The 258,063-nt window shown below is 54.2% G+C and overlaps 13 protein-coding genes and 1 long non-coding RNA gene across 46 annotated transcripts in view; 6 read left to right on the forward strand and 8 right to left on the reverse strand.

Moving 5' to 3' along the window:
- Positions 1-5,317: 5,317 nt before the first annotated feature.
- On the reverse strand, positions 5,318-11,805 carry LOC121077140. The gene is made up of 4 exons (XR_005823918.1): positions 11,605-11,805; positions 8,095-8,167; positions 7,314-7,375; positions 5,318-7,123 (listed from the first exon to the last, which is right to left on the reverse strand). It is a non-coding gene; the product is annotated as an uncharacterized LOC121077140 (long non-coding RNA).
- GDPD2 (glycerophosphodiester phosphodiesterase domain containing 2) lies at positions 8,937-22,794 on the forward strand. 2 transcript variants are annotated; one of them, XM_040572042.1, is made up of 16 exons: positions 8,937-9,039; positions 15,046-15,194; positions 16,059-16,162; positions 16,235-16,328; positions 16,537-16,596; positions 16,736-16,834; positions 17,173-17,266; positions 17,705-17,850; positions 18,252-18,334; positions 18,603-18,753; positions 19,250-19,465; positions 20,341-20,492; positions 20,785-20,932; positions 21,129-21,211; positions 21,640-21,668; positions 21,951-22,794. In XM_040572042.1, the coding sequence occupies exons 2-16, from the start codon at positions 15,081-15,083 to the stop codon at positions 22,001-22,003; spliced, it is 1,626 nt and encodes a 541-aa protein (XP_040427976.1). In that variant the 5' UTR covers positions 8,937-9,039; positions 15,046-15,080; the 3' UTR covers positions 22,004-22,794. The 2 variants fall into 2 exon arrangements, with proteins under 2 accessions (XP_040427976.1, XP_040427975.1); XM_040572041.1 differs by lacking the exon at positions 8,937-9,039 and adding an exon at positions 13,275-13,575.
- A 200-nt stretch (positions 22,795-22,994) lies between these two features.
- On the forward strand, positions 22,995-99,060 carry DLG3 (discs large MAGUK scaffold protein 3). Of its 9 annotated transcripts, XM_040572023.1 has the most exons (26): positions 22,995-23,129; positions 25,069-25,200; positions 31,117-31,265; positions 32,644-32,796; positions 59,454-59,507; positions 65,097-65,147; positions 67,882-68,006; positions 68,459-68,628; positions 68,869-69,005; positions 69,148-69,292; positions 69,462-69,621; positions 73,520-73,676; positions 74,336-74,438; positions 81,045-81,159; positions 86,778-86,954; positions 87,567-87,642; positions 87,740-87,843; positions 88,284-88,383; positions 91,080-91,125; positions 92,153-92,194; positions 92,765-92,815; positions 93,964-94,065; positions 94,226-94,398; positions 94,973-95,082; positions 96,025-96,116; positions 97,988-99,060. In XM_040572023.1, the coding sequence occupies exons 1-26, from the start codon at positions 23,114-23,116 to the stop codon at positions 98,092-98,094; spliced, it is 2,847 nt and encodes a 948-aa protein (XP_040427957.1). In that variant the 5' UTR covers positions 22,995-23,113; the 3' UTR covers positions 98,095-99,060. The 9 variants fall into 9 exon arrangements, with proteins under 9 accessions (XP_040427957.1, XP_040427959.1, XP_040427960.1 ...); XM_040572025.1 differs by lacking the exon at positions 59,454-59,507; XM_040572026.1 differs by lacking the exons at positions 87,740-87,843; positions 91,080-91,125.
- A 2,111-nt stretch (positions 99,061-101,171) lies between these two features.
- TEX11 (testis expressed 11) lies at positions 101,172-136,421 on the reverse strand. 9 transcript variants are annotated; one of them, XM_040572033.1, is made up of 29 exons: positions 136,366-136,421; positions 136,159-136,271; positions 134,069-134,153; positions 132,793-132,872; positions 132,277-132,357; positions 132,076-132,195; positions 131,146-131,226; positions 128,742-128,827; positions 127,241-127,298; positions 126,349-126,444; positions 125,700-125,781; positions 123,826-123,904; positions 122,956-123,107; positions 122,181-122,266; positions 119,906-120,043; positions 119,080-119,182; positions 117,816-117,940; positions 117,413-117,498; positions 116,725-116,778; positions 116,056-116,096; positions 114,665-114,751; positions 113,479-113,549; positions 112,790-112,906; positions 111,906-111,978; positions 110,646-110,795; positions 110,011-110,119; positions 108,891-109,011; positions 106,994-107,158; positions 101,178-105,912 (listed from the first exon to the last, which is right to left on the reverse strand). In XM_040572033.1, the coding sequence occupies exons 1-29, from the start codon at positions 136,391-136,393 to the stop codon at positions 105,841-105,843; spliced, it is 2,739 nt and encodes a 912-aa protein (XP_040427967.1). In that variant the 5' UTR covers positions 136,394-136,421; the 3' UTR covers positions 101,178-105,840. The 9 variants fall into 9 exon arrangements, 7 of the variants coding, with proteins under 7 accessions (XP_040427974.1, XP_040427968.1, XP_040427972.1 ...); XM_040572037.1 differs by having other exon boundaries at positions 135,803-136,271; positions 136,366-136,384; XM_040572034.1 differs by lacking the exon at positions 132,076-132,195 and having other exon boundaries at positions 101,175-105,912.
- Positions 136,422-136,594: 173 nt separating this feature from the next.
- On the forward strand, positions 136,595-139,335 carry LOC121077144 (nuclear cap-binding protein subunit 2). The gene is made up of 4 exons (XM_040572050.1): positions 136,595-136,785; positions 136,887-137,068; positions 137,771-137,909; positions 138,575-139,335. The coding sequence occupies exons 1-4, from the start codon at positions 136,699-136,701 to the stop codon at positions 138,671-138,673; spliced, it is 507 nt and encodes a 168-aa protein (XP_040427984.1). The 5' UTR covers positions 136,595-136,698; the 3' UTR covers positions 138,674-139,335.
- Positions 139,336-140,754: 1,419 nt separating this feature from the next.
- Positions 140,755-144,689, reverse strand: LOC121077143 (serine protease 23-like). Of its 3 annotated transcripts, none has more exons than XM_040572049.1 (3): positions 144,554-144,689; positions 143,148-143,189; positions 140,755-142,692 (listed from the first exon to the last, which is right to left on the reverse strand). In XM_040572049.1, exon 3 carries the CDS (start codon positions 142,680-142,682, stop codon positions 141,609-141,611), a length of 1,074 nt encoding a protein of 357 aa, XP_040427983.1. In that variant the 5' UTR covers positions 142,683-142,692; positions 143,148-143,189; positions 144,554-144,689; the 3' UTR covers positions 140,755-141,608. The 3 variants fall into 3 exon arrangements, with proteins under 3 accessions (XP_040427983.1, XP_040427982.1, XP_040427981.1); XM_040572048.1 differs by lacking the exon at positions 144,554-144,689 and adding an exon at positions 143,442-143,771; XM_040572047.1 differs by lacking the exon at positions 144,554-144,689 and having other exon boundaries at positions 143,148-143,769.
- A 789-nt stretch (positions 144,690-145,478) lies between these two features.
- On the reverse strand, positions 145,479-152,553 carry SLC7A3 (solute carrier family 7 member 3). Of its 3 annotated transcripts, none has more exons than XM_040572044.1 (12): positions 152,393-152,553; positions 150,373-150,780; positions 150,021-150,179; positions 149,757-149,940; positions 149,497-149,609; positions 148,557-148,779; positions 148,212-148,351; positions 148,030-148,132; positions 147,537-147,748; positions 146,912-147,078; positions 146,573-146,681; positions 145,479-146,323 (listed from the first exon to the last, which is right to left on the reverse strand). In XM_040572044.1, exons 2-12 carry the CDS (start codon positions 150,740-150,742, stop codon positions 146,190-146,192), a joined length of 1,914 nt encoding a protein of 637 aa, XP_040427978.1. In that variant the 5' UTR covers positions 150,743-150,780; positions 152,393-152,553; the 3' UTR covers positions 145,479-146,189. The 3 variants fall into 3 exon arrangements, with proteins under 3 accessions (XP_040427978.1, XP_040427979.1, XP_040427980.1); XM_040572045.1 differs by lacking the exon at positions 152,393-152,553 and adding an exon at positions 151,719-151,902; XM_040572046.1 differs by lacking the exon at positions 152,393-152,553 and adding an exon at positions 150,902-151,408.
- Positions 152,554-160,150: 7,597 nt separating this feature from the next.
- Positions 160,151-162,972, reverse strand: SNX12 (sorting nexin 12). Its single transcript, XM_040572051.1, has 4 exons — positions 162,757-162,972; positions 161,166-161,261; positions 160,831-160,955; positions 160,151-160,334 (listed from the first exon to the last, which is right to left on the reverse strand). Exons 1-4 carry the CDS (start codon positions 162,919-162,921, stop codon positions 160,232-160,234), a joined length of 489 nt encoding a protein of 162 aa, XP_040427985.1. The 5' UTR covers positions 162,922-162,972; the 3' UTR covers positions 160,151-160,231.
- Positions 162,973-163,691: 719 nt separating this feature from the next.
- FOXO4 (forkhead box O4) lies at positions 163,692-185,276 on the forward strand. The gene is made up of 3 exons (XM_040572053.1): positions 163,692-164,161; positions 174,439-175,680; positions 180,212-185,276. Exons 1-2 carry the CDS (start codon positions 163,721-163,723, stop codon positions 175,660-175,662), a joined length of 1,665 nt encoding a protein of 554 aa, XP_040427987.1. The 5' UTR covers positions 163,692-163,720; the 3' UTR covers positions 175,663-175,680; positions 180,212-185,276.
- Positions 185,277-187,559: 2,283 nt separating this feature from the next.
- LOC121077147 (sestrin-3-like) lies at positions 187,560-193,549 on the reverse strand. Of its 3 annotated transcripts, none has more exons than XM_040572055.1 (9): positions 193,423-193,549; positions 191,503-191,706; positions 191,169-191,351; positions 190,798-191,034; positions 190,604-190,715; positions 190,360-190,463; positions 189,745-189,935; positions 189,260-189,404; positions 187,560-188,796 (listed from the first exon to the last, which is right to left on the reverse strand). In XM_040572055.1, exons 1-9 carry the CDS (start codon positions 193,486-193,488, stop codon positions 188,707-188,709), a joined length of 1,332 nt encoding a protein of 443 aa, XP_040427989.1. In that variant the 5' UTR covers positions 193,489-193,549; the 3' UTR covers positions 187,560-188,706. The 3 variants fall into 3 exon arrangements, with proteins under 3 accessions (XP_040427989.1, XP_040427988.1, XP_040427990.1); XM_040572054.1 differs by having other exon boundaries at positions 190,345-190,463; XM_040572056.1 differs by lacking the exon at positions 193,423-193,549 and adding an exon at positions 192,338-192,450 and having other exon boundaries at positions 190,345-190,463.
- A 338-nt stretch (positions 193,550-193,887) lies between these two features.
- C13HXorf65 (chromosome 13 CXorf65 homolog) lies at positions 193,888-195,325 on the reverse strand. 2 transcript variants are annotated; one of them, XM_040572062.1, is made up of 6 exons: positions 195,263-195,325; positions 195,088-195,174; positions 194,868-195,002; positions 194,728-194,796; positions 194,509-194,630; positions 193,888-194,054 (listed from the first exon to the last, which is right to left on the reverse strand). In XM_040572062.1, exons 1-6 carry the CDS (start codon positions 195,285-195,287, stop codon positions 193,941-193,943), a joined length of 552 nt encoding a protein of 183 aa, XP_040427996.1. In that variant the 5' UTR covers positions 195,288-195,325; the 3' UTR covers positions 193,888-193,940. The 2 variants fall into 2 exon arrangements, with proteins under 2 accessions (XP_040427996.1, XP_040427995.1); XM_040572061.1 differs by having other exon boundaries at positions 195,088-195,325.
- Positions 195,326-195,419: 94 nt separating this feature from the next.
- IL2RG (interleukin 2 receptor subunit gamma) lies at positions 195,420-198,935 on the reverse strand. 4 transcript variants are annotated; one of them, XM_040572059.1, is made up of 8 exons: positions 198,764-198,935; positions 197,541-197,631; positions 197,170-197,354; positions 196,907-197,049; positions 196,660-196,822; positions 196,463-196,571; positions 196,304-196,388; positions 195,420-196,220 (listed from the first exon to the last, which is right to left on the reverse strand). In XM_040572059.1, the coding sequence occupies exons 1-8, from the start codon at positions 198,846-198,848 to the stop codon at positions 196,020-196,022; spliced, it is 1,062 nt and encodes a 353-aa protein (XP_040427993.1). In that variant the 5' UTR covers positions 198,849-198,935; the 3' UTR covers positions 195,420-196,019. The 4 variants fall into 4 exon arrangements, with proteins under 4 accessions (XP_040427993.1, XP_040427994.1, XP_040427992.1 ...); XM_040572060.1 differs by having other exon boundaries at positions 196,666-196,822; positions 198,764-198,924; XM_040572058.1 differs by having other exon boundaries at positions 196,660-197,049; positions 198,764-198,926.
- An 861-nt stretch (positions 198,936-199,796) lies between these two features.
- Positions 199,797-237,075, forward strand: MED12 (mediator complex subunit 12). The gene is given in 45 exon segments (XM_040572063.1): positions 199,797-199,996; positions 200,312-200,416; positions 201,196-201,387; positions 203,142-203,301; positions 204,480-204,655; positions 204,957-205,067; positions 205,647-205,901; positions 208,074-208,220; positions 208,512-208,611; positions 209,048-209,184; positions 209,863-209,994; positions 210,386-210,512; positions 211,170-211,399; positions 211,850-211,930; positions 212,833-213,006; positions 213,328-213,472; positions 214,395-214,513; positions 214,664-214,807; positions 215,562-215,725; positions 215,954-216,085; positions 218,390-218,617; positions 218,821-218,965; positions 219,254-219,374; positions 220,062-220,163; positions 220,881-220,994; positions 221,305-221,468; positions 224,412-224,591; positions 224,787-224,858; positions 225,169-225,329; positions 225,420-225,581; positions 225,667-225,778; positions 226,019-226,108; positions 226,562-226,671; positions 227,180-227,315; positions 227,602-227,763; positions 228,324-228,701; positions 229,040-229,190; positions 229,386-229,591; positions 230,066-230,146; positions 230,363-230,580; positions 231,192-231,354; positions 233,991-234,141; positions 234,144-234,178; positions 234,354-234,435; positions 236,738-237,075. Coding segments are annotated over 45 exon segments (6,498 nt in total). The 5' UTR covers positions 199,797-199,897; the 3' UTR covers positions 236,782-237,075.
- A 4,565-nt stretch (positions 237,076-241,640) lies between these two features.
- NLGN3 (neuroligin 3) overlaps positions 241,641-258,063 on the forward strand; it is a 35,206-nt gene continuing 18,783 nt past the window's right edge. Inside the window, exon 1 of one of the 6 annotated variants that reach the window (XM_040572480.1) lies at positions 241,641-241,768. Coding sequence is in view for 3 of the 6 variants with exons in the window: in XM_040572475.1 (XP_040428409.1) it covers positions 255,990-255,995 (6 nt within the window). In the remaining 3 variants the exon portion in view is untranslated. Of the gene's footprint in view, positions 241,769-255,666; positions 255,996-257,854; positions 257,995-258,063 lie in introns of those variants that run through there. The other 5 variants (XM_040572478.1, XM_040572475.1, XM_040572476.1 and 2 more) reach the window with 5 other exon arrangements.

Below are 258,063 nucleotides of genomic sequence, written 5' to 3' on the forward strand. Positions count from 1 at the left end.
CAGGACCTTCTAGATTGCCTGCACGCCTGTTTAACTGCATGTTCCCATGTGCTTCTGAGGTTTATCTTACCTGAAGACTTTATGCATAGGCAATCTCATCACAGGAAAAAGGTAGCTGGCTATCTGCTTTCAGTAAAGACTTTAGACTGAATTGGTGGTAAGGCACCTGACTCAGGAACAGAAAAAAATGCCGAATCTGCTCTCCAACACAGTAGCTCCCTACCACAAAATCTATTCCCAGTTTTGGGGTTCTTCCATTAAAATTATTCACATTTAAGTGTCTTAAGGTGCAGTTATTGCCTTAAATATTTAGGAAAGATGTCAGAGTTAAGTTGACATTGGATTATTTTTTATGTAAAATAATCTGTTCCTCCACAGATTATTGTAACTGAGCTGTGCAAGTAACCTCCTTGGTATATATAATTTTATATGGTTTCATCTTGTTAATTTCCAGGCAAGTGCAATCAAGTGATAACGCAAGCAATAACACATGCTGCTACCTGAAGTACAGAACCTTTGAATAAAAAAAAAAAAAATTGTGTTTCATCATTAAGCATGAGTGTTTTCTCAAAGTCAGATGAATCAATATAATCTGTCTTTTGATGCTGTACTGATGCCTAAGGAATAAGTATCTCATCAGTCTCTTTTAGTTCTTTAATCTCTTTAATTTAAGACCTTGGCAGCTTTCCAAAATGACTTCTACTTCTTTCCAGTTTTGTATGGCTGAAATTTTCTACCCACGCCTGTTTAGAGGGCTTCTATTCAAGGAGCAGACAGGAGTTACAACTTCCTGCAAATGAGGGCTTGAGTTATTAATCTTATTGTTTAATGATGAACTGAAAAATTAAATACCCAAGGACAAAAGTTTTGTCAAGATTTCAAATGTTGGTACCTCCCTTTCTGGCAGTGATAGATTAGCCTGGAATCTATTATTTGTTTATGAATATTTTATTACTGTAAAAGAATACATAATAAGTATTTCTGCTTGTTGTTGACTTTCACTGCAAGAAGTGTCATTTATTTTGCTAGGATCTATGCAAGTTTGTCTTGTGCCATCTGGCAACCTCATTTGCACGTACCACATTGTATACGGAGGCATCACTGAGTATCTGTTTAAGTTTCCTCAACATGGTACTTTATTTTTATTATCAGAAACTGTTCTCTTTCTGATCACCAGCAGTAAATCCACACATTTCCCAGCTAGACATTATTTTGCATTCCATTTAATCTCAGGTGAGTTTCTTCCAATGCGCTCAAGCAGATGGAAATTTAATACATGGCTTTCATTAATTTTAGGGCCTTTGCCTTCAAACACACAATTTTATAGACACAGAGGTGAAAACCAACTGCCTAATGGATTTGAGGTGCCTGGTGCACAAGTGGATCCATATCAAACACTTCAAGAGGTAGCAAGGAAAAATTAATACATTCTCTGCCAACACAGGTTGGCAAAAACATCCCCTTGGCTTGGAACTGCACCAGGAATGGCCTAAGCTCTTTTACAAAAAAGCACCTCTGTTCTCAGTGATCCCATCTGCACTCCTTATAGAATTCCCTTCGATGTCTATAAAATGGGTAGCTGGGCCCTTCTCCAAAGGCAACAGGAAAGGGCAACTCTCTGTTATTTCATTAACACAAGACACGGGTGGAAAATTAACAAAGAGCCAGAACGAACCATCTGGGTTACCAGTCCCCTGCCATTTAGGAAGCTGTTCCAAATGTTCCATCCCTCTGTTACTGAATGCAACTATGCTTTTCCTGAAACAGAAAATCACCTGGTATAGCATTCACAATCAGTCTGTTATGTGCCACCTCTGCTTAAGTTACACTAGATTTAGAGCAAAACCTTATTATAGGAACATCCAAAGTTTTTGCCATTTTCTCTTTTCCTTCCCAGAGACATACAGTCACAAAATGTGACTATAGTCACATATACTCACAGGATCCTTGCTCCTCCTGCATTAAAAATGGATTGTTGATTATAAATGGTTTAATGTCAACAAAAGACTATAATGACCTCAGTTTATTGATTACATGTATTAAGATTACAGCCAATCAGCAATATAAATCAATATTCCCAATCTTTCTTTGGCAGCAGGATTATAATGGATTAAACAAAAGCTCAGCATGTACTTTAAAATACCCCTGATCATCCCCTATTTCTTCACAATATACACGAGTATAGGATTAACTACACAACTCCCATCTGCTTATCTCAAAACACAGGTATAACAACTCTGCTTTGTAGGATATGCCCATTCCTATTAACATCATCCATCTGGAGCTTTTTGTTTCTTAAAGAAATAAAGTGCAACACTATTACCTAAGCCTCACACACAGGGAAAAAAAAATAAATAAAATAAAATAAAATAAAAACACCTTTGTAAGCAAGTTGTTAAAACACTCCACAGAATTAATAGTGATATTAAGTTTAATTAGTTCTGTTATCTAAGTGACCGACAGCCTGGAAGGTTGGTTCCAAATTTAACATAATGCACACAAAGTAGTTAAACATACATTATTACTTAAGTAAATCCCCCTAAATAGCTAAAAAGTTGTGCATTAGCCAACAGCCTTGATCTGAGAAGTTAAAGGATTCCTTTGCAAATACCCCCAAACTTCAAACACAACTTTTTGCTGGATTCAGCAGACTCCTTTATATTTGCAATTTGCTCTTCCATTTCAGAAACATGGAAGGAAGGGACACCGAAAAGCACAATTGGTGGGGGAGGAGTGATTTAAAAAAAGAATACTTTAAGTCCTTTCATTCTCAGAGGTATTCTAGAGTAAGCAAAGAGACCAGCACAGATTTATTCCTTCATGTACTCAAATGTACTCAAGACTGTCCCAGAATATCTTCTCTAAGCATAGACAGAGATACTTGGCTGAGTACAAACAATACGGACAAATTTTCAGCCCTATCAATTTGCCTCATTTGGAATTCTAATTATTTATTTCAAGTTTGGATAAATAAAGTGATCTTACAAAATACATTATGTAAGGCACGTCATAGAGTGTATATTCAGAATAAAGAGCATTGCCTATAATTCACAGTGTCTAAATAACTATGATCTTTAACTCCTTGAGTTAAAGCTTATTGAGTTAAATTGTGCTTAACTACAGCACTATTATAGATAAGGGAATGCTCTACAGCCTGGAGCAAAGACCGAGCATGACCTGTAATCCATGGTCTCAGGAATTAGGAGGGCCGCAGCTAGATTCCATACCTTCACCTCTTAAACAGTGTCTCCCACCTTTAAAGAAGGGCAGAAATAGACTGTTTTATACACTCTCAAATAATAAATTATCAATTAACATAATTTATTAACTACAGTAACTGCTAAATAAAGAAATTTGCATGTACTTGAAATCCTGTATCTGATCTGCTGAGTAGATTCATGTTGTATATTACTTTTATTTCTGGGACATTGGAATGCAAAGTAACTCCACAGCATCCCAGAACCATCGTACTTGTTCTAGCCACATCAAGAACTGCTTTTCCTATGAGATACAGCCATGCATCCTAACTCATGTGCAGCACTAACACTCAGGCTCTGGGATAGTTATTTCAATAGAAGGCTTACCAAATTGCCTCATGACAAAACTAATAGACCGAAGATCTTTTCTCTTGCATATTTACATTTGTAAGAGACTAACCACCACACAAATGTTTTTACAAGAATTTCTGAAAATTTTCAGTCCTTTTTCTTCAATCAACTATCTGAACCATTTGAATTAATCCACAAAACTGCAGCTGACATACAGGTCTTAATTTCATTTTTTTTTTTCTAAAAAATGATTTCATAAGTAAAGGCACAAGATATTTTTTTGATTGCCAGTATTCCAATGTTACCCTTAACACTGATGTTCTAGTTCCACGTTAATCATTTCTTTATCAGTTTTACCAACTTCAGAGAATTTGATCTTCAGATCAGGGGTTAGAACAAAGGAAGAGAAGAATAAATCAAATCAGCATGCAGAACCTGAGTTCTCAAATTGACTACAGCTGCAGCTGAGTTAGTAGGTGACTTCATTGCTCAGCCATGAGACAAAAATTTAACTCTATATTAATTTGGCTGCACTTATCAGTGCCAGATGTGTCTCTACCACCAGATTTGGACTGCTCAGAAGTCTTTAGAACAGGCTAATCTGTTATTGCTACACTGAAAGTCAGTAAATTCTACTAAAGGTAAGGTTAACGTAAAAAACTTGCTGTCTCTGCTTGTCTAAATGGCCACCTCATGTAGTTGTTCTCACAACCTTCACCATCAGGAAAGAGGAGACAAAGAGGGGTCAAACATTTTACTTGTGTAAAAAACATGTTTAGAGTAACAAGCACTGCATTTTATTTAGATTTAAAGCAAAACAATTTATCCCACTGCACACCCATCCATCATTTCTAGCCACAAAGTTTTCACACTATAGTGTCCCCTGAGTACAAGCCAACTGGCAACACTAAAACAAGTGGGATTTCACCTTGTTGATATTAGGTTCTGGGAGAATTTGAATATTGGACTCTTTCCTGCTCTAGATATAGAAACTTCCATACCAAAGTAGTGAGTAAATTGCACTCAAGAGGAAACAATCTAGCATTAAAAAGACTGACATTTTTCTACACAGTTTGGACAAAGTTGGAACTTGCTGCTGTATAAAATTGTTTTTATTATTAGGTCATATGAGAATATTCTTTACTGAGAAGTCCTTCAGGCCCCCATTATGATGTGATCAGGTAAACAATACATTAACAAGACATACAGTATTCATTAACATAGTAGATCAAACTGTTCAGTGAGTTCTGGCTCATTTTTTGCTTCTTTGGCATAAAAGACTACATGAATAAATATTTTAGGCAGCATTATAAACTACTTCATGGGTATAGAAAATCTCAAATACAGTAAGAAAAACACTGAAAGAAGCCTGCTGAGACTCCTCCCCCAATGCAAAGATGCACAGAAGTTTTCAGATGCAGCAAAACACTATCTTAGTATAATATTTTAATGCAAAACATCTTGCAGCTTGGATTTCCAAAGTATAGGGCTCGATGCACACACTGCAAGAAGTTACAGACTATATGCAATGGGACTACTAAAGCTACACGAAAACACCAGTCTTTCTGGAACTCTGCCAAAAAAAAAAAAAAAAAAGCTCAAGTCCACCTACATTCATTTTCAAAATTGTGTCCGCAGAGGACAAACCAGCTTTCCTTGGACCCTTTAGTTCTCAGGCAGATCCTTTTTTTGTTGCTGTTTTGATTAAAAAAAAAAAAAAAAAAAAATCAATCTTGACACAATAAAAAGAAGGATGCATCTGGGACAGTTATTTTGGAGCACTAAATCTTAGTATAGCCTAGTAGTTTTTGGAGGATTTACAATTATTTCTATTAGCAATAGAGCTTGTCTGCTCAAAGACTCTCTTTTGGCAATTTCAGTGACAGCAATGTTAGGGGAGGTGAGTTGCACAAATGGACATGAAACAATTTTGTTTTAATTGGTCTAGAGCATATGAAATGCTTCACTTTGAAACACTACAAACCTGAAAAGATGATTTACATAAAACCTTTATGTAGTTTTCCAAGCATACAGTAGTCTTGCTACACCCCACTGGGAGTCTAAGTGCAACGCTTTCAGCTAGAATGGACACCTATCTTCTATCTGCCAGAGACAAGAACCAAGTAAAATAAGTATGGAATTACAATAACTAAGATCAGTTCCTGAAATCAGCCTATTGACAAGCTGTTGCAGTCACTCAAGAGTGGATTACCCACTGGATTATGAACACCGAGGTTCCCTTCTTACAGCACCTTAGACAAGGCCAGTGCTCCATCTCTGCAAGTATAGCCTTTATTTGTTAACTTGTAAGTAGAAAAGCAGTAACACTGTAAATTGTGTTGCTCTAAGGTTACTTATATCCTCACTGCTTGCAGGGATTATTAGGCAGGCCTCTAGCCACCTTCTGATCTGCTGACCTTGCCTGCTTAATCCGCTGCTGCGTATGGCTAGCCAAAGACCCCCAACGCTCTCCTCCAAGAATCCTGTAGCTCTTATTTCACAGTCATGTACAGCTAATATCTACATCATTTGTCCCTTCTAAACATACTTTTCCCTTCAGACAGCATAGCCATTTACACCACCTAAATCAAGGTTCAGGCTTACATCCTCCATAATGCTACTCGGAGGCTCTGTAATCAGCATAGCTTTCCTCAGCACCAGCCAAGACATGACAGTACTGCTTCCTAAAGGGACAACTCTTGCAGCCTGTGTAATGAGATGCTGATCATTTCCACTAACTCCTCTGACCTTTTAGTTCCAGCAAATTGTTCCAGCACTGTTCCTGTGCCAGGTAGTGCTCTCTTGGAAAGCCTGCTCCATCTCATTCTTTACCATCCCATGCTTTGACTTACATTTTACAGCCAAAAAAATCCTCTCAGATAATGCTGCTGAGTTTCTTTTCAATGCCTATTGAAAGTCGCATGGGTTTGTCTCCCTTTGTCACCTGCTATCATTTCTGAAATGTAGTATTTCTCAATGATTCCAATAAAACTGATATAATAACATGCTTGCAAGTTAGAAAAAAGATTTTAGAAAAAATAATTTAACAGTATTTAGCAGTCTAGCTATTCCTCACCACTTTTGTTTCTCAAACAATCATGTTTTGTTTTCTCCCATGCTAGCCTGCATATGTGGGGACTGTCTGAAATCCATGCAGCACTCACTAGGCTTCAGTATAGTTCTGAAAAATCCAGAAACAAAGCTTGACAGTGAGTAAACTACTAGAGTGCCAAGACAAATGCTCTTCATGCTGAGCTATGCATATTCTCAGGTCCTCATAACCATCTGTCTGTAACCATATCTGACAAGACAAGGAAGCGTGAGTACCTGAGCCACGGATCACTATCCTGTAAGTGCATAGTGTCTAATGCAATGAGGTATGATCTGTGATGATAGCTTCAAGTATAATGGCATCTGTGAAATTAGAAGGTGATATTTTAAATTGCAACATTCATTTCAACCACTGAAGTTCCTCTCAAGACTTGCTTCTATGACCTTTTCCAGGCATGCTCCCCTTCTTCCTGGTGCTGGAGAAAAGGACTATAGGCAACAAATCTTCACACATCAGCATCACCCTGTAGTGACCAGGAAAGCAGAGAACCCGCTTCACGACCTGCTCAAACTCTAAGCCCACTGTGCACTTCTAGTAAGTCATGGACCAGCTCAGTTCTGCCAAACAAGAACAGAATCTCTCCTGAGCGCTCAGGCACCTTCTTAGCATAAAGGTAAGCTCTGTGAATGGATGTTAGATTTCTGTATAAGTACCTTATCTAGTGAGCACTTTGCAGGGATGCTTACAAGTTTTTCGTGAGTACAGTACATATGTGCTGCAACACAGGAGACAGAAGTTACTAGTCTATTTTTATTTCTGTAGTCTTCTATTTTTATTTTCTAATGCAAGTTAGATTCTATGCTTGACACAGATCAGATACTTTGCTTTACAGTAATTATAACTTAATAAAAGTGAGATAAGATTTATGATAGCCTACATTGTAAGGGAAAGCAATCGGTATGTCTTATCTGCACAAGCTAGTTAACTTGCATAAGCTTTGCATTTGACCACAATAAGGAAGCCAGCAAAAGAGGACTAAAGTGACAGCCATCATTACTGAAACAAGAGCAGAATGATGACTCTAGATGCTTGGAAATTACAGAAGAGTTCTGCAGACACACACCTGGATACAAGCTGATCCATGGTAAGCCATTAATTAATACTAACAAAAGAAAGTAAAGCTAGTTAGACAGATGACCACCTAATATACAGCTAGCCAATGCACATCTAAAAGCTTGTGATACTTCAGAAAGCTGAAGGAACACCTTGGAGGGATACATGGATAGTAAGTTAATTGCTTATAATCTTCAAGTATTTTGGAGCAGTTAAACAGAAGTAAAATCCACAGATAATGAAGTTCATTACAGGTAGGCATTTAAGTCATATGTCTGCCTATGCAGCAATGGTTAGAAGGTAAAATGTTAACTTTCATTATCTGAAAATAAACAACACCAAAAAAAAAAAAGTATTTTTCTGCTGTAGTTTCTTCCACACTTTCCAGCAGCAATTCTTCACCAGAACTGTTCAGCCATGATGTCAGGCCTCTCCATGTTGTCAGTCACTCCATCTGAAAAATCAGTCTCTTGCTGAGAAGTTATTTACATTTTCCTGCTTTCAATGGGAAAAAAAAACACACCTTTCCCCCCCAACATGTAAATTTAAGAAAGTTTTCCTTACCACTGCATAGATGCTTTCTACAGTCTAAAGTAGATGCTTTTTCCCATAAAACATAAGCACTTTGGCCATAAACACAAAACACAAGAATCCACATATACTAACCCCCAGAGATATTGATTGCACAGCAGCTTTAAGAAAACAGAAGAAAAAAACATTAAGTACAGGCTACTAGCTAGAAGTCCCCCACAACCTTTTACGCTAGTTAAAGGCTCAGAGGAAAATTCACATAGAAGTTACTGAAATAGAGCAATTATGGATATTTAAAGTACGCATCTTTAACAGCCAAGTAAGAAAACAGAAGGCAGACAGGATTAGTTTTTTTTCAGTTCTAGCATTTTAGATACATTAAGTAATTCAGAAGAATCTTTATTTAAACAAAGTTATTTATTACTGAATAAAGGCCTTAAATATGCATAATAAAACAGATCATAAATGAATAAAATCATGAAATTATACTTAAAGTGAACTAAGAAAGTTAAGGCAACCATTCTAGACCCCACTTTAAAATAATTAAAAAAGAAAAAAAAAACTTAAACCTACATATCAGTTTTTCCATAATACAACAACATCCCATCCCTACTACCCAAGCAAACACAAACACCACCTCCCTACCAGATTACTCACCACTCCCTAACAAGGGCCTTTTATATAAACCTACCCTTAGCACAGTGCTCTGGAGGCTGGTCCTATAAATTTGGCAATGGCAAACGGCTGCTGCTTATATACACCAGAGAGTTTGAGACAAGAAGCTGCTTCTGTCTGGTAAGTATGCCAGTTTTAGGGTTCTTCTTTCTTTTTAATAATTAAGCTGATAGCTTGTGCTACTTACAAAGTATAGGATACAGCTACACTCTATATGTGGTGAAAGCTGCTTTTAAAGAAGTATTTGTTATAAGTGAGTTATCTCTCCTAAGATAACAGGAAATGTCCTAATTGCTCTGTGAAGCACTTTCTCTCTAATAATGAAAACTTGTAGGTACTGTAAGGAAAAATGCTGTAGCCTTGCAAGTATGATGGGACTATTACTGGCTGTAGCACATCATGACTCTCAAAAGTATCATCTGTCCTTAAATAACCTATCTGAGAATAAGGAAGTAACAGTCAATTAGGCAACTTTGCTCCCTTTGTCTGGATTTACAGCAAGAGGATAGTATCCCACAAGTGATGAGGCTAACAGGGTATTGGAAGCATTATTCTTAGAATAACGACTGATTTCAGCTGTTATCTGTGTTGATGCTTAAATACAAAGTAAGGACTTAAGTGCTTGGGAGCTGGACCTATAACCTATTAGGTATTTGTTATAGTTTAAAAAATGAGTTTTTCTTTGTGAACTGCTTCTTAAATTAGCTTTTGACACAAAAACTGATTTAGAGTCTTATCCTATATAGACTACTGTTATATCCTCAGTGATGCTATAAGAAAGTATGTGGCTTAACTGTAAAATTAGCCAGCTGTAATGTCTTTATTAAAAGCTCCTGAAACAATGGGGAAATAAGCTTAGTTTAAGTAACAAATAGATTGTGGTCTATAGCATGCCTTACTATTATGATCTTGCATTGAATTTTATATCCTGAAAGAGAAAAAACGTAGTTCTACAGTAATCATAATTCTGAATAGAAGTTAGAGATGTGTCAGGAGCAAACGCTCTATTTTAAAGACTTACCTCCAATGCAATAATAATGGTATGTTTTAAGTTAGTAAATAATGTAGGGGGTGGAGGGGAGAAGAGAGAGGAAGAAGCTAAATACGCATGATAATGTACTAGAGCAATTGAAGTAAGCAGTAGACGCAAGGTGTTTGTTTATTGGCAAGGGAAATACAATATATTTCTGGAAAAACATAAGTACTGGCCATGGAACAGCACGACCCACTGACTCTGCTCTAGAGTCATCATATATTTCAATGCAGGGCAAGTGGGGCTGGATCCGTGGGGTATGTGTCTGTATTGCTTCATTCAGTAAGTTGTGTCTACAGTGTAATTTCCAGTAAAGCTCTCTATCTATACAAAGGCAAGTGACTAACTAGAAACACAATTGTGTTATAATTAAATCAATCAGTTCCTTTGTAGACAATACAAAAAACTAAGAATAGTTTCAAATTATGTGCAAGTATACCCTGGGACTACCTCCTATCATGTCTTAAATGTAATACTTAAGATTTGCTTTGTTTGTTATTGTGTGGCTTCAGTTAAATATGCAATGATAAGGCAATTAGGAAATGACAAATGATAAACATCTTCAAAGTCTAAACTAGTTTACGTTCCAAAAAGAGAATTCTACATCTAAACAAAACCAATTATTTCAGTCTTAGAAACCATCAACAAAGTATAACATGTAAATCTTACAGGGCAGATCTCTAATAGAGATAACAGAATCTGGTAACTAAACTTTTTTAATGAAAGCAAAACTTCCTTGTTGAACTCTTTTCCTTCTTTCCCCTCCTCCAGGGACTCCAAGAAAAACCTCGTTTGCATTGCTATAGCTTTAGATATGCCATGTTACTCTTCCCTAAAGTTAATTTCCTGTTTATCAGCGCCCAATCTGAGATCTGCTGTGGTGTGCATCATGAACTCTTAACGCTCTCTAGCATTTGATCCTCAGAGCTCCTGCCATTAATCTCAATTACAACAACGAATGATTAGCACTTACAAAAATCAGTCCATGCTGTTTTCATGTACTTTGAAAACGAAAACTGTAAGGACCACCCATGAAAAGTTTCAGTCAAGTGATTTGCCTCGTATCATACAAACTCAGTGATGGGAGATGAAATAAAATCAATTCTCCAGAGAGGATTTTCCCTATCCTTAACAATACTCACAATCTATACTCTAGATCTGCTTAACTACCAGACTCCTGGCGTGGAGGGAAAGCTATCTGATAAGCTTGTTCACCACAGACTTTAATTCCTTGAAGGGTTCTGGCCTTCACGAAAAAGCAATCCCAACCATTGAACTTAGGGCTGTGATCCACACCCCCTTAGGTTGGCAGTTTACTTCTGGGTAATTATTTCTGGCAACTCAATGTCTCAATGTGCCTATGCAAGGTAGTTTCTAATGTAACCACGTCTATGTTACTGCTGTTTATCAACAAGTAGGGATCTGTAGATTCATAATGGAGATATCTTTGCCTTCTCCTATTAGCTTATGTGGGTCAGTTGCCAGCTGGGGTGGAAGTCTGTGCCGCTGGCTCTGGTGGTGCACTTTTTCATTGTTTGTTACATGCTGAGCGAGTATGGAATAATGATTATAGAAACGTGTTTTCTTCACGGGTCTTGACTCCTTTAGGAGATTAAATAAAAGCACAGAATTCCCTAAAACGGTCAAATTACCTGTTTCTTGTAGGATAGAAGCGGTACAGTGAAAGACGCATCCCAAGGGTGACTTGCAGCAGCGCTCGGCTCAGCACGCTGCTGGTCGCCATTGCCCGCGCGAGGGCCCGAAATGTGCATAAGAGCAAACTAGGTGTAACCGCACGTCGCTTCCAGGGGCCTTTGGCAGCACCGAAGCGCCCCGAGCCCGGTCTCCCCGCGTCAGGGACACAGTTTGGGAGCCCCCGGGCGAGGCGGCGGCAGCGCGGGCCGAGGCCGCCCCCTGGCGGCGCTGAGCGGCGTGCCGCCTGCCCGCACCCAACATGGCGCCCGCCCCGTACGGTCCCTTAAGCGACGCCACTGCCCGCACTCAACATGGCCGCATCCTGCCGCCCAGCGGCGGGGGAAAAATGGCCGCTGGTTGACAGGGAGCTGAAAGGCCTCGCAGCAGAGGGCCTGCCGCCGCTCCCGTCCGAGGTCGGGGCAGCCCGGGGCCGGGCGGTGGCTGCAGGACCACAGTGCGGGGCGGCCGAGCCGCGGACCGGCGGTGGCGGCTGTGCGGCAGTGCCCTCTGCGGGGCGGAGACGGCCCCTGCACGCCTGGTCTAGCCCTGGGTGTCCCGCGGGGTCTGCCCCGGGCTCCCCCTCTTCCCGTGTAACCTCAGCCTCTCTGCTCGTGCTCGGGTTTTCCCGCTGCCTAAGCTGTTTCTTGGCTGAAGTGGTCCTTCATCCTTCCCTGGTGCACGTCTTCACCGATTTATAACCTGCAGTCCAACATAAAATATCTTTACTGGTGACACAGGCTCTTTCTCCATTCCTTTGCACACCGGGGGCTCTGGCCCAGCCAGCAGAGCTGTGTAACAGCACCTGGCAAGCTTTGCTTCCTGCTCCGTGGCACCAGTGTTGGTCTGTGCCATGGACAAATCTTGCTGACAGCTGCTCACAGCTGACTGTTTCGGTGGCCTCTGCTCCCTGCCAGCTGGGTTCAGTGACATTCTTGGTCATCGCAGTGGCATTCTTCCTTTCTGCTTACTCCTTTGGGAGTGGGGCAATTAAGGTTATTACGCCACTATCCCTGCAGTGCTCCAATCCATATGCTGATAAGGCCTTGCAGATGTACTTAATCAGCACATTCTGCAGAGCTATTTGCTGGTTTGTGCCAAAGACGTAAACAGTGGCATAGAATAAGAACAGCTGTAAGGGTGAGTAGTGAAACATCTGTCCAGCCTGGCAGTTGCCGTGTCCCTGCAAGAAGCTGTCATTTCCCTGTCAATCGATGCTCTCAGCTCCATTGCAGGTTGTGGAAGATCATGGGGAAGGGTCCGACTCTCTGTTGGCACCATGGACTACAGCTGTGCTGACACCTGGAGCAGAGGACACAGCTGTGCCAGGGGGATGGAGGGAATTGCCCTGTCCATCTGTTGTCTTGGAGCCTCCTTTATCTGTTGCTTTGGCAAAGTTTGGGTGCATTACCTCTGAAGCATTTCCCATGGTTAAAGACAAGAAACTGCTTCTACCTCTGCCTCAGGACGCTTCTGTCCTGGGCTTCCTCTGCAAGGAAGGGAAAAGCCTCCCTCGCATGAGGGGCTCTGAGCAGCTTCTCGCTGAAAGGCCCAGCAGTGCCAGCAGCTGCCTCCATCCTCCCTCCCTGCTCCCACAGCCTTAATCCTCCCTGTGCGTGGGCTGCCTGCAAACTCCCCTGCGCCGAGCCGTGCCGCCCCGCGGGGCCCCTTCCCCGCTTCCTGAGCGGCCACAAAGACCCAGGCACAAAAGGCTCTCCCGGCACCCTCCCTGACCCCCCGGCAGCAGTCCGCCCTCGTCGGCCTGTGCAGGCCTGCAGGCGGCACCGGCAGCCCCGCCAGGCCACGAACACACCCAGCAGGGTGTGAGCGGGCGGCACGGAGCCGAGTTGCGCACCAGCACCCGCCTGGGAGCTCAGCCCCGCGCTCACCTGGCCACCCAGTGCCCGCTGTGGGAGCCCGACAGGGAGCAGGTATTTCCCTGGGGGAAGCACCGAGGGGGTGGCAGTGACGCTGGTGGGGCAGCAAAAGGGGAAGGGTTGTGTGGGGGTATTGCCCTGCTGGGGGGTTGGGGGGAAAGGAGCTGTCTGTGCTGCTCCCACAGGCTCTGGAGAGTGGGGATGGTGAGCACAGGGGGATGTGGGGTGGGAGGCTGGGAGTGGGGTCTTGTGCTGCTTTTGCTGCTTTGGGATCCCCCCCCCCCCACTGGGCTCTGCTTGCCCTCTGATGGGGACAGCAGGGCTGGGGACACTGGCCAGGTTCTGCGTGACGTGTGGCACAGTGGGTGAGCAGGTGGCACCCAGCCCTGCTTCTGGCCACCTGATTGTCCTGCGCCAGCACCCGGGTGGTGTGGGGGCTCCCCACGGGGCTGTGAGCATGTACGCTGCTGTGTCAGCGGCTTTAGCAACGTTATCTCATCCCAGCAAGCCCTCTGTGCTCGGGCTGGCTGCGTGCCTTGAAGCTGTCTGCTGGGAGCTGAAGGAGGGCTGCTTACACCCCCAATGGTCCCCAGCTCCCCCCATGGAGCTGTAGTTGAAGCTGTGCAGCATCTGCTGCCTGTCCAGCCCACCTGTTTGGGACCTGTGCCCTGTGCAATGGTGATGCTTGGTGACGTTTGGCACTGCCGCTGCAGTCCAGCCCTGGGATAGGGGAACGGGAGGGGCAGTTTCCCTCCGATCCCCCTGCAGTACTTTCAGTACCCTCCCGATCGCTCTGGTGGGGTAAGATGTGTGGCCAGTCCCGCGCTGCTGCTGCCAGGCTCCGGTCCTTGGTCCCCTGCCAGGCTCAGCTGTGAGGTAGACAGCACAGGGCTGAAGTTCAGCTGGTGACCACAACCACTCCCGCTGTACTTTGTACCCTGTGTGAGAGCCAGCTGGTGTCATGACTGCGTTCCTCTGGTGCCAGCAGCTGCCTAGTGCCCAGCTGGTTTGAGCAGTGAGAAGGGGTCAGGATCAAGTGCCAGGGGATGCTGGCTGAGCCCACTGCTCCCTGGTGAAGTGGTACAGCAGGACAAGCAGTAACGGAGATGGGGTTTTCGGGCATGAATAAAGGCAAGCCCCTTATTTTTTTGCCTGCTTCCTGCAGCTGAGCACTAGGAGTGCGGGGATCACGGCAAAGCTTCCCAGCCCTCCTCCCCTTGCCGGTGTGTGAGGAGCCTTGCACGCAGCCTGGGCTCTTGCAGTGCCTGCGGTCCTTGCAGCTGGGGGTGCTGAGGCCGCCGGAGCCTGGAGCCTGCTGAACTGGTTGTGCTGCATTGCCCTCCCTGGGCACCGCCGCTTGTCCTGGCACCGCACCTCGCCTGGGGCCATGGCCAGCAGCTCCGCTAAGTCCCGGGGCTCTGGGGCAGCTGCCGTTAGCTGGAGCCGGGCTGTTGTAGTGCCCCATCCCCATGGGGGCCGGGTGGCAGGAGGTGTGTGCCGACACGCTGTGTGCATCCCTTGCAGGATTGTGACCCATTGGCCTGCGACTGCCCTGCGCTATGGCTGATCCCCCCGGCTGCTGCCGCCCCTGTGCCACCTGCCTGCTCTGCCTCTACAGCTGCCAGTGGATCACTGCCAAGAAGGAGAAGAGGAGGGGCCTGAGAACCACCAAGGTGATGCCATGGGAGATGCTGAGCTGGGGCTGGCCAACCTCTGTGTGGGGAGCTTCAGAGTGGTGGGGAAGGGCTGAGCCCCCCAGCCCAGATGTTGGGCTGCCGGCCCCATACCACTGGTCCTGAGCCCCAGGAGAGCCTGGGGTGCTCTGGGACCCTCTCTGCCCAGGGGCTAACAGTGGGAGAGAGATGCGAGGGTGTCAGGGAGAGCATGAGCTGTTTTCCTACTAGGTGACGAGAAAGGCAGCGCAGCAGTGTGAGTCTGAGCCCCAGCCATCCCCTGCCCAGCTGGGCGCACGTCTGCGGCGAAGCTCGCACGTGCCTGGGCGGGCAGGTCCTTGGGCACAGGGTGCCTCTCGAGGCACGTGGAAGGCACGGTTCCCGGGCAGGGTGCATCCCCATGGGGGTGCTGGCAGGGGGTGTCCCCAGTGATTTATAACCCGGGAGGGGTGAGGCCCTGGGATTTTCTGAGGTCTCCAACTCCCATGGGAGCGGCTGCGCTGCTGCTTGCCCCGTCTTGTCTGGAATGCGAGAGCTGGTCCAGGCTGCCAGGTGTCCCGCTCAGCACCTGGCACCTCTGTGCACATGCAGGGCTAGGGGTGGAGACCTTGAAGCTGGACCTGCCTTTAGCTGGGTGGGCAGGAGCTGTCTGGGAGCTCAGAGCTGCCACTGCAGTTCTGGGCCACAGCACCCTTCTCTGCCCAGCCCTTCCAGTTAGACCAGCCCATGCTCAGCCCAGCTAACAGGACAGCACCTGGTCCCTGCCCCTGCTGCAGGCTGGATGCTCCCTGGGGTCTCAGCACTAGCCGTGCGCTGGGTGCCCTGCAGATGAGTGCATGGTTGTCCTCTCTCTCTGGCTTTCAGTGTGACTGCAGCTGGTTCCTCTTCCTCTTCTGCGTCTTTCTCTTCACACTGGTGTGGCTCTACTTTGCCATCATCATCCTCAATGATTTCCACAACTTCAACGAGTGAGTAGGATCCCCCATCCAGCCTTGCTCCCCACACGCTCCCGTCCCTCTGACCATCCCCTTTGCTTTCAGGTTCATCTTCAAGCAGCAGAAGCTGTGGCTGGACTGGTCCCTGGTCCTGCTGATAGCAACGGCAGTGCTCATCACCTACTCAACTGTGCTGTTGGTGAGCCTCGCCGATCCCCCCTGGGCTGCCAGGGGATGGATCCGTGCTGGGCACGGGCCAAGTGGAGCCTGCAGCATCCAAGCCTGTGTGGCTGGAGACCCTGCATGTGTTCAAGGGCCTGGGTTCCTGTGGGAAGGCTGGGTCTTGTGCCCTTTTAGGGCTGAGGTATGGGATACAGCCCAGCTCTGATGTCTCCTTTTTCTTGCAGGTCCTTGCTTTGTGCTTGCAGCTCTGCGGCCAGCCCTTGAAGCTGCACTGGCTGCACAAGGTGAGAGGCTGGTGCAGAGAGATGCTGCCAGCCCCATGCCACGTGTGTTCTCTGCCCAGACCCTCTCCTGCAGCTTTCTGCTCCTGGGCAGCAGGATGTTATATGTGCACCCCTAACTGCCCTGTGCCCTGCCCCACAGACCCTGCTGATCATAACTGCCCTCGTGGTGGCCGCGGCCTTCACAGGGCTGGGAATAAAGTGGGCGGAGGAGTGGAAAAGCGCACGCATCTCCCTGCAGGTGAGTCAACTCGACGTCAGGGACACCCCCACTGTCCCATTATCTGACTCGAGGGGATGAGATGCAGGGTGGTGCCTGGACCCCTCAGCATGGTTGTGTGCTGTGGGGGCTAACCCCTGCTTCAGTCTGGACTGTGCAGCCCTGCCTGGAGCAGTTGCAGTCAGGTCATGGATGGTGGTGGGACTGGAGGGGCACCCTGTCCTTCCCTCTCTGGCACTCTGCCTCTTCCAGTGGCACTAGCTGCACAAGCAGCTAGTGATCCCTGCCATTGGACCATGTAGATTTTGGGGGCAAGGGCTGGGCTGGTGCTGGCTGACACCCTGCCTTTGCCTCCCCAGGAGACAGGTCCCTTCCTGCATATTGGAATCGTGGGGGGAATGACGCTCCTTGCCTGGCCACTGGCCAGCGTCATCTACCGCACCCGCAACACAGGTAACCCCCCCGAGCTCCCCACCTCTCCCTGTGGCTGGGTGCCCAGCCTCCTGCACCCCACTGAGCAGCACTGGCAGCAGAGCAGTGTACAGGGTGCAGTAGGAACAGGTCCTCAGGACTTAGTCTGGTAGTGATGCATCACCCCTGCTCATATTTGTTACTCATCATACCTGGCCCTTGGTGGAGCTTCAGCCCTGACTGCTTTGAAGCTGGAGGAGAGGTACAGATGGCACACTGGGTCCGGCAGAAGTCCTGGGTTAGGACGCAAGGGCATGTGGGGGGCTGAGAAAAAACCTGCAGTGTTCTTGAGGCTGGGGATGCAATATTTGACCTAGGGTAGCCATAAGTGAAAGCTAAGTGAGACAGCCTTGGCTTGTTCCTAGCAGCTCCCAGAATGCTTCCTGTGTACCTCACTCCACCTTCTGTCTGTGCCTGCAGGTCTCAAGGTGTTTCTGCTGCTTGCGTACTGTGCAGTGATGATCGCGCTGTACCTGGCTCCCCTGGGAATAACCTCCCCTTGCATCATGGAGGAGAACCAGCTGCCCCCCAAGCCAGCCCTGGTTGGCCACCGAGGAGCCCCCATGGTAAGCGACAGCGCCTGCAGCGTGCTGCCACGGGGCTCAGGGTGATGGGCAGGCTGTCCCTGGCTCTGAGGCACTGGCACTGGACCCTTGCTGCTGCACCCTGGCTGAAAGGGGTGCCTGGGCCAGCACAGGGCTGGAGGAGGTGGGTGAGGAGCGTGGGCGCTGCTTGCTGAGCTCTGCTGGACCAGGAGCAGGTAACTGCAGACAGCTGGACTGTGTAGCACGCTGGGAAATGGAGACCAGACATGCTTTGCACCCATCCCTCTTCAATTCCCCACCACACCAGGGTTACATAAGTCCTCTTGTGGGTGCCCTAATGCTCAGCTGAGCTGCTGTGTGCTGTCTGCAGCCAAGTGGGTGAGTGCCTGCCCCTTCCTGTGCTGACACCACTTCCTTGACAGCTGGCCCCCGAAAACACCCTCATGTCGCTGCAGAAGGCGGTGGACTGCAATGTGCAAGTCTTTGAGACGGACGTCATGGTGAGGTAAAGGGGCAGCAGGGGCTTGGAGGGTGGAAGGGGCCTGTGATCCCAGGACACTGCCTGCCATGTGGGTGCATTGGGAGCAAACCTGCAGGACTGATACAGCTTGCATTTAGCGTTAGACCTGTTAAAGGGCTCTGCCATTCCCACCTCCCCAGCATGGGGCTGGGTTGGGGGCTATGCTTAGAGTGGCTAGGAGGGGGTAGAAATGCTGAGGCAGGGTTAGGAGGCAAACAGCATGTGACAGCCTCCCTCTCTGCTCCTTTGACAGTGCTGATGGGGTCCCATTCCTCATGCACGATGAGAAGCTCACCAGGACCACTGATGTGCAGAAAGTGTTCCCTGAGAGAGCTGACGTGAACAGCACTGCCTTCAACTGGACAGACCTGCAGCAGCTCAACGCTGGCAGATGGTTCCTGGAGGTCAGGATGGGCGCACTGGGGGGCAAGCGAGAGCCCTGTCCTGGGGAGCACTCCCTTTGCAGATACCTGAGCAAGGTGCAGGAGCACTTCCATGCCTGCACAAATCCCTGGGGTGCAGTTACACCCTGTGCTGGCTGCTGCAGCTGGGGTTTGCTCTGACTCCGCAGCTGAGTCACGGGGAGGCTGGTTTGAGGGCAGATGTCTGATGTGCCCTGACAGTGCTTGTGCTGAGCTGTGCAGCCTGCCTGGGCTTGGAGGCAGCTGTGGCAATGCTCTCCAGGTGACTAACAACCTGCTGAATGCCCACAGGTGCTGGGGCTGCTGGAACAGGGCTGTTAGCAGGGAGAAGGGGAGAAATGCCCTGTGGATGTGCAGGCAAATGAGCCCTGTGCCCCTCCACAGAGAGGCCAGGATGGGAGGCTAGAGCCATTACAGGCATGAGTCTGGGAGATGGAGGCTTGCAGGCTCTGCATGGCTGACTCTCTCTCTGTTGCAGCGGAAACCATTTCCCACTGTGCAAAGCCTTTCGGGTGGCGATCGTGCCTTGGTGGATGAGCAGAGGATCCCGTCCCTGGAACAGGCACTAGAGGCAGCTAAGGAGAGCAATATCTCTATCATGTTTGACCTTCGGCCAGAGAACCACAGCGATTACTGGAGCTTTGTCAATGCCACCCTGGATGTCATCTTAAAGTCAGGCATCCCGCTGCAGCAGGTGAGCTGGCCTCCACCCCGCTGCTGCTGGGCCCTGCTGTCACCCTGCTGCTCTGCCACCCAAAGCACCCCCCACTGCCCCGCACACCCCATCGCCACATGTGCTTCTTGCTGGGCATCCTGTTGCACAACGGACCCTGGAGCAGCTGTTGGCTAGGTCCAGGCATAGCCCTGATAGAGATCCTGGGGATTTCCAGCTGTGAGATGTTGCCAATAATTAATAGAGGTTAATGCCCTAAGCTTCAGACCCCTGCAAATACTCTGATTCCCCACTACTGGCCACCCCGGTGTGTAAACAGTGACTCAGTCAAGGGAGGGGAGCACAAGAGCATGAAACAGGTGCTCGTATTTCCACCTCCCTACACTGCACCGCACCTCTCCCTGCAGCTCCTTGACTTGCTGCAATCTCCTCACTTTCCTTTGCACTTCACCCAGCCTCCGCAGCGCAAGACACATTCTGCCCTGCAGGGATGAATTAGCACCCAATTCGCTTTCACTCTTGGCTCTTTGGGAATTCAGGGCATAGCAAAAGCTTCCACTATAATGTTGGTCCAGGGTATATTCTTGCTGCAGAACTGGGGCCAAAAGGATGCCCTGCTTGATCTATTCAAGCACCCAGAATGACATAAATGTCTTGCTGCAGCTTTCTTAGGCTGGAGTTGCTTTCCCCTTGCAGTGGGGTTTGTTGTGCTTGCTTTTTGGCTGGGACAAACTCCTAGGAGTCTGCCCTGGCTGAGATCCTCCTGGGAGACCTGAGCATGGAGTTGGGCAGGAAGCAGCTGTCAGAGCAGGCAGCGTGTGCCTGGGTCTGCAGGGAGGTCTCTGGAGCGCTCAGGGGTGTCTCTTCCCTGAATGTGCTCCCTGGCTCTTGCCTAGGTCCTGTGGCTGCCGGATGGGTTCAGGGAGCAGGTCAAAGAGAGAGCTCCAGGCATCCAGCAAATTTATGGCCGGAAGAGGCTCCAGGATGAGAAGGAGCCACTGTGGCGTGTCAACCTGCCCTACCAAGACATGAGCTTTGAGGAAATCAGGTGAGAGCAGCAGGCTGCGATGCAAGGTCAGGGCACGGTCCCAGCTCTGTCCCAGGGTCTGGCAGAGGTGAGGTCCCACCAAGACCACGCGTGCCCCACCAGGCAGGGCTGGGGATGGAGCTGGCTGCCATCCTCTGCCTGGCCAGCAAATCTGCCCTGGGTCTGGCTCTCCAGGCAGTTCTCCCACGTGGCTGTAAGTGCTGGATAGCATCCCAGACATCCCTCTCCGGCTGTGAGCCCGGTGTGCTGGCACCCCGCTGTCTGCCGTGCTGACCTGGCTCTCCCTGTGCAGGCAGTACCGCCGGGACAATATCTCGGTCAACGTGTATGTGGTGAACCAGCCCTGGCTCTTCTCCGTGCTGTGGTGCTCAGGGGTGAGCTCTGTCACTACCAATGCCTGCCAGGTGCTGAAGGAGATGGAACGCCCCATCTGGCTGCTGGTAAGTGAAACCTCTGTTTTCAACAAGCCTTGTACAGCACAAAGATGTGGGTCCCATCCTGCAGCTGCCAGCAGGGTGGGCTTTGTCCCATGCTTTGCTGCTGTGGCAGCGTGACCCTGCAGAGGACTGCTGGCATGGTGGGCTGCGTGGTGCCACCAGCACGGTGCTTACGGCTTGGCTCATTGCCTCCTTGCAGCCCAGCAGCACATACCTCATGATTTGGATTGTCGTGGACTGTGTTTCCTTCCTGATGATTCTCTGGGCCTTCCTCTTGCTGAAGTAAGTTTGACCCCTGGGGCAGCCTCAGGGGAGGTTGGGGTGGGCCCTGGGTGGCTGGTGAGTCCCTAAATCTGTAGTATCTGCTGCCACCCACCCTGCACTCAGATCCTGAGGTCCTCTTCCATCTGGTTGGGTGAGACAAAAGTGCATGGAGGCAGCTTTTTTTTGTGCAGCCTGCTGCTAAAAATCTGACCTGACCCTCCCCTAAGCTGCTGGATGCCTTTGGCCTGCACTCACTACCTTGCTGTGCTCACAGGCCAGGGGCTGAGGGACCTTGGGCTTCCTCTTGTACCAGTGCCACATCTGCCAAGAGCAGATTCCTGTGGACTGGGTCCTGTGGGGCCCTAGAGTCTGCGGCTGGGAGCTTGGGGGAGGGATGGGAGGGGCACGGACTGAAGCACTAACATCGATCCCACTCCATCTCCTAGGAAATGCTCCCAGAGAAGGCAGCCAGTGGGTAAGTGCATGGATACCAGCTCCCCTCTTCCTGGGGGCTCCCCCCTGCCGGCTGGCAGCCCGCTCCAGCGGGGTGGGATGGAGCTGAACGGGTTGGTGGAGGGCAGGGAATCCCAGCACAGGGAGCTCTGGTCCTGCCCTTAGCAAACAGTCCTGTGGGGTGGTGCTGGGGAGTCCCACGCTCCCCAAGTCCCTTCAAACCGGCTTTTCAGGCAGCTCTGCCTGTCGCTGCGGGATGGTGGCTGCCCGCACTGACTGTGTTCTTTCTCTCTGGTCCCCGCAGAGTCTGAGACGGACGTGCTGCTCACGAAGATCAACAGCCTGATGCAAGATTGACCCCTCCAGCCTGCATCAGCCGTGGGGAGGGGCAGACAGACGTGCGCAGCTCAAGCAGGGAGTGTTCCTCTGGCCAGCTTCGAGGCTGCTTTTCTTTGTAGACTCCTTCCTGAGCTTGCAGTTCCTGGCTCCTCGCGTGGTGCAGAACTGCCCTCATCTGAAAAGACCTGGCACTGTGTCCCCTGCTCCTGCTGGCAGTGAGGGGACAGAGCCCGGGCGGGGGGGTTGCTGGTGCTGGCCTGTGCCCTAGGGGCTGAGCTTTCTTCCAGCCATGCTGGGGTCAAGACCTCAGCTTTGGGATGCCGGTTCAAAGGCTGGTGGGATTTCGAGGCACTGTTTGGTGCAGGTGTATGGCAGTCTCAGCCTGTCACCACTACCTCCGGTGACAGGGCCACCTTGTTTAAAGTGCTGCTGCCCACGGGGCATGAGGAATTAGGACTGGATGCAGTAGGGGAGTGGGATGCAGGAGCCCCGCTGCTGCTGCCTTCGTGCCTGGGGGCCAGGGTACCAGCTGCCCACACAGCCCCTGCCTGTGCTGCTGGTGCTGGGGTGGGGGGGAAAGGGGCTGGGGGTGGAGGGGGCTGGCTGGGCCACGGCCCCCCGGGGCCGGGAGCACTGTTACTCAGCATCGGGCACTTTGCGGCGGGGCCTCGACCTCCCTCGCTCCTCCTTATTTATGTCAATAAACGTGCTGAGAGGTAGCCGGGCCCGGCGGCGGCGAGGACCGCTTCCTCCTCCCCGTGCCTGCGGCGGCGCCAGCCGGGGCTGGGCTGCGCCGTGCCCGGCTCGGGGCAGGCGGCGATGCGCGGTGCGGCCGTGCCACCTAGTGCCGGCACCGGGGAGCGACACCGGGCCGGGGGGGTGGGGGGGGAGCGGCGGGGACACCGGACCGGGCGGGCCCGGGGGCTGCAGCTACCCGTGCGGAGGAGGCCGGCGGAGCCCCAGCCCGGTGCCGGGAGGGGGGCTGGCAGGGCGCTCCCGGAGGCGGTGCCGGCGGCGGGGGTGGGAAGGGGGTGGCGGGGGCGGCTCCGGTTCCCGCTGGGCGGGGCAGGCGGCGCGGCCGCTCCCGGGCTGGCACCGAGCGGAGCGGCCGCCGGTCGCGGCGGAGCGATGATCCGCAGGGAAGGTAAGGAGCGCCCTGCCCTGCCCTGCCCTGCCCGCCGCACCGGGCACCGCGGCTCAACAAGTGGCCGCCCCGCCGGTACCGGAGAGCTGCGCCCCCCGGGCTCCGTCGTGGCGCCGCCGCGGCTCGGGGAGCGTGGCCGCGGGGTGCTGCGGGAGGGGGCGTGGGGGGGGGGGACGAGGAGGAGGAGGAGGAGGAGGAGGGACGCTGCCGGTCGGCGCGGGGTGCGCCCCGAGGCAGGGCGAGGAGGGCCCCCGGCACCGGCCGCTCCTTCCTGGGGGTGCAGGAGGGGCCGGGGCTGCCCCCCCCCGGGTTTGGGGTGCGGGGTCACCCTGCTCCCGTCCCGCGTCTCCCGCTGCTGCTGCACGGCACGGGCTGGGGCGGGATGTTCGCGCCGGCTTCCCGGTCTGTGTCCTGACGGGGTGGCCCCAGTTCTCCTCCTGCCTCTTTAGCCTCTGCCGATAAGGTGAGGAATGACCAGGCGAAGATGACTCAACCCCGCTCGCAGGAGGCTGGGCAGTTCGTGAAGCTGCCGCCTGATCCTGCGGAGAAGGAAGCGCTTGGTGCTAGCACGGGGCTGGGACGCCCGTAAAGCCCGATGAATCCGGAGGGCTGGGAAGCGGGAAGTCCCTGCTTTTCCCAAAGCCGGCGTGGAGCCCAGCTCTGAGCAGGGGCGACTCACACTTCCCCAGACTCCTTTCTCTTCTCCTCCCACGTTGAGTCAGTGTGGGCTGGCGGCACAGGCGAGCCCCCTTTCCCTTTCAGGAGTGGGGAGGAGAGCCCGTCGGGGCGAGCTGGGACGGCAGGTGGCACGCGCCATGCCAGACACAGGCCCCCTTGTCTGGTGACCTGAATTCCCTGCCGAGAGCCCTGGGACAAGCAGGCCGTCCTTTCTGCATGAGTTCCTGGGTCAAGAGATGAGCCCCTGACAGTGGCGGGATGCCTCCCCCGCCTCCTCACACAGATGCCCTTTGTCTGCGGGCTGCCGGCGTGACAAAGGGAAATATTCAGTGGCAGGGCCGGGACGGGCTCAAGGTCCGTGGGAGCTCCCCACCCATCCGATATGGGTCGCATCTGGGGCTGGCGCTGGATTTTGCCCAGCTATGGAACTGAGCTTGGCAGCCCCGCACGTCTGCCCAGAGAAGCATGGGGCCACCCTGGCACAGGGAGATCGCAGCTCCGCTACTTCGGGTCCGAAATTGTCCCACGGCTATGATGAGCCCAGTTTTCACAGCAGCCTCCTGCTCCCCTCCCGGCCAGCATCCCTCCTTCCCTCTTCCTTCCCTGCTGTGTCTCCTGCTGACCCAAGGCTGCTCGCTGCCTGGAGCAATTCTCACACTTCACCATGTAAAGTTTTTCTGCTCGTGGAGCTGAGCTGTTTGCAACATCTTGTGAACGGGGCAGCTGCAGCTGCACTCATCTTTGCTATGGCCATCTAGCCCCTCGTGGGAGAGTGTGCAGCACCTCATGGTAATGCTAGCAGCCCTGTGCAACGGGGATGTGTCTGCCTCCTGAACAGCTTCTCTGCCTGGCTGGGAGGTAGCAGTGGTGCTCAGGCTGCCTGCAAGGACATCAGCACAGGTCTAGCTCTGATTTTCAGGGTCAAGGAAGGCCAGCATGCAAGATGAGCTCCCTTACAGTCCCTGTCTGCCCCTTCTCCGTGGCTGTTCTGCAGCTCATGACAGGGTTATCTGCACTCACACATTTAACTGGTGTGCCTGGGGTTTACCAGATATAAAAATGGTGACAGAACTCTTGCAGGTATGTGTAGAAGGCTGCTTTGGTGGCTCTCCAACTCTTTAAAATCCAGAGCTAAAAGACAATTGAGGTATTACCTAGATGAGCTCTTTGCACCACTCCAAGGGTGCACTCAAGCCTTCCTTGAGGATGTCTGTCCATCTTTCAGTATTAATGCCTTGTTACTCCTGTGTTGCCTCTACAGACACCGAAAAGGCAGTGGAAATCCTTACAAGATACCAAAGCACCCTGCTGTCCCCAGAGGAACAGGAGTTAAAAGCCTCCATCGGAAAGATCTCGCACATCTTCCAAAGTGAACTATTCCAGGCTCTGCTGGGTGAGCCCCTTTGTTTTGTTCTCTGGGGCTTTGTGGTCAGTGGGTGCTGCTGGTGGCCTGATCCTGCGTGGGTGCGTGGCATTGACCGGGCTGGGTGCGTCCTGCACAAGCACCTGGGTGCCTGTAATGCCAGGGGCCTGGACGGCGTCTCCTCCCCGGGGCTTGGGCAGGAGGTAGAGGGAACAGGGGCTGCAATCGCTGTCTGTTTGTAGTGTGAACAGGATTCCTCAGGCAGAAGACTGTGTCAAGGGGTAAAGCCTTCTCCATCCTATCCAGCACCTCTGATCTATCCAGCACCTGCTAAAGGATGCTGCGATGCCCTAAGCGTGCCCTGTGTGTGCAGACAGAACGTGTCTGCAGCTCCTACTGGGTTTGCAGCCCTGCTGCTGTCCAAGGACACCCTGGCGGCAGGCCCCCATTCCTTCCTGCACCCCTCAGCCTGATCTCAACCTGCCACTTCCCATTCTTGCTGCTGACCCGAAAGAAAACTGGATCTTCTTACCTCTGGGAGAGAATCCGTGCGTGCCCAGCTCCTTGCGGCATAGGATGGCCTGTCCGTGCTCAGCCCACGAATGCTGTTGAGCAACGTGCTGTGTGAGCACCTTCGTTTCATTCAAGACGTGGACGTGATGGTGAGGCTTGTCCTTTACCTGGGACCAAAAACACTGTTTGGAGTACGGTGTAGCTCTCTCCATGTGGATTTAGGCAAACACAGCTGGACTCTCATCAGGGAACACAGCTCCTCTGTGCAAAGCGCAGCTGTCTTTCTGAATGATGCCATTTGAAAACCCGCTTTCTTCATGAAGGTCTTTTTTTTTCTTAAAATGGAAGATCCAATGTGTTTGGGTTCAAAAGTCGCTTGAGTCCACTCTTTGCCAGAGCAGACCAATTCCTAGCTGGGTGGTATCAAACACAAACGTGTGGTGGGCACAGATTTTGGACATAATCCCATTTACAGAGGATCTGACATGCCGAGAGGTGCAGGAACTCCTGCTCAGCTCCTCTCCTCAGTCCTGCTTGCTGCAGGCTCAGGGGAAACACGTGCAGCCCTGGAGGTTTCCATCCCAGGCCTCCCGCAGAAAAGCCAGGATTGCCTTTCCTACCTTGCTCACACTGACAAACCCCAAACCAGCCCAACCCCTGTGTCTGCCTCGCGTGCTCCCCCAGCCCAGCTCCGGCTGATAGGAAGGCAGCAGTGCAGCTCTCACAAAGCGCAGGGCTGTTTATATTAGGACAAAAGTGGCACGGAAAGAACAGACCTGGAAGGAGCAGGTCCGTGCACATGGAGCCAGCTGCACGTTGCACGCTGGCGTGCAGGGAGGGAGGTGGCACGGGCTGCTCAGCAATGCTGTAAGCCGCTGTCCCAGTGTCCTGTCAACACTGGCACAAGGGAGTGTCACTTGATTGCTGGTGACCTTTTTAACTGGTTTAACAGGATATTAGTTCCTGTGCAAGAGCAAGCTTTCTCGACGTGTTTACCAAACTGGGAATTTGCATTAATTACTTCCGCCCCCTTCCCCAGAGTGTGTGTATGTGAATTCCTTGGCCCTGCACGGTGCCGTGTCCGGCTGCGTGGTGGCCGTGCCCGCACAGCTGGCGCATGCCAGGCTTCTTCGGTGTCCCTGCCGGGGCACGGTGACAGGTGGTGCTGGCTTGCTCCAGGAGGGTGGAGCGTTTCCATTTTATCTGCTTTTCACCCACCCTTTTCCCAGTGGGCTGCTGTGTCTCTGTCTGAAGTTTGCTCGGGGCCGGAGGGCTGGGTCGGGGTGTTTCCGAGGCAGGCTTGCAGGGTGCGCCCCGGCTCTGGCTTGTGCCCGTGCTCCCCTTCACATAGCAGCAGGTGCTGCTGGCTGCAGACTGCTCTCAGCTACACAGCTCCATCCACTTCCATGGTGTCAGCAGCACGTGCCGGCTTTTTTTTGACCCCTAGAGAAGGCAAATGCATGAGGCTGGTACATGCTTGTCCTCAGACATACACCAAGTTTGAGCACATGCATTAAGCAGTAGTAGAACTGCTGGAAGTGCTAAACGTCATGGAGCTTTACATGTTGTTCCACATGAAAAATGCAAGGGATGTGGCTTCTCATGCGGTTTTTTAGGAGTAAGCTGTTTTGTGGACTCCAGAAACCCCAACCTGCCCAGCTTCGGGAGCGGATCCACTGGGATGTTCAGGTGGAGCATGCCTCGTGCCAGGGCTGGATGTCCCGCTCGCTGCGAACATGCCAGTGTTGCTTTGCCCATACACCACTTTCTGCCAGACTCCTCAGAGTACACACAGCACAGCTCCTTACATCCCTGTGACCGCCGTGTAGGACCCGATCACCCTCCCTTGAGCTGCCAGGGCACTTGGGCGTGCTGACCCTGCCGGGACGGATCCTGCCCCAGCAGGGTCTCAACGCAGTGCAGGGCAAGCAATGCGGGAGCTGCTTTGTGCTGGAATGCACCAACCACAGCACAAAAGAAATTCCTTGGCTGCGCAAGCTTCACTGGTTCCCTCCTCCCGGCCTCTCTGAGCGCGTTCGAGGCCGCAGAGCCAAGCTCGTGACTCGCAGGGAAGCCTCCTGGCAAGAGGGTGCTGAGCCCGGGGTCAGGAGCAGCCGCAGCTGGGCTGAAAGGGGCCCTTGTGCCCTTTGCTGCTGGGGAAGCTGGGTGGACAGGCACAGCTTGTGCGTGTTTGGCCACCCCATCCACCAGCAGCCGAAAGGGCAGCTCCTCCCGAAATCCCTCCGGGGCTTGGTGCTGCTCCATGGCTGAGCAGTCGCTGGCACGGCTGCTGCTGGATGCTGTTCCCCTGCTGCGTGGGGCCCCAGCCCTCCCCCTGCATCCAGGAGAAGCCCACCGCTGGGGTTTCTCCTTGGGGGGAAGCTGACCTCTTCTGTGCCAGCAGCTGTATTGTCCCTCGGATGCAGGTGCTATGGAAATGTTTAATGACATTTATTTGATGCGTTAACCCCAGGAGGAAATTGTTAAAGTCTAATCTCTGTTCGTCTGCGTACGTCTTGAGTTACTCTTCCTTATTAGATCTAGAATGGATTTACACTTTCATCAAAGAGAAACCAGCCTGTAAGACAGAGCATGCAGCATGGCTTTTGCAGGCACGCCGTCTTCTTACCGAGCCTTTTCGGGTAGCACCACTCTTGGAGTGTGCAGGTGAAGCAAACTTGTGTGCAACTTGTGATGCACGAAGAAATGAAGGAAATGAGCATATATTTAAATAAGCATTAGTGACACAGGCACACACAACCTAAAACATCCTTCTGTGGCTGCTGTGCCCTTTGCTACCCGAACCTCAGCTGCTGATCCCAGTGGACTCCTCCGATGCCTGGTGCCAGCAGCAGTTCCCTCTCCTGGCAAATGCCTGCAGTGGGCTGGGGGCTCGGAGGTGGTGTGGCTGCTCCCCAGGACATCCTCCCTGCATCCCGGGCTCCTCAGCAGCCTGGCTGCCCGAGGCCACGTCCCTGCAGCAGGCGGGTGACGAAGGAGGCCGCCAGCAGCGGTGCACCCCTGCGACGGGGCCGTTCAAATCCTGTTTTCGTTTGTGTGAAGCTGTGTGCATTCCAAGGGTAATCCGCGCAGCGAGGAGCTCGTGGTATCCCGTTACGCAATGACTATTTTTATGAGCAGAGGGAGAGATGTTTGTGCACTAAAACAAAGTCCCGACTGTCTGGCTGCGCGATGAGTACTCGCTGTGACCTCGTGGCTGATTAATGATGGCTTTGGGGGCTGCCGGCGGTGTTTTCGGAACCAGTGGAGATGCACCTGATGCGTGGCGGGTGGCCCTGGGGACTCCAGCCCCTCCTGATGTTGCCAGCTGCCCAGTTTCTAACGGGGCACAGAACAGAGCCTGGTGACGATGCAGCCTGAAGCAGAAGCTCCAAAAGTATTACTGAGCCTGGGCAGTGAGACGGTGCTGCCTGGACGAGGGCTCCCAGCAGGCACAAAGCTGCGCAGCGGGTGGAGTGGATTTATAGCAGCTTTTTCCCCGCAGCCAGGAGGTAACCAGGAAGTGCCCAGGAGCAGGGCGATGGAGGATCGATGCTGTTCTTCTTCTCATCTGCAATGTGGACGCACTGCTGCAGCAAACGGGCACGTGGTGAAGCCAGGGAGAGGATGGGGACTTCCGTATGGGGTGTAATCCTGCCTTGTGAAACCCTCCTTGGCAAACAGCCTTGGATAGTGCTCAGCATGTCCCTGCCTACAGGCTGGTGCACCTGTTTTGTTGTTTTTTCTATTACTATTATTTATTTCCCTGGGGTCCTGCGCAGTTCTGGGCACTGGGATAGCTCTTCTGAGCACTCCCCAGCCCTGTGCTGAGCACTGGTGTGGGGCTTTGCCTGGGGTTTGCTCTCCCGGCGGGAGAGGCGTGCACAGAGCAGGGTTTGCTTTGGCTGAGGCAGATTTCTGCACTACACAAGCACATGCGCTGTTGCGCAAAGCCTGGGGACAGCAAGGCAAGAGGCTCTTAGCACTCTTGGTACTTTCTAAGCTCAAGGGAGTGAATTTAGGTTATTATTCTGCCCAGCCTTGCTCCCTGTACAACCCCCAGTGCAACTCTGCTCGCATTTTCTCCGCTGTGACAAACAGCCCTGTTTTCCTGCTCCTGTTTCCTGTCTTTTGACTTTTGTCCATCCACATCTCCCCTCTCTTCCCATGGCAGCGGGGTTTCTTGGAGGGAACCCTTGCCAAGCACCAGGTTTCCTTTGGAAATCTTATTAAATGTGCATTCAGAAAGTACGCCTTGAGCCGAGAGCTTTTGGCTGCCCTCAGGGCCGCCTGCAGAACTGGTGCTCTCCAGGCTCCTCTGCAGTGGACTCAGAAAATGAATTTGGTTTTCCTGCTGTGGCTTTTCCCCTTCCAAGTGCTTGTTTACACTGCAGTCACTTTTTGGCCCTGCAGCCTCCTACCGGCTTCCTGTCTCCCATGTGCCTGAAGGGATTTATTACTTTTTCATGCCTTGTACTAGGCATTTACCAAACTCTCTTGGCTGACCCCTTGGAGCTTTACATTTAACCTGGCAGCATTTACCATCCTTTCTGCTTTTCTCATTTGGACACAGCTTAAGCCGTTTAGGAAAATGTCTTCTCCCTTTTAATAGCCTCCCTCCCCTGCAGTCCAGCCGTGCTTTCCTCCGTTTTGCCTTTACAACATCCTCCGGGCTGGCGCTGCGCATTGGCTCTGATGTCTCGGTGTGGTGCCTCTAAATAGGCTCGCTGCTTCCCACCCTCTTTGTTACCCCTTTCGGTTTCTTTTTAAAGAGCTTCTCACTTTTTATGCAGTTCCCCTTCTGAAGTCAAACACTTCTGCCATAGTCATGTGAGCTTTTGCTCTTCCTACAGAGATTCTGAATCTTGTGGTCAGAGCCCAGCCGGACTCTGGAGCGGCCTGGGCAGGAGGAGCTGGGGCTGCTGAGCGCATCGGGGGCTTCAGTGGGAAGGAGCAAGGACCAGTGCAGCCCTGCTGCTTTCCTGCAGTCCCCTGTGAGTGACCAGGAGAGACTAAAGCACTCTTGGCAGGGGTAGGAGGGGGTCCAGGCACCCATGTCCTCTCTGGAGCCACCCCCGGGGCAGTGGCTGTCCCACTGCCACCCTATAACTGTCTCCGGAGCAGCGCGGCTGGGGCGTCCCGTTCTCACACCTCTCTCCAGAGCCCCTGTGTATAACAACAGGCCAGGGTGAGGATTTCTGCTTGTGGCACTCTGGTTGCATCGTGCCAGCTGGAAAGAGGGAATTTATCAGGGAATGAGCAGGAGGTAACACAGTGGCAGCTGTCAGCTTCAGAGCTTGTACGTCCTGAACCTGGTGTCTGGTGCCCTGTGACCGCACTCTGGGGGCAGAGCCGGTGGGCACAGACACGGCACCCCTTGCAGGATCAGGCCGCCTGCCCAGTCCTGTGAACATTTCTCACGCTGTTTTGCAGATATCCACGAATTCTACGACTTCACGCTGCGCTCTGCACCCCTGCAGCCTCCCGGCCCGGACGCACGTTGCAGCACAGCCCGGCAGCAGCATGGGGCCGGCAAGCCCGGCTCCTCAGACACCCCCAGGGAGCCCCAAAATCTCCCCGAGGTAAGAGTCCCTCAGGCACGATGCTGTGGGGCCGGACTCTGCACCCCTGCACCATGGGACAGGCTGGGCACCAGCTCCCATGCCCGCAGCATGCAGGCAGCCGATGCCTGCTGAGCACCACAGCCCAGCCAGCTCACGCCACAGAGTGATTCCACACCTCCTCTGTTGTAGCTTGTCTCAATAATTAGGCAACATCTCTGGTTCAGAAGTGTTAATTGAATTATTCCTAATGCAAGGGGCTTTAGCTCCAGCTCTGCTTCCTGTTCTGATGCGTTCACCCATGGACACGTTGGGACTGTCTGATCTAGCCGCCTCGCAGGCTGCTTTTGATGACTGAAGTAGGTTGGGCCTTTCAAGTTTCTTTTTTTTAGGATTTTTTCTAGCTCGCAGATAACTTCCATGTCTCTTGTTTGCGTTCTCTTTAATTTCCAACAGCCTTTAAAAAGATAATGGCACCAGGCAGGGAGGCAGCAGTTGAGCAGTAGGGTCTGAGTTACCTCAAAGGCATGAAGGCAAATCAGATTGCCTCGTGAGAGCAGGGGCAATTTTGCCTTTCCAGGCCCTGCTCCCCGCGCAGCTCTGCTCTGCTGATTGCTGCCTCGCACCTTGCTGAGGGATGCTCTGGGATGCCTCTGTGCTGGGGGTATGGGAACATTTGTGAGAGTCATCTGATGATCAACAGCAAGAATAGGGGAGGCAAAAATGCCAACAATCAGCGCAGGAGATATCTGTCCCTCTGACTCAGGAACCATTTTAGCCCCATTTTTTCTTGAGCCCTTCACATTGATGGTCTTCTCTTTAAAGGCAAAACTCCAGATGTAGTCTATTGTTAGGGATCAGTTTTCAGTGGAATTATACCTTATTTCTGGAGCAACAGGCAGTGAGATCCCATTTTGTTCTCATGGGTCTCTTGCAGCCCCAGTCTCTGCAGACAGGCCAGCCCGTCAGGCCCTGAGGGATGTGATGGTCAATAAGGGCATTTAAAAATCCATGTGGAAACAAGTGGGAATCCAGCAGCAGGCTGGAGGGATGCTGCAGTGCTGTGCCCTGCTCACAGGGGATGCCTCCTGCACTGAGCGAGCTGCAGAGCAAAGCAGCAAGGTTTTGCTTTGGCCGAACACAGCCCGAGCACATGGACACTATCAAGTCCCTTCTCCAAAAAATATGTATTGATGCATCCCGTGTTGGCGGAACATCTGTGCAGAAGAAAAGCAGCAGGGAGCTGCCCCTGCCCAGCTGCATGATGCAGCCCTGCCGTCCCCTGCCCGCAAGCTTCTGTTGCCCCCTGCAGTGACCCCGATGCCCATCCAGAAGCAGTGGGGGAGATGTGGGTGCATCCAGCCCGCCCTACCCACCTGTGTCCCGCACCTCGTTTCAGGAGCCGGCCGAGGACGGTGAGCGGAGGCTGCCCGTGGCCACCTGCAGGATGCCGGGGACCCCTCCACGGCTGGTGAGGGTGACGGCCCGCAGGACGGAGGCACCGACCAGCGTCTGCAGCCTGGTGCTGGGCTCCCGCAGCGCCCTGCCCCAGGTGAGCCCCCGCACCGCGTCCCACCCGGCCGGCGGCTGCCACCGCGGGGACAGCACCGGGGCCGCGTGCCCGTAGCACCGCGGGACGGTGCCGGGGAGGTGCTCCCCTCGCCGGGGCTGGCGGTGTTTCCTCGGGCAGTTCCCATCGTGCTGGTGGTGCTCAGGCTGGGAAATGTAGCTGCGACCTGCGCCTGGCCGCATGGCTCTGAAAACATCCCCTTGTGCTAGCGCTAGTGTGGTCCAGTGGCAGCCCCCCGTGTTCGGAGGGCAGATGGATATGGCACGGGGATAGAAGCTGCGTGGGATGGAAATCCACCCAGCCCTGTCTCTCTTGCCCTCCAGCTCTGGCACTCTCCCACCTCGCAGATTTCCAAATTTTTCTCCAAGATCTTAAATGGCAGGTCCATTCCTCAGCATACCAGGAGCTTTTCTCCGCTGTCTATTTACCTGCAAACGCCGTCTGTTTGGATGTGCATCGTAAATCTCAGCTTCCTCCTGGTGCGAGTACATCGTCTGGGCTACGCATCTGATGCTAGTTTTAGGGACGAGTGAAGGGCAAAATGCGCTCTGAGCCTTTTGGGAGGGATGAAGTGGCCGTGACGGATGGAGTTTACCGCAGATACAAAATAATATGAAAACGTTGTTTTCCTTGGCATGGTTTGAAACAATGCTTGTTTGCTAGGTCGGATTCTTCTTCCAAAATATTTTAAAGATGAAAATGACACTGCTTCTTTTCTCACCTTTTTAAATGTTTCCCTTCTTGTTCTAGACCACAATAAAATGGGTAATGCCCCATTTTTTCCTTACTGTTTAATTTCTCCTTTTCCTCTTGCTACTCTCTACATTTTCAAACATTCACCAAGTCTTTACCAGTGGTGGGAGGGTGGGACTGTGGTTGGATGAGGACGACAGGAGGACGGGAGCAGTTCGGATCCGCTCGGACGCCGGTCGGCAGTGGGAGGGAACAAAGGAGAGGTGCAGGGGCCAAAGCTAGGAGCCTCCCTCGCAGAGACGATGGGCTGCGAGAGAGAGAACGGGCCAAATGGTGGCTCTGAAAAGAAGTGTTTTTACAGATTTCAGGAAAAGGTTGCTTTGGAAAAGAGCACATTTTTAAAATTAAGCAATTGGAATAAATTCCTGGGCTGCACCTGCGGACATGGGGCAGGCCCGGGGCAAAAACCCACAAGGGGCAGGAGCCTGATCAGTCACCGGTCAGCCTGCGGATTTCAGGGGTTTTCTTCCTCAGTGCCCCAGGCTGTGGAGTTCGGGTCTCTTGCATCCAGCCCCACATCTGCCTGAGTTGCAGTGTTTCCTTCAGTAAACGACACCTAGCCTCAGCTTTGGGACTTCACACGATGGGGAATCTGCTGTGGGGAATCTATAGCCTGGTTGTCCTGGTGGTTATTTATCTTTTCCATTAAAAATCTGCACTTTGCTGCCAGCCTGGATTTCTCTTGGTTTAGCTCCCAGCCCCAGGAGATTTTGCTGCCTTTGTTTGCTAGGATAAAGGGCCGCTGCAATCAGAAACGTTCCCAACATGTAGGTATTTATAGATGTGTCTGAGTTCCCTCTTAACTTTCCCTTAGATAAACTAAACAGATTGGCTTCTTCACTCTCTCAGTGTGAGGCAGGTTGTTCCAGCCCTGAAATAATTCCTGTCATTCTTTTCTGAAGCTTTGTTATTTTCAGCCTCCTCCTTTCCTATCCTGTATCAGTACAGGTCAGGAGCAGGTGCTGCGTGCCTCCAGCCAAGGATCTCTCACCTGCAGCCTCTTCCATCCCAGAGGATTCCCATGTGCAGAGCAGGGACCTGGAGGGATAAACCTTTGGGATGGTAGCCGTCGGTGCTGGGCTTGGCCCTGCCTGTACTCAGCTTGTAGTCCTGCCTGAAACTCAGCTTTCTGTGCAGCGTGGGGCAGCTTTCCTGGAAACTGGGGCCAAGCTGTGCTGGAGAGCTGCGGGCTCAAGAGCTGCTCCTCTCTGGGCGCTGCTGAGCCAGGATGCGGGCGGTTTGACGTGGAGGTGAGCCCGTTCCCTCAGCTGTCATCGTCAGAACGAGCTCCTCACTGAAAGCACGCTTTGTCCTGGTGGAGCAGGACAGCGGCAGGCCCCGCGTGAGTGACCCAGACCACGAAGTGAGGGCAGCAGTGCCTGGGGGCAGGCTGGGCCACCGGACAGCAGCGCGGGCTCCTGCTTCGCATCCGCGCCTTCGTGCTGAGGATGTCTCAGCTCCTGCCCAGCACCGCCTTGGGTCTTGGCTCTCAACAGCCCCAGTGTGCAGGATGTCTCCGGGGCTGGTTAACCCTCCACACCGCACTCCTGCCCAGCTCCGTAGTGACTTCCCGTTCCCCAGCTTTTGGTGTGAGCTTTTTGCCACGGACATTTCCAAAGCGGGTTGCAGGAAAACACTTAAGTTGGCAAAGGGCATTCAGAAGAACCAGGGAAGCAGCTATAATAGGTGATGTTTGATGATAGGGCAGGTGGGCACCAGCTGCAGGGCAGAGCAGCTGCACCCCGGTGCTATCAGCCCAGGAACAAGAGCTGTAGCGGACACCCTGCCACTGATAAAAGATGGAGAGATTAACTGGCTTGTCCTGCCTGAAGTAAGTGCAATTCTCTTATCGCATCCATCAGTGTAAATAAGTTTTCTGTTGTCCTGGCTTTGTCCTCTCCCCTGCCAGCAGCTCTCCCCGGCGGTGATGGCAGAGCAAAAGCCACCATAACCTGCGTTAGCTGGGAAGACGCTCAAGAAACAAATTGCCTGTCTGCACAAATGCTTCCAGGAACAGGAAATTTTCTGTCTGCTGGCAAGGCTGCACGTGCACTCGGAGTAGCCCTGCAGCGTACAAATGGCTGCTGCTCAGGAAGCGGGACCAGCACATACAGCACCAACGTGGTTCCTGACGGTGAGGCTCAGGGCGCAGAAAGCATCCCTCAGTGGAAAAGTGGGTGTTCAGCCTGCTAAGGGACTCAGCCAGCTGAAATGCCCTGCTGAAGCCCTCAGAGGCACAGTCACGCATGAGCTGAGGGCTTCATGGGGTTTTATCAGCCAAATCCTCCATTTCAACCTTTCTCTGAGCCCCGTGGTTGCTTTAGCAGGGCTCCTCAGGGCTTGCAGGGGGAAGACCCGCGAAGCTGCTCCTGCGGTTGGTGCTGCTCGCCTGCGCCCGGAGGGTGGCAGGAAGGCTTCATCCCTCTGAAAACCCCGTCCTCATCCCCCCCCCTGCGGGGAGCAGAGAGCAGCCAGCTGGAGAGATGAATTCACGAGGAACAATACCGCTGATGAGCAGAAACTCTGCGCCTGCGAGGAAGCGCTGCTCTTCCCCTGCCATCCCCTCCTGCCTCCCGGCACAGCTCCGGAGCTGCTCTGACTTCATCTCTGTCATGGTGCCAGCGCTGTGCCGCCCCTCCTGCAGCCGCCTGCCCTGCATCCCTCCTTCCCCGCATCGCTGAGCGCCGCGGCTCTGTCCTTGCTCATCCCAACAGCCGCCGCTGAGCACCAGCAGATCTTAGCGTGACGGGGAGAGAGAGCACACGGGAGAGGCTGCTTCAGCAAACAGACGTGCCTTGTGTGCTTCTGCAGTGCCAGGGGACGGGGAAACTCACTGGTAGAGCGTGCTGCTGCTCCACCAGGCTGGGGGTGCAGGGGATGCTGCGGAGCCTGCCTGCAGTGTGCTGGGTGCGGGCTGCGCTTTACCACTGCTGGGCTGAGGCCAAAAACATCCCCTTCCCTCCTTACGTCCAGGGAGGACGTGGCCCAGCTCTGCAGAAATGCCCCTGCTGGCTGTTAGGAGCCCTCCCTGCTGCCCTTGCCACTGCAGAAGAGGCATCTGTCCGCTCTGACCTGCAGCTCGGGTGCCAGAAAGGTTCATGGAGCTCCCCAGGGGCTTTGGCAGAGAAAGGCAGGCTGTACCGCCAGCATGGCGACCGGCTGTCTGGTTCCCCTCTCCTTCTCTTGAGTGCTTTTTCCTGCCTCCCAATTTCCCGTTGGCCAAAGATAAGGATGTTCCCGTGCTCTGCGCCTTTGCTGGCAGGCGCAGCTGCTGCTGCAGTGGCTCAGGGCACCTGCAGGGCTGGGGTGAGACCAGCAGATGCTGTGGCTGCAGAAAAGCCCACTGCAAGCTCCCCGCTGCCATAGCTGTAGCCCCACAGCTCTTAATTTCCTCTGCAAGGTGTGCGGAGGGAAAGGGAGCCAGGCTGCCCGGCTCCGGCCAGGGCATGCCAGGTTGCTGGAGCATCAGGTCAGAGAAGCGGGTCCTGAACGCAGGTGGGTGTCTGACAATTAATGCATCCCCTCCCCGTTCTGAGAATACATTTAATTTTAGGAGAAGCAGAGAAGAAAAGCAGCAGCCCAGAGGCCGCGGAGGTGAGCTTTGGATTCTCAACTTAGTTGCTCTCCAACAGTTTTGTGGTTCAGCGTTGCAGACGCAGCCTCGAAAGCCAAAGCACTGAGGCCAAGAGGATGTCTGCCTGCTGTAACTCGCTCCGACTGAGCCGTACGTCAGCCTGTACAGCATGGACACCCAGCTGGGCATCTGGCTGCCTGTGTCGCGAGGATGCTGCTGTGCAAAGGGCATTTCAGCGAGCGCTGTGTCAGTGAGAGCTGTCACTTCGGTGGACGTTTTGGGGTTGAATGGCCTCAGCTTTACTAGAGGCTCTTGCTATTCCTGCTGCTGAGATGAACAAGGAGATGTGTAGGCCTCAGTTCTCCCAACTCAATATACAGCTCCAGTGAAGGAAGAAAAAGTTGGTGGAGCCACCAGCCTGTCAACCAAAGGGTCATGTGCAGCCACCTGTTCCTACTCTATTCAGGGACTTTCTGTCTAAAACTGGTAGCAAAAGGAAGATCCTCATCAGGCTCCGAGGCTTTTCTGGCTCCACAGCGTCGGAAAGCCCTGCTGGAGAAAGGGCTGTTGGTCTGTACGTTCGTTCAAGTCATTGTCACTGATTTGGAGTTACTTTGTTTGGTGATGGTGCAAGCATGTGCGGTGGTGGGGACTGTCCCACAGCTGGCCACCCAGACAAGCCTGGAGTCCTTCCTCCTTTCACATTCATGTTCCAGCTTCATTTACCCCCTTCTAGTGCACGTCTGCTGTCCCAGAAGAGCAGGGCTGCTGTGGTTATTTGTACACCGAGATTCACGCTTTTCCAGGGTTTAATGCAGAGCTCTGAAAGCAAGAACTGAGACCGTTCACCGGCATCTTTGTGGGATGGGGACTAAAGGGGCCAGCCCCCTCAGTGCCTTGGCCAGGACCTTCCTGACCACTGCGCTCTCCCTGTTGGTTTGCTCATCGAGTTTCCAAAACGAGCTGGTGCACCCCGCTGCGGGACCCACAGCGGCACCCAGGTCCCCACTGTGCAGGAGGTGATGCTGTGGGGTGAATTACTGTGTTACTGCTGGAGCCCACCTCCCGCAGCACAAAGCAGCCAGGAGCTTGGAAGGGATCCCGGTGGTGCTGCGCCGCCTCCTTGCCCCCACCCTGCTTTGCTCTGCCGCCCTCCTGCTCTCTTCTGCCTGCTCCCCCGCCAAGCCCCAGGTGCACGCACATCGTGCCTTGCAGCGGCGGCTTTTGTGCCAGAGTAATTTGGATTATAGGACAGGTGCTTGCACAATGGAGCAAAATCCTGCTCCGAGGCAAGCGCAGGGGGTCTGTGACCCACGGAGGAGCCTGCAGCGGGGGATATGCCACCCCAATCCCCGCCCGCCTGCACTCCGCTCCCCCTCGCAGCCTCCCCAGTCTCTCAGGAGGTTGATGACAAATCTCCTGGGCGCCTTTCTGCAAAACAAACGGGCTCTCCTCTCCATTTTTTTTAGAGGAACAAACCAAGCTTGAACGCGGAGCCTGGCAGGCCAGCTGCTTTCTATCTGGAACGCTGGAGCTGGGGGAACGTCGCTGCATCTTAATGGCGTCGGGCTGGACGGAAATCAGGATTCTGGTGGCAGAGGCAGCACCAGCGCTGTTATAAATAGAGCAGCCATGATAACTGCTCATGAGGGTTTTTAGTCTTTAGGATTTGGAGGATCAGCCCTGAGCTACGCTGAGAAATCCATTATCCTTGGCTTTTGTAGGAATTAGGGGAATCTGCAGGGGAACGAGGGCAGTGGATGAGCGCAGGTTTGGGAATTGTCCCTCGTGTGAGTCTGAGTGTGAACCTGTTTTAAAGGAGCTCTGCTACATGCTGCTGCCTCTGGCTTTGCCCTGCTTGCTCTGAGGCGGTTGGACCACGCGTGGCTGCGGTGACACGAGCATTTCAGTCAACCCGGTGCCCCGCTGGGGGAAAGCAAGGATTCGCTCCGGCGCCCATTGTAGCCATGCAGCCTGCACGCACACAGCACCGTGCGAGAACGTGGCTGGCGTCACGCCTAAGAAATGATTCCAAGCACTGGGATTCGGGCAAAGGACCTCTGCGCTCTGTGGCCTAGATAGCTGTTGGAGCTGGCACCGCCCCGGCGTGCCGGTGCCCAAAGCAGTGGCCTGCAGAGCACTGTGCCTGGCCGGCATTGCTTCCCCAGCCCCACAGCCAGGCGCTCACCTGCGCGTGTCCAGAGCAGGGCTCGGGGCTGCCAGGACCACGGCAGTGTCCTGCCAGACACCTCCCCGCTTTTCAAGGTAATTCTGCGAGCAGGTCATTTCGCAGCGGGGTTCCAGCAGGCTGCAGGAGGGTTTGCAGAGAGGCACGGAGGAGAGAACTGCACTGCGGTGCTGGGGGAGGCACAGGCTGGTGCTGGGTACGGTTTCGCTGCTGAAACCGGGGCGCGCTGTGCCCGCTGCACCATGGGCATGCTGCAGCCCCCTGTTGTGCTCCAGGTCCCTCTCCCTGGGCCAGTTGTGTCGCCGTGTCCCACCCCGCAGTGGCAGATTTTGCAAGCTGAAGCTCGCGTGGTGTTCTTGCAGGGAGAATTTTGTGCGCGTCGGTGTTGTGCTGCTGCAGGGGAGCACCCGCGGCACTGCCTTGGTGCACAACAGGAGTGCGGAAGGAGGAAACCGCTTTCCCCGTTGCCTGCCCTTGCCATGCCGTGGCCTGGTGGCAGAGCGCGTGGCTTGGCTTCCCTCCCGGTGAAACTGAGCCCGTCCGTGATGTCCCACTGATGGCCAGTCCCTGGGACCTGAGCAGCGCGTGTCCAAACCAAGCCTGAAGCCGTGGTGGGGGCAGCGGCACTGTCACCCCTCCAGGTCTCCTGTCACCCCGGCCTTGTGCCGCCGGTGTGTCAGCCCTGTAGGTGTGTCTGTGCCTCTGCCAGGCCGAGGTGAGCGTCCTGCGTGCCCCGCGGGTGGGCGCACAACTGAAGGTCACCTCAGGGCTTGGGAAACGCTGCTTTCTGCTCTCGCCGTGCGGGCGGCGGAGGGGAAGGGCTGGCGGTGGCACTGCGCCTTTAAGAGAGGGCCGGGAGTCGGCTGCGGCCCTGCGGCGCGCCCGCTGATTGGCCGAGCGGGGGGCAGGCGGGCGCGGGGCGGGGGCAGCCATTCAGAAATTCCGAGCGGCTCCTGCTCCCTTAAAGGGGACGCGGCAGTGTCCGGAGGGAAGGCCGGCGCCGAGGGGGCGGCCGCCGCGCGTCCAGGGCGGGTGGCTCCGGCGGCCGCCGGCTCCCCAGGGACATCAGCGGGCTGCTGCCCCGGGGCGGGGGTGGTCCTGCTTGGCGTGGTCACCGTGACCCCCCTGGTTGCAGGGATGCTGCGCCTGCTGCGGGGCTCCAGCCAGCTCAGTCCTTCTCTGAGGGTGCGTGTGTATGCCAAAAACCCCAAAAGCCGAAAAAAAAACCACAGTCCGACCCGCTAGCACCCTGTGTGTCCCGCCTGGCTGGGGCAGCACCGACCTGTGCAGGCGGGAGCTGCAGGAGGGGTGTTTTGTGGTCCGGGAGGGGCAGGTTGGAGCAGGGCTGCTGGTTCCAAAGAGAGAAGTGAGGACCCACTGAGCTCCCTTCTCGTCCTCCCGTGCAGGGTGGGAACAAACCTGGCTCCCTGCACCCTGGGTGGGTGGAAAAGACCCTTTGGGCACAACTGTGTTGTCCTGGCTCTGAGCAGAGCGGTGCCAAGCCCTTGCAGCAGTCTTGGGGCCTTATGCAAGGAGTCATAAGATTTCCCTCCTGCAAGGCGACAGAAGATTTCAAAGTACCTCTTTTCTCTGCCTCTGGCTCTGAGTTGTGAAGTTGTGCCCTTGCCACATTCTCCAACTTTCCCTCTGCTCCATCAGCCACAAGTGCGCTCTGTGTAAGAGGAAGCGAGGCGTGCACAAGGACTGGGCACCCACAGACCACAAAACGTGGCAGGGCTGTAATTGCCGTGCCAATGCAGCAACTGAGTCCTGTTAATGTTTAATCTGGGGTAAGGGCCTTTTCCCTGTATTTTATGGGCTTCCAGCTGTGCCTTTGGTGCTTAAAATCACAGCTTTGCTCTGACACGTCATTTCCCCAGTGGATGTGCGCTGCAGACCCCCCCATAAAACCCGTGTGCTAGGAGCAGGAGCGTGGGCTTCACCAAGCAGGCAGCTCTGTCCCAGGTAGCTGGGGAGAGTGACTGTGGGCACCGCGAGGCCGTCGGTAAATCCACAACGCCTGCTGCAACTCCTGCTATTAAACAGAGCCCCTTGCTCTCCTCCACGTGGAGAGAGCTTGGGCTGTGCTGTAGGGACCTGCCGCAGTTCTCCGTCAGGAAGCTGCGGTGCTCTGCTCCTCTGCCCCTTCCACACGCTGGGGAAGAGGTTTTGTTTGCTGTAATTGCAACTGCTGAGAGTAGGTCTTGGTGTTTACTGAAGAACCTTGTGCAGTTGCTGCCACGAGTGAGGATACGGGAACCATGGCACTGGGCAACGTATCAGGGATCATTAATAGAATGAAAGTGGTTTTGCCCTGGAGGAGAATAATTTGTTTGGCAACTGTGCTGAGAGCGCTGAGAGCGATTGGTCCCTTGGTATGCCCTGTTATTATTATCCTAACTGCGCTTTTCCCAGCGTGAATTGCTGCTGGTGGGGTGGGGAAGCAGTCTCAGCAGGAGGTATTTGCTCTCCTGCCCCATCCTCTCCCCCGTAGCAGTGCAAACCCTTAGTGGCTCACGGGACCCCACCGGCCCCATTGCTGCTCTCTGCGGCCCAGGCAGGGCGGTGCTGCAAAGTTTTCATATGACAATCCACAGACATCGCAAATCCCTGCTGGAACTGGGTCTGGAGCCAATTGGAAGGGCTGGACCAAGTTTGTTTGGTTCTTCCCTTTGCTTCTTGTCTCCCTGTGTCCTGCTCGCTCTGTGCCTTTACCTCCCATTGCTCCTTGTCCCCGCTGTCGGCTCTGGCTGCAGGCCCCGCTGTCGGCCCTGTGGTTTGGATGTTGGGCAGCTTTCTGCAGGTGCTTGCAGTCCAGAAAGGTACCTCTTATGCCAGACTGTTCCCAGCTTCCTCCTCATATATTAATTAGAAAAATGAGGCTTTCCCCACCTGCACCCAGGCCCCACACTAGCACGTGGCCTTGGGGCAGTGGCAGTGCAGCCCGCTCCCTGTCACGCAGGCACTGCTGGTGACCAAATTGCCCCTGCAAGAGCCAGCACAGCTTGGGCTAAAGGCATCTTCCATTCCTAGAAAGGCTACAAGTGCTACAAAACCCTCTGAAATGGCTCAAACCCCTTTCTTCAGACTGCCCTTGAAAGGCTGCTAAGGGAAGGATGCACCGTGCCTCACACTTGCCTTCCTCTTCCCGCAGGGCTTCATGTGAGAGGAAGGAAGCGCCAACAGGGGCTGAAATGCCGGCAACGCCAGATAAAACCTAGCTCCGTGCCGCCTTCGTGCCGTGTACATAGCACCATCTCCGGGGATTTCTTGATGCTTTGCAGAAATTAGCACCTGTAAAAAGAGCAGCTGCCAAAGCTGAATTTAAATAAGACGGGCAGGCTTCTGGTAGGAAGAGGCTAGAGGATCAGAGAGCACTTGGTTTCCTTGAAATGCTTCCGTCGGTGAAGGCACCTGTCTGGAAACCAGCTCCCGGCTCCTTTAGCAGTGCTCAGTGCCCAGGTGAACAGGGAAAGTTGCCCACAGCTGCCTGAAAGCGTGGGGCACAGCGCGTGCCCCATGAGACCCAGGTGTGGGCGCACTGGGGCAGGCGCTTGCACCCTGGGGGTACGGCAGTGCCGCCCCCAGCAGCTGAGATGCAGACATGCACTGAGGGTAGCTTGGGCAAGACACAGCTTGGATGCAGCTGGCACTGGCCTCCTTGTAAGCCTGAGAACGTGTCTCAAGCCCCACATGGTTTTAGGGAGTGCTGCAAGCAGGCAGCAACAACCAGGGAATTTTCTCCTTTTAATTGAGGCTAGCAGACAGCACGTGTGGCTCACTGTAAATGAGGAGGAATTAAACAGCTCTCCCGGCAGGGACAGTGCAGAGGAGATGAAATGGGATGGGAGGGCTTTCAGGCAGGGAACTGCAAGTGGTGGGAAGCTGGGAAGGACTTTGTGAGAGCAGCAGCGGGTGAGGCTCGAGGGCAGGAGGGAGCTCTCGGTTTGCAGGTGGTGATAGGGCACCCACAGACAAGTGAGTGGGGGGAAGAATGCCTGTTGCATGTACGGCTCTCCTGTCTGCAGGGGTGCCAGAGACTGACCAGGGAGAGCACCAGAGACCTTCCTTGTGAGGGGAACATTTCAGTCTGCCACGGGGGAAAAATCAAAAGCTTCTCTTGTTTATTCAGCTCCTTATTAAAGTGTTTTTCCCTAACAGGTCTTGTCCTTTGCTTTTGCACTTCTTCCTCTAAGTGAAAGCCCATATCCCGACCTGCCCTCGCTGCAGGGCTGAGTGAAGGGAGACGTGTCTGGAGCAGGGCAGCTGTGAGCAGTCAGGGCTGCAAACACAGCACGTGCCCTGCCCTAGTGCTCTCCTCCTGCCCAGGTCTGCCTCTTCCAGACCTGGGTGTCCCGCCTGGCCATGGTCCAGAGATGGCTTTGGCAGAGATTCACGGGGGCGGATGGGGCCCTGGATCCGTGGTGGCTGCTGAGGCTCTGTACACTGCAGCTGAACTGGGCCATCTCTAGGGTGGGAACTGCAGTCAGAGGGAGGTGTGCAGCCGGGTCAGAGCAGTAATTAGCTGTCGTTGTGTTACAGACTCTGGGCATGTCTCTTTGATGCCGATGTGACTCAGATCTCAGTGTTGCAGGGTGGGAGATGGCAGGAGGCCAAGATGGACTTCATGTCCATTGATGTTCACGGAGGAGATGCTGACTGCTTGTTTCTACAAGGCTTATTGCTCTGCTGTGGTGCATCACTCCCCTTCCTCAGCTAAATTCCTGCCCCGGTCCCTCTAATCCTTCCCACCTCTGCCCTCACTGCTGCCAGATGCCCTCTGTCTATCCTGGTCACCCCCAGCTGTCAAGGTGCAGCATCTCTGGAGCACAGGGACATCAGCCCAGCATCCTCCAGCACCACGTGCTCTGGGAGATGGCAAAAGGAGCAGCAGAAGATGTGTAGATTATCCTAATTGCTTAAATGCTGAAGTGTAAAGTTCTCTATCAATTCCAACACTGCATGCTTTCCTTCCACACAAAAACAGAAACAGTTTTTCATTGATGAAAATCACTCGGCACAGCCTCGCTTTGCATGCAGGCATCCAATCCTTCTTTGCCTTAGTGAGCTCCTGGTGGCTGCAATGTCCTGTGGCACTGAGCTCCACAGGTCCTTACGTGCAGCCGTTGGTTTCATCTTGCTGCATCTCCTGGTCACTGGGTCGGTGCCACAGTGTGCCCAGGTCCCATAACTGCCTGTATGTCAGCGAGAGCCCCTGGGAGCAGCAGGGTGAGCCTCACCCACAGACCTGCTTTCTGAGAGCTCAACAGACTTGCTTGTCTGGGGACGTGATGACCGTCCTAAACTTAGAGCCAGGGGAATTTCAGCGTGAGCCTGTTTGAGACACAGCACAGCTCCGTGTCATTAAGCACAGAGCAGCACGTGACTGTAGCGTCCGTCCTGTGACGGAGGTAACCTGAGCAGCCCAGAGGCAAGGAGGTGCAGCCGGTGCTGGAGAGGACGGGCTCTGCGCTGCGTGGTGCCTGGGGCTTCTGGGACAACGTGGATCTCACGGGGGGTGTCTTCTGCCCTCTTCCCTTCACCCAGAAGCAAGCGTTGCACTTGACTGCTTGGGAGCAAACACTGCAGGAGCTCTTCTGTCTGCCTTAGTAAAGTGCAGAAGGATTCCTGCACTGGGGCTTAAAGAACTAAAGAAACAAGGCGCAGGCAGGGGCATGTGTTTGACCCGCTTGTGCTTCCTCCACCCAAAAGCCTCACCTGTGAGCTGGGCCAGCCTCACGGAGGCCAGTAGGAGCCCATAGATCTTGCAGCCTGAATCGGGGTGTTGAACCACCACATCTTATGGACCAACTTGCGGACCCCTCCTGCTTGTCTTACTCCTTTACCTGTGTCCTGCATGAGCCCTGATACACTCCTTTCATCCCTCTGATCTTCCAGACGGTTTTGTACTATTTCTTCAAATAATTCTCCACCCACCCCAGTGTTTATTACAACTGTTAAGGAACAGAAGGCCAGGTTCAGGTTCTCCTAACTGGTCAGGTATGCTTTTTTTGCAGTGGTCTTTCTTTCTATCCTTCAGTTTGCCTCGGTGACTGTTCTGAACTTCTGTGCCAGAGGCGAGGGGCTGCTGAGCTGTGCTGGGAGTGGTGTCCTCGCCCTGCTGCACACACGAGGATTTCTGCAGCCCCAAACACTGCACTTTCATCATCCCTGATGGCGGTATTTGGACGGCCCAGCAAACGCCCTCGGAGTTTCTGCACCACAAGCATGCCTGTGGCAACGGTGGTGTCCCCAGGGCGTTGTGCTGGAGCATGCGGTAACAAAGCAGGGGGAGGAAGGAGCTGAGGTGGGGATGCAGCAGAGCTGCTGCCGGGCTGGTGACCGTCGCTCAGGTCTGGAAAAAGGATTTCGTCCTCCGGGACGGATCATGGCCGGTGTGAAAGTGAACCCCTCCGGGTGGGAACCACAGAGCCGGCAGGGCTGGTGTGCTGGCAGCACCCAAGTGTCCGGAGCTGGGGATGGGGTCGGGGTGAGGGCGGCCGCAGGCGATGCGTGACACTGTGGAGCGAAGGCTTTCCCTTCCTCCTGGATTCCCGCACGGCGCCCCGCGGCAGGACGTTTCCCGGCTTTGCCGGTCGCGGGCGGGTTTCGGCAGGGCCGCCCGAGGGGAAGAAGCAGCCCCGGTGGGTGCGGGCAGCCCGGCCGCGGCGCCCCCTCATCCCCCGCCTCATCCCCACCGGCGCTCCGGGGGCGGTGCGGGGCGGTGCGGGGCGGTGCGCGGAGGCTCCGCGGCGCAGATTGGCGGGGAGCGGGGCCGGGGCGGGGGGCGGGGGGGGGGAGGCAGAGGATGCTCGGCGCCGCCGCAGGTGCCGCGCTCCGCGCTCCCGAGCCGAAGCGTGCCGAGCCGAGCCGGGCCGGGCCGAGCCGAGCCGGGCCGAGCCTCCCCATGCAGCCGAGCGCCCCCGAGCCCGAGCGGAGCTGCGGGCGGCGCGGCCCCGCGGAGCTGCCCGCGCTGTAACCGCCCCCCGCTCGCCTCCCGCGGGGCCCGGGGGCGAGGAGGCGCCTGGAGCGGGGCGGGGGCCGCTGCCGCCCCCCGAGCATCCCTCCCCGCGCCCTCCCCGCTCCCTCCCTCCGTGCGCGCATCGCTCCGCGCCGCCCCCCGCTCCCTCCCTCCCTCCCTCCTCCCTCCCACCCTGCCGGCTCTATGGTGTAGGGCAGCGATGCACAAGCACCACCACTGCTGCAAGTGCCCCGAGTGCTACGAGGTGACGCGGATGGCGGCCCTGCGGCGCATGGAGCCCCCCTCCTACGGCGAGTGGCAGCACGAGCAGTACGGCTACGGCGGCTACGGCTCGCAGACCCTGCCGGCGCCCGGGGGGGCCGCGCCCGCCGCCCGCGGCAAGGCCAAGCTGGGGCCCCCCGCCCGCGACGCCGCCGCGCTCAAGCCGCCGCCGCCGCCGCCGGGGAAGAGCGCGCCCAAGGTGAACGGCAGCGGCCCGGGCTGGTGGCCCGAGTGCACGTGTTCGAGCCGCGACTGGTACGAGCAGGTACGGGCCAGCCCCGGGGCGACGCTCCCCGGCGGGGGTCGGAGGGGACGGGGCGGGCGGCTGCCGGGGGGCTCCCCGGGGAGGGCGGCGGGGCCGCGCTGGGGCGCGCCGGCACCCACGGGGCGGTCGCGGGTGGCCGCCGTGGCGGTGGCTCCGGTTGGCCGTCATCGTCGCTCGGGCCGGCCGCCGGTGTCGCTTGGCTTGGCCGCCACCATCGCTCGGGCCGGCCGCCGCGGTCCTGCCCAGCTCAGGGGTCGCGCACCTATGCGTCCTGCCAGGGGTCTCGCCACGCACAAGGCAGGTGTCGGGCGTGACGGTTTTCGGCGCCCACCCGACATCCTCGCCGCTTCCGATGCCGTTGCCTGAAGCCCCGGTGGCGTCGAGGGCGTCTCATCACGCTGTGCTTAGCAGGCGTGGGGCACGCTGCCCGCCGGGCAGCCTCGTGGGCTCTCGGTGCCGCTTGCCAGCGCTCCCAAACTGGCACCCGCTTTTTCCATTGAGTTGTGGATTCCTCGCTCTGCTGCTACGTCCCTGCTCCCATAGATTATTACGTAACCCTTCTCTGATCGCCGGCATGCTGTGTGCTTTCTGCCCCATTTCACTGCCTCCATTTCTTCCCACACACGTTCATTTTATTAGTGTTCTCCTCCAGGACCCATTCTCAGGCTGTCTCTCTCTTTCTCCTCTAAATGGAGAGACCAGTCTTGTTTTGAACCCACAAGCCAGCTCAGAAAATGGTTGGAGCTGTTTGCAAAGCATTAAAATGGAGGCTAGACCCTGCCTGAAAAACAGTTTACCCTGCTTTAAAGAAAGGCATTTCAGTTTGCTTCTTCTGCCTCTTTCATTCATTATCTTCAAACCTCACATGATTTCTTATTGATCCTTCTAATTATTATTTCAAGATGCAGTAGCAGGCAGACACAGGAATCAATGGGAATTCTCTCCTCCTTTCCCCTTGGAAAACACAACCCTCTTCCCTTTCTGTGTTTTTCTTCATTACTGTCTGTCTGTAGCTCTGGTCAAAATAATCTGATTCCAAGCTGATACGCTCAGAAGATGTTTACAGAAAGCACCCAAAACCCCAGCTACCTTGCTATAAACCTGCTTCTGGTTTCTCTCTGTTTCTCTGCCACTCTTTGCATCAAAATCAGTCTCATCTCTCTCTCGCCTGCTGGTTCTGGCAAGCAGTTTTCATCTTTCCTTTGCTATCTCTTTCCTTCGCTCCATCCAGTGCGGTGAGCTCTGGGAACTGGGTAGGAGCAGGGAATTGGAGCCGGTCTGCTCCCTCCTTTCCTTTCCTCTCCTGCTTGCAGGAAAGGTCTGGCCCAGAGCTGCTGGTGAGATGACTGCAAGCAGGCTGGGAGGGAAGCGATGCCAGCTGCAGCGCTGCCGTGGCCGGCTGGGCAGGGGAGCCCCTCGTGCATTGCAGTGGTGGGAGAGAAATCATTGTCTTTGTGGTGCTGCCACAGAGCCCCGGGGCTTGGGCTGGTCCCAAAGTCCACGTAGGGAATCTCTGCTCAGCCTTAGCCTTAAAAGATGAAAATCAAAACCTCCTCGCTGCATTGCAAGCGACAGAGGATGCCAGTGTGTGAGGCTACGTGAGCATAGCGGGGTCTGCATGTATAATATGACGTGTGTGGTATGTGCACTGCCTGTATCAGAGAAGGCAGGATTGCTCCCTGGTGTGTAGCAAATGTATGCAATGAGTAAAGCTTTGCAGCAAATACCTCGGCACTGTTCCCCTTCTGATCCAAGGGTGCAAAGTGTCTGAGCCATCAGGAATCCACGTTCTTCCCGGTCTGGCCGTGGGCAGAGGGACAAAAGGTGGTGAAATGGGAACAGCCGAGCCATGCTCGCACCTGGCCGAGGGTTTTGGCTCCAGGGGGCCAGGGGATGTCATGCTCGGGGGGGAAATTGGCCGAGTGCCGGGTGCGAAGCTGCTGTGCTTTGCTGGAGACGAGGAGGCAGCCCCTCAGACCTCGAGAGCACCGGGGAGAGGCAAGGCTGCCATTGTTCAGGGCTGCCCCTTTAAGCGGTGTCCCTGTCCCTGGAAGCACTTCCAGCAGCAGAGGTGGGAGCAGGCAGAGCGGGGAGGAGGCAGAGCAGGGCCAAGAGGCTTCCCCATCAAAGCGAGGACCTGCTCACCTCCCTGGGAGCTTCGCCACCCCCCCGTTCGTTCAAGCGTTTTTCTCCTCTCCCTTGCATGCAAGCAGAGGAGAGTGCACAGCCAGTGCGTGTGCTGGAGCGGCCGCGTGTGCAGATGCTCTGACACGGGGAACATGCTCACGGTTGCATGTGGCGGTGTGTGTTGCTGCCATCATGCGTACTCGCAGACCCTGTGCACAGCCCCACGGCGTGTGAGCTGTGCCCACACGTGCCCAGCACACAGCACAGTCCCGGCATCAACCCGCACCTCCTCCCACTGCCGGCAGCGCGTCGTTCCTCTCCTTCTGCCTCTCCCCTTCTCCAGGACACAAATTAGCTTGCTCAGGCAATGCCAGTAACTGAGAACCCCTAATCCTGACCACAGGGAGAGAGGAAATCTCTCCGCTCTGGGTTTCTCATTTCTTTTTGCTTCGCTTTTCTTCCCTCCTCCTTTTTCCCTTTGGAGATCTCTTCCATTTCTTCTCCCTTATCTCACTGTTTATTGCTTCACGTTCCCCGTGCTTGCTGCCATCGCTGCTCTCCATTGTTTCCTTCTCCATCCCTCCATCCGGCCCTGTGCCCTCCCCGTCCCCCCTCGCTCACTGGTGGGGGACACAACTCCCCCCCCCCCCCCCCCCCCCCGCCAGACTGGGGTGAGAGGAGGACTCCCCGCTTTGGGGGAGGCATGGCAGCGCGATCCAGGGAAGCATCGCTGATGCGCAGCGGCTGGAGGAGCCAAGTGCTCCAAACCCCTCCTCTCCCCGCACAGTGACACCCACGGCTGCTCAGGAGCGCAGCGCTGAGATGCTCGGCCGTGCTCGAGCCCCTTCTCCGGGGCTGCTCCCCGTGCCGGGGTGAGGCAGCCGGCACCTTGCCAGGGAAAGGTCCAGCCCCACGGCTTGTCTCACCCCGGGTCCCCAGTGCCAAGCTGGTGCCGGAACGGGATCCGCCGTGGGGCTCCAGAGGGGCTCACCAGCCTTTTTCTGCATATTTGGGGTGCCCTGGGCATGCGCACCTCCTCTCTGGGAAAGGCACGGCTGAAGGTTGCGTGGGGTGGGTGGCTGGGAAGTGCCCTCTGCCCCTGGAGGCTGCCCCGGCTCTCCTGGCCCTGCTCGGCCAGAGATGCCCTCCCTGCGGGCACACGGCAATGCCCTGCTGTCCCCCGTCCTCCCTCTCCTGGGGCCGGGGGGATGCGGGGTTGGTCAGAGCAGCACCGCAGGGAGTCCCTGACCAGCTCGGGGCCACACCAGGCTTTCGTGGGCCTCCTGGGTGGAGGCGTTTTGTGGCCAGGCAGGTGGAGGAGGGGGAAAGGACCTCGCTGCCTGTCTGGGGCTGCGAATGTGTCACCGAAGGCGGTATTTTTCCACGCACAAACATCGCTTGTTATAGTTCCTCCCGTGCGCTGGGGAATCACCTGGAGGAGGTGGGCACAGTCTTGGCGGAAGCAGCAGCCCTCGCACAGCCTCTGGCTGGGCGCAGCAAAGATTTGAGGCTCCTGGGGCGTAGGAAATGGAGGGGGGGAAGAGCCTTGGGAGGGAGCTGGCCTTCACCCGGCGAGGACGTGGTGGCCAGGCCAGGTTTCTGAGCGATGGGCAGGCAGGGCTGGAGGGAAAGAGGTGAGCGCTGAGGGGCAGGCGGGGAGCCAAGTGCGGGTGGCTTCGTGGGAAAGGGCTGGAGCCCCAGATGTTCCCTGGGGAGGTGCGAGGGAGGGTGAGAGGAACGGGGTGCCGGGGACACGGAGGCAGTGGAGGTGGTGAGGTTGGCAGGGTGATGTTGCTATGGCTACTCATGTGCTATTCATAGAAGAAATTAGCTAAATCTTTGCACTCGAAGGTGGAGGAGGAGAAAGGAGGAAGGCGTTCTCCGTGTTTGGAGGGGAGGAAGGAGGGAAGGAGAGAAGCCAAAACAGGAAGGGGGGGTCAATTTTCCTCCTGTGCTCTGTGCCCGTGCCATGAGGGAGCATTTGGGGAAAGTGCTGCCGCTGGCCTGCCCAGCACTGGCAGGGTGCGGGGGGACACGGCAGGGATGAGCAGCCCCACGGGACGGCCCCCACGGTGTCCGTGCAGAGCCCCGTGAGCAGGGCGAGCTCTGCGTCACGCCGGGAGACAGGAGACATCCTTTTAATTAAAGACATCCAATCTGCCGGAGGTATTTTTGGCAACCTAAATGTAGATACAACTGTAGTGAAACTTGCATTTCGTGCCTGGCTCCCTCACGCTCAGCGGGGCGTTTCGGTGCCTGACCCCGTCCGCCTGCTCGGCCCCGCGCTGCGGTCGCTAGCTGTCCCCCGGCCGCCCCGCCACCTCCGGCGTCTGTCCCCGCCTGTCCTCTTGGCAGCCGGAGTCCCGCAGGGTCTTCCCTCTCCACCGCTGCTCATCGCACCCCACTCCCTCGCGAGAGTTTCATTCCCTTCCCACGGACCCGCTTATCACCTCCTCACTCACGATGTGTAAATCTGCATGTCTGTTCCTAATATATCTCCTTCCATCTGATTTCACCTCTCAGCTTGTTTCTCGGGCATCTCCGTCTGGTGATCCTGCCGTCACCACCGACTCAGGTGGCTATAGCCAGGCACCGAGCTGCTCTCCTTCCCCCAAACCGTGCCCCACCACCAGCCCGGCCCCTTACCCCGCAGACCTTTGAGGCAGCCGCTATTTCTGATGATCTGGACCTTCTTTTCCTGCCACCCAGCCAGTAACATGGTCCAGCCGACACTTTCTCAGGTCATTCCCGGGGTCACCTCCCTCTCTCTGTGTCTCCTGGGAGTGGTATTCCTGAACACCTGCGTGCTGGCTCGGACTGATCCCCTCACCCACCCTGAGCATCCCATGTCCTGCTCTCACCCGAGAGCATCAGAGAAGCAGCAGAGCTTAGGCCCAAACTGGCTGTGGCAGAGATGTGGCTGCTGCTGTGAAGGCCGAGTCTGAAGCCACGCAGGTGGGAGAGATCCCATCAGCACAATGTGGAGGAAGAGGGAAGTACCCAGTGGAAATAGGAAGACGTGGCCCTGCTGTGTTGCTGGGGGAGGAGGAAGGGGAGAGCGCTGTGGTGAGGCAGCCAGGCCAAGAACAGGCAGCTTCCAGCAGGGACGTGGCCAGTGTGGAAGAAGTGGCTCCTCATGAGGAACGTGGTGGCGGTAGGAAGACGTCAGCCTCCCCTGCCGGAGGGTTCCCCCCTGTGCACTGTGCTTTCAGACGGTCTCTTCCCCCTTGGCTTTGATGTTACTGATGTGGTGGGACCTGCCCCGTCCATTCCTGGCCATCTCTGGGGTCGTGGTGGGGCTCTGCCAGCTGGTCTCAGGGCGTGCTTGAAGCAGGGAGCGGTCTGTGGGGGCTCTGCATGAGAGGCAAACTCTGGGTCATCCATCCATCCATCCATCCATCCATCCATCCATCCATCCATCCACCCGTCCACCCATCCATCCGTCTGTCCAGTCCACCCATCCATCCGTCTGTCCATCTGTCCATCCATCTTGGTACCCTGGGTGGGAAGGTGGGAGCGAAGCAGAAGCCGTGGCCATCCCCAGAGAGCCACCTCGCTCGGGTGAGGCCCTCTGCACACAATCTGCCATGATCGGAGGAGCTTCCGCTCCTTCCTTCGCTGCGGATGCTCATTTAGAGAGAGGAAGTGATTAAGACTAATCAGGCCGCAATCAGCCGTGGCTGCGTGCCGGGCGCTGCGGCGCTCAGCCCCATGCAGGATGCCCTCCCAAGGGGTCCTGGTCTCCAGTTCCCAGAGGAGAGCGGATCCGGCAAGGGTCTGCTCTGGGGTGGGGGAGCTGGGCGTGCTGGGGCAGCCCCGGAGGGACAGCGTGTCCCTGGCTCAGCATCCTGGCTGCAATTTGGGAATCAGCTTAACCCTCGCTCCGCCTGTAAGGCAGTGAGAGTGCTGTGAGTGGCACAGGGCGAGCAAGCGCTCGTGGCTGTTTGGAGCACATGCAAACATGGGACGATGTGGGGATCCCTCAAGGGCACTCGTAACTCCAGCAATATGCTCTGAACGTGTATCAGTAATGTGGAGAGAAAAGGCTTTAACAGAGCATTTAACAAGCTCAGAATACCTGAATTTGAAATGCCGTTCACAGTTTTGTCTGCAGAAGCTCATTTGAGCAGGGCTCGCTGAGGGACTGTTCAGGGGTTGTAATTATTTTTGGTGACATGTGGCACTTCAGAGCACCCTGGGACCTGAATACCCTCTTGTTGCCTTCATATTAACTGTAATTTAGTTTGAGGCTGTGTTGATGGATCTTGGTTTGCTTTTGCAGCACAGAAACAAGTTTATTGAAATTTTGTACCTAGGCGTGCATTGGAACTTAGAGAAAAAAGCAGGATATTTGGAACCCAAAGAAATCTTTAATACTGTCCTTTCTTCACTCTTTCTTCCCCTGTATATTTGCGTTTGTCGGGGGGGAGGCATGCAAGTTTTTCAGATGATAATAATTCTCCCTCTGCAAAAAGGAATAGAGTCATTTTTATTTGGCAACATCAGGTCAGAAGGAAGCAATTGGAGCCCAGCACCTCTGCAAATTGGGTCACTTATTTTAGCGGTCTGAGCCTGGAACAGGATGTCTAACTTTCAAGCATGAACACACTGGCCTTAATGGCTTCTAAATGGAAACTTAAACTCCACAGAGCTCCTGTCTGGGGAAGCTTTCTTCCTTTCCCACTGAGTGAAGGCTTTTTCCAGTCCCTATTTAAGTGTAGTCTTTAAAAAAAAATGGGGGAAAGAAAAGCACCAAAACAAAGATTAAACCCTCAGTAGCTGCTTGTGTTCGCATTAAACGCTGGGCGCTTCAGTGGCTTTGCCAACGATCCTTGTGACCACGGACCTTTCAAGTTCTGCCGGCGCTCCCCATCTCCAGGATGCCCGTGGTGCTTTGAGCCCGTGCCGAGGCGCAGCACGGGGCAGGGGCTGCTCACGCCACCGATGTGACCAAGCTGCAAAATGTCCCTGACGCAGCCTGGAGGGGACGTCTGGTGTCACCGCCTGCGCACGGCGCTGGCTGGGAGCCCAGCACGGGTGGGTGGGGAGCAGGCGGCCGGACGTGGCATGCTGCTGGGGTGTTATGGCAAAGGCTCAGGGGGAGCCAGCCCAAGGAGTGACAGCCAGTGGGCAAAACAAAGTGCAAAAAGAGTTATTTTGTCTAGTCTGGTCAAAAGGAAGGGAGATTCAACTCCGGCCATGAAATTCTTCAGCCTCCAGAAGGTTTCAGCCTGTTTTCTTTCCCTCATCCTACCCCTCGGCTCATCCGTCTTGCACTGGGGTGGTTGCAGCCCTCCGATGCTCCCAAGCAGAGCTCAGCTCCGGCCACAGTGTGGAGAGAAGGCAAAACCAGGTGGTCATAGAGAGCTGTGAGAAGGGGACCAGCCTCTGGCAGCAGTTTGTTACCTCTTCCATTAAGAAGTGGAGGAGTAGGAAGACCAAAGCGTGGATTTGGTATTGAGAGGTAGGAAGAACCCATGTGTTACCACGGAGCCAGCATTCATTCCAGGGAGTGACGTGCTGAGCATCATTTCTTGTTGGGAAGGCTGTGAGGTGGCTTTGGGGAGCCTCTTGCATCAGGTGTGTGTCTTGTACTGAGCTTGGAAGCGACACCTGGGTGTCTGTGGAACAACCGTGTCATCTCAGATGCTTTGGGAGACAATGTTTTTGGCAGCTACAGGTTTGGGCTCTCTGTTGGTGCTGGGAAAAGCAGTGTCTGCGTGGAGGGCAGGAATGCCTGGCGCAAAACAGATGAGCGTGTCAGCGCTTATCGGGTTGAGCCACGGCGAGCGCGGGCTCACCGGCTGTGCTGCGCCGCCGGGACCTGGGCTTGCTCCTGGGAAGTCCGTGGGTTTGCACGGCGTGACCCCGCTCCCTGTGCATCCCGTGCCGACACCGCTCCCCGGCATCCGTCAGTGCCAGGACCTGCGTGCTCACAGCAGGGCCCTGCCCTGCAGCAGCTGTTCTCCACGCTGCACATGCACAGCTTTCACCAAGATTTTACACCCTTAAAAAAAGAAAAAACAGCAACAAAAAAAACACAAAGCAGATGGAGCCTGGCCCCGCCTGTCCACCCAGTTCAGATGCTTCTGTTGGGCATCTCCCTACTTGGTCTCTGCCCCTGAGAGCTTTTAAAAGGATGTAAAGACTGAATTCCACTTATCTCCAGAGACATTTCCTTCTGAGTGTTGCTATTATACCTGAGATGATATAAAGGAAAGGATATTAAAAGGCAGATAGACTTTTCACTCTGATCCAATCTGGGAACGTTGCAAAAATCAAGCAGATAAGTTAGCGCTTGGCTACTTATGCACAAGCTGAGAGTAGCAAATAGTCGCTCTGTGTTGCGCATCCCTTTGTGCGTGACACCCAGGGCACGCGGGCCTCCTGCAGGGACCCAGCTCTGTGCATCCAGACATGAATTTGTCAGCTCTGGAGGCTCCTGCTTCAGCCCTGTTGCTGGTTGAGATGGAGATGGGTTTGTGTGTGGGCACAATCCAGTTGCAGCAGGTCTCAGCGGTCTGCAGCACATTTATTTTGTCTGGAGGAGGTACATAATTCCTGACCTCTGCAGGCCAGCCCCTGTGCCAGATCTGCGGAGGATGTGAACCTGATGCAAATCTTGGGGATATCAGCATGGAGAGAACAGCTTGGGCTTCCAGTTAAGAACCGACCCAGTCCTCGTGGGAATGCCGCAGGATGAGCCTTGCTCCCTCTGTAGCACGCTAACAATCCTCCTCCATTTGCATTTAATTGCAGCTTTTCTTTCAGTTGGAAGTTTTGGAAAATTGTCACGTTTTGCAAATCCTACCTTCGTCCCAGCAGATGATACCAATAGAAACGGAGGGAAAGGGGTGATGCACTAAAAATACTTGGAGCTTGACTGCCCACTGGTGACTGGCACTAGTGCCCCTGGGCTGACAAGCCTCTGCCTTCCTCCATCAGGCAGGCACATTTACCAAGCCCTCTGCTAGCCAGGGCAGGAGAGAGATCATCGTTATTTTTTGCTGGGCAGCAGGAACATGCTGGTGAATTAACCATGCCCTCAATTCTATAGGGAACGGTAAGTAATTTATGCCCTAAGGAGCAGGGGGTTGCTGCATGCAGGGAGGAGAGGGAACAGGGCTGTGCATTCAGGTCACATTCAATGGGGGCTGTCAGATCTCTTCCATCTAAAACGCTTCATCACACCATTATTATTTACCAAGCCCTGCTGGTGCTTGGCGCTTTACAAGTGAAAAGAGGTCCAAGCCCTGTGGCGTTCACCACACGGCAGCATGACCACCGAAGCCTAGTGGAGCTGGAGGTGCCCTGGCCTCCCTCCACCAGGCAGAAGCTGCACGGATCCTCCGGCTCAGTGTCTGAAGGCTGCAGGGAAGGTGGGACTCAAGGAGGACCTTGGGGAGTGAGGGGGGTCACCGCACATACGCAGAGATTGATCTAGGCACAAAGCCAGCGAGGCAGAGGACAGCTGTTGGGAAAATCTGGGCAGCAACAGGAGCTGAAGGGAATAGCGTTGAAGGGGGGTGAGGTTTGAAGGTCAGGATTCAAGATTTCCCTGGTCACTGGGGCCTAGAGAAGTGGAGCCTATGCTACCAGGCAAGGTGCAAATGTTGGGATATTTGGAAGTGGAAGTCAGAGCTAAAATCCAATCACCTTTCTTGTAGTAGCTGGAATAGCTGGCCACAGGAGGCAAATGGGGATTTCCTGGTCTGAATTCCTTCTGACCATGTGCGACTTCGTTTTAAGCAGCCACTCTCATTCAGCATCTCCTGGGTCCCATCTGGAGCCTGAGTGGGAAATTGTGCTCCTAGCAGTATTCTGAGATGTAAAAATCACTAGTGTGGAATGGCTGCAAAGGATGCTCAGTGCGCAGCGAGCAGGCTAGACAAAATATGTCCTTAGGGCTCACCGCTGTGTGAGTGAGGCAATGCGATGTGTGATTTGTGGGCTATTAGTAATTCAACAAAGAGACTGCAGTGGGGCTCACTGGAAGACTCAGGCTGGACCTGCAAACGCCTCTATAAAATTATCATACAGAGCACTTCTCCCTGGGAGGGATCCAAAGCATCATTTGTGGGGTTGAATTCATGTCATAAATCAGGGGGCACGTGATGGACTGCATTTACTTAGGCTGCCTCTTCTGCATCCTTCCTGGAAACTCATCTAATAAGAGCTGGCCTCTGGCACACCAAGGTTCAAACATCCACCGTTTGTTAATTGCTGGCAGTAGAAGTGCTGCTTTTTTGCCTTGAAATGTGGAATCCCTTCCTAGAATTGCACTGGGGACTAATAAAAGCCAGTGCCAGGTTTAATATATGCTATCTCACAAATTATCTGGATTAAATACAAGGACTGTGTACTGCCAGAGAGGGGATATTCCCAGCTTAACACTGCTTCTGGGCCATGGAGATCCCAAGACATTGGACCTGAAAATTGTGATTCTCTTACGTGTGTGGGAGGGGTTTGGCAGGAGAGCTTGGAAGTGGTCATATTTGCCTGAGCTAGAGAATTAATTGCCATAAAAACTATGGGTTTGTAACCAATAGTTACAGCTGCAGGAAAGATCAGAAAGCATCTGAATAAATCAAATTAACTACCTCCTGCTCCCATCCTTATGAGAGCAGAACCTTTCTGGGCAAGATCAAAACTACAGTCCAGCTGACCCTTAACTCTCCCACTTACAAAACCCCAAGCGAAAAGTCCAGAAATACCGTCAGCTAGAGCAGGATAAGGTGGGGAGTGCAGTGCTGGGTTATGGGATGAGGTGGGTCTTCATCAGGGAGATATATACCAGAGGAGGGCAGCGAGGCCGTAGTCTGCTCCTGAGAAAGTCTCATAGGTTTAGAGAGGCCACCGGGCCGTGCAACCCGCAGTATTGGACAGTCCGTGGTTCCAGTTAACTGCTACCCTAGCCTTCACGATGACTCAGTTGCTCCTTGCCCTGACTGATATTTGTGATGCCCCAAGGCAGAGGACTCACGTCCCCTTGTAGCTCATGTCTCTCAGCATTTCCCCATCCAGCTCTGGCTGTTGCTTTCCACACAAACCTTGGAATGATGCTGTGAATCCCAGCGCACCCCCGACCTTCCAGATTTTGCACCACTTGCTGGTGTATGCCGGTGAGGAATGTTGGCCTTGTATTAGGCTGAAATTCCTCCTCTTTAGCCGCTTCTCCCTCACGCTCTTGTTGAGAAGCCTCCCCAAGCTGGGGATGCTCCAGGGGGAAAGGGCAGCGCTGCAGGCATGGCACAGCACCTTCAGGAGGTTGTGGTGCTGGACAGCTCTCGGAATGGCTCAGCACGGTACGGAAAGGCATGGAACAGCCCGGCATGGCTTGGCATGGCACAGAACGGCACTGCACGGTTCAGCTCGGCACGGCACTGCTTGGCTTGACTGGGCACGGCTCGGCTCGGCTCGACTCGACTCGGCACAGCGGGACCCCCCCCCCCCCAGGGTAGCCTTCACCTCAGCTCCCGGTGCTGGAGCACTCCCCTGTCTGCCTCTCCTGAGGGAGCCTCCCTGCCTTAAGGGCCTCGGCCCTGCCTCCTGCCTTCTCCTGCCGCTGCATGCGTGTCCCTCCTGCGCCCACCCCTGCCTGTTGCCTCCTCACCGAGCCTGGTTTCTACCCAAATGTGAAAAGCCGCTCTGGAAGTCGTCTCCTCACCATCTTTTGGCCCCAGCAGCATCAGGGCTGGTGCTACTCCAGTCGTGGGGTGTTAATGCTGAGTGGGTCAAGCTGGGAGCAGCTCAGAGCCCTGGAGGAGCTGCAAGGAATCCAGGGAAGCCACCATGAGCTCCCAGAGGGGAGCTCCTGAACTATGAAATGAGCTAACGGGCAGAGCCAAGGTGGCAGAGGTGAAGAGGGGCCTGGAGACAGATTTGGGGGTGTCCTGCAAGAGAGGGGTGACATCTGCTCAGGAGGTGTGCGTGAGGAGATGCAGAGGAAGAACCAAGGGCACCGAGCAGAGGTTTTACCCAGGGGTAATGAACATGGGGGGTCCGAACACTGCCACCTCTGCAGGCCATGGTGGTCTCCCCATGCTTAGAGGGGCAGCAGCAGCTGCTGCAAGGTGCCTGAAGGTCTCAGGGCTCGTCTGCTGGCAATATATCCCCCCTGCAGAAGGACTTCCTTCCCTACCCCTCCTATTTCCTAATCCCTCAGCAACGTGGATTTCACATCAGTTTTGGTGCTGGTGTGATTCTGGCCGGAGGCTGGGAGAGTTTCTGGTGTTCACTGTCTCCCTCATTGCAGCCAATGTTTGGGAGGCCTGAGGAGGGGACCCATGCCCCGAGCCGTGCTGTGTCCCCATGTCCATCCCAGGGCTGCTGGGCACATGGAGGAGGGCCAAGAGCAGAGCCCTTCCTCAGCTGCCCTCTTCTGCCTGGCCTGGAGGGCCTGTGGTGGCATGGCCGGGTGAGGCTGTGCACCACGAAGGGCTGGGTTCGGCGCTCAGCTCAGTGACATGCCGCTTTTGTCTCCCCACAGGCCAACCCTGCTCCCATTATCGTGAACACAGACTCGCTGGAACAAGGACTCTCTGTAAGTCTCCTGGTTTTGTTTCACTTCTTTTCCACAAGCGGTGCTTGGCGGTGCAGCAAGGCTCCTCCACCCGGGGAGGCCCCAGCCAGGTGGCAGAGGAGCCTGGGGCCTGCGCCACGTCCCCACAGCACATCCCAGCCCCGAGCCCCGCTGGAGCTGGGCCACGCTGAGCAGAGCCACGGCTGCCAGCAGCTGAGCAGCGCTTGGTGACAGAGGGTGTTTGCAGCCATAGTGCGCTTGGCACTCTCGGCTTGCTATAGAGCTACTCCTCCTTGGCTCGTTGCAGAGAGGGTTTGTGACCTGCTGCATCCCACACCAGAGCGTCTGCAAATCGTTCCTGCAGGGGGGATGGAGGGAGCGGGGCGGTCGGCATGGATTTCTGCACTGCTGGCTCTGTGCTTCGGGGGTGCTCCCATTTTCTTCCCAAAAGGGAGCTCAGTTGACAGCTTGCCAGGGCTGCGTGCTTTGCACCTGTTTTTCTTATGATGCAGCAAGTTTCGGTTGCCTTCCATGTTAATGAAGCAGCACTGGGACTTGTATTAGACTTGGTTAGCCTTTGAACTCGAGGCGGAAGGCTGTGGGTTACTTCTGGTGGTCGAACCTTCCTCCTAACAAATTGCAGATGTCAGCCCACAGCCTCTCATAGGCTTGGTGCACATCAGAGCCGCGCTGGGCCAGTTGGGCTACCAAAAGGAAGGGAAGCCCAGACAGGCCCTCTGCAGCCCTGGACACGCTGTTTAATTGTGCCTCAGATGCTTAGCCAAAGCCTCCTGGCTTTTGGGAGGAAGGTGATGGTGGTCCTGGGCCCAGCAGCCTCGTACAGCTGTGGCAGAACCCAGTAGTTATTCCCAAAGGATGTTCTGCTTTGTGTGGTACCAGGCAGAAACCAGCCTTCCCCGCTGGAAACTCAGTGCCAAAAAATGGCTTGCAAAGAACACGTGTCCCACATGGCTGTGGCCCCACTTTGGAGCCCGGGCGAGCCCTGCTCCATCCTGTCACCCCCTTCCCGGGGAGCAGGGCTCCAGGGAAAACAAACCTCAGAGGCTCCCCTCAGCAGTTCCGCAGGTCGGCAAAGGAGCCACAACAGGGGATTTCTGCAGAAGAACACAGTGAAGTGGCAAGTCTGGCACAGAGTTCTTTTACAAAAACAAAAGCTGAAGCCTGTTGGTACAGTATGTATTTGGAAGGGTTAATGTCACATCTTCCAGTCTTTAATTACTTAACTATTCAATGCTTTCCTTAATGATAAACAGATGGATGTGGTCTAGTTCCTTCCTGTTCTAGCTCCATTGATTACATTGGACTAGCTGCTGGGCTGAATTTGGCCCCGGCTGTTTATCAAGAAGTCTGCTCCACATTTCAGTCCCTCTGTCCACCCACCTCCATCCCCAAGAGCATGTGGCACCAGCAGCACCACAAGGTATGAGCTGCGGCCCCGCATCCCGCTTGCTGCCGGGGCCAGTGCTCAGCTATGCTGCCTACGGCTACAAACCCAGCACTCCCAGGATGTAAAACCCCCAAAAAATCCTCATCAAATTCCTTCTGTATTAAAAGCAGCCCCTGAAGGATAGATAGTCTGCAGACTGTAGTCAGGCTGGGCTCACACAAGCACCCACCTACTGCTCCAGGTTGCCGCTCACCATTTCACCCGCTGGTGTGTTTTGCACACCCTGTCCCTAGAGGGTAGATGGAGCATCAGGAGCACAGCTCCCATGGCAGGCAGTGCTGTCTGTGTTTCCGAGCTGCCTTTCTGAAGCTGGAACAAGTTATTTCTGCCCAGGGTGTGCAAAGACTGCTGCCAGGGAGCAGGGAGGGTCACTTCAAAGCCCTGTCGTGTGGCTCGGCAAAGGCTCGGCTGTGTGCCCTGACCTGCAGCCTCAACCGAAGCGAGGTGCCGGTGCCTGGCCCCACCGCGTGCTAACAGCAAGGCATGGGCCACATCCTGCTCAGAAAGCAGGAGGATTACTCTTCCTGTGGGTTATTCTTCTTGCAGCCTGTTGGGCTATTTGGGTTAGTTTGAGGAACCCCATCTTATCCTTCTAAATTTGGCCTCCTTTATTATTTTTTTTTTTGAAAAAACCCTGACTCTCTAGCAAATTGCAAACTGCGTTCCACGTGCGACGGTGCGGTGTTGGCCGGCTGAGCCTGCAGACAGCTTGCAGTAGCTCTGGAAGGTGTGCGCTCTTCTGTTTATCAAATGAGTGTTAACTCTGCAGCCTTCTGTTGATGATTTAAATGTCATCATTGCTAACTATTTCCCTGCTGCTCGAAACACGAAAGAGAAGCGAAGGCCAGAGAGGGGGCCTCTTCCTGAGGCCTCAGGTGGGCTTGCTGCGTGGGATGGGCTTGGAAAAAATACCCTGACTCTTCTCCATTACAAACCAGCTGCTGCTCAGGATTGGGCTGTGCTGGGAACAGCTACTGAGCCACACACCCCCTTGAGCTTTGCAGGTGGTACCCAGGGAAATGAAAGCAGAGTGGGGTGGGCTCACCCTGCCCAGGAAGGGATGGCCCCGGGGCACATACCAGGACACCCCCATGAAAGCCTGAAGCCAGACATCTCCCAAACAAGCCCCAGATGGGAGCCAAAATGTGTCAGGTCTGCACCCCCCCCTTGACAGGAAGGCAGCACCTACATTGGGAGGGAGCTCAGCAGAGAGTTGGATGGGGAATCAGGGCATCCCTGGGAGTTTCTCATCATGTTGCATGGGACACGGTCCCAAAGCAATCTGGGGAGGAGCACAGGGTGCCCCCTGCGAGCACAGGGACAGCAGCCTGTGGCACAGTCAGGCCGTGGTGGCTCCGGTGGGTGCCACGGGCGGGTTTTGCCGTCAGTGAGTGACTGGTATTCAATTTTCCGATGCTGGAACGTTTGCTTTGTTGGCTTGTTCCCTTGGTTACGTGGTATATATTAAGGTCTCCATTTGGCTTCCTTATGCAATTAACTGGCGTTCTGTTGCACGGGTTTTGGAGACGTAATCAGAGCTAGAACTTCATGTCCAGGCTTGGCTCACCTGGCACACGCTGTGCTGGGCAGGTGCTGGCCCTGCTTATTTTCAGGGAACGGTGCAAAACGTGACACAAAATGCAATACGAAATGCCCCTCGGCATTGACAACCCCAAGGTTTTGAGGGGGAGCACCGTGGGGCCACGTCCCGGGTGTCCCCACACCCCGTGCCGCAGGTCCCTGCCCGGGTGCTTCCCGGCGCGGGCGCTGCTGGCTCTCCCTGCGGCTCACAGATTGTCAAAGTTTTCTGCACATCCCCATCCTGGAGGTATGTATGTGCTGTTCCTCTGCGGCCGTGGGTGTGCATATGGCTGTCTGTGTGGCAATAGCGTTTAATGCCAAAGCGGAGAGGACAACGTGTGTAGTAGCGGCGGGTGCCAGGAATCTGAGTTGCTGGAAAGCTGGGGGGAGGCAGAGCCACGCACCGCACGCCGGGCCACCAACTGCGGCGGCGAGAGGAGCCCGGGGGCTTGGGCGAGGGAGGCGGTGAGGGGGACTCAGGATTAGTCAGTGCGGTGGGACGGGGAGGAAAAGCGGTGGCGGGGGGTCCTGCAGCCAGGCAGCGATGTCCCTGCCCGTGGAGGGCTCGTCTTCGCCCTGCTCTGTACCGTGCCGGTGCTGGCCGAGGGGGTGCAGCGTGTGTGCCCCCAGGATTCATGGGCAGAGCAGCAGCTGGAGGGGAGAAGGTCTGCCAGCACACCTAGCGAGTGCCTCCCAACCCCTGAAGCCCTTCCGAGGGGTGGCCTTGCCTGACTCCAGCCCAACGATGTTTCCACAGCTGTCAAAACCCTAACAGCACATCCTGAAGCTTTCCTTTTTCCCAAAGCTTTCTTTATGTCCCACCTGAATCTCCCTTGTTTCAGGCCTCTGACTCCTTCTCGTGGTCTCAGTTGACACAAAGGTCCTGCAAGGCTCTGGAGCTGGCCTGGCCTGGAGGGGTGCTGAGGCTGAGCACCCGCCAGCCTGACCCATGCTGTGCATCCCCAGCAGGCTCCTGTCCTCCCTCTGCTGCCACCGTTTGCATTTGTGTCTTGGGTCTGTGTTTTCCTTCTGTCGCTCTGAGGGCAAACCCACCGCAATCCCTTCAGCCTCCTCTTCTGGCCCACGTTCCCCAAAGCCCCAGTCACATCCCGCTGCCCCGGGCTTTCTCCAGCCTCATTCTTCTGGAAGCACGGTACCCACAACGGGCTGGGGGACTTCCAGTCTGTGCCTCTGCAGCACTGAAGAGCACTTAGGTTGGGCAAAACCACTCTGTGGGGACATGGCTGTGCCATTCAGTGCCTGCCTCAGCCACGGTCGCCCTCCTTTCGTGCTCCCTTTCCATTAATGTCCCGCAGGGCACATTCAGGGACAGGAAGGCCGTGGAGCCGAGGGTCGGCTGCAGCTTTGGGAGCTGGCGCTGGACAAGGGCACCCATGAACAAGAGCACAGCAACACCAGTTTGGGAGCTCACAGAAAGCCACCCGCAAGCCATCCATTGATGACCAGATTAAAAGCTGCATTACGAACTCACAAACTGCTCAGGGGACTGAGCCCAGCTCCTCTGCCTTGCAGCCCTGTAGCCAGGTCCCCCATCTCCCAGAGGGACCTAAAGTGTGAGGTTTGAGCCAACCCCTCCCAAAGTCCTGTGGCCACGTAACAACCCCGGAGGTTTGAACATGCAGTCGTTTTTCAAATCTTCCTTATTCTGAGGCCTTCGCAGCTGCTTATGGCCTGACTAATGTTACCTGGAGCATGCAGGCGAAAAAGGTGTTTGAGTGCGTTTTGAAACTGCCACCTTATTTTTCTGTACATTTGTAGTGATGGGGAAGATGGAAGTTTTTGACCTGTGCATTTAGCGTTTGTTATTTCAGAGCCTACAACTGCACCCCTTTTGCTTTTGGTTTTCTTTCTGATAAGCAGTGCCCATTTCTCAGTCCCTTCGTGTGAGAGGTGATCAGGCCCCTCACCGTTACATTTCATCATCTTTGACGTGATGCCTGTGGGAGTTTCTTGAGTGCAGGGAGCAGTATGGCATGCAGCATCGAGGCTATACCATTCTGTTGTTTAAGGGGCACCTTATATGGAGGGTATATATACCACTTTGTTTCCTTTGTGACCAACTAATTCAACAGAATAGATTATTCCAAATTACTTGCTCTTCCATGTTAACAAAACCAGGCTGCAAAAACATTTAGAAGATATAAGCTACTGAAGATGTACATTGTGTTATTACAGACCTTTCTTTTTTTTTCCAGTCGACCAAGCCCCTTTCCTTGCTTCCTGCAGCAGTGAATTCCCGAGGTTAATTACATGCTGGGTAACAGAGGCGTCATTGCTTTGTGTGGATTTGGTTGAGCTCCTTTTCATTCCTCACAAAATGAGCTGCCAGAATAAAAGGTTTGAGCTAAAGTACATTAAAGTCAGTGGGCTTTGGATCATGCCCAGAAAGAAAAGCAGCGAGCAGTTTAATTCCAGGGCAGGCTTGCACAACTGCATTTGAGGTTTTCAGCTGTGACGGCACAGGTTTTGGGGTGGATTCTCCATATTCCAGTGCCCCGGGATGCATGCGGAGCCCTAACGTGCTCTTTCCCTCTCCCCAGGTGAACGGCAGCGATGGGATGTTTAAATACGAGGAGATCGTCTTGGAAAGGGTAAGTGCTGGCCGGGCGGCACGGTGCCGACCATGCGGGTGCCCTCCCCACGGCAGCCCCCACTCACCCCCCACACCCCCAACTGATGGGCACAGGGGGGGCTCCGCTCCCCTCCCTGGAGGGGTTTGGGGGTGTCTGGCTTTCCTTCCTCCGCGGCAGGGGGCTGGGCTCACCGCTCCCCCCCTGCACCCCTCCAGAAGGGAGGGAGGAGGGTTTCTCCCTCACCTCCCTCTTTCGCACCCTCGCCCCCGCACCCCCGCCAGCGCAGAGCTGGGGCTGGGGGGGGCTCTTTGTCACCGTCTTTGCCAGAAAATGGAGGCAGAAGGAGCTGCACTCGCGGGGGGGGGGGGGGGGGGGGGGGGTTTGTCTCTCGCCTCTCGTCCGTCTGCCGCCCCCCTGCCCCAGTGGCTGGCTCTGCCTCGCCGCGGGGCACCGAGCCTGGTGACGCTGAGCAGCGAGGACAGGTTTTCTTGTAGCCCGGTCTGCGGCGGGGGCAGCTCCTGCCTGCACCTTCCCCCGTCTCTTGGTGAGACCCTGGCCACGCAGAGCTGACGCTGGGTGCTGCGCCACAGCCGATAAAATCGGCTCCCACAGGGGACGGGGTCGGTCCTGGGAGCAGCGGGTGGCGCGCAGAGGCAGCATCTCTGTGTGCAGGAGGGATGGGGAGGGAGCAGGAAAAGCTGCCCCAAGCTTTGCTCCGAGGCGTGGGCACAGCAGGGCCAGGCAGCACCACGGGACGAGCGCAGGGCTCCGCAGCCGCAGCCCTCCGCCGCTGCGTGCCGGGGGGCAGCCCTGTCCCACCCCGTGCAGGGTCTCCATCGCCTGGCACAGCGGCACGAGCGAGGCGAGGGCCTCCTCCTCGCCGCTTGGCCAGCAGCGCAGGGGAAGACGCATCACTCGTTCTCCTGTTCCTTTAGTCATCCCCCTCCTCCCCCCGGCTCTGCATCACGGAGGTGGGTGGACGGAAGGTTATCTGGGGCTGCAGCCTCACCCACCGCTTCCCCAGCGTGCCTGACGAAACGAGCCCAGGGGATGCTTCCTTTTTGGGCTGAGTGCTGCCTGCTCCGGGCCCTATTTAGAGGCAAAAGCCTTGTTTTCGGGGATGCTGCAGAGCATCCTCAGCCCACAGCCGGGTGGGGCTGGCAGGGTCAGGCTGGTATGCAGCTCTCACTGCTCTGCTGCTGCGGGGATTTGCTGCCTGGCTCCAGGCAGCCAGAAACCACAAGGGAAATAGAGTGCCAGGACCAGCACAGACCTGACCCAGGTCTGTCCCCTTCCCCTGGCCCAGTGGGACCACTACGGCCCCATCTCCTTGCAGGAGGAGCTCCTTGCCACCTGCAGGTGAGAGACTGTCCCCTTGCTGTGATGTTCAGCTCCCAGAGACAACCCCAGCATATCCCAGCATCACTTCTCTGTGATTGATCCCTGTCTTTGTTGTAAAGGGCAAAGGCAGCAGCATTTTGGGGCAATAACCAAGGGAGCTCTGCCCGCAGAGGAGCATGGCGGTGGGTTGATGGACACTGCACGTGTCTGTAGCAGGTGCTGCCCCCCACGGCTCCAGCAGCCCCGATGCCAGCAAAGAAATCCCTTGAACTTGATTTCTTCTGGTTTATCGGAATAAAAAAAAAACAACTCCTGGATTGTTTCCAGATTTCTTAGCCAGCATCGCAGAGATGCTACCCTTCCAGAGCCGGACAGAATCAATGTCAGGAGTCCACTTTAGGCAGCCACACCTCCTAGTGTCCTAGGGTGGGTGCAGCCCTCCTGGCCACGGGTCCGTCAGGGGGCTCCCAGAGCTCCCCGTCACCATTGGGTGAGCAGCAGCACCCCAGGAGCCCTGGGCGGCTGGGACAGTGCTTGGCCTGAGCACAGTTGTGTGTGAGAGGCGGGCATGGTAGGATGTGACTAAGTGTCAGCTCTTCCGCATGAGAAAACAAGGCAGCAAGCCATCTGATTTTCAAGGCAGAGCAGGGAAAAAAAAAAATCAGTAATTGTCCACTTGCATCAAGCACGGCAGCGGAAGCAGCGCCCCTAAGTGTGTGACCGAGGGGGGTCCCGCGAGCGGGGCAGGCAGCGCGGGGCTGGGCAGCAGAAGCGCCTGCTCGCGGTGGGATGCTGCTGGGACACAGCGAGCGTGCCAGGACAGGGGCATGGCGTGGCTCCCTCCTTCCTCTTCAGGCTTCATCTCCATCCCTACAGCCCCCTCCACTGCCCTGGTGCAGTTTGGCACCGGCGCTGTGGGGCTGACGAGGGAGCCACTTGTTTCAGGGCGCCGAGACCCAACGCAGCGTTGCAGGAGCCGCCAGCCAGCCGGCACCCTGAGCCTCGGGGGGCGCAGGGGACAGATGCTGGTGGTCGGTCCAAGCCCCGCTTCTCCGCACGGGCTGTGCTGTCGGTGTCTCCTCCTGGGGAGCCGCCAGCGAGGGGAGGTTTTCTCCGCCAAGGACCACCCCCTCGTCCCCCCCGCTCGCTGCCTGCCTCAGTCTCTCGGCAGAGACGTGGCGGCGAGGGAGGTCCTGGCGGCTCCCACGCTCCCGCTCCATCTGTTGGGTGCTCCGCGCCGAGCGCCCGGGCTGACGAGCGCCGGCCTCCCCTCAGCCACGCACCCGCTGCCCTCCCGGACCACGGCGGATGCTGTAAGGGGGGTGCTGCCGGGGGGCTCGCTGCTCTCAGACCGGCGCTGCCAGCGAGCAAGTGGCCGCATGGGACAGGAGCCACGTGTGGTTTCCCACAGGGTAACTCCGGCCTCGGCTTCAGCATAGCAGGAGGGATCGACAACCCCCACATTCCAGATGACCCGGGCATCTTCATCACCAAAATCATCCCCGGGGGAGCGGCAGCCATGGACGGACGTTTGGGGTGAGTGTATGGGGCTGGGGGGGTCACCCCGGATCCTGACTCCGTCTGCCCCACTGGTCAGCCCCCACCCCTGCTCCCTCCCAGCCCCTCCAGCCCCTTACCCATGGCCAGGTCACCTCTGCAGGGATTCCCCCTGCCATCAGCATCCTGCCAGCCCTCCCCGCCTCTGGCTCCCCTCCTTCCCTGTGCGCCCTGGGGCAGGATCCATCCTTCCCCCGTCTCCCCTCTCCAGCAGGGTGACAGCACGGGGACTAGCCTCACTGCCTCCCCCCTTGCCTCCGCCCCCTGGGGAGGGACCCCGCTGTCACCCCACATTTTTCCTCCTGCAAACCTCCTCATCCCAAAGAGCAGGACCTGGCCAGCTCAAGCAGTTCCCCCTTGCACGAGGGTCTGCACAGCCGGAGGAGGGTGGCAGAGGTTCTTGGGAGCTCAGGGTCACGTTGTACCCGCAGGGTGAACGACTGCGTGCTGCGGGTCAACGACGTGGACGTCTCCGAGGTGGTGCACAGCAAAGCCGTGGAGGCTCTGAAGGAAGCGGGCCCCGTGGTGCGGCTCGTGGTGCGGCGCCGGCAGCCCCCGCCGGAGACCATCATGGAGGTCAACCTGATGAAGGGACCCAAAGGTGAGTCCCACGGGCTGGTGTGGGGTGTCCCCTGGGTGCCCACCCCAGCGTTGCAGGGTGGGATGCTACGTGGTGCAGGGTGTGGGGCAGCCCCACGGTGAGGCACATAGTGGCCGGGCAGCGAGAAGGTGGCCCATTGGGTTGGGAGCGGGATGGGAAAACCCAGTGAGCTGGCTGTGCCAGCCCCAGACCGCAGCCAGCCATCCCTCACCCCGCTCCTCCCCTCCCGCTCATCCCCAGGACTGGGCTTCAGCATCGCAGGGGGCATCGGGAACCAGCACATCCCCGGGGACAACAGCATCTACATCACCAAGATCATCGAGGGAGGCGCTGCCCAGAAGGACGGGCGTCTGCAGATCGGGGACCGGCTGCTGGCGGTAAGCCCCGCGCCTGCGGTGGGCAGCCGGGCACCCGCAGTGCCACGGTGCCCATCCCTCGCCCCCTTTCCTGGGGTCCCTGCTGGGACGGTGCTGCGGGAGGGGACAGCCACCATCTCACCGTCCCCCTTGCCCCCGGCAGGTGAATAACACGAACCTGCAGGACGTGCGGCACGAGGAGGCGGTGGCCGCCCTGAAGAACACCTCCGACATGGTGTACCTGAAAGTGGCCAAACCCGGCAGCCTGCACCTCAACGACATGTACGCGCCCCCCGACTACGCCAGCAGTACGTACGCTGCCGCTGCGGCAGCCCCGGGGCACTGCGGGGACGGGGGGGATGGCGCAGCGGGGATGGGGGACGGCACGTGCTGGAGCCGGCAGCAGATGCCGGGCTGGTCTCTGCCATCCACGTTGAAGCTGATTTCTGCTCCTGATGCCTGTCTCCTCTCCTGCAGCCTTCTCAGCCTTGGCTGACAACCACATAAGCCATAACTCCAGTCTGGGCTACCTGGGCAGCGTGGAGAACAAACCTGCCTACACCGTCCCCCCTCAAGTGACCCCCTCCAGGTACTCGCCCATCCCTCGGCACATGATTGGGGACGACGACTTCACCAGGTGAGAGCCAGGCACGGGCATCCCCAGAGCCTGCCCCTTCTCTTCCTTCCCTTTCTCTCCCTGACCTCATCCCCATACCCTGCTGTAGCGGGTGCAGAGCCTCAGCCGCGGCTGACAGCCTCTGTTTGTGGGTGCCATGCAGGGGGTGAGGGGGGCACAGCTCTCGGTCCCGGTACAGCTCCTCTCCCCGTGCTCCCCAAGCCTGGGACCCCAGTCCACCTGCGCCCAGGTGCTGCGAGCCCTGGGGTGAGTGCCGATCCAGGGCTGGATGCTGGGCTCCAGCTGCATGTTTAGGGCTGATGCTTGGGTCAGGACTAGGGTTGGCTCCGTGGTTATGAGCGAGGCTGCAGCCTCGTCCTGGCTGGGACGGTCCCATTCTGTGACGCTGATGGATCCCAGAGCGGAAGACCCTGGTGTGCCATCGGGCATCAGGCAGGTGGTCCCGGAGAGCCCGTGCCATCGCATCCACCCCATCCATTCCTCGCCTCTCAGTGGGCCCTGCTGTGCACCACGACCTCTGCAGCGCTCGCCTCATCCAGGCCCTTGTCTCCTGTGTGCTCTTGGCACCAATACCACCGGCCCCACAGCCTGTCCCCGCGCTGCTTCCTCTCCGGATGCAGCCATTCACGTGCTGCCCGGGCACTGGGGGAGGATGCTGTGCTGCAGGAGCTCCGCTTTCTCCGTTTGTATTGCACCACGGAAGGTGACTGATTCCCAGCGCCACCGCACCATCTGTCCCTCCTCCAAGGACCCCTGATCCCACCGGATCCCACACGCACTGATGCCCTTACTGGTGGGCCAGAGAGGGATGGGAGCATCCTGCGACCCAGGCACCACCCAGCAGCGGTGGCTGAGGTGCAGAAGGAGCCAGCGGCCGCTAGAGGATGGTGCTGCCTTGCGAGGGCCCCACCGCAGCAGGCTGAGCCCTGCGCCCCGGCTGCTGCCTCTTGCTCTCCTGCAGGCACGCGTGCTGCTGCAAGCACGGACCTAGAATCATAGAGTCATCGAATATCCCAAGTTGGAAGGGACCCACGAGGATCGTTGAGTCCAACTCCTGGCTCCACAGAGGACCATCCAAAAATCAGACTGTGTCTGAGAGCATTGTCCAAACGCTTCTTGTACTCCATGCTGTGACGACTGCCCTGGGGAGCCTGTCCCAGTGCCTGACCACCCTCTCCATGAAGAACCTTTCCCTAACACCCAGCCTGACCCTCCCCTGTCCCAGCTCCATGCCGTTCCCTCGGGTCCTGTCGCTGTCCCCAGAGAGCAGAGCTCAGCGCCTGCCCCTCCGCTCCCCTCGTGAGGGAGCTGCAGGCCGCCATGAGGCCTCCCCTCGGCCTGCTCTGCTCTGGGCTGAACAAACCAAGGGACCTCAGCTGCTCCTCCTCATACGTGTCCCCAGTGACCCTCGTGTCCTGCAGTGCCCGGGACCAGAGCAGCTGCTTTCCCCATGAGCTGCACCACAGACATGCAGAGCTGGCACAGCCCCGCTGTGTGCCCAGGTCAAGGTGTCAATGCCACAGTGTCCAGCGTGGGATCCATCTGCAGGAACATTGTCCCGCTCAGGATGCCTGGAGTGCGTACCGTGACTGAGACCTGGGATAAGCGACTTACCTGCCTGGGGCTTTATTTCCTCTCCTTGGTTCTTGTGGCGTCTCTCTACTTTCTGTCTTCATCCATGCTGGGGATGCTTCCTCCAGGGCAGCAGCAAAAAGCAAGGGGCAGAGCGAGTTCATCGGCTGGTTGGAGGCACGGTCTTGCAGACCCAGAAACCTGACCTATTTCTTCCTGAGGAAAATCTCCAGCTCCAGGCAAGGATTTGCTGCAGAGGGACAAACAGCTGCAGCCCTCCCTGCCCCTGGCAGCCCCCTGCACCTACCTGGCCCCACAGCCTCCCCACCTACGCTCCGGGAGCAGAGGAGCAGGCTCCAGGAACAAGGCGCTGCTCAGACCCAGAGGCTGGGCAGGCTCCCAGGCAAACACAAAAGCAGCAGTGGAGCGAGGACCTGGGAGCTCAGCAGCAGAGCCAAGTGCCGGTGGCAGCCCCAGGCCGTGGCACTGAGCCTCCATGGGACCCAGTGATCCCAGGGGGGCCAGCCCACTGGTGTCTGCGTGGAGTCTCGTGGGTCCCCCCAGCCCCAGCGTGTCCCAACCAACCCAAGCCCTGAGCTCTGCTGGGCTCAGAGCTCAAACATGTCCGGAGGCTGTAAGGATACAGGCGGTATTTTCTGGAGGACACAAGGTTCAGCCCCTGCTGCATCTGACGCGCAGAGCTGGCGTAGGCTGGGGTTACGATGCTGCTGTGCCTCCGCGTAGGAGGGAGAGGTGCCCCGGCGATGCGCAGCGGGGGGCAGGAAGGGGTTAAGCCCACTGGGTCTAGCAGGCGCCAAAGCCTGCGTCCTGTCGTGCTTCCATAAAAAACCCAGGGTGTGGGTATGGGACCGGGAAGCCGCGTGCCCCGCTGCCGCGCCAGGCGGGAGGCAGAGAGAAACAGCGCGGGGCGCAGAGCTCGGGGCGTTCCTGCCCCTCGCCCTCCCGGCCGGCCCCGCCACGCCGCGATGTTCACCGTCAACGTCTCCTCCTCCATGTCCTACCGGGGACAGCCGTCCCTGTCCCCTGCCAGGCAGCAGCGGGGCCACGGGAGCAAGTGCGAGCAGAGGTACGGGTGGGGACGCGGCACGGCACGGGGAGAGGAGCTGCTCACAGCCGGGAGGGTCGGGCAGGGCTGGGTGTCCTTCACGTCTGTCTGTCTGTCTGTCTGTCTCCTGCTGCCCTTGCTCCTTATAAGGTGACAGCCCGAGCTGTCTGAGTGACATTCAGCCCATCGGGACTCCCCCAAGGGGAGGGAAGGTGGGACGCTGTTCCTCGGGTGCTGGCTTGGGTCCCTGGAGGTAAATCCTGCCTCCTGCAGCGCTGAAAGCACCAAAACCTTCCCCCGTCAGCCCAGGTGACGGCACTGATGCTCCGGGCTGGCCGGGGGGGATGAAGAAGACATTTTCTTGCGAGAATCGCCTGGGAGAACGCTGCCGGGCTGCAGGCCTTCGTGCTGGCTGCTGAGCCGAGCATTATTCGCCTGGGTCTCCCCACCTTCCTGCCTGCCACAGCAGCTCGGGGAGCAGCCCCCTGCCCCAGCCTTCCCTCAGCACGGGGCTGCCAGCATTGTAGGATCCACCGCGAGTGCCGTGGTGGTGCCTGAGGCTGTGGCATCACTTCTGCCACATCCCAGAGGACGCGGGTGGGCAAGGATGCTGAGCCCCCTGGCGGGTCCTGTCCTTGCGGCACCCACCCCGCATCCAGCCCATCCATTTTGGTCACCGAGCCGACAGGTCGATGGTCCCCGACGTCGCGTCGGCTGGCAATTGCCGTCGGTCCGTGCATTTTTGCCAGGGTGCGCTCACTGGCGTCACTTGTTCCTTGTGCTTTTAACACAGCCCTTGAGCTGGGAGCTGCTGCCGTTCCTGTCGCGCTTATTTTGTCCTAGCTGAAAATCGGCGCTGGATTTTTGCGATGCCAGGCAGTCTTTCTGCCTGTGCCTGCCTATTGTTTGAACTGCAGAAGAATTAAGTCATCGTTGAAAAATTTAGGGCTGCTGGTGTGCCGCCGCTGAGCTGTGCGGGGCTGCGCCGTGTGTGTCTGTGCGGCTGCGGGCACGTGGGCCCTGCAGGGTGCGGAGGGCTGCGATTCCCCTGTGCTGGCACCCTCCCCAGTGCCTGGGCTCCCGGTGCCTCTGCACCATGCGTGACCCCCCCAGCTGATGCTCTGTCCCTGTGTGCATTCTGCTTTGTGTCACTGTGAGCCCCAGTTGTGCGGTGCACCTCCCCTGCCCCGGCCCCGGCCCCATCACCCGCGTTGCTTCTCGTCACCCTGACGTCCCCATGTCCCTTGTCTGTCCCTCCAGAGAGCCCCGGAAAATCATCCTGCACAAAGGCTCCACCGGCCTGGGCTTCAACATCGTCGGGGGGGAAGATGGAGAGGGCATCTTCGTGTCCTTCATCCTGGCCGGAGGCCCCGCCGACCTCAGCGGGGAGCTGCGGAGGGGCGACCGCATCCTCTCGGTGAGTTGGCCTGGCGGGGAGGGACGGGCACCGGGCACCCACGTGGGGGCAGACCCGTGTCCGGGGGTACCGGGGCTGCGGGGACGTGGTTCGGCAGCATCCATCCCTCAGTGCTGGTGTGGCCCTGGGCCCTGGGTGCGGGGCCCTGTGGTTCCCTGCCCGGCGTGGTCCTGGCATGGAGCAGGGGCTGGTGGGGTGGGCAGCCCCGGTTCTGTGCTGGCTGGGGTGTTGGTACCGGGGGTGCTGGTACAGGGGGTGTCAGTACCGGGGGTGTCGGTACTTGGGGTATGGGTACTGGGGGTGTCGGTGTGGGGGGTGTCGGTACCGGGGCTGTCGGTGTGGGGGGTGTTGGTGTGGGGGGTGTCGGTGTGGGGGGTGTTGGTATGGGGGGTGTCAGTACTGGGGGTATCGGTACCGGGGGTATTGGTACCGGGGGTGTCAGTGCTGGGGGTGTTAGTACCAGGCATATTGGTACTGGGGGTATCAGTGCCGGAGATGTCGGTACCGGGGGTATCAGTACTGGGGTGTCGGTACCGGGAGGGGGTGATGGTACCGCAGGCACACGGCGGAGCAGGGGCTGGGTGACGGGGACACCGAGAGCACCGGTACCGCGGATGCGACGGAGGTCCCGGTGCGACGGAGCCGCGGTGTCCCGGCAGGTGAACGGCGTGAACCTGCGCAACGCCACCCACGAGCAGGCGGCGGCGGCGCTGAAGCGGGCGGGGCAGACGGTGACCATCATCGCGCAGTACCGGCCCGAAGGTACCGGCACCGGCACCGGGAGGGGGCGGCGCGCCGCATGCAAACGACGGGGGGCGGGGCCTGCATGTAAATGAGGGGGGCGGGGCCTCGCTCGCGAGCAGGGGGCGGGGCTGTGTGTGGCGCGCCGAGCGGGCGGTGCCGGGGGGGGGGCGGGGGAGGGGGGGGGGAGAGCACCCCGGCGTGGCGTGGATTGGCGCGGAGCTGGTCCGGGGGGCGGGGCGAGGCGGGGAGCGCGGGCTCCGATTGGCCGGCGCGGCGGGGGGGGGGCGTGTCTCCGCCGTCCCGCCGGCGGTGCCTGCGCGGCTTTGTGTGCGGGCCGGGCGGCTCCGGGGCTGCTGCCGGGGCGCCGCCGCCGCCGCCGCCTCCCGCCCGCCCTCCGCGCCGGCTGCAGGTGAGCGCGGGGCCGCCCGCCGCCAGGCCCCGTCCCCCCCCCCCCCCCCCCCCCTCCTTCCCGGGCACGGCCGAGCCGAGGCCCCGCCGGGGGGGCTCCTGCCCGGGGCGGGGACCCCCTCGGGGCCGCCTCCCTCCGGCCCCGCCGCCCGCCGCAGACAAAGAGCGGCCCCGAGCGCTGCCCCCGCCGCCGGGCGAGGCGCCGGCCGCCCCCCGCTGCCCCCTCCCCTCCCCGGCCCAGCTTCCGCCTCCCCGCCGGTCCCGGGCCTGGGCGCCGGGCAGGAAGGGACCGGGGGCAGGCAGCGGAGCGGAGCCGTTAGCGCCGCCCGGGGCGCTGGGGGGAGCGGTGTGGGCTGCTCGCGGGGCTTTTTTCTTTTTTTTTTTTTTTTTTTTTCCCCCCCCTCCTTCTTTCCAGGAAGCGCTCCCTGCTCTCGCGTCCCTGGCTCCGCTTGCCACTTGAGCTCTGGCACGGGCGGGACGCGGGTGGTTTCTGAGTGTCCCAGGGCACAAGTCGCCGTGCCCCCCCCCCCCCCCAAGACGTTGGCTGAAACCTCAGCGGCTGGGAGCTGACGGCCCCCCGGGGCCGCGCGCGGTGCCCTCCTGCGAGGGCTCCTCCGTAGCGCATCTGTGCAGCACCGGCCGGCACGTGGGCTGCCGCCGTCCCGGGAGGCAGCCCTGCTGTTGGGAAACGAATACGGGCGGCAGGGAGCTGAGGGGACCTCGGAGCTCCAGGGGCTCGGATGCGACTGCTGAAGTGCTGGCCGGTCCTGGCACCGCGCAGCCGGGCACGGCGGGCGGTGTTGGGCACCCCGAACCCTGCGGGGAAGGGGTCAGTGGGGCTGGCTTCCCCTCGAGGAGGTGCGGGATGCGTGGTCCCGGGTGTTTGCCTTGTCTGTGCAGGTCACAGGTCTGCGCTGGTGGAAGAGCGAGAGCTGGGTTGTGGAGGCCCCAAGGAGAGCAGTGGCACCAGTGAGCGTGCTGCCTGCGCTGGCTTCCCAAAAGCACGACCTGCTTGTGCAGAAGGAAGTGGCAGACCTGTAGCAATGGCAAGTGAAGTGTGAGCCTGGTTGCAGCAAACCCGACCTGAAAACAGGGCGTGAATTGTTGCTAGCCAAAGGCAGGTGGTGAGGGCCCATCAGAAGGGGCTCTGAGGGGCGAATCCGTACTAGCAGGCGTGGAGGGCTGCCGTTCAGCTGTCTGCTGCGTGTGAGAAGGAGCAGGGCTTGCGCAGGGTGCCGGACAAACACGCACGTGCTCAAGGTGTGCTCTGCTTTAGTGTAACCTCCGAGGCTGCTTGCATAAGCCTCATGGATGAGGTGCCCTCCCAGCGGGGTCCTGTGAGCGGTTAGGAGTGGAGGAGAGCGGGGGAAGGACGGCAAGAGTCGCAGTCCTGCCTCTCTTCTGAGCACCCGTGCCTGGCGCAGCCCCAAGCTGTCTTGCAAGGAGGCCGCTCTGTGTGATGCTGCTGCCTCTGAGCTGCTTGTAAGATCTCTTTCCTCGGAGTGTTTCTCCGTGTGAACTTTGTCTGCTGTTATCACAAGTGCTCGGGTTTGGCAATTACACCTCCTGAAGCCCCGTGGAGCGCGGCTTTGATATCCTTCGCTTTCAAATACAAAAACTCGAGCGGTGGCGTTTCTCTGAGCTGGCTGCTAAAAGGAAACTGCCGAGACCTTGCAGCGGCTTCCAGAAGTTGCTGAGCTTTCAGCACCTCTGTGCTCACCGCCGCTCATCTGAGCGTGCAGCACGGCGTGCCCTGGGTCCGTGCTCGCCGTGCCTGGGCGGTGTTTGTACTTCGACCCCCCAGCTCAAAGGTGCGTGGACTCAGGGCAGTAAAATGCTTCGCTGAAGAGGAGCGATGGAGCTGATTGCAGATTTCACGTGTGACAGGCGCCGGGCTGGAGCCAGCGGCTGAAAGGTCCCCAGGATCTGCTGATGGCCGGATCCAGCCTGAGCCAGGCAGGCGTTTGTGTGCCTAAAGCAGTGCACGTGCTTTGTGCACAGGCTTTGTGCACGCTCAGGGATCGCTCTCTGATGCGGCTCCCCGTGCTCTAACTGCACTTTCTCCCTTTGTTTTCTGGACGCGAGGAAATAGCACAATTGCCGGGGCTGCAGCACAGAGAGCAGGTCGGGAGGGAGCGGCTCCATCGCGCTCTGGCTCCGCTGCTGTGTGCCAGCTCCATTTGCTGGGTTTGCTTGCCATAGAAACAGCAGCTCTGTAGGGAAATGAGCCTGGGGATCACAGTGAGCATTAGCCCGTGCGGAGCTGAAGCCAGCGCTATTGAAAACAGGATGTGTTTTCCACTGCGAGGGTGGAGAGGCAGAGAGAGCGGCAGACAATGGCGCTGTGGATGTCTAATCCCAACGCTTTGAAACCTGGGCAGCTGAAATCCCTTCGGGCTTTCTCGTGGAAGAATGCAGAGGCCAAAGGATCCTCCGGGATGGGACTGGGGCCACGGGGGGGCTGCTCTGTGCCCCGCAGGCTCAGCCCTGCTCCAGGAGCACCTGCATGGTGCTCAAGCTCTGGAGGAAGAGCCGCAAGAGCGCAGAGCGTTGCTTCATCGCCTTGCTAGGTGGAAATAACAAAGCGCTGCTCCTCCTGGCGTCAGGTTCCCACAGCGGGACCTCTTGCAGCAGCAGCAAGGCGGTGGCGCTTGAAACAAGAGGCGCGAGTTCACCTGTTGCATATTTTCTATCTTGATAAGTGTGTCCTGAACATGTCCAGCGCCTGGGTGCTGTGGGAGTGCCGGGGAGGTGGGGATTAGTAAGAGCTCCTGGCGCTCACCTCCCTGCTGTGCGGCGGGCAGGTTTCCCAGGCGAGTTTCTGCCGCGCGGCAGCTCTCCTTCCAGGATGCAGAGGCAAGGTGGATATGAGCCAGTGAACAGAGATAGAAGTGCTGCTTGCTGGAGGTTATCTGCCGATAATTGTCGAGGAGGCTGTTCCAGCACGCAGATAAGGGGGGCCCGGTTGCAGCCGAGCACATCCTATGCTCGCTCCTATGCTGCATCCTATGCCTCCCCTGTGCTCGCAGGGAGGCTCCGGGTTTGCTTTTGCAGCTGGCTGTTCCTCCTCCGCCCAGCGCGCTGCTGAGCTGCTGCTTGGCTGGCACCTCTCGCCTCGCCCTGCTTCCCTTCCGTCCCGCAGCGGTGGCACCCTGCCACCCCGCTCCCGCCTCGCTGCTGCTGCTTTCCCTGCCCTGCGCGGGTGCCGTGCGGGCTGGCGGCTCCATCAGGGAGAGCCACGGCTGCTGGAGGAGGGCCGTTGGCAGAGCCGAGCCCTGCAAGGAGACATCTGAGCTCGCCCCGTGCAGCGCTCGGTTTCCCGCACCGCCTGGGAGTGCCCATGCAGCAAGGTGAGGGTGCCCGGAGTGGCTCTGCCCCGGACACGGGGTGCCCAGAGCTGCTCCACTTCCCTCTGGCTCCGCTGTTGAGCGAGCAGCTGGGGGTGGCACTTAGGGAAAGATCGAGGTGGCCGGCACTGAGCACGGCAGCGTGGTGAGGAGGTGCTGGCTGATGGGGGGACGTGGCCGCAGTGCAGGCGGAGCGGTGCCTTGCCCGTGCTGGGAGCTGGCACGGAGCTCGAGCTCCTCTGGGGTTAAACCTGTGCAAAGCAGTCGCTGCCAAGCGCAGCACGCGCGGTAAGCAGCTCCGCGCTTGCTGTCGCGGTTTCCTCGCTGGTCTCGAGCCCCGTAACAAATGAGGCGTGGGGCTCGGCGGCGTGCCGGGAAGCCCAGCTCCGCTCCACGCTCCTGCGGAGCTCCAGGACGTCGGTTCCATGGCACGGGCCATGCCCCTGATCCGTACTGTGGGTGCTGCAGTCCTCCCTGGCGCAGGGTGAGAGGTTGCCAGCAGGGCTCAGCTCAGGCTTTAGCCCACTTCTGTCTGTTGGGTGCCGCATCAGTGAAACTCCGGTCTGGGCGCAGTTAGGGGCGTGTAGAAGTGCTGCTTTGGTGTGATAATTTTATTTTCTACTGGAATAAGCGTTGCCCTTGTGTGAGCAGTTGTGCGTTTGCCTGGGCGGGCAGTAAGGCTGCCCCTGCCTCTTGATGTCTGGGGGCAGCGCCTGCTGCCACGGGGGCTCCCTCTGTCCCGTTCATCTGCAGCCAGCCTGTGCTGGCTGGGGCCTTCAGCATCAACCCTTGCTTCTCAGAGGGCAGACCTTTGAGTAACACGCAGCTGGGGAGGTGGCAGCCCCGTCTCTAACATCACGTAGGACGCGTCCTAGCGGCTCAGGACCCAGGCGAGCCCCAGGAGCAGTCCCGCTCCCTCCACACTTACCCAGCCGCGGTAGCAGCGCTCAGCTGCACGCAGCCTGGCTTGCGGGCGAGCTCAGCAGCGCCCTGAGCACAGCCGTGGCCCTTACAGAGGGAGAAGCTGCTGGGCTAACGCACCCCGAGTGTGAACTTTCACGTCAGGGAGCGTTGCCCGTGAAATTTTAACATGCCTCCGAGCACATCTGCTGCCTTTCTGCCCCTGCCCTGGGCTCCCTGCCTCGTTCTCTGCGCAGTGCAGGTGTTACGGGGTGAAACAGTGGCACAGGTAGATGCAGCGCTTCCGAACTTCCCACGGGGCGCAGCAAATCCATCAGCCAGATGGGCCGGGAGAGGACGGGAGCCGCAGCCTTCGCGTAGCCCCCCCCCCGAGCCACGCAGAGGGGGCTGCGGGGAAGGTGAGCGCAAGGCAGGCTGCCGCTCGAGGCGCCGCAAGGAGGAGGAAACCCGGCTCGCTTTACCCTTCTCGTTGCACGCCCACCAAGGGTGATGCAGCGGCAGGCTGCCTGCAGATGGCTTGTCAAGCTGTCCCAAACGGCAGGTTCACATGTGCTGCATATGCTGGGGTTTGGGGTTTTAAGAAAACCAGCAGAGCAGGCTTCAGAGGCTGGGGCTGCAGCACGGCTCCTGTACGTGGCTGTGGAATTTTTATGTGCGGGTTGGGGTTTTCGGTGCGTAACTTTTTTTTTTTTTTTTTCCTGTAGTCTTTGAGTAGCATTCGACAATTCTGTGCAGAAGGAGGTCTGGCTGCACGGTTTAGGGCTAGATAGCCAGGAAATGCCAAGCCACAGTTGCATAACCCCGACCCCGCACGCATCTGCACCGACGGAGCAATCTCCCTCCGTGCACAGTGAGGGGCTGTCTTTCAAACAGCCTGCAGTGCATTTCTCAGTAGTGATCCCGCCGCACGTGCGGGATGCAGCTCTGCAGGCTGGGCAGCACCCTGCACGATCCTTCCGCGGAGGGAGCTCGGCGTTGGGGGCAGCACCCCCGGTGCCCACACGTGGCTTGTGCCACCGTGGGGACTTTTGTAACCCATGTGTCCGTGCCCGGTGCTCTCCGGAGGGTTGGCTGATCTGTCGCTGCAGCAGCAGCCACCCGGTCACGGCGCCAACAAGCACCCTTTGCTGGGTGCTATCAGGGGAAGGAGGGAGCGGGGCCACCTCTGTTGCTCTTCGGCCGCGTGGGAGCAAACCCTCCCTGCTCTGCCCTGGGTGCGCGGGGCTGGAGCCTCCGCCCTCTGCTTTGGGGCCGACCTTTACACCCAGCTGAAGGTCGCGCTGGCGTGGCCGCGGGGAGGGAGGGAGGAGCTGCAGGTGGTGGCAGCTCCCGTCCTGCCGCTGCCGGAGGTGCCGCTGGCTCCCGGAGGGTCTCCTGCTGCCTGGGATGTAGGTGACGACAGGTGAATCCCCCCTCTCTCTTCCCGAGGCTGCGGGGTGTGCTTTGTCCCCCACCCCGAGCCGGGGACGGGCTGGGGGCTGCCACCGAGTTGGGGGCCGCGCTGCAGCGGAGGTGGTGCCGCGTGCGGGGCGCTCGCCCCGTGCTGGCACCGGTGGCCGGGTGGCAGCCGTCCCCCTGTTCCTGGTGCGTGCCTGGGGCTCTGCTGCCAGGCACTGGTGGGCTGGGACCCGAGGCGTGGGGCAGCTGCCCTCCAGCCGTGCCACGTCGCGTTGGCCGGCAGGTGACAGTCCCCTGCGAGGTCTCGTTCTTTCGCTGTGCTTTGGCTCGCTCTGCAGGGCAGCAGCTCACGCAGGGAGGCGATCGCTGCCCTGGGACAGGAGCGTGCAGGGCAGCTGCCCCCAGCCACGCGCCCCATGGCCAGGCTGTAGTCGCCTCTCAGTGCTTACTGGGTTAATCTGGCGTGCTGGTTGCGCCCTGCTCGCTGGGGTGGTGGTGGTGGAGGCTTGGGGGCAGCCCCTGCCTGCGCTGACCCTCTGTCTCCCCGCAGAGTACAGCCGCTTCGAGTCCAAGATCCACGACTTGAGAGAGCAGATGATGAACAGCAGCATGAGCTCTGGCTCTGGCTCACTCCGGACAAGCGAGAAGAGATCCCTCTACGTCCGGTAAGGCTCTCCCCCGTCTCCGTGTCTGTCAGTGCTCCGGGCAGCCAGTGCTGGATGCACAGCACGTGGGGTGGCGCGTTGCCCCACCGTGTATGTGTGGGGTGGGACGGTTCAGTCTGAGCTGGCTTTGCACCCCTGTGCTGCGTTACAGGGGCCCTCGTCCCTGCACGCGTGTGAGATCTCACGCAGGGCAGAACGCCCGGTGCCACCTCCCAGATCTGTGGCTGCTTGCTGCTTCTGAGCTCGTGCCAAGCTTTGGGTCGAGGAGGTGGACCTTCCACCCGAGGGAGGAACTGCTCGGTGTGTCTCAGAGCGGGACCCGCTCTTGCTTTGCCGCAGCTCTGCTGGCAAGGAGGCCCGTTCCTGAGCGCACACGCGAGGGTTATGCTGTGCCTGCTGGGGGAAGTGCAGCAAACCCAGCGCTGCCGACACGAGTGCACCTTCCAGGAGGTGTCTGTGGTTCCCCTGGGTGTGCCTGGCAATTGGGAATGAGGAAGGAAAATGTCAGTGCGGCCTTACAGATGAGCAATTCATCCCTGGGCTGGTGCTGCCACGCCAGCTGGGATCACATCCTTACACCTGTGCAGCACCTCCGCGGATGGGTGCTTCGCCTCTTCGGAGGACACGCTCCCCTGCCACTGCGGGGCGAGGGAAGGGAGCGTTATAAACGAGGCACGAAGCCTGCAGGGTGGAGCAGGGGAGCAGTGGCTTTTGCGGGGGTTCTGCAGGGCCGAGTGCTCTGCGCTCGGATGCCTTTTGCACGGGCTGCTGTGCAGGGAGCTGGGCCGTGCTGCGGCCGGGCGGCTGCTTCCAGGGTGAGCCCTCAGGGGCTGGAGGAACGGAGCGGGTCCGAGGGAGGACGCAGGCAGTGGTGTGAGCAATTGGCTAAGGCCCTGATGGCAGCAGTGCCTGGCCCCTCCAGGTATTGCCATCCACCCACGAGCCGTGGGGCAGCCCAGCCTGGTGGGGGGGGTTCCCCCAGCTTGGCAGCAGCCCTGGGGTCTCCAGCAGCTGGAGCAGCCCCGCTTCCGCCCCAGTAGCGTGCAGGGCGCTCTCCTCTAACTGCTCCCCACTAACTGGCTTCTCTCTCTCCTCCCCTGCTGGTCCTGCGGCAGAATCTGGCTGGAGGGGAGCTGAGCTCTTAGGAGGATTATTGCTTTGATCCTGAGATGCGCTTTTGGGTTGGAGCCAGGTGCGGAGCAGGCAGGGGTTAAGCAGCCGTGCGGCGCTGGCTCTGTACCTGCTGCACGTCCTGGCCATCGCAGCCCCGTGCCCGTGCTCACTGCTGGCTCCTGCCTTCTGCCCCTGCCGCCTCCCGGCTTGCTGCAGCGCCTTCTCTCGCAACGAGAGTCAGCGTGGTGAGAGCTAACAAGTAATTTTAACTTGCTCATCAAAATAATCCCATAAATCCTCACCTTGCACGGCCTGTTGCGGATGGGGGTTGGCAATAGCAAGGGACGCTGCTTTTCCCTGCGGTGAGGATGATGAGAGCTGGGGCTGCTTCAGCCTCAGCCTACATCTCCTGTGGCATGGCTGCGCTGTGCAAAGGGGCTTTGGGTTGTAGGGGACCGCACAGCCAGCGCGAGCCCAGCCTGGCACAGGGGAGAACTGCAGCAGTAGGCTCCTGCAGCTCACAATTTCACGAGGCTCTGCAGAGTCTTGCTTGATTCAAGATCTGCTGTCGCAGTGACGTCCTCATAAATGTAGCAGGGGTTTAGGCTGGGTCCGGCGTGAAGTGAGCGTGCAAATCTCTTGTTCCCTGCCCAGATAGCTGCTGCATGTGCCAGGGCAGGCCTGCAGAAAAATGCTGCTCCACTGTCAGGCTCCCTTCACTCTGCTTTTTAGCATCCCACATCTTTTGAGAGCTGCCCGCTGCTTGCTGGGGCCCTTACGCAAGGACGGGGTATGGCTGCGTCCCTCTGCGTGGCTCTGGTGGCATCTACAGCACTGTGCCAGACAGGAGCTGGGCAGCACCTCGCTGGCTCCCCCAGCTCACCAGAGGCCAGCCCGGGGCTCTGCTTGGCTCCGGCGGCTGCCGCACGCTCCCCGTGAGCGTGTGAGAGCTGCCAGGGCTGCCCCAGCCCTTCTGGGCGGGGTGGTTTCGAGCGCAGGTTCCCTGAAACCGGCTGAGCTGCTGTGTTGTGGACAGGACATCAATTACGGGACCTGCTACCAAACTGCTTGAGTCAGCCCAGCGAGGCCGCGGTGCGCCCCGTCAGCGGGGCCCGGGGCCGGGCACGCCACCTCCCCGTGCAGCGCCTGCCTTCCTGCGGCTGCCGGGGCTGCTCCTCGCCCCGCGGTGCTCGGGTCGTGTTTTGGGGCCAGGACCGTGTTCCTGCGGGGCAAAGTCCTCGGAGCCTGGAGCCGTGCCCGGTGGGAAGGGGCTCGGGCCGGCTTTGTGCCCAGCATGGGGAGCGAGGCCCTGGCGGGCTGTGGCCCCACAGGTCCTCACGTGTGCGCTGCCGTGCACGCTGAGGATGGGCCCCATGGGAGCGGAGGCGCCTTGGGGAAACGCTCCTGGGGCCCTCTGGAAAAGGTGCCTCGTGCCTCCGCTGTGCCCATGCGTGGGCCTCGCACGAACCCTGCTGGGGCTGGCAGCGTGACCCGTTTCTGTGACCCGTCAGCTCAGGGGCCCTCCTGCTGCCAGCGACACCTGCGTGACCTCCGCTTCATACCAGCCCGGGGCTCTTCCTGCCTTCCTGCTGCGCTCGGCTGCAGCCTGCCGGCTTCTCTGCGCCTGACCTTGGCACAGGGGCTGCCGGTGCCGAATTCCCCGTGTGGGCGCTGGGAGGAGCGGGGCAGGGCTGCCCTGGGCACGGTGCGGGGCTGCAGCACAGCAGCTCGGCTCTCGAGCACCCCACCGGTGCCGTCTCCTCTTCCCCCAGCTCTGCTTGCCTGAACTCCCGTTTTCCCCCCTCCCCGGGCTGTGGCACAACGCTGTGTGTGAGCTCGGGGGCTTTGCCGGGAGCTGGTGGCAGCAGAGGTGCACGGGGCGTGCTGTCGGTGCCCCCGTGCAGCAAAGTGAGCACAGGGCTCGGGCTGAGCGCCCCGAAGCCTGCGCTGGCTCGGGAACCTGCCTGGCCAGTTCTCCGCGCTCCCTTTCCTCCTAATTGCGCTCTCTCCTTGCTCCTAATGGCGCTGGTCTGGCAGGGGCGTGCCAGGCACGCAGGCAGCCTTATCTCTTGGCAGGGAGCAGGTGCCTGTGAGGGCTGCTTGCCTCCAGCTGAAGGGCCCTGCAGTGTTTTTGCCGCCGGCTCCGGCGTGCCACGTGCTGTGCCTGGGGGCCACCCTCCGTTCCTGTTCTCCTGCGGGACCGAGCACGAGAGCCTCTCGGCTACGGCGGGTGAACCACGGCCCTGAGCAAGCTGGAAAAAGGAGGGTGGCCTGGTGGCCGAGCGAACTCGCACACGCGGGACTTCATCAAGCCTTCAGGTCGCTGCACAAGAGACCGCTGCGCAGTCCCTTGGTCGTTCCTGTCCTGGCTGGAGGCTGGGGCTATTGCTGGAGCTGCCTCTGGGGCTGATCCAGCCAAAATCCTTTTTTGCGGCCTTGCAAATGACATCTGGTATTTGAACTCACAGGCTCTCGTGCAGGCGGGTGCTATTGCCCACTTGTGCCTGGTGCTTGGGAGGTGGGAGGAACGTTAGGGACACCAAGTCCAGGCATGTTCAGAAGGGGCAGTTTCTTTGGTAAGGTTCCCTCTGGGCTGGAAGATGATCTGGCTCTTCCTAGCTTGCACATTGACACCGTCACCAAAAATAAGGTCCTGCAGGTCGATCTTGGCATCTTAGTGAAAGGCAAACCAGGCAGTAGCTGTCCCTGCAGCTGCAGCCACTCCGCACGGTGATTTAGCCAGTCAAGACAGGTGGGAGAAGCTGGGAGCAGGGGCAGCTTTCCTGATGGTGCAAGAATTGATGCTTCCGTCTGCTTCCCTGGTGAGAGGAGCCCCGGCTCATCCAGAGCTGCCAACCACCGCCGGGAGGGAGACCTGCCCTGACTCTTGTCAGCCGTGCTGGGCAAGGAGAGGTGTCTTGTTAAATGTAGCGGGGAAGCAATTTTTGAGAGCGTTATCTAGGCAGCTAACTCTGCAGGAGGCTGATGCACAGCATGCCTGTTGCTTTTAATATTTATGGAGCCACGGTTAAAAGGATTCAGCTCGAAGATCAATGTCACTTGTGCTGTGTCGCTTCAGACCCCCCCCCCCCCCTTAGGGTTCCTTGTAGTGGAAGGGGGTGATGAGCAGGGCAGAGGGGGTTTGTTCTTGTGGCTTTCCCCTTTCTTTTCTGCCTGGATGAGGCCGGCAGCTGGCTGAGCCAGGCTGCAGGTGCAGTAAGCACCCGTGCTAGCCGTGCCCCAGCCCCTGCCACGTGGAAAGAACGAGGGCAAAAACGGGGCTCCCAGCTGTGCTGCCAGCAGCAGGGCTCTGCGTGACCACTCGTGTGTTTCCATTTCTTGCAGGATGGACACGTCCGAGGAAAATAGATCTGGTTTGAGATCTGACATTAGTAGAAAGAGTTAGGAAGCCACTGAAAGCAGCTTGTGGCGAAGAGCTGCAGCACGGGTGTGTGATAACTTGCACAGGAAGAGCATTAGTGCTCCTCTTCCTTAGTATAAAAAAATAATCTTTTCTGTAGCTGGATAGTTGAAGAATATTGAAGATAAAGCTTCTCTGTCGTAAATTAAAAATTTGTCCGTAAAGGAAGTATTTAAAAGTCTGAAAAGGAACAGCTGTAGGAGTAGATAAACGTTGAGATGCATTCATAATTCTCAGCCTCTGGAATAAAGTGCCCGTGTACGTAAATAAAAGTGAATGCTCCGCACGCCCTGCAGTCGTCTTCTGTGTGACTGCTCACCAGCAGCAGGGCATGGTTATATCCTATCCGCCTCCCCAGCCTTCTTGGTCGTGGCAGAGGAACAGGGCAGACGCTCTGCTCCCCGCTGCATGGGCAGTCTGCCGGCCCGTGGCTTTGCTCCTGGGCAAGGGTGCTGGGGGGTGAGACCCAGCTCGCCCCCGGAGCCGAGCGGGCGGCTGGGGTTTTCCTCCTGTGCTGTCTTCCTGATGGGCAGCGGGGCGGGAGGTGCCTTCTCCGTGCCCAGCTGGGCTGGGAGGGTGTCATAAGGCAGAGCCCTGGGGACGGGTGGCTGGTGGGGGCACGGTAGGGTTATAGGATGCAGGGCAGCAGGCGAAGGGGAGCAGGGAGGGCTTTTTGAAAGTTCACCCTGGGGTACCACATATGTGCTGTCGTATTCTTGAGGCCGCTGAACTTTGAATGATTGTCTACCTGCTTTCTAACCACAGCCTTCTTCAACATTTCTGTGGTTTGTGTGCCTCTTGCAACTAAAGTCAAGAGCTAGTTTGTTGGTCCAGGACTGCTGTTTCTGTGTTGCACACTTCGGGGGTTTGTGTTGAGCACCTCACCCTGGGCTAGAAGGGTGTGCTGGTAGCTGCACAGCACAGTCAACTGCAGCAGAAGCTTTCCCAAAAGTTCGGTTTTAAATCCTCAAAGGTGTGAGGGTGGCAGTGCCCTTGGAGACCTGCAGTGCTGGTGCTTGTTTGTGGCCCTTGATGCTGCTAGGCTCGGTAGAGGAAGGTTTCACTCCTCTCTGTTCCTTTGCAGAGCTCTGTTTGACTATGACCGGACCCGGGACAGTTGCTTGCCCAGCCAGGGGCTCAGCTTCTCCTACGGGGACATCCTGCACGTCATCAATGCCTCTGATGATGAGTGGTGGCAAGCCAGGCTCGTGACACCCCATGGCGAGAGCGAGCAGATCGGGGTCATCCCCAGCAAGAAGAGGTGAGTGCCCATCAGCAGGAGCTGTCACACACGGGGCCGAGGCCCCCCAGGCCTCGGGGCCTGCTCCGTGAGCCTTGCAGCCCTTGGGGCCCCACTCCCGGCCCTGCTGGCGGCAGCGCCCTGTGGTGCACCTTGCGGTCTCAGCACCAGGAGCCCATCTGCCCCTCCGTGTCTGCGTGGCGTTAAGGGCGCTGTGGGATTTGAGCAGAGCCCGACCCTGCTGCCTCTGCAGTGCCTCTGGTAGCCAGATACACCCACCCTGGTGCTCGAGTGCCAAGCCAGCCTTTGGCCTCCCTGGGAGGCCTCCTGGAGTCAAGGGAGAGTTCTTCAATACACGTGCCCCGTCTTCTCTGTCCTCCATCCTCCTCGCAGGAAAGCTGGTTTGTTCCCTCTGTAGGCCTTGGGTGTGGTTTTCAGCCTGCCCTGGTCCTGATCAGAATCTGGGCAGAGTCCACCTCCATCCCTCCAAGGTGAGGATCTCCCCTTTGTGTGAGGGCCCACCACCCACAGGTGCTTAGGGCAGCCTGACAGCCAAGGGGAAGCCTGCTGGGCCTGGTGGGGACAGCCCATATGCAGGACCAGCAGCATCTCCCTCTTTTAACTTCCAATCAGGGTGGAGAAGAAGGAGAGAGCGCGGTTGAAAACGGTGAAGTTCCACGCCAGGACCGGCATGATAGAGTCCAACCGGGTAAGTGCTGGGGCTGGGGCTCAGGAGGGCGCGCTGAGCCGGTAGCTAGCGGGGGAAGGATGAGTGCGAGCAGCCAGTGCAGTGTTCCCACCGGCAGCAGCTGGAGCAACCCAATGGAAAGAGCAGCGCAATTGGACTCAAATTCCTCAGGCACGCGTCCACCTGGCTCGGCCCAGCACGGGTCCCCTTGACAGCAGGGGGGTGAGCGGAGGAGCCTGGGCAGATGTGACAGCGCTGGTGAAGGACACCCGTTGTGGTAGCAGTGGTGAGGGAGCAGAGCACATCCCACTGTGGCCTGGGCAGAGCACTGGTGGCTGGGAGCTGACTGCAGGTAGCTGGTGCAGGAGAACATAGCTTCCCTCACACGGAGCGCTTGAGCGATCGGACGAGGCAGGGAGAACGGCCTTGCTCCTCCTGCAAAACTGCTCGTTGGCTCATCAGCTTCCCAACATCCCTAAAACACATTTTTCTCTGCACTTAATTTTTTTCCTGCATTACAGTTTTCATGTAATCTCCATGATTTCATTTAAGGGTAACCGCCCTGACACAGCTCCTCATTGTCTCTTCATTTTAATTTTCCTTGCATGCATTAAACACCATTGTTTTTTCTGTCCTCCCTTCCATCTCCATGTTCTTCACAGTCGATCAAAACGAAACGTAAAAAGAGTTTCCGCCTCTCTCGAAAGTTTCCATTTTACAAGAGCAAAGAGAACCTGGCCCAGGAGAGCAGCGGACAGGAACGTAAGTAGCAGCTGGCCAGAGAGGGCAAGCGTGCAATCCCCCCCGGCCCCTCTCCTGCCTCGGGGAGGAGAGATTTGGCAATTTTCTGTAGCCACTGAGCCTGGCACCTGCCTGCGTTGGCCAAACAGTGCTGTTCCTGCGAGGCAGGCAGAGGCCAGGTACGTGTCCTGCAGTACTGGCAGGTTTCCTCCCAGCCACAGTCAGGCACAGATTTGACCCAAGGAGCAGCTTCCCTCCCTCAGGAGGCGTGGGGACGAGGCACCTTCCCCCCTTGCTGAATGCTGGTGGGAGAAGTGTTGACACCTTGTCCGGCCTTCCCCTCGGTGGCTGTGTGGGGCTTGGATCAGGTTCTGTGCCCTTCAGTCATGCCGTCAGCTAGGGAACAGTCCGAGTTGGAAATAAAAGCAGCGGCTTCTGTAGCGCTTGGGGCAAATGCCACCCGGATGAGGGACCTCACCGCTGAATTTCTCGTCCCTTTGCACCCACTGAAGTCCCGGCCACAAGACCTGTGCACAGGCAGGCTGTCCCAGCTGCTGCAAGTCTAGCTGCCCCTGGCCGTGTCTCTGTGCGCGGTCTGGGTCTCTCTTTCTCTCTCTCATATTTGATGTCTTCATCCTTTCACAACTTTACACTTGCCTCAATCTCCGCTCTGCCTCCTCCTGCTCTCTCCCATGTGCTGTGGGCTCTGCTCCCTCCCTCTGCCTGCCAAGGGCTGCTCCCCTCCCAGAGCAAGGGGCCGGCTGAGCTGTGCAGAAGCTTGTCTCCTGTCCTGTTAGGGGCTGAGGGGCTGGCGATGCCCTGCCTGTGCTTCCTGCCTCCTGTAGAAGTGACTGTGGGCTATGCATTCCTGACAGCCTCAAAGCCCTTCCAGGGGGTGAAACCCCGTGGGCGTGAGGGACGCATGCCCTCGCTGGCAGAGGCGCTGCCCACACGCAGCGGCTGAGGCACGTCTTCGGTAGCTGGCTCCAAATTTTGGGGAATACCCAGCTCTCACCTGGGCCCCGGGGCTCCCAGCGAGGGCAGGCCGTGCTGCGGCAGCTGCTGCTGCTGCTTGCTCCCTGCAGGCCGGGCTGTGCACAGACACATCCCGGGTGTTGAGGAGGGTGGGAGAAGGGGGGTGTAAGCTGGGGACACCTCCAGGCTTGAGAGCTGCTCTTTCCTTTGGCAGAGCGTTCAGCTTGTTGCCCCAAAATCCTGACATCAGGAACGCTGGGGCCTGGAGCACGGGGAGAGCTGGCTGGTGCAGAGCAGCTGAGAGGCAGCTGCCAAGCACAGAGCTCCTCCTGCACCGAGCACACATCTGGGAAGGGCTCGTTCCCCACTCTCCAGTGCAAGGACAGAACAGCCTGCCCTTGCCGGGCACAGCTGCTCACCGAACCCAGCTCCTCCTCTTTCCAGATGCTAAATTGCATCCGCTCCTTCAGCAAGTGTCCACGGAGAGAGCTGCGGTCCTTGCAGCTTTGAGCAGAGGAGGTGGGCAAGGCAGAGCAGTGCCCGTGCCCAGGTGCCAGCGCAGTGAGTGCATCCCCTCCGGCTGCTCTCCTGGGCTGGATGCAGAGGCGGGTGGCTGGAGCCAGGCTGTTCCAGGGCACTGCCCGTGTCCCTCAGCCAGGCTGCCAGCGGGCGTCAGTGCCCTCAGCACCCAGCCTGATGGCAGTGGTGGCCTAAGTCTGTGTGTCCAGGAACCAGCAGAGCATGCGGCTGGGCTCACAGCAGACCCCTGCCTGTAGCGTGCTGGAAAATCTCTGTGATCAAACAGACCTGTCTGCAGCGGGCAGGCTCAGCCGTAGGAAGCTCTTTCCCTCCCGGCTCCCCTTGCTTTGTGGCGGGGTGCAGGCACGGAGGTGGCTGAGCAGCAGGGCCTGGGAAGGTGTGGGGAGGAGGTGGTGGCGAGCAGAGGTGCTGACAGACCGTGGCTTCCATGTCGCAGCCCCTCCCGGCTCAGGTCAGCGCGGTGCCTGCAGCTGAAGGTTGTTGAGGTGCTGCTCTCAGCCAGCCCTGCGGCGCAGGGACATATGGCACGGGCACGGGGCAGGCTCTGCCCTTCGCTAGCCCACGTCAGAGAAGCCTGCAGCCAGCTCCCTTGCCATGCTCTGCTGCACTGCCTGTCCCGGTGCGCTGCTTGCAGCGGGGGGGTCCTTTCCCCCTGGTTTTCACAGCCCGTGCAAGTGCTGGGGTATGGGCAGCTAACGCACAGGTGGGAAAAAATCTGTCCCCCTGCCGTGCCACTAGAGGTACAGCAGTGTGCTTTTCCCCTCTAGAGAGGCTATGGGGAGACAGATCTTCTGTACCTCATGGGAAAAAAAACAAGCGGGGCATCAGATAAATGCCTCGGAGCTGCTTGCCAGCAGCTCTGCCCTGGCCACGCTTCCCTCCTGAGCCCCGGTGCAGCAGAGCAAGGGGCCCTCGGTGGCCTCTGGGGCTGTGGGGGCAGCGTGGGTGCACCCGGCTGGGTGCGAGGTGTGCTGGGGGGGGGGGGGGGGGGTCGGCAGCACGGGGTGAGATGTCGGCACTCGGCTGCCCGTGTCATCTCCGAGAAACGTTTCTTAACCTCACTTGCAGTTGCAGCTCTGGGCCGTTCTGCACTCCTGTCACTAATGCTCATCTGGCTCTGTCTTCTTCTCCCCTCTCTCTGACCGCCCCTCTCCCGCGCTCTCCTCTCCCCCTCTCCCACTTCTCGCTGTCTGTGAAATCAGGACTTCCCTGGGTTAAGTGACGATTATTATGGAGCAAAGAACCTGAGTAAGTCGAATTTCAATGCGCATCCTTCACTTTCCGTTGCTGGCATGCCTGGTGGTGCCTGGGGGAGGCCGGGCTGCGGCCGGGGCGTTCGTGCTTCTCTGGGCGCAGGGCACGAGGAACCCCGCGGGCTTGCTGCCTCTCCCAGCGGAGGGTCCTGGGCTTTTGGAGGTGCTGCCTGCTGCACGGGAGAGGGGACGGGGAGTTTGCTTGGGGATTTCTGCCATGCCCTAAGCACATGTGAGGGGACTGCCCGCGGCACCCAGGTGGAGCTGTGCCTCCTCCCCTGCACCCAGCCGGGCTGGTTGCTGGCTCTGCTCCATTCTTGGAGCCCTGGAGCCGCTGGCTGCCGGTGGGGAGGTGGCTGTCCCCAAGCCAGCTTCCCTCAGGGGCAGGCGAAAGCATCTTGCCGCCTTCCTCTGGAGGTATATGGTTGCCTGTGTACTCAGAGCTCCACAACAACAGCTCCTCGGCTCTCCCTGCTGTGCCGGAGCTCCCGCTCACTGCGTTCCCAAAGCCCCTGTGGGGCTGGGGACAGGCAGCAGCAGGGCAGCCGCCAGCCTCTGCGGGGAGGTCACAGCACTGGGATCAACCTACGCAAGCAAAGCCCCGAACTCTGTCCCATCCTGTCACTGTCTTGTCTCTGTGAGTCCCAGCCCTGTCCCCGCAGGCAGGCTCCCCTGTCCCCCGCCCTCCGTGTGCATGCTGCACCCGCTCCCTCCCGCGCCTGGGCCAGCCCTGCCCCTCAGCCCCGCTCCCAGCTCCTTCTCCCATCCCTCCAGAGTAGCCAAGCGAAAGAGGTTCCCCCTGCACGTCCCCCGTTTCCCCCTGAGAGCGACAAAGGGCGAGAGATGCCCTCCTGCCTTGGCACCCCGCTCCCAGCCCACCCGCCCGGCGGGTGCCAGGACCTGTATTCTCCATGATGCCGGTGCCGCCTGGCCCCCTGCCCTCCGTCACTAGTGCCGGGTGACAGCTCTCGCGCCCTTGGCGAGCACTCGGTCTCAAGGGGGTCTCTCTGGTTGCTTTGCAGAGGGCGTGACATCAAACACCAGTGACAGCGAGAGCAGTTCCAGTAAGTGTGCGTCTCTCCCGCTGTCTCACCTCCGTGTGTGTGTGCGCTCTCGTCTCGTCTCGTCCCGGTGGTGTTTCTGTTCGGAGGCTGGTCCTTCCTGCTGGTGACACCAAGATGCTGTGGCCAGCTCCCTTCCCAGGGGTCAGGAGCAAGCCTGGCTGGTTCCCTGGGCTCCCCTGGCCGTGCAGACTCAGTGGTGGATTTCCCAGCCCACAGAGGACCTGTCTTCAGGGCATGCTGTGGGAAGCAATGGCCAGGTGCTGGGTCTGAAGCACGAGTGGCTCCTAGAGCCCGAGCCTGTGCAAGAGCATTCGGGTCCAGCTGCAGCCAATGCTCCCGTTAGCCCTAGCAGGTCCTCTGAATACCTGCAGCACACCCACTGGCCGTGCCCACCCAAGTCCAAGCGTGCAGTGGAGGGGAGGGAAAGAGGAGGCCAACCCCAGAACTGATAAGTGAATAATTAACGTGAATAAAGGGCTGGATGGGCGTGAGAGCCTGTCCCCAGGGTCTGAGGTGGCTGGGGTTGGAAAGCTGCTGGTGCTCACGTGCCTCTCCTTGGCTCTGTTTCAGAAGGACAAGAGGACACTATCCTGTCATACGAACCGGTGACACGGCAAGAAAGTAAGTGCTGGTGCTGAGCTGTCCTGCTTGGGCACGGGCGTCAAAGCCTGTGGTCACAGCTGCGCTGTGTGTGGGTAGCCAGGGCGATCTCCTTGCCTGCCCCAGTGGCAAGATAGAGTGAAAATAAGTGGAGTTTCTTGGCTGTTTGCTTCAGTGTGGGGCATTTGCATGCAGCAGGGGACCTGTGTGCACGCTGCCTTTTGGGGGTTTCCCTGTCGTTGTTCACAAACCCTTTTTTAGTCAACAAATAAGAGTTGCAACCTGGTCTGTAAAACAACAGCCAGGGGAGATCCAGAGCTAAAACTGAGCTAGGTTTTGGTCCCCAGCTGAGGATGGGATCGTCTCTTCTGCTCCAGTCCCCTCCTTCTTTCACAGCCCCAGCTGGCCCCTGCTGCAGGGCAGCTCTCAGTGTTGAACCCTGTTAAATGCTCGATGCCCACAGGCTGAACAAGGGGAGCAGAGGGGCAGGCGCTGAGCTCTGCTCTCTGGGGACAGCGACAGGACCCGAGGGAATGGCATGGAGCTGGGACAGGGGAGGGTCAGGCTGGGTGTTAGGGAAAGGCTCTTCATGGAGAGGGTGGTCAGGCACTGGGACGGGCTCCCCAGAGCAGTGGTCGCAGCCTTGGGCCTGCTGGAGTTCAAGAAGCGTTTGGACAACGCTCTCAGATGTAGGGTTTGGTTTTTGGATGGTCCTTTGTGGAGCCAGGAGTTGGACTCGACGATCCTGTGGGTCCCTTCCAACGCAGGACATTGGATGATTCTGTTCTAGTCCCTGCCTCAGCAGTCTGTCCTTGCCAGGAGCGGGACCAGACTCTTACAGCCCTCTAGCTCACATCTCCAGATGTCCTGGTTGTCTGCTTCATGCCCCAGGCAGTGGAGCAGCTTTGCTGATCTGCGACCCGTGAGACCCTCAGCACCTTCCCCAGCGTGCGGGCGGGCGCCTGCTCCCCCGGGGCAGCTCCTTCCCCTGGGTCAGCCTCATGCTGGCAGGGGGGTGGAGATGCAGGCATTCACAGCAGCATTTTGTCTGCCCACACGGATCATCTGGGTCAGAAGAGAAAGATTTTGAACGCATCCAGGAGGAGATAAACTTGCACAGGGCTTCCTGGAGCGCAGACTTGGTCTCACAATGTGGCTTTTGTTCGCAGTTCACTATGCGAGGCCAGTGATCATCCTGGGGCCGACGAAGGACCGAGTTAACGATGACCTCATCTCTGAATTCCCACACAAGTTTGGTTCCTGTGTGCCACGTAAGTCCCAGCAGGTGCTTGGGCCTTGCTGCAGGGAGGGGAGGGTGGTGGCTCGGTGGCCCGCGCGTCCAGGCGTGAGGAGGAGGAGGGCTGTGGGGACGCGCAGGTTTGGTGTGGGTCTCTCTGGGGACGCTTCTGAGACGCTCCTGCTCTCCTCCAGACACCACCAGGCCTCGGCGCGAGAATGAGGTGGATGGACAAGACTACCATTTCGTCGTATCCCGAGAACAAATGGAGAAGGATATTCAGGACAATAAGTTCATAGAGGCTGGGCAGTTCAATGACAATCTCTACGGGACCAGCATTCAGTCGGTGCGGGCGGTCGCGGAGAGGGTGAGTGTGAAGGGGTGAGCGTTCCTGGGGCCGGGGCTGTCACTGCGCCAGGCGGGGTCTGGCCCAACCCCAGACACGGCCAGCAGTGCTCTTCCTCTCCCCATGGTCCTAAGGAAGGGCTGTAACCCATCAAGTAAGTGTTGAATGAGCTTCTGCTCCCTCTGCAGCCCTGCCAAACCACGTAGCTGCTTTTCTCAACCGTGTTACCCCACCTTGGTGTCTTGTCTCCTTCAGTCAAACTCCACCCAAAAGCCCAGTTCAGGAGTTCACAGGGCAAAGGTGCCCGGCTGCTCTCTGAGGAGCCGAAATGTTTCCTGTGCAGGACTGCTGGGGTGTATTGATGACTCGTGAACAGCTTTTCAAGCGTTCAGAGACAGAATCAGTCCCCTCGCATTGCTGCTGTCCTGCCCTAAGCAGATAGGAATGTAAGGGCATTGGGAGTTGGCCTGTGTCTCGGGACCAGTGTTTCATCTCTGTGGCTCCTCTCTTTTGTAAGCATGTCTGTATGAGCAAGCTGTTTTCTGCACAGAGCAGACTGTGTGGGTAGGTCTGATCCTGATCGTCTCCTTTCCAGGGGAAACACTGCATCCTGGATGTATCTGGCAATGCTATCAAGAGGTTGCAACAAGCACAACTTTATCCCATTGCCATTTTTATCAAACCAAAATCCATCGAAGCTCTCATGTAAGTGTAATGACACCTCCTATTACCTCTCTGGGGTGAGCAGCCCTGGCAAGTCAGGGGTTTGTATTTCTGCTGCCTCTACTTTTTGGAAAGCAGCAGAGGTGGTTGCTGGTGCTGAACTTTTCCTTAAGAGGAGCTGGGCCCATTACTGTCTCTGCGGTGTTCTTCCACATCCACAGTGGGTCTAACGCCATGGTGCATCCAGTCTCCATGTATTGCTGTGGCTTAAAGCCCTTTGTTTGCACCAGAGGATTTTCTGGGGGCAGTGTAAAAATGCTTGCAAATATGTCTGATGTAACCTGCTCACCTGGGCCCTGAGACCAGCCAGGAGAGCTGCTGGTAGCCCAGAGTGATGGATCACAGCTGGAGGAGACGTTTCCTGTGCCCCTCAGGGGAACCTTCTGCTGCTCCTGCTTCTCGTGGCCCTGGGAAGGGTGTGAAATCTGTGCTTGCAAATCTTCCAAGCATCAACAGAGAATGTTATCTGTGAGGAAATTCTGTAGCTAGAGATGGACTTTAAGGTCAGAAGAGACTCTGCTGGTACCAAGGGGACGGGGAAAACCCCTGCTCACCACCAGCAGTAGAATTGTTAATTCTAGTGTTATATGAACATGAGGGAACCTAGGCAAGGAGGGTAGTGATGGGCTTTGGAAAAGCAAGGAGATTTTTTGCAGTGGTCTTGCAAATTTAGAGGATTGCCTGGACTTCCATGCATTTCTGTGTTATGGTGCAGCGGGAAGAACTTCACTGTTGGAAGTTGGGGTGAACTGCCAAGGCAATAAAGAGCGTGTGGGGAAGGTTCTTGCCTTTGTGAACTGGGTCTCATGCAGCTTCCATTTCTGATGTGCGGAGGCTTCCCAGGCACCCTGGGTCTGTGGGATATTTTTGCTTTTGTTCGTTGCTAAGAAAGAGAGCTAAGTTTCTATTTTTTGTGCACGACAGGGAGATGAACCGGAGACAGACATACGAACAGGCCAACAAGGTCTTTGACAAAGCCATGAAACTCGAGCAAGAATTTGGAGAGTATTTTACAGGTGAGTGTCCCGAGTAGGTTTGTGTCTGATTTAATATTTTCTAGCTGGCAGCTGAGACCTCTGCCAGCACTGTCTTACTGCAGGGTCATGAGAAAATGTCCAGCTTCATCAAAGCAAAAAGAGATGGCGCTCTGCCAGCATGGCTGTGCAAAGGGACTGTTCAGAGATCAGCGGATAAGAGTAAACCAGCTCTAGAGGAGAGGAGTTGTCAGGCAAGATTTTCTGAGTTTGTGAAAGCCTATCACCAACTTTAGTAATAGTAATTAAAAAAAAACCCACACAGCTAGGGGAAGCACAACGTAGATTCAAGGTGCTATAAGGCTGCAGGAAATAAAACTCCTTACACTGGGGAGAGGGGAGCATTTTCAAAAAGAGAATAGAGTCCTTTTAAAGAGGAAATATAAGAATTAGTGACCTAAATGGTGGAGACTGTCCAGAGTTATTACAAAACATCTTCCAAAAAGGACTGGAAGTTTGGCTGACTTCCTAAGTAGTCTTTTTTGAAAGTCAGGGGCTGTCTGGTAGTTTGTGCTTGCACGGATGAGCTGCTCATGACAAAGGCATCCTAGTGCATTAAGGAACTAATGTTTGTAGCATGTGGTTAATTCTGGAAAATCATGGGCAGGCAAAGAGGCAGAGGAACTGGTCTTCCTTCTTTTCTCCATTGTGGTAACTGTTTCCTCTAAAGTTGAGGAATGATAATCCTGTCAAATACTGCGTTACCCACCTAACAGTTACCATGAAAAATCACAGGCAGAACGCTTTCCAAAAATGGATCTCTGCTGAGCAAATGTATCAGTACAAACAGCATAAAAGCCTTCCCCAGAACCCCTTTCTTGGGGAGCACTTCCAGAGCTGCAGGCTGCTCTTCCAGGAACAACACAAAGGAAACGCACACCGTAGTTTTGCCAAACCCTCAGCACGCCGTCGTGCAGCCTCACGTGGACAGTAAGCTTGCAGTTGACCTGAGGAAGGAATGCTCTTGGCTGAAAACCAGCCCAGTTGAAAGAAGTCAGTAATGGGCAGTAAGTTGGATGCAGTAGGAAATTCTGTGCCAGGAACTTATAATTAGGGAACAGAGACACTGGAGGACAGCCCTGGCTTGGCTGCAGAGGTAGGCAGAGTTACCAGAAAGCGCTGGCCCCCCGTGCACATCTTCCTCTCCTGATGTAGGGAACATGGTGAAGTTCTTAGCGTTGCATCCGTGCTAAGCAGCAAGACGGCAGCTGGTCTTTGGGAAAGCATTACTGCTGGGAGCAACACACGTAAGCTGGCCTTTTCCAGCACGACAGTGCTGCAGTTCCCATCCCGAAGTAGAGGAAGTAACAAACACGAGGAGTCCTCAGCAGGAGACCGGACTGGATGGACAAATCCAGCACCTCAGGGTATGCGCTTGGTGCGCGCCGGATAATCCGAGCGAGGCTCCTCCCGCGCATCGCAGCGGCGCAGCAGAGAAGGGGAGCGTGCGGAGGCAATTACCGCGGCCCAGCCGATGTGCTGCTGCAAGTTCACACCCTGCCCTGCGCCGCGGCGCCTCAGCCAGCTGCCCAGAGCCTCAGCACGGCTGTGTGACACGGTTCGCAAAGCTGATTAGCAGCCCTTGTGGAGAGCCTGGCTGGCGCTTCACACGCGCAAGTAGCTGTGCCAGCGTGGGATCAGCGCGATCTCTCGCTAATCCCCTTGGACACGCTGGTTTAACCCTCTGTGTCACCGCGTGCCTGTTACAGCTCCTTTGACGCAGGCTGTGCCGGTTGTTGGCTGCGCTGTCCCGGCCCCTTGGCTGCAGAGTGAAGGCCTTTCCCGTAGCTCACGGCCGGGAAGGCGCAGCGCTGCCCCACACTCAAGGTCTTCCTTGTTCTCTCCTCTTTCAGCCATCGTACAAGGAGACTCTCTTGAAGAGATTTACAGCAAAATCAAACAGATCATTGAGGACCAGTCCGGGCACTACATCTGGGTCCCGTCCCCAGAGAAACTCTGAAGATGACCCCCACCTGCTTCCCTGTGAGCAGAAGACCTCTGAAATCCCACCCCACCCAAGCCCTCTGCCCCGAGGGGGAGGATATGAAAACTATTCCTGCCCCCTTTTTTAGATCGTCGCAAAATTGAGTTTTCTAGTCCTGTTTCTTTTGTTGGGATGAACTGATCTCATTCATCACGTGACTGTTCCTACCATTCCTGCATGGACCTTCCCACTGCTCCATTAGAGACAGATGAGAACCCATTCAAGAGTTGTTTTTTATTATTATTATTATTATTATTATTATTATTAACTAAACCAAGAATCAAGATGGGAGGAGGCGGCTAAGGACTAATGTAAGAAACAAGTGAAACAACGGACTCTGAGAACATGAGCTGGTATCAGAGCTCCAGGGGCATTTTTCCAAGTGTGACTGTCTAGCAGCTCTGAACAGTGCGACAGAAAGGCAGCAGAAGGCATTTTATTTATCTGTATATGTAATTTATATATAATATAGAGAAAGATATTATATATATATTATATATATGTGTGTGTGTGTGGACTAGGAAACCTGAGGGACCTCTTAAAAGGTACTGTATTACTGCAAGGATCTTTCAGTTTCTTTGTCCCAGCCGCTGGGCGTAGGGAGTCCACTTGGGCAGGAAGAGATGAAGCCGGTACCACACGCTTTGGGAGCGTCTCCCGTCTGCGCCAGTCTCCTGCCAGCCACCCCAGGCCTGTGAGCAGAGCAGAGACTGGGACGCTGCGTCTGCAGAAGGGACCAGAGGTCCGGAGTGACCCAGCAAGGAGCAGCGGCCACTGAGCTGGGTGAGGCTGGGAGGCATTGACTGAGCAGGAGGCTGCAGAGCAAGAGAATGGATGATGCTACATATTAAATTGCACATTGTTTTACACACCACCGTACGTGTTTGCATGAGAGGTTTCCTTTTGGTTCTATTTTTTTAAGCTGATGTTAAACCAAAACCATATTGTGTTGCTGTGTTGGCTTTTTTTTTTCATTATTCCATTTTTTTCTCTTGTTAATAATGAACTGAACGGGTATAAAATCCAGTTTTTTAACTTATTTTTTAAGCTGGCTCTATTGTAAATAGAATCTAGACCTGCAGTGTTCCGTTAGGAAATACTCTACCAGCCACATGAAACAAATGTACTTGCTGTCCTGTGTTGCTGTGGAAAACCTGGGAGAGCGGGCTGGCGCTGTACCTGCGGTCACAGGTGCAGTGATCCCTTCTGGCTTGTGGCAGCACGCTGGCATTAGCCACTGACAGGAAAAGCCCCCGGCTGCGCCTTGGATGGACGCTCACACTTTGCCAGATCAGTAACAGCTGAGCAGCAACAGAAAACCAACCTCCCTCCCTCCCTCCCTGCGTGCCAAATTCACTGCTCTGCTTCCTGTGCGTGCGGCGGTGGCCTTGCCGGAGGAAGGGCCATGCTCCCTGCGCTGCGAGCTGGGAGAGGCAGGGAAGGGAGCGCTCACCTCGCCTGGTTCTGCCCCTGACATCTCTGCACGAATCCTCTAACTGAAATTGGGCTCTACTCCCTCTCTCAAGTTCACCTTGGGAAACTGTTCCGGGTGCCCTGTGCCCACAGTTCTGTGGGGACGGGGTGATGCAGCTCTGCGCTGGTCTCGGTGCGCTGCGAGTTTTCATATGAGGCAGCTGCAAGCGCTGAGACAGCTGGCCCAAAATGCAGAAGTGTCCAACCTGGAGGAAACTTTGGCCTTTGCACTGGGGTGGGGCTGCACTGTGGGAAGCGAGCCCTGTGTCAAGCTGTGGGGAAACCCACACAGCCTCTGAGCTTGAGCTGCTTTTTCAGGTACTCATAGTAAAGGTAGAAGAGCCCTCTGTCCGAACAAAGGCAGTCACCGCGAGCGTAAGCAGGTAAGTCTTGGCCCATTCTCCCTCGCCCTTTTGTACAGGGGTAAGTGAATGCACTGGGTGCCAGTCCCCTTCCCTGACGGTAACGGTTACCGGTGTGTCAGGCGGCGCACAGCACACGGTGTTCAGAACCGCTGTGAGATTGTACAGGTGCTCTGGTGAGAAGCTGTCCTTCCTCGCCCTGCCTCGAGGAGCCCTGCAGGGATTGAGCAGCCTCCTGGGACAGAAAGCAGTGCTGCAGGAGAGACGCTGCTGCTAGCACAGGGGAGTGGAGGAAGGATTCTGCTGCCAACGGGACCTGCCCTAAAGGAGCGAACTTTGGCCGTGGATCCCTGTGGTCCTGCTCGCGGGGCTGTAGACATCAGTCTCTGGAGAAGTGGAGTAAGTGAAACAAAAGTGCTTAAGATGCTAGACACACGGTCGGTTCCTGTCTCGTCTTTTTTTCTAATAGCCTGTCTCCCTCTCATCAAGTCACATGGAGAAAAAGCTGATGTACTCCATGGCATAGCTGACAGTATCGAATCGATCATGACAACACTAGTTGGTTACCAGTGTTTCTTCCAAGGAGACATATATTTTTAATAAACAGAGCGTTGCAAAGAACTCTGTCTTTGAGACCTTCTTGTGGAGTCTTTCATTGTGTGCCAGGTCTGTTTTCTGATGCTGATCTTAGCAATTATTGATAGGTTCCTCCACAGCAAATTTAAGTGTTGAAAGCATCATACTGATTTAAAACAAAAAAAAAAGCTTCATACTATGAGGTGGTCACTGAGCACTAGCCTAAAAGAGCAAAGGAAGTGGCCTTCTTTATTTCCAGCCATAACCAGGCCACCAAAAAGCTCTCTTGGGTTGTTGTCACACAGGTTGATTTCAGTTTGATGATTTGACACAGTAAATGTATTTTGGGTCGCAGCTTGAAGTGTATGGAGTTTGCTCTGTGAATGTGGGTCAAATAATAGGGTTTATATGCTGCTATGTAATTGTTTCTGTATTGGATGGAAAGGCAGCAAAGTGCGTGTGTATACATAGTCCAGCTAATAGAGAGCATCCTTTTATGGTTTAACGTTATTTATACAGCAGAAGAAGACAAGCTGTAAATACAACAATTATCTTTTTCTAGTATTTTAAAATACAGAGAACAGGAGTGTTCACCGGCAGACAAGTGTGCCTAATGGGGAATCATTATACATTCCTGGCTGAATCTGCTTCGTCATTTAGCTGAGCTAATTCAAAGGTGAGAGGGGTTTTGTTTCTTAAATCTTGAATTTTTTTCTTTTTTCTTTTCAAACTGCACATTTCTGCCTCTGTGGTTCTGGTTAATTAACCCTCTGGTCCTTACCAAGCATGGGAGTACAGTATCTGTGAGGCTACTGGGAGAGGGTTTTACAGGGAATTTAGTAACAGCTTTCTCTGAAAGTTTCTCCTCATCGGTGCCTGAGATGCAGGCACCTGGATAGCTGTCATATGTGGCTTGTCTTCCTACCGACGCTTGGCAGCATAAGCTGCAAGGATTACTCTTCTCTGCTTTCCTCAGCCCTCGACAGCAGGATTCATGGCGCTAAAGCATCTGCTGTGAAGACGGTAACGTCATTGTCATACTAAAGGAGTCTCTTTCCTTGAAGAATCCTTAAGCACTCCCTGTTCTCCAGTGTTTGTTTACATCCCTTGCCTCCAAAATGAGGGGCGTGTGGTTTGACTTGAGTTTTTTAACCCTAATTAAAAACGAGTTGTCTGGATCAGTCAGTGTAGCAACGGCTAATGGTACAAGCATGCAGAAGACGCTGACTGCGTGATTAGCAATATCTTGTTGGGACCACACTTGGCTCACCACAGGGCTGACAGTGGTATTTCCTCCCTATTCTTAGTTCCAGTGCACTACTTGACAAAAGCTTCTGCCCAATCCTCTAACGAGCTTCAGTCCTCTTCCAATTACCTTGATTTCTGATGACTGTGATCGCTTCAATTCTTCTGGGCTTGACCTAAGTGCTAGTGGCCAGGCCAGCCCCTCATCCTGCCTCTCCAAAACACTCAGTGCAAGCACTACATTAGCAGAGAAACGCTTCTTAAACTGTCCGGAGGAAGGTAGCCCTAGGTGCATCATAAGTGGAAGGTTTCAAGACACATTGCATTTTCCTTGCTCATCTAGACTGTTGCTGCTTCCCAGATAGTTAAGAAATTATCAGATTAGAAGAAAGGGCATAAAATACAGGCTTGAGGGGGAAGGATTTGTGACCTACTGCCCTGGAGGATGCATTTATGTTCTCAGAAGCAAGGAGAAACTGCAGTTGCAGAGCAAACACCCAGCACACCCTGTTGTTTCCACAGTGATGTGTAAATCAGAAACCGCTGCTGCGATGCCACCTTCTGGAGCAATCTGTCAGCATCTCAGGATAAGCACCCGAATTCTCCAAGGTGAAACCACACTGCACAAAACGGAGCGATATAAGGAGAAGACTTGTGAAGAGAACAGCACCAATTTTTTTTTTTTTTCAGGTCAGCTCTTGCTGACTTAAGAAGATTTATATCCCATAGTTATCCTAACTGGACTAACTGGGCTATAATGCAATGTTTAGCTTAGTAAAATAAAACTTGAGACCAACTTGCATGGACCAGCCTGCATCTATGCTAGCAAGCTCAGCCTGCAAAGCAGGGTGTTTGCACACAAACTACCTATTGGAAATGGTCATTGGAAATTGAGCTAATTAAGGTCTGATTCAACTAAAAGAGGAATCTTTGCGCTGCTTAAAACCTATGGAAAATCTTACGCCTGGAATAAAGCATACAATGTTAAAACGAGCAGCGATGAGGTAAGAAGTACCATCAGCAGTGTCTGTAGCTGATCTGATTTGGACTCATGAGTAAAGTCTGTAGTATAATAGAAATCAAACTGAGCATCTCCAAGGAAAAAATTTAAACAATTCTGCCTGTAGGCAAAAACACCTTTAATGCTTACTGCCCTTCTATGGCTGTATGTAATTACCTGCAATACTTCCTGGGCAAACATGACCTCCTCAGCTGGTACAGTCTGACACCTTTACCTGTCTATTTGTGCAAGCCAGAACTGAGAACCATAATTAAAGGTGGCCTGGCAGGCACCAAGGAGATGCACAAGCAGCAAGGAATACCTTTGACTCTATGGCATCCATTTACAGTGCCTACATTAGTGTGATGCAGCATGTGTCTCCAAAACTGTTACTCAAGAAGAATTTTGTGACAGTTGAGGCCTGGCTTTTTATGGGTTCAGAGGTGTTCCTTAGTTAAACAGCCAGCACGTAGTTCATCAAAGATCCGAAAGTAGCTGCCCTGAGAGGTCTAAATCAGACCCATTGGAGTGAGCTTTCAACAGATCCATCCTCCTACTTGTGTGTCACTGGAACTGTCTGCAGTCAGACAGCCCAGCTGATTTCTCTGCGTACCGTAGAGGGAATGCCACACAAGTGCAGTGGAAGTGGTTTCCACTGCTTATACCACCTCAGCTGGAGGAAGAAAGGCCCTGGGCACCCTCAGGAATAAAATCAAGTATATAATCTCCAGTTGAGGACAATTATTTTTTGCATTCTGCTAGACTATTGCCACAAATGTACCTTCCTAATCCTACCTACATAGTTCTATCAAGCTGAGCCTCAAGAGCAACGAAACTCTTCATAACAAACTCTGGCAGAGGCACAGCTCACACAGCACCAGTCTCAGCCACGGTATCCAGTATCTTGCTATCACTGGCACCAGATCCTATAAACTTCTCAATACTTCCCTGTTTGCCATCTTCAATGTAATGCACTCCTGGGGGAAGTCCCATTCTTGCACTGTTATCCAGAAGCTGATATTGACCCGTGCAGTACTGCAAAGTATCTGGTACAATATGTTCCAACTTACGGTTGCTGTAAATGCCACACACTGTCACACGTCTGCACGTAGCTGCCTTCAGGAAATGAGCCAGTATCCATCTGCGTAACAGGCAAGAGGATGTGGCAGTTTTGCTGAAGGCTGGTTTCCAGCTTCAGCAGTAGCATTCACCGTGACGCCTGATGCACATGAAAAGCAGAAATCACTCGTATTACTTGGTCTACTCAGACTGGGAAAAGAAGACGGCCATGGAACTTAGAGACTGCAGTGCAGCTAACTGTTCTAATTACCGCTTGCTTGCAAGGGCCCAGACCACTGCGCTAAGCACAGTAAGCTCTTCTTTCAGAGCATGTCAGTCCTTCAGAATGCAGTACAACTACTGCAATTTCTTCTGTTATATAGCCAGCATCCTGCTGTTAGCAGCCATCCTCTTTCTGAATAGGCTTTAATAATCTGATCGTAAGTAAAATATACTTCTAATTTTTTTTAAATGAAGTTAGATAAATAGTGATCACAAACCAGATCTTATAGCTGAAATATACTGTTCCATCAGTATATTGGTCCATCAGCCCTCCCTTCTGTGTAAAGCCTGTAAAGAATAATTACCAAAACACTCACAGCTCTCTAGTAAGCACTAGAGAGGGTCCCAGTAGGTACAATGTCCCTCAGGGAAGCTTGAATTTCCTCTTACAGAAAAAGCAGAAAAATCCATTTATAGGATGTATGCCCAGTTAAAAATCATACAAATTGTATACAATGTCTGTCACACAAAAGACAGAATACACTATATTAACTTCGTTGTGCCTTGTGCCTTTTTACTATAGTATGCATCCCTAACTGAAAAGCAGTCAGCACGTATCTACTAGCTATGATATCTCCTTACCTCATCTTCTAAACAATCAACTGAAACCATGAATTTGTTTTTTTTGGTTTGTTTTTTTATTTTTTTTGCTCAAGCACCCTATCAGCCTTTTTTTTTTTTTAAACTTCTATACTAAGTGCATTTATCCTCTGCTAGAACTCACAGTACTGGTCCCCTAGCACTCAAAGGCCTTCATGACAGTGCGCTGTTGCTTCCCTCGACTCAAGTCACCTCTATTTCCTTCCAGAGAAGGACCGGGCACATCGGAAGAGGTATGCACTTTGACTTTATGCTCATAAGCACGTAAAATGCAACCATGATTTGTCCCCTGGCGTTAGGACACCAAGGTGCATCACTAAGTGCACCTGTCCCACAGCACAGAAGACAACACTCGGGCCATGTATCTTCTGACTTCTGAAGCTGCTGGTAAACCAGCAATGGTTGCACAGAAGTAATTGTATTTCTTACCTCCACTCCACCGCACTGAATTTCAGATGGGACATACCTCCTTAGGCAATCCAGCTGTAGTTGAATCCATCCATATACCAGCCTGTGTTTTTATATGGATTTGGGGGGATTTTATGCCAAACTATGACTGGCATGTCACAGTCAGTAGTCTATAAAAAAGCAGTACCTAGTTAAAGCTTTAGCTTTTTTTTTTGTAGCACCTGCTCTTTTATATTCTAACTAAATTGTGATCCTGGCAAACAGCTCTGAATTCTTATCCATACCAAAATGGACTGAAAACTAAACAATCTGATAAATATTTATGTAGCAAGGCAGCTATGGCATCCAGAGGAGACGCCTGGCCTTGGAATACTTTTATTGTTCACAGTGCCACTTACTACTAAATTTAAATTTAAATTCTGATATTTAAATTAACCTGTTATGCAACTGCAGGCCCATCTCATGAGACAGCTATATATTTATTTCTGTTATATAGATCCACAGAACGAAAATTTTTCCCTAGAGAAAAACAATTACATTTATTCAAATAAATGCTTCCTAAAAAGTACGTAACTTAAACACCAACAAGAGGGAGATCCTGGTTTCTTTTCCACTGCTCCCGTGACCTCATGCCATTTTGCAGAGCTAACAGCCTCCTTCAGTCAGCAGGATGTTTCCAAGAGACTGCTGTCCTCCTTCTTCCAGTTGTGGCTATCATTATTCTTCATTTGGAATAAACCCTTTTGCTCTGTCCAATTTGTCCAGAACCTCACTATAAAGACCAACCATCTGGAGAATATAAGCACCATATTTGTCTGAGTCAGCAAGGATGGATAAAGTATCATACAACTAGGTAATTTAAAGAAATGGCAAGGAACAGGAGTAGGGGAATAGGTGGGAGACTACAACCAGCTTCTAAATTTAGAATTTTAGATTCATGTAAAAATTTAAACAATTTTAGATTCATGAAAAGATTTAAACATGCACAGATTTAAACATGGGGCTTTACTTTAAATCAGCTGCACCTCAAAAAGGTGGATTTATTTATACTGACATAAAGCATAGCCCATAGCCAAGTCTTCCATCAATTAACAAATCTATTCTTATTGTCTTAACTGATGTACTTAAAATAATGCAAAAGTTGCAACCAGCTCTTGATTGACTGGCTTGTGCATAAGAGACTGACTGATGATCACATAACACCAACCAGGCTGTGCCGTGTTGCAATCAAGAGGAGCACCAGCCAAAAACTATAGAGAGAAGCTTACTTGTGACAGAGTAAGAAAAAGTGTTGCTGCTTTCTGTAGGGGTACTAGCCCTGAAATTTCTCCCTCACAGAAGAATTTCTCCCACAGAATTTCTCCCTCAGCTACGCTACTCCTGAGAAGATGTGCTCTAATGATTTCATTCATGTCAGCTTAAACCCCAGTTATATTAGATCATACTGAAAACCAAGCTTTAAAGTACTTATGCAACAGATGATTTAAGTAAAATGGTACAGCATCATGCCTTTAGCAAAAGCAGGCAAGGTACAAGGAATTCCCCACAGCCACAAATAGTCTGAAGTTTATTTCCAGTAAGCCATTTGTGCAATCCTTCCAGTAAAAAGACATTACATGGCTCTTTCTACTGTGTATCAAATCTATTCTGGCCTCACTTTGAAAAAATTCTTTAAGCATCAAGCTCCCCGAAAATATTTAGGTACCATGCTGCTTCTGAAACCCTTTAAAGATCATAGGTAGTGATTTCTTCACCCAGATCCATTCCTTCAAAATGAAATTTCACTTCCTCCCATCCACTACTAACTATTCCTAACAAATTCAACCCAGACATTCACCCCCATTCCTCATAACCATCTGGTTACGCTTACATGGCCTTCGTAGGTTTTCTTCAGAGATCCTAGATGATTGAGGAAACGCATTCCTAATCCACACCATTGCTCTGCTTCCTTATATTTACCAATGGTATACTGAAATATTCCCGTGTTCCAGGCTCTTGTCATCAACCAAAGGGTCTCCATCTCTGGGTAACCATCCTGGAGTAGCAAACAACAAACAGCAGCTCATCAGAAAATGGACTTTTCTCTTGACTAGCCAAGAGTACATCAGAGCTTAGTTTTCAAGTGGGAAAACAGGGATGGTTTTTTTCTCCTAAGCAAAGGAGAATTCTTTCAGAGCTATTCTGTACTTCACAGTCCATCTGCACTATTGTCAAACAGCTTGTTTCCAACATGGATAAGTCACGTTGCAGTTACTTATTGGTAGGTCAGAAAATACAATTCTGTGGGACCGGGAAGATGCTAGAATGGAAGTTTGTTTTCCTACAGTCCATCTGCAGACAGGCTGGTCTTACTGCTGCAGTACTTAGCAGTTTATCCAAACAGTCCTGTATAGCAGGACCTAGCTGCTCACTGAAGATCAAAAGCAGTCCTTGAAGTGTTCAGAATTTCTTTACATGCTGTGGCAGTGCCTTACCAGCGTGAAAGCAGCCCTTAATAATAACTGCAGAACAGAAGCTGAAGTACCAAACAGGAGTTAAAACCTCATTCAGTTAAGGAAGGCAAGGACAAGCAGACAGATTGATAGATCCTTCTCATCGTAAGTATGAGGGCCCAGAGTGAATTTCTGAACTGTGGCATCCATTTCTGAATAGGAGGTATAAATCATGAGTGGTATCCCAGTTTTCTGACAATGTTCTGTTGTGCTGCTCCAGGCTCCTTCTCTTAGCATGGTACCAACTAATAGCCATAAGCAAGACTGCAAAAGAAGGCCTTCTAGTACAAATGAAATTACGCTGTTATGAGTATCAGTCCACATTAACATATCATTCACACCCCTCACGATATGAACATGAAGTTCTATACAACAAGAACATTACCAAATTTATAGACGAGAACTTTAATGAAAGGCAGGTATGAATGTGGGCATGTTCTTTTTTGGTAAGCAAGGAACAGCGTATCTTTATATTATTTTTATAAAAGAGACATTCAAACCTGACTAAAGAAACAGTCATGCACTGGAATGAAATTATGAAACAGTATTGGTTCCACTAGTCCTGCATAACAGGAATACTCCTTAACTGATTAACTCCTTAGCTATTGCTTGTAAGTAGAAATATCTGACTTCCTCATTACAACTGCCTTCGCTGTACAGCACATGCTTCAGACCTGAAAGGAATACCAGCAATGCTTACAGAAGAAAAGATTTTCTTCTCCATATACCTGTCGTCATAGAAACAAGGCACTCAAGAACAAATGTGGTTCAATAAGTACTGACAGCACAGGAATCTAGTTCTAGGTCATTTGGAAAAAAATAAAAATACAGTAATACATTAAGTCCCTAAATGCATCTACAAAACATTGAGAAAAAAAAAGCAGGACTGCTATCCAAATTTTACCTGGCTTTAAAACAATCCAGAAAAGCAATATGCATTTACAAAACCATATTCAGCAAAAGAATGTAGAAAGCAAGAGGAGGAAAGATAGATGTTCTAGCTCAGGATGTTTATAAAAGAGGCACTGAAAATTTGGCCTTAAGTATCTCTAAAAAGCCCTAAAAAAAATCTAGGAAAATTCATAATTCAGTTATAAATATCCAAAAGCCATTTCTTTTGAGGTAATTTCAGTGCATCTTTTACCGAAGAAGTCTTAGCTGCTTCATATATAACACTGTATAATGTTCAGTCTACTAAGTATTCTCAATCTGATGGGAAAGTTTTTTTAAACGTGTTCAGAATTTCCCCATCTTTTGTTTTCCTGTTCAACTTACTGTGCTGCTGATTACACTCAGAGCATCTTCAAAGTAGCCCCATACCTCTTGCAGCACATAAGCATCCAAGTCTGTTACTCCAGTTGGCAAAGAAAGATTAATCAAACTATGTAAGCATTTGCTGTTAATCAAAACAGAGTGAAAGAGGAAACGTTAAATACCATGTGCACAGAACACACAGCTACATTTTAGCACTAGCAGCACACTTATTTGTGCGTCTATGATTGCCATCCTGGCATGTCCACCCCGTGCTTATTACGTTAACAGTCTTACAGGAGAGATATACATTTTCCGAGCATCAGAACTCATTCATACAGACTGTGCAAAAAGGGAACCAAGAGCAGTAAATACTTCTTTATTTTCATATAAAGTATGAAAGTAGAAATTCATTTCTAAAGTAACACAGGCTTATAATGTTTTCATGGCTTGCTATACACGACAGCAAAGAAAAAGAGAAGACACCTTTTCTAATTTCACCAAGAGCTAAGTACTCAGTGTCCTCAGAAAATCAGTAACAAATACATAGGTTCTAAAAACAGGTCTTTCTTTCTCACTGTGAAGTAAGAAAGGTAGTATTAATGGTTGCTTTTGCCAAGTGGTTACTGCACAGAACTTGGTAAAATGGAAAAAAAAAAATCTATTATGAGATACAGCTGAGAGAGAAGGACACACCAGGTTGTTTTTCAGATTCCGCCAGCAACATCTGTTGCAGAGCTGGTTACCCAGCAGAGTAACTCGTGTATGTACTATGGCATCATGTCACTAACTTATAGCTCGTGGCTTTCTTCTTAGCCTTTGTCTTAATTTTCCAGTTCACTACTTCACTGCTGCAGAACAACGTTTGCAATGAACACCTTTATCACAGGAAACAGCCAGAGATCCTTTCTAGATCTGATTTTCATCCTCTATCCTCAATATATTCATTTATTGAAAATATGCCTAGCGAATAGGTTGCAGTTAACACACCTGTTGAACAGTCATACTTCAGTGGTATGTTGGTTGGCCAGCGATTAGTGAAACTTTGAAAATAAGCCAAAACCCACTTTTTCCAGTTGCAGGCTTTATTCCCTATCACATTTCCAATCAGAGACTCATGGCAAAGCTATGTGATAACACTAACCTAAATTTCACAGCATCAATGGCAGTCTGCTTTCTGTGAAGGTTTAATGCACCCTGCAGAGCTTGCTTACACAGTACAGGATACCGAGCTGGAGGTTCCATTGCTAATGCTTAAAAACAAAAGAAAATAGAGAACAAGAAAGAAGTGACTGGAGCCAGACTTTAATCTCATTGGTTACTAAAAAAAGCGTGGTATAATACAGAGAAGAGCTATTTACAAATTAACTACGCTAAGTTGAAACTCCAAATCTAGCCAAAGTACACATCCTAAAACTTCTGTGTTGGGGCACGAATCAACTAGGGCCATTCTCTTGCCTTTGCCAGTTTGGATGTTGTAAAAGTTTATCTGAACAATATTTTCCAGACTCACAGCCTACACAAATGTCTTAGGTTCTAGAAATGGAAGGACATCATTAATTACTGGTTCATCATCCATATAATACAATGACATTTCAAAATGCAGATCTCCTAATACTGCCGAGAACCAAAGAATATTTGCTTCAGGACAAAAGTGTATCATTTTTTGCATGCTGTGCAACACAGAATAATCCATGTCACCTCAAATGAACAGGAAAGAGTAGCATAAGCTGTTTTTCATGACTTGAAGAACTATGAAAGTACAAATGCAGTCCTTACATGCAATGATCTCTAGCGTCTTGACCTCTATTTGTGGCTGCTCCCACACTGACTCCATAAGGTTATTGAGTGTTGGATCATTAAGTTTGGATTTTGCTTCAAATTCATACAGCAGCAGCAAAGTATCTGTGGGATCTTTAGCAAAATCTCCTACAGGAAAGACAGAATTGCCTGTTTGTAATGGTTCATTCTCTAAAAACTATAGGGTGTACCACAAGGTACACATTTTGCTTCCAACAGGCAGGAAAACCCTCCTTTAACAGTAGAGCAAGTGGAACACAGCAGGAGTCTTGGAGAAAAGCCTCAGATGTCCAAAGCAGAACATTTTCAGCATTCTCCAGGGCAACAGACTTATTCACACACTGGCTAAGGTCCAGTGAAGAAGTGAAGGAAACACCAGGCTACCATCCCACAAACCTCTGCAATAAAAACTCCGATCTAGTGAAATGTCCCTGTACTGAGATCATCAAACCCACGGGTTTTAAGGATATGAATACACAGAATTCAAATGCAAGCTATGTAATGAAACTTTAGTTCAGAAACAAAAAGTTTATGCAAGTAACATTTTACAACAAGTAAATTTCTTGACAAAAGTTAACTATTAATGCATCTTACGATGGAAACTCCACAATGTCCAAAACCTAACACTGAAAAGAAACTGGACTGCAGGCCAGACAAGGACTGCATAAATTTGTCTACCAATTTATTACCAAAAAGGGGAAGCGTGCAGCCTCTAAGCTAACAGTCACACAGCATCTCAGCTGTCAGCTGAAACCACTCCAGACTCCTGTGATTAGTCTGATCTAAAAGGACACAGAATAGTCAAGGAACAGAGGATGGGTTTTGGCACTTCAAAGTACAGCAATAGGTCTTTCTGTAGTCTCTAACACCTTATATGGGAAGAGTCCAGTAAAACTATTGAAACCATATCTTACTCCAGCACAAGAGTAGAGTGAAAAAGAAAAAAAAAGCATGGTAATCTGGCACCAGTGTAGTCTAGAGCAAAAAGATGGAGTTTCTTAACAGTTAAGACAGAAAAGTCAACCAAATTCACCCTGAAAGATCATTCCCCACTTCACAGCACCTATATAATAAAAAGCTAGCAAAGACATACAAAAAAACGTCGTCAATTCTTATATCATATTGCCGTATATTTGCTTCAACACTCCTCAGCTAAAACAGTAATTCCAAATGTGCTGTATTTTCAGTGAATTCAGTGACTACACCATGTGTACTGAATAGACACACCTTGCAGCTTACCTGTTAATTTCAGAACTTTCCATATCTCCTTGCATGCCTGGAGATGTTGAAGGGCCTGAGTCAAAAACTCCATCTAATTCACAAATTTTAGAATAAATTTTTGTCATAATTTTACAAGCAAAAGGAATGTACAATTCACAACTAACAACAGAAGAGAGTTCTCCATATCTAATTATATAATAAATGCAGAACCAGCCTAATTAATACATCATCTACGTGAGTTATTGTTTTGTTTTTCTCTCTCTCTTTTGCAAAGACCTCCACATTTCAGGCAAAGACTCTTCATACTGAAAGTTCCATTAGTCCAGAAAGGGCCTTATGTGTCCCTGTGGGACATAATTTATTTTAGCTCTCAAACATAAAATAGTGTTATTGAGACTGAGAAACCACTGAATCTCACATAACAAATTCCTTCTTACCACAGTAAGTAACAAACCCTCAGAAAGGATGTATGAAAAAATAAAAAGGTGAGCTTTATCATAACCATATAACCACATTGGTAACTATTTTCAGTGATGGCATAATCCTAAAGACACAGTAATTATCTGCCTGACAAACCTACGTTTAGCAGCAGACTCCTTACATAATAAATGAAGTAGACTGAAATTCCTTTAAGAAAAGACACTGTCCTGACCCTCTGCTGATATAGATCTGCTCAGATCCACTGAAGTCAACAAAACTACTTTACAGACATCCAGCATTTTCAATTGCCTGAAAAGCATTAGGTGTATTGATTCAAATTAATTATGGAAGGTTCCCAGGCCTACATTTTAATATCCTGCTCTGAGTAAAACAATGAAGACTTCAAAATCAAAAGAAAAAAGCACTGCACTGAATGTTCACTTCATGAATACCTACCAAATCAGGTAACAACAATGCCCTACCTGTTCAAAAGATGTTACTTGTTGTCTCCCCAATTCCAGATCAATCGCAGCTGCCATTAACAGGCATGTCTTCTGAGCAATTAGAACAGCTTTGTCAGAAGGACAAAACTGGGACAACTGAAATCAAAAATAGGAAGAAGTAATGGGAATTCTGACTATATAAAGCAATTTGCTCTTGAACAGATGATTGCCAAGTGTCCTCTACGATTTGTCTAGTAATCAGGCATGAATAGCATATACTTATATTGCAATACTGTTTGTAAAATTACACAAGAAGATTATTTAAATATAAAGAATACATCAGTGTTGGAGCCCCTTCTCTACAAAGACATACAAAAAGTACATTGTTGGTAGAAGTTCTGAATGGAGATCAGGACTCAAGTATTTCTCTGTGTAACATATTCCTATTAATGATACAGTACCCAAACATCAGAACCTATTTGTTTTAGAAAGTTCTCACTGAAGTCTAAATTTCTTACAATATTTTTAAGCAACAGAATGCAAAGTATGAAAATAATGCTTAATATTTTTTTTATTACAAGCCAATTGCCTTCTGACGGAAGCACTCCATCTTTGGAGCGGACACGCATGTCTCCAACAAGATACTTGATACATGGATGTAATTTCTAACAGAACTAGACAGATGACAATATTCCTCTATCAGAGATATTACAAGCAAGAGTACATACCTTGAAAGACAGTACAAAAAAATCCCTCATCTTTTCAGGGCAGTCCTTGAACTGTACAGCTAAGTTCCAAGCTAACAAAGACATAAAATGGAAACTAGAATAAAAATCTTCAACATGTTATTGGTTATGCCCATCTAATCTCTAGTAATAAGCAGTACACATTGTGCAATTCAATTTCTTAATCAAAATATCAACACCTCATTTAATAGCAAGAGATATTAGTGATTTGTTAACGTAGTTTTTTCATGCTTTCAAATCTTGTTTTAATCATTTTATCACAATAAAGTATCTGTTCTAACATGTACCCTACCCACAAGAGTATGAATTGGAAGAAGCACTTTCTGGTTAGTAAACAAGAACAGAATCTGAATAAAAGTGTTGACTAATATTCCCAAGACAAGGAGAAAAAAATATAAACTTTTTTTTTTTGGAAACATTCTCCATTTTATCCCAGTAGGGTCAGTTAAACATACAATTAAACATACAGCTCTGATTAGTAAATGGTTGAGCAGTAGCCACCTAAAGACAACTGAAAATTATGTATGAGAATCCGACCCAATTACATGTTTAGATTCTACAGTGACTTTGCAGATTCTAACTTTCACATTAATTTATGGCCTAGGACATTTTTTTGCAGTGCGTGAATTGTTTCTTCAGTGCATGACAATGCTGCCTTGGAAAAAGCACAGCCACCACAGGTCAGTTCCATTCAACTCGTGTTACTGGATTTGACCTCTACAGTTTCTCTTCCTTCTTTGCTACCCTTTTAGAGCACTGCTACGTTACAGAGAATGTATGCAAAAGCTCGTCTTGACAGATGTCTTCTGCTATTGATTTCAACTATTTTCTTCCCTGTATACTCTGGCTGAAGCAAAAATCTAAAAAGTTTTTTTCAATTCTTTACCCTACCCTCATATTTTTATTTACAGACAACAAATACACTAACTTCCTCACCAAAACAGTTCAACAAAGACCGCTAAACAGGAGAGACATACCGTCTCTAATAGGAGACATACCAGATAGTTTCAGAAGATAGAAAAATGCATCAAAACTTAAACACTAAGGCAGATACTGCCAAAGGTGACCAGTTCTGTAATACTGCATCTTCAAACCCTTCTTTCTTCCTTAAGGTCTGGCTAAGTGAAGGTGGAGATGATTCAGTTTAGATCTTAAGAATGCAACCTACCAACTTTTCTAAACCAGTGGGCTTCAAAGGTCCTTATGTCCCTTGCCAAATTCTCTTCTGTGAAAGACTCAGCAAGTTTCCTGTGAGCTGCAGAAAATGTGTTGTTCAAAATATGTTACATTTTCTGAGCAGAATAAAAACATTTCCAAGTCTAATAACTACATTACAAATATCAGTTTCCAAAATTCCCTTGTAATTCCCAATGAAGAGTTATTTTCACAACTTAAATCTAATATGCTTGACCAGAAAAGCTTATAAAAAAGCATCAAAATGTGCCTTAAACAGCATTTAAGGTAAGATATATAAGGCTGCCAATAGGTATTGCCTCTTCACAGTTTATTGACACTGAAGCCTAATGCAGAGGAGTTTTACTTAATTTGTACAAAACGTTGGGTGGGGATTAAATTTAATAGCTGTTGTTTAAGGCCTTTCTTTAAGGAACCTTTTTTTTTTCTTCTGTTCTTCATTCTCTTCTCTGAGTTGCAGTTAAGAATGACTAGTATAGAAAAAGTTCTACAATTTCATTGATTTTCTTTTCCAAGATAGGAGGAAAGGGGTAAAAAAGATTTAGTGAAAAAAGTATTTATTTTGATGGAAAAAAAGAAGTACTCTGTAAAACCACTGTACCTCTTACAATGCAAATAAGACAATTCTACTTCAAAGGATGGCAAAACTTAAAAGTGGCAATCAATTTTGACAAGCATCTCCTGTCATTCAACAAATTGCTATTGGTCCTTGCAGTTTTCTTAACTGTCCAGGACAAAACAAACAAACAAACAAATAAATAAGAAATAAAAAAGCACTAACTTAGTTTTAAAAATCCTTCCTTTTAAACAGCTAGAACAGCAAAGACCATCATTGGCATTTAATTAATGCCAACAGAAAGTCATGCTGCTAATTCAGGGTACAAAACCAAACTTCTTCCTTTTGTGGTAGCTCTGCTACTAAAGATACTAACTTTGTCCCTGCCAATGCAGTCAGAGTATGAGACAGTCATCTGAGGCCACAGGGGCTGTGGCTTGTACCCAAATATCTGTTGCTTGCACGCGTGGCCTTACGAAGCACTAAATTCTCTTTCCTACAGCAAAACTGCCTAGAAGAAAGAGTCCTTTGTCTCAGAGAAGCTGCCAAGAAAAGGCTCTATTGGAAACAGTTCTTCCTGCACTACCCGACAAGCTCTCCATAGCAAAAACTTGTAGCTCTGAGATCCAACTTCACAGCACTGCTGAATCTCCAGTGTTAACGTGACCCCTAACTTTCAATGAATTGGTAAGTTGAGAACCTAGACTGAACTAAGAATTCTGAACATGTGGACAGTATGAACCTAATTATATCATTAAATGTTCAGAAATGGAAGAACTACAGAAAATGTAAACAAAACAGAAACATACCTAAGGTCAAATAAGTCAGCATTGACTTGATATCTTTATCTCTAGAATGGAGGAAAAAACAAGTTTTAGAAAAGGTTTCATTACTTTTGTTATAAAAGAACACATTATTGATGTTGGAATACAACAGCTTCATAAATATGGCTATAATCATTCTTCCTCTGACAAATGTCTCAGGCATTACAAACTTCTAGTATCTGAAGATGCAAAAGGAGTGCTGAAGGCCTGCAAAAAGTTTTATTGATCTACAGTAGTGAAGGTCACTGTGTGAGTGTAGCGGGAGGTTTTCTCAGCTATTAGGTTGCAGTTAGGAGCTGCAGGTTAGACTTCTAATCTCACTGACACTACGTTGTTTTCTTGAAGGTCTGAAAGATATCTTATCCCAGTGTCAAAGTCAAAGAGGCTGCTTAGCTCACATTCTCCATCAAACAATAACTGACTGTCTTAGGCATTAATAAAATTGGAACGCAAAAACAAAATATCTAAAGGAAAGGTTATACAAGTAGATGTTCTTATGTGACATCATTAGCTCGAGTTGGGAAGTCATCTGTGCGAACTTTTAACTAGCATAAAAACTAATCTCGATTACTCTGTAAGAAAATAAGCCCTGTATATGTTACACTAATTGTGTAAGATATCCACTGTGGAATACGGTTTTTCAAATGTACTCACCTTTTCTCTTCATTTTCTGCTACGACCTTTGACAACACGAGACGAACCAAGCATCTGAATATGAGAAAAAAAAACAAACAATGAAGAACAAGATAACTTTTTCCAACAGTGTACTTTGACCTCAGGTTTCAGAAAGGATCCCACTTTCTTCTTTACACCACCAGTCCATGTAACTCACAGAATTCAGTGTCAACCTGAGAATAAGATTGTAGTATTTCCCTTCCTAAAGCTTTATTTTGTATACTATGTTGTTAAATCAGGTAATAGTAAGTAAATAAACATACTTTCATAAAAGTTTTAAGCAAAAATTGGAAGGAATAGATCTTTCTCATAATATTTGTTTTTATAAAAGTGATAGAGTATTTCAACAAGAAGATACTACTTCATCAGAGGATACAAATGAACTTGTATTTTCACTGGACATATTGCTGCAATCTCATCAGAGTTGCTGTTGGTCATTTGTTCAAACACAATGTCATCATAAAATTCAGAGCTACTAATATCAGCTTGGAAAAGACTTGGAATATCTGCAGCTACTACGAGTTCAGGACTGAGGTACATATGCAGTACCAAAAAGACTGCTAACTAATCGTTCATCTACTCTATTTTCCACTTTCCTCAACAAAACAAATTACGTTTGAAAGAGAAATCAGAGTTCTCTATCCTTGTAAATAGCTTGAATCCTCACTTTAGAGCTGCAAATACTTGTCGGCAATCTCGTGAGTGTTCAGATAAATACTCCAAAGCTTTGATAGCCACAACTTGTTGTTCATTCTGAAAAGAAATTAAAACATGTTTTGTATAAACCGCACTAGCAATATGCAATGTCATTTCTAGTTATCAATATTTGTAATTCAGAATCACTAATTTTCCTGGAAAAAAAAAATAGTTTCTTCATATGTGAAACCAATTTTTACTTTGCTTTACGCAATGCATTTGAAAACATATAGTGAGACCTTGGTTACACAAGCAGGAAATACTCAGAAATTTATGAAATACATAGAAGTACTAAAAGTAGATAACGTTACAGAGTTTACAGCTGTTCTATTTATATCAATAAAGCAAAATAAAGACAATGCTATCTCTTCTACCTCTAAAGCAATTTGGGCAGCTAAACTCAGGAGGTTAGTGCCTGTATTTTCATCCACTGTCGGCTTGTCTTCACATTGAGATGACTTTTCTGCTAGCTTCCCCATTTCAATAACTGCCTCCACAGCTGAAATATGCATACAGAAAAATTAGTTGTTGGGGTTTTGTTTGTTTGTTTGATTTGTTTTTTAGTAGAAAAAAAAATGGAAGGTGGAAAGTTCTACTGTTTTAGTAAGGCTTTAGACACAACTTACTAAAGGCTATATTTTTATTTTTTTTAATATTAAAAAACAAGACAAGAAAACCTGACCATTCCACCACTTCTCCACAATTACACATTTCTTCCTAGAGAGGTGCCAAAAAAGCATTCCAAGCTACCAATCTAAGGAAACAAGGATGCCACACAAATGAAACTATCTCACATCCTTAATTTTGTTCTGCTAAATATCTGCTTGTCACGGAAGACTCTCTCTTAATATATTGTCTGGGCATGATTCCAAGCTCCCACATCTTGGCTTATGTTAAGGGTGCTGCTGCTTTTATGCTCCCACTGTGCTGTGGTTACCACTCTGTATTATGTGAACAAATCAGGCTGCCATTAAAAAGATGTATACAGAATAATTAATTGGTACAGGACTCATTGGAAAATAAGCTCTGCATGTTACTCTGTATTCTAATTAACTATAGACTATATTTCTCAATTTTCATTATTTGAGCCAGGATTCTCATTAAAACATGAAATGGCAGAACTCATTAGAAAGAATAAAAAGTCTATAGAGATATGTCATTCTGTAGGTCATCTCAGTAATTCATATATTTTCTCGTAACTTTAGGTTCTGCTTGACCAGAAAAATCAAGAGTGGTAATATTGGTTCAATTAAGGTTCATCTAGCTCAGTAGCATTTTTGCAACTGCATATGCTTTTAAAAGAATATTAGGAATAGTATAATACAGTGATTCTAATCTCAGGATGCTGCTCTAGCTTCTATCCACGAGAAGATTACAGAATTCCAAGCCAGAGGCTCCAGCCAAACAGTATCCAGATGTGGCAACGGACTCCACATATTACATGTCATGTGCTAAAGCATCCCCCTCTGACAGCTTTAGATCTGCAGCCTGACAGTTTTAATTATTTTATAGATCCTTCTCCTATCTTCCCTCTATTGTGCCTTTCCCAAAACAAACAGTCCAGGTCTGCTCAGTATTTTCTAAGACACTTGACACTCCTGATCTTTGTAGTTGACCCTTTTATCTTTCAAGTTCTACCTTTATCAGTATCATCTTCCATCACTGCAATCTTATAGACACTGAATTGGGTAAAGATGCTGTTTGGATCACACCTCTCTGCTTCTTTAACTGCTTCTTTAGCCTATACACAGAAAAGATTGTAGGAATTCAGTAATGACATCTTGTAATCAGTCATGTAGGTTGCAATAGGAGAGAGCTAAAAAGATACGCCAAATTTTAATGGCTACATTAGAGATACTTATACAATTACTGACCAAAATTGGTTTGGCAACAACTTCCCCTGAAAGAAAAATAAAGTGATCAGAGCATAAGATGGCACCATGAGCTGACAGTGACTAGAATTCCTGATTCCTCAGAACTAGAGCCACAGAATTAGAAAGCAAGACGCTGAAAAAATCAACTCCCTTCTGCCACTTTGAACTATGAAGTTTAACATCCCCAAAACAAAAGACCTAAACAGGTAAAGCAGGTGCAGTTCTCTGCAGAGGTGACGGCTAACACACTGTTGTCGAAAGTTCTAGGGTCACCTGTCAAACATTTTTCATGCTGAGGCTCATCTGTTTTGAAGAGAGAATGGCCCCTAATCTGAGAAGAAACCTGATATACTGAGGCATGGTTACACAACTTGTGGACTGTTTAGAATGACAGGTGATTAGAAGGGGCTCCCAAAGCAGCTAAGAAGATGAACAACGTATCTCTGCCAGATCATGAAAGACATGCAAAGACATTTCCCTCTCTCAAAGAGAAAGAGAGAAAGAGGTACAGTAACAAAATTGTTAATTAAGTCCAAATGATATAACTACACATATAAAAGCAATGCAAATAAATAAATACATAAACGTACCTTGTCAACTTCTTTCAGATGAAGATAGCAAGAAGCCATGTTCCTCTGCAACTTAGCCAAATTCTGATCTATTTGCCCAGGTGTGTAGAAGCTGACAGAATAGTTGTACCAGTGAAGAGCTTCAGAATAGCTTTTTGCCTAGGAAATTAAAAAAAAAAAAAAAAAAAAAAAAAAAAAAAGGTGATTAAGTGGCCTATGTTTTCCTAAAACAAATCATAGGAAATGAAAGATTTAGATAGTCAAGTATATTCTAGTGTAATCTTTCCCTCAGAAGAGCAATCACTGGTCCCACAATGCAGGCATATTCATTAGGAGACTAGATGGGTCATTGGTCTGATCCAGAAAGGACAATTATATGACTAAGTACAATATTATTTAAAAAAAAAACAAACTTTGTATCATGAAGAGAGAGGGAAAGAGAAAGTCAGAAAGTAAGAGAAAAAGACAAATGTTTTTATGTCATTTAGACACATGAACTTCTTGATACTAGGCTGAAGAGTGTACTCCCAACTACGGTTCCAATTTGGACAGGGTAGACTGTGAAAACTGTACTAGGGCCAACGAGCCCAACGCTGAGGTGCATTATTCTTTCTATAAGTGAGCCAGCCTATCCCCACTGGTGGAAGAAAAGCAGTAAACTAGGTAAGAGAAAACAAATTCTAGATTCTGGAAGAAAACAGACACATGAAATCAAGCTATTAAAGAGCTTATGTCCAGCAGACAAAGAGGCTTTCAAATACAACCTTTTTTCATAGCAAGCTTTTATGTATCTGTCACAAGTCCTGTCTTGTCACAACTTCACTGAATCTGCAGAGACCGCTAGTGAAGGATTATCTGGATAAAGAAGAATTCTGTGTCTACTGGGACCAAAATGTTGTTATGAGTGACAAACAGCTTTCGCAGGTTCCAGGGTGATGATATCAGTATGGACAATCAGTCTAACTGCCACCATCCAGCATTAGGTCTCTAGAACCATACAGGGAGGGAAAGACTGTTCCTCAGGAAGAATATACTTTGAGTCACGTGTACTTTTTTAAGTCCCTGCACTGGTGACTTGAACCAGAACATCCCTGTAAAATTGTCTTTCAAGACAAGAACAGCCTGTGCTATCAGAACTCCTAATCCAAGTAGGATCCAAAAAGGGTCATCAAGCAAACAATGGCATCATCTTACCTTGCACATACTCCCACCTTCCAAGCCTGACAAACTGAGGAATCTGTCACCAATGGAAAAAAACAGGACTTTGGTGCTAACAATAAGAACGGAGGCAGCAGCCCAGTGACACAAAATTTGGAAACAGTCAGTACAGCTGGTAATATGGTCATGACAAAACATTAATAAGTGAGAGGACTAATAAGTGACTTTGCACCTCAGAATCTGGTAATAAAGTGCAGTTTCCTCTTGCAGGATTCCTTGGGATGAAAAAGGGAGAGTAGTAGGAAAAGCCTCTTTGCACCGTAAAAATGGGTAGCAGAAAATGAAGCCAAACAAAGTCATGAAATCTGGCACCATTTGGTGCTCAGACCAGTGCCAAACATCACTGATATGACAGCCTGCAATGAAGACAGACAATGAGAAGGCAGCTGAAACAATATCCTCTGGTCCTTTGATGCCAGAAACGAAGACACTATCAGTTCTGTTGGCACAGGCAAAAAATTCACTGCCAGGACATTATTTGGCTGACAGAAGGGTATCATCACAGAGGAGCCCACAAGATTCAGTCATGGCAAGAAATAGAAAACATGAATCTTTATACACTTCTCTTCACTTGCTGCCTTGAAATTCCAGAGGGGAAAATGGTCATCCCAGGTATTACAAAGCAGAACATATTAGAAGAAGCCATAGATACAGGATTCTCATAAGAAAAGTGAATTCAGATTGGTAAGAAGTAAAGAATTCAGTAATAAAGGGGAGGAATTTATTTTAAAATGAGGAGGAAGCAAGCTGTGTCATTAGCACAGTTTTTGTTTTAGCAAAACAAAATGAACATCTCAATGTAAAGAATATTTTAAATTTTTTTGCACCCTTCCCAGGGCAAAACCAGAATGAAGGGCCCATGTTCCCATGTACAAACTTTGAGATGAGACTACCTGAAGTCTGATATTATAGCGGAAAAGAGCACCTATTGGGATGAAAGTAAAATTAGTTCCAACTGGAATAGGCATCTTACTAACAATTTATGCTCTAACCAAAAATAGACATACCAAAGAGGTCAGGAAAATCAGATCTTCATTTTCACTGACACAAATAACAACAACACTACTTGATCCCAAACCTCATAATGTTTGGCAGCTGTGTCCCACAAGATGATGTGCAGCCGGTTCAAGGTTTCAGACAACAGCTGTTTTCCAGTATAATGACCTGAAAAGATAATGCAAATCATCACTTTATAAGAACTTTAAGAACCACACTGAGAGAAGTACCTAAGAACTACCTAAGAAAGACTGTCCCACAGCCTACAACAAGAAACAGTAACATGGCAATAGCTTCGGCCAGGACCCAGTGTTCCATATACTGCTTCTGAAAAGAAAAAATGTAGTGAGCAAGGGAATAAATATCATCATGCTTTAATGATGACAGCATGGCTTTTGCACCTAGCTAGATGCTACATAAAACACAATCTGATTTCCAGCAGATCTGACAGTCAAAAAATGCTACAGGTGTAGAAGACCTGAAAAAGAACCTGTAAGTCAGCTGCTCAAACAAGGATGTGCAACCCGTTTTAATACTGACAAACAAAAACGCATTGGGCTGGATAGACCAAGTATTAACGTTACATAGAACTCCTAGTAAATATTTTATGATCCCACATACATCAATCATACAGACTAAACTGAAAAGTAGGAGCTGTTTTAGCATGTGAATTTAACCCTGAGCTCTATCACAACTGTCATTCATTATGGAAGCCAAGAGCTGCTGTGCAATAGAAACAGAAAACAGACATAAACAAAAAGAAAGATGAGAATATATTTTAAAAATGAAAATCAGAATTCAAGACTAGCCAGCTAAAACCAGCTTTCAGCAAATGACAGCAAAAGATGGATACAGACCTATAATAATTTCTTCAACCTTTTGCTTAGCAAGCAGCTCCCTCTTATTCTGCAACAGGAACTCAATGTAGAGCAGGGTTATTTTTCCAAGGTCAGGTGAAGATTCAAATCGTTCAGCAACAGAGTTCAGAAAATCAAACCCAACTGATTCCCTGTTCACACAGATGGAATTTTAAGAAGCTGCACAGAAGAGCTGTTAATTTTCCATTCTGAAGAGTAACATTCACACTATACAGCATGTTTCTCATTAATACTACTGGCACACAATCACATTTACAGAGTGAGTCAAGGTATGAATTTACTGCAGTTCATCTATTCTGTAGGTACTTCCTATTTGCACGCTTGTTACACAGTATTCACAAAACAGCTTACCCCTCACAATGAGAGCATGAAATTACTGCAAGACAGACGTGTAAATGGAGGTAATCATGATGGAGCATTCAACAGTGTTAAATTTCATGCCTCTATTTTGCAGTTCGTTCATCCTCATACTGATTTTCACAAGAATGATTCTGGGATCCAGAAGCTTTAATTCTGAGTATTTGTTAATATGGAAGCAAAATTTCAGTCAGATAATTCCAGACCCAGGATAAATATTAAAATTGCACAGGGACAATCTCAATCATTCTGAAGTATTTGCTTGGTATTGCAAATTGCCACTTGACATTATTTCACAGCCTGTTCTGCCACTGTAATAATCTGTATCACCTTGAGACAGCAAAGACAGGCTGCCTCTCAAAAATGTTTACCTACCTCTGTCAGTTTTTATTTAAAATAAAGTGTCACTGCATAATAGGTGTTCTTTGCTTACAGAAGAATAGCTACAAAGCCCAAATATTGTGTTCGCTCCACTTGATGATGATTTCATACCTTCCATTCTCCAGCAGCAGTTTAGCAGCATTCAAACAAAAGTCTAAAGACAACTCATGGTGCATGAATTCTGCAACAGCTAGACAGAACACAATGACATTGAGATTATCCAATCAACTTACATACTTAACTACTTATTATATGGTCTTACAGCTTCTTTGGAAAAAAAAAATATATATATAGTTCTAAAACCAAGGAAGAATAAGACATCTCCATTGTGCTTTGACTTTCCTTTCTCTGTCTCGTAGTTAATGTAATACTACAGAAATGCAACAGACTGACAGCCCTGGAATTCTAGCCTTCTGTCTCTCTAAACAGGAACAGAATAGGCGTTAGTAGCACAAATGTTTGCCTCAAGCTGTTTTCCATCAAAATGCTTCATCCTTATCTAGAAGGAACCACTTAAGATGAGGACAGAACTCAGGCTGTGTGGTGGCATGGCAGTGCAATGGAAACTACTTAAGCCTAATGGTTTTTAGCATCACCAGTCTTAGACAGACAGGAAAACATTGAATTTACTGGTGCTGATAAGTAGGTATCAGTTTTAGAACACTCAGATAAAGTTTAAAAATTGCCAAACTGTGCCGGATGGTTTAATAACAAGATTTATACATTCATAGCTTGTATGAGATAAGAGAATGAACACACTAGTAATGTAACGTGACTGTAACAGTTGTTAAAGAAAGCACTTCTACGGCAGCTGCGTACAAGAGCACAATACAAGATTTTAGTCAAATGCCTAAAACCTAGCAGGAACCTTCATTCAAAGGAAACGGGAGTTGCAGTACATAGACACAATACTCTTTGGCCAGCCATCCAACAGAAGACAGACAGCCACTTATTTATAAGTTGCTTGAAAAATTGACTGGAATCTTCATGCCATTGCTATAAGCAGTAACATGCTATAAGCAGTGTGTGTTTTGATAGGCAACGCTATGGCTTCACAATTCAGATTGTAGAACAGAAACCAGCTATTCCGATGGTAAGTTTTGAATAACTGTCTACTTGGAAGCTGGCTGAAATTCACCAGGAGCCATCTCAAGTGGAGTTTCCTTTCCTGTTAGTCTGGCAGCAGTCAAATCATCCAGCTTTCTGCAAGAAATTCCTTATTTCATTGTACATTTATTTCTCAGAGTATTTGTTATGTATCTGATACTTTCTAAGCATAAAGAGAACTAAGCCCCTCCTCGTTAAGATGCCGTTATTGATGTAAATAATATTTTCCTGATACATTAACCTTTTTATACTAAAATTTCCCCTGAAAACTTTCTCCTCTTCTAGTGCCAACAGAAAAATCAGTTCTATTCAAATTACAAATTTGATGAATAAGAAGAGTTAGTATGTCCTTTATAAACCAAGTAAACTCTGGTAAAACACACTTACACCAACGCATTGATCAGCACTCGATGTCTCTTGGCCAAAACGTGCAACATAACACACAGAACAGCAATGTTTCACAAGCCTTTCTTCTATGCTGAGTGCATGAGATACAACCCAACTTCATCCTTTCTAAATAACCTTAGGCATATGACTAAAATCAGCCATCCTCTTACATTGCTGTATTACTGCTGCCTTCATTCTAACAGGCTTCGGCCTTCCCCCTTCCCTATTTCCAGCAAGTATATTTAAGCTCTCAACAAAATAAAATCACGTTTAGTTATAATTTAATTATTATATTGTCCTCTAATGCTGACTTCTATGGCCCACACACCAAACCAGAATTGTTACATGTGGCTAATGAAGATTCCTCTAAAACACACAAGAAAGGTTTGGCTCTTTTCTCTTTTTTCCTCTCTCCAATGCGCTACTCAGGCTGTCTTCTTGGATATGGAGTAGTATGACCTTACCGTGAAACATAAACAGAACTGTAATACCTGAGTTGATCTCTTCATCTGATGCTCCACTTTTAAGAAGAATGTTAACTTTCAAAAAAAACCCTGCTGGATGCAAATTCTCCTGCACAATGAAAAACACTCCATTACTTGGACAACTGTTTGTAGAATACAGATTCTGTGAGAGTACAACACATTCATAACACAGAACCACATACACTCCACAGCATTCTTCCATTCCATTTTATTATCAAAATATAAACTATCAAACAATGATGACAAGAACACTCTTACACCTCAAAAAGTTTTGTGAAGGTAACTACAATAAAAACTGCAAAGGGCTTGGGTGCAATGGTTTATACCACCATTTACCCTGATCTCACCAGCACGTGCATTATCATCTGTCTGAAAGCCCTATCAGCATGTAAAAAAGTGACCTTGAACTTTCACTTAAAATAGGATTTTATATTTTGAATTTCTTTTGAATGAAACAAATAATGGAAATTTTAAAACAGTCAACCAAAGACAAACAATGTTTTTAAATTTAAGTTACTCTAAGTAACCCGAAGAGAGAGAAGCAAAAAATTAATTCAAGTCACTTTCACCAATGATTAACGTGGTCTACATTATTACATTAGTAAATGCTTGAGTCTCAGTTATTGCACACATAAATATAATTGCACATTACTACCTCATTTGCCAAGCTTATAGACTTCAATGCCTTGTCAAGATACTGCTTACAATCCCACTCAAAATAGGCTGTAGCTAACAATCGCAGCACCTTAGCCTGGAAAGAAAAATAAACTAGAAGTTTAAATCCTATCTGCATAGTGGGGGGGAAAAAAAGCACACATGACCACACGTATCAACACAAAAGACTTAAATTTTAAGGCCACAAAAGTAAAGCTCTCTGAGTGAAGAGAATGCCTGTCTGAGATCAGACATATGAAGTGACTGCTCAGCTCCAGAGCCTGAGTCGGAGTGCTGTGTCTGGTCTTCAGCACTGCAATCCGCACAGCACATGAATCAGCTCGAGCGTTCAGAGAACAGAACAGTAATAGGGAAATGCAGAGACCTGGAAAAACAGAAAGAAGTGAAGGAACAGGGGCTATCTACTTTACTGAGAGAAACACAAAGACATACGTGACCGCGGCCTGCAAATATGCAAATGATTTATATAAAGGGGAAGAGAATAAAATCTCTATATCCACTGTCGGTAGTATTAGGAGTAATAGGCCTACGAGACAGACAAACATCTCTCAGAAATGACACAGCTATACCTAACAATGCCTTGAAAGAAGAAGAAGGAGGGAAGAAGAGATAGCCTCTCAGTCTGAGTCTTATTTCCCAAAATCAAATTTCTGTGAAATAGTAGATTCAAATGTGATTAAGGGCATCAGTGACTCAACTCTTGCTATGATGCTCATAGAAAGTGGATTTGCAACTTTGCCAAACTTCATAGCAAACAGTACTAAAAAGGAGGCCAGAGAATCAATCACTGGTCAGTTTTGGCATAGCAGAAGCAGTGGAGTCAGGTTAACAAAATCCTCCTCTGTGTAAACAGCAATTTCTCTTTTTCTTACCCGCATTTCTTTGCCAACGGAATATTTCATGTCCATCTTCCCAATGTCATAACTCTGGCTACCAATGATAAGGAAAAGTTAAAATTACATGGGATGACAGAGATAAATTCAGCCAGGTTTCTGGTATGTGCCACATTCCTATCCTACCCCACTTCTTAACTAGAGAACAAAAGATTTTTTCTTCCTAAAGCCTCATATCAAAAATTGTACTCTCCCACTTCCATCAACCTAGCGCACCACATTCTGTAACATCTTCAATTCAAACATTTTAGTAGGCTTTATCAGTTTTAACTGAAGGCATTTTAACCAGTCACTGTTCTTATTCTCACCTGACATATAATACAGTCATACACAGAAGTTACAATTGACCCAGCCTCAAGATCACAGCACAAGAACAGACACCTGGGAGTCATGATTCATCATTCTTTTCCTGAAAGTTAAATGACAGCACAAAGGACCACCCAGAGAAAATGCACCGAGTCCACAAAACCAGATCTGATGGCAAACAGTGCAGAGGAATAACTTTTTAAAAGAAAAACAGAATAACCAGACATTTGTTTCCTAATATAATACACTCTCAGTACAGGGAAATCTTAACCCACTAGATGGAGCTAAATTGCTATATCCAGATAAGTATTTGCACTTGGCAAAGGTTTATCTCCTCCTCAAATTTTGCCATCAGGACTCAGTATTTAATTTTCCACAAGAACAAAATATAAAATAATCAACAAAGCACCAGCTTTAATTAATTCTAAGCGCTTCTAAAAATTCTTTGATAGCATGTGACCATAACTATTCTGAATTAGATGTGCTGTGATTTGTTTTCTTCAGAGAATTTAAAAAAAAAAGAACAAGAAATAAAAGCAAATTTTCTGAGCTCAGTCTGTGACCTTGGCATGAGGATACTCTTCCCAATAGCCTAAATATTTTCTTCCCTAGCAATAACACATTGCTTATTTGGATCCTACCTAAACCATCTCAAACTATTCGTTTTTCACCTTGGTGGTTGTGTCTTTCATCAGTCAAGGAACTGCTGTCAATGAAGCACCTCCTTTCTGAGAAATTCAAATACTGATTAAAACACATCCATTTAAAACTGGCCAGAAGAATTCCTCTACGCTTTTCTGAAGTTTTCAGATTTCTTCAATATTGTTTATAAATGGCACAGGAGCTGGGAACAGCCTCATCATTAAAGTAATCTCTTTGGAAGAAGAGTTAGGGAGAGAATGGATGAGAACCATGGATATGACTTCTACATGGAAAGGTTTTCATTTTAATGACATGAAAATCAGTGTGGAAAACAGACATAAATGCTAGGCAACAGCATTTGTAAGCAAGACAGTCACTAAGTCAGCATTTGCTCAGCCAGCATGGTTCAGTTAAAAACTTGAGTTCTCATTTTTTCAATTAAACATCTATTTTTCCTTGCTTCCCCCTCTCCTTCACACAGATTTTTCCATTTGAAAAGTAGGATATTATTTTGTCTCCCTTTGCACATTACCTGAGCCAAAAGGAGCTCTGTTCATACTTCTTCCGTTCATAGGTTTCCACCCCAAAGTTGTAACAGAGGATTGCCAGGTAACAGGTCTGTAATAAAAGACTCCTGCTTCTATAACGTTCTTGTAGAAACACCAATACATCTACGGCACCCAGTCTCTGGTTCTTTAAAATGCTTTTTACTTTAAAGACAGGTCTAGAATTATCACTTCTGACCGTATTTGAGGAGGTATTGAACATGAGTAGAATCAAATTGTATTGTTCCGTGGGAAAGTGCAGCAATATTAACCGGTCTGGGACATGCAAAACAGGGGAATTCTTCAAACACACAAAGTAGAATAGTTCCTCAAGAAACCAACCTGAAAGCACTAGAACTGTGCACAGTAAACAACAAAAAAAATAAAACCTAAGAAGAAAAAATGGCATATTACAAATTCATTTCTAAAGAGTTTTACATAGTTAAGTGAATAGGACTCCACCTCTTGCACGGTAGGCTTTTTCCCAGCACTTCTCCTTTGCATTATAAAAGGACGATCCACACTACCAATGTGAGGAGAAATATATTTTTGAATGTTTGATTATTCAGAATATTGTTGCTTTCTGCTTTATCAGTCAGCCCTGACAGTATCTCTTTGCAACTGTCTAATGCTGTCCAAAGGGAGACAAAAAGCTGTTTTAAATGCTAACAGACCACTAATATTTGCATTCATTTTGCCACTGGAGTAACTTTCTTCTCCAAGTACAAGAAGTGTCTCTTGCAAGGGACTTCAAGTCCTCAGGCAAGAACGAGAGACACAGAACATTTTGCTTTGAACATTTTTTTTTTTATCTCATTGCCATCCAGACACAAAAGTGCAAATTCAGTATGGATGAACAAAAAAAAAAATAAAAAATCACTCCCATATTTAAAATACTATTTCAATGAATGAATGTGTTCCAGGCATCAAGCATAATCCTAAATATTCCCATATGCCTAGCATCACTCTGAACACTAAGTGTTTGGAACAACTCTAGCACTTCACCCTTTAGGGCTACAGCTCCCCATTGTGGTTCATAAGACCACTGATGACCCACAAACTGCAAATCCTCTCCAGCTGATTTGTGGTATCATCCATTAAGATAATGCAACAACCTCCATGTGGTACTCCGCAAGTGCTCTCTGGTAGGATGCAATTCTGGAAGAGTTAAGGAGTGACAACTACCTAGTGGTCAAAAATTCCAAAGTCACTCAGAGCAATTGCTAGTGCTTTCTTTTTTTCTCGTTGTTTAAATACCCCTCTTTAAACCAGAGGTGAATTGTATCTCTCGTGATCAGAAACCTCTTCCTTGTCTGCATCAGTGCTCATGGTTTCTGAAGAGCCTTCACCGTGAGAAGTTTAATATTATTTAATAGAGGAGTTAAAATGGAAAGCATGAAATTCATTCAAAATGAAATGAGAATCAGAAACATAAAGATCTTAGTGAGCATCTTTAACAAATCAAACAGTGAGAAGCTGCTCTTATAATTGAAATGAAAGTTAGACCCCTACAGCTGACTTAGTCACTCAGATGCTCTGCACACAGATCACAAAAAAAAAAAAAAACCCTCTAACCAACTGCAACATAAACAGTGCCATATTTCTGTTTCAGAACTCACATCTATCCCTTTGGATTTTATTACCTGTACCACAGAGACAAGAACAAAATGTTTCCTCAATGTACAAAAAAAAATCCTAAAGGTTGGGAAAAAATTAAAATAAGCAAATGAAAATGAATGTGGGGAAGCTTATTCTGATACAAACATATTAGCCTTTTATCTTTGCAAACAAAGGACTACTCTGCATATGTCAAAGTTTGTTTTCTTTGGACATTGTTCTGTAAAATAAAAACTACAAAAAACAGTTTAGTACAATGGGAAACCGCCATTCATAGCTTTACAGCTTCATGAAGATGAAGATTTTAGTACTAACTTGCATATGAAAAGCCTAGAAGCTCAGCTCTTCTCTTGTCCCACCTGTCTCCAGACAAAAGTTCACACATAAAAGGGAAGAAGCAACAGAGAAGAACAAGATGTAAAGTGCAGCTGTTTCTGCAGAAGAGTAGGTGGCATATTCAATATAGAAATCTTTTTGCCTTTCTTGATGATTTGTTTTCACTCATTCTTTAGAAAGAGTTTATCATTCTATTTCAAATGATAAACTATGAGCAAAAAAAGAAAAAAATACTGAACTTTGAAGGAAAAAGCCTGCTGCTTTCATGCAAAATATGTAGCAAGAAAATCTCAGAGAAGCAGAAAAACACAGAACACATACAAAGAGTTCTCAAAGTATTTTTCAAAATTTTATATGGCATATGCCACTCGTTAACATATAGATAGGAAAGCAGATTTTCAAACTTTGGAATGATAAAGAAGGTATGATTTCACTAACCTCTTTTGGCAACTTCATCAACATATCTTTACAGCGCTGCACACACATCACTGCTTTCTGAAAATCCCCTTGAGCAACTGCCTAAGAAAGCAGTAGAACATGCCAACAGACTGTAAGTGCCTTGCTTGCCTCTAAAATTCATTAAAAGACCAATCTCTAAAAAAGACTTGGATTTGCATACATTTTTCACGTTCACTAAAGCTAAATTTGGGATTAGATATCTGTCCTTATAGTGCCACAATAATTCTGTTTATTTCTATATATTGCCAGATGACAAAGACATCCAGAAGTACCCTGCTGTCCAGCCGCAGTGTGAAAGGGACAGATAGATGGTACCAAATCATTCAGATGTTAGGTGATGTAACAAACTAGCAAATCTAAAAACACCTCTCCAGTAACGTGGGGTACTCTCTCTGTCTCCATTATCAACTAGAAGCTAAATGAAAAATTTTGGCCACTGTTTTGGTCTGCTTAGGGAAGCACTTTTCAATCAGCCCAGCTGCAAATTTGACGAGCATTCTGAAGTGACAAGTCTTGCTGTGTACATATGGCACAAACGCAGTTTTGGGGACCCAGGCTCCCCTTTGTTCAGGAAGCACAAGACACCCTTGGAACCGAAACATTTATGACTCAGAAGGGCCGCTGTTTGTTGTACAAACACTCATGCTAGCCAAATCACAGAGCAACAAATCTGAACTAGAAGATATAAACAACACGGCACAAATGACTGCGATAAACCAGGCAAATTAAAAATCATCAAATTATTGCAACACTGAATGCAAACATCACGTCTGATATCTTACATCTAAGCAAAGGAAATATATCCTTCAGCAAGTCCTCAGTGCCAAGCATTCATACATCTAATAAACGGGTCAGAGTTTCCTTTGTACCCCCTGGTGACTTATAAAGAAAGCTGGGAAGAACACATACTGATTCAGCCTGATAAGAGAGCACTTTGAAGAGGTCCTTCTCCACATCAGCTTTGTGCACATGAATATCTGCTTCACCATCGCTCCCCTTACGTAATTTTGTGTACAGTTTTTCTATGCTCTGGAAAACAAAGCTTAAGCATCACCCATGGAACTTACAAACAGGTGTGTTTATAAGAAACCAGAACAGAAAAGAACTTACGTTCAAGGCAATCCCTAGAAATTCATCAGCAAGATCAGCTTTTCCAATATCTATCCATCCTTTACCAGTTTTCATTGACATCTGAAAGAGAAAATGATGTGTGCTTTGTGACAATTTAGTCACTTCAAAGAAGCAGTGTTAAATTTCTTCTTGTTAATGCACATATCTTACGTAGGAGTGAGGTATTTCAGCTCTTTAATTTGTGACAAGTGCCTCTCACATCTGAGTTAACTCCATAGCACCTAGATGCAGCGTAAGACTTACAGTGCCCTACTACACAATACTGTAAGATATCAAAATAATGCTGCTCTCAGAACATCTTAACATATGACAAAGATGTGATGCTAACTGCGCTAACTCAGCAAGGTATGCCTGTGATACGGGCCCACCTTCAACATGCACACTCCCCAGAATTACAGGCTTATTTCACTCACTTTCCAAAGCAATTGTAATAAGTTTGTAAGGTTTTCGTTGGTGATCAACTGTATGTCATTGCTTAGCTGCCATCAGCCTTACCAAAATCTGTCTTCGAATAGTCCCCTCCGGAGGATCACTGCCTTCACAAAGGCACACCAGTCTACAAGCAACAAATCGCACTGCAAGAAAACAATGTATAATATATTCTTAAGTTTCCTTTTGTCTTTTTTCTTTCTTAAGAAAGTCAGGCCCTGCCATATCCAAAAGATGGTTTACCACTTAAAATTGCAGGAGAGAAAAATTTGAAAGCTTCAGTAGTCAAAGCAGTCTGAATTTTAGCCAAGCTCCTTACAACTGCCTTTTAGGCATCAAGGAAAAAAAATGATATTCTCCTCAAAATACCTATTAAACCTATTAAATACCTAAGTTAAAGACACAGCATTCAAAGACTTAATTACATTACAGGTGCTCACAGTAACATGTCTTGAGTGCCTCAGAATAGCCTTCAGCAAAATAGGGAAATCAAGTTTAATAATCTTTACATTTTCAAAGTAAAAAGCAAAAATATTTTCTGGCCTTTCTTAAACATCAGGGATAGAAAAGACACCACTTAATATATTTTAAATAGCCTCTCCCTGGCCCTTCAGCTGTGATATAAGATCTGAGAACATTACGCTACAATAATTATTACTTATTTTGTGTAAACTTACCCTTTTCCCTTCACCTGACATCACTTATATGATGCAAAGTGTACATAATTTTGACTATAATCCCTCAAGACAAAAATGTAGGCCAGATATTGCAATCCTGCAGAACCACATAAGGAACTGGATGACAGAGAAGACCAAAAACTCACTTCTGATTTCCCCCAGCCCTGCTTCTGGCTCTAAGCAAACCTACCAGCTGTATGCCTAGCTGAGGCAGGGGAGTCAAAAGAAGAATTTAGATTTTTTCTGTAAACATTAGTGAGATAGCTATGTTAAAAAACAGTCTCACTTTTTATAAATTAACTGACCAACAGTCTAAAATTTACATCAGTTTTATTTCCATACACTCTCAGATTAAAAACATAGCATTAGAAGGCGAACTACAGTTTCCTTTGGCTACACCACTGTTTTATTGATGCCCTGGCACAGAAGGGGGAGTGGTAAAAATGCCTATCCTGATTCTGTGTCGCTAGAAGATCACCATTACACCAGAGTGATCCTTCCTGAACTGTTTATGTAAGCCTAGCTGTAGTTTCCTCTGTCTGTATCCTATCTGCAAATACCCACACAAATCTACAGCACTGCACATATACCTGTCAGCAAAGAGCTTTTCCTTTTCATGCTGCAACACACAAACGCGCTTAGCAAGGAACGGAACCCATACGTACGTTTAGCTCTTTGCTCGTCATTGATGACAGAACCCATGTGTTTGGTCACAGCCCAGTTCCACAGGCTTACTGCACCTTCTTCAACCTGAGGAGGAAAATTCTATTAGATTTAATTTTGTCCTAGATTTGGATCGCTTTGAAATTTACTGCTGGAAAAGGAACCTCCTTTCATGCTCATCATGTTAATGATCTGTCCATGTTTGTGCAACCGCCTTTGACACCGGAGTCAAAGGCCTGAGTTTTCTGTGAAGCTGTTAACGTGAACTGACCATCTCCACAGGGAGAGCTGGGATAGCGACCCCAAAACAGGCACGCTGAGCGGACCACCCAGTCTTTCTTCAGCTAAAAGTTTGGATCATTCTTTTCTACAGAACACGTATTCCAGAAAACTGATAAGCAGTTGGCAGGAATCACATATCCTTGCCATTTCATAAGATATACTCAGTCTTCTAAAAGACTGTTTCACATCTAAAAATTTGAGAGCGTTTCTAAGATGAAGTTAAGAAAGAACATGGCTGCAAATCAAAGGCTGACATGACCTGAAACTAAAAAGAACTAAGGAATCATAAGACCCATAGCAGTACACGCGTATATGTCACGTCAGCCATCAGTGCCTTCAGCTCCAATTAGAAATTACACAAAACAGCAAATTCTGTGTGTGAAGTGGTGGACTTCAGAAACATTCAAGCATGTTCCTAAACAAATCCCATTAATCTGTCAAATTACTGAAATATCCTAACATATGTTTCTGTCAAGTCCTTTTCCAAACTTCGCAAAACATGACCTGACTTACCCTATCCATCTGGGATGAAGTTTTCTCAAAAACACTCGCACATAAAAAAATTTGTGCAACAGCACATCGTCACGTCCAACACAACTGATTCACTGGCAGCTTTCAGAATACATTATGTATGCTTTAAACAGATGTTGAAAAATTAGAAGGGACTGGAAAAGAGCTGTAAAATTGTATCAGGTTGGGAAGTGCATCTATAGTAAGACTTCACCTCTTTTGCCTATAGAATGTTACGTTTAATTACTTTAAGCACCTACGCTGGGAAATTTCTGATATCAGCAAACAAAAAGCAAAGGCTCCTGCCTAGATATTCTTGTTTAAAAGATGATGCAATCTTGCCTAAACGCAATAAGCTCTTTTAACAACCCATCTTGAAGGGTAGCGTATTTTCCATCACTCAAATCATAGTTTCCAGAAGAGATGTTGGCTACAAATATGCTCTTGCTTAACTGGGAAAAATGTTATGGACCCTTTCATTTAAGAGATCAGACTACAAATTAATTTCTCCTTTCTTTAAAACTCGTTTAGCCCAACAGGAAGAACCAAAGGATACCAGCTGTATGCTCCTGTACTTCTTTACAGACAGCACTAGAAATATTTCCTATTGTGACACACGCTAACCTATCCTGCCCTTTGTCACAAATTCAGGACTTTCAAAATCAGTCTTCCTTCAAGGATAACCACTGTGAACTAAATCTCACTTCGAAATATAATTTTGGAAGAAATGTTTGGGCAATACCTCAGCTGGCCTTGTCTTTATTCCAGATTAGCATGTTTCTCATTGATTTCTTTTAGCAAAAGACCTTTTAAAGTAGATGTTTACCACTCATAAAAGTCCTCTAGAAGGCCTACAAAGAAAAGCCCTAACATTATTATAAGCAACGACCTAATTCACTTGTGTAATGTATGAAGAAGAATGCCTCCCACTCTGCTTGGTTTACCAGGCAGGTAAAAACGCGTGTGCTCGTTTTTCTTCCTCCGGGACCTGCTGTTCCCCGTCAGGGTAAGGGACGGGAAGGACCTCTGCCGATCCCCCACCTAATTCACGTGCAGCAACGCTCTGCCACTCGCGTTTTCGTATGGCAATGTAGCGAGGCACGAGCGGAAAACTGAAGCGTTAGCACTGATACCCCGGTAACTTTTCACGTTAACGCTTTCTGCTTTATTTGGGACGTTCGCCCTGCCGGGTTACGGGACGGGAGGCCCGAACTGCTTCGCTCGCACGCCGACAGGCCCCAGTTTCGCCGCACTAAAACCCAACGCCGGGAAGCCGGAGGCTGCAGGGCCGGAGCCCTACCTCCGGCCCGGCCCCCGCCTCCCCGCCGAGGCTCCCCGCCGCCCGGAACAGCTCCTCGGTGAGCGCGGCGATGCGCCCCGGGGCCTCCTCCCGCAGCAGCTCCCGGAGCAGCCCTGCAAGACAGGCGGGGAGCGGGGCGTGAGGGCTGCCGCCGCCCGGGCACCGCCGGGAGGGCGGCGCCGACCCCCGGCCCCCGTCAGCCGCCACCTTCGGCCGCCGCCCGCCGCGCCGCCATGCCGGGGCCGCCCCTCAGCGCGCCGCGCATGCGCGCCGCCCCCTCCCGCCGCCCTCCGCCGCGCTGCACGCCGGGCCCGCCGCCACGGCCGCGGGGGAACGCGGCGCCGCCGGCGTCTCCGCGCGGCGATTGGCCGTCCGCCGCCTTCGCCCCGCCTTCCTCCCCCGATCGGCAGGTGCGGCAGCCAATAGGGAGGCGCGGCGGCCGGGCCGCCCCGCTGGCCGTGAGGCGGTGTCGGTGGGCGCCGCGGCGGTTCTGGAAGGATCCCGGCGGCCGGGGCGCGGGGGGGGGGGGGCGCGGGCGCCATGTCGGGGCTGCTTCACACCTCGCTCAGCGGCCTCAACAGCGACTCCTACTGCGAGATCAGCCGCTACCGCGACCAGCACTTCCGGGTGCGGCCGGGACCGGGGCCGGCGGGGGGACGGGGACGGGGTCGGGAGCGGGGTCGGGGTCGGGGTGCCCGGTGCCCGCTGACGGCCCGCTGTGCCCGCAGGGTAGCAAGAAGCTGCAGGAGAAGTTCCTGAAGATCTCCTCCACGCTGTACGTGGGCAACCTGTCCTTCTACACCACCGAGGAGCAGATCCAGGAGCTCTTCTCCAAGTGCGGCGACGTCAAGCGCATCGTCATGGGGCTGGACAAGATCAAGAAGACGCCCTGCGGCTTCTGCTTCGTCGAGTATCCTTTCGGGGCCCTCCTGCTCTCGGCCTGTCGCCGCCACAGCCAGCTTAGCTGCCCCACACCTGCGAAGGGGGGAAGCCAAGTGCCCGCTGCCAGGCGTTCACTTGTCTCCCTTCCCACCGCCTGCGTGCCCTAGGTGGGACCTGCATGGACTCCCGGCTAAACCTGCGTGGACTCCCAGCTCGTGCATGGCCAACGCTGAGAGCGCGTGTTCGCCTTCTCGCCTTAACTTCGCACCCGAAGGAGCTAGCAGAGCGGTCCGTGGCACTGCTCCCAAGCACGGGGTGCACGCTTGTACAAGTTGCCCCGTGAGCTGTCTCTGCAAAGCTCTCCTGTGAGGCCTGCGCCTCCTGCTCACATTTAATCAAGTTTCATATGGTATAAAAAGGCATAATACAGATTTCTTGCCCTTAGCAAGCCTTTAACCTGTTTGTTTTATCTACTTGTGAAATAAGTGATCCAAAACTATTTCTTGCCTGTACAGGTACTAACATTAAAGTTCAGAACCTTAGGAAGGAGTGGGAGCTGTTTTCAGCTTGGATTTACATGACTGCAGTTTTTTGATCCCAGGGAAAAGAACAGGCAAAGTAGGAAAATCTGGAAGGCAGGGCTCTTCTGCCTCTCAGATGCAGTAGTTCTCTTTCTTTTCCCTGCAGCCAACAAAATAGCACACGTAGTTTTCCTTAGAGTATGTTTCAGATACTACACGAGAGCAGACGCTGAACACGCAATGCGATTTATCAACGGCACACGACTAGACGACCGCATCGTTCGAACAGACTGGGATGCAGGGTTTAAGGAGGGCCGACAGTATGGAAGAGGAAAGACGGGAGGACAGGTAAAAGCAATACCAGTTCAGACCTTGAGTCAGATCCCCCTAAGACAGTGTAGAGCTTTTCTAGTTTTGTCTCCTGGAGAACGAAGTGTAGGCGATAAGGACCTGATAACGAAGTACAGCTACTTTGGGTGATTTTGGTAACTGATGCTTCCCTGCTGTTAAGAGCTAGAAGTAGAACTAAGGCCACTGCTGGCTAGGGCTCCAAACTTCCTGACAGTACAAGTAGAATTTTCCATATTCCAAGCTAGTACTCTTAAAATCGTATAGGATTTAAATGGAGAGGGACAGCACATCTGTTAGGCCAGTCTCAGAATCCAGCAGTTTGTCCTGTGAGAAGGTAAGTTTCCTTTGCAGACTTTTTTTTTTTTTTGCAGGGGGTGGGGAGGGGACGAGGGAAGTAAATGTTCTGGGGGCAAAGCCTGGCATTAAAATATTCTGGCGTTGTCTTTGCTTCGTATCTAAAAGGACCTCAGCCATCAGACATATTCTCATGTCATTTGCACCACCATCACCTTTTTGGTGAGTTATTTGAGGAGATTTGAAGTGGGTCACAGTGCTTCTAATCTGAACTTCAGTTCTCCACCAGCTGAGCAAGAAGAGGGTGATGATTCTGAAGGATACAAGCAGTGCAGGATGCTAATATTTGTGTCATTGCTGTGCCCCAGGTGCGAGATGAGTACCGGACAGACTACGATGTGGGAAGAGGTGGCTTTGGCAAGATTATTCAGATGCAGAAGGCAAATCATCAGCCTGCAGTCTATTAATTGCCTCATAGGTCCTAGCTCGTAGAGGGTTCTGTCCTTCCAGAGCTAGCCCTGTTCTCGCATTTTGGATTGGGGTAGGGAGTGAGATCCAAGTTCCAACAAAAGGTGACCCTCCTTAGACTGTGGATATACATGTGTTCATTCCCCCTTCCTTCTGGGCTAGAGAAGATGTTCTGTGCTGATACAGGGCAACGAGGGAAACAAATGGACAGCTCTGCAGGATCCTGGGTAAGAAGAAATGCAGCATGGCAACACCTCATGCTATGACGTACTCTTCACGTTGCAGCTAAGCAGGTGGCTTCCTCCAAGTCGGGACTGCAGCTGCGGTTGCTCTCAGATGGAACTTCTTAGGCATGTGCCACCACTGGAGCCCTCCAAGTGCCAGGGCACCTTGTGGGGTTGCACGAGAGTTGCAAATTTCTAATTTACAGCCTCATCTGCTTACAAAGCAGTATCACTGTTTGGATGAGAGAAGCGCAGCAAGGTCTTACTGTCCGCTTGGAGGTGCTTGCCTGCACATCTAGCCCTTGGGTTGGTCAGGGCCTGCAGAGCCTTTCTCTTTATGATGCCCCCAGTGCTGCCTGGCTTTTCAGATCCTCACTGTTCGGCGTGGTTTTGTTAAAAGTTTCTTTCAATTTTTTAAATAAACAGTGAGTCCTGTACCTGTTGCAGTTTGTGCATCAAAACTACTAGCTCTGTGACAAGAACTGGGGGGAACATCTGTTGGTATTTTAAAGTTGCTGTCACTTGAAAACACTAAGATGGACGCTAAAAGAGGGCGTGAGTCTCACTGTATTTCTCTCGGCTTCCCTCTTGCTACTGGCTTTTCCTCCTCTTCTGTTTTTGCAATAGCTGATGGCTGACACCAGAAGGAAGTTGCTTATAAAGTGTACAGCTGCTCTGAATAAGACAAATCTTTATGTTTCACACCAGCAGATTCCAGGCAAACTTCACTGTCCTGATACCTGTTCCACCACTTGAGGTGTGTAGAAAGCAATATAAAAGTCTAATGTGCACTTAAGAGTGGAAGGAACTAAGAACTCCCTTCCTTGTGTTTGTTATTAACCCCCCCGTGCTTTCTTTTCCATTTAAGAAGAGCATGGCTAACACTATTGAGCTGTTTGTAGGGTCCAGACAAGGGACCAGAAGAGTTTAGAACACCTACTGATCTGTCCCTAAGCACCTCCCAGCCAGGGTAGGCAATTCCACTGGACAAGTTAAATTGTGACTGTAAATTGGTTTAGTGTGATGAAAATAATAGCAGCTGCTCCCTCTCCAGTAATGTGTAATTGGGATTTTTCATGCACTGTCTCATCCAAGATAATGAATACTGTTCTGTTGAGCACATGTGCAGACCAGGCATACAATTTAAATTATTTTAACACTTATGTTAGAACTGAGTGGGAGCGGGTGTAGCATTTAATTTGTTGAAATGTCTCCTACCTGCTTGTTTTGCAAGTCAGGTTGCTGCATCAGTATAGCTGTCACGGATCTTGAAGGAACTGCACATTTAGACCTCAGCAGACCTAAGGAATGACAGAGTTGACAAGCCTGCGATGCAGGCTGCCCCTGACACGCAGCGAAAAGGAGGGGGACGTTGACATCAGAGCAAAAAACAAGCAGTCGTCTGTCCAGTCTGGCAAAGCAGCATCAGCACGAAGTCCCTTCTGGAGGTTATGGGTTACATAGAATAATTGCTTGGGCAAACACAGCAAGCAAAAGGGAATATGTGGGGAAGACAGGGAGGGAAATCTGCCATGAAACTCAGATCAGCAACAGAATCGTGTGTATATGAGGTAGGGAAACAAGATAAACTCTTGCTTTGCTCCTGGGAGAGCCTGGTAGGGCCTGTTGGACGTATCATTCGTATGGATCTGACAGAGCATGTGGGAAGCTGTTCGGTCAGGTGCCTGGGTTATGACTGTGGCGGCATTTCTGTCCCTATTTTTGCAAGATACTGCAATTTCAGCTCTACACAGCTCTGCCTGTCCTGCTTGCTTTGGTCTGAAGGGAGAGTATCTCCATCCTTTTACGAGTCCCAAAGCAGGGTCGGCAAGTTGTGCACCGTTCTCCTTTCAACATAACCTTTGCAAAGAGCTTTGTGCTGACTTTTATTCAAATACATGCATTTGCATAAAATAATCCATCTCAAATACTACAGCTGCAGTAAATGCCAGGGTCCCTTCCTCCTAAAGGCAGCCCAAAGAGAACCAAAGAGAGATGAGAAGGTTTACAAGTAAATAGGTGCTCCCAGATCTTAGCCTGTGCTGTGGTGCGGCGGCACCCACGTGGCACCACGCTGCACGGGTTGGAAGAGGTGTCCTCTCCAAGAGTGCCGTCACGTGCTGCTTCTGCCCGCACGCTGGAGCAGCCCCTCCTGTCCTGGCCGGGCTCCTTGCTGACACCGTGCCCAGAAGCCTCAGGCTCCAGGGTTCCCTTTCAGGCACCTTTCATCGGCACACAAAGACGCTGTTAGAAGGAAAAATCCTTTGTCCTCACAGAGCTGGGGCAGTGCCAAGCTGGGCAGTGCCAGCCCACAAACAGAGACCTGATGAGACCCAAGAGAAACTCGGTGCAGCTAAGCACAGGCCTGTGGCTGCCTCTCCAAGCGGTTAACAGTTAACGGCTCGAGGCAGAGGCCGCTGGTCCTGACTGACAGCCGAGCTCTTTGTGCAAAGAACCCGATGCCGAGTTCCCACCAGCACCAACCAAAGGAGCTGATGCACCCTTCAGGCTTAGTGAGTCTCTCCGCTGGATCCCTTGTGATCTGCAGGGACCTTGTTCCTTCAGGACAGAGAACAGAATGAAGTTTAGTGGTGGAGCAGTTTTGGCAGGAGATGCTGCTCCTCCTCGTGCTCCTCAGCCGTGCATCCACTCCGCAACACCACGCTCAAAGCCTTCTGCAATGGGGAGGGGAAAAGGAAGGCTCCAGTTCTCATTCGTTCCGGCAGCTTTTATAGTCCCCTTTGATCCAGTAACAAATCTGAGCAAACTTCGGAGCAGTCAGGCGAACGGCAACATTATAGTCATGCTGCTCCCCGGCCACCTCGAGCCACTGGTGCCCAGAGAAGACCCCAACCACCTTCCTCTCCCATTTGTGCTGGACGGGGTCCCACACCTTGCCATACACCCCAGAGCCGGACGCACCAGGCCTGGCATCGCAGTGCTGGTAGATGAGGTGGGCCGTCTCGTCCTCCACCCCACAGAAGCGGTAGACCAGCTCGCCCGGCCGGTCGCTGTCAAACCCCGAAAAATGAATCCTCTTCCCAGCCATCTCCTCCGCTGCTGGAGCCACCGTCAGCTTCATGTAGGGGCGCTGGTGTGGCCTGCGCAGCTCCAAAAGGGCGTAGTCGTAGTCCATGCTGACCGAGTCGGGGCTCCGAATCCAACCCTTGGGCACCTGCGTGCGCCGCACGCGAGCCCAGCGCATCGCCAGCCCCCCCGGCCCCGTCCTGTTGCCAGCGCTCTGCAGCGGCGTCAGGAAGCCCACCTTGATCTTCTTGGCCCCCTTCACGTAGTCTTTGCCGTCGTGGATGCAGTGGGCAGCTGTGAGGACGTGCCGCTCGGACACGAGCACCCCCGTGCACCCCGTGGAGATCTTGACGGTGGCGGAGAAGGGGTAGTCCAGCAAGAAGTGGTTCCCGCTGATGGAAAACCGCCCGTCTGTGCCGTAAATCTGCCGCTTGCGCCGCTTGCGCCACCTCTGCCGCCTCTTCTCCGTGCCGCCCCCCTGAGGGCTCAGCTCCACCGTGGTGAGGGTGCGGGTGCCGTTGGCGTACACTGTCTCGTAAGAAAGGTACTCCTGGAAATCCTGGGGGGCCAAGGCAGCCTCCCGCCGGGCGCAGGCGTCGTCGCAGCGTGTCGTCAGCTCCAGGACAGGCTGTGCCGAGAAGCGGGCTCTGCCTAGCTGCAGGGTGGACCGGGGAACGAGGGCAGGAAGCAGGCCGCCAGCTGCAGCGCTGGGAAGGAAGGAAAGCAGGAGAACGGCAACCACCTGGTAGCAAGTCATCCTGCCAGACCTGCAAAGGCAAAGCGAGGAGACCATTAAGCCTGCCCGATTAGAGAGCCGGCCGCCTGCCGCGGCTCGCGGCTGGGGGATTATCGGCCGCGCGTGGCCCTGTGCCAGCTACCGGGGAGTGCGTGCTTCAGCAGCTGCCACAGAAAGCAGAAGGGTCGGGACCTGCCTGGAGCTGAGTGACTAACCGGAGATAGAAATCTAACCCAACCTTTGATCTCCTGCAGCTCTTTTGGATGGTGAGGCCCAGCAGCGCAACCGAGCGCTGCTGCAGAAATATCACGAGCAGATGAGTTTCCTCCGTCACGCCAGAAATCCTGCTTGCCCCGGGGTGGATTCCCTGGATTCCAGGGCTCGAGCCCCACCGATGGGACGTGTCCCACCCACCCGGCAGCAGCAGCCCGGCTCCACCACCCATCACCCGCGGGGAGAAGGAGGAGGAGGAGGGTGTGACGGTACCTGCTGACTGCAGAGGGAGGCGACAGCTCTGTCCCGCTGCTCCTACGGGGAAGAGAAAGGTGCAGTAACTCCAGGGCTAGACCTGAGTTGAAGTATGTGGTGTCACAGAGCAGTGAGGACAAGACAGCCTGGTTTAACTCCAAAATGGATTACTGTTCCCAATCTGCCATTACTTCTCCGTGCACCAGGCCACCCCTTTTCTTGCAGGGGAGCGGTCTGAGGGGCAGGTTCTTCAACCCCAGCTCTGTGCAGCGGCTCAGCCCTCCACCTCCATCCTGCCCTCGGCGCGCGTACCGAGATGGGCTCCCCTTGGCTGACCGCAGAGGCTCTTCCTCGACAAGCAGCTGGAGCACAGGGAGAGCAGCTCCAACACCTCCTCCGGGCCAGCCCCGTGTCCCCCCAAGGCAGCCGGGGTCTGCGCTGGACACGTGGCAGCGCGCTGGGTTATGAAAGTCGCAGGGGAATGAGGGGTGGAGCCACGGAGGGAGGCTGAGAGCCACGAGCTCTCCGCACCCCGACCCCTCGGTGCTGCAGCCACGAGCACGTCACGCGAGCCGACGGCCGCAGCCGGGGCTTCGCCGGGACGCTGCCCCAGCCACCTGCCCCTCCGCGTGGCTTGGGCCAAAAGCAGCCAGGGCACAGCGACCCTCGGGCTGCCTCTGAAATCCAGGGGACGGCGATGGGGAGGTGGCGGGGTCCTGCCTGAGTGCCCCCGCTCGGCACAGCAGCTAGCGAGGGCTTTGCGGAGACGGCACCAAGGCACGAGCCAGCCCTGGCTCCCCTGCCCACGTGCGTGCCCGGCCTGCCTGGCACCCACACAGCAGCAGCAGAGCCGGAGGCACACGCAGGGGAGCAGCTCCAGCCTCGCTTGGTTCCCTCTGGTGCTCTCCCAGCTGGGCAGAGCCATCCCCCAGAGCAGAAAGGCCCCACACAATGGTACGAACATCCATGGGTGGCTGTGTGCAGGGCCCAGGCTCGTGGCAGCAGCGCCAGGCTCCAGGGTACTGCTTTTTGCTGCATTTTCTGAGCAGAGGACTGCCCTTTCAGGCTCGCAGGGAAGGGGGAAGCCCACCTTGGAGCCCCTAACACCTGGGAGCTGAGGTCTGTCACTTCACGAGCATCCTTCTGGCCCCAGAGCGCTGCATCCCTATCGCAGCACCTCGCCGGGCCACCCGCAGGCTGCCGAGGCCGCAGTTCAGGCGGTGGGAGCGGCGCAGACGTCTCCCTTGAGCCCACACCACGCTGGGGCTCCGGAGCCTCATTATCCTCCTCCCCAGCCGACATGTGGAGCCTGCGAGACTGATAATGGCGCCCGTGGAAGGCAGAGGCGCTGCCCGGGGCTGGCACAGGAGTCCTGGCTGCCACCCCCGGCCCTGCCCGGCCCCACGGGGACGGGAGGCACCTACCTGCACCCAGCCGGCACCGGCCCGGGGAGGATGGGGCTGGCACCTGCTCCTAGGGCAGCTCGGCTTGGCTCAGGCCACGGGCACTGCCCGGCACGCACGCAGCAACATAGGCACGGCCACACTCAGGGGCACGTGTGGGGACACAGGCACAGCACACAGCCCGGGGGGTGCCGTGGAGCCGGGCAGCCCCTTCTCCTCCCCGCCGAGCCCTGGGGCAGGGCTTGCAGCTGCAGCCCCGGGGCCAAGCAGAGCCGATGGTGTGGGGCTCTCGCTGCTGACCGTGCGGTGACCCTGCTCGGCTGCCAGTAAACAAGGAGAGATGCCAAATCCACGCAAGATCCATCTGCCCTAAATTAGTTTATTTCGCAAAATAGTCTGTCAGGGCTGATTTAGACCAGACCAGAATCTGGGAAATCATCTTCTCACATGGATGCAGCCCACCTCCTGGCCTCGCTTCCTCTGCAGGCCGGTGCTGGAGCCTCTGGGGGATATCTCCAAGGTCTTTACCGCAGCCTGTGCCCCGGGACCTGGTGGCACGCTCCCACGCCATGCAGGGCAAGGCCACGGCAGGCTGGTGTCCTGCACCCAGGCACCAGAGGCACGGGGCTGGGCTACCTTGGGGCACCGCTCCCTCTTTCCCAGCTAACGTGGGAGGCTTGGCCATGAGCGTGGGTCGAGGGGCTGCATGGGGCAGGGGGAAGGCTGGAGGGGCCTGTCCCCAGCCGGAGCAGAGGGCTGTGGCTCTGGTTGGCAGCTCTCCCACCGACCCGGCTGTGGCCAAGCCCTGCTCCACGCCGGCAGCGGCTGGCAGCCGGCCCAGCGGGGCACGCGGTCCTGCCCTGCTCTGCTCCCTCTCACGCCCCAGCTCAGGCAGCAGAGCACGGGCATTAAAGTAAGACGCAGCTGGGCCAACAGAGCAAAGCGGTTAAAAAACACTTAGAGTTTAATAGGTATAAAAATTGACATAAAAACACCAATCGTACAAAGGCAGACGAGTACGGACACTGACATGTCTATACTGCTGACATCTTCACAGGCGACTGAGCCAGATGCTCACACCTAGCGGCGTGGTTCCGGCAGCACAGGGCTCAGCGTGGGGCACGAAACTGGAGTGGGGCCTCAGGCGGCTGAGCCCTGTGCTGCTGGAGAGCCCCAGAGCGCTGGCAGTACCAGGACGAGCCGCGTCCAGCCTCACCGCGCGGCTCCGGGCACGGTCACAACTGCGCCTACACAGCCAACGCTTGGGAAGCACACAGAGGAGGTGACCACAGCCACACGGACAGACAGGACGAATGAAGCTGCACCATCACACGGGCCTCTCGTGGGAAGGAAAAGCAGCATTTCTGACAGCAGCTTCCACGGTGGGAGGGCCGTGCCGGTGTCACTGCCCCTCGGCGGGGGGGATTGCAGGGAGCAGCCCCGGGCCACCAGCTCGCCCACCCGGCCTGGGGCCTCGTCTCCGCAACCTCTGCTCCGCGAGGGGAAAGGGCAGCGCACGGCCCAGCTCCGCGGGACTCTGGGCTCGCTCTCCGTGGGCTGGGGGATGCCTGTGCCGTGCGGGTTGCAGCCCCATCCCAGCGCAGGAATACTGGCAGAGTCCTCCGAGTACCGGTGTCGATCGCGGCTGCCGCCTCCCTCAGACCGCGGTGGCCCCGGGGCTGAGGTCCAACTCGGGGTGTTGCAGAGGCTTCTCGGCCACGGCACGGGGCTCCTTCGCATTTTTCCCTTCCACGCTGTTCCGAATCCCGTAGCCAAAGTAAATCATAAAACCTGCAAGAGATCCTACAATGAGATGCACGGTAGCGGGCTGCCAGCGTAATGGCCTCTCCAGGGAGGCCCTGCTGATGGGCAGAAGCCAGAGAACCAAGATCACCCGCAGGGCCACCCTGCAGGCTGCCCAGCACAGATGCTTTCATGCACAGGCTCCTCTCCACATCCAGCAGACACAAGGCCACCATGCTGCAGCAGAGGGCAGACCCCACACCACGCGAGCACCACGCTCCCCTCCAGGCCACCTACCCACGGCCATCCAGATGGCAAATCGCGCCCAGGTGCCGGCACTCAGCTGCACCATCAGCAGGATGTTAACGAAGATGCTGATGAGCGGCAGGAGCGGGAGGAAAGGTACCTGCAAGGGACAAGAGGTGCCACATCAGCCGTGCCCGAGGGACCTGGCTGGGACTGAGGATGCCCTGCCACCTGGGCACTTCCACTCCAGGGACTGCGCGTCGGAGAGCTGTGCCTCCAGGCCCTGGACATTTCTGGATGGTAAAAGCCCAGCAGCAAGTCCTGGCAGATCCTGCACCAGCCTTGGGTCCAGAGGGATGTAGACAACAAGCTCCCAGAGGCTGCACTCACTTTGAAGTTCAACCTCGCGTTGCTCTGCGGCTGCCTCCAAATGATGATGGTGGGAATGAGCAGAGCCACCACGAGCAGCACCAGGGCCGAGATCCAGCCCGCATCGGCCTCCTTCAGCGCATTCACCTTGAGGGTCAGGACCACGCAGATGACTGTGATTAGGGTGGCTGCAAGAGAAGAGGCAGTCACTGTGCTGCACAGCGCGTGGCTCTACAGACCCGCGCCTCTGTGGCAACTCTCTGGGCTGTGGGGCTGAGCCACAACCTCCTCTTGGTCATGTACAGATCCTCCAACATCCACCCCAAAGCCTCAGCACTTTACCAGGAGGAACTCTCCAGCCTGGCAAGCCGAGAGAAGCCTGTGCTCAGCTGGGCTCAAACCCAGCTCCGACACCTACGCAGACCTTGCTAAGCTGCCCTGTTCTGCCTGCACAATGAAACCATTGATGCACGGATCACCGGCTGAGCCTGAGCACTCTCAGCTCCCTTCCCGGGTCTGCAGGGACACACTGACACACCAACACGCCCTGGGGCAGTGCTGCTCTCCAGCAAGGAGCCAGCAAGCCCGGCCGTGTGGCAGGACGGGGCAGGCCAGGAGCATCAGCCGCTGCCTCCCACTCACTCACCGATGACGGAGACGCAGGCGTAGACGATGCGCCCCGAGAGCGCTGTGGGGGTGTCTGAGGACGGGTTGAAGAGTGTCGTCAGGGACAGCTTCTCTTTTTCCTTGGCGCCCATGGCAGCGATGGTTGGGTTCATGACAACCCTCTCCTCCTCATTCCCGTTCAGCTCCAGCATCTCCACGGCCTTTGGGGAGTTCAGCTGCCCGGACTGGTACCTGTGCAGACGGGACCTGCTCAGTGCTGCGCAAGCTGGAGCAGAGCCTGAGGATATTCCCAGCCCGGGGACACAACAACACCCTCTGTACCCCTCCTGCGCTGCCAGCCCCATGCTGCTCCGCCAGCAGCCCCGTGGTGACCGCCCCACGGATGTGCCTGGAGGTACCACGCAGCCTCCATCTCACGGGCTTCAGCTGTGGCCACAAGCCCCGGGCTGGCTGCGAGGCCAGCGAGGAGCATCCACCCCAAGGCGAGACCCAGCACGAGAGGAGGCACCCACCGGAGGATGAGCACACACACGGCGACCAGGGAGTAGGCCAACAGCGTGCCGATCGACATGAGGTCCACCAGGTCTTTCAGTTCAAGCAGGAAGGCCATCACCGCTGCAACGAGGATGGGCAACGTGAGCACAGCCCTGGTCTGCTGGGGGACTGAGCACAAGGTGGCCACCAGAAGCCTTACCTGCAAGGAGCCCGGAGGTGATAGTGGCCGAAAGAGGAGTTTTGGTGCGGCTGTTGATGCTGGAGAGGAACTTGAAGAGCAGCCCGTCTTCTGCCATGGCGTAGATCACGCGGGGCATGGGAAACATGGAGCCCAGCAAGCTGCCGTGGGGAGAGACAGCTCAGGGCTTGCCGGATGGTGGCCAGACAAGCCGAGCCGTCTGCACCCACCATCCAGGGAAGGAAAGGACCGGCTTGTGCTGGGAGCAGGACAGGAGCTGCATAGGGCAGACGCCCTGCTCAGCTGGGACACGTGCCCCCAGCCCCGCAGTGGGACAGGCGGCACCACGGATGGGGCTGGTCCTACCTGGTGGAGAGCGCGCAGAGCGAGCCGACAGCAACGGCGTAGCGGGCGGGCTTCCAGCCCACTGCCTTGAAAGCCTCGGGCAGCGGGCTCCCCTTGTCCAGAAGGAAGTAGGGCACCATGAGGGTGAGTGCCGCAGAGACCCCGAAATAGGCCACGAAGCAGATGAGGAGGGACACGATGATGCCGATGGGGATGGAGCGCTGCGGGTTCCTGGCTTCCTCCCCTGCACAGAGGAAAGGCAGCGTCAGTCCCCATCCGTCCCCACTCTGCAACGCAGCCCCGCGGCCATGCCCAGCCCTCTGTCCCCGCCTGCAGCTCCAGCTCCCTGCTGTACCCAAATCCCCCGCATAAGCATGGGGGTAGCACCGCAGCCACGCTGCCCTCTGCCCTGAGCTTTGCACAGGTGTGCTCCTTGCGGCACCGCAGTCCCCGGCGAGGGGCTCCGCGGTCGGCACAGGAGGCGGCTGCTCCAGGCAGCCCCGTGGGCCAGGAGGCTGGGCAGAACAGTCTGTACCAGCAACCTGCTAAGTAGATTCCTGGAGGAATGAGGGGAAATTAAGAGGGCTCCCTGCACGCCACCGAGTCGATTCTACGTGAACTTAGTCATTTAAAAGAACATTGCTTGAGGCTGTGAAATAAGCACGAGCACCAGCAATTCCCAGCACGGCTGCAGCCTCGTCTCTGCAGCTGAAAGGCTCCCTGCAGCCCCGGAGCTGCCCAGGCAGGTGGGGAGCAGCCCTGCTCTCACCATGCCTCACAGGGAGCCCCGATTCCAGGCCTTTTGTGCTGGTGCAGCTGGTGATGGAGTTGCCACAGCAGCGGGACGAGCCATTTCCCATGGGCAGGAGCGAGCGCCGTGCTCCCTCCCCACAAGCTGCCAGCAGCCGCACTGGGAGCAGCTCACGGAGCCGTGCCCTGCTGCCCTCGCTCGAGGCACTACCTGTGGTGGCGATGCAGTCGAACCCCACAAAGGCATAGAAACACGTGGCGGCACCAGTCAGGATCCCTTCCAGCTTAAAGGGGACAAACCCTCCGGATCCGAAGTCTTTTATTCTGGAAGAAAGGAGCAGAGCGGGTGAGGCTGCGGCGGGGTGCACGGCACCCTCCTGCACGCGTGGTGCTTCAGGGGACAGTGCGGTGCCAGCCCCGCGCTGCGCACCAGCTGGCCGGACCCTCTGCTGGCACATCTGCTCTCCTCACCTGACCTCCTCATCCGGCACGTCTGGGAACACGAGATCGAGGTAGTCCTGCTCCGTGAGCTGCCAGTTCTTGATGTTTCCCTTGATGAAGCCGGCAATGATGACGAAGCCCAGCACCAAGAGGTTCACCGCCGTGAAGATTTTGTTCACCAGAGCGGACTCGCTGACGCCGAAGGCCAGCAGCGCTGTGGGACAGAGGGTGTGAGCGGGGTCACACCTGCACCGTGTCTCCCGCGGTGCCACGGAGCCGCTCCCGCACACTCACCAGTAAGCAGGGCGATCAGGATCAGTGCAAAGAAGTCCGGGCGCTCGGCCAGCACCCCTGGCACATGTACCGTGGTCTTATTCATGAAGAAGGTGGAGATGTGGTTGCCGATGATGTTGTCAAACGCTGCGCTCCAGGCTCGGGCCACGCTGGCTGTACCTGGCCAACGGCAAAGCTGCACGTTGGTCCTGGCATGTGGCAGCACCGGTCCCCCACCCCAACACCAGCTCCTGCTGAGCCCCAAAGCACCCATCCCGCACCCTGCTCCCGCGCTCCTCAAAGCACCGCTCGCTGGGGCTCCGTCGGCACAGTGCCGGCATGCTTCCCGTGCCCGTCCGGCAGAGCCACGTACCTATCACGTAGGACAGGATGAGGTTCCAGCCGGTCGTGAAAGCCCAGATCTCGCCGACTGTCACGTAGCTGTAGAGGTAGGCAGAGCCAGTCTTGGGGACGCGGGCCCCAAACTCTGCGTAGCAGAGCCCAGCCAGTACCGAAGAGAGTGCAGCCACCAGGAAGCAGAGGACGATGGAGGGACCAGCCCTATCCTTGGCCACTTCCCCGGCCAGCACGTACACACCAGCCCCCAGCGTGCTGCCCACCCCTAGGGCTATGAGGTCCAGCGTGGAGAGGCAGCGAGCGAAACGCGTCTCCTCGGAGCTCAGATCCACCATGCGCCGGCGGATCAGCTTCTTCCCAACGCTGCTCATTTTTCCCCCGAACATCTTGTCCTCCACAGGTGGTGCTCAGCTGCTCAAAAACCCTGCAAGAGAAGCCACCGTAGGAACGTGAAGCTCAGAGTCCTGCGTGGAGCCGAGGCCAGACGCAGCAGGAGCAGGGCAGGCGGCGGTGCCACTGCAGCCTGGAGGAGCTGTAGCTCTGACCTGTCAGCACCGAGCCCCAGCCACGCTGGCGAGGCAGAGGCTGTTTGGTTCCCCCCGTCGCGGTGTGGGGCTGCGCGCACCCCGCCTGCACAGCTCCCACGCCAGTCCCCAGGGGCAGGAGAGCGAGCCGGAGACAAACCCAGCGAGTCCGTGCTGGGAAATAGACTGCTTAGACAAACACTGTGTGGTCCATGCCCCGGGGCTCCGGGCACGTCCCAGAGCTTGCCCACTGTCTCTGAGCAACTCCCCACTGATTTGGCAGCCCAGAGATCCCTCAGCCCAAACTTGACTGCTGGCGCATCCTCCCGGCCTGGCGCGTGGGCGTGCGCAGAGGCGATGGCAGGGAGACAAAGCATTCCTCCAGCCGAGGATTCGGCGTGCTGGGCTGAGTCACTGGGACGCGGCGATTCCTCCCAGCATCTGCACTGCACCCTCGGCGGGGATGCACGGCCAGGCAGGCACAGGCACGGCTCGCAGTCCCCCTCGCACGACCCTCTTGTGCGGACGGCCCTTGCCGAGCACCCTGCACGCTCCCAGTGGGCTTTGACCCTAAACGTGCTGCTCCCCCAGCTCCCCACTCCCACCATCCCCAAACCCTCTGGCACACGGGCACCCCACAGGGTGGGCAACGGGCACAGAGCGAGAGAAGGCGCTAGGAAAGCGGCTCCCGATGCCCACCAACGCCTGCTCGGCGCCAGCTGTTCCCTTCTCCCGCCTGGGAAACGCACCGCGCCTTGGCAGGGACGTCCCACGGCAGGGATCAGCCTGGGCACACGCGAGCAGCACCCTGCGACCCGCTCCCAGCGCTGGGGATTACCGGCCTTGCGTTCGTCGCCACCGGCTCAGCCGCTTCCCCGCGAGCAGCCGGCCAGCCCGGGGCTGATGAAAGCTCCCCCGGAACCGCCGTGTGCCGCTCCCAGCCTTGCCCAACGAGGCAGCGCCGCTCGGGACCGGGCCAGCTCTGAAGGGACGAGTGCCCCACCGCTGGCACCCTCCCCGGGACCACGTCCAAGCCGCTGCCGGGACGGCCCCGGCCGCTCCCCCCGGCGCCGCCCGACTTCCCCGCGGGTTCCCCACGCCCGAGGCCGGCCCCGCAAGCCGCGGGCACGGCGGGAGCCCCGCTCCCCTCCGAGCAGCCGGGAGCCGGGGCTCGGGGCAGGACGGCTCGGGGCAGCCGCCGGCTCGGCGCTGAACGGGGCGAGCCCCGAGCCCCGAGCCCCGAGCCCGGGGGAGGCGGCCCGCGGCCAGCCCCGCCGCCAGGCTCCCGGCGGCGCGCACGGGGCCGAGGGCGGCCGGGGGAGAGCAGCTCCCGGCACCGGCACCGGGCGGCTCCCGGTGAGGCAGCCCCGTCCCGGAGCCGCCTCCCGCCCCGCTCCGTGCCCCCGGGCGGCCGCCGGTACCGGCCGCACGTGCCGCCGGCGGCTGATGCAAGCGCGGCACCGGTTGCGCCAGGCTCCGCCCGGCCCGGCGGCGGCGCCCGCTGCGACTCACCGGCGGCGCGGCTCGGCTCGGCTCGGCGCGGCGCGGCTCGGTCGGGCTCGGTCGGGCTCGGCGCGCTCCGCCTCGGTCCCGCTCCGCTCGGCTCGCCCCGGGACCGCCGCCGCCGAGGAGGGCTGGGGAGGCGGCCCGGCTCCGCCCGCCGGATGCCGGAGCGCACCGCCCCGAGCCGGGCCCAAGCCGCGTATTTAGAGGGAATTAAAAAAAAAAAAAGAAGTCCTAAGCGGCAGCCCCGCGACGGCCAGGTCCGGCTCGGCCCCCCCCCCCAGGAGCTCTCCAGCCTCGGCAGCCAAAGCCGAAGGGAGAGAAAACCGCCCAGAGCAGCGGGGGCCGTGCTTGCCTTGGGAAAGGCCGAGCGGCGAGAGGCCGAGGTCTCCCGGAGCCCGAACGTGGCAGCGGGGCAGAGCCGGGCACGGCCTGCCCGCCGCGGGGCTTGGCACGGGCACAGCGGGCAGGGGCGGCGCGGGGAGGCCAGCCCTGCCGTGGGGCACGGGGAGCACGGGCAGAGCTCGGCCGGGGGCACGTCGCGGGGAGCCGCCGCCACGTGCTGCGCAGGCGGCGTGTCCCGCTTGGCACCCACGCCGCTCCTCTCCCGTCTGATCGACGGAGAAACTCTGACAGCAACGGGCGGCTCTGCGCCACGGGGGACACCCTCTCGGAAGAACTGTTGGGCGCTGACGCGCTTTCCCCTCGCGGAAGGGCCTGGCGTCGGGAGCGAGGCACGCGCCAGCCTCCCAAAACCCGGCTCCCGATGCAATCCGGCGCTGCCGCCTCGCTCGGGAGCGGTGCTGGGATGCGAGCCAGCCTCTCCCTGCCCGGGCGCCGGCAGCGCAGGCGAGCCCGGCTCCAGCACAGGAGGCTCGCAGCCGGGAGCTGCTGGCAGCAGAGCGGGCAGGAGTGCCGGGCAGGGCCCCGCGGGGGTGCCTGCGCACCCGCCTCGCCCCGGCGCTCGCACGCACGAGGGCCGGAAGACAAAAAGGCCGCGCTCGGAAAAATGACGAGCTCAAGGCAATGGAAACGGCACGGCAGCATCCTGTGCGTGCGGCTGCCAGGCTGTGATGCAAACGCCGCTCTCCCTCCCTCGCGGATGAATGAACCGTGTCCCAGCAACGCCCCTTCCCGTCCCCTCCCCGCCGCAGCTCCCCGCCAGCAAGGAAGCGGGCTCAAGATCAAGATGCAGAAATCCCCCACGGCCTCGCTGTTAGCGCCCAGGCGCTTCCTGCTACTGCTTGCGTTGCCGGCAGGGACCCGGCTGGGCCAGGCCAAAGCCCCGCGGTGCGTGGGCAGTGGCGCCACTCTAGGGCAGGTCCGGGGCGCCCCGGGGTGCAGCAAGGCAGGGACGTGCTAGGGGAAATGCCCGGCCCCGCCGAGCAGAGGCTGAAGTGCCCGGAGCAGCGGCGTGGTGGGTGGTGACACCGGGACTCGCCTGTTCCCAGAAACCATCTTACAGCAGCAGCCATCCGGAGGAGGCTTTGGGGCAGGGAGCAGCACCGGGCACGGAGCAGGACAAACCCACTCCCAGCTCCCAGACCTCCCACGCAGCTCCACAGTCGTCTTCACGGCACCCCATCCTCACCTCCCCGTCTAACGCGGGGCCCTCATCCGGCAGCAGGGGCCAAGGGCTGGGGGCAGGCAGAGGCGCAGAGCAGCCAAGCACACGTCCCAACAGGAGCAGCAGGAAGGCAGGCAGCAGCAGGGTGCGCGTAGCCAGCGCTACACGGAAGCACAGGTAGGAGGTAGCTCCAGGCCAGAAAGGGGCCAAAAGCCCTGCAGAAGCAGAGCTGAACCAGCCCGTGGAGCCCCATCCCCTTCCATGAGCAGAGCTCCGTGATGGAGCGTCCCCAGGCAGCCACCCCAGAAACTCGCAGCCACCCCAGAAGGGGCACAGGCTGCCTGTGGCACTCAAAGGCAGCCAAAAAGGCCAACCTGAGATAAGAGGGGAGCAGGAGCACGCCAGCCTTCCTGGCCCAGCCCTGGGGCACTGCCAGCATAAAGCAGGACTCAACCAGGGCCTCACCCAGACGCGAGGCAGTTGGACGAGGCCCCCACATCAACCTACCACAGACAGAAAGCAGCGTGGCAGGGCTTGCAAGCAGTGCTTCCAGTGCTGGCAGGCAGGAACGAGGGAGAACGGAGCCCCACGTGTTGCTTCCATGCCCTGCAAGCAAGCCACCAGTTAAACTGGGAAGAGGCAGCGAAGAGCTGTAGGAGCCAAATGTGCCATCAGCAAGCGTTGGCTCTTCCCACTTCCAGCACGAAGGTTAAGGCAGAAACCTCCCCATGCAGCTACCTGCCCCTGCCACCACCACGGCTGTCACCAGCACGTGTCCAAACATCCTGCTTAGAAGCTTCAGGTTTCTCCAGAAAGGATTCCCCAGGGCCAGGCCGTGCCTGGGTCCAACAGCACCACCCACCCCCTCCCTGCGTGCGGCAGACCCACAGGCTGGTCTGGCAGAAGCAGCCGCAGCCTGGGACAGAGCTGCCCTTTCTGCCCGGCCCCTTGGGGAAGAACGGGCAGCACGGGGTGCTGACCCTCTGCCAGCAGACGGGAAGCAGCGCTGAGAAAAGAAAAAAAAGTTTATTTTAAATACAAGGAATTAAAATATCCGTTTGTTCAAGTGCTCCACAAGTATCACTGGCCCAGCAGCTCAGGTGCCTGGACAAGTCGCTGTTGTGTCTGCCCCGTGTGCCAGCTGTCAGTCTCTCCCCACGACACCGTTCTCGTCCACTGCTGCATCTTCTGGCCAGATTCCTGGGGAACAAGAGCAGCATCACAGCCCTGTTGCTCCCAGCACTCAGCACCTGCCCCACAGGGAAGGCCGCGAGCTTTGTCCCTTCCACCTGGCAGCCCTCACTGACACCGGCAAGGGATCACAGGAGCATCCCTGCAGCCTGCGCAGAACCAAGGGCTCACCCCGGCGAGGGGACATACCTGCTGCTCTGAGCTGAGCCTGCAAGGAGGAGATTGTCTGGCGATAGGCTTCACACTGGGCAGTCCTGTCAGCTGGGGGCAGGAGGCAAGTCAGCGGCTGGGGTCCGGCTCTACCCCCAGACAAGAAGCCAGCCCCCTCCCCACAGAGCTGCAGGCCCTGGGCTCCTGGCACAAGCACAGGAGGAGTCAGCTGTTCTGCAGCTCTCCAGCCCCAAGGCAGCCAGCCCCACGTACCGAGCTCGCCCTTCACTCGCTCCAGCTCGTCCTTTACACGCTTCAGCTCCTGGGACAGCTGATCACCTGCAGGCTGGCAAGGGCAGGGTGTCAGGGGGGTGCAGTGACCCACGGCCCGGCCCCAGCACAGGCTCTCCTGGCCCCACACTGGGATGCGTCCAAAATGTCAGGAGGTATAAAAGTGACAATGGCACAAGCCGTAAGGGCTGTAAATCTTTCAAAACTTCCTTAAAAAATTAACTGAACAGAAGCCTGTAGTGCCCTGAGCACTGGGGAGGATGCAAAGCCATGCAGCAAATGCACAAGGTCTTATGTAAACACCAGGGAAAGGTCAGGACAGCTCGGGTGCCAGCTCAGAAATTGGCAGCCCCAAGGCAAAGCACCTCCCACCTCCGGCACACCTGGCCCAAGCCGCAGGGTGCACCCAGGCCACCGCTGGCTCTTACCTGCTCAGCGGGGGCTGCCTCCCCACAGCCCGGAGCAGGGACGGGGGGCAACACGATGGGAGAAGGGGATCCCACACACACCCACGTCTGGTCAGCCTTGCCTGTAAAGAGAGTCGTGTTTTCACTAGAAACGTAACTGCCACAGCCACCAGCCCTCTTCAGCCAGGGCACAGCGCTGCCCCAGACACGGAGCAGCAGTCCGGCAGCAGCCGTGAGCTGCTGGAGGGGCTCCAAGGCCTCTCTCTGGCTCCCTTGAGCAGGTTCTGCCCTCTGCAGGGAGAATCGGCTCCCACATGGCTGCTTGGGGCCAGCCAGCACAGGGAGGCAGAGAGCTGCCCTGGGCAGGGCAGGGCTGTCCCAGCAGAGTGACCAGCTTGTCCCAGCTTCCCCTTCCTCTGCAGGGCCCAGGACAGCTCACTGCGGAGCCGCAGTCCCTGGGGAAGGCAGCACGCCCTGCCCACAAAGCAGGCCGGGACATCCCCGGGTGCTCACGGTCAGTTAGGGCCCTGCAGCAAGAGCGGCACTCCCCAGCAAGCAGCTGCCCAGGGTGGCTGCCCACATTTCCTAACACTCACCCCAAGCAAAACACAAAAACCTGACAGAACACAACGCAGAAACGCAGACTCCTCCCACTGGGGCATGCTCCAGGACACTTGGTTTTAAGGACACTTGGTTTTCAGCTGGCCTTGAGCACTTAGGAACCAGGAAAGGCTGAGCACAGGCTGCCTGCAGCAGGCCCTGTCCCGAAGGGCTGCACTCCTGCGTGGGACCAGGCCTCCATCCTGCCCGCCCACCCCACGCTGCAAACGGCCACGCTGTGCTCTCACCATTTTCCTTCAGCTCTCGGGTCCTGTTGCACAGCAGCTCCTGGGTAGTCGATCCTGAAGTAGGGTCCAGGAAACCAAAACGAAGAGCATCAGAGCCCTGCTCAGGGAGTGCCCCGACAGCAGCCAGGGCCGCTCGCTGTTCCACAGGTGAACCAGAGCACCAGGTTTGTTCAGGCTCTTTCTGGGTGCCTCTCCAGGGAAAGGGACCTCATGCAGCCTTGCTGCTCTGCGTTTCGCCGCCCTTCCTCTGAGCCTAAGCACACACTGCCCCCTCCTGTCCTTTCCTCAGGATCAGCCTTGGACTCTGCAGCTGGAAGCCGAGTGTCCTCCCCAGGCCTCCAGCTCTCCTCCTCCACGGTGCTGGAGCCCAAGGGGCTTCTGCCCAGACTCCCCCTTACCTCGGTAAGAGCGCTTGGGGGAAGCCCCTCTTCCTGGCGGCCGCAGTCGGGAGCGAGAAGCCACGGTGGGGATTGCTGTAGAAAGCCTCTTAGAGGGCTGTCTGTGACCCGCAGCCTTGACAGCAGCTGGAGGGGAAGAACATCAGGCACAGGAACTGCAGCTGCGAGGCAGCTACACCACGTCTCTCCTGGGGCAGCCCTGGGCTCGGCCAGGTGCCTGTCCCACGCCCAGGGGCACCAGCACCCCTGCCACCCCGCGAGACCACGGGGAGAGGCCGCAAGCCCCCAGGTCGCCAGTGCGCGTGGGTGGGAGGCCAGGCACCGCTCGCAGCACGAGCGCATCCCCTGGGACACTTCCAGGGACTCCCCACCCCCCGTCCCTTCCCCACGCTGCAGCCCAGGCCTTCCCCCTGCTCCCTTCTAGGTGCCCCCCGAGCTGCCCTGCCGAATTACTTTCCGTCTCCTTGTCCCGGGGGGTGGGTCCGGGGACGGCGGACGGCAGCGCCAGCTGCGGAGCCCCACCGGGGTGCTGCAGCCTGGGCTTGGCAGCCGGCTTCGGCTTCGTACCTGGGGGACGCAGGGGGCGTCGGGCACGGGGGTGACGAGACCACGGTGCCCGGAGCCGGGCTCCCTCCGGCTGGGCTCACCTGAGGGCAGGGGGAGCCTCGCTGCGGGGGCTCCCGGCCCCCGGCCTGCCCTGGGGGGCTCCCGCCCCAGCGACGCCCGCGGACGGCCCAGGGAAGGCCTCGCTGCTCCGCTCCCCGGGGACCGGCCCGGAGCGCCCTGCCCGGCCCCGCGGCGGGCGGCCCTGCGGGGCTGCGGCCGGGCGAGGCGGGAGCGGGGCCGCGGCTCCCCGGAGGCGGCGGGCGGCGGCGGCTCCCCGGGGGTAGCACCGGGGGCGTCCCCGGCGGGGGGCTGCGAGGGGCGCAGCGGCGCGGAGGCGACGGGCCCGGAGGCGACGGGCGTGGAGGTGACGGGCGTGGAGGTGACGGGTCCGGCGGCGGCGCCCCTCGGAGACGGCCCCGCGGCGGCGGCGGCGGCTCCCACGCGCAGGCGGGCGGCGATGGCGCTGCACTCCTCCTCGAAGAAGCTGAGGAAAAGCGGCGAGAGCGGCGAGCTCGGCCCGCCGACGTGCAGCAGCAGGTCGGGGCAGCCCGGAGAGCCGGGCCCCGCCGCCGGCCGCTCCGCCCGCCGCATCCCGGCCGGCCCGAGCCAAGGCCGCCCCCCGCCCGCCCGCCCCGCCGCGCCCTCTGCCGGGCGGAGGCCGGCCCCGGTCGCCCCCCCCCCGCCCTCCGCCCTCCCCCCCGAGCCCCCAGGACGAGGCAGAGACTTGGCTTCACAGTGGTTTAATGCGAACGGACCCGGAGGTTACACTGGACGGGGGGGGGGGGGGGGACAGCCGCGTGGAGGCAGCCCCGCAGCGGGACACGCGGGACGAGGGGAGCCCTCCCCAAGCGGGGGCTGGCGGGGACGAGGGACGGCGGGGGACCTCCGCCGGCCCTGCAGCCCCAGCCGGCCCCCGGAGCAGCTCCCTCCCGGTTTCAGCAACTCGTCCTCATCTCTCAGATCCAGCTCTCGCCCACGAGCATCGGGTCCTCACCAGAAAACCCAGGAGACACGACAGAGGCCTTGGGGGACGTGCTTGGCAGGAAGCCTGGCAGGGACGGGAGGTCGGCCACCGCAGGCCTGTGCCCCGAGAAAGGCTCAACCGCGCTGCCACAAAATGACCGAGTGGTGACCCCAGGAGCTCCCGAGCAGAGGCCGAGCCTTGCTCGATGCAGCTGTGAAAGCCAGAGAGGTCTCCAAAGAACGGCTCTGGTGCAGCAAGTCACAGCCTCGTGGTCTCTCCCAAGCTCTGGACGGTTCCCTGACCAGTCTTGTGCCTTCCCTTCCACATCAGTAACTGCCTAGCTCATTGGAGAGAAAAACAAAACACAAACAAAAACCTATCAGTCCTTACCCTGCTCCATACACAAGCGTCTAGCCCAGGACTGACCTAGCACTTTCTGCCGTCCCTTTCCGGAGAGGTGGTGCCACCCTCGCTCTGAGCACCGCGCCAGGCTCCTCCTGCAGCTGCCGCCACCACTGCGCTGCAACAGCCCCCGGCCTCCTCCTGCTCCTTCCTCGGCCAGACGGATCCCCTCCCTTCTGCAGCTGGGGCACAGGATAAGGTCACCGCAGCTCAGCTGAAGCGGGTGCTGCTGGCGACGCCACGGCACCAGCCCACGGCAGAGCTAGCTGTGGCATTTTTAAAGCCTGGGCCGAGGCCCCGCAGCACACGCCGCGACAGCCCAGGCTAGCCCAGCTTCCACGCACCAAACTGCTCTCACAGAGCATCAGGAGAGCGCACGGCGTGGAAACCCCCCGAGCTGCCAGCAGCACGCGAGAAAGGAGGGGGATTAACACTAACACACCAAACAGGTCTGTATGCAGGAGGCTGAGAGCAGGGTTAGAGTAAGTCTTGGGTCTCAGCGCTTCCAGACAGTGAGGAATGGGGATTTCATGCAGGGCGAAGGGGGTGGACGAGGGACCAACACACCCAGGCACCTATACTCACTGTTTTGGATAAGCCTTACTAAAACTCTAATACCTGATGCAATCACTGACCAACATGACAACTGCTATTCTTCAGAGTCTCCTGCAGAGATGCTTGGGGCTGCATGGACAGGGGAGTGAAGGTCATCTCATACCTTTCTGTACAGGGAGAGAGGCAGCTCCTACACCATAATGCCATAAGCAAGTTCCTGCTCCACACCTATTCACACCTGCCGCTAGGTGCGGGACAACACATTCACTTGCATAAATCTTCATACCTTTAGGCCAAGACCACAGCCCAGTAGAACAAGCTGCTGCCAGTTACAAAAGAGGAAAATACTGAACAAACTGGGAGGTTCAAGAGAGGGAAAGCTGGTTCAGAGAAGACAGATTTAGTGTAAAAATAAATGTCATTTTTGCAGGAGGGAGGGTGGAATGGAGGAAGACAGTGCCAGGTGCTCCTACTGGCGCACTTTCCCTGGGACGTAATTCCTATCAATAGTCTCCTCTTGCAGGAACATATGTAAGCAGCGCTCGTTCTGTGCCAGTGGGTGTCCAGCAATTCTGGAAGAAAATCAGATGTGGAGGTTAGCACAGGCACCGCCGAGATCCCCACACACCCACTTCTGTGGGGAGAGAGCAAGGCGGGCCTCATCCACAGGCAGCCAGCCCCAAGCACAGCCCTGCTGGGCTCAGGCCAAGGTCACCAGGTCAGTACGGCAGGGCCCGAAACAGATGCTTGAACAGAGCACACACCCCACAGCATGCACTGCAGCAGATCACAACCATCCTGAGCCAACGCTACCCAGGCAGCAGGTCTCTAACACAGCCATTTTGCTAATATTTGCTTCACTCTCAGAACAGAGCACTGAACACAACCTACACCGGAGGTAGGATTTACTTCGGAACTGTGGTTTCATCACCTGGCTGCAGGCACCATCCTTTAGCACAGCACTTGCACGCAGCAGATCAAGACTCCTTCCTGGTCAACCCACAACCCTCTTCTGCCAGCAGTAGCTGGGAGGGCAAGCACACGGCAAGCCCAGGACATCAAGCTTACTTGTTAATAAACTGTTCTAGGCCCTGTCTCCGCTCCTCAATGAAGGACTCCTCAAAGATGCCTTCGTCTCCTCGGAAGGGAAGCTGTCGTTTCAAAGCTTTTCCAGGCAGCGGTGGCACTACAATCTGAAAGCAAAGAACCACTCCTGTCAGCAGAAGTGCCACCCGCGAGAGGGCATCCTAAATCATTTGACGCTCATCTCCAGCACCACCACATGGCCAGAGATCAAGCCCAGCAGCTGCCCCACCACAGCCTCTCTTCTGGGCAAGACTGTCACTACAACTGCTCCTATAGGACCCACTCGCAGGAACAGGCAGGTCTGAGTTAGACCTCACCTTACTGTCTCGCTCCAGCTCATTCTTCAGCCATTCAAAGTCACTGTATCGTCTCCTCACACATGACTCCTTCAATTTGAAGATCGGGAGGTTTGTCTGTAACGAAGAGCAGCAGTTAATTTGCAGGTTTGCTTCGGAAGCCAGATAGCATTTCAACATGCAATTGAAACCTGAAGCTGCATTTAGAAAACCAAGCCCCCTGAGAAGAACGCATCACAACCCAGCTTCATTATTCAGGACAGAGCACAAGCACCGAAGCCCTTCAGAATCAAGCAAGCACTTGCCAGGCTACTTGGAGCCAGCCGTTCCCTCCCCCTCAAGTTACTATTTCAGGAACACGCACCCCACCCAGGGGCGCACACTGAAACCAGGGCTTACAAATGCAGACAAGGCTGATTTTTTTTTTCTCCCGAGTTCACTCCATTTTGAGGTGATCTACGAGACAGCTTCATGGCAGCCTGCAGAGCAGAAGAACCTCCTACCCGACAGTGGCGTTTCCATGGAAGAAAAAAGGGAGGAAATCTCGTCCCTGCGACTGCCCAAGGCCAGACCTTGCGCTACGATCTCCTCTCAAAACAGACTGCCACCCTAACGGACGAGCAGCTTTTTCTGGTGGGCCCTGCGCCACCAGAGCAACTTGCAGCAATTCCCCTTCCTCCTCCAAAAAAATCTAAAGACTGACATCTACAGGGACTTCATCTTTGCACTACCGAGATGCTCTGAAACATTAAGGGGACTAAGGCAGCACAACCTGACACACAGCACCCAGACGTATACAAGTCCCCCTGCAACACATTTAACTGTGTTCAGGGTCAGATCTGCAAAATGAAACCGTCTGCCTTCAAAGCCTCTCTGCGAGAGCTAGTTTCAGTGAGACTACGAGGCTCTCATCGCCGTCTGCCAGCAGGCTGACGGAAACCAAGAACCAGGACAGAAAAAAAAGTAAATATCCAATGCTTCTGAAAGGCAGCGGAGACTTAGCAGCTAAATCATGCTGTGAACGCAGGTCTGTGCCAGCACCGTAACAGGCACCGGAGGTAACTTTCTTTTCGGGGGAAGCTCAGTTTCACTTGCTTCAGCTGTCGTACGCGGAGCCTTAAAGGGGTCGCAGCTCAGCCTGGTTAGCTGCTCCGCCCGCCCCGCGCCCTCCCGAATTACAGAATTTTGGTCAAGTGACCAAGTTCTCGCCCAGGGGTAACCAGGCCCCCCCCGCACGCACCAGGCGGTGCCGCGGGCACGGCCCGGGACGCTGCCGCCCGCGGTCCCCCCGTGCGCAAGATAACCAGCCGCCCGCAGCCGCGGCCTGCTCGGCACCTCCCGGCGGTGCCCGAGCACCAGGCCCGGGGCCGTCTGAGGGAGGAGGCGCAGGAGCCGGGCCGGCACCTCCGTCCCCTCCCGCTCCCCGCGCCCCGCAGCGGGAGGCCCCCGCGGCCCCACCGGCTGCCGGCGCCCTGACCTTGAGGCCGGGCCCGCCGACGAGCCGCCGAGGAGCCGCCCGCCCCCGCCGGGGCTCGGCTCCCGGGGCCCCCCCCCGCGGCCCTCCCCCGGGCCTCGTCCCGCCGCCGTCCCCGGTCCCCGCCGGGGGCCGCACCCTCATGCGGAGCTCGTAGCTGGTGTATCTGGCGCGGCCCATGCCCACGGTCTGCGGGTTGAAGATGTCGATCTCGAGGAAGTTGCTGGGCGGCCCGTACGCGTCCGTCAGGTCCTGCGGCTTGGCGTTCAGGCGCCGGGTGTCGGCCACCGCCGCCTCCGACATGGTGCCGCCGCCGCCGCCCCGCCCGCCTCGGCCCCGGCCCGGCCGCTGCCGCAGCCCGCGCGGCCCCGCCCGCGCCCCGCGCCCCGCCGCCCGCCCGCCGCCTGCATAAACCCACACTTATGCAGGGTCCCGGGCCGCAGGCTCCGCCGCCCCGCCCGCGCATAGCGGCCTAACGCCCGTAGGCTGCCCGCATAACGCGGCGGATATCCATGGTCCGGGGCCGCCACCCACCGCCCGTCTATAGACATTCGTGGTGCGGGGCGCTCCCACCGCGGCCCCGGAACCTGCATAGCAATAACGCGCTCGCCGCCTCCCCCCGCGCACCGCCCGCACCGCAACGGCCGGGACCCGGTGGGGCCGCACGCGGTACAAGGCCGGGCCCGGCGAGCTGCGCGGGTGGGCCAGGAACCGGGGCACGGCCCCAAAAAAACACCGTGGGGCGGTGGTTATGTAAGCACGACCTGCCGCGGTGCCTGCCGGGAGTTGTAGTCGCGCCGCCGCACCGCCTGCCACGCTCGCCTTTCGGAGCCTCGCCCCGCTTCCCCCGCCCCTCCGCCGCGGGCGTCGCCGGGACTTGTAGTCCTCCCGCCGCTCCCGGCCGCACACCGCCGCCCTGCCGGAACTACCGCTCCCGGCGTGCCCCGCGCGCGCAGGCGCAGAGCGCGGCGCCGCCGCTTGGTAAACAGAGCGGCGCGGCGGCGGCGGCGGCGGCGGGGCCCGGGGCTCACAAAGGGGCCTGGGGCCGGGCCCATGCGCGGCCGGGGCGCGCCGCGGGGCGGGCGGCGCTGAGGGGGCGCCCATGGCGGAGCCGGGCGGGGGCGGCAGCGCCGCCGCCGCGGCCGCTCCCGGTGCCGCGGCTCCGGACATCGACCCCGACTTCGAGCCGCAGAGCCGGCCGCGCTCCTGCACCTGGCCGCTGCCCCGGCCCGAGCTGCCGGCCCCGGAGCCGGGCGGAGCGGCGGAGGAGGGCGCGGGCGGAGCGGCGGCGGCGGCGGCGGGGCCCGGGCGGGCCGAGGGGGCGCGGGGGGCAGGCGGGGCGGCGGCGGCGGCGGCGGCGGCGCGGAAGGGCGGCTCCCGGCGCAACGCCTGGGGCAACCAGTCGTACGCCGAGCTGATCAGCCAGGCCATCGAGAGCGCCCCCGAGAAGCGGCTGACGCTGGCGCAGATCTACGAGTGGATGGTGCGCTCCGTGCCCTACTTCAAGGACAAGGGCGACAGCAACAGCTCCGCCGGCTGGAAGGTGAGCGGGGGGCGCGGGCTGCCCGGGGCAGCGGGAGCCCCGCGCTCGGCCGGTGCCCGCCCGCACGGGGGTGTTCGGGGCTGCCCCGAGGTCCCGAGCGCGGAGGAGCGGGCCCCTGGCCGTGCCGGCTCGGGCCGTGGAAGGCTGCTCCTTGCGCCCTCCGTGTTCGGGAGGCTTTCCAGGGAAGGAGCGAGGGGCAGCTACGAGGCCGTCACCGAGTTTCTGCGCGAGACGAGGCGTCAGCCGAGGGATTTTTAAGTACAGGGCTCTGCGGTTCTTTGTCGCCCAACTGCGCTGAAGCTCGGTATAAATAACTGTTTCATAGCAGGCATTCTTGGCTTCCCAGAAGCTCCCTTTAAAAAGGGTGCTGTGTGCTAGAACAGTGCCGATGTTTCTTCTCGACAGTGACTGAGGACCTCTGCTGGAGTTCAGAAAAGGGAAAGTAGGTCTCAGAACGTACAGCTCCAAAGCCTTGATGTTGTTCTCTCCTGTTCTTCTGGAAAGGGCACGTGCTAAGTTCTATTAAAAGATCTCACTACCGTTTCCATCCTCTGCAGGTGGCAGCCTGGTGTCCCTGTTCTGTTTAGTCAAACAAGCTCCGGCAAAGAGAAAGGGAGATGTGAGAACTGGCTCGTGAAATAGTCCCTCGGGCTGTCCTCATAGACGTGCATATTCATATGTGTATGTGACTGGATGCCACCAGAGTGGGATCTGAAGAGCGTGATGTGTCGCTCCGGCAGCAGGCTGGAGTGACACGTGTGTCACGCTCCTGTCTGTTCACAGGGCCGGTCAGCGGCTCCTCTGTGCTGCAGCTCTGCGGCAGGTTGAGCCAGGGAGGTTTGGGACTTGCACGGCTCCAGCCACGCATTCCTCTGCCTGCGTAAGCAGTCACTAAGTCAGTGCAGAGAGGTAATTTTGGAAGAAAAAAAAGGTGGCTTTTTCTGTTAGGTTAGCTTTCGGCTGGCTCAGCTCTCTGAAGGGGCACACCGTGTGGCTGCGTGAGGAGCGCTGATGTTTGCTCGAGAGAGGGTAGGAACGTGGTGAGAGGGACGCAGCTGTCACAGCTGAGGTTGGCATGGGCTGATAGACAGCTTCTCACAATTGCCCTTCATCTGGCTTGCTGACGGCTCCCAGAGAGCGCGTGTCATTTGACTGAAATCCACCGGCCATCTTACTTTCTTTTCCTTTTCCTCTTTGTGCAGGTTGAATTCTCGTTGTTAAGTTTTGATCTGGGACAGTGCGGGGGGTGCGTTTGCTTTCTCTTCGGTAGATTTGTGGTCTCACTGCAAGATAGCTCTTGCTTCCTCTGTCTAGGCATGCTGTCCTGGTCCTGCTGCTGTATGGGATCGTGTTATTTTGGCAAACAGTTCATGGAACTGGTGTAGTTTCTCCTCAGCATTCCTGTCAGCATCTGTTTGGCAACGGTGCTTGAAACCAAAGGTGAATTTGTCTTCTTAAATGTGTCCCAAGATGTGGAGGGGAAGTTGGAACACTGTGAAGTACCCTGCCAGGCTGGACGCTGGAATAGGCGCACTTCGGGCTTGCTCCAGTGTGGAGGTATTTTTATGTTCGTTGCTGTGTAAAGGGACCTTCAGTCTTGGGTTTTAGTCTGCGTTTTCATCAGGTATCCCTTTTGGAAAACGTGCGGTTGGGTTTAACACGTGGAAGGGCAGAGATGACAATCTGCACGTGGGAGAGCTGCGGCCCTCGCTCAGATACCGCTGCCGTAGCCGTTCTGCGATGATGTTTTCAGTGGCGGAGTTTATTTGTAGTCTCGCAGGCTGGGAACAGAGGCCGCTTTAGCGAGGGAAGAGAACTGAAACTTCCTGCTGGGAGAGATGAGGGAGGGCAGAATGGCAGCAGCTGCGGTCGGAGGCAGCCCGCCGTGTCATTAGGGCAGTTCAGCGCTGTTGACTTTAACCAGCAAACAGAAAACCGTCGTGGAAACACAGCTGAAAGCTGTTTGGATGCCAGGGGAAATTCCCATTAGAAGCTTTTCGGTTTTAGGACATTGTCCGTTGGGGTTGGTACAGGGGTGGGACACGGCTCTCGTACACTGACCATCGAGCTCCGACTTCAGCCCTCTTCAGTGCTGACATGGGTACACGGGTTGGCGGGGAGTGCTGCTTTGTTCTGCTTACATGAAGAATTCTTCTGGTGAAGATTTTCCTAATCTGTTTGCATCAAGGTACGTTAGATGAAGGCGTGTTAGACGCTCACCGTTTAAATGATCAGCTCAATTTGTTTTTTTTTGTGGGTTGAGAGTAAATTTAATAGGTTCGTGTTTTGTATTTAGGACAAAGTGAATAAACAAAAGATGTATCTTCTGCTGAGGAATGCGCCTTGCCTATTTTTCTGTTTCCCCTGCTCTGTGGTATTTTCAGAACTATGAAACTCTGCGTATTTTTAATTTTGTAAAGTAAAAGATAAGCTTCTCTGGTTGTCTTAGCTTTATGGGTTTCTCAGTTTGGAACCGAATGAGTTTGGATGAAGGAAATGAATGCAGAGGTGCTGCTAAATGCTGATAGAACATTGTGGTGCCTTTTAAGATAGTACCGCAGCTCCTAGAGTTCTGGCGTTTCTGCCGTTTTGGCAAAAATATTCTGACATTGTATTATGTTCTGTTTGTGTGCAGTGCAGCTCAAATAGAGAATTTAAGAAGTGAATATCTCAGAACACTTTTATTTGTACCTGCTTCAGTTAATGTAAAACCCATAAACCTGTTATTAGTTCATGATTAGTTTCCAGCTGTCTTGCTCCGATATACAATAGAGGGAAATACAGCCGTTACAGACGGCCAGGGTGTAACCTCTGAATTCCGGAAAAATCTGTTTTCGAGGAAGGTGATGGTCGCTGGTCTTGAACTGCGTGAAGTACTTCGTTAAAGGGACGGGCTCGCAGGATGCGCAGTCTCCTTTCCCTGCAATAATTCAGCTGCAGTTAAGAGCTAACCGGGCTGAAAGGCAGAAGTGTCCCCGCAGGGGGGTGTCCCCAGACTCCTTTGTAATCCTCTCCTCGGTGCTCTGCAAGCTGCTCTCTGGATAAGAGGATAATTCCTTCCGGCTTTCAGACTTTGGGAGAGGAGGGCGGTGAGGGTTTTGAGTAAAGCTCTGCTCTGTTCAGCAGGGGCACATAAACCCCTCTGGAGCAGTTTGCGCGCGCTGCTTGTCACGTTTCGTGCATCCAGGAGTATGAGCAAGTTTGACGCAGTGATGAGCAATGTTGAGGACTGGGCTTTTCAGTGAAACGCTCTGTATATTCTCCCAAACCTGTTGTCTCCTCTTCTGTAGGAACAGAGTGAGCTTAAAACCACCCTTTGCTCCCTCCAAAGGCATTTTACTGTAGCAAACCCGAGATATTTCCTATTGGAAATTTCCCAGTTATGTTTCCCTGCTGCATTGCATTAGTTTATAGGAGGTTGAAGTCACATCTGTGTTCTGGTACTTCACGTTCGCTTTGATTCAAGTGTGTACGTGTACGTAATGCAACAATTTAAGGTAGCTGCAGTACTAATTAAAAATTTACTAGGCATTCTGCTTGAAACAGGTGTCATCTCTCTGGACAGCTCAGCTACCTCTTTTATAAAAACGGGCAGCATTTTGCTTAAAAATCTTCCACGCGGTCGTCTCTGCGTGCTCGTATGATGTGCACGTCGCGTGTGGTTTGCGCTAACTGTTGACCCGACGGATCAGATCCGCCTGATGGCTCTCAGGCGCTTCCTGGCGTCTCCCCTGCAGTTCTGCCCAGGATTACAGAGTGACGTCCCCGCTGCCACCGCCGCAGCCCTGGCTCTGAAGGTCTCCTAGGACCGAGGATGTCTGACCTGCGGGCAGAGCGCGCACAGAGCTTCCTCGCGTTGGAGCAGCTGCTCTTCCCGTGGCCCTCTGAGGTTCCTCGATGAAAGGCTAGCAGGCCAGAAGACAAAAGCAACCCTGTTCAATGTTCCGGGCTATTTTTATCGTGCCGCCCCGGTAGGTTCTGCCAGCTTGTCTTTACACCTTGCAGATAAGTTCCAGTTCAGTGGATACAACGCTAAGTGAAGGCTTCTTTTGGTAAAGATGAAAAGTTTGTCAGTCATTGGCTTGTTGACTTCTGTCCAGCCAATTTTTGCTTTTTCTGTATGCAGATCTAGAAAAAAGCAACAGACAGTTCCTTAAAATAGTCATGCTAGCTGTTTGCTTGTGTCCGTCTGGACTGTGCTGGAGTATTCTTGTGTCCTGGAAGCTTTTCTTGGCTTAGACTCGTCAGAATTGTGGCTTCTTAACATGGACAGGTGAGGGCCCAAGTCGGTAGCAGGAGATTTTTCTTTTGTTTCATGAGCCCAGTCTTTGTCTGGGAAGGAACGTGTCATGGTGGGAATATTTGCAGAGGTTTGCTTTTGACTTTTGGTGACGGTAATTTCGAGATGATGATTTGAGAAGACATTCAAAGTATTTCCCTGTTGTTGCTCACTGAGGCATAACTGACTTCATGCCAAAAAGCTGTAACACAAAAGGAAATACAAAACTTAAAACTCAGCATCGTAGCTCTGATCAAAGCATGAATCTGTCTGAATTTCAGTCCGGTGCGCGTTTGTTTGTAGGGGAGGCTCGGCCCAGGGTCTGATTCCCTCCTTTTTGTGAGGGAAAAACAGCTGCGTTGTGCCGGGTGTCCTGAGGAAGGCCGTGAGTTGGTGTGCCTGACGCGATGATACTCTCTGGTAACTATTCTGGCACTGAAAATGAAAAGGTGCACATCTTGAATTTGAACACCGGTGTCGTTGCTGCCGTCGTGGCACTGAACAAAACGCGAGTCCCCTTAATCTTCAGGAGTTGTGGCAGAACTGTGGGTACTGCTTTCTGGTGAGCGGGACTGGTGTGGTTTCTTTGAAGTCGCTGTACCGTGAGGGGAGGGAGAGAGGGTCTGTTTGTATCTGGAGTAGCGGTGGTTGGGTGGAAACGACTTGTTACTACTTGCTGTTACCTCTTACAACCCCAGTGCCTGTGTCTGGTGCTAGCAGCACAGGGAGATGTTCTTTGTCTCGGCGGCCAACAGCCTCGCTGGGTTTTCTTAAAGTGGGGGGGGGGAATAACAAACAGAAGCCAGAACAGAAATAATGCACAGGAGCGTGACAGAGCAACGGTGGGTTTTCTTGTTGTTTTTTTTTCTTTACTTGAAGCCTTGCAGAGCGTAGTCCTCCCCCTCAAGCAGGGGAGAGCTCTCCTTTTGGCAAAAGTCCGTCTGCCCCATGCAGCGTCAGGCAAATCACCCGGAGCTTTTGCTGCTGCTCTTTCCTGTTCCCTGTCAGTCTGTTTTGGAAAGCTGCTTTGCTGAAAGATTATTCTTTATGGCACAGCTTAATTTTCCAGTCAGCCCTCAAAGAAGGCTGCTCCCGGGATGCTTGCGCTACTTGTTCCAACAAGTTTCTTCTGCTCTATCTAATCCTGCGTGGCCTCTGCTGCCTGCCTGCCTGTCTCGGTAAACATGTAAATTGCCGCGGTGTTTGCTTTTCTGAGAGCTGGGATTTTCTTCTCCTGAACTCCGATTGAAAGATTACAGAAAGGAAAATGTTCTTCATAAGCTGTGGCTTTGTGTCTCCTGAGCTTGACGTCCGTGCTCACGTGTGCTTTCTGGAAGGAGGCTGCTGGAGAAATGTTCTAGCTCTGGCTGTGGAGCAGTTGTTTACTTGCTGGAGCGTAGCTTTGCAAAATCTCTGCAGCGAAGACTTTTCCTAAAGCCTCTGGAGCCAAGCGACCGGGTGAGTGCTGAGACAGGCACTGACAAATGTGGCAGGCGGGGCCTCCTCCCTCTGCAGCCTCTGAAGAATGTGGTGGCAAATTATAATACTGCACAATTACAGGCCTTGCTTTGGAACGTGGCCCTGCTCTGGGATGTGACCATGTTCTTTGTGTGCCTCCAAGGCAGTGAGAACACATCACAGGGAGCTGCAGTGATTGTACATCCAGCTTTTTCTGTCCCTGATTCTTCAGAGACTTTTTTTTTGCTAAGAATTCAGGTGCCTCCATGATTTGTATCAGGAACTTGAAATTTCCCAGGAGAATGGCACTCGTGCTCGGGAGTAGTCATGGCCAGACCTTGAAAATCCATGTGAACATGTGTAAGCTCAAAAATTTCAAGGACAGACGTTGTTTTGTGTTTTTCTTAACATATCTTGTGCTTGGCTTGGCCCCGAGCGCTTTGTTAGCACAGCTCTTGCACCACCGCTCCATGTGCCTCCTGATCCAGGCACGGCACAAAGGAGCCTCCTCTTCTGCCCTCTCCCAGCTATGGAAAAGCTGTGTCACAGGACGCTGCGTTTCAGCTTGTTTCTCTTCTGTTCTGTGAGGAACCTTTGTCTGAACACGCTGTCCTGAAGGCTCTGATTTGATGCGAGTAAAACTCGAAGTTTATGGTAGGCAACCTCAGTCTTACTGGGAAGCCCCGTAGTCCCTTGGAAAGGCTCTCACCGGCTTTCTGTCTTCGGTAAGAAGCACTCGTGCCCCTCAGACAGTATTTCCATATCCAGGCGGTTATCCGGACGGCTGACCGGGGAGGTGGTGGCTCCGTAGTGCCAGCTCGGGTGGCTCATGCCTCTCCCTCAGAGCGAAGCGCGCCCCGTGCCGCGCGGGGCCGGGCCTGGCCTGGCTGGTACGAGGGCAAGGAGGGTTGCTTGCCCTGAGGAGATGCTATCAAAGGGGAAGATTTAAAGTTTTGGTGACTCCTTGGGAATTAGGAAACGGTGTGGGGCTGCTGTTAGTCACGGTGCTGTGGCTGTTTTATGTATCCTGTCCCGTACGCGAAGCGGTTGGGCCTGCTGAAAGCTTCATTGTTCAGCGTACGGTAAGTGCTTCTAGCCGGGCCTTGACTTTGCATAATGTCTGCCATTAATTTCATAATGGTTTTGTCTGAATATGTGATTTACAGGAATCATCTTTGTTCTGTGATGGCTTAGAGACCCAGACCGTCTTTTTTTCACTTCAGTACTTAACGTGCAGCAGTGCTCTGTAGGAACCGCTGTAGGATGCAGTAACCTACCCCCCTCCCCTCCCAGCTAGTTGCTGAAGAGATTCCTAAGGATTTGGACCCAGGCTTTTCTGACTGCTTCTTCCTTCAGCTCAGGCTGCAGTCTGGTCAGAGGCGTCACGGAGGTAAAAGCCGGGGGTGTGGATTCCAGGCGCTCTGCGGCGCGGGAGGATCCAGGCTGCTCTGAAGCTGAGCATCTAAAAAGTTAACTTCATCTCTACGTTTTTGGTTTGAGTTGCTTAACATCGAAAAAGGAAACACGTCAGGGTTGCCTAGGTGACTGAATTCTGTCATTTCCCCTCCTGCAAGGTTTGACTTGGAGTTCTGTGATTATTTTAGCATCGTTAATTTTCCACTCACCTTCTCAATGAGATTTGAGGGTGCCCTCCACACGTTAGGCCCATTAAATCACGCTGGTAGCTGCATTCTTGTGCCGGAGAGCATAGAGTGTGCGAGCCTGACAAAGCTAACAGTAAAGGAGCTCCCCTCCTCGTGCCTTGGTAAGGTTTAGCACCTGCGTGACGTGAAGCAGCTCCTTGTGCTGGCCGGTCCTCGCTTCCCTGACACCCCTCTGTCTGAAAACACAGGGCCTGGTAGGGGAGACGGTTCAGATCTATTTTGGGACGCTCTGGACCGAGTATTTCAGCACACAGACAAGCCCGGTCATGCAGATATGTGATGACTCTGGGTGCTGTGGCGGTGAGCTGCCTCACAGAGGCTGCAGCAGAGGTGTGAAAGGCGTAATTTAGGTATTGCACTTCTGACAGCAGCTAACTGTAACATAAGAAGTGTGCTGGTTTTTTTCTTCCTCTTGCCTCCAACCACACATTCTGTGTTTCTGTTAGCACTGAGGTGCCCGACCCTCCCCACTGAGGTAGTTCAGAAAATAGGCAGTGCTCAAAGAGGCAGAAATCATTTTCAAGGAAGGATGGGGCTGCTTTTTGGTCAGATCAGCTCTCTGAAGCAGCTTAGAGTTGCAGATGCTTGTGTTATGGGAGGAGGAGAGTTGGAAGACAAGGAAGGAAGGAGCAGTACAGCAATTACCTCTGTCTCTAGCTATTAACCATCATATCAGTTGAGCAGGAGCATGTACAAGCACTTTGAGACTGTTGCATAAAAGGTACCGGGCTTCCCAAATCTTGATGTAATTCTTAGACTTGTTTCAAGATGTCTTGTTTCTGGCTTCTTTTTAGCCAGAAAATTAGGCACTAAGACTTTCACTTAGATACAAGAAGTGACGTTACTTTTCTTCAGGTTGCAGTGTTCCTGAAATGCTCGCACCAGTGCAGTGTGCTTTTGCCAACGAAGGACTCAAAACCCAGCTATAGCAGGAAATAGCTTGTAGTTACTTGTGAAATTTTCAAGTCTCAAACCCGTTGGTTTAAAGCTTCGTTTTGGTAAATGGCGCTAAAAGCAGTTCTGAAACTTTCGATGCATGCTCCATACAAGCTACCAGGTCGTGCCTGCGAGGACTGGGTGTCATCAGTAGCTCACGGATTGCTTTCAGGAGGATAAATGAAGGGTTTGTGACAGCTTGGTGTTCTTGCAGCCGCAGGCACGTTCACCTGGGAAATGGGGGTGATGCCTTGGAAATCAAAGCAGCAGCCTTCGAGGAGACAGGGTTCCAGTCTGGTTACTTCTTGGGAAACTGGAAGGAAAAGAGCTTTATTTAAAGAATATGCTAGACAGGAGCGTTGTTACAGCTATTAATGTGAATAACTCAAACCGTAGATTTCTCTCTGTAAGAGCGTTGGCTCGCACGTGTTCCTGCAGGCTCCGGCTCCGCAGTAACCCTTGGGGTGCTCTCCAAGTAGGAGCTTGTGTCTCCGTAGATAGTGATCACAAGCAGCCAGTCTTGTCCAAATCCTCAGCAGCCAAAGGTTAAAATGAGAGCTAATTCAGAACAATTCACACGTCTCCTTCCACCTCTGTGAAAACTTTCCACTGTGCTGTATTGTTTCTGCCTCACTGGAGGACGGTCCTTTTGGCAAGGTGGACAAAATTAGCATGGTAAGGGCTTGGCTGAGAGGAAAAGGGTGGGGAGAGGGAAGGCAGCGGGCAGGAAAGAACTGTGGGCAGAGGCAGTGGGAAAGGATGATAAAAGCACAGTTCACGTGGTTCAGAATTAGGACTATGCATGGAAGTTGAAGGCTGCTGTGAACCTTTCAGTTTATATGAAAAAGGTGTTGCTCTTGGACCGCCGTTGTGCTACCAGTGTAGCACCTTTTAATTATGTGTAATTTGACTATCTGAACAAATTAAATGCAAATATGAAACAAATGCACAACGCAGGCTTCAGAGGGATCTTCGGGGGGTTCTGCTCAAACAATGAGATTATTGCTCGCTGATTCTGAAGTGCTGGGGGTTATCAGCACGGTTGCAGGATTGAAATTCAGTTTGTTGGGGTACAGACACGTTAGCTTGCAGTTTCTAGCAAAGCTAAGCCAAGTGAAGGGTGTTAGGAGGGACAAGGGATGCGTGCCTTGCCAAAGGGAAAGATGGGAGAGGCTAAAACTGGCACGTACAGTGTGGGAGTGCATTATCAGTCTGAACATCTTACCCCATCAGAAATGCACACAAAGCGTGCTGCCTCCGTGTGGAGTGCAGCTGCCAGCCCCCAGACTTACCGGGACTCTTGCTCCACAGATTCTGTCTTGTTTTGGGGATGAAGATAGTGATAGGCATACTGAATTGGGTGGGTTTTGTCGTTTCTCTCCTTCCAGGCTGTTTAACCAATTCGCTTCCATGCCGTGCTCTGATCCTGCTGAAAGCTCACTGTGCAAAAAATAAAAACTCCAGCCACGTTTCTGCTCTGTGGCTAACGGGGTTAACGGAAGGGTGGGAGCAGGAGAGATGATGAAGGTGCCACACTCTAGCAGCAGCCTTGGCTCACATTCCATTCGGCTCGTGTTGAACTTGCAAGCTGTGTTTGGGAATTTGCTTGCTTGCTCCGTGGTATGTTCAGCTGCTGCAGCCTTTGTAGCAACGGCGTAGGGTCTTGAAAAGTTCTTTTTGTGTCAGCGTTGGCCATGCCAGCTGGAAGCTGCTAGTTGTCGTGGCAGCTTTACCCCTGGTGCATCAGGGAGACATTGCTCTGCCTGCTCGTGCTGTCAGGTGTGTTGGAGCTGCAATGGCAGGTTTGGTATGTGTAGGTCTTTGTTCTGCCTTTCTTCTCTGGATACTGTCTGAATGCGTTTGTGCTTGTGAGATTTCTAGGTGGAGACGTGGTATAAACTGTCAGCTCCTCACAGCTCCTATTTTTTTTTCTTTTCCAGAACTCTATTAGGCATAACCTGTCTCTGCACAGCAAGTTCATTAAAGTTCATAATGAAGCCACTGGGAAGAGTTCTTGGTGGATGCTCAATCCTGAAGGCGGTAAAAGTGGAAAAGCACCGAGAAGAAGAGCTGCCTCCATGGACAACAGCAGCAAGCTCGCAAAAGTCAGAGGTAAAGCATCCAAAAAGAAGCCCTCTCTCCAGTCTGCTCCTGAAGCCACTGCTGACAGTCCTGGCTCCCAGTTCCCAAAGTGGCCGGGGAGCCCGTCCTCAAGAAGCAACGAGGACTCTGATGTGTGGAACACCTTCCGGCCTCGAACCAGTTCCAATGCAAGCACCATTAGTGCCAGGCTTTCTCCGATCGTGACTGATCAGGATGACCTCCACGATGAAGAGCTGCTCCCGTCTATGGTGTACTCCAGTGCATCCAGCAACGTTCCACCAACCGTGACCGAGGAGCTCGAGCTCATTGACGGGTTAAATTTGATGTCTCCCAGCTCATCTGTGCTATCTACCCAGCAATCTGCCTCCGGTGGTCAGATCCAAAGAGATTCCAGCTTTTCCTTGCGGAGCCCAAACGCAGCTGGTCAGACCACCACTTTTGGCAATTCCCTCTTTAACCCTGTTGATATTTCACTGCAGAGTTCTGTCAGCCATTTCTCCGGCCCTCAGACCTTGGAAGCTCTTCTGACGCCCAGCTCTCCGCCTCCAAGGGATGTTATGATGACTCAGGTGGATCCAGTTCTCCCACAGACTGGTAGCAGGATGAGCGGCCGAACTCTTCTGCTCCTGGGTGGACAAGCCACCCAGAGTAAGATGAGCTCAGGCACTCCGCGAGGAAAGCCTGCAGAGCAGCAGGCAGAACCAGTTGGTGCCAGTGTTTTGCCATCAACGCTTCCCATAGTAGCATCTCCTCAAAACACTGGCAGCATCAACAGTTTGAAGGCTCCGGTTTCTGCAACGGCTGCCCAGTCCGTCCAGCTGGGCAGTCCACCACTGCTTTCTTCAGCTAGCCCTGCTCCTCTGGGGCTGAACCAGGACAGGCTGCCCATTGACCTGGACATTGACATGTACATGGAGAACCTTGAATGTGATATGGATTACATAATCAACAGCGAACTCATGGATGGAGAAGGACTGGACTTTAATTTTGAACCTGTTCTGTCTACTCCCAGCTATCCCAGCACCTCGCAGGCCTCCAACCATACCTGGGTACCGAGTTAACTTCAGGAGCACAAAAAGGTAGGTGTAGTTATGTAAAATGCTGTATCGGGATCGACTCTTGAGATTTTTCCTGTGCCCCACTCTGCAGTAGCTACAGACAGATAACTCTCTGGAAGAGCATGTGCTCTTTGAGTTAAGGGTTTCTGGGAGAACTGCATTCCCTTTTAGAAGGAGAAAAGGGCAGATAAAGGGAACTTACCGGGCAGTAAACTCCTTAATGGAGTAGAGCAGCAACCTGAAAGAAACTCCCGCTCTCTCTTGTCCCCAAAGATGACTGCTCTACAGGACATTGGTCTCTGCCACGTGATGTCTGTAGCTCTGAATCTGACGTGAGAGCATGTGCTGGTTCTCTAAAGACGTGATGCTGTGTATACAGAGCAGTTTAATTGAGCAGGCACACGCTGTTCTACCCAGGTTATGATTATGCTTGCAAAATTTTCTAGTATATGAGGTTGCAAAGTATGTCTGTTTCATGACTGCCTGCTTTGCCCTGCATGTAGCAGGACAATCTCTGTTATCAGACCTTCTGCCCTTCCCTTATCTGGGGAGAGTGTCTGTAAAGTCTGGTAAGCCTGTTTGTCAGCATCAACTGCTGAATTGCTTATGCAGCCATTAAAATGGGAAAGGAAGAGAAAATGGGAGTGTGGTGTGAATGGAGATGACGGAAGGAGGAAGGGTGTCACATGCTTATGCTTTCAGAAGCAGCACAGCTACCTTTCTGGGGATCTTTCGTGCTCACAAAGTCCTTGAATCACTTTGGCAAATAAAGTGTGTGAGAAACAGAGTTAAAAACATCGTATTCTCTATGTCATCCTGATTTGAAGCTCTTTAACCACTGATGCAGTCAAAGAAGTAGAGAACTGGAGCTGAAGGCGCGTTTCATGCTTGGAGCTCAGTTAGCTAACAGGACGGGCAGCTTCTTGTATGGACTGGAGCGCGGACTGGATATTGGTTGGAAAGTGGAAGCCTTGCCAAGATTATTTCCTGTGCAGGAGACAGATGTGGTATTTGTTAGTGTTGCAAGTTCGCTCCGTAATAGTGGCCAGCTGAGCAGGCGGAAGTCAGGGCAAACTGCAGATACTGCTTCACTTGCGGGAAGCCCTTGAGCCCCAAGGTGATGGAGAAGGAGTGAAATTATCGTGTGCTTGACCTTAATGCTACTTCCAAGGCACCTGAGTAACCTGAAGGTAGCCCTGCTTTCAGCGGGGGTTTGGGCCGAGTGACCTCTGGAGGTCCCTTTCAGCCTAAATTTCCTGGTGATTGCTGCTGCCGTACGTGCCGGAGACCCGGTTCTAGGGTAAATACTTTTCTGTGCAGCTGTTCCAGACAAGTGTTTGGGACTAGACAAGGTGAAACGCTGTTCTTTGGGTCTGTGGTACAAAAACCCGTGAGCACATTGATACGCTATTATATGTGGACTTTTTAAACACAATTTAATGCCCTGTTATTCCAAATCCCATCACACTGCTTAGGACTTCATTCGTTAGTAATGCTCTTCTGTCCTTACTTGGAAGATCTCTACTGTAGAGAGAAGGAGGATCCATCAGGCTTTCCCCCCTTTCCTTATGGCTTTTTATAGTCTTGTGCATTTAAGTGTTCTCGTGCCGAATTACAGAGTGTCTGTCTTAAATCGGATACCCACGCTTCAGGTGCAATAGGGAAACTCGGTTCGGATTTCAAAGACCAATTTAGTTGACAAAACATCCGTAGTGTTCATCTGCCCAAGGACTGTTTGCAAGGTAGTGACAGAGGCCCTAGCTGTTTCAGCCCTGGGTGTTGCTCTGAACTCCACTGGATATTGCTCTGAACTTTGGTGCTTTTTGTATGCCGCGCTATTGCGGGTCGTCATATTTGGGGAATACGTTGGCGTTGCGGGGGTGAAATGTTCTTCATAGTGTTTTCAGAACGTGGAAGATGGAAATATCCCGCAGTCCTGGGTGCATTAATCACCTGGCCTGGATAGTCAAGACCTCTGTCTACAGAATACCAGGCACAGATTTATTATTTTAAGGGTACGAAACAGGGAAGCTGATGAAATGTTCACCAAAAGGTGAAGGTGTGGCTTGTAATCACGTGCTGAAGAGGGAGAAGGGATGTTCTTAGCAGCTGTGCTCGTGGTCCGTGTCGATACTTGGTGTGTGCGTTGCTTATCGAGGCAGAGGAGTTGCTTGAGATTAAAAGCCCTGGATTTGCTTTCTTTATTGCGTGAGTTTGAAGGGTTACTCTCTGGGGAATGTGCTGGACACATCCTCACTCAGGAAAGAGCAAAATGTTGAGCGAGTTCTGAAATGTGATTGTGTATCAGCACAAAGGGTGGCTCCTCCGTGCTTCTGCGCGAGCAGTCCTGAGCTGCAGCATTGCTCTTGGAGGAGAAGCATGCCCTGGTCACTGTGCTTTTTTTTTTTTCTTCCAAGTCTTCTATTCTGCCCTTTGATTGTTTGCTTTTTTCTGAGCTTTACAAAGCTTTTAAGTTTTGCCTGTGTCTGTGGGGTGAGATGAAGGGGAGTTTTTTCCCCAAAGGAAGGCAGGCACGATGCAAAATGCTGCCGAGGCAGGGAGGTGGGTCAGGAGTGCATCAGGGTTGTAAGAAAAGGGGAACAGGATGTGCGTGGAGAGAAATAGGAGAGTTCCTGGAGACCATGAATAACCCTGGGAAAAGAAAGCAGAATGCTTTCTCAAATTTAGGAGTTTAAAAAAAAAAATGCTGCAGACATCAGCATCTGTGAAGAGGTCAAGATTTGTATCATCTGTCCTTTCTTCGGGTCTCTTACTGTGGAGAGTTGTGTCCCTGCTCGGAAACCCCTGCTCAGGGAAAGCCTGGCTGCCATTACATATTGTTCCGTGTGCCAGTCGTTCGTGTGCTTTCTATGAGTGGTTTTTCCCCACGTGAAGTTCACATTGGTGAAAACTGACAGAAACGACTGCTCACCTGCAGCCGTTCGGGGTAGTTTCTGTGGGCTTAGCCTCCGCCCTGCCGGGTCAGAGCCGGGTGTAACGCCGAGCGAAAGCTGACCGTCGGATCCCAGAGCGTGATCACCGGCGGCTAGCGAGCAGCCGGGATGAAATAGAAGCTGGATAAATACTTGGTCTGCCCACAGCACGTGGGAGGACAAATTCCTGCTGCCGGTGCTCGCGCGGCTGCAGCTCGCGTAGCTGTAGGTCCTCCGTTCCCTGGCTGAGGCGCTCGGTGCGTGAGCAGGACGGGGCCTGAGCGGAGCCTTCGTGAGCAAGGCCGTGAGCAAAGCGTGGCCGCAGCTGGAAGGAGCCTGTGGTCCGCGGGCGGCCAGCCCCGGGCAGCGCTCCTTCCTGCGGCACTCCCCGCACGTGTCCTCTGCGGGGCTGGGAGGCGCGGCTGGCTTTTCCTCAGCGGCTCAGGGCCCTGGTGCTTGCTCACCTCTGTACCTCAGGCGCTTCGCTGCGGGATACCCGGGGATACAACTGCCTCTTCTGCGCGCTGGTGTGCGGTTCGTCCCCCTTCGGGGTGGTCCGTCTGCTCCCCCGGTGGAGTTCAGTCAGCAGCCTGCGGTTCTTCAGCTGGGCTCCGCGCAGCTTCGTGGCCCCTTCGTCCCGTGCCCAGCTTGGCCTGGACCCGGCGTCTTCTTGCTGTGCTCTAGTCCCCTTTGGTCCCAACGCTGCATTTTCATCTACCAGAAAACTAATACGTAAATAACCCCTTCCCTCCGTCATCTTGCAGTTTCCCAAAGCCCGTTGCTCTGACTTTTCATTTACGCCAGTGTATTTTCTTGTTCAGGGCCCACTCCCCTTTGTAGTTTTCCTTTGCCACGAGTTTATTTCATACTCACCAGCGCTCCTGCTGAATGCCCTGACTTGATGCCCTGTATTTATCTTGCTATTCTGCCTTCCCAAACGAACCGTGGACCTGCAGTGGAGGTTTTATGTCAGTGTCTTAAACCAGCTCAGATGTCTTCCAGGGCTCGTTTGAAGGAGCTGCAGCTGCCGCTTTGCTGCTGCAAGCTGACTGACCAGAGTGAGGCAGAAGGCGTGAGAAGGGATGTCTTAGGGCTTTTCGGGTGATGAAATATCTAGAAATACTTACCTTTTTGTAGGTAGATACGGGATTTCTTTAAGTGGTTGAGTATAAGCAATTCTTGTGTGTGATCAAAAAAAAAAAAGAGCCTTCATCTCTTCCTTCCCAATTCACATTTGTGGCTGCTTAAGGTGAGGAGTAACTTGCCTCTTCCTCCTTGCTTTCCCACAACGCTTCTGGTGTTAGCAAAGTCCTTTAAACCTGCTTATCTCGCAGAGCTTTGATGGTGCCATCAGCTTGCCGGAGGAGAGCTTACTTCTGTCCTTTGTGTTTTTGTTTTGTCTCTGTCTCAATTGTATTCTGAAGCTTGGAGCTGAGCAGCCGCATCCTCCACTTGACTCTGTTGATCAAGGTCTCTTGTGCTCTGTGTTTGTTCCCTGGTGGAAGTGGGCATTCTTTGAGCAGCACAAGGCTGACTGATAGCAGTTAACTCCTTCTCTGTGCATCCAGGGTTCCCACTGAAGCTGAGATCTAACCATTCGCTCTTTTTCTTCTTCCTAGTGTCCTTCAGGTTTTGAACATCGGGTTCTGACTTCGCTTCCCACCCCTGGCAGAGAAAAGAATGGAGCATGTTGGATTCAGTTTCCCTGCGCACCACACCTTGGGCAGAAGGGGCTGCCCACCTGGGAAGAAAGGGCAACCTGCATCTGGCTGCAACAGGAAGAGTTCTAAAATAATCCTGTTACGTGCCACGTCTCTTCCTACAAACCTGACCCTGCCTTGGATCTTCTGGGGAAACCCTGGGCTGTGCAAGTCCAAAGAGGAGCCCTGGTAGAAGCCTTGGCCAGAAGCCTCTGTGCTGGGCAATGTTTTCCCATGTGAAGAGTTGGGTTTGCTGGAGGAGCATCCCAATGGCTACCCCCTCTCTCTGCTACGGCAGAAAGTCTCCCAGTGCCTCGGACTGGCGGAGGGCCGGCTCTGCTCGCGCTCGGCTTGCCCTCCGGGACGGAGTAGTTGGACGTTTCCATTAAGCCACCAGATGTGCACTTGGTATCCCGCAGACTCGCAGAGGAATTGGAAGAAGCGAACTGGCGGAAACCTTGTTGGGAGGAGGGCGTGCTGTTCCAGGGGTCGGTCTCGGTGTTTTCAGCGTGCCCCTCTCGCTGGAGCGCCCCTCGTTGTTCTGCGGGGAAGGGTGGTGGTCACGGTGCAGAAGGCTTCCTCTCGTTCATCCGAGTGGAACGGGGGGACGTTGAGTTTTTCCCTGTGCCAACTAAGCCCCGTTGAATGAGAAGCATGTTTAGAGAAGTCCCTATGCTGTGCTCAGCACATTCCCAATACACCAGGCTGCTGTACAGTAGGCACAGGTGCTAATAGCTGTTTCTGGGACACAAAACCATCGGTTGGGGTTTGTTTCTGATCCCTCTTGCTACAGCAGAGAAAAGGAAAGCCTGGGTGTGGCCTTAACAGAGCCCTGGTTGCTTTTCAGAAGGGCATTTTCTATAGATGAAATATTTTTTTACTAATCTGGGAACTTTCTACAGAGAACATGAAGCCAATGTTAAGTGTGTCCCCTTTAGGCGTATTGGGCATCTCTCCCTCCGAGGAGGTACCAGTGACAGACTTCTTTTTCAGAGCTGCGTTAGGAACAAACACATTTGCTGTTTGGTAATGTATATGATTGATTGGGGGAAAGAATTGGCAAATCCCCGCAGTTTCAACCACCTTGGGGAAGGGTTGTACATTATTGTAATCTATATGTAAAAGTAGCTGCAAATTACATAGAAGCTTTTCTAAACCTTTTTAAATATATATTATATATTTTAATTGAAAATGAGATTATTGGATAAAAACCACACTTGCTGCATCTGTCCCCTTGATACCAGATAACACTACAGCGTGGGAGGGACAAGGCCGAAGGCGTTTTGGGCCAAGAAGCTGAAAATGTCGTTAGAAAAAGTGGGAAGGGCACCGCGGTGTAACCGGGGAATGGCTGCCCCTCTGCAACGGGTGGAAAGTGCCCGCGTGGCCTCGCTGTCAGCCACAGCTCCTTGGGCCCTTTCCTTGGTCGGGCACTCCCACCAAGCCAAGAGCACGGCGTTAGGGAACGCTAACCATTAACAGCGCGCTTGTTCTCGGCTAATCCCTTAAGTGGCTGGGCTGTAGCTGATGCACCGAGAGATTCCCTACTCTGCTGAGGAGATGGTGTGGACTGGATCACGCTAGATCTGCTGACGCCCTGGGTAGCCCTTAGGGAGGGCGCTTTGTTGTATTTGGTAGCTGTCTTTTTGGTTTCCGTGGATTTTCGTTGCTGAAGTTGCTGCTGCTGGGGAACTTGGGGCCCGCAGGCATACCCGTGGGGATGTGTGTCACATTCTGCCCCGTCTTTGTTCTTGCGAGACAGAAGCTAGGAGTCAGGAGATTAGCTGAGAGCATTAGCTGGCGTGTTCCTGTCACCTTATTGGTGTTCGCCGTGGTAGGAGCTGTGGGAGATGCGATGCTTTTACCAGGTCCCAGTAATCTTGGTCTGGCAGAAAGCCTCTCAAATCCTTCCCGAAGGCGGTGGTGGCTTCTGCTGAGGCTTCTGTCATGCAGCGCAATTAGCCACGTTCTTCTACCACCTTGTCTGCTCTGTTCTCATGGGTTTCATTTCATTTTCATCTGAGTGGAGATTGGAACAGGAGCGGTTTGTCTGGCTACCTGCAACGAGGAGTCTTCAACAGCCTTATCGTTAGCGTGCTCTGCCATTAGAGCCCTTGAGTAATTTGATAACCTCGGCTTTGAAGGCGGCCTTGGTGGCAGACCTCGTGGTGATACGTTCAACACTTACCCACAGTCTGCACGTCTGGCCACACCTCACCGTAACAAAAACAAAACCAGAAAATTAGAAAGTGCAAGACCTGGCATCCCAGCCAAAGCTCTGCCGGCTTGAGCCGTGGATGTGTGTTCTCACTGCAATTAGTTCGTTGCACAAATTGACAGACGGCCCTTCCACAGACACCTCGTGCCGCACATGGCGCGCGTTGCACACGAGGATCAGCCGGTATGCTGATTCAGTTCAGAGATGTGGCGGGACTTGTGTTTTTTGGCACGTCTTGTGCCACTTTGTTCGCTTGGACCCTGAGGGGGGGGTGAATCCCAGGAGCTCCAGAGCAAGTCGAGAGGCTGCCCAGGCTTCGCAGGCACCGACGGTGCGGTGGATGGCAAGTGCAAGCAGGTTGGTCCCATCACTTCACAGCTCCGTACCAAAGGACAGGATCCCAGCGTGCGTGGCGCTGCTAAATGCGAACCTGATGCCTTCAGCGTGGAAACAGAGCCCGAAGTAACAGGAAGGGCAATATCATGTACCCGTGCTTCAGACCTGCGTGTCCTTGGAGCTGTTCCTGCCTGGGCTGGCCTGTGGGAAGAGGTGGTCAGAGCCCTACGATGGGGGCTGATGAGAAACACTGTGCTTTTAGTAGGAGTAGGAGCCTCGTGCGCGGGAGCCTCTGCCCCCTCAGCACAACGGGAGCTGGCAGTGGCTGAAGGTGCTGGAGAGCGCGCTCGTGTCGAGGGCGGTGCTGGGAAGACTACTGGTGCTCCGGGAGAGCTCAGCGAATGGGATGTTGTGGGACAACAAACGGGATGTTGTGGGCTCAGGCAGCCTCGCTCCTCGTTTGGGTGGGTGGCAGGAGGGTTTGGATCGCAGGCGCAGAGGGCAGGGATGCAGAGAATTTGGGAGTTCTCCAACCCCTTCTTGAGTAACTTCCTCTTTGTAGGCCTTGACCTTTTCTAGCCTGGGACGTTTCCTCAAGTGACACAAGAGACTTTGAAGTTCTCAAACTGCTGCTTGCTGAGAGGATGTACCTGGGAGGGGGCTTCCCCACTACTTGCCCTGGTTTTTCTGTTCTTTCCCGAAGTGTTTGCTACTGGGTTCAGCATAGTGTCTCGGTGGGTCTTTGTTCTGAGTCAGCAGCAGCAGGCCCTGTGCTTACGGGTACTTTTTTCTCTAATGAGGGGTTGGGCTGGGGTTTAGAGAGCAGCTCTGAGCTTGGTGGGGAGGGAAGGGGGCCGGCGACGGGGGGAGTGATGCTCCTGGACAAGTGCCTGAGAGGAGTGGGCAGGGGACTGTAGGCACGAGGCCTTGCGCTGCGCGCGTTTTCCTTGTCCTCGCTGAGCTTGGTAACAAGTTCCTTCACCTCCGGGGGATCAAACGTGGTCTTCCGCAGTGCGAAGCCACCGCGCAGCTCTGGGGCCTGAAGGATTCTGCTCACAGCTGCCCGTGGAGCCTGGTAGGAGGCAGGCTTGTTGCTTTTATTTACTCCTGGGTTTAGCTAATTGCTTGAGCCTTCTTTACAACTTGAGCGTATTTCACTGCTACCAGCTTCCTGTAAAAGCTTGGAATATTGGAAGTTTCTTGGAGCCCTTGATTTTCGTAGCTGGTGCGTCTGAAAACACGGCGTCCCCTACCCTGTGCTGCTTTAAAAACAGCAGCTGGATCGTTCTGGTGAGAGGAACAAAAGCAGTGGGAGCGTTCCAGAGCCTGTGTGTACTCATAAGCGAGGCTCACACTAGAAGCAAGTAGCACTAATCAAGTTTTCCAAAGGAAATGCCTAGAAAGCTTTTATATAGTTCATGATTTGTTCATTTTCTTACTTAGTTGCTTATTTATAGCCACACTCAAATGCTCCAGGGCTAGCCTTGCTCCAGGAATGAGAAACCTGTCTGGTGCCGCGGGTAGGAGTGCCTTGGGAGTGGTGTCCTGGGCTGTCACCAAGATAATGTGCAAGTACGGACCCATTATCAACAACAAAAAAGTCAGTTTGGGGATGTGAGCACGAACAGGGATGGCTTTGGCTTCGGGTTTGCCTCAGCTGCATGCCTAATGAGAAACTTGTTCTAATTAACGTGGGGAAAAGCAAATGAGGTGACTCCAGATGCCTGAAAGATCTGTCCGTGTGAAAGCTCGGGAGCGTGCGATAACACATCACTACAGTTTGTAACCCTTCAAGGAAGGGTTCCCCTCTTTTCATTAGCCTTTGCATCTCCCCCTGCGCCAGGATGTGTCTGTAGCTGATGAAAAACTCGCTGACGGAATCAAATCTCCATCTGGCGTCACGGTGTAGAGCAGGGAGGAGAGGCAGCAGCCGCTGACGGTGGAAGAGCCGATGGTTTGGGCGGGTGGTTCTCCGGGTGTGTGTCGGAGGGGATGGCTGCAGCTGGAGCCGCGCTGCCCGGCATGGCGCTACCCTTTGGCGCTCCGGTTCGGCTGCGTGGATGGCAGGTGACTTCTCCCAAAAGGAGCCCTCTCCGTCAGGCACCGGGGGGGCTCTGTGGAAGTGGTGCCAGCACCGTGGGGGCTTCGCCTGGTGAGACCGCAGGAGGGCTTTCTGCATCGCTAGCACAGCCGCCTGCTGCGTACGGGGCAGGCACCCCTGGCTGCCGTAACTTCCACCCCATCCCCTCTGCACTCTTTCACCCGTTTCTCACAAGAATTTTTTTTTACATAATCTCCGCTTTTGTTTGCTCTTTGTAGCAGTGTAACTTCTGAACCATTACAGGCTCTTTGTTACCATCTGTGCTAGCAAGACTGTAGAATGTGCTAGACTAGGGGGGAACGTTTGACAAATAAAAACCTGTAATCCTCTGCGCTGTGTCTCATGCAGTTTGTTCCGTTTCACTGGTGGGGGCCAGTTGGTTTCTGTTTTTTTTTTTTTCCTTACCTTCGGCTCCTTTCCTTTGTCTTCCTCTGCTGTTAGGCCAGAGGTGGGAGGGTTGATGTGTGAGAGCCTACAAAGGCTCCAGGGTGCTCTCAAGCGTGCAGAGCCCCTTGTCGCAGTGTGCAGGTGGTACGTGGGGGCCCATCCACAAGGTGACGCTGAATTAGGATAGCTGAGCACGTTAGTGACCTTTCATCTTCGCTTGCGTACCCCAGCTCAAGGAGATAAAGGAAAGCTACTGCAGCTCGGGAGCACTTTCTGCCAGCGGAGGATGCTGGCTTGCTGCCATCCCAGGGGCCATGGAGGTCCGAGGGGAAGCCAGCTGGTCGTCCCTGGGGCTGGCTGGCCTGCTCAGAGGTGTGCAAGCAGTAAGAGGCCTCTCCGGGAAGGAGAAGGCTTCGGGTCGGTGCCGTATGGGGTCCCTCCTTGCTACGAGGCACGTAGGAATGAAGATGCAGCCCGAGCCAGCGCAGCAGCTTGCGAGGAACGTGGCGGAGCCCTTGACTCCAACCAGGATGCCGTCCCGGCAGGTCTGCTGCGTGGCTGGAGCACTGTGCTGCGGGACGGGGATGGTTTTAAACTGGGGAGAAATTCTCGTTAATGAAATTGCGCAGTGCTGATGGCCAGAAACTTGTATTAAAAAGCTCGGGTACCCTGATATTCAGTAAGGGGTGAGAAAACGCCACTGAAAAAGTGTGAAGTCGGTTGATGCGGATAACTCTGGAAGGGGTCTTAAGCTTCCTGCTTCAAGGCTTAAGCTGATCCCCAAAAACGGGGTTTTAGGTGGACATCCTCCTGGGAACTGACTGTCCCTCATCTGCTCCTGTGCCGCTTCCTGGGGCTTCCCGCAAGCGTGCGGCGGTACTTGCTGGAAAAAGAAAATGCGCGGGGTGGGCTTTGCGGTTGTTGGTTGGCTTGGCGTGGATGCGTTCACCGTTTGACGTGCAACAGGGGAACGTTCACTCCTGCCCGGCAGCTGTTACCGTGCTGTACGCCGATCTGTGCCACGTGAGCAGTGCCGAGGAGAGCAACGCGCGGAGCAGATGCCGGCCGGGGACTCGGCCGCCTTGCCTGGGGCTTGCTTTTGGCTGGTGTGACGCCGTCTGCAGTAGTCACAGCCCTGCCCTGTTCTGTCCTAATGGCTGCTTGAGCCTGGTGCGCCTTTCTCGCAGCCGGTCGGCCTCTCCCGCGGGCTGGGAGACCTCGCAGCTCTCCTGGGTGCTCACCGCCACGCTTTGGCCCGTGGAGTAGCTGCCGGCAGAGCAGCACTGCCTGCAGCCGGGGCGACGAGTGCCTGCCAGCCTCTGCTCGGCTGAGCCTCTGGCCAGAGACCTGCTCGCTTTCCCCCACGTGCTTGCTTGCTGATCAACGTTTCCCCTGCGCCACTGGCGACGGGATGAGGTGTGGGATCGCGGAGGGGGAGCCCGCTGCCTGACTTGGGGTGGCTTTGGGGTGGAGCTGCGGGTGCGTGGGGACGACAGGCCTGGGAACGGGGGGATGGCAGGGTGCACGCTGCCTGCTGCAGGGGCTGCTCGAGGGGCGTCCTGGCAGGGCAGGCTGCCCCAGCTCCCGGGTGCTATTTTTCCTCTCCGCCGCTGCGGTAAGACCAAGAGCGGTGCGCCTGGCTTTGGGTGGGCGGGTTGCAGGCTGGGACCATTGCTCCGTGCTGGGACCGCGGCTCCGCTCCTTGCCTGGCTGCCGGCACAGCTCCCTGCTGCGGGAAACTCAGCGCTGGCCTTGGACGCAGCCCGTGGCCTCCCCTCAGCACGGCCCGGCAGTGGCACCGTGGCCCGGCTCCCAACAGAGCGTGCAGGGGGTCGGTAACGGGAACGACCAGCTCAGAGCTTTCAAAAGCTGCGGTCACCAAGCGTGCGCGGCGCTGCCCTGAGGTGTCTGGCAAGCACCATCACCAGATTTCTCCGGTGCTGCAGCCCCTGGTACTGGGGGTACCCGCTGCGAAGCCCGCTTGGGGTGTTAGAGCACCTGTGCTGGCTCTGCTCAGATGGGGAAAGCTGATTGCGGCTTTCAGCAGCGACGGGGCTGCTGTACCAGCACCGCCACTCCCACCCAGCACCAGATCCGGTGTTTTACTGCCCAGACCCAGCGCCAGCTCTCCAGGTACCAGCGCTGCCTGGGGCTGGCCTCGGTGCCAGCTCGTCCCGGTACAACCAGCCCAGCCTCTCCGGGCAGAAAGCAGGCACGCATCCATGTCAAACATAATATATTTATAGCAAAAATAGGCTTTTTCTGTAGCTTCCATACACAAGGTTTTTTCCCCGTACATTTACGCAGTAAACAGGTCGACCGAAGCAGCGTGCGCTGGGCTGGCGTTCGAGCTGCCCTCGCTTCAGACTCCCCCCGATGCTGGGTGGCCCCGTTCCCCTTCTGCGGGTGCTCTCCCGTGCCCGACGGAGCCAGGTACCCTCGTCCCCTGCCCCAGCTCGGGGCTGGCACACACGCACGGAGCAGCCCCGGGACGGGGGCGTGGGGTGGTTGGTGCCTGCTCCTGGCAGGGGCCAGGCTGCTGCACGGGCTGATGCTGTGGGGACAGCCCCAGGAGTCCCCCAGGCAGGGTGCAGGGGTTCCCTAAGCTCACCTGGGCTGTTAAAAGCAGCAAGTGGCTGGGCACACGACCCCAGCCCTCTCACTGGGGGAAGAAAATGCAAGCCCTGCACATTCGTGTGAATTCAGGAGGCCTCCCTCGTGTCTCCTGCCCACGCACCAACGGGAGACAGTGGGGCTAGCCAAAGGGACAGCCAGAAGTCCTCTGCACAAACCCCCGGAGCCTGAACGCTGTTAGAGGCCCTTCTCACCCTGCTGCCAAGGACGGCAGAGTGCTAAGGCACCCACCTGCAGGAGCTTCACAGTTCGGAGCTTGCACGGGTCATTGCTCGTCCGTCCCGCAGGGGTTTGGCACGTGGACACGAACGGCAGGACACGTACGCAGCGAGTGCGTCCCTTCCAGCCCCAGGCTGGGACCCAGCACACCTCCCCTCCTGAGCACGCAGCGCAGGGCATTGCAGAGCTTCCCTCCGACACGGCCCCGTCCCCTCCCGCCCCCCTCTTCCCCCCGCCTGTGTCTTTGGCAGTCCTCCTCGGCCGGGTTCAAGTCTTCGGCATCACACGGACATCTCAGCAGCACGGACTTGCCTCACAGTTTGGTAATTGCACGTAACAGGGCCCCTCGGCGTGCCCCACAAGGAGGAAAAAAAAAAAAAAAAAAAAAAAAACGGAACAAGACAGTCAAGTAAACTAAGTTGAGTAATCCCTCGCCGCCCGTCCCGGCACGGCGGGTCACACACGAGTCCAGGGAGAGGAGATGCTGGCCGGCCCTGCCGCAGCGCAGCTCCCCAGCGCCTACGAGACCATGTACTGGGTGATGGCCTGCAGCGCGTACAGCAGCTCCGCCTGCATGCGGGCTTCCAGGATGAGCAGGTTCACGTGGACCTGAGGGAGGCAAGAGGAGGTCAAGCGGCCGCATGTGCTGCGGGCAGCCGTGCATCAAGCGCCCACCCAGACGAGGGAGTCTTTTGGCACGGGACAAAACGGCAGCGATGTCTCCAGCACGGGCAATGCCCTTTCCTCCTCCGTCCCGCAGGCTGTGGCTGCCTCCCAGCACCAGCACGGTCCCTGCCCCCCGCAGCAGCCCCCGCTACGGCCTGCGGCTGGGCCAGGGGCTCACCCCGAGGCGCTCACGGATGGGGGCGACCACCTCGGAGCTCCCCGTGCTGCTGGTGGCCACGGTGCCCACACCCTGCTGCGTGCAACTGCGTATGGACAGCAGGTTTCCATTTTCCCCTCCCTTGGTGGGGTTTGGTTTCTCCTGTGCTCCCCCGAGCATCCCAGCCCTCGGCCCCTGCTCGCTCCCAGCCCAGCCACGGCTGGTCAGAGGCAGGGGCTGCTGCCCTACCTTTTCACTGTGCTTGAACTGCTTCCAGAACCTGTCGAACATTTCGGGGTTTGTCTTCTCTGGGTAGCAGGTTACAGTCTTAATGTAGACTTTGAGCATTCGCTCCAGGAGGTGATTCACCTCTGCGTAGTCGTAGTCATCGTACCTGCGGGGAGCACAGGGGCTGGGCACCGCCGGCACCCGGCCCCGACCAGGCACCTCTCCCCTGCTCCACCCCGGCCATGCCGCAGGCACGGGACAGGGACACGCCGGCGGCCACCGGGCACCGAAGCCCCAGCCCTGAAGCACCTTGCCCTAGCCAGAGAAGCCGAGCATCTCTCCCCTGCCTGGCTCAACATCCAGGCGGGTGATTCACCTCGCTCTCTTTTCCGAGCCCACGTGCAAGACATCCCCGAGCATCTGGGGACGCAGCAGAAGCAGCCTGCGCTCCTCCCGCCTGGGTCAGCTCGCCCTTCTCCCTCGGACCGCGAGGTCGGTTTCGTTACCTGATGCCAAACATGCAGTGGATGTAGTTCCAGATGCCCCGCTTGAAGACGGAGGGTTCGCAGCCCTGCCGCTTGGCCATGGCACTGCTCTGCAGGCCATCCACCATCCGGAACTTCTCATCCAGGAGATGCCCGATGTCAGAGTAGAGACGGTTCACCAGCGAAAAGCCGTGGTCTTCCCAGGAGTAATCCTGTTGAGCACAGCGAGAGGCTTTCGCCACTGCAGGAAAGAGCCTGGGGCATGTTCCCAGGGAGAAAGGCTGCTGAAGATCTCAGGATGCAGCAGGATTCAGTGGGTTTGCTCTGCCACAAGTCCCAGCATGCCTCACCGGGCAGCTTCGGAACAATTTTGGAACAAATTTTAACCCCCCACCTCCGTGCCGACCCACACCTGGCCCAGAGGGGACGTGCGGCGGTCCTTGAGGACAGAAGGTGGCCTCCCCCTCCCCAGCCCTTGTCGGACGGGTCCCCTTGCGGGGCAGAGCCCCCCAAGGGTGCAGCGAGGCTGGGGCAGCCCCTCTCGGGGCCGCACGGGCACCCCACGACCACCGCTCCCCGGCAGCACGGGCTGCCGCCCGCTGGGAGCGCAAGGAGCCTCACCTGGACTCTGAATACCTGCGTCTGATCCTCATCGCGCCGGGCGAAGTCCTGGTAGCCAAAGTCGGGGTCCTGCATGTAGCACGCGAGGTTGGCGGCGCCAGTGACTTCCCCGTCGGTATCTGGGAGAGGGGAGAGACCGCGGGCAGGTCAGGGTGGCTCGGCTGCCCCGTTCCCAGGCAGCCAGAGCTGGGTGCCCGCTGCCGGCGTCCCAGGAGCACCCCTCTGGCAGGGTGCTCCCATCCGGCACCCCCCCCCTCACCTTCCTCGCGGTCCGGCGGCAGCAGCCTCGTCTCCTCCCTGCCCTCCGTCTCTACGTGGATCCGCTGAATGCGCTCCCGGAGAGAGTCCAGCTCCATGCAGGAGTCCAGGGACTGCGCAGGAGCACAGCGTGCCGTGAGGGCAGGGCGCTGCCCGTCCCCGTCCCCGTCCCCGCGGTCCCACCCCGGGGCTCACCCTCTTGCGGTTGATGCGCAGCAGCTCCTGGCTGCAGCCGTTCCCGGTGGCGGCCTCGCAGAAGCACTGGTTCCCGGGCGGCGAGGGCTTCAGCGATCCCCGGCCCCCCGGCCCCTCTTCCTGCTCGCAGCCGCAGCCGAAGACAAAGCTGGCGAGCGCGTGGCAGTGCGCCAGCAGGACGACGGCGTGCACCAGCTCCGCCAGCGACCAGCTCCACTCGCTGATCTTCAGCAGCTTCTGCGGGACACGGGCAGGGCAGCGAGGCGTCAAGGGCAGGCAGGGGGCCAGCACCCACCCAGCCCCACGGGGACACCGCGGGGGCTGCCGTCCCCGGCACGTCCCCGATCCCCGGGCAGAGCGCCCCCCGCTACCTCGATGTGCTCCTTGGTGATGAGCCAGGGCCGGTGGGCCAGGATCTTGTTGATCTCGTTGAGGTTGCGGAGTTTGGGCGGGATGAAGTCGAGGCCGCGCAGCCACTGGGGATCGCCCCCCGCGCGCAGGAACTGCAGCACGTGCAGGTTCACCAGGTACCGGCAGCGGTGCCGGGCGGCCGCCTGCAAGAGCGCGGCGTCAGCCCCGTGCGGGCAACGACCAGCGGGGACCCCGCGCACCCGCCTCGCCTCCGGGACGGCCCGCTGCGGCTTCTGCAGGGAAACCCGCGGCACAGCACGGGGAGCCCCGGGCAGCTCCCGCGGGGGGGCTCACCATGATGGCGATGTAGTGGCGGCAGTCGAAGGGCAGCGGGCCGTCCATGTGCAGCAGGTAGTGCTGCGTCTTGAGGAAGCTGTCGAGGTAGCGCGGGTGGTAGCCCATCTGCTGGGTCACCGCCTCCGGCCGCCCCCGGCTCGCCAGCGCCTTCACGAAGAGGAACTGCGGGCGCTCGGGCTCGCTGCCGGACATCTTCACCACCTGCGGGGGAAGCGCACGGCTCTGCGCGGGGAGCCCGGCCGCCCCCCGGGGCTCCGCAGGGGGCTGGCGCCCCTTCTCCCGGCTCCCCCCTCCCAAAGTGACCCCGCCAGGCCAGAAGCCGCCGCGGCGGGCTCGGGGTGCCCCGGGGGAGGCAGCGCCCGAGCGCACCCACGCAGGATCGGGAGGAGCGAGGCGCCAATGGAGCTGCTGAGCTGCTCCGGGCTCGTGCCTGGGCGAGCGATGTCCTGGCACCCACAGCTCGGCCGCGAGCACGAGGAGGGGGGCTCAGAGGTCCCCCCGCGCCCTGCCCGAGCGGCCAGCACGCCGGCCCCGTTGGTTCGGCCGCGGAAGCCTCGCTGGGGGGGGAAGTCGCAGCTCCCTCCCCGGGCTGCCCCGGCGGCCAGGACGCTCGCAGCCCTCGGAGCCGGGCACCCCGCTGCCTCCTGCCCCTCACCCTGCGCACCGCCTTGCCCACGGGAGCTGCGGCGGGCCTGGTTTTCGGCGAGGCGACGCAAAAGCCGCGCTGCTCCGGGCGCCGAGCGCAGCGCCCCGGGGTGCCGGGAGGCTGAGCGAGGCCGAGCTGCCCGCAGCGCTCGCGGCCCCGGAGCGGCTCCGGCTGTTTTCTGCCAGCCTGCCTCCGGTGACGACCGCACGCTCCGCTCGCTCAGGTGTCAAGAGCTTTACTCAGCCGCCCTTCGGAGCTTCCGCTTCGGCCAAGAGGGGCGCGCGGAGCAGGCCGAGGGGCTCGCAGCGGGGGGGGACGAGCAGCGCCAGCCTCCCCTGGGAGCCCCCCCGGCGGCTCCCGCAGCGGCCCCGAGGAGCTGCCCCTGCTCCCGGGGGGGTCCCGCCGGGTCCGGGCGGCTTCTTCTCACCGGGTGCAGACGGACCCACGGACAGCCCCCGGGCCGGGGTGCAGGGGGACGCGGCTGACCCGGCCCGGGGCTCCCCCGCCCGCGCCCCCCGGGGCTGCCGCCGCCGCCGCCCGCGCGTCCCCCCCGGCCCCGTCTCTCCCGTGCCGGTCCCCGGGACCGCGGTCGTTGACCTCCACGGTCGCCCCCCCCCCGCCCCGGTTCCTCTCCCGGGACGCCCGCGCCCGCTGCCCCTCGACGGCAGCCGTCGGGGCCGGCGCCCGCCTCGGCCCCCCCCCGCTCCCGGTGCGCGGCCCCGCGGGGGGCTCCCCCCGTCCCTCCCCGGTGCCGGTGGCTCCGCCGGTGATGCTCCCGGGGCCGCGGGCAGCCCGGCCCCCGCCCGGTTGTCCCGAGGAACGAGGGAAGTGCCGGTGCCGGTGTCCGGGCGGGGGGGGTGGGGGGGCCCCACGGCGGTGCCGTGCCCGGTGCCTGCCGCCGGTAACCGGGGCCCCATTGTGCGGGCGGCGGCAGCGGCAGCGCCCCCGGTGCGCGGCGCGGGCAGTGCAGGCGGAGAGAGAAAAACAACTTTGATTGGCAGTGATGGAGGCACGGCGCCTCCCGCATCCCGCACAAAGGGGACGGCGCCGCCGCACCGGTACCGGCACCGGCACCGGGCCGCGGGACACCGGGCCCCGCGTTGGGACAGCGCCGCCCGGCCGCGGGCAGGGCAGGGCAGGGCAGGGCAGGGCAGGGCAGGGCAGGCCGCCAGCTGCCGGTGCGGCGGGCGGGTGCCGGCGGGGGCAGCGCCGGTGCGGAGCCGAGCCCGGGGCTCCGCTGGGGGCTCCGGTAGCGGCGGGGCGGGTCCTACCTGCCCCGGCAGCCGCTGGCACCGGCTTCCTCGGGGGTGCTCCATGCTCTGGGGACACACGATCATGGTGAGCCCGCGCCGTGCGCCGCCGCCCGCTGCCCGCTGCCCCCTGCCCGCTGCCGGCCCCGCCCCGTCCCGGCCGGTCCCGTCCAGGCCGCCGGCCCCGCCGAGCCGGGCACCGCGGCAGCCCGGTCCGGGGCGGGGGGCGTGGCCTCGGCGCCGCCTCCGCCAATCACCGCCGCGAAGGGGCGCGGCCACCGGCGCCCCGGCCGCCCCGGGGGAGGGGCCTCGAGGGGGGCGGCACCACGTGGCCAGGGGTGGAAAGTTACCGGGGGGGGGGGCCCGCGCCGCGCCCCGCCCACCTGGGGAAAGGGGGCGTGGCTTGGGGTGCCCCGCCCACTCCAGAAAGGGGGGGCGGGGCTTGTGCTGCCCCGCCGCCGGGGGGCGCCCGCGGGGCGTGGGGCGCGGACCCGGTCCCGGTGACCCCGTCCTCGGGCGGCGCCACGGCTTTATCGGGCTCAGCGCTGCCTCGGCCGCTGCTGCCGCCCCCCCGGGGGCCGCGGCGCCCTGCGGGGAGCCCCCTCCTGCTCCTCACCGGGTCGCGCCGCGCCTCGCGCCGCCGCCGCCTCGCCCTGCGTAGAGGGGCGGGGGTGAGACGGGGACGGGGGGGACACGGGGATGGGGGGACGGGATGGAGGGGCAGGGGTGACATGGGGACGGGGGGACCGGGACGGGGATGTGGCCATGGGGCGGCAGGGCTGCAGGATGCGGCCACGCGGTGGTGCTGGGGACGTGGGGATGGGGTGGGTGGGGGGCGGCACGGGGACACGCAGGGGGATGCCGGGGCACCGGGACGGGGACGAGGGGTGGCACGGCGTGGGGACAGCGGGCGTGGGGACAGCGGGTGTGGGGACAGCGGGCGTGGGCACCGGGCAGGTCCCACCGCCGGGCACCCCGGAGATGCTGGGGGCTGGAGAGGTGAGGAAGGGCCCCCGGACGTGGTGGCGGTGTCCCCGTCCCCGGTGGAGGTGGCCTTGTTGGAGGTGGCGGTCCCAGCGCCACCCGGTCCCACAGGCCACCCCTTACCGCTCCCTGGCCTTGGGTGCCAGCGGGCAGCGCCTCGGTGGTCGGCGTCCTCCTGCCCTCCGCAGCCTTCAGCGAGCGCTGGAGCCTCCTGTGCGGGTGCTGCCCGTGCTGCCGCAGCGCCTCTGCGCCGGGGACAGGGCTGGGGGCTCCGTGGTGGCCCCCGGGGGGGGGGGATATCCCCAAACTACACGCCCTGCGGGTCCCCATCCCCGCACCCACCGGTCAGCGCCACGCTGGGGTCCTTCAGCAGGGGCGTGAAGGTCCGCGACGCCTGCTCCTGCGCGGTGCCTGCGGGCACTGCTGTCACGCCTCCCGCAGCGCCCTGCGGGGACCGCGGGGACGGGGGGCTCTGCGCCTACCGGGGGTGCCCAGGTCCACCCTGCAGACGTAGTAGGTGCCGGGCGCCGGGAGGAACTCGCTGGCCCTCTCCCGTAGGGTCTTGACCTGGAAGAGCAGCTTGGGGGTGCCCAGCTTGTCGCACAGGTCGATGACGTCTGGAAAAGCCGGGGCGCGCGTCCCAGTGGTGCCAGCCCCATGGGGAGCCCCCGCGGGGTCCCGCCCGCTGCCCCCCGAGCTCACCGGTGACGGGGACCCCGACCTTGCTCCTCAGGTGGGAGAGCAGCAGCAGGACGGGGCAGTCGGTGTTGACCAGGAAGCTCTGGTTGTCTGCGGGGACAGTGGCGGTGGCCAAGGGGACGTCCTGGAGACCCGCAGCGTCCCCCCGCCACGTCCTCGTGGCCGGGAGGGGACTCACCACCATGGCTGATGCAGATGAACATGCTGCTGCGGGATGGAACCGCGGGGCTGCACCCTGCCCCGCGGCGTTTGTGAGGTCGGAGCGGGGGTGCCAGGGTGCTGGTGAACCCGAGTTCCCCCCCCGCCGAGACCCCCGGAATGAGACCGACCCAAACCAAAGCGCAGCAGAGCTTTATTGCAGCTGGAAACCCGCGGTGCAAGCAAGCAAGTGGCCAGGCTGTGCTCGCCCGGCGCCCGATGACAGCAGGGGTGGCCCGGTGGCTCGTCCCCTCGGGGGGCCCTCAGTGCAGCACCTGTCCCTCGGTGCTCCTTCGGCCGCACGTCCCCACCAGCCAGCCCTGCTGCACCGCCGCGGGGGGCCGGGAGTGCAGCCTGGCTGTCCCCACTGGGTGTCACCGGGGCTGCCCCGCACGGGGACACGTCCCCGGCGTGCTCACGGGCACCGCGGAGCAAGCGGGGGGCTCTGCGGCACCGGCACCACCAGCGCTGAGGGTCCACGCAGGCAGTGGGGGAGCCTCCCCCCGCCGTCCCACGGCTCTGCCCTCCCACGGCAGCCCCACGAGGGATCCCCCACGGGGCCGTGCCCGCAGCGGGACGTCGCCGTGCCCTGCTGGACACCCAGCGCTAAGGACGGGGAGGGTGCTGGCGCACCGTGGCCGCGGCAGGGAGCAGGGCTGGGGGCCTGAGGGCGTTCGGCAGGGGCAGGCCGGGAGCAGGGGGCAGGATGGATTTGGGCAGCGGCGCTGGCGCGGGTGTCACACTCCCACGTAGTTGTTCTGGTAGGGGCTATGCTCGCGGGGGCCAGCCGGGGCCCCAGGCCCCCCCGGCGGGCGGTTGCTGCCATCCCACTGGGGGTCGTGGCTCTCCCTGGAGGGCAGCTCGCTCACGTAGCAGATGCTCTCGCTGTAGTTGGGCTTGAAGCTCTCCAGCATGTCTTTGGGGACTCCAGCCCATTCCTCAGGGGACAGAGCAGGGTGAGAGGGGTCAGGAGGCGCCGCCACCACCCAGCCCGGCCCCGCGGCAGGACGGGGCGACTTACCTGGAAGTTGCCGTTGTGGGTGATGAAGAGCTCGTCGAAGTTCTTGCTGGGGTTGGGGATCCGGGGCATGAGGATGACCCAAACCCTGCGTGGGAGAGAAGTGTTGGAGGGGCAGGCGCTGCCCACGCCCGCCCCCGTGCCCCCGGGCCGGCCGCTCACCTTTCCATGCGCACCAGCAGGACGACGAGGACCAGCAGGAGCAGGCAGGAGGCGATGGGGACGAGAACCGTATGGATCCAGAACCACTGCAGCTGCTCCTCCGCGAGATCTGCAAGGAGCCCTGGTGGTGGGGAACCAGCCGGCACACGGCCACCGTGGGGCAGAGGAAGGAGCCAGCGCCACGGGAGCGCTCCTACCCTTGCTGGTGGTGTTTCTGCCCCAGACCACGGGGACGCTCCACTCGCTCCAGAGCTGGGTGCTGCCGCAGTAGCTGTTGATCTTGCTGCGCACGTAGAAGGTGTAGTACTTCTCGTAGTCCACGCTGGGGAAGGAGAAGATGTCTCCCTTCACCCCGTGCTCCTGGGGAGAGACGAGGGATAGGCAGTGAGGGCCGGCGCTGTGGGGACGGGCGGAGGCTCGGCGTCCTCCCCCGGCGCCTCTTACAATCCAGCTCGTGTCCTTGTTGCTCTTGTACTTGACGGCGTGCTCCAGGCACTGCGCCTTGGGGTACGGGGAGCTCCAGGTCAGCTGCAGCTGGTTGCTGCTCATGTTGCGGATGGTCAGGTTGACAGGAGCCCCCGGTTTCACTGCGGAGCACAGACAGCACCCGCTGAGCGCCGTCCCCACGCCCCGGTGGCCCTGCCACCAGCCGGGAGGTGAGCGGGCGGCCCTGGGGAGCCTGGGGACCCCCCTGCCCCGCTCCGTACCGAGGTCCTGCAGCTCCATGCGCTTGCTGCGGATCTCCAGGGTCTGGCCGTTGAGGCTGGCGTTGAGGAGGACGTGGAAAGGCTGGAACTGGATGATCTCGCTCTGGTTGAAGTGGCAGCCGATGCTGACACCCCGGTCCCACAGGTAGCGCTTGCACTCCACCACGGGCGACCTGTTCTCGTACCTGTGCGCCGCGGGTTACGGGGGCTCCCCGGGACCCCGCGCACCCCAACCCTTCCTGGAGCCCTCTCCTGGTGCGTCCCACCCCAGCGGGCCCGCAGACGGAGCCTCCACCCCCCGGGCTCAGCACAGAGGTGCCGGTGGGGGCTGGAAACCCTGCGGGGGGCTGGCGTGGGGCGGGGGCACCTACCAGTAGTAGAGGGAGTAGTTGGTGGTGAGCGTCTCCCTGCTCCCCCACATGCAGGTCATGTACTCCTCGTTGAACAGGACGCACTCCACCCCTGCAGGGGACAGAAACCACCGGGCACTTTCCGCTTTCGCGCTGTCCACGGCCCACGGCAGCCCCACGTCTTCCTCCGGAGAACTGCCAGCTCAGCGGCTTTCCCTCCCGCATCCGTGCTCGGCTCTTCCTGCCGTAACCGTGGCACCGGGCGCCTGGCGGCACCGCCGGCTTTTGCGGGGCTCTGCCAGGGTCTGCGCTCTGAACTGGTGAAAAACCAGCCCAGTTCGAGGCACAAAACCCGCCCGGAGCAGCCCGCTGCCCCGCTCGGTGCCAGCTGTGGTTGCGGGTGCTGCGGCAGCAGGGTGCTGCGCCGGCGGGCTGGGCTGAAGGCCGCTCTCTGTAAGCGTGTTTTTCCAGAGGAAACGTGGGTTTGCCATTTTGTAACACCAGATAAACCATGAAGCCGAGCAAAGGTGTGCCGAACTCCAGTCGTTTCGGCATGTGGAAACGGAGGGCGTCCTCCCGGCTGGCGGCAAGGTCCGGAGTTAGCAGAGGGGGGGCGTTTGTTTGGAAACCAGGTATTTTGTCAACAGGCAGCCCACAGCTGGGCTTTCGGAAAGCGACAGCAGCCACGGGGGCACTGGTGCGAGCGAGGAGCCGGCCGCCCCCGGCCCCTGCATACGTGCGGCACCGCCACAGGGTTGGAAACGGAGACGGACGCAGACGGGTGGCCACAGCCACGGCTGACGCACAGGACCAACACGGGGTGCGCCTGGTGTGCTAGGAGGCTCCCAGCCCTCCCGCAGCCCCCCAGCACCCACAGGGTCCCCATCTGGCATCTCCTGGGGTCTTAAAGCTGGGCCTCGGCTGGGGAGCTGTGGGGCCGCCCCGATGGCCAGGCTCCCTCTGCCCTTGGGGAAGGGCTAGCCGAGACGCGGGGCTGAGAGCTGTGGGGCTGGAGGCTGCGGGGTGGGAGAGCGCGGGGCTGGCACCCACAGGGCCAGCGGTGCTCCAGCTCCCGGCCGGGAGCCCGGACACCCAAGGGGATGTCCCGGCACAGCCCGGCTCTCCCGGCAGCCCCACTGCTGGGGGGCCCCGAGGCACGGCGCATGGCCCCGCGTCCTGCCCTCGGCCGCCATCACCGGGGAGTGCTGTCCCCGTCCCCGCCACCCTCGGGGCTCCCCCCTTACCTGTGGGGCCGTGGGCAGCGGCGAGGCGGGGGCCCAGCCCGCAGAGCAGCAGGACGGGCGCGAGGAAAGCCGCGGGCACCGCCATGGCGCGGCTGGCGTGCGACGGCCCCGCGCAGCCCACCGTGCTCAGCCGATGGCTTCCGCACCCGCCGCCGCTTCCTGTCACGCGGCGCCGCCCGCCGCCGAGGGCCCACCCTGTATGACGCCCCGACGGGGCCCCACGGCTCACCCCGACGGGGCCCCACCGCTCTTCCTGCCCGGCCCCCGCAGCTCCGGGCCCCCCTGGGACCCCACAGCTCGGCCCCCCGGGATGGGGCCGCCGTGGGGGTTCCCGAACTGCGGGCACGCCCGTGGGCACATATGGGGTGGTGGTCCCGGGGGGGCTGTGTCGGGGAGGTGGCCGAGGTGGGGGGCGGCCATGGGGCAGGTAGCGGGGGGTGGGCTGGGGGCGGTGGGATGGGGTGAGGGTGCCGTGGGGGTGCCGTGGGGTCCCCTGTGGGTGCCGTGGGGTGCTGTTGGGGTGCCGTGGGATCCCTGGGGGTGCCATGGGGGTGCCCCGGGGGTCCCGTGGGGTGCCCTGTGGGTGCTGTGGGGTCCCTGAGGGGTGCCCTGGGGTCCTGTGGGGTCCCCGTGGGGTGCCCTGGGGGTGCCGTGGGGTCCCCTGTGGGTGCCGTGGGGTCCCGTAGGGGTGCCCTGGGGTCCCTTGGGGGTGCCATGGGGGTGCCATGGGGGTGCCATGCGGGTCCCGTGCGGCCTCGTGGGGTGCCGTGGGGTGCCCCGGGGGTGCCGTCGGGGCGGGCACGTGGCGGGGCGCCGAGGGCAGCCCCAGGGTGCGGCGTGGGAAGGGGGGGGGCGACCACGTGACCCCGCCGTCTCCGCCAGGGGGCGCCGACCGCCCCTCGGCCGCCTTCGGCACTTTCCGCCTCCGCCCGGCGCAGGCTCGGGCCCTCCCCTTCGGGCCTCTCCGTCCGCCCTCGGCTCGGCTTCGGGGAGCTCCGGCTCCCCTCGGCGGCTCCGGCGCCGCTCGGGCCCGTCCGGAAGCGTTCGGGCCGGGCCGTCGGCGCAGGCGCAGCGGCGGGCGGCCCCGGCGGTCCTTGTTGTGGCCCGGCCGCCGCTGCCCGCCGGCCGCCCGGGATGGCGGCCTTCGGCGTCCTCAGCTACGAGCACCGCCCGCTCAAGCGGCCGCGCCTCGGCCCGCCCGACGTCTACCCGCAGGACCCCAAGCAGAAGGAGGTGCGGGGGGGGGGGGGGGGGGCGGCTGCCGGGCCGGGGGGAGCCCCTCAGGGCCCGGCCCCGCGGGGGGGGGACCCGGCACGGCCGTGACCGGGGCTCCGGGGAGGGACGGAGGGAGGGGGGCGGCCGGGACGGGCCTCGTCCCACGGGGACCCCCCAGGGACACGTCAGGGACCCCCAGGAACCCCCCATGGACCTCCAAGGGACCCCTAGGGACTCCCAGGAACCCCTCAGGGACCCCCAGAACCCCCCCACGGACCTCCAAGGGACCCCCAGGGACCCCTCATGGCACGCTGACCGTCTCCCCCCCCGCAGGATGAGCTGACCGCCCTGAACGTCAAGCAAGGCTTCAACAACCAGCCCGCCGTCTCTGGGGACGAACACGGCAGCGCCAAAAACGTCAATTTCAACCCCGCCAAGGTGAGAGCCCCCCGGAGCTGCCCTCCCGGCAGGTCGCAGGGCTGGGCCGGGCTGTCCCGGGCGGCCGTGGGTCTGCTGGCGGCCTCCTCGCTCTCGGGATGGGTGCTGCGGGAGCTTCCCCTGCACGGTCAGAGTTCGGCGTTGGCAGGCGTTGGTCGGCGGCTGCGGCTCCCACCTCTGAGAGCGGATCCTTGTCTGGCCTTATCTCCAGTTGGTAGATATGTCCTTGTATCCTGCAGTTAAAGCAGGAGACCACGGTGCCGGTAGCAAGAAACTTCTTCAGTATAGGCCTGGTTAGATCATTGCGATGGTGGAAGAGATGCAAGATTTGTTGAAACATCTGGCAATTTAAACACAGGGGTTGCAAAACAGGCTTCAACTGCGTTTTTTCTGATATCAAGGCGTTAACTGCTTGGTCTCCCTTATGAGAGGACTGGCAGTGACCTGGGATGGAAGGCAATCGATAAGCACGGTGGTTTTGTTTTCTTTGGCTCACCTCTGTCCCAGAAGCCCTCAGTCTGGTTTGACTTAAGTGTTTATAAGGAGTTGTGTCCATCTCAGCTGGAGTCCTCGCTCAGTTATTGTATTGTCATCTAGAAGCATTCCTCTTTGTGAGTATAGTAACGGAAATTATTGGTATTTTTGTGTGTGTGTGTGTTTCAGAAGTTCATAACCGGTGAGACTTCTGGCAGGAAGGATAGATGGGATTTTCAGCGAGTAGAGCAGATTTTTCAGCTACGAAATGTAATTTGTCCTTTTTCTTTCTTTCCTTCCTCCAGATCAGTTCAAATTTTAGTAGTATTATCGCAGAAAAGCTGCGGTGCAATACACTGCCAGACACGGGAAGACGGAAACCCCAGGTGAATCAGAAGGATAACTTCTGGCTGGTGACAGCGCGTTCGCAGAGTGCCATAAACAACTGGTTCACCGATCTGGCTGGAACTAAGCCTCTCACTCACCTGGCCAAGAAGGTATGTCACAGGGGAGGCTGCCTGGCAGGGCAGAGCATTTTGTCTGTGCTTCCTTCTGAAGTGTTTGCTTAGTAGAAGGTTTTACTGCTTGGAGGAGTTTCTTCCATCTACATCTCTTGAAGTTTTCATCTTGAGCGTATCCAGGATGCGTGTTGCGCTACTTGTGGTCTCCTTGCTCAATCCGCTGGTCCCTTGTCTTTTATTTGGAGGTTGGGTTCAGCTCTGTTTCCTGCCTTGTATGGCGTGACTGATTTCTGGTGAGGTTCTGATCTTTTTCAGAAGAGCTGCTACTGTCGCCTTTGGTCTGTTGTTTAGACGAGGACCTTTCCTATTGTGGGGGTTTCCAACTTCTCCAAAGCTGTAGTGGGAATTACTGGAAATAATCAGCTGAGTTACTTCCCAGACTTCTGTTGCAGTGACACGTTTCTGGTTTTAAGCTGAGAACAGTGCACGTTAGCCTGGCTGAGACCAAACCGTAAAGCATTTCTGTGCTCTGGGGTCCAGGGCTAGGGCTTACCCTGGCAGCACTGAATGCTTTAGGGTATGGGAGAAGGAAGAAGGGTCCTACTCTGCCATTTCATAGGGCCCGATAACAAGGGGAGCTAACTGTCTATCCTGCTGGGCCAATAAACAAGGAACCTAGGAATCTACTGTGTAGCGTGGAAAAATATAACTTCCAGTTGCGAAATAGTAGCAGAGCACGGAGTTTAGAAGCTGGAATTTGCCTGGCCCTTTGAATCCCGAGTCAGCCTCGGGAAAATAAAATAATTGGTTTTCCCCGCAATCCGTCTCCAGTCTCTTAACGAATTTAGTCTGTGTATCTTTCTTTGCGCATCGGCCGTCAGGTTCTTGAGGTCACTGTGAAAACTTGAGCCTTTCAAGGCCTCTCCCAGTTTTCTGCAATGTGCTCCATCCGTTTTCACGGACCTAGACGTGAAAACAGCTGCAGTTGGTAGCCAAGCAGTCCGTGGCAGTGAGGCATCAGAGAATAATTGGGCAGAATGTAAGAAACACAGCGAGTAAGTGATCCAGCAGTCAATAGTTTGGGGAACTTGATACCTACAAAATGTACCTGTTCCCTTTGAATTTCTCATACCTCTGTGAACCCACGCATACTTGTGCTCTCCATAGTATCCCGCGCAAGTGAGCTCCGCAGCTGTGTGTTTTTCTGTGGTGTGGTATCGCTTCCTGTGTCATAAATCTGCAGTCTGATGATTTCACTGGTAGCCTCCCATGCCTTCTCTTGAATTTTTCAGTCTTGGATTAATGAATTTCTTTCTACTGTGGTATTCAGTTCCTTGTCTCTCGCAGTCTTCTGTTGTCCACTTGTGATATTACAAGACTTGTAACCGTTCTGTTTTTGTTTACAACATGAAGAGTCCTGCCTTCAGTCTGTCCTCGTGCTGGTTCCTGATGCAGTCCTTAGCCTGCACCTTTTGCAGTTGTTTACGTCCTCTCCGGAGGATATCCTCAGAGCTGTTTGCAGGATTCAGGGCATGGATTTACAGCGACGGATGTAATCGTGTTTTCTGTCTTCTTTCAATTTGTTTTGCTTCTGTTTATGCTGAAATGCAGCTCTGGTGCTGTTGCTTTCTGACCAGAGACAAATTCTTGCAGTAGGTTTCTCGGGACACAGAGCAGCACAGTACCTTTTTTCCCTGCACAGGTGGTAGTGCCTGCGGCGTGTGGGATTGCTTCGGAATAGTTCCTGTCCAAGTCCGTGGTTGCGATTCCCCCTCTCCGTTCTGTTACAGGTACCCATCTTTAGCAAGAAGGAAGAGGTCTTCGGTTATTTGGCAAAATACACTGTTCCAGTGATGAGAGCGGCGTGGCTCATCAAGATGACTTGTGCCTATTACGCAGCCATCACAGAAACCAAGGTGAAGAAGCGGCATGTCATTGATCCCTTCATCGGTAAGCACTTTGTGTGGAGCTCTGCTTTTCTCCATCCCAGGTGTTTCCTGCACAGCCTGCTCTTGAACAGTGAGAGGTAGCCTGGAAATCAACATAAACTTGTTTCCTGCTGATAAATCCTGGTGCTTCGATGTGCATAACTGTCTAAAATAACAGAGCCCACTTGTGAGAGTCCTCTGTTGAAAAAGAAGTCTTGGCACCCAGAAATCCTTCCTCAGAGCCTACCTCTTCTTTTTCAAAACTCCCCGTTAAGTTCTGCTGTGCTTCTCTGCAGCATTACCTGTTTTTTTCCTTACCCTACAAAGACTGCAAATGTTATTGCTTAGCTGTGAGTGATTAGCTTCTTCCTGAGTAAGGATCTTTCCCAGAGAATTCCCGTATATTATTCTGCATTTCCAGTTTCAGTAAGCCTTCCTGGATCCCACATCTAACGTCCTTTGTGTTCTGGCCTGCTCCAGATTACTGCAGCCTAGAGGAACTCCAGTGTCTGTTTGCTGGCTCGTGTGGCTGTCACTACAGGACCTGACCACGCTCCCTTGAAAAGCAGTATTAGCAGCTGATGTCCATGGATTTTTTTCTTTCTTGTTTATCTTTGGTTTACAAATTGCAGAAGCTGCTTTTTTTTTTTTTTTGAGGTTGATCAGCTTGCTGGATATATTGATTCTAATTACTTTCCTGTTCCTTTGGCTATTTGTCCTATTGCTGACCCAAGTTGTTGTGTATTTTTGCCTTGGGTTTTGTCATCTGCGTTGTCCCGGGGGAGTGTAGTCGTACTGTTATTTTGTGTACTGAGTTTGTCTTTTATACAGTTAGATTTTAGTAAAAAAAAATAAATATATATTTTTAGAAATTGGTGATCATGGCTTTGCACTGGTGTCTGAAATAGATTAAAGACAAGTTCAGAGCTGAAGTGTTTGCAGTGTTTCTGCTGTCTGGAAAGTGATTGAGGATGTTCAGTCAGGCTGGCCTAACCTTGCATTTCTGTGGTTCCCCCTGCCTCAGTGCCACCCCCAGTCCAGGAACAAAGCTAATAGTGTGATATTTACTTTTTTCTCTCCTTCTCTACTTTTCAAATGACAGGAACTTTTCTGGGTTTCCACGTGGATACTAGCCTAGGTGTTGGTTCTTTTCCCGCTGTTCACCACCGTGCTCGTTGTTAACGTGTTCCTTTCCTCCAGAATGGACGCAGATCATCACCAAGTACCTGTCAGAGCAGCTGCAGAAAATTGCGGAGTTTTACAGGCAGCTCCCAGGGCAAGGCTGTGGTTCGCCATCTGGGCCGATGCCTCAGGAGGTGGAACAAGCTTTGAAGCAGTGGGACTACAACGAGAAACTAGCGATGTTCATGTTCCAGGTGAGGGACTGTGGAGGGGGCAGCTGGGTGGGTGTGGAGCAGAGGAGGGCTAGGGGATGTGTACCCCAAGTGATTTCTTTTTGCAGAATATTCTCTTTATGAATAGACCTTTAGGGCTGGATGCGGTTCTGCTGCTTCTGGGGCAGGATGAGCTCGGTAGTAGAACGGGGTAGTACGGGGTTGTGCATACTTCTAGAGTTATTTCCGTGATCAGAAAGCCAGCAGCTGCTGCCGTTCTGCCTTACCGTAGTGAGCCTTGATTCAACTCTTGTCCATTTGCTCTGCCTTTATCTGTGTGCAGGATGGCATGCTGGACCGGCATGAATTCCTGACGTGGGTCCTTGAGTGCTTCGAGAAGATACGGTCAGGAGAAGACGAATTTCTCAAAATGCTCCTACCCTTGCTGCTACGGGTAAGAAACACCTGCTGTTTTAGGAGAGCTCTGACTTGTCTGTTGTCGGTCCCCTCCAGACAGCCTAAGGCACGATGAGCTGTTTTGCACTGTGAATGCTGGAGAATGTCCTCCTGCTAGAGCATCGTTCCTAGCTGATGCAAGGAAACCTTTTTGAGTCCTGCTTTTTTCTGTTACTCCTTTATCCCGTTTCCCTGCGTTAGACCTGGCAATCCCTGTCCATCTCATAATTGTGGTAGTGGGACTCCTGGTACTCGTTGTGCACCTCTACGTGGAAACTGCTTTTCTTTCTCTCTCTCTTTTTGTCACAACAGATTTTAGATAGACTCTTGAAGCCCCGGGGAGGCTGGGTGTGGGTACATTTTGATGCATGGATTCATTGTCATAGGAGAGCATTTAAGGAGTTTCTCTGATGCTTAGTAGCTAGGGGGTGGTAGATGATGCCAAGGTGCACTGTGTAAAGGGACTGTCTCTACAAGGCAGTGCTATGCTGTATTCAGCTTTGGGAGGATAAAGGGTTTCCTCCATGTTGCTTGTAATGAGGACTTCTTTTTTTTTTTACCCTACTCTTCCCTACAGTACTCTGGAGAGTTCGTGCAGTCTGCGTACCTGTCCAGACGTCTGGCCTACTTCTGCACCCGCAGGCTCGCTATGCAGCTGGATGGTGCTGGTGGGCACCCACCCCACATCCTGTCTACGCAGACAGGGAATGCTCTTCCTTCAACTCCCACCCCTCAGCCAGCTGCCGGAAATCCTCCTCCCAGCCCTTTCAGTGACTTACTTCTGTGCCCTCAGCACCGGCCAGTGGTATATGGACTCAGCTGCATCCTTCAGGTAGGTCTGAGTAGCAGCTGATGACAGCAGGGTCAGCAGGAACAGTTCGTATTGTATGCCATTGCAGGAAAGATCATTACGGCTTGAGACAATAACTTCCTGAGTATAGAAGTTTCAAGCCATGATTGTCGAAGTGTAAGTACTTGCTGATGTATTAAGAGAGTTTGGTACCAGACTTCAGTGCTGTAGCAATGTCCTTGACTGAATTACGTAAGAAAAATGGGTTGGAACAGAGCCTTTTGCTCTATGCACGTCTGCCTCAGATGCCTGGGAATGCTTTGCAGAAGAGAGAGCAAGGGGGAAAAAAAGGGACGTTTCGCCTAACGTTGTGTGTGTCATTTAAAAAGTTGTCGTCTAGGAAAGGAAGTTACACCAGACATGAAGAAGAGCACATGATAATTTTGTGAGCTCTTCAAAAGAAAAACAAAACAGCAACGACAAAAACATGCAACTGCCAAAACAACAACAACCCTCCAAAAAAAACCAACCAACCCCACGCACTTTTATGTATGGAAGAACTTTAACTGTTTAGCCAGACCACTTTCCTCAGAAACGATGGCAGACTAAGAAAAGTGACTCTAAACTTACAGTCTTTATACTTGGAATTGAATAAGCCTTAAGTTGCAGTAAAAGGGCGAGGATGCTGAAGCCTTACTGGTAGATGTTTGAAGGGCAAGTGCTGTTGTGTCACTGTGGGACGCAGCCCAGACCGTGCTTGTGTCAGAGGGAGATAGGTGAGTTCTGTTCAGTGTGTTTGTTCATGGTTGTGTTTTTCTCCTTCAAGAGAAGAGTGACTAAGTCAGGTAGATCCCTGTGCAAGCACTGGAGATTGCCCCTTCCAGGAGCATGCTGAAGCAGAGAAGATCCCAGAAAGTGCAGGATGGAGCAGGAGCTGGAGAGGAAGAGCGCACAGAGCTTGGGAACCTGCAGCTCAACAGAAAAATTGAGATCAAGGAGCCCTGACAGGATCAAGAAGCAGCCTGCCAGCTCTCAAACAGGATAGAAAGAAAATTCCTAGGGTACAGCTGGCTAGAAGTAAGATTGCCTCTGCAAGGGCCTAGAGAGCAAGGTGGGGGTTATAAATAACCCCTTTGTATTTGTGTTAAGCCTTACTTAGTTACTTTCAATTTAAAACATTATTCTTCTGGTTTATGGTAAAACATGACTTTCTGAATATAAAAATCCTTTATGGGGGAAGCTCACTTTAGAGAAAATATAGGAGCGTATACATCTCAGATTTGGCTGATCTGGAGTCTGAACAGCCTGCTTAAAAAGTTCAAATTGGTTAATGATGATCGGATTATTTTTATGGTATGTATCAGAAGAGCCCTTCTGAGAGAAGATGTACAGATCTTCTGTCTGCAGACAGTAGATGAGGCTAAGGCGCAGTAAGATCTAGTGGCTGGAGCTGGGTAAAGTCGGGCTGGAAACAGATGCGTTCCTATCAGTGTATGTAATTAACCTTTGCTCAAATGTCCCAGAGAGATGATGGATTCTTTGGTTTGAGCATTTGTAGCAGCCTTGGTTGTCCATCTTAACGTCTGGTTCCTCATGACCCAGAAGCTGGAGAGGTGTATAGTAGGAATCATTCAGTGAAGATTTGTGTTTGGGGGTGTCTGTACAAGATCAAAAAAGAATGAAAACGTGTAATAGTATTGATACTATAATCATACATATAGTTATTAAATAACATAATATAATGAGTTTGGGGCTGTTGACTCATAATTTCTTCTCACACTTCGCTGATTTACAGTCCGCATCAAGAGTAATGTAAATGCTGCTCCTGGGTCAGGAGGGTCGGACTGTGCATTGACAGTGCGAGTCATAAGAAAATAAGGTCTGTTTGTAAGAAGCTGGGAGCTCTGCAGCAACGTGTTGATGCTTTTGGATAACATGGAACTCTGCTCCTGGCTTCTTAAGCATACCTGGACTAAGACATTTAATACGGCAAAAATACTGGTCTACTCCTTTCTACTCTTGTATGGTCTGAAGAGTCTTTCAAAGCTTAGAACAACCACAAAAAAAAACCCAGAAACCAAAATAGTAAATACATGCACAAGATGATGAATGTCTGGGCAGTAGAATAAATGAGTGTCTCTGTAGAAAGTAATTTAATTTTGACTGTTTTGACCTTAATTTGCTGAATGATACTCATTTTTCTGTCTGTTGCAGAGTATAATTTTGTGTTGCCCAAGTGCCCTTGTGTGGCATTACTCATTGACTGATAGCAGGATAAAGACTGGTTCCCCACTGGATCACCTGCCCATAGCCCCGTCGAACTTGCCTATGCCAGGAGGGAATTCAGCCTTTACACAGCAGGTGAGCAGCCTTCGGAACAGGGAGAGCTGGTGCTCCAGGATAATAGCTGCATCATAGCTCTTTCAGGATTTTCTTTTCACATTGTGTGATAAGCGCAGTCAGAGGTGCTCCCTCACTCCCAAGGAATTAACTGCTCCCGTTCTGCCATAAGCAAGATAGTGGTGTACTTGGAAGATGGGCAAAATCTAACGTCAAGTGGAGCTACAGTCACGTTCTTTGTTTTCTGATAATTTTTTACACAGGACTTCTAAGGCATCCTCTTGGATGTTTACGCAAGTCTATTGCTTTTAGGTTCGGGCGAAGCTCCGTGAAATTGAGCAGCAGATAAAAGAGCGTGGCCAGGCTGTGGAGGTTCGTTGGTCGTTTGACAAGTGCCAGGAAACCACAGCAGGTAACTTGCTGTAGGTTTAAGTTTTTCTGCCATGTTCCATATGTTACCCTGGGAAGTTTCCTGTCTGTTTCTTTGTTTTTCTTATGTGCTGGCATTGGTGTTCACTGTCAACAGTGAAGAGAACCAAAGGGCTCGTTTTCTTTCCAGTGCAAAATCTCATATGGGTCAGTTTCCCTGGGTATAGTGCGAGTGTCTATTATTGGAAACTGGAAGTGTGTACCAGAGAACTGTAGTCCTGTATATGTGCCATGCTTTAATGTTTTCCCCTAACATCTGCTGTTGGCTATGGATAGTCAGGATATTAAGCTAGATGGACCCTTGCCTGACTGGTACAGCTTTCTTCAGGCAGTCTCCTGAGCAGTGAGCTCGTAGAAACTGTTTTGTTCAAGAGCTGTAGCAGTTGCCAAACATGAATTTCTTTTGTCTTCTCTTCCAGGTTTCACTATTGGCCGTGTCTTGCACACTTTAGAAGTTCTGGACAGTCACAGCTTTGAAAGATCTGACTTCAGCAACTCTTTGGATTCCTTATATAACAGGATATTTGGGCTGGGTCCAACCAAAGACAGTCATGAGGTACCTTGGGACTTTGCATCTGGGCCCTGGTCCTGGATGTGGCTGTGTTCTTGTTTATGTTCCCTGGTTACTGTCCTGTGTCTGGAGATCATTGACGAGGTAGCGGCCTATGGCCAAGAGATGTGATCCCCATTGAAAAGTATTTTGTGCAGCCGTAAGTTAGGGAGGTACTAAAGTTAGAACGGGGGAGTCTGCGCACTAGTCTAAGTCTATGCTAAGAAATGTGCAGAAGCCTGAGACAGTCCCCACAGCTGGCTGAAGAGAGTGACCAATTTATGATGGACAGAGCCACAGAGCAACTAGTACTCCGTTGGTTCCTGGAGGTGAGCTGCAAGGCTGGTAGTCTGTGTATTTGGTATAATGCTGTTGAGAAACTGTGTTTCACTGTGTGCTAAGATTGACACTTCATAGATGTGCTGCTGAAAGAGATTATTTTCTGAAGCAATGCAAGCCTGCAGTATTGTCAAAGGCTGTGTTTCACCTCATGTCACAAAGCGGAGTCAAACAGACAAAGCAGGAAGACTTCACCTTGACATCTGTGGTGCATGTTAGGAAGAGGGGGATGTAGCAGACTTCAGGCTGTGCTCTAGCTCTTGGTTACATCCAACCTGAGGCCTTAGGGCTGCTCACCTTTTTTGTTTGGGTCCCATTCTCACAATAGTGCTTGTGTCTCCCCAGATCTCCCCAGATGATGATGCAGTGGTGGCCTTGCTGTGTGAATGGGCTGTCAGCTACAAACGCTCTGGACGCCACAGGGCTATGGTCGTGGCCAAACTCCTGGAGAAGCGCCAAGCAGAGATAGAAGCTGAGGTACGTTCTTATTCTTGGAAAGCTAGCAGCGGTAAAGCAGAGCAGAGGTTAACTAACTTCAGATTGTTGCAACAGTGAAAGGCGAAGGCAGATCAGCACAACGTCTCTTAACACTGGTACTGTTAATTACGGTGTTTGCTCCGTCTAACCTAAAGTAGGTCATAAGTGTTGCTTTGTGTGTATTCCATTTCTTGGATGATTCTGAAGACAGGTGCTCGTGGTGCAGAAGTCCTGGCCTACTTAGAGACTATGAAGCAGCTTACAGAAACCTATGTGGTGGCTTTCCCTAAGCGCAAGCTAGGAATAATCTAGTGAAGGCTTCTTTTTTGAGTTTATGGACATAGAGTTTCTCTTCTGGGACAGTGGTTGGTACTTTTGTCTGTTTCTACAGAGATGTGGGGACTCTGAAGTCGTGGATGAGAAGGGCTCCATTTCCTCAGGATCTCTCTCGGCAGCCAGTGCTCCTGTCTTTCAGGATGTCCTTATGCAGTTCCTTGACACTCAAGCTCCTATGCTAAGTATGTAATAAGAACTTGTGCTCTCCCAGTTTCTAGCTTTCCCTCTTCTGCAAACTCTGAACTAGCATGCTATTCTGTATCTAAATCCATTCTATATGTAAGTACCCAGATTCTCTCTCTGGCTTCCTTGCAATCCAGAGCATATCCTGGGGAGGGAGGGATAGCAGCCTGGAGGGCCAGGTGGCAGGATGATAGTGCAGAAGTACCTCTGTTAACAGAGTGTTGGCCAAGAATAAATGAGTATAAGCTAACCTGGAATTGATTCAGGCTGAGAACTAGAGGAAGATTTCTAACTAGTAGGTGACAAAACTCTGGAATAACCTGTTGGTGTAAATACTGCAAATGGATAAACTAACAGGGGCAGGATTCAATTCTGAATGATGCAGGGGTCCGTGGTTTGTATACTCAGGAATGGCACCTCCAGTCTAAAGTCCCATGCCGCTGGTCTGTGGTACTAAGTGGAGAGGTTTTCACTTAATTGCCAGCTGTTGAAGGTGGGTTTTCTGGTTCTAGCTTCTGCTATAATCCCAGAACTATGTATCAGTCACTTACTATGTTGAGATCTCTAGAAACACGTTTTCTGACTCTAGGTTAGGTGGCTTTTTAGTTTTACAGAAGAGCTCTGATAAGTACTGACCGTCTCTGCTGTCCTTTCAGCTGATCCTGGGAAGGAAAATGAGAAGGTGGAATTTTTTAATCTGGTGCTGCTGTTCTGTGAGCTAATCCGACACGACGTCTTCTCTCACAACATCTACATGTGCACACTCATCTCCCGGGGTGATCTTGCCATGGATTCTCATGGGCCTCGCCCGCCCTCACCCTTTGATGACCCTGCTGAGGAGCATGACAGGAAGGAGACAGAGGGTAGCAGTGGCATCAAGCTAGAGGTGAGAATACAAGCACCATGACTCTCCTATGTGCTGTTTCCCTTGGTTATACTTTCCCGTTTTTACCAGCTTTGCAGCCTCCTTGCTATTACCTGCTGGAGGATGTACCAGTGACTTATGCTTCTCATTCCCCTGAGCTATTTCCTTACCACTTCAGTTGAAAAAATAGAAGGCTGTGTTCTAAGTGTGTGGAAAGGTCCTGCAGAATGTAAAGGGGGAGACAGGAAAATCTTGCTCTGCTCAGAGCTGAGCAGCGTAGCCTAAACTGCTGTGCAAGGCCTGTAGGTGATGTCAGGTGTTTCTAGTGTATTTGGTTCCAGCTGGGTTTCTTTTGGGAGGCACTATGGGTGTTGGCATTGCCCAACATGGAAGTGGGGTGCTGCAGTAAATGTATCCTGTCTTGTTCACTGGTGTTTCAGTGAGGTGTAAAGCTGCTCTGTCTGTTCCCAGGACACAGGTCTTTCTGAGCCCATGGACATTGACCACAACTCCAGCGCGCTCTTTGATGACATGGAGAAGACAGATTTTTCGGTATGTGTCTGCATTCTCCAGCTGCTTCGCAGTAAGTAGGTCAGTATGTTGTACTGCGACCAGGGACAGCAGGTGCCTCACTTTTGTGTGAGTGCTCTCTCTCTACTGCAGAGCCAGTGTGCTGGAAGTGGCTAGCTTGTAAGGCAGCTGACGCTGTAAAAAGGTTCATATAATCTGTTCAGGTAAGTCAGAATGACTCAGATTCTGTCGATCAGAGTCAGTCCCTGTCATTCCTGGGATTTTTTTATCTTCTGTCCGCTGCCAGCCCAGTATTTGGGCTGGGTAGGAAATGAGCTGCTTGGAGGTGGGTTGGAAATGGATGACCATAATAGCACCTGGAGTCTGAGGGTGGCCAGATGCTGTTGGCAGGGAGTTTCTTGATCGCATGAGGAAAGACACAGGTCTGCTGTCATTGTACTGTGTGGCCTTCAATACTTTTTCAGCTTCACAGTTCTTCATGATATTTGTGGGCATAGATCATAATTGCAGAATGCTTTGAAGTACTTAATTTGTAATAAAAATAATTTGTGGTGATTGAAAATTCATGACTACCTACTTTCTTCCACCTGTTAATGGATTTTCAAAGTACTTGCTAGGCAGGTGTGATGCAGAGAGCTGTATTACTTTCCCAGGATCCTTACCTCTTCCGTGGAGGTGATTGCTCCCAAAATCCTGAGGTGTGGTTATTTATTTCCTCTTTTTTTATTGCGTAATAAAAAATTTGAACCAGAAGCAGAAATGGAAATAGTGTCTCGGCACAGTGCCTTAGGTCAGTGCCCTAAGATCTGGATGTTTCCTACCCTCCCTCTTCCTGCTCCTTTTAGGCCTGAGCAATTGTGGCTTTTTTGCATTCCCATGTTCCCTAAATGCTTTTTTTAAAAATCTTTTTTATGCTTCCCTAGATGTTTTCTCCACCAATGCATTGCGAATCTAAAGCCAGCCCTTCCCCTGAGAAACCGGATCCTGAAAAGGAAGCAAAACCTCTGCTGAAGGACAAGTCTGCAGAAGGAATGCTAGCATCTCTGTACGACCAGCCTCGGCACATCCAGTATGCAACACACTTTCCTATTCCTCAGGTATGAGACCTGCTCATAACCCCTCTCCTGCTGCTGTCTTGTGCTCCAGTCATGAGGCTGCTGTGTTTCCCTGCTGCACTGTTGTAAGTCGAACTGACTGGCGTTGAACCTGATGTCTTTCAGTGCTGGGTGGGTAAGGAGCACAGTCATGCTTTACTGCACTGCTGCAGGAGAGTGATCTATTTAAGGTGTCTCTTTGCTTACTCCCAGAACAACTTCTGAGATGAAGCTTTCTTTTTGCTTTTAAGAGATCCAGATGTGAAATGAGATTAAGGCATTCAGCCTGATAGTTGCTAATGCAGTTCTCTCTCGGTTTCCCAGGAGGAGTCATGCAGTCACGAATGTAACCAACGGTTGGTAGTTCTTTTTGGGGTCGGAAAACAACGGGACGATGCTCGGCATACAATCAAGAAAATAACCAAAGACATTCTAAAAGTTTTAAACAGAAAGAGCACTGCAGAGACAGGTCAGTATTGTTTGAGCCACTCCTTTTTGAAAAAGGAGCCTTTCCACTTGGCTGCCTCCTTTGTCTGGAGTCTCACAATGGAAGGATTTCATGTAATCTACAGTGCCTGGTTGGCTGTATCAGTCACTGACAGTCTGGAATGGTGCTCTGGTCTCAATTATACCAAGCAGCAAGTAAGAAGATTGATTTCCTTCTGACTCTATACGTTTAATTGAACTTATTTTCTTCAGAGGGCAATTAAGTCATAGCAAGTTCAGAGCGAGACACTGGCCAAAACATAGAATTTTCAAACTCTTTTTTTTCTTCCACTTAGATCTTTGCACAGAAGCAAAGAGAAGTTCGCCTATGAATGTTAGGCAAAAACCTTGATTAATTGTATTATGCTGGTATGCTTGGAGAATGGCAGATTTGGTTAGCTGTGTCAGTATCCATAGAAAAAATCTAATTTCTATCACTTGAGAATCTGGCTGCGTTTTTTGTTTTTCCTCTCTTGGTTAGTATGATTCCTGAAAGGCAGCTTGAAATGTGGCATAAGGAAGATTCTTTAAAACATGAGATGCTCTGACAAATTTTGAGGCGGAACCATCTCCAGTCTAGAATAGCTGTTCTCAGCAGGGAGTCAGCGTTACTTTCTCTCCTGATTTAGATGTGTCTTCCCTCTCCAAGGAGTACCTTCACTTGGGATAAACGCGGTGTTAATCATGCTGTCATTTTCAGTCTAGGAACTCCTCCCTCAACAATTTATTGTTTTGAATTCAGGATGGTCCTTATCTTAAGGATGGGGACTCAGGCTCTTTGGCTGTGCTCCTTGACAGGGGCTGGTCTTGCTGAGGGATTGGCAGGTGTTCATGATTGATGTGTAGTCCTCTTCTGATGAGGAAGGTAGCCTAATGCTGTTTGCTGGTCCTCCTAACTTTGGTAGGTGGAGAGGAAGGCCAGAAGAGGAAAAAGAGCAAGCCAGAAGCATTTCCGACAGCTGAAGATATTTTTGCAAAGTTCCAGCACCTTTCTCACTTTGATCAGCACCAAGTCACGTCTCAGGTATGAAACTGTAAAGACTGCTGTCTTCCTTGGGTCCTGATTGTGTCCCTTTGTATTACTGAGGGCAACTTCGTAGAGGGAAAAAGAGATGGAACTGCTGAGGGACTTCTGCAAGGGGAGATAGTACTGTGTGTCGTCTTGCGCTTGCAGGTATCTCGCAATGTCTTGGAACAGATCACCAGCTTTGCCTTGGGAATGTCCTACCACCTGCCTCTGGTACAGCACGTGCAGTTCATCTTTGACTTGATGGAGTATTCACTGAATATCAGTGGTCTTATCGACTTTGCCATCCAGGTAAGCGCAGTGTGCTTAAGCATTTAATGGGATCGGTTCATCAGCTGAAAGGCTGATCTGTGCTGTGATGCTGGTGTCACGGAGGTGGTCAGATTAGGTGGTCATTGTGGTGCTCCTGGGCTGCAGCTGTTTGGAATAAGTCGTTTGTGGCAGGTAGTCTCACATGTCCCTTGGGGGGATTATTCTTCCAGAGACTTCAGGATTGTCTTCAAAGGATTTGCATTGCATCTCTGTCCCTGGCTGCAGCAAGGCCTGGTTCTGAGTGAGAAAGGGGGATGTCTTTCTCTGGCAAGCCTCCTGCCTTTCTCCCCTGGAAGGATCCTTGGCACGTGGCAATGCAGACTGCCTTCTGGATCCTGCTAAAATTCGGTTGCTGTTTTTGCAGGCTGTGACACTTGTCTTTTGAAGCCTTGCTATGACTGCTGATGAAATTGAGGTTATTAGCCTTTAAAATGGAGGATCTGCCTCCACAAAGTGATTTGTGCTGGACAGAAGTACTAAAAAAGCTGCCTGCTACAATCTGTGGCCATAAACCAATCTCCCTCTGACACGCAAGCACTGACAGGCCCTTTGTGAGACATTGTGCCTAAATATTGAGCCCTAACTGTTCCAGGGTTATATTTCTAGGCAGAAAGTGCCTGCCAGTCCCTCTTCCTGGCAGGCCCTATAGGCTGTGGGTGTCATGTGCCTGCTCCATCTCTGACCATACCTTACCCCTGTGGCTGTTGAAGGGTTTTTCTGTCATTGGGTGCAGTTGCTGAATGAACTGAGCGTGGTGGAGGCAGAACTGCTGTTGAAATCCTCCGACCTTGTTGGCAGCTACACCACCAGCTTGTGCCTGTGCATCGTGGCTGTGCTGCGGCACTACCACTCCTGCCTTATACTGAACCAGGACCAGATGGCTCAGGTCTTTGAAGGGTAAGGGAATATTCCCCGCACCACGTGGAAGGGGATTGTAAGGGGCAGGGATATATCTGCGTTCTAAAAGGTAGCAACATTGTGCCTGAGGGTTCAGCTCACAGAATTTAAGGGGAAAGGGATATGTTACCCAGTGAGCACTGTTGCTGTGGGCTCTGTGTGATGAGATGAGGATATTCCTTCAGATTTTCTTTTTATGTTGCTGCAGCTCTTTTTCTTTCTATACAGTCTGTGTGGGGTAGTGAAACACGGCATGAACCGCTCAGATGGCTCCTCGGCAGAGCGCTGTATCCTGGCCTATCTCTACGACCTGTATACCTCCTGCAGTCACCTGAAAAGTAAATTTGGGGAGCTTTTCAGGTGAGTCTGAGGCAGGCAGAGTGCAGCGGGTGCCTGTGAGTATAGAACATCGGTGTAAGCTTTGCTTGTCATCTTGTTTGATGGGATTGTCCCTGAGATCCTCTCACTGGGGGCTGGAAGTCTTGGGAGGAGTGCTGGTTTTGCAGGCAGTAATGACCCAGTGTATCACCTTGGCTGTTAGATCTTCGGGTTCTTTGTTAAATTGCCTTCAGCAGTACCCTGCACTTCCACAGGTCTGTTCTTACTCCACTCCTGGAGTATAGAAGCAGAGAAATCTTTTCCTGCCAAACTCTGCTACGTTTGAGCCAAAAGTCTTGGCTGACCAAGCAGATGATCCTAAAAGTTGCTCTTTGCTCACGCTCAGCTCCCTGGTAATCTTTGGGCCACTTCTGAACCTTTGCTTGGTTCTGGGTTCGTTCCTGTGCTGCTCTCCACTCCTTGGCCTTGTTCTGCCCCTGTTGGCTCTTCAGGTTCCATCCTGCTGATGTTTTCCCATCTCTGGTCTGTCCTGTGGGCTCTGTAGCCTTCTGCCCTGTGCTTTCTCTTGGGAACTGTCCCCCAGCAGCTCCCTGTGGGACTCCTTCCTCAGCAGCACAGAGATGGAATCCACCAGTCTCTCTGGCTCTTTACTCAGGTGATCCTGTGAACGGGCAATTGACCTCGACAGGTCTGTTTCCCCATACAGTGCTTCACTCTGTCTTCTTCCACAGCCCTTGCTCCCTGTTAGTGTTTCCTGTGCAGGTGTACAGCAGGGATGTCTAACCCTAGGTAGTACCCGTGTTAAGGGGCTGTGAGAGTTACTTGGGCCTTAGTGTCAGCTGGCTAGGCTCCTGGCTGCCGAGCACCTTTGAAGTTTCTCTCGACAAAATTGAGATCAGGAGGAATTGCACTGGAGCTCTTTGCAGGAGCCATCACACATAAGGGAGTGAGAAACATGATATTGGCGTAACTGAATTCTCAAAAGCTATTCAGCAAGGCCTTAAATGGCCACAGATAAAAGGGAATATCCTCTTGCAGGCAAACAGTAGGTTAGAGATTGATACAAAGAGTAGGAAAAAGTTTCTTTTTGAGGGTAATCCTTCTCTGAAGAAGCCCCGCAGGACTCTGTTAGTGCTTGTGTTGTTCAGCGTATCAAAGGCTGTATGAGTGGCGACATCAAAACTTTTCATATAGCTGTTAATCAGCATATAAAATTGAAGGTGCCTGCAAGTTAGTGGGGCCCAGTGGTCATGACTGGGTGATAAACTCACAGATGGAGCTTAATGTCATTGTAAAAACGGTGCAGGTAGGATTGTCCTCATTGCCTTCCAAACTCTACATAGTGACGGATATATGCTACCAATCAGATGAACTGTCTTGTACTTGTAGTAGATATGTCAATAAAAATATTCTCTGAATGTTCAGTAGCAGACAAAAAGCAAATTAAATGTTAGGTATAGTTTGGAAAGGAATGGAGGACAGAACAGAGGGCGTCACTAAGCCACAATATAAATCATGGTGCGACTGTGCCTTGTGGTTTTGGGCACCTGATGCCAAAAAGCATGTGGTGGACTTAAGTCTAAAGGATGGTGAGTGGATGGATGACCAGTGGTTTGGAATTGCATATCTACGAGGAACTGCTTAGTAGGGTGAATCTCTTCCCTGTAGAAGAGAACTGAGGGGAATTGACAGAAGTTTTGGTTCGTATGGAAAAGAAACCGAGTGTTCAATACGTCTTACATTAAAAGCACAAAAAGATATGATTAGAAAATAACAAGGGGTAGGTTCAGAGCAAAAGAATGAACTTCATTGTTCTCATAGTTAACCATGGAACCCGTTCCATGTTGTAAACACCAAAAATCTGCCGAATTCGAAAAGCAGGTGGACAAATTTGTAGGAGGATAATCTGTTGAGGCGAGCGTTATCTCTAACTCTGAAGGTTTCTGAGCCATAAATTGCAGCAGGATCGGGAAGGATGCTGGGGCACTGTTGCCACATACCTTCCTTGTTCTTAAGCTTTTATCTGGGCATCAACTGTCTTGGCACCAAAGTCTGAGCTAGGTGTTGCTCTAGTCTGACCTGGAATGCCCATTCTCGTGCTATGTTCGCTGAGCCCCGCCCCCAGTAACTTCCAGGTGCTTCCTGAAGAAAGAACCGTCCTCAGTCTTGTGGGAGAGTCTTTCTCATACAAACTGATCTTGAATCCCCACACGTTCTTGCCCAGGGCTGGGTTTGTCTTACACTGGATTGCTTTGCTTATCGGAGTTCAGTGGAAGCAGGGTGTTTTTTTCTTTGTTTGTAATCTCTCTTTCCTATCCCGTTTAGTGACTTCTGCTCCAAGGTGAAGAACACAATCTACTGCAATGTTGAACCATCTGACTCCAACATGCTCTGGGAACCAGAGTTCATGATTGACACTATTGAAAATCCATCTGCACATAACTTTACGTACACCAACCTGGGCAAGAGCCTCAATGAAAATCCAGCCAACCGCTACAGTTTTGTCTGTAATGCACTTATGCATGTGTGTGTGGGGCACCATGACCCAGACAGGTGAGTGGCAGAGCTTTCATCGTTCTATTGAGACAGTAACTGTTTTAGGTGAGGGTAAGAAAGCTAGTAGCCCTTGCTTGGCTGTCTTGGGGTGACAGGAAGAAGGAGCCAACGCTCGGGTGCCTTAGAGAATCACTGACCTAACTGCGTGCATGAGAAGCAACACCAACCCTCTGCTTTTTTGTTATTTATATATTTAACAGGGTGAATGACATTGCTATCCTGTGTGCTGAGCTGACTGGCTACTGCAAGTCTCTAAGTGCCGAGTGGCTGGGTGTGCTCAAAGCTTTGTGTTGTTCCTCCAATAACGGGACCTGTGGATTCAATGATCTCCTCTGCAACGTTGATGCAAGTGCAAACATTCAAAGGGGGAACGGAACTGAAGCAGGAGTGGAGGGATCCATCGGGAGGAGGCAGGAATGAATGAGGGATGGAAACTTTGTCTTCTGAGGATGGGGGAAGGCTCTGAATGCCAGGGCTACCTTTTAGTGCTTGTTGCAGCCTGGGCTGATCACGAATGTTGACCTGGGGTTATGGGCACCTCTCCCCCCCAGCTCCTAGTCAAGCTGAGGAATTGCTGATGGAGGGAATGAGGCAGAGGCTGTTGTGATCACTGGCTGATCTCCTCTCTTCCAGGTCAGTGACTTATCTTTCCATGATTCCTTGGCCACCTTTGTTGCTATTCTCATTGCCCGGCAGTGCTTGCTGCTGGAGGACCTGATTCGCTGTGCTGCTATCCCCTCGCTCCTCAATGCTGGTAAGTGCATCCCTGCAGAAAGCTGGTCTTACTCCCAGTGCTAGCCCAAGGGGCTGTGCTTAGTGAATACTTGATGAACCCCATAGCTGTGAAACTTGCTTCTGATTCTTTATAGCATGCTACTTAAGAACTGAACACTTTGCTTTAGAGAGTTTCTGACCTTTTGTTTTCCATCAAAAAAATGGTTACGTGAAGGTTTTTCAATGTCTCACTCCCTGGAGTTTGTGTGAAGGCTGAAATAAGCAGAGAGATGTGATCAGCCACACTGTCTTGACCAGTGTACTCAGCTCTGAACGGCAGCAGTGCAGTTCCTGCTGACGGTTTGGGTTAGAGTTCTGGCTACAGCAGCCAGCTGACCTCTTGGGCCTACAGTGCCGGGGTCACCCTGCCTTATTCTGACACCAGCCTTCCTAGCTTTGCCCGGGGGGTTGCAGCATCCAGACTCTGGCAGGGTGAAGTTGGGAAGAGAGAGCAAGCAGAATGCAGTGCATGTCACTGGGAATAATACTGATGTATTTGCTCACTTGCATGTTAATTGCTGCACATGCTCTCTATCTGTAAATACAATGAGGCTGCTGCAGCTTCTCAACTGGCTGCTCCGGGGCAGTGCGCTGTGAATAGCTTTTGGATTGAGAGTCAGCTGTCCCAGTACTTAAGAAATCTCAGTTGACTGTTTTCTTTACATAGCCTGCAGTGAACAGGACTCAGAACCAGGGGCACGTCTGACCTGCCGGATTTTACTCCATCTGTTTAAGACTCCACAGCTGAACCCGTGCCAGCAAGATGGCAGTAAGTGAATGAAAGTAGAGCCTTTCTTTATTGTGAAAGTACTGAGGCTCTTGCACCCCAAGAAAAGAAATGCTGGACCCTATGATTAGAGATGACCTGCTTACTTTGAATAAAGCGGGCAAAGCATGATAGACTGCTTTCTGCAGAGGACAAAGAACAATATCCTTCCATTTATGTCACTCTCTGGTAGCCTGGCATGTTGGGGGAGGAAGCTCTGGAGGCCAGGAACCCACCAGTAGAGGTGGCCTTGCTGTCACTAAGCCATTAGAGTAATGATCACTTTTTTTTCTTTTTGTCTAGAGCTTTGTACAGCTTCTTAGCTTGGTGCCAGAAGCTGTTAGTTTACAGCGCTCCCTTTTTGTCTGATAATGGAACCAGTCCAGGAAGCTCTGTTTTTGGCTCCTTGTCAGTATCCTGATAGCTCAGATCTCTAAACCCAGCCCGTATTCTAGGTTAGGGTACTGTTGGAGCTTAGAGTTCATGACACAGCCACTGCTCCCCATTTGGATTTCATGGTTCAGTTGTCACAGCATGATTGGCACTGTGCTGCATGAAGCTTAATTAAATTGACCCCATGTTACAGCTGGGAAGAGGACTAGCCTCAGGATTCTCTGAGCTTGATTCTGTGGTACTGGCTGGCACATAATACAGGCAGCTCTGAAGTCTGTGCCTTTCTCTCTTGATGAGTATCGCCCTTCCTTATTGTCCTCTTTGCAGACAAACCGACGGTGGGAATCCGTTCTTCTTGTGACCGTCACTTACTGGCAGCTTCCCAGAACCGTATTGTGGATGGAGCAGTCTTTGCAGTACTGAAAGCTGTCTTTGTTCTGGGTGTGTACCTGCTCGTGTTAGCCTGTACCTGTAAGAATGTTTTCTGGGGCAGTGGGAGACAGTACTGTATTGCACAGGGGTACATGTGTGCTGGCTGTGCAGAAGGACAGAGAGGAGATCTGTTTTGGTGGGTGTGTGTGGCTTATCTGTCTGAAGCCCTCAGGCTGAACTATAAGCCTGCTTTTTGTATCTCTTAACTGCAGAGAGATCACTGGTCACAGGGAGCGTTCTTCAAAAGCTCAGGATGTTTTGTGGGTCAGGCTTTGGGTTTGGCATGGATGGTTAAGTAACACTTGTTCTTTCCTCGTAGGAGATGCAGAACTGAAAGGCTCTGGCTTTTCCCACCCTGGAGGTGTCGATGATCTCATGGACGATGAGTTGGGTACCAGGAAGGCCGGTGGTCGGGTAGTAACTGTAGAAACAGCTAGCTTGGATATTTATGCCAAGTATGTGCTAAGGAGTATCTGTCAACAGGTGAGTCTGTCCCATCCCTGCGCTTGTCCTTATCTCTTCTGCAGATAGATACGTTCCATGTGGCTTTCTGCAGATTGCGTTTGGCAGGTATTTCTTTGAAATATCAGTAAAGAACCAGCTGTGGTTCTGCCACGTGATGGCGCTAAGGATTGCCCACCATTGGGAAGAGGAAAAAAAAAAAAAAAAAGGCAAACAGCTGTCAAGAACTAGGTGTTGCAGTATGCAGGGACTGCATGTCCCCTTTGCTCTGGCAATGACACAGGGCTCGTGTCCAAGGAGGGGAGTGCTGGGAGTGGTTTGCTGAGATGTGTGCCGGAGGCAAAGAAGATAAGAATAAGACAGCTTGTTGAAGTGATAAATGGTGCCTCTCAGAAAACAGCTTAAGTGTTGCTTGCAGCTAGGCTGTTAATGTATCCCTGGGCTTTGCAGTGCCCTGTTCAGTTAATTAAAGAAACAAAACCAAAAATCTTTTGCTCAGCCCCTAATCTGACAGCACCAGTATTTCTGTTCCTTTGAGGAAAATTGACATTTGAGGAACTGGAACCTGGCTAATAAGATGCTTAGTTCCAGGCTGGAGTGCCTGTTACTACTACTGTATGAAAATGGGTGTTGAAGGGTGTCTTTGGCCGTGGTTACAAATTTATTCTGTCAACAGGGAAGATGCAGTGTTGCAATTTGAAGTGCACATTCCACTTAGTACTGTGTTATCCTTGTGCTTTGTGATGCTGTTGTTTTTGTTAAATGGCTCAATATATAGCAGCGTTACCAGCTGACCAAAGAAGAACTGCAGCTGCCTATTTAGGAGCACAAATACAGCGTACTTGGTGCTGCTGAAACCTGACTATAACATTAACAGAAGTAAATCTTCCCTTACTGGTCCCAGTCTATGTAGGAAGGACCCACAGCAAATAGAACGTGTATGGAAAGGAATAGCAGCGTGTCAGGTATCGTTACAGCAATGGTTGGCAGAACTGGTCATATAGGAACGAGTATTTGAGCAGACAACAGTGAATACCAGCAATTTGTGCCAGAGCTCCTGCAGCTGTAAAGGCTGGGTAAAATAATACATTTATCATTAGCACGTGCAGTGTGAGCAACGGATGCTGTAGAACTCACAGTATCCATTCTGAAATGCTTATAGGATGCCTTAAGCCATAGATGGTGATTTCTCAAACTCAAAAAAAAAAAAAAAAAAGCTGTATCTCATATTTAGGTATGTGTTTTATATTAGACATTGTCATGATGGTGTAGGGAGAAAAAGTAGATTATAGAATTAAACATTAGCACCTATGAAACCTTTAACTTATAACCAAATTATTGGTCTGCCCTTTAGCCTGTTCAGATCAGTACACGTAATGATGATTTTCCCTTTGAAAAGGTTAATTACACAGAGTCACAAGTTGGAAGCCAAGAGGGAGGATTGAGACAAAGCTGCTAACTTGAATCTGGTGGTTGGGATAGTAGAGTTGTCTGTAGTGCTTGGAAAAGGCGTTCATTGTGCTCTCCTGTGGAGAGAGAGATGAAGGACTCCATTTCAGTAACATGGAGCCTGTGGAGGTGACTGTCCTATTTAAAGAAAAAAAATCTTGGTGAGAAAGAGGCTGTTAGTCCCTTGAGGACAAAAATGGTAGTTGACTTAATACCTACTTGTAAGATTATGCCTATAAAGGGATAATTGCAGACAAGTCCTAAGGAATTCTTTTAGAAAGGTAGGCAAGTGGCAAAAAGGGTCTTCCCAAGGATGTGCATATTACATATACAAAGAAGCGAAGTTTTGAGAAGAATGGTGGAGTGAAGGGATTAAATACGATAGGCATTGGAGGAATTGCCAGATCCACATGTACTGGCAAAGCACAGTTGTATTTTGGGATGAGGTCACTGAAGGCTTAGGCCGTGCTTTCACAACAGTTTCAAGTCAGAGACTTAGTCTTTCCAGTCTTCATGCTCTACTTAGTGCTTAGACTACTGCCTACTGGAAAGAGGGACCATTCCCAGCTTTCTAGGCTTAGCATCAGCACCTGTGCTTCATGAACCGGGTCCTCATCTCTCCTCTCATCTCCTCTGGTTGTCACTTCTCAGTAGAAGAATTATCTGATCCAGCTTGATATGCAGCTGCAGAAGTGCTTACATAGCAGTCCTCTGTAGATTTTCATTTTCATGAATTAGCCTAATTGATTTTCAATATGAAAAAATCCTGCAGTAATGAATGCTGCAGGTTAACTGTGAATTACATAAAGAAGTATCTACCTCATATTTGTTTTGGAAATTGCCATCTGATAATACGTTTAGAGGCCACCAACTGAAATTGAGAGGCTGACAATAATAGTTTTCTGTCCACCTTCTCCTCATGATTTGTGGCCTTATAAACATCTTGTATCCAGTCAGTTATTTTCCCTCCCAGGCAGTGAGAAGCAAGGTGAATGTTTTTCACTAAGGATGGCAGTGTGTTTTCCATTACCATTTGAGAGTTAAGGGATGTGCTTTTCCTTAAGACACATTCTAGTTTAGCCTTAGCTGCAGCCCTCAATTATTTAATTTAGCACAGTCCTAGGGTTTTGCACAAGAAATAGACTAAATAAATTTAAGTGATCCCTTCTGACCTTTGAGCCCAAGTGGCAATGTTGATAAAGCCTGGGCATGGCAGTGACTGTGTAGTGTTAAATCATGCTAATACTTCATCAAAAGAAACAGCAGCTACTGTGTTTCTCCACTGCTGATTTGTCAGAGTTGATATTTCCTTTGTCGTGACTGCTGTGCTGTGCCTGATGCCTGCTGAATCAGGATAGTGCAGTTCATGAAGAAAAATGATTATCAGGCATTACTGCGTACTAATAAGGTTCTTAGGAGTTTGTTTTCCCTGCATCTATCTGATACTGAAAGCAGAAGCACCAGTTTGGTATCAGAAATGAGGTTAACTGTTCTAACTCTGCCTTCCTCCTGCAGGAGTGGGTAGGGGAACGATGTCTGAAGTCCCTCTGTGAAGACAGCAATGACTTGCAGGATCCTGTCCTGAGCAGCACACAGGCCCAGAGGCTGATGCAGCTGATTTGTTATCCACACCGATTGCTGGACAACGAGGAAGGAGAAAATCCTCAGCGGCAGAGGATTAAACGCATCTTACAGGTGCAGGCTCCTGACAGAGTCCAAGAATGATCTAGTAACTGCCTGATGTGACATTAGAATGGTGGAGTCGGCGCTATCTGAGTGGTGCAGCCCTCTCTGAGGGATCTGAGACTCATTATTATGGGAGCTGAGGGCAAGGGTTGAGGACATAGTTTGAACTGAGATGAGGACTCATACGAAGTGTGTGTGTTGCAGAATCTGGACCAGTGGACCATGAGGCAGTCCTCGCTGGAGCTGCAGCTGATGATTAAGCAGACTGCAAACAACGTGAGTTTCTGCTCAGTGGGACCGTGCAGGGATGGGTGCTGCCAGCATTGAAGTGGCTGCTTGTGAGGTGGTAGGTTGGTGACCTAGCAGAAGTGAGAATAGGGAGAAAATAAAGAGTGTGCGTTGGTGAGTCTGGCAAGTGAAAACCAAGCATGAGATGGATGTGACGAGTCTGAGACCTGAAGAAAAGCATTCATGGGGGAGCTGGAAATCTAAATTTCTACTGAGTTTAAAAGTGTTTAAATGTGGAAGCCGTATCAGTGGGTGCTCTCAGAGCAGGACTTAGCTCTCTTTTCTTCCCTATCTCCAGGAGATGAACTCCTTGTTAGAAAATATAGCCAAGGCCACTATTGAGGTATTCCAGCAGTCAGCAGAGACCAGCTCTGCTAGTTCTGCTGGCAATGGAGTCAACAATCTCAGTAGCTCAGCAAGTGCTACGCCAGCCAGCAACAAATCCAAACCCATCCTCAGGTAGGTGTAGTCTCAGCATGAAGCTGTCCTGTAGACAATTTGAATCATAGGTTGGATTACAAACTGCTTTTCTCTTTTGTATTGTCACAGCTCCCTGGAGAGATCAGGAGTGTGGCTGGTGGCCCCTCTGATTGCCAAGCTTCCAACATCAGTGCAGGGCCATGTGCTGAAAGCTGCTGGAGAAGAACTGGAGAAAGGACAACACCTGGGGTCATCATCCCGCAAAGAGCGGGACCGCCAGAAGCAGAAAAGGTGAGTCCTGGGGAGAGGGCAGGCCCTGCTTGCTATGCTGATCCCCCAGCCTGGCAGCACAGTTACATCGCTGTCCTCTCTGCAGCATGTCCCTCCTGAGCCAGCAGCCGTTTCTGTCACTGGTGCTAACTTGCTTGAAGGGACAGGATGAGCAGCGGGAAGGCCTCCTCACCTCTCTGTACAGTCAGGTCCAGCAGGTAGGTGTCTTGCTTCTCCCCTCACTTTCCTCAAAGGCTCACTCCTGAGCAGACAGGCTATTGGCATGTCCTTGGAGATGTTGTCTGTCTTTGTGCTCAGTAAGGCAAAGATCTTAACCAGGGTTGATACAGAGCGCTTGAGCTGACCTCTCTGAGTCACCAGTCATTGGGAAGCACAAGCTGCTCTCTATAAACTTCAGCATACAACACATGAGGTCTGTCCTCTCTTCTAAATCTTAGATTGTTACGAATTGGCGGGAAGATCAGTATCAAGATGACTGCAAAGCCAAGCAGCTGATGCATGAAGCCCTGAAGTTACGACTGAACTTGGTGAGCAGTTGCAAAAAAGAGGTTAACCGTATGAAGTGAATAGTTCGGTGCCTTTTTTCCCCTTTTTTTTGGAGCACACACACTGGCAGGGCTATAAATGTCTTGAAGTGAGGGTCACCCCTGCTGCTGCTGGGTTTTAAGCCCTGAGTGGTATAGGATGTGTGGAAAAACTTCCTTGTGCTGTTGGACCAGGATGAAATCCACAATCTTGGTCTCCATTTCAGAGACGTGCCGTGCAGGCTGCTCACAGTATTGCCTTCTCATTGTAATGCTTTTGTGCTCCCCATTGTGACTACTCGTATCTGAGGCTTGCCCTGTTGACTGCAGTCTCCTTGAGCTCTCAGAAGGAGTTGCCATAGCACAGGAGTTGCTCTGGTTTAGGCTTCTTTCTCACTTTTAAGTCTTAGTGTTTCTTCTTGGTGTATTTTTGACTAAACTGCTCTTCTCTGTCAGGTGGGAGGGATGTTTGACACGGTTCAACGCAGTACGCAGCAGACAACTGAATGGGCTGTGCTTCTCCTGGACATCATCAGCAGTGGCACCGTGGACATGCAGTCAAACAAGTAACTTTCTGGCTGACTTCTGATCCATATGGTTCCCAAGGGAGGCATTCAGGCATTCATTAGCACAGCCCCTTTTCTTGTGAGCTAGCTGTCTCTCTCTAGACGCTCTGTTGGAAGCACTGTGACAGGTGAAAGAGACTTTGGAGTAATAGCAGGCTGTAACTTAGGTACTAGTGTCCACGTATACTCTTCCAACATACCCAGAGCAAACTCTGCTTTCCAGATGCAGGGAGAGAAGCTGGGGAGAGCTGCGTCTGGATCTGCTTTTCAGATAAGCTGAAGGGCTGGACAGGAGGCCAGTCTTAATCTGTGATACTGCACTTGACTGAAGTGTGGACCCCTGGCAGCATATAACCAAAAGGAGGATTACTGTGGGAGGCTGAAGAGTGCTTGGTGCTTCTGGCTGTAGGCACTGCTCCTAGCAGGCTAATAGTGTTTGGTGTTAGTGTGATGGCAGGGACTTTGTCTGATTCTTCTGTGACTTTGGCCTTTCTGCTCTGACCAACAGCGAGCTCTTCACTACTGTCCTGGACATGTTGAGTGTTCTCATCAATGGCACCCTGGCTGCTGATATGTCCAGCATTTCTCAGGGCAGCATGGAGGAAAACAAGCGGGCATACATGAATCTCGTCAAGAAACTCAGGGTGAGGGACACCAGGCCCTGTACGGGGAGCTGTGTGCTGCATCGTGGTCATCCAACTCCGCATATTACCTGTCTCACACTGTACTAGTCCTGTTGCTGTTCAGAAAAGCAGTAAGGGTTGCCCTAGTGGCTCTGTGGGCCTTGGGCTGAATGGTGCAGAGATGACAGGTAATACAGGGGTGGAGGCTGACACCACTAAAGGCACATAATAGGCTTTGGGTGTGTTTTTTATTTTTTTTTTTCTTTTCTGAGCAATTCTTGAAGTTTTGTCTATTCCACTGGTGCAGAAAGAGCTGGGGGACCGGCAGTCTGACAGCCTGGAGAAGGTACGACAGCTCCTGCCACTTCCCAAGCAGACCCGAGATGTCATCACCTGCGAACCTCAGGGATCCCTCATTGACACCAAAGGCAATAAAATAGCTGGATTTGACTCCATATTCAAGAAGGAGGTAAGTGAAGCTTTGCTGTCTGCCTCACAGCTTCTGAGTGCAGGTTTCGCCTCGTCTTCTGATGCTGGGAGTCTCCGCTGCTTGGGAGGCATCAGTATGCAGCACCTTGTTGCCTGCCGAGCTTGAAATGGCTGGCTGCACACAGGCAAGCTGGCGCATAACTATGTCTGAAAAGGGCAAAGCTGGGTGTTAATGCTCAGCAATGCCTGCTGCTATGGCCTGAGAAATTATTTAAACCTTTGTTTTGTACTCATGGCTGTATGAAGCAAAAAATCTATAATCCCTGTCACATGACATAACGGGTACTGTCAGTGTGTGGCAGGAGACTGTCAGTGGCGGGATGAAGGAGAATGGCAGTTTTTGATGAAGGTTTTTAGAAATGACTGCTTTGCCCTGTGGAAGAGCAAAACCACTAGTAGGCCCTTACCACTAGTAAGGGCTCAGGCTGTCTTTTTTTTTTTTGTCCTGGAACGTCTGGAATGGAGTCTGATGAAAGTGTAGTTTCCTGTAGCAGGAGAAAGAACAGGGGCTTAGAGGTTCTTATTTCTTTTGATTTCAAGGGTTTGCAAGTCTCTACAAAGCAGAAGATTTCCCCTTGGGACCTGTTTGAGGGCTTAAAGCACTCAGCCCCTCTGTCCTGGGGGTGGTTTGGGACAGTCCGGGTGGACCGCAAGGTGTCTAGATTTGAGGAGCAGCAGAGGCTTCTTCTGTACCACACGCACTTGAAACCCAAGCCCCGCAGTTATTACCTGGAGCCCTTGCCATTGCCTCCTGAAGAGGAGGAGCCTCCTACACCTGTGACTTTAGAGCCAGAGAAGAAAGCTGTGGAACCAACCAAGGCTGATAAAACCAGCTCCAATCCTGCCACCTCTACTGAAGAACGCAAGAAGAAACAGAGCAAAACCAAGAAACGCAACCAGTCTGCCAGCAAAAGTGAGGTAAATGACTGCCCAACAGATACGGACCTCCTGTGTCCAACCCCGTTACTCCAACCCTGAGCACTCCCTTGGGTCTTTCTAAGGAGCCTGAAAGCCGTAGTGGTGAAGATTTTAGGTTTCCTCTCAGATGGGATTGCTGGAGCTCTGTCCTGTTTCTACTAGCCTGGGGCAGGGCAAGCATTTCCTTAATCCCTGATGGGTGGGAAGGAGGCTTTCAGCTCAGGCAGCGACTGACCCAGGCTTCCTCCTGTGAAATTTGCAACCCTTTCATACGCTTGATCCGTTCATGAATTTGCAGTGCACGCTGATCTCTCTTACTCCCTTCTTGGTCCTTGCAGGATTTTGTGTTGGGTCCCAGCCGAGGGGTTTCGTATGGAGTTGGCATGCCTACAGATCTCTTGCATCACCAGGCGGGAAGCACTATGTCTAGGCTAGCGTATGGGCAATCACCGGTGGGTCTCTATGCCCAGAATCAGCCTCTTCCAGCAGGTAGGTGTACAGGGGAGGTGAGAGTGGGGCATGTCTTTGGGAACCTCTTGTAAGACCCCCTCTTGTGAGATGGTTCTACGCACGCTTGCCCTTCTGCCTGTCACGTATCCAGATATAGTGATGAACAGTTATTCTGGAGCTACAAGGCTCAACGATAGCACGTGACTAGTCAGTCTGTTTCTTTTCCTCTTGCAGGTGGCCCTCGCCTGGATACATCCTACAGACCTGTGCGCATGCCGTTGGGGAAACTTGTTCAGAGTCGTCCTCCATATAGTGGGGTGCTGCCTTCAGGGATGGGGAGCATGATGGGCATTGACCCCTCCTACAAGCCAGCAGTGTACAGACAGCAACCTCCGGTGTCCCAGGGACAGATACTGAGGCAGCAGCTTCAAGCAAAGCTGGTAAGTCAGAGATGTGCTCTTGCTGGGCCCCACAGCACAGCAAGTCCTAGCTGTTGGCTGCCACTGTCCGCTCTTGGCTGCCACTATCCACTGTGGCCAGAACTCTCCAACCCTGTCTCTGTTTCTGCCCTCAAAAGGTGTTTGTTCCTCTGGGCAGCTCTGTGTTTGCCAATGGCTTTGTTAGAACCATTTCTCCAACGGTTGGTGGAGACTCTGAGTGAGGTGCACTGGGGATGTCTTGCAGCTGTTGGGCAGTGAGAGGACACATCCTGGCAGTGGAGGGGTGGGATGGTAGCGGCTTGTTTGCCCCAGGTCAGGGTGAGGCAAATGTCATTAGCATCTGGGTGCCATGAAGCAGCCTTGTAGGTTTAGCAGTGAAGCCCCTTGTCTGGTATTGCGGGACTGCTGAGGAGAGGGCAGCAGCGTCCTGGCCTTTGGAGATGTTGAAAAAACTGTTCCTATGTTGCCTTCCAGCAGGGCCAAGGCATAATGGGACAGCAGCCAGTACGCCAGATGGCTCCAACCCCATCCTATGGAACACTGCAGCCCTCCCAGGTAAGTGGCAGTGACCACAGGTAAAACTGGAGTCTTGCTACGGCACATGGCAGTGTCTTCATTTCTGCTGTTAAGTCCTGGAATCTCTTGGCTCTTTTCACTCCTTTTCTGGCCAGCACAAATCTGAATCCCAGAGACGAACTGTCTTGTGACCACATTTACAGGAGAATATATGCTGCCCCATGACTAACAAAATTTTTGTTTATTTCGTTTCAGGGTTACACATCTTACGTCTCCCACATAGGCCTTCAGCAGCACCCCTCCCAGTCAGGCACGATGGTACCTCCTACATACTCTGGCCAGCCCTATCAAAATTCCCACCCCAGCTCCAATCCTGCCCTGGTGGATCCTGTTAGACAGATGCAGCAGAGACCAAGTGGCTATGTGCACCAGCAGGCTCCAGGCTACGGGCACACCTTGGGCAACACACAGAGGTACCTCCCACCCTACTGGATGTTAATAAGCTGTATTTCATCAAGGGCTTCCCTGCTCTGCCCAGACAACTTGAACAGCAATCTGTGCAAAGCCTATTCTCCATGCTGTGTTACACAGCACCTGAGTCCGTTACACCCTCGGGGAGCATCTTTATCCAGCTTTCAGTCCCGAGAAGAAACAGAGAGATAGGATGAAATTCGGAGATGCTAGCTGCAGGCAGGAGCTGGTGTTACTAACGAGAGAAAGATGAAATTGTGAAGTATGAGGTAAATGACCTGGGAAAGTCACAGTCTTTTGAATTTAAATCTAGCCAGCAGCTCACCTTCTGAAGGTGCGGTATGGTACTTCCATTGCTCCTGGGCAGGCATAAATCCGTCAGTGAGACAGTGCAGAACAGTAGGCCATATACCATTACTTAGGGCTTCTGGAAAAACAGGTTGGATGGAGCCCTTGAAGGTCACTGGTGTCCCTCACCTTTCTGCAGAGAAGCAGCACGGGTTGCAAGCCGCTGTTTGAGCTGTCTGTCTTGATGGCAGCAGTTGGGTTTGGTTTCGCGAAGCTAGCTGCCTGTGAATCGTTTACTCCATGGGCTTGTCCTTTTCTCTTGCAGATTCCCTCACCAGTCAATACAGCAGGCCCCCATGATGAGTGGGATGAACCATTTGGGTCCACAAGGAGTCCCCTCAGGAATTCGACCCAGCCAGATACTGCCTGACCAGCAGCAGCAGCAGTACCTGAGGCAGCAGCAGCAACAGCAGCAGCAGATGCTGAGGGTGAGTGGTTGCTGGAGGGACAAAGGCCAGTGGAGCTGGAGGGGGCTTGCCAAATGCTGTCCTCTGTCAGTAACACTGTGCTCTGCCCCGGTGTGCCCAGAAGGATGTCAGCTCTTGGGGGCTGTCTGTAATGCTTTGCTAGGCAGCTCTCCCTTCCGGGGAGTTGGCTGCTCCTGATGGAGACGCCTGCTGCACTGCCTCTTGCCAGTCACCCAGCATGAGGTTAAAAGAAAGTGAAGAGCCCAAAAGGTCTGTTGAGTCCTCTGTGGCCTGCATCCTACCTTTTCCTGCTCAGTTTGGGCCCATAAGATCATGCAAAATGCTAACTGTCTTAGAAATTAAGTGTTGCAGGAGCTAGAAACGAAATGAACCCCCCCCCCGCCCATACCAGGGCAGGCAGAGTCATTCTTTATAAGATCAGTTTTAGGGGCATGTCTGTGTTTTCACAAGATCAAAGTAGGTGTCGTTCACGATTCCCAGAGGCAGGAAATCTGGTGTGAATCAGTCCATGTACTCCACATTTAACAGTAGATGATGAAAGACTGATCCAGTGAGCTGATAGGCCTAACTCTAGGTTCGGAGAAGTTCACAGGTGTGTGTTAACTCCATGGAGTATTCCATGGATTTGCATTATGGCCTTATGAATAATAAATACCCGTATTGAATATAGATACACATTCCTTGGAGTTATAGGAATGCTTTGAATTGAAAGGGAAACACAAAAATAGGGAGTTTGTGGGTTACTTGGTGAATTGTGTGCCTTATGACAAGACCTAGCAAACTGGTAGAATATGGGTGATGACACTTAGCTTTCTGAGAGGGGCCTGAGCAAGACAGTGGTTTCTGCAGAGTGCCACAGTCAGCAGTATTTGAGAATTGCTGCCTTGTACTGGACAAGAGACTGCCTGTAGCGTGGTCAGCAGCTTTTAGCCCTTTTGATGAGTAGCACCTTCTGACTATTCAGTGGGTTTCTTTTAGCATTCTCCATCACTTGTATTTAGGGAAAGAACATACCTCAGACAAGTTGCTAGCAGTTTTCCTAGCTCAGTAACTTAACGTGTACCTTCAGCTTTTAGCTGACACTGCTTGGTTACTCAAAAAATGTGGAGTGCCCAAAATCTCTACGATTACAGTGACTCTTGCTGTATTGTCAGGAGCATACCAGATGTGGAGCAGGCTCCTGATGCTTGAGTTGACTGTCACATGCAGTAGCTTGTAGAAAGGAAGCATGGCCTTCTGTTTTCCATGGGTGGTAGTCAGCTGTTGCAAGGAGGCAGGACATGAAATCAGGAGGAGGGTCTCCAGGCTCACTGAGTCGGTTACCTGCTTATCGAGGTCATAGTAACCATTTCATGAACCTAAGGGACCAAATTGGCTTAAGATGGAAGTTAGGAGGCTGGTCTAGAAACTCATTCCCTTTGATGGGTAGAATCCTTGGTCCGAGCTTCAATGTGTTTGTGAGTGGTTCTTGTACCCAATTATTACTCTCTGCTGTGTCCTGGCTCTTTTGTCCTTGTTTACTGTCTCTTCTTTCTCTCTGCTGTTTACCCAGTGTACTCCTAGGGAGCACTTGCATCTTTCGTAGGTCAGGTTTTTCTGACCTCCTCTCATAAGATATCATCCCTTCTCCTGATACATTTTTGTCTGTTTTCTGAGTCTGTTCAAGGTTTGAACCTTACCCTTTTGAGCCAGTGATCAGAACTGTATCTGTCAACACCATGTCTTTTTATGATAGTTTTTATGATAGTTTTAGTGGTGTTCTGTTTCTGCTAGAAACTCTTCTGTTGACCTAGAGAGTTTAAAACTACCTCAACAGAATATTCTGTCTCTCTATATTCTTCTTTCTTTAACTAGTTCTGTCAACATCTAGGTTGGAGCATTGCATCCAGTTTTATCTACGTCCTGTTACTGACATGTAGCATCGCTGCCAGGAGTGGCAGAGAAGGGCAGTAAGATGGCTTGAAGAGTTGGGGAATGTTTCTGAGGAGGAAAGGCTGAAATAGCTGGGCTTCAAGTTAGAGAAGGAGAGACAAGGGGAGTCCCCAGATTCTGTCTTTTTAAAACTAACAAATCCACAAAAAAACCTCTTACCTGTTCGTGCCACGCGGCTGTAGGAAGAGAAATGACCTTAAATCTTAACATACGAGATTCAAGATAGACTAGAAAACCCCAGTAGGAGTAGCCAGGTGTGTGATGTGAAATGGATTGAACAGAGATTATAGGAGCTGTGCTGCTATGTCTGGAAACATTTTGAGAACAGGTCAGGCAAATACTCACTGAAGCAGGTATTGCTGATCTTACTGGGAGGCAAGAAATGAACTGGCCAACCTCCGGAGATAGCTCTTAGTTGTTTTCCATTCTTGTATTGTTTTTACTCCTAGTCATTCCCCAGCTGACAAGTAGACTTGTAGTTCTCTTCCTGCCATCTGCTGAAAACTCATCTTACAGAAGAATTTTGTTACTGTCACTGTGTTTCATGCAATTTCTCAGCCTGGGGCAGGGTCCTGGTAAAATTTGTGTAATTTAGGTACTTGTGAGGAAAGTGGTATAAGAGTATGTTACTGCGGTAGAACGTCCTTTCCCCTTTAGCCCTGCCAGACAGGTCCCTGATGGCCCCTTCTCTTTTGTCTTCCCAGCAGCAACAGCAGCAGCAACAACAACAGCAGCAGCAACAGCAACAACAGCAACAACAACAGCAGCAGCAGCCGCCTCCACCGCAGCCACAGCCACAGCAGCAGCCCCAGGTCTCCACAGTGCCTCAGCCACAGGCGCAGGGCCAGCCCCCAGGGCTGGGATGCAGGCTCTTCCCCCCCAGCAGCCCATTGTGAGTGTTCCCTCGGAGACAGAGGGATGCAATATTCCAGCACAAATCCAACCGTGTTCTACCTACATCCTCCCCTCCCACACCCTTCTCCCTCCCCTGCACTTCCCAGGGCTTGGGTGAATGCTGAGAGTGCCAGCCAGGTGGTGCGGCTGTAACCACGTTTCTGTCTTTGCAGTTCCAGCGCCAGGGCCTTCAGCAGACGCAGCAGCAGCAGCAAACGGCTGCTTTGGTTCGACAACTTCAACAGCAGCTTTCCAGTAAGCCTTAGTGTTCGTGATCCTGTCCCTAATCTCCTCCCCTGCCGTTCCCTACTGCAGGTACCCTGGTGTAGGGAAGCAGGGCCAAGCCAAACTGTCTGTCTGAGGCCATAAATGATGTTGGCAGGGAAATGGCATCAGGACTTTGAGCTCCTGGCCCAAAGGGGCACGACAGCAGGGCAGGCAGTGCTGCCAGCATGTGAACGACCTTCCAGACCTGCTGCATGCAGAGGGATGAGAGAGCTGAGCCTTTGTAGGGGCTGTCATGCAGTTTTCTCAGAAGGGTTCAGTCTGCAGCTTTAAAGCGTTCAGAGATGCTTCCTCTGCTGTGAATGACCTCTGAGGGGCTCAGGGATGTTGTAATCCTGCGGCATTCACGTGGTGGGTGACCCAGAGATGGATCAGGACAAGACTTCTTGGAGGCAACGAGGGTACTCTAGGAAGCACTGCTTCATACTTGCTGTGTTCTGTGGGCTTCTGTGGCTGCTGTCACAGACAGGGTAATGGCACAGATGATGGTTGTAGTCTGGCACTCTGCAACTATTCCTATAATCTGTATTTAACTGCTGGCTGGGGGCCGAGAAACGGAACCCAGTGCCTGTGCTGTTCCCCTCTGAACCACCTGCTGTTTTACTGTCACCTTACTGGCTTTTGTGCCGTAAAAAATGGCAGCAACGCTATGAAAATGCCTACGAATGGGCTGCACGGGGTTTTTGCAGTGTGTTGAGTGTGCTAGCTGTAACTGTGTGTGGTGGGGGCTGGGAGCTTGGTGGTTGGGAGCTGACAACCCTCCTTTTTTCTTGCTGGGCCACCATTTCTACGGTAGTCAAGGATGTGAATGCCTACAGCTCGATGTCAAGTAAAAATACATTTGGCAGATTTTGATCTATCTGCTTGGTTAATTCAGTTTCTTAAATTGGCTGTTTCTCAGAGTAGGCTTGTGCTTGGGAAAGGCTTGATACAATCACGGGTGGAGGTGTTTCTTTCCTATGTGCATAGTTTTCATGTGTAACAGATGTCTGCAACAAATAATGGCCAAACAATAGTGCTTACACTTGTTCCTTGATAAAGTTCTTAGTCCTTGTGACAAAAACAAACGCAAAAAAGGCAAATAGAAGTTTTAACGTGCTAAGTTTCCTACTAGCCAGCTTCACAAACCACAAGTCTGTGCAAGGATCCCAGCCAGGACATTCAAGTAGAGGAATATCTCATATAAGTATCCGAATATAGCAGAATAGCCATATTTTCCTATCCTGTCTGTGTAGCAAACGGAGCGGGGTTTTATATGGAACGGATGCGTGGGTCCAATGCAGCCATGTGTCAGCATGCAGCTTCCATGCCACCTCAGTGGGCTTGCATCAGCTCCACCAAGAACCATCTGGAGTTCTGGTTTGCAGTGTCCGGGGTGCAGTAGAAAGCAGGACATAACCAAGAATATCTTGTAGGAGGGAGACAAGAATACCTTGGGCTCACGGTGGGTCAGGAGGTTCCAGGATATTCCTAAATATGCTATTGTCTAGCGGAGTTGAGAGAGGAAAGAGGGCGGGCTAGCCTCGGGTTACACTGGTCTCCTTTTACTTAGTCTGCAGCATAAGACGTGCTGATTGGGTTTCAAGAAAAAACTCACAGATTTTATTAATCACTTAGTACCCAAGTATACTTTTGAGCAGCGTGCGTCACCAAGCATCGGTCCCAGCAGTCGAGAAGTTTCATGAGGGTCTTTAATAAAACCTTACCATGTTTCCTGTCCCTTTTGTTCCACCTGGAAGTCCTTTGGGTATGTTGTTCATTTGTACCTACATACTGTCAGGGAGTCAGAAGAGTTCCTGAAACCTTCGGTAAGTCTGGTTTCTGGGTGTACCCGAGGATGAATATTTGACACTAGCTGTCTGAACAGCTTGTTTGGCTCCAGGTGTTGTGCAATCTTATAGGGCGGATTTTCTTTCAAAGTACAGAAATAATTTGCCCGTAGCCTCATCGTCCTAACTTGCTGCCATCTTTCAGAGCTTTGTTGTGGTGCACCAGTTGTGCCTTGAGAGATCTCCTCTGGAGAAGCTTTGGGATTGGGACTGGTGCATATCTGTCTCTTCCTCAAAGAAAGTGGGGTCCTGATTGTGCTCCTGTCTAAAGCCTCAGAGAAATGAGCAGAACAGGGAGTGCCATAAAGGATATAAGCGTGTTATGTTTTGTTTTGTTTTTCCTCACGCACTGCAACATACCCCTCGGAGCTGCGCTGGTGATGGGGGGGGAATCTGCTTGCTGAACAAAACCTTACGACTGTCTTAACTCTTGACCCCAACAGATACACAGCCACAGCAGAACAACAACCCGTTTGGACGCTACTGATCTGTGGCACTTCAGCCTGGTCCAGGAGGGAGACATCACTGTGGACTGGATACAGCCTCTTCAGCCTGACCTGCAGACTGGGACTGCTCCCAGCCGCTGTCCTTGGGCTCGTGCCCCAAGTGCTGTGTGCTGCCGCTGCCCATCTCACAGGGAGATGCCAGGAGGATGGTTTTATTGTACAGAGAAAGTGTTTTTACTATCCAATTTCTACAAACGTTTATGGAGCTCCCTTGTGGCCGATAGTCTCCCTTCCCACTTTGGTTTCAGTTTTTACTCAGTTTTTAGTATTTTTGTTAAAATAATGATTAAGACATTGTAAAATTTTGTACTTTATTTATACCAGATGAACCCTGTACTGCAGACATTCTCGGATGAATACAGAGAGCTTACTTTGCAAAAGGAGTGTGTATTCAGAGTCTGCTTTTCCTCCTTCAAGCTCCTCCCAGCTTCCCCGTACAGCCCAGCAGCACCTCTGCGCATGGTCTTTATCTCTTTCTCAGTAGAACTGATGTCTGCATTTTCTGCTTTTGTGAATGGGCATGTTGCTGAGGCAGAGCCTTTTGGTTTGGGAAGGAAAGCCTTTCTTCCTTACTTGTTTCATAAGCTGGTGTTCACGTGCGTTCTAGGGTTTGTGCACACTTCATAGGCTTTGTATGTTGATTTAGGGCTTTACTAGCAGTCTCTGGCATGTGCCAACGGACAGAGGTTTAAGAGCAAAGAGGAAGGTAAATGAGAGATTCTGAGCCCTAACAAGCCCAGCTTCCCAGCCACAGCAGCATCAGAGACGCTCAAGCTGGTACCTCTGCAATCTAGGAGGAGCTGCAGCCCGAATGCACTCAGAACAGTACTTCTCTGAGCACAGTTTTGCTTGTAAGCACCAAGGCTCATCTGTTAGCTCCTTCCTGACAGCCCCAGTGCTTTTCTGGGTGGGTAACGTTCTGCATTCTCACCTTCAGACGCAGCTAATGCAGCCTGCTGCTCAGGAGTCTCGTCTGTCTGTGTGTGGCAGACTGCTTTGGCTTTGTTTAGTTGCAGTGCTGGTTCTCTCCCCTCCTGCTGTCTGTCGAAGCTGGGAGCCACGCTGACCAGCACCTTTCTTCTTTCCTTGGTTCTTCCACAAGTTGCCTGGGGACCACTTGACCTGCAGTAGTTCCCTTAGTACGTTTTCTGGACCAGTATTTTACTTCTGCCCTAGGAGGGTGGGAGCTTGTGAGGCTTGCAGGGCCTCATGAAAGAGCTCCAGTTAACTTTAACTCCAAGGCAAAATAAACTAAAATGGTTTATTACCAGTACGTAGGGTGGGCCACAGCAGCGTGAGGACAAGAAGGCGGCAGGCTGTGGGAGCTGGGGGGGAGGAAGAAGGGGGATGCCCTCGGTTTTGCTCAGGCTGATGGACAGGAGGGAGCCTGACTTGCCAGAGCTCCTGGGCTGGCTCCTGCTGCTGCAAGAGCTGGATCTGGGCCCTTCCCTCGCTGGGGGGGAGCTGTGCACCCTGCTCATCCCCACCCTGCAGCTTCCTTGCGCCTGGACTGGGCTCCTGCTGTGCTGCATGGGGGGGGGGAAGGTGTTGCTGGCCAGGACTGATGGAGACAGGCTCCCTCGCTAATGAGAACGGACAGTTGTGTGTAGGGTGACTTCCTCTGTGCACGGCTGCTTGTCCCCTTCAATGAGCATCAGGCCGGGGCACAGCCCCAGCTGGCTGGGAGGAGCAGCCTGCCTGGGCCCCCTGTGCCCAGGGCTCTGGGCTGTGGGGCTCTGCTTGCATGCAGCGCGCACTCAGTGACACAGCGCCGCCAGCAGCCACCAAGGGACCCACGGCTGGGCTGGGAGAGGGCCGTGTCCCCCTCCTCGTCCTGCCTGGGAGCGGGGTGCCAAAAAACAAGCCACGCTGGGTGGGCTGGGGGGGGCTGGCGCAGCCGCGGCCTGGGCGAGCTGGGCGCTGCCCCTGGGCGCGCAGAGCCCCTCTCTCCGGGGCGTGTGCGGCCGCTGCCTGCGGCCCCCTCCTCTGCAGGCCCTGGGAGGCGGCTGAGCCTGCGCCAGGCGGCATCTTGGATGCTGCCTTCTGCATCGCTGCCGCGCTGCTGGTGGGAGGAGGGCGGCTCTGCAGCAGCCGGAGCGGGCGGCGGCGGCGGCAGTGCCATGGGCGGCCCTGGGCCGGGGTGCAGCGGTGGGGGCTGCGGTGGGGTGGGGGCTGCGGCGGCAGAGCACGGAGCTGGGGGTTGGCCTCTCGTTTTGTTCCCTTTCAGGGGTCCCAGGGTCTGGTGCCAAGGGCTTTCCACGTCTCCCCGGGGGGAAGGAGATGCCTCGTCCCTCTCTGCCTTCCTGCTGCCGGTTGACCCTCATTTGTTGCACAGCCCAGCACAGGGGCTGCTCCCAGTGTTTGCTCCTGCAGAAGGCTCCCCCCAGCCACGCCAGCCGGCTGAGCGCAGGACAAGCACCTCTGTGGCCCCCCTGCTACCCCCAGGCTGCCCCAAGGCTGTCAGCGGGGGCAGAGGCTGCGGGGGACACAGGGACTGGAGCAAGACCTGGGCAGGGCGCAGGGCACAGCCGCTCTGCCCAGCCTGGCCGCCTGCCTCCCAGCCCCCCCTTGCTGTGCTGCGCGCTAGCACTGAGCAGTGGCAGTTTTAAGTAGCTCTGACAGCTTCCAGCCCTTCTGCTCCTTCTCTGAGTCGCAGCTAAATGCTGCTTAAGACACAGCCAGAGGCGACGGGGGGATTTTATCACGCTGCCCATTGACCAATGCACGCAGCCTCCCTGTGGCCTTTAATCAGTCTTGGGGGCTGGGGGGCTGATGCTGGAACCGCGTGAGGGTGCAGGTCACTGGGCTCTGTGGGGCTCAAAGCCCCAGGGGTGCCTGCGCAGAGCCCAAGGGCAGCGTGCGTGGGTGATGCTGCCCAGCACATGCCCGGGGCATGGGAAGGGGCCTGAGGTCACGGGAGGCTCGGCGCAGCCGGGGCAGCAGATAGGCAGCAACAGGTCCTGCCCCGTGCACCCACCCCACCCGGCACCAGCAGCCTGCACGGACTGTGCCGGGGGCAGAGGCAGCTTGTCAGGCACCACGAGAACTGGTGTTGTGCAAGGAAATCGCTCGCTGCCTGCTCCAGCTGCTGGAGCCGGGGGCTGAGCAGCCCCGCGAGTGCCCAGTGCTCCCCGTGCGGGTGACGAGCCGCAGCTGCGGCCCCCGGCACAGCCCCCCCGGGCTGGTTTTGGTGGGCAGTAAGATGTGGGGGGCTGTGCCCGGAGCCCTGCTGCTGTGGGGGCAGCCCAGGGTGCCCCTGAGACGCTGCTGGGGGCGGACGGTCTACCAGGGAGCGCGGGTGCTGCTGCAGGTGGTGCGCAGGGGCTCAGGGCAGGGCTGGTGCATCCATCCCAGCGGGCACAGGGCTCTGATGGTGCGTGGGGTGACTGAGGGCAGCTCCTGGGTGTAAAGGGTCAGCAATGAAACTGCTCGAGCTGCCGCCCACCAAGGAGCAGCCCTGGAAGAGGGAGCGGGGCAGGAAAGCTCTGACCCGCTCTGCAGCGTCCGAGTGCAGGCATCCCCTTGGCTGCACGCTCACTGACTCAGTGGCATCGGGAGAGCTGAAATAAATGCCTGCCCTTCACATGCTGTCGCACAAGCATCTTAAATGGGAAGCGGTGGCTGCTCCGCAGAGCCCGTGTCGGGTCTGGGCTGCAGCTCTGGCAGCGGGAGGGAGGCAGAGCCCAGCTCCCATCCCCAGACTGGAACGCGTGGAGGTGTCTGCTGGTAATTGCACGTCCTTCTCTTTGATCAGGCACCGCGGCTGATGCTGCCCTGGCAATGGCAGAGAGCTGCGGAGAACGCAGACACATCCAGCAGGACCCAAATCCGTGCCCTGTTTCAAATGATTTCTGTAATCCCATCAGGCAGGAATGAAACAGCAAGGTAGCCCCGGCACGGGCAGGCTGGGGGAGAGGCTGTGCCAGGAGGCTGAGCGCGGAGGGGGAACGTCCCCGGGCTGGGAGAGGGCACACCAGGAGGAAATGGGGGTGACAGAGGGGCTGGGGGGGGGGCTGGGAGTGCTGCTGGGGCTGTGGGGCTGTGTCTGCTGAGCCCGCAGCTCCACGCACGGAACGGGGTGGGACGGCTGTGCCTGGCCCCGGGGCTGATGCTGGGACTGGGGCACCCCGTACTGGTACCTGATGGACCCCCCCCAGACCGGCTGGGTGCTGCGGGGCAGTGGAGAGGTGGGGGCTGCTCCCCTGGCCGTGGCAAAATGTGCTGGGGGGGCTGTTCCGACGGGCAGGGCTGTGCCAGGGCACCACGGGGCTGCGGGCGGGTGGAGAGGGGCCCGTGCGGAGTGGCCGGGGTGGGTACAGGGCACGGCGGGACAGGACGCTGGGGCTGTGCGGGGGTGCCCAGGGTGGCGTGGGATGCTCGGGGCCCTGCAGAGGCATCCTGGGCGGGGTGGGACCCCCAGGACACCGCAGGGACCCTCGGGGCCGTGCGGGCTGCCCGGGGCAGCACAGAGATGCCCGGGGCGGAGCGGGATGCTCACGGCCACGCCGGGATGCTCAGGGCGGTGCAGGGCGCCCGGGGCTGTGCGGAGATGCCCGGGCCGGGGCGGGTGCTCCCGGGAAGGGCGCTGCGGGGTGCCCCGGGCGGTGCCGGTGCCGGTGCCGGTGCCCCCCTCCCGGGGGTCGGTCGGTGCCGGTGCCCGGGCGGGGTTCCCGGGGCCGTGGCGGTCCCGGGGGTGCGGTCCCGGGCGCGCCGGGCTCCGCCGGGCCGGCTGCCCTCTCCGCGCATCCCGCAGGGCGGTGCGGGTCCCGGGGGCCGCTCGGTGTACCGGCGGCGGCACCGAAGGGGTGCTGCGGCGGCGGCCCCTCCCCCGCCCGCCCCCGCCGTGCACGCGCCGCGCGCTCCCGGTGCGGGGTCGGGCCGGACTGAGCGGAGCGCGGGGCGCGGAGCAGCCGCCGCCGCCGCCGCCGCCGCCCCCGGCATGGCCCAGCCGCGCCGCCGCCCCCGACGGTGAGTGCGCCCCGACGGCCCGGGCCGGCACCCAACGGGAGATGGGGGGGGGGCACCGGGAGGGGGCACCGGGCGGCCGGGATGGGGCTCCCAAGGGAGGGCGGGGGCCGGGGCGGGGGCCGGGGCGGGGGCCGGGGCCGGGGCCGGGGGGCCGTGCCGTGCCGTGCCGTGCCGTGCCCGTGCCGTGCCGTGCCGTGCCCGCCGTCCCGCGCGGCGCGGCGGGGGTTAACGGGCGGGGCGGCGCGGCGGTGAGGGCGGCGGTAACGGCGGGGGTTAACGGGGCCGGATGAGCGGCCGCGGCGAGCCGGCGGGTTGCCATGGCGACGGGCTGAAAGGGGGATTGTGCGCCCGCCCAGCTGCGCGGCCCCCCAGGCACGGCTCGGCTCGGCTCGATCCGGTCCCGTCCCGTCCATCGCGGCTCGCCCCGCACCGCCGGCCCCGGCCCGGCCCGGTTCGGCCCGGCGCGGCGCTGCCCGGGGGCGGGGGGAACGAGCCGAGCCGAGCCGAGCCGGGCCGGGCCGGGCAGGGCGGCGGGGTGCTGTGCCGGGGCGGTGCTGTGCCGGGGCCGAGCATCCCTTGGCCAAGGGCAGGGGGAGACCCGCGGCCCGGCCCGGCCCGGCTCGGCTCGGCTCGGAGCTGGCACGGGCTGGCGGAGCTGCCGGCGTTCCCGGCCCCCGTGCCCAGCGTGGGGCCCGGCGGCAGGCGCAGCGGGCGTACACCGGGCTCCGTCGCACCGGGTGTGCCCGTCCCCGGGCAGGGCGAGGAGCACGTGGCGCACGGGTCGCTGCCGGGGGCTCCGCCGCCGTGTGCTGCCGCCGTGGCCCGGCTCCGTCGTGCTCGAAGCCGTGCAGCGGGACAGCCACCGTCGGTGGTGGTTGGCGTGACCAGGGACCGCGCCAAGGGGTGTGCTGCAGGCGGCCGGCATGCCCCCGACAAGGCAGCCCTCGTCCTCACCCGGCACCCTCCAGCCAGCCGCTCTCCGCGCCACGCTCTCTGCGATGGCAGCGTGTCCCAGTGCCCCTGCTTGCAGCCCTTCCCGAGGCTGCGCAACTCCCTCGGGGAGGTGGCTGTGGCGTGAAGCAGGAGGGCTGGAGGTGCCCCCGTTGCCCATCACGCAGGGGTGCTCTCGGGAAGCGCATGTACCTCCTCGTCCCCCCGCGCTGGACCGGAGCATCCTCGGCACCCCCCTGCGGCAGGGCTGGGCGCCCCCAGGTCCCCGTGGGAGCAGGGCTCTGCGGGCGGCAGCCACCAGAGCCGGTGTCTGCAAAACGGTTTAAACGCTGACATTTAGAGGTCACACTTTTAGCATTGTGCATGTGTTTGCTTCATTTGCATTTGCAGTTAGCCCAGATCCTCGGTTTGCCGCTTGCATGTGCAGTTGCCATGGTTACACGGACGGTCGGGATGGGGAGTTGGGTTGGACACCTGCAAACGTGCGGCTCCGAACCTCCAGAGCACCGGGGCGCGAGTGAACGGCGCCGAGATGCGGGGCAGGCTCCGGCCGCGGGCACGTGGGCGCCGCGCAGCCGTGAGCTCAGGAAATGGAGCCCCAGTGCCCATCTTGGCAGGGGCTGCGTGCCGCCGCCTCGCGCAGCCTCCCAGCACCCTTACGAGCCCAGCGGCACGCGTCTGGGGCAGCCCTGCCTGAGAGGAAGGCTGAGCGCGTGCCGAGGATGCTGCCCTGCACCTTACATCTGGATCTGCCCCTTTTCCAGACCCCGTGCGCAGGCTCTGCCCCAAAGGGCTGGCGCGGAGGTGCCGGGCAGGTTGGCGCTGCCTCGCCCCGTGCCCAGCAGCCTGCCGGGGCTACAGAAGGTGGTTTGGGAATCGGCAGGGCGCTCGCTGAGGCTGCAGCTGTGGAGGTGGCGGCTTCCCTGGGTCTCCGCAGGGTCCGCTCAGTGTGCTTGGGGTTTTTGTGGGCGGGGACACAACCCAGGGGACTTTTGACCAGGATGACATTGAGTCCGTGAGGGAGAGCAAGGAGACAGTGGCTGCCAAACCCTTCCGACAGGTCCCTGTTGGCTTTGCCGTTGTGTCAAGGGAGGAGGGATTTTAGGACCCCTTGTTTGGAAGGGACCTGGAGGTCATCAAGTCCTTTCAGCTCCACCTAAGCCATCCCTGGCCAACAGCAGCTCTGCCAGCTCCCAATCCTCCCCAGTGACCGTGGTTCTGCCGCCTCCCCAGCACCTTCCTGCAGCCTTCCCTTCCCCTTCCTGCCAGGAGCTGCCTCTGTGCGGCAGGTGGGCGAGAAGGGAAGCCCTTGGAGCTGTCCAGAACCAACTGTGGCCTCGGACAGACCTCCGCGGTAGCAGCCGCAGCGGTGAGGAACCAAGGTGGAAGTGTGGCGGGATGGTGGGAGTCAGTGTGGATGGGGCACGGAGCATGGCGTGCTGCTTTCTGGGCATGGCCTGAGGAGGAGCCACAGAAGAACCTGAGGGGTTTCACGCACAGCACAGGAGGGCTGAGTACCCACGAGGTCGGTGCCCTGGTGCGAGCGCAGAGATGGGCACCCAGGAGCGTGGGACAGGGACAGCCTGGCTCTGTCCTTAGGGCTTTAGTGCCGCTGCGATGGGACAGTCATTTGCTCCCTGTAGCGTCCCAGACAGAGATTCCTCTGCTGATGAGCCGCGGTTATCTGCTGCTGCTGACAGAGCGTTTTGGAAGGCTCTTCTAAACCAGGGCCTGGCACTTGAACCTGCATCCCCAGCCAAAGCCAGGTCCGTGGTGCTAAGGGCCTGTGGGCGAAGGCGGCTGGCAAGGGCACGCCAGCAGAAGCAAGCAGGATGGGTCCCGGTGCTGGGTGCTCAGGGGAAAGCCGCGGCAGAGGCGGAGCTGCGTGGTGCCGCACGCTGGCCGAGAAGCCCTGGTGGTCTCCTAACGTGATGTGCCCGGGGACGGGGGGCAGGGAGGGGGCTCTACCCGGCGCTCTGTGTGCTGTCCTCAGCAGGATTCTGCAAGGCGTGTGAGGGGAATGAATAAAAGGTCCTGCCATTGCCAGCGCTGGCAGTTTGAACCCACATCACTCGGCACCAGGATGGAGTCTGACTGAGGGGGAGCTGGGGGGGAGCGGGAGCTGCGGGAAGGAGCCGGAGCTTGGGGCTGCAGCTGCCACGTCCTGCCTGCTGCGTGCGGCGCTTGGAAGTTTTGCCTGCTGAGGAGGATACGTGCAAGTTGTTTGGTCACTTGTCTGGGCTCACGAGAGGTGATATTGCGGCGCATGATGAAAGCCGTGCTCCTGCTTCTTGCAGGCACGTGGGGAACCTCTGCCCTTGCTGCGTTGTCCGTCCTGCCGGGAGCAGGGCGCGGGGCGATGTCTGCAGGCAGGGCTTTGTGCCGGGCAGCGCTGTTTGGGCTGGGACTGCCTTGGCAAGGAGCTCTGGGGATTGTTGGTAAAGAAGCCTTGTTCCTGACACTGCAAAATGCAGAGCAGTGTAGTAACATCTGTTATTTTCAAACTGCATCTCAGCGTGAGCATACCCTGCGAGGTGCCTGGCAAGCGGAGCTGAAGCTCTGCCTTGTGGACAGATGCTCTGGCCGTGCCAGCGGAGCAGGTGGCAAAGTTTGGGAAAGGTTGCGTTAGGGAGCATTACAGGGCTCTTACTGTGCCTGAGCCTTGTTTGGGTCTGCGCCGGGGCTGCTGGGGCTTTCCGAAGGTGAGGCTGTTTGGCAGAGCCTGGCCAGGAAGGCTTCTGAGACGGGCACGGGGAGGAGACTTCTGAGAACACCCTTGGCGTCACGGTCCCTTCTGCAGCAGATTTGCCCAACGCAGCCCCTCGCGGAGAGCTGCCACCCTGCGGGAGCACGAGAAGCACGCCCCGGTCTGCGGTGCGACCTGTGGGTCGCTGGCCACGGAGGTGGCCGCTCACAGAAAGCAACTGAAGAAGGCAAGGATCTTCAGGCTGGGAAAGAAACAACAGAGGATGGGTCAGGTACAGCTACAGAAATCACAGGAGGCCAGGAGAGAAAGGACGGAGGTTAACTGCTCCCTGGTTCTTGCCATGCAAGTACAAGGTCACATCAAACGCCGCTAGCAGGAGGTGCAAACCAGGAGGAGGGGATCTGCCGCTCACAGACGTGCTGCCAGAGCACACAAGTCCTCAGAACAAGGTGTTGCGAACAGCAAAACCTTACGTTGGCTCCAGGAGAAATGGGACGAGTTCAAGAAGGAGAAGAGGTTCCCTGAGGACCGATAAATACACGGAGATACGCTTGGACAGCTCCTGAGCTGCAAATTGCTCATACTTCAGACTACCGGCAGGAAAGTGCGCAGGGCAAGGCCCACCTTTGGTTTGAGCCGTTATTTCCGTGACGTGCCCGTGGGAAGGGTGCAGCCAGCAGGAAGCTCTGGGCTCTGCGCAGGGTTTATCCCCACCCAGCTCTGAGCTGGCACGGGGCAGGCCCTTGCTGAGTGCAGGATGCTCTCCCCCGTGGCAGCTGGGTTCCTGCCCCGGTGCTGCCCCAGAGCTCGCTGCATGTGGGGGGCACCGTGGCATCGCGTGGGATCCTGTTTGGGATCCTCTCCCTCTCCTCCCATCCCCTGGCCCTGCCTGCTGTCTCGCACTCACATCAGGAAACAGTCCCAGTTCTGCTCCTGGTTTTGTGCCCTGCTGAGAAAAGCCTCGTGTCCCGCCCTCAGTGAGGGTGCAGCTCAGCATGGGGTGCAAGAAGGCTGTCCTCCCAGCTCCCGGCTGGTTTAGCAACACCCAGGGACAGCAGGGAGCCACGAGGCTGGGCTTGGGAGAGGTCTTCTTGTGGGAGGAGAGCCTGTGCTGGGCTGGGAGATGAGGGCACGGGGCTGGGCTGTCAGGGGACAGGCCCCGGAGAGCTTTTGTCCTGTGTCACACGTGGAGGAGGCCAGGAGGTGGATGTCCATGGTGCTGCGAAGTTGCCGATGGGAACGTGATTTCCATCTCTGTCTTGGTGCCATTTTGTTCACTGTTGCCACCGGGCTCTCCTGTGAGAGGTTGCACAGATGCTCACACGCTGAGGTTGCTTTGGTGCTCACAGCCTTAAGGGGAGCCACGCAGTCACCTCTTGGCCACAGAAACCTCCTCCGGCCCCCGCAGGGAGCAAGGCTTCAAAGCGGGCATCTGCCGAGGCAGAGCTGTGCTTGGGGACCTCGGCAGGGAGCATGGGTGCGTTCCTGGCACCGGGGCCGCCTTTCCTTGGCACTGCTGGTCCCTGCAGCCTGCCTGCTTGTCCTGCTTCATCCTCGCCTCCCAGGGCATCCACAGGCTGCCTGATTTGCTCCGGTTCAGCTTATTTCTTAACACTAGGCAGCCTTTACAGTAAAACACATTAAAGGATTTTTGCCAGAGGTTTAAGGCTTTCTGCTTTTTGTGCTTGAAGATAGAAAATATGGGAGGAGAATGCTACAAGGGAAAAATATAAAGTACATTTTGGATTAAATTTAAACAGGCTTCTTTCCTAGCTGCTGGCTTGCCTGGCCTCAAGTCCTCAGCATGCCTTAGCAGCACGAGCAAGAGGGATTTGCAGAGCTGCCCTGCTGCCGGCTGACCCTCCAGCCCGCGTGTTCTCTGTGGTCTTCTTCATGGTCGTGCCAGCTTTGGCTTTGTTTTGGGAACACGGGTGGCCAATGGCTCTTGCTGCAGGTGGAGACTGAGCAGGGGCTGCTGTGTGCTTGGGCTGGGCCGTCAGCCCACCTCCATCCCTCCAAGGCACAGGAGCTCATCTCAGTCCTCCCGGTGCTCCCGGACAAAGCTTTGCCAGCAGCGTTATCCTTGGTGGTGGGGTGGGGCGAGGATGCAGAGGGGCAGGGCGGCTTCTGCAGCACCTATGTGCCTGCTCCAGGGGCGCACAAGTGTGAAATTCAATTTGTAGATAAGCCGTAGCGGGCAAGGAGCGCAGGCCCTGGCGTCTGCGGGAGGCAGGCAGTGTCTGGAGCAGCACAGCCTGCATGCACGGCGTGTCCTGCCTGCCAGCTCTTGGCCAGGCTGACGTCACCTCGCAGAGCGGTGGCTGCTGCAGGACGTGGCTGCTCGAAGCTGTCTCGTGTTCTCCTGGGGTCTGCAGCCCCGAGCTCATTCCCCATCCCTGCACAGGGCCGGGGCGCAGCTGGCAGCAGGGGGGGGCTGATGCTCCCGCCAGCAGCAGCAGGTGAGCTGGGCGGCTTGCAAGGACGGGCGCTGTGAGCGGGGCTGGCTCTTCCAGCAGCGGGTGGCATTTTCCCACCTCCATCTTCTTGAATTCCCTTCCTGATGTTTCCAGAGAGCCCTGCTTGCTGGCGGACACAGAGGGAATGGGCATTATAGTCTAAGCAAATGCAGCTCATGCTGTTCTTCTGTTCTTCCCGTGCATTGTAACCAGGGGTTGCAACTCCCTTTCTCCTGCCCCACTCCAGAAGCGTCTGGGTCTCCCCTCCCCGGGCGCTCTGCAGAGCGGGCAGCAGCACAGCCCCTGCTGTGGGTGAAGAGAAAGCTGCCGTGAGCAGGGCAGTGTGGCCCCCTGAGCACTGAGCAGTGCCCCGGTGCTCTGCAGGGGCTGCTGCCGGCGGTGCAGCCCGGGGAAAGCCACAGCGCTGCGAGGCAGTGGGTGGCTGCTGGTGCTACTGGGTCTGAACAGGCACCAGCGTGGTGGTATTAGGACGATCAGCCTGTCCTGCTGTTCCTTGCCAGTCTTGGCTTTCTAGCATCATGAGGGAGTGAGCCTCGCCCTGCTGCCTGCACTGTGATCCTAGAGGGGTGGCTCCATGCGGATCACCTGCATGCCCCTTGCACAGGGATTTGCTGTCCTTGTGGAGCCGCTGTGCTCCATAGCCTCGCTGCCTCGGTGGCTGACTTGGTGTCTGGTGGCGCAAGACAGGGCGGTGCAGGAAGGCGATGGCTGTACGCTGCCAGATAACTTGGAACATTATCTCTGCACAGGGAAACAGAATAATTACATTGTCATTCAGCTTCCATGGAAAAGCTAGTTCCTGCTTCCCTCCAACCATTTTCCTTATATTTGTTCTTTGCCCCATTATTGATTACTTTCATGCTGTATCATCCCCATGACCTGGCTTACAGTTCTGCCCCATGAAACTTTGCTCAGCTGATGAAGTGATGGATAGTGATATCAGAAGAAATAGGTGATTGGTACAGGTGTCAGTAAAGGAAACAATCCTTTATCAGCTCTGCTGTTGAAACCGGAGGTACTTACAACTGCATTCGAGATTACAACCTGTGATTAAGTGGTTTTGGCTTCCTGCTTTGAGTCAGTAGAAATGAAACACTGATGGCTTATTTTGGTGTAGCTGTTCCTGTTCAAAGCACTCTTGGATTTTGTTGTCCACCCTCTCTAGTCGCATTCGCAGGAAGTCTTTGTATTTTAAGCTGCAGTCGGTTCCTCTCTGCCCAGCCCACCTCCTTACATTTATAGAGCCTCCTCCAGACCACGCTATTCCAAGGGAAGCATTGGCTGTGTGCGCTCAGCCTGCCTGCGCTCCCTGGTGCTTCCCCAGCCTCCCTCCGAGCATGCGTGAGGCTGTTGGCACGGGCGGTGGTCGGGGCAGGGCAGTGTCCCGTGCAAGCTGCCCCTTGCCCAGTGGCCAGAGGGGGACCCTGGCCTTGGTGCACCTGGGTGCCTAGAAAGGAGTATGGGGGACTGGGATACAAGACATTTTGGGTAAGGACATGCCATCAGCAGCTGTTTCGTACTTGCTGTTTAGTTCCGGGCCTTTCAGAAGCAGGGGTGTCACTGCATGAAACCAGCCTCTCTGGCACTGAAGTCTCCTTTCTTTATTAAATTTCAATCCTGCTGTTGCTAACTCAAAAAATACAAACATGTTTGGACATAGAGTTTCGGAAGCTTGTTCCTCTGAAAAGAGTTTCATGTTTGTGTCATTGCTCCCTAAAGTGGTTCAGTCATAACAATTAGTGTTAGAGGAAAAACTGGGGGCCCTGCTAGGCACGGTTGTTTCGGAGGTGGTTGTTCAGGAGAGGACACAGAAGCCGCCGCTCTGGCAGATGTGAGGGGGATGGCGATGAGCAGCTGGGATAATGTCAGCGCGCAGCTCGGCGGAGCTGGGGAAGGAAGTGCGGGGAGCGCTGCTTGTGCCGGCAGCGCGCTCTTTGCTGGGTGAGATTTGCACTCCAGTTGCTAGCTGCCGAGTGTTGATCTCGGATCCACAAGTGAGCTTGTATTGCTTCAAAGTAGGTGCCTGGTGCTTGTTTGCGATGTGTTGGAGAGCAAGCGAGCTGTCTTGGCATGAACTCTCCGCTGGTGCCAAGGGCTCACTGTCAGCTCACCCCGAGCAGGCGTCTGGCGATTCTGGGGTTCTGCAAACGCACGCTCACATCGCCAGTCAACCCGCCCGCACGAAGTGAGCACCGGGGCGATGCTGCCGCTCGCAAAGCGCTATTTCCCTGGCAAGGCCGAGGTGGTCGATGCCCCACAGGTCCTCCCACCAGCCAGGCACTGCTCCTGGAGGTGCCCGGTGCCCTTCAGGTGGCCTTGGCGGTGGGCCCAGTGCTGGGCTCGGCCTGTTGGGTGCTGAAGGAACAGCTCCAGCCCCCAGGTGGTGCTGGGGGCGGCCAGGCGCTGGAAGGGCTGCGGGCCAGGCCAGCCGAGAGGCTAGCAGCATGCCCCAGCAGCCAGAAGGGCTGGCTGTGTCCTGGGGGCTTTGGGCTTGGCATGGCTGAGGGAAGGGAGCCTCCTGCTCTGCTCTGCGCTGGTGTGGCCTTGCCTCCAGTGCTGCGTGTGGTGTTAGGTGTTGCAATGTAAGAAGGATGTAAAGCTATTAGTATCCAAGAGGGCTGTGAAGGTGGTGACGGGCCTAGAGGGCAAGATGGGTGAGGAGAAGCTGAGGTCCCTTGGTTTGTTCAGCCCCGAGCAGAGCAGGCTGAGGGGAGGCCTCATGGCGGCCTCACAAGGGGAGCGGAGGGGCAGGCGCTCTCAGTGCTCTCAGATGTAGGGTTTGGTTTTTGGATGGTTCTGTATGGAGCCAGGAGTTGGACTCAATGATCCTGTGGGTCCCTTCCCATTTGATGATTCTAGATGCAGCTGAGGACACTTGGGTTTCTCAGGACTGGAGAACAGGAGGTTGAGGGTGTCCTCATAGCGCCCTACATCTTCCTGAGGAGGGGATGCGGGGAGGGAGGTGCTCCTCTCTTCTCCGGGTATGTAGTGACAGGACGTGTGGGAATGTCTCAAAGCTGCACCAGGGGAGGTTCAGACTAGACATTAGGGAAAACTCCTTTACCGAGAAGGTAGTTGGCAAGGGAAGAGCTTCCTAGGGAGGTGGTAGATGCCCAGCACCTGTCTGTGTTTGAGGTATTTGGATAACACTCGAGATGATAAGTTTTAAGCTGGGGTCTGCCCTGAAGTAGTCTGACTTAGTCTCAGTGATCTCTGTGGACCCCTTCCAACTGGAACTACTGCTCTACCCTACTTTACACCATTCTGCCTGTCTAGCTAGCCTGGACTGGGCCTGTTTAGGCTGCAGTACAGCAATGCCCCATCTGGCTATTGCTAAGGGTGCAGGGCGCAGCATGTGCAACCCTATTGCAGGGGCTTCTGGACAATCCTCCCGGGCTCTCTGATCTGCCAGGCTGGGTCAGGCGCTCTTCCTTCGCTGCCAGTTGTTCTGGCTGGGGAGCAAGTGTGTGTGTATCTGTGCCAAGGCCGTGGCACTGTGTTTGCTGTTTAGACAGTGGTTCTCATTAGCCTCTGCCCCTGCAGGGAAGCATTTGTGAACTGAATCTGTGCAAGCGGCAAGGTGAGGGAGAGAAAAGCTGCTGCCGTTTCTTTGTGCTGAGGTCAGGGAAGCTGCAACGTGAGATAATCCAGATTATTTCTACCGAGAATGTGGCACTGAACGGCCTACTTCCAGCAGCTGTCTGTGAGCAGCATGGAAGTCCGGCAGCCCACCAAGAGGCTGCTGCCGCTGCCCTCTTCACAGCCAGGGATCTGTCCCACAGCCTCTTGCTTGCACAGCAGCTGCTTGCTGTGCCGTGCGGCCCTCCCCCAGCTTTCTGCACGCTCCTGGGAAGCAGTGAGTGGGAAGGTCAGTCGAAATCGAGACCGGCTCAAGGTGAACATGTGGCCCACACACAGACAGCCCAGGCTGTCAAACACAATTGTCCTTGGATCCTCTATGGAGGCCACTCTGTACTTGCATCGGCAGTATTGGGTGCTTACCCCACCACTGTCCCTGCTGCAGTGCTCACTGGCTGTCCTTCAGCAGCATCGCCACTCCCTGCACAGTGACACTGAGATACTTCCTGCATTTTTGGAGCTTCTGATGCTAAATGGGAGTTGGCAGTGAGCCAGGTTATGTCACCTGCTGGGTTGTGTGCCTGCTGGAGCAGGCGGGAGCAGGACATCAAACAGTACACTGGAATCAACACCAAAAGTCATAGAATCATAGAATGGCTTGGGTTGGAAGGGACCTTAAAGCCCATCCACTTCCACTCCCCCTACCATGGACAGGGATGCCACCCACTAGATCAGGTTGCCCTGGGCCTCGTCCACCTGGTCTTGAACACCTTCAAGGTATGGCTCACCCTCAGCTTCTCTGGGCAGCCTGTTCCAGTGAAAACGAATGTCTGGAAAGGCAGGAGTGTGGGCAAGGGAAAGGTCTGCCTTGCTCCTGGTGTCCTTCCTGAGGCGGGCAGGATCTGCTTCTTCCTGAAGGACCTTTCAACAGGCGTGGAGGAAATGGGGACAGGCCATATCGCAGCAGGAGGCCGTTGGCATGACAGCAGAAGTGGTACTGAAATTTCTAGGGATTTGGGGCAACATTTTTGCTGTTCTGAATGGGAGCTCTCGAGGATCTCGATGTGTCTGGGAGTTGTCTAAGAGCCTCTGTCCCACATATGTTCCTGCAGCACTGAGGAACTTAACTGATGCTTCTCTTGAGGTCTCTTATCTTTCTTCTCCCCAGGGCATTGGATGCACAGCTGAGTGTCTCATCAGCTTCTGGTATTCAGCTTTGCTTAAGTATTGGTGATACTGTGGGTAGAAGTTAGAAAAGGCAAGTCACAGGGAAGTATCTGGCAATTGAAGCGAATGAGGGTGAGGTTTGCGGCTGTTTTTCCTTCTGTACCAGCAGAGTGACTGTGGTGCCGTACTATTGGAGGTGTTGCAGATGCGCCTCTGTGAGGAGGACGAGATGGGGGCACGGGGCTCTCAGTGAGACCTGCAGAGCAGAGGACAGCTGTGGTGGGTTCCATGCTGCTGGGAAGCTTCCTTAGCGCTCTGCTCCCTCAGAGCCTCCTACACACTGACGGTTTCATGGCTGAGATGGCTCTTGTTTCGCTAGATGGTGACCAATGCTGAACCACCGAGGGCAGGGACAAAGCTGCCAGCCAGGGGAATGAGAAGTGTAGGGGACTGGGCTGGAGGGGACACCAAGGTGTCATTCGCTCTGTCTGCCTGCCTTGGAGCACCCTTTGCTGATGAGCTTACCTTTACTTTTTCCTGGTGTACACCTGGCTCTCCTTTCTTAATGTGAAAGTGTCTCCTGTCACAAAAGGAATTACGCACTTCACTCACACGAGCGAAGCAGCAATATATTTATTGATGAAAATAGTGATTTAGCAGTGCTTAATTGTGAATGAGACAGTGATTTAACAATTTTCTAGTGGTAAATGTGACATTAACAAGATCCGTGATGGCAAGGCCACTTAATTATTTACTGCATAGAGGAGAGGGTCAGACTACAAGCCTCAGGGAGACCCTCACATTGAGCCATAAAGTTCAGAATGGAGGTCCTTTTGCCGTCCAAACTCCAAGGAGTCTAGATATGACCAGATCCTATCCCAATCCCAGACTTAATAGTTTATGCCTGGAGGACTGTATGCACATCAATCCTTCATGTCACTTAGCTAAGGTTACAAAGTTGGAGCACGCTTAGTAAATTACTTGCAAAGTTTCAACAAGCTGGCTAGCAGTCACCTACTGAGCGTCTGTCACAGGTAAGGAATCTCTCGACTTCAGGGAGTAGCCTTGAGAGGCGTCCCTGCTCAAGGAGAAGATCCTGGCATCCAGCCCGCTGCAGCACAGGAGAGCTCAACAGGCTCTGGGCTCTCCTCTATTTATGGGGTAAGATGACCGACGACTAGTCATATCTGCATGCCAGCCGTGTTTGGGTGGTGCATGCTCCCTTAGCCCGAGTCCACCTTGAGCCCAGCTCAGCTACCACGACCGGATGCATCCATCACGGTCACCACCGATGGCTATCGCCCACGGAGGGTCAGGCTTTGGGGCAGGGGGAGGATGCTGCCACGACTACCGAGCACTGAGTTCAGCATCAGACTGTTCTGGGCGTTTTTTTGCAGCAGCCTTTTCACGTTATAAAACTGCATCTGCTGACATGACTTGTCTTCTAGGCTTTTGTTCAAGGCCATGCTTCCCAGGCTTTTTGTGGCCTTGCTGGTCTCCTGTCACCTCTCTTGGTTGGCCCAAATCTTTTGGGGGATGCAGCAGTTTTCTAGAGGAGAACAGAATAATTGCTTTATGTATCTTTATGAGCTGGAGGAGAGCAGAATAACGAAAGGCAGTTCATGTGCCTTTATAAGCTGTCCTTTTACACATCCTACTGTACTTGCCCGTTTCTGTGACAATGACATGCTGGCTCACGCTCAGTTTGTACTCCCCTGTTGCCCTTTTGACCCTTCTGGCAAAAGCACTGTTGCCTTTTCTTCCCCAGCCTGCATTTATGCTGCTGCTTTCTCCTGCCAGCGACTCTCAGCCCTGCCCACCACCACTCAGCCCTCTCTCCAGTTTGTCAGGAGCATGTCAAGTTCCAGCCCTGGCCCCCAAAGCCCTGGGTGTCGTGTGCAGATTTTAAAACATACTTCGTTCTGTCATTTAGGTCACCCAGAGAAATGCTGAGCGGTAGCAGCAGCAGGGCAGACCTTGCTGAAACCCTGCTTGTCCCCGCTCAGTGTAACTGAGTGCCACTGGTAACCATTTATTGCTGTGCACAAGCTCTGTGATGGATTGAATTCCCAGAACTGCTCCCCCAGTGCTGCAGGACAGGGAAATGTCTGCCTGCAGCATGGATGAGAAACCTGGTGTCAGAAAGACCCGCTGGGCGCAATGCATTGCGCTTAACCACCGCTCCGTAATATTACCCTCGAGCACCAACCCGGGCCAAAACCATCAGAGGGTGAGAGCTGAGGATGGCTGGCAGAGAAATGCTGGGGCCCAGGGACACGGGCACGTCAGCCCGGTGCTGCTGCAGCTCCTGTGCTGCCGAGGTTTCTGCAGCATCGCCGGCCAGGCAGAAGGCACCGGCAGCTGGCAAGAGCCGAGGTCGCTGCCTGCTGGAGGAGAGCAGCGAGGGGGCTGGCGGGGAGAGAAGCAGCGGGGTGCGGATTGCTGGGAGGGGAGAGGGGATCCGACGCGAGGGCCCGGCCTGGCAGCGCTCGCCCACAGCTCTCAGCCAGCAAAGGTGTGGATCCGACTCTTCTGGCTGGCACGGGGACGCCTCGCTGTGCATCTGCAACCGCGGCTTCGCGGGATCCGCCTGCTCAGGTTTCCATGGAGAGCGTCTTGTTGTTGGGGAGGGAGCAGTCTGGCAGACAGTACAGTCGTGGAAATACCGATACAGCGTTTGTTTTCCAAGATGCATGAATAAAATCATTAACAGTTAGCAGCCTCACTTCCTCCGCTCGCACCAGCCGCCCTCAGCGGTCTGGCAGGCCGATCCAGGATGCCTGCAGCGTCTTTATTCTCCCGGCTCCTTGCTCGTGCGCTCGTCACGGTGTCCCCAGCTTGGCCGTATCTGCCCAGGCGAGCCGGGTTTCACTTCCAGTTGGCAGCCTCCATTTCCTACTGGCAGCCTCCAGTGCTCGTGAGGGCTGCGGGGAGGCAGCAGCCACCTTTGCCGGGGGAAGAGCTGGGCTCACTGGGAACAGCGGGAGGAGCCGTAGGCGGCTCAGCCCGGGGACGCTTTGCTCCCACCTCCCGTGGGATGCGAGGGAATAGCTTCCCGAACGAAGCGTCCTCTCTTGGATCTTCTCCTTCGTTACTGCGTGTGCTTGGGAAGGCTGGGGGAAGGCTGCCTTCAGCCCCGCCGGGGAGAGCGCACGAGGCAGCGATGCAGGGCTCCTCCTGCAGCCCCCGGGAGCGCTGCTGGCTGCCGAGCCCTTGGTGGAGAGGGGCGAGCGCTGGTGTTGGTGGCAGCCTGTCAATATTAAATTAAGGCTAAATTCCCGTACTAAATGTTACGTTAACACGAAGTTACAGCAGAGAGCGCAGAGCGCAGAACAGCAATATGCGGGTAAGATGTGTTTCGGGGGGATTGTAATCATCCCAAATGAGGCGTTTGAAACCCAGGGAGTTCCAGATTTAGGGCTTGCATTGTTTTTGTTTTTGTAATTGAAAACCAATCCAAACATAGGAGGGTTTAGGAGCATGTTGCTGAGATTGTTTGGGTGCCTTTATTCTGTGCTGCAGGGGCATCGGCAGATGGAGGAGAAAAGTCTTTAAAAAACGATGGAACCAAGTCTGGAATTACAAATGTTAAAATAGCGTGATCTGGATTTTATTGTTAGCACATTGTGGCTCTCCGAGGTAACATTAGAGTTGTTGGGTCTTGACTGTGCATCTCTATCTGGACATACTTGGCTATTGCTAACGTAACTCACCTCTGTATCTGATGCTTCACACAGCTCATAATTTGAGACAACTGCAAATCCCGTAGCATGATTTTATTTGCATTATGGATGTGTACTTGGAACTGTAATTCTATTGTAACAGACAGTTTTTTGTCTTCAGATTTCCCTGTTTTTTAAAGAGCTGTTGGAAGAGCCATGGATGAGGATTAAGCAACCCAAAAGGATATCATGATAGCATAATCCCGAGGAGATATAGCAAGAAGCTGTTTTGGGTTCTGTTTTACTTTATAAAATAAAATAAAATAATCTCTTCTTCATTGTGCAGTACACAATGACACAGTGGCTATGCCAGGTGTGCAGCCACTCCAAAGATGGGAAGTGGGTGGTGAATTCAGCCCTACTTTTGTGGTGCCCAGTGTGCCTCACACTGTGAAATCCCTTGGCTGAGGCAGTGCTGGAGCTGCTGTGCTCAAGGCAATGCACGGCCACGGCTCTGGGAGAGCTTGGAGCCAGGGAATCCTCTGGTAAGCCACAGGGCCGCGGCGTGCGTGCTCCTGCAGAGCAGGAACGAGGGCTGGCAGTGAGATGGCTCTGCTGGGAGTTACGGGCACTATCAAAGCTGCCTGTAGCGTCCAGGCGTGCCAATGAGATACGACAGTCATTAATAATTTGGCTTCATCCTAACCCATGGCATCCAAAGGAAGAGGAGCAGATGATGTGGGCTGGATGATTTGCCTTCCAGCAGCGCCGTGCACAGCGGATGAGCGACGGTTTTCTTCCGGAGCTGGTGGCAGAGCGGGGCAGCGGCAGCAGTGGTGCGACCGCAGAGCTCGGTGTGCTGGGGTGCCTCGGCTGCCTTTCTGGCCCTTGGTACACTTCTTTTGCTCTCGCATTGCATTTTATAGGCTTCAGCACCTGTTTTGGGGGGTAACACACCACTGTCAGTGTCCTGCAGTGCGTGCTTTTCTGGCGCTGCCTCCCCGCTTCCCCTGGTCAGGCAGCAGGCGGGGGCAGAGGGGTGCTCCGGGGCACACAGCAGGATCCCCCCAGCCGTGACACCTCACCCCTCAGGGCCGTCCCCAGCCAGGTGTCCCCGGGCCGTGCCCAGGCCCTGGATGTTGCCGCTCCTTCCTCGCCCATTGCTCCTGGCACCATCCCTGTCTCACACCGCTGCTGTCTGTGGGCTCTGGAAGCACGTCTGCGTTCCCAGCCCTGCACAGCCTCGCTGCTCGGGTGGGCCGGATGCAGCAACATGATTTTCTGGGCTGAGTGTTTCTTATTACGCCTGTCAGACACTGATTTCTGAGCCTGCTGTGTTCCCTGGGCATACCAGGAGGGCAGGCACAGCACAGGCCCATTTCCTTAATGACCGGCAGTGAATTGCCTGCACATGTGCAGTGCAGATTTGAGACGCCCTCCGTGTATTTTTTTTTTTCTCTGCGGATTTTCCTCGTTGGATGAGGTGTTCTCCATTAGTGGAGTCCCTGCCCAGCTGAGCCTTGAACAGAGCCTTTTCCTTCCATCTGCACACAGCCCTTATTTTGTGCTCCAGTAATTCCAGTGCAGCTCTGCTGCCCTCCGAGCTTCGGAGAGATTTACCAGGTGGGCACCTAAGGATGCTCTGGGACAAAATGGAGGTGCCCTACCGCCGTCCCTGCCAGGGTAAGCACGTGTGGCTGAGACGGGCGGCAGCCTCTGACCCCCTCCCCGAGCAGTGTCTTCAGCAGGGAC

Source organism: Cygnus olor, chromosome 13 (assembly GCF_009769625.2).
Source record: "Cygnus olor isolate bCygOlo1 chromosome 13, bCygOlo1.pri.v2, whole genome shotgun sequence".
NCBI classification, from domain to species: domain Eukaryota; kingdom Metazoa; phylum Chordata; class Aves; order Anseriformes; family Anatidae; genus Cygnus; species Cygnus olor.

What these genes read in the sequence shown, in the direction of transcription:
- LOC121077143 (XM_040572049.1), bottom strand. Translation starts at nt 142,682, where the DNA reads ATGACTTGCTACCAGGTGGTTGCCGTTCTCCTGCTTTCCTTCCTTCCC.
- LOC121077144 (XM_040572050.1), top strand. Translation starts at nt 136,699, where the DNA reads ATGTCGGGGCTGCTTCACACCTCGCTCAGCGGCCTCAACAGCGACTCC. An exon ending in ACCGCGACCAGCACTTCCGG is followed by an intron (nt 136,786 to 136,886) that starts GTGCGGCCGGGA and finishes CTGTGCCCGCAG; the next exon opens with GGTAGCAAGAAGCTGCAGGA. An exon ending in GAGGAAAGACGGGAGGACAG is followed by an intron (nt 137,910 to 138,574) that starts GTAAAAGCAATA and finishes GCTGTGCCCCAG; the next exon opens with GTGCGAGATGAGTACCGGAC.
- LOC121077147 (XM_040572054.1), bottom strand. Translation starts at nt 193,488, where the DNA reads ATGATCGTGTGTCCCCAGAGCATGGAGCACCCCCGAGGAAGCCGGTGC. An exon ending in TCACCAAGGAGCACATCGAG is followed by an intron (nt 191,035 to 191,168) that starts GTAGCGGGGGGC and finishes CGTGTCCCGCAG; the next exon opens with AAGCTGCTGAAGATCAGCGA. An exon ending in GCCGCCGGACCGCGAGGAAG is followed by an intron (nt 190,464 to 190,603) that starts GTGAGGGGGGGG and finishes CCCCTCTCCCAG; the next exon opens with ATACCGACGGGGAAGTCACT.
- GDPD2 (XM_040572042.1), top strand. Translation starts at nt 15,081, where the DNA reads ATGGCTGATCCCCCCGGCTGCTGCCGCCCCTGTGCCACCTGCCTGCTC. An exon ending in GATTTCCACAACTTCAACGA is followed by an intron (nt 16,163 to 16,234) that starts GTGAGTAGGATC and finishes CTTTGCTTTCAG; the next exon opens with GTTCATCTTCAAGCAGCAGA. An exon ending in AACGCCCCATCTGGCTGCTG is followed by an intron (nt 20,933 to 21,128) that starts GTAAGTGAAACC and finishes GCCTCCTTGCAG; the next exon opens with CCCAGCAGCACATACCTCAT.
- SLC7A3 (XM_040572044.1), bottom strand. Translation starts at nt 150,742, where the DNA reads ATGTTCGGGGGAAAAATGAGCAGCGTTGGGAAGAAGCTGATCCGCCGG. An exon ending in CTCTGCGCGCTCTCCACCAG is followed by an intron (nt 148,352 to 148,556) that starts GTAGGACCAGCC and finishes TCCCCACGGCAG; the next exon opens with CTTGCTGGGCTCCATGTTTC. An exon ending in CACCTCCGGGCTCCTTGCAG is followed by an intron (nt 148,133 to 148,211) that starts GTAAGGCTTCTG and finishes TCCTCGTTGCAG; the next exon opens with CGGTGATGGCCTTCCTGCTT.
- TEX11 (XM_040572033.1), bottom strand. Translation starts at nt 136,393, where the DNA reads ATGGCGGCGCGGCGGGCGGCGGCCGAAG. An exon ending in CAGCTGCCAAACATTATGAG is followed by an intron (nt 120,044 to 122,180) that starts GTTTGGGATCAA and finishes TTAATTTCCTAG; the next exon opens with GCAAAAAGCTATTCTGAAGC. An exon ending in GGAAGATGATACTGATAAAG is followed by an intron (nt 117,941 to 119,079) that starts GTAGAACTTGAA and finishes TGCATATTTCAG; the next exon opens with CTGTGGAGGCAGTTATTGAA.
- DLG3 (XM_040572023.1), top strand. An exon ending in TGACAGCGAGAGCAGTTCCA is followed by an intron (nt 92,195 to 92,764) that starts GTAAGTGTGCGT and finishes GCTCTGTTTCAG; the next exon opens with AAGGACAAGAGGACACTATC. An exon ending in ATTTGGAGAGTATTTTACAG is followed by an intron (nt 96,117 to 97,987) that starts GTGAGTGTCCCG and finishes CTCCTCTTTCAG; the next exon opens with CCATCGTACAAGGAGACTCT.
- C13HXorf65 (XM_040572061.1), bottom strand. Translation starts at nt 195,268, where the DNA reads ATGGTGGTGAGTCCCCTCCCGGCCACGAGGACGTGGCGGGGGGACGCT. An exon ending in GGTGGACCTGGGCACCCCCG is followed by an intron (nt 194,797 to 194,867) that starts GTAGGCGCAGAG and finishes CAGTGCCCGCAG; the next exon opens with GCACCGCGCAGGAGCAGGCG. An exon ending in GCACCCAAGGCCAGGGAGCG is followed by an intron (nt 194,055 to 194,508) that starts GTAAGGGGTGGC and finishes CCCTCTACGCAG; the next exon opens with GGCGAGGCGGCGGCGGCGCG.
- FOXO4 (XM_040572053.1), top strand. Translation starts at nt 163,721, where the DNA reads ATGGCGGAGCCGGGCGGGGGCGGCAGCGCCGCCGCCGCGGCCGCTCCC. An exon ending in ACAGCTCCGCCGGCTGGAAG is followed by an intron (nt 164,162 to 174,438) that starts GTGAGCGGGGGG and finishes TTTCTTTTCCAG; the next exon opens with AACTCTATTAGGCATAACCT.
- IL2RG (XM_040572057.1), bottom strand. Translation starts at nt 198,848, where the DNA reads ATGGCGGTGCCCGCGGCTTTCCTCGCGCCCGTCCTGCTGCTCTGCGGG. An exon ending in AACTACTCCCTCTACTACTG is followed by an intron (nt 197,355 to 197,540) that starts GTAGGTGCCCCC and finishes CGCGGCGCACAG; the next exon opens with GTACGAGAACAGGTCGCCCG. An exon ending in CTGCTGGTGCGCATGGAAAG is followed by an intron (nt 196,389 to 196,462) that starts GTGAGCGGCCGG and finishes TCTCCCACGCAG; the next exon opens with GGTTTGGGTCATCCTCATGC.
- SNX12 (XM_040572051.1), bottom strand. Translation starts at nt 162,921, where the DNA reads ATGTCGGAGGCGGCGGTGGCCGACACCCGGCGCCTGAACGCCAAGCCG. An exon ending in AGCTGGAGCGAGACAGTAAG is followed by an intron (nt 160,956 to 161,165) that starts GTGAGGTCTAAC and finishes CTTTGCTTTCAG; the next exon opens with ATTGTAGTGCCACCGCTGCC. An exon ending in CTAGAACAGTTTATTAACAA is followed by an intron (nt 160,335 to 160,830) that starts GTAAGCTTGATG and finishes ATTTTCTTCCAG; the next exon opens with AATTGCTGGACACCCACTGG.